The sequence below is a fragment of the Aplidium turbinatum genome, chromosome 8 (genome assembly GCF_918807975.1).
Source record: "Aplidium turbinatum chromosome 8, kaAplTurb1.1, whole genome shotgun sequence".
Lineage (NCBI taxonomy): Eukaryota > Metazoa > Chordata > Ascidiacea > Aplousobranchia > Polyclinidae > Aplidium > Aplidium turbinatum.
In genome coordinates this window covers 29,630,922-29,891,778 of record NC_137479.1, presented here as the reverse complement: position 1 = coordinate 29,891,778, position 260,857 = coordinate 29,630,922, and the positions used below count along the sequence as shown (strand labels likewise).

General features: G+C 37.7%; 12 protein-coding genes, 1 non-coding gene and 1 pseudogene across 16 annotated transcripts; 7 read left to right on the top strand and 7 right to left on the bottom strand.

Annotated features, from left to right (window-relative positions):
- Positions 1–3,004: 3,004 nt before the first annotated feature.
- On the top strand, positions 3,005–40,571 carry LOC145776253 (NACHT, LRR and PYD domains-containing protein 3-like). Its single transcript, XM_082587653.1, has 10 exons — positions 3,005–3,103; positions 4,007–4,148; positions 4,576–4,617; positions 6,832–8,573; positions 16,523–16,684; positions 30,995–31,156; positions 33,451–33,612; positions 35,261–35,422; positions 35,547–35,704; positions 36,801–40,571. The coding sequence occupies exons 1-10, from the start codon at positions 3,005–3,007 to the stop codon at positions 36,820–36,822; spliced, it is 2,853 nt and encodes a 950-aa protein (XP_082443779.1). The 3' UTR covers positions 36,823–40,571.
- Positions 40,572–53,957: 13,386 nt separating this feature from the next.
- LOC145775140 (large ribosomal subunit protein mL65-like) lies at positions 53,958–60,780 on the top strand. Its single transcript, XM_082586370.1, has 10 exons — positions 53,958–54,212; positions 55,933–56,090; positions 56,625–56,891; positions 57,077–57,289; positions 57,485–57,623; positions 58,303–58,438; positions 58,642–58,813; positions 59,124–59,249; positions 59,623–59,795; positions 60,378–60,780. Exons 1-10 carry the CDS (start codon positions 54,020–54,022, stop codon positions 60,511–60,513), a joined length of 1,713 nt encoding a protein of 570 aa, XP_082442496.1. The 5' UTR covers positions 53,958–54,019; the 3' UTR covers positions 60,514–60,780.
- A 3,928-nt stretch (positions 60,781–64,708) lies between these two features.
- Positions 64,709–81,854, top strand: LOC145775139 (lipase maturation factor 2-like). The gene is made up of 17 exons (XM_082586369.1): positions 64,709–64,903; positions 66,989–67,153; positions 67,768–67,862; positions 71,621–71,736; positions 72,694–72,806; positions 73,140–73,165; positions 73,517–73,669; positions 74,995–75,139; positions 76,452–76,589; positions 76,803–76,908; positions 77,626–77,728; positions 78,364–78,549; positions 78,822–78,876; positions 79,106–79,219; positions 79,723–79,943; positions 80,213–80,327; positions 80,855–81,854. Exons 1-17 carry the CDS (start codon positions 64,810–64,812, stop codon positions 80,902–80,904), a joined length of 1,995 nt encoding a protein of 664 aa, XP_082442495.1. The 5' UTR covers positions 64,709–64,809; the 3' UTR covers positions 80,905–81,854.
- A 210-nt stretch (positions 81,855–82,064) lies between these two features.
- LOC145775146 (uncharacterized protein KIAA0930 homolog) lies at positions 82,065–98,754 on the bottom strand. Its single transcript, XM_082586377.1, has 10 exons — positions 98,509–98,754; positions 94,298–94,425; positions 93,685–93,789; positions 92,377–92,460; positions 91,704–91,805; positions 89,720–89,860; positions 88,896–89,060; positions 88,285–88,462; positions 85,407–85,508; positions 82,065–84,547 (listed from the first exon to the last, which is right to left on the bottom strand). Exons 1-10 carry the CDS (start codon positions 98,600–98,602, stop codon positions 84,474–84,476), a joined length of 1,173 nt encoding a protein of 390 aa, XP_082442503.1. The 5' UTR covers positions 98,603–98,754; the 3' UTR covers positions 82,065–84,473.
- A 7,418-nt stretch (positions 98,755–106,172) lies between these two features.
- LOC145775148 (carbohydrate deacetylase-like) lies at positions 106,173–108,775 on the top strand. Its single transcript, XM_082586379.1, has one exon. It carries the CDS (start codon positions 106,175–106,177, stop codon positions 107,054–107,056), a length of 882 nt encoding a protein of 293 aa, XP_082442505.1. The 5' UTR covers positions 106,173–106,174; the 3' UTR covers positions 107,057–108,775.
- A 10,871-nt stretch (positions 108,776–119,646) lies between these two features.
- LOC145776467 (U6 spliceosomal RNA) lies at positions 119,647–119,753 on the top strand. Its single transcript, XR_014290255.1, has one exon. It is a non-coding gene; the product is annotated as a U6 spliceosomal RNA (small nuclear RNA).
- A 2,405-nt stretch (positions 119,754–122,158) lies between these two features.
- Positions 122,159–138,039, top strand: LOC145775150 (protein yippee-like 1). The gene is made up of 4 exons (XM_082586380.1): positions 122,159–122,447; positions 122,594–122,637; positions 125,054–125,162; positions 134,585–138,039. The coding sequence occupies exons 1-4, from the start codon at positions 122,343–122,345 to the stop codon at positions 134,672–134,674; spliced, it is 348 nt and encodes a 115-aa protein (XP_082442506.1). The 5' UTR covers positions 122,159–122,342; the 3' UTR covers positions 134,675–138,039.
- A 6,735-nt stretch (positions 138,040–144,774) lies between these two features.
- Positions 144,775–159,420, bottom strand: LOC145775144 (uncharacterized). Its single transcript, XM_082586373.1, has 9 exons — positions 159,277–159,420; positions 156,101–156,299; positions 154,762–154,944; positions 151,918–152,044; positions 151,213–151,376; positions 149,163–149,390; positions 147,722–147,851; positions 147,037–147,133; positions 144,775–146,613 (listed from the first exon to the last, which is right to left on the bottom strand). The coding sequence occupies exons 1-9, from the start codon at positions 159,418–159,420 to the stop codon at positions 146,482–146,484; spliced, it is 1,404 nt and encodes a 467-aa protein (XP_082442499.1). The 3' UTR covers positions 144,775–146,481.
- Positions 159,421–161,568: 2,148 nt separating this feature from the next.
- Positions 161,569–171,825, bottom strand: LOC145775141 (BOS complex subunit NCLN-like). Its single transcript, XM_082586371.1, has 13 exons — positions 171,615–171,825; positions 171,223–171,404; positions 170,962–171,060; positions 170,136–170,273; positions 169,441–169,524; positions 168,742–168,845; positions 168,138–168,390; positions 167,460–167,606; positions 166,857–166,973; positions 164,489–164,587; positions 164,144–164,241; positions 163,539–163,671; positions 161,569–163,163 (listed from the first exon to the last, which is right to left on the bottom strand). The coding sequence occupies exons 1-13, from the start codon at positions 171,787–171,789 to the stop codon at positions 163,098–163,100; spliced, it is 1,695 nt and encodes a 564-aa protein (XP_082442497.1). The 5' UTR covers positions 171,790–171,825; the 3' UTR covers positions 161,569–163,097.
- Positions 171,826–171,831: 6 nt separating this feature from the next.
- LOC145775147 (ras-related GTP-binding protein A-like) lies at positions 171,832–174,957 on the bottom strand. Its single transcript, XM_082586378.1, has one exon. The coding sequence runs from the start codon at positions 174,940–174,942 to the stop codon at positions 174,004–174,006; it is 939 nt and encodes a 312-aa protein (XP_082442504.1). The 5' UTR covers positions 174,943–174,957; the 3' UTR covers positions 171,832–174,003.
- A 4,191-nt stretch (positions 174,958–179,148) lies between these two features.
- LOC145775138 (uncharacterized) lies at positions 179,149–190,955 on the top strand. 2 transcript variants are annotated; one of them, XM_082586368.1, is made up of 9 exons: positions 179,149–180,427; positions 181,292–181,417; positions 182,686–182,812; positions 183,362–183,531; positions 183,863–184,040; positions 184,552–184,699; positions 185,008–185,075; positions 185,583–185,716; positions 185,906–190,955. In XM_082586368.1, exons 1-9 carry the CDS (start codon positions 179,279–179,281, stop codon positions 185,981–185,983), a joined length of 2,178 nt encoding a protein of 725 aa, XP_082442494.1. In that variant the 5' UTR covers positions 179,149–179,278; the 3' UTR covers positions 185,984–190,955. The 2 variants fall into 2 exon arrangements, with proteins under 2 accessions (XP_082442494.1, XP_082442493.1); XM_082586367.1 differs by having other exon boundaries at positions 181,289–181,417.
- Positions 190,956–193,207: 2,252 nt separating this feature from the next.
- LOC145775151 (cAMP-regulated phosphoprotein 19-B-like) lies at positions 193,208–197,288 on the bottom strand. Its single transcript, XM_082586381.1, has 3 exons — positions 197,116–197,288; positions 196,644–196,742; positions 193,208–196,408 (listed from the first exon to the last, which is right to left on the bottom strand). Exons 1-3 carry the CDS (start codon positions 197,176–197,178, stop codon positions 196,229–196,231), a joined length of 342 nt encoding a protein of 113 aa, XP_082442507.1. The 5' UTR covers positions 197,179–197,288; the 3' UTR covers positions 193,208–196,228.
- LOC145775149 (endothelial differentiation-related factor 1 homolog pseudogene) lies at positions 197,284–205,892 on the bottom strand (annotated as a pseudogene). 2 transcript variants are annotated; one of them, XR_014290129.1, is made up of 2 exons: positions 205,819–205,892; positions 197,284–198,630 (listed from the first exon to the last, which is right to left on the bottom strand). The product of XR_014290129.1 is annotated as an endothelial differentiation-related factor 1 homolog pseudogene, transcript variant X1 (transcript). The 2 variants fall into 2 exon arrangements; XR_014290130.1 differs by lacking the exon at positions 205,819–205,892 and adding an exon at positions 198,711–198,731.
- A 6,204-nt stretch (positions 205,893–212,096) lies between these two features.
- On the bottom strand, positions 212,097–239,988 carry LOC145775143 (uncharacterized). Its single transcript, XM_082586372.1, has 7 exons — positions 239,649–239,988; positions 226,660–226,852; positions 224,096–224,231; positions 222,173–222,380; positions 216,250–216,572; positions 213,599–213,803; positions 212,097–213,032 (listed from the first exon to the last, which is right to left on the bottom strand). Exons 2-7 carry the CDS (start codon positions 226,793–226,795, stop codon positions 212,523–212,525), a joined length of 1,518 nt encoding a protein of 505 aa, XP_082442498.1. The 5' UTR covers positions 226,796–226,852; positions 239,649–239,988; the 3' UTR covers positions 212,097–212,522.
- Positions 239,989–260,857: the final 20,869 nt, after the last annotated feature.

The following is a 260,857-nucleotide window of genomic DNA, read 5'->3' as shown; positions in this document are numbered from 1 at the left end:
ATGGTTCAATTGTAAAAATCGAAGCAGAAACGACAGAGATATGTTCTTGATTAAATGCTGGTATCTTTAGAAGTATTCTTCGGATAAATAGTTAAACTTGGTCAAGTTTAACTCTTTTCTAAGTAAAGGCGGACACCTGCATGCTTTTTTTTGTCATAGTTGACTGATTTCACCCCACTTTTACACCATTTTTTGGTGGATTCCTCCTCTGTGACGTCATCGCCTTTTTAACCAGGTTGGCGACTTGTATACCAGCTCCAGATCACGCATGAGCGCATATTGATGTCAAACGTAATGCTTGAGTGGTGCTTGTAAGAATAGCTTCTGAGGCTATTTTTACAATATGTTGTAAGAATAGCCACAGCCTTTTTATTTGTGTGCATCGCCATATTTTGTACAGCGTTATAGAGCAATTTAACAATTTTGTAACTTTATTGGCCAAATTGGCCCAAAAATGGAAAATTTTGCTTGTTGGCATGAAATGCAATCATGAAAACACAATGTATAAACGATTTCAAGTATTAGGAAAGCAACAATGATATGGAGGCTGGGGGGCGAAGCCCCCCAGAAGTTGGAATGACTTTGACTGATGCACCTTTGGGCCCACCTACTTTTAAAATGGTTCCTCTATGCCTGGCACCAGACACACTTTGGCTATGACTGTTGTGCTGATAGACACTCAATTTGTACGGTATGTACTTTTTATTTGTTTATCGCCAGCAAAACAATAAACTGAACTGAAACAAAGTAAATTTATGATTGCATGCAAAAATAGAAACCACATAAATATATAAAAAGGCTACGGTACTTCCCATAATTATATACCACCACATAAAAAATGGGAGCAAGTCTTTTAGGCGCAGACATTTAGGCGCCGGTCAAATAGGCGCGCACACTGTGGCGTCTGGATATTTAGGTGCGGAGCACTGTGGCGCCCGTTCATTTAGGTGCTATTCCTAGTAAAGTCTGCAGATTGTATCAGCTTGGCAAGTAGGGCAATGCTTTTCACACAAAATGTTGTATTGAACAGAAAAATATGCATGGCTTCCATGAGTGAAGCTGCTTAAACCGGTAATGCTTTTCACACAAAATGTTATATTGAACAAAAAACTATGTCATGGCTTCCGTGACTGAGTGAAGCTGCTTAAACCGGCAATGCTTTTCACACAAAATGTTACATTGAACAGAAAAATAAATTGTATTTGAATGCGCGTGTTCGGCATTTATTTGTTGTTAGTCCAGTTTGCGTCGGCGAAAGCTTTATCAATAAATTATTCAAGTTTCCGAACATGACTGAGTTCACTTTTAGTGAGTCAAATAATAACTACACTAAACATCGGTCAAAAATATATCGTAGCCTAGCCTATATTCAAGCGGGTGGTAGGCTTGAGTGAAGAGTAACTTAGTTTTCCGTCGAAACCCCGACTAGGTTTAATAACAAGCAAAGTCGCACCATTATGCTTGCAACTTGTAGCTAGGGTTCATTCATATGCCTTATAGAAATGTATTCATGTAGTAGAGCATTGTCTCATACGTACTCACCACACGACCAATCAATCCCGAGTAGAAGTAACTGCGAAAGATAACAGATTAAGTAAGGTTCCATCAGGGTTCCATCTGGCTGCAACCTGTGTTCAGGATGCATAGCAAATGTCCTGTGGAGATGTGCTAATATCAAGAGTACCGTAGTAGAGCGTTGTCTCGCTCCTCATCTCCACACGCGCATTAACAAAACAACATATTTTTTCTGTTCAATATAACATTTTGTGTGAAAAGCATTGCCCTACCTGCCAAGCTGATACAATCTGCAGACTTTACTAGGAATAGCACCTAAATGAACGGGCGCCACAGTGCTCCGCACCTAAATATCCAGACGCCACAGTGTGCGCGCCTATTTGACCGGCGCCTAACTGTCTGCGCCTAAAAGACGTGGACCCTAAAAAATGCTGCTTATTTTTACTGGTTTATGAGTTACTTTTTGTATCCATCTCTGTGACACAAAATTACAAAAATGATACAAATGTTGGACTTAGTAGACATTATACCTGAACATGTCACCCTTCAGATTGGTTATCCAAGAAAAAACAAAGTAACAAAATATTTAATATTACTCAATTACTCATGTAATTGATATAAAAAAATAGAAACATGGTTGATAACTGAATGTAGGTGAAAATCTCTCACCTTTATCATATCTAGCCTATCGTTGTGCGAAAGACTGATTATGCTCATTAATTTCTAACTATTGATAAGTAGGTTTGGTGACTGTGCAAATTAACAAAATGACTTCTAAAGATTATTTTACCAATAGACTGCAATGCACATTTAGATTTGGTTGCCACCTTTTTTGTTAATTTGTGTGTTTATTATTTCATTTTCTGCCAGTTTTCACTACCAATGAAAAGTACCGCAAATTCAATTGAATTTTATTGATTACCAGCCAAATGGCTGCCTCGATATGTCAGTTGGTTAGCGTCGTGACTTCGTGAATGAAGATACTTCAAGATCAAGCGGCGCTGGTTCAACTCTCGGGGTGTGAGCATGAGCAACACACGTTAAGGAGCGCTCTCCATTCAGCGGCACCTAATGGATGAAATCTGCCCCGTTAGCTCAGTGGTTTCGCGCCCGGCTCAAGATCACGCTACGCAAGTTTGGCCCTCGGGGTGTGCGCTTGAGCAACTCATTTCAGTACTGCTCTCCATTCAGGGGTACCTAGTGAATGGAATAATTTCCCAGTAACAACACTTCAACAATCATAATACTTCACTCTGCCAATCTTGGTAACCGGCCCTGCGTCAAGAGCCTACATTCTACAAGTATGACAAACTAGGCCTATCAGGAATAACCTATCAAAGGCTTGTCAATCTAAGGATAAAAATTCAAAAACCAACCTGAGGTGTCTAAAATTAAAAAATGCGTTTCTCTTTTAGATTGGCTGTTACTTGTATAATATAGTATTTTATCTTGGAATGTATCAAGTTTGAAACTTAAGTGAAGCAAGAACATGGAACAGACGAGTGAACATGAACAAACAAATGAACCAAGTGAACAAGAACCAACAAGTGAGGCTGGATCTTCATCTGCTGTTGCCAGGCAACATCTTGTAAGTTTCATGTTTGTGCGTTACTTGATCTTATATTACTTCACTTGGACTTAATGACTGCTGGACTGTTTTTTCAATTAATCTTAAAATTAAAATAATCAAATTTAAAGGTGAAGATAATTTCATATTGAAGTTTTTTTAAGAAGCTATATATATCTTTTATTAAACCGAATCAAGTAAACTTATCTACTTTTTATTACTGCATATGCATGAAACTGCACCTGTTCATATTGCGTTGTGATGTCAAGATTGAGAAGTTTTACTCATAGGCGTAGAGTTTTAGAAATTACCGGGGGTGTAGTTATATCAGAATATCACATGCGTCGCATAAACATCAAATAACAACAAATGACATCCAACAAAAACCTGAAAACAGCGGAACAAACCATTCCATACAACAAAATTGATATTTGATTATTATTTAAACATTCAATAGTCCACCTCTACTTTATGGTGCAGTTGTTTCAGTGCCTGACTTTGCAAACAAAGAAATTTCAAGATCAAGACACGATGTTTGTACTATTGAGATGAGCGCTTGAGCAATGCATTTCCAGAGCAGCTTTCCACTTAGTCACCAAGTAGATGCAATAAGTTGCAGATAACAACACCAACAACAAACAGACAACATCATAATTTTGATGACTGGACATGCGTCGGTGGTTAACAGCCTTGTAAATATGTAGCGCATGCGACTTTCTTACCCTTCATTGCTTTAGAAAGAAGATATGATATGCCTGCATTTTTTGTAATGAATGACAATTGCCATTAAACATTTAATTGTTCGGTTTATCTAAACAGTATTTTGATTGTTGTACGTCTGAAACTTTTCATTTGAAGTGATTATGTAATACGGTATGTAAACTGTAGATGTTACTGTGACATCTATGTGTGTTTTCATTCTAGGAAGATGATCTATGTGTAAAGCAACAGGGATTGTTAGTTGGAAAGATGGAGAGGAGTATAGGTTATGCTAATGTGGTGTATCAAAATATTTACAATGAGCCTAAAGTTGGCGATGCCTCACGACATGAAAGCCATTCTTCTGGTGAGTGTTTGTTGAAAAGTTGACTGTAATTGTTAAACCAAATATTGTTGTATGTTAAAATATTATTAATTTCATCAAATTCTTGTAAATAGTTTTTATCATCCATAGGCTACAAGTCCTAATACATCTGTTTTACATTGGTTGTGATAACCAGCGTTGTAGGGTCAGAGCGTTGGTCTGATTCGGAAAGATTTTGATTTGCCCAGACTGGGAATCTGTAACAATGCCATAAATCGAAGCACATTAACTATTTTGTTTATTATCTTATTCAGTGTTTGCCGAATTATTTGCAGTGCTATGTTACATTTTTACATTGTATTTTATTTTACATTTCAAAGCTTTACCAGCTAAGATTTATTATATCACCTGGAACTTCGATGGTTTTAGTTCTTTTTTCTAGAAACTGATATATATCATAATGTTTCAGGTCAACACAATAATCCTGAAGCTACAGCATCCTTAATGGAAGGTAACTTTTATTTTGTTTTGTCTGATTATAAATGTAACATAATTGATCGTCTGAAGTAGTAGTATCTGGTGAAGTCCCCATTACCGAGGGTGCCGGATCCACCTTAACGTACCGTAATGACCACATCCTGCCTCTACATCGATCTGTCTGAAACGTCAAATAGTCAATCTGATCTTGCTGCTTTCCTGCTCAACTTGTCTTTTCTATGTTTTCTGTGGTCTTTCTTGTTTCCTACGACCCTCCACTTGCAACTCCAGCGCTCTTCTCAAAACATGCCCATATCACCTCACTCTATTCGCCTTCGCCAACTTTTCAATATTCTCATTCAACACAAGCAGTTCATAATTTCCTCGGTACTCTTTTTGTGCATCAGCTTCACACCACATATTGTCCTCATCATTGTTTCTCTGGGTCGTATTGGAGCAGTTTTTTCTCGCAGAATTAAGCTAGTTTGGATTCGGAATCGTGGGAAAAGCCCAGCGATCGCAAGTTATTGTTCATTAGTTTATAATTTAGAAGTGCTACTTGTTTAAGTTTACACTAGAAAAGAACGTGAGGCTGTTTTGTAACACATTTGAGAATTTGGTTCAAATAATTAAATGATATTTTTTAATGTGAAAAACATGTGGAATTTTGGGTTAGAACTCTTGATAGATCTCAAAAAGTCTTGGCGATCCAAGCACTCAAAGTTCTTGTGCAAAATCTTACTACCTTTTTTGGCTGAAAAGGAGGTTAGCGCACAAGTTCAGGCCTTAAAACTCGTGTTTTTTTTTGGCAGCCGTCGTGGCCTACCGGGAGCTCCTTCTCGGCGGCCAAATTTGCGCGCTTGGAGGCCAAAATACAAATGACGATAGCACAAGTAAATAGAATTAAGCTTGCAACAATGCTAAAATGACCACTTAGTGTTGTTGAAGTTTGGGCGATGTTTTGCAATAGAATCGTTGTACCACGCAATAACTACTTTATCGGGATTGTAATCCAGTATTGCGGCACCATCTAACCACACTAAATTGTTTCAAATGCATACCGCCTTTCATAAAACCTGACCATTTATACCGATATGATGTCACCATTGAGGGTGTGAAGTCACTAGCCCATTGCGTGAACATTTCTCAACTATGAATACACGCGTTTTCCCTTTCGATGTCAACTAACCTAGTTCTCCTTTTTACCAACGATTCAATGTCCGACAACATTGAATCGACATAAAAACGACAATATTGTCAGCCGATGTAAATTAGCACTTCGGATTAAGACTTTGTTAAAATAAACGTCGGAAATTACAAACAAGACGTACAGCGCTGGTGATCACAGCTGGATATTCCATACAATAGCAAATGTTCTCGCACAATAGCCTACAACAGTGGTGATTATGACGTGCTGACCTAATTCTGCGTCACTCTTTGATACTACATATTTTCGACAGTTATTTCAAGATCATTCTATTGCGAAATTAAATAACTGGCTAGAAGAAACCAGCGGCCAAACTTGGCCTACCGAGGAGGTAGTACCGGCGGTCATTCAAGCACTACTTAGCGGCCATGGCCGCCGGCTGCTTTAAGGCTTGCAAGTTGATATCAAAACGAGAAAATAAGTTGTCTTCTTAATTAAACAGTTATAATTATCTGATGTGGGGAGCATTGGAGCAATCTGTGGTGCCTAACTGGTCTGAAATTTTTAGAAATGTTTAGCACCACATGATTCATTAATCTACTTGGATGTTTGAATAAAAATGCTAATTTTTTTTTATACATTTACAATTTTTGTTGTTAATGAAACAAAATTTCTGTTACGTCTCTAAAAGTTCCCTTTTAGGCCTACTTAGAGCAGCAGCGAGTGAAGTTTAGAGTGTGCACTCGTACAGTGACCATTCCATATTACAATTGAAGATGTTCTTAATTTCTTGGTAGCAGCTATAATGTTAACTGCTACCCAACCTGTCTTTTCCTCACTTAATCGGAGTTGAATTCAGGCCAATCTATTGCAGCTTAAGCTATCGATTAAAAAATCGGTGTAGTTGTACATTTTTATTGAATAAACATGTATCCATTGATGTATCACAACAAACAAGGAAAACAAACAGTTTCAAACTAGCTATGGTTGGTGCTAATAAATTTTTTTCGAAGTAGAAAAGTGCAGATCGTCATTTCAAATGTTGAAAAGCACTGTTGTAGCCTTATGATGACAATTATAATGCAATTGTTGTTTCGACAGAATTAAAGCAAATCCTGACAACACGAGCAGAAAAAGTTTCTGGAGAAATCACACTTCCCATAGAACTACAACTTGTCATCAGATTCGAACGATTGGAGCTCAAAGCAGGAGTAAATAGGTCTCTTCCTGATCTTGATGATGAAGGTCATTATAACAAAAGGGAAGATTTTAAGGAATTGTTTATGAGACCTTGTCAAGGAGACATTTCACTTGAAAAGATATTTGACCGAACCTTGCAATTTGCTACTGATAAAACCAAATACGAAACAACCAATGAAAAAGCTCGTACCAATTGCATTCGTCGCCACGGTAACATAGTGGCCTTGATTGGTCAAGCAGGAATTGGTAAAACCACGCTTGCTAAGAGATTGATTGAGCTCATTTTGAAACAAAGGGTTCTTTCAAACACTGAATACATCTTTGTCATTCCATTCCGCCAAGTTAACTTTTCAAATGAATGTCCGTTGTTTCGCTTCCTTGTTACTGGGTGTGATTTAAAGGTTGGATCTAAGTTTGATCCAATGTCAAGTTCATGGATCGATGAACTTCAATCCAATCCTAACGTGGTGTTCATATTCGATGGTTTAGATGAAGCAAACACTAATCGATTGTCAGAAAGAAATAACCGAGACACTCTTCAAGCATTCTGTAAACCTGATGTGTTTGTCAGGAAAATCTTTTCTGGTGAGATTTTTCCTTTGGCCAAAAAACTTGTAACTTCACGACCAAGACAGTTTTTTGAACTCCATCCAAGTTGCCGACCCCACTTTGCGATTGATATTCTTGGCCTAAACCAATCATCTCAAGATAAACTGGGAAAGCAAATTTGTCAAACCAACTTCAAAAGGGTAGAAGAGTTTTTGCTTGATCATCCTGATGTTTCATCTTCATTATATGTTCCTGTGAAATGTATTATTATTTTTGGCGTTCTTTCCCTGGCAAAAAATAAAGACAGCCAGACAGCTGTGCGATCATTGACAGACATATTTGTGCAGGCACTTGATCATTTTCTTAGAACTGATCATGTTCGTGAAAAAGCAAACGAAGTCTGGAAACTTGCTGACCTCGCATGGAATGGTTTTTTACACCGGAAGATAATTTTTAATGAAGTTGATATTTTTAACGCTAGAATTAGTAAGAAAACATTTCAAGCATTTCTTCACACTGCTGTAGAAAGAAATATTCGATTTTCCATTTTGGATGGAGATAAACGAAGCAGCTTCTCTCATTTAATTTGGCAGGAATTGTTTGCTGCTATAAATGCTATGTTTCTATTGCCAGTGAATAACTTTGATCTTTATATTGATGATCTCACCAAGCCATTGTGGGAGGTTGTGAGTAAGTTTATGTTTGGACTTTGCCATCCTACCACAAGGAAGAAAGTGGCAACAATTTTATCTTGTGGGGCAGTGAAGGATTTGGATGTTAAAAAGAAGAAACTTTTCAACTTAGTTGTGAAGTTAATGAAGGAAGGATTTTACAGAAGTTTCTCTCAACTGATACAACTTTGCTCATGGATTCAGGAAGCAGGTGATCCACAGTTGGATACAGCTGTAGCTGAACATTTTCCTTCTTGCATAGAACTCAAGGGATCGATACTACCAACGGATGTATCCAGCTTGACTTTTGCTATGAAAAGAGTGAATAAGTCTTTGTCACTGGTGAATGGTTGGCCTAGGCCCAGTTTTGTTCAAGACAGCTTTCAAAGGTTGCTGAAAGGATTGGCCAATCTGTCAAATAAGGTAAGTAATGCTTAACCACAACACCCATTTGTACTTAAAGTGCAACTGCACGATCGAATTAACATTGGCTAGAATCCATTGCCAAGACATCCGGTACCTGTTGAAAAACTCACTTCCTTACAATTGAGGCCCACAGCCGAGAAACCGACCCTTTTCCCACGCTCTCGAGCGCTTCTCTCTCACACTACCTGGAAGTGGCAAACTCATCAACGCCACCTAGTGATATGACGTCAGTTGGGGTCGAACTTAGTGGAGACCAAACTAGTCGAGATAGGCTTGGTTGCTAGTGAATGCGCAAATTTATAAGGCATCTATAATGAAGACGCATCTTTCAGCCAGCATTATACAAATTTAGTTATTCATGCCTGTGTGCCAGGAGTGGTTTGCGAAGCCCATCGCCGAAGGCTAGTTTCGTAGGTTATAACAGCCAAACTTGGTTATATCGAAAACATTTTGTATTGTAGGACATAGTAGCCTACAGTCGACTATCATGCGATAACGCTTTAGCATTCATTGGGACTGTCTTCGGCAGTGTTGACATCCAGGTTTTTTTTAAATAATCTAGATGAAGCTAAAAAAAGACCAGAATAAATCAAATTGAAGCAGAAATAAACTAAAAAATAAACCAACATATAATACTGATGAAAAATCACATTACGACACATGAAGCTAAACAAAAAAGACCAGAATAAGCCAAATTGAAGCAGAAAGAAACTAAAAGAATAAGCCAACATACAATATTGATGACAAATCGCATTACAACACACAAATCGAAAACAAACCAAAAAAACACACCAAATCGAAAAAAAAATAAACCAAACGGTTGCAAATAAACCAGATTTGGTTTTAAAAAGACTAAAATGGTAACACTGGTCTTCGGAACCCAGCATAGTCTCCATCGTCGCTGGGGTACTTTCTGCGGATGAAAGAGAGAATGCAGGATGGCAGCATGACTCTGTTCGGCTTGCCCAGAACTTCTCCATCCAACAGCCTCTCCAGCACGTGCATATAAGCGACCAGCCTGAATTGCCTGGGAGATATAACAGCTTCGTTTAATAATGAATGGAAAAATTACGCAGCCAGTTCTTCAAAGGCTGTTGAACAGTAAACAAGCTCAAGTAAACTCACTCATTTGACAACTTTCCATCGCGTCCTCTGGGCTTACCTTGCCTGGGCCTATGACAGCTTTGGTCTGTCCCTTAACCAACAATTTCAATGGATAAGTCAATTTTTTTCAAACTTGAGATTGCAAAGAACCTATACTACCTGCCTTCACATAAAAAGCATGTGTAACAAGATCGAAACAGCGAATAAAAAACTCCATCCTCTAGGACTTGCAACAGCAATTGTCGCTTCGGTCTGACTCCAACTGACGTCATAATCCGCGTGTTGCGGTGTTGCGCAATGCAATCCGCCATAGCAGGAACGTGGCCAAAAATACAAGCGCGTGGAAAACCATAGTTTTGCTAATTTTTATTGAGATAAATATAGCCTTAAAAAGTAAGGGCGAAGTTGGTATTTATAGATTGAAACATGCTCTTTCAGATAAAGTGCGGTCAAAGTCATCATGCAGTTGCACTTAAAAATACAGTTTAGCGACTGTTTAGCTTATAATTTGAAGAGGTGTTCAATAGAAATGTGTTTCAAGATTGTTTTGCAACAAAAGAGACTTTTAGTCTTAATTTTTGTTTTGAAATATAAGCAATTTTTCTTCATCATAAAGTGGAAATGCAGAGCTTTGAGATTGTAGAAAGCGATACAAAGTTCAAAATGTGGTTGTGTGACATATTCTTTGAAGATTTATTGCTACAACTACCGGTAAGCAAAACTCTCTTGTTAAATTTTGCTTTATTTATTTTTGAACTGCGTTGTTCATAAACAACATGCCGTCTTGTTTCGTTTGTTGGGTTTATTTTTGACAGTTAATTTTTTGTTACATAATTTGGTGTCTTGTGATGATGTTTGTGGAGATGGTTATAAGACCGATGTTTTGTGGAATACTGTGACAGGAGATTTTATGGAGCTTTTTTTAAGTTCCATTAATTATTGTGTAGGATACATTGTTAATAACAGCAACAGTTTATCTGGCTCATTTTTATAAATAGAAATCGATTTTTGGTACTGTTACAGCATCATCACCCATCGGTCTTACAACATCAAGAGGAAAATAATAAAATTCTTCAAAGGCAGCTTGTTTACATATTGTGGCGTAAAAACGCATGTTGTACCACCATGGAAACAATAAAACAAAACATTTATGGAGTAGTGATGAAGAAATGTAACATGTAAAAATAGTAAATAAGTATGGTACAAATAAGTTTATTCACTGTAGATTAGGTGCAAAAAAAAAATTTTTTTTTTCTAAAAAGAAGTGTTTGAAGACACATCCCAAACAATTTTTAGTTAGTTGCACCCAAAACTCAGGTTGTCGAGGGAGGTCAAAATCCAGAATTAAAGTATAATATAGTATGTTGTGTAAATATATATAATATATAGTATATATAATATAGTATAAATAAGTTTTTCCACTGTAGATCAAACATTCAAGAATTTGGGTAGCTTATGTAATAAATTAATCAAGTCAAATGAAAATGAAAATATCTTCTGACGACTTGATATACATCAATTCATAAACGTATCAAGAATGAAATCTTTTCATTCTTTCGCACCTTCATTTTTTTTATTACTTGTGCTGTTTTCTTTCAGCTTAACTGAAGATGATATACATGCAAGCAGATCATCTAATCGATTTTTAGCTCTTTATTGGTTGGTTGGTTTTGAATCTTTATCCTCGGATTGACTCTGATGAAAGTCTGTGATGCGTTATTCCTGGTAGTTTCGCATACTTATAGAGGTTTTTGATGCAGGGCTGGTTACCGAGATTGACAAAGTAAAGTTTTTGATTGTTACAATGTTGTTGCCAGGGAATTATCCCATCCACTACGTCCCGCTGACTGGAGAGCAGTCCTGAAATGCATTGCTCAGGCGCACAACCCGAAAGTCGAACCAGCGCTGCGCCGCTGCTTGAGTTGGGCGCTTAACAACTGAGCTAACATGGCGGACTCGATTGAACTGACTCGTGTGGAAATACATTTATTTATAATGAATTAAACCATTGATTTTGGTCATTAGCATTGTATACTCAATTTTATGAACGTTGGATCTACAGTGAAGAAACTTATTTATCAGTTATGAATTACTTAATTTGATAAAATCATAAAATTGTTGACTCTCTTGCTTTTTACTGTATTTAATTTTAAATTTAAGGTATATAACTGTGCGACAAAGTTTAAATGAAAATTATTGGAAATTGAATATCCAAATTCGCAGATCGTAATTTTGCATATTCAATCCTCTTCAGTACAACTTTATAATCAGCACAGTAAAATTTGCAGCAGTAGGCTACAGGTAATACAGCACAGTAGTTCAGTTTTGACAATTTAGGCTAAAACTGTTAGACAAAATTTATTCATTTCTTATCAATTGCATTAGACCTGTGATAACACAATTTTCTTTTACAAATTGTCAAGGCAATTAGGCCAAGGTCATACATTAGTAACATAGGAGGAGGAGAGGAACGGCAAGCAATCCTCGCTCAAAAGTAACACAAAATTGCCCAATAACGTGATCCACAAAAGATACAGTCACTATTAATTAATATGCAAAAATAATAGGGTAGGAAATTTAACGTTTTACAGTAGAAAACAACTGCACGCCCAGCACAAGAGAGAAGCCCAATTACGGATCTGTTCAAATAGTTGTGTAGTACGTAATATACGATAATTAATTTGTACTTTGTCGTACATTTACCTTGAATACGGTATAAAAATTCCAGGCATTGTATTCGTAATTGGGCTTCTCTCTTGCACTGGCTTGACTGGGTGTGCAGTTGTTTTCTACCAGAAAAGTTGAACAGACAGTAGCCTACAACACGTGTGTCTTACACATCACTAACTTTCACATTGCAACCATGCAGAAACAAGTCCATAACTGTAAACAGTCGCACACCTATATCCCGGGCATGGTTCTTGAACAATTGCTCCCGGGAAATTGCCCCCTCCCCCCCGGACAATTGCCCCCCCCCCGAACAATTTCATCAAAAAGTGCAGTAAAGTTTTTTTCTTAATTAGCGCTAATGGTTTGATTCTTATTTGCGACAGAAAGATATATAAATATTGCCATTAGAAATGTAAATTATGAGCGATTCCTCTTAAAAGTCAAGTACAATGCGATTTTCATAGTCTTCTACAATGGTTGGAATGCGAGCTAAACAGTCTTGATAGCTTTTTTTTTGGCGGTGGGGCAGGAAATCCTGCAACTATTTGGTTGATTGTTACCGTTGTTAAAGCCTGCTCGCTCTTCAATGCGTCCATAAACTTCCAAACGTTTGGATGACATGCAGTAATGTTAACTTGAAGGTGGTTATGCCATCCTTCCAACAAATTGTTTGTCCGGGGAAGATCTTCCACTACACTGATCGGAAAGTGGGGTAATCGTCTGTTGATTAGGGTGGCCAAAAAAAATTGAAATTTTTTATTTTTGTTTGCACACCCTCTCATTTGAGGAGGATTCATGAAAAAATGACACTGTGAAAATTTGAAGTGAATCCGACAAGAGGAAGTGCTCTCCCACCGACCTCAAAGTTTGGTTTTATTGGCATAATCCGTCAAAATTCCTTGAATATGTGACGTAATTCTTTTTTGATTTATCTACATTGCAGTTGCAGCATTTTTGTTTTAACCATTGTTTTACTCTGAATTTATGATACAATAAGTGTTTCCACATGCAGAAAAACATAAATAATGCACAAAATAGATCACATTAACAAGCGTTTGGTATGAAATTAAATGCACTAAACTTTAGCGAAAACCGCATAAAAGTACGTTCACTAGTCACGATCGCAACGCTTTAGATGACAACACATTGCCCAGAAATTGCAAGAGAAATGTTTGTAAAGAGTCAAGCCATTGGTTGACTTTATTGCACTTGTTGGAAGCAGCTTTCTGTGGTGTTCAACCACTTGATAGAGAAGCTGGCGCTGTTATTCATTTTTTGTAAGAACTTCATTGAAGTCAGTAGCTAATTTGACTGCCCAGTGCTCGCTCTGCACAATCATTGACGGCTTTGAGATGACGCCAAACTTTGCAGGCTTCTTTATAATCATCACAATCACGCCATGTGTCGACAGAAGCAGTGACTCGAAAAGGTTAAGGGAATGCTGTGTTACAAACTGTGCCAAAGAGAGACGTTGAAACTTGACAATTTTGTTTGGGGCAACACGACAAACATCTTCGAGAAATGGGTCTTTCTTAAGAGCATTAACGATTGCTTTCTTTTCATCATCTGTGTTATTATCATTGAATAAAGGTACCGTAGTGCAGCAAGATCCTTACTGATGTACCACAAGCGCAACCTCAACTTTTTTCTGCCACTTGAGAAATTGCATTGTCAACCTCTTTATAATCCTCTGTCAGCTGTAACATTGCTAGGTCATTTGTAGGGGTAGATATTGATGAAGGTGCTGCAAACCAAAAAGTGGCATAGATGGTAGTAGTTAATATTCCTTCATCTACAACTGTACTGCACGCAAGTGGCAGTGTAATCTTATTGATCTTCATCTCGTAGTAGAAACGGCGAAGAACCACACCCCATACAGGCAGCTGACATGGCCCCTCAAGACAGTCAACAAATGGACACCCACTCGCTAGTGTTGACTCTCTTGAGGGGCCATGTCAGCTGCCTGTATGGGGTGTGGTTCTTCACCACCTCTACTACGAGATGAAGATCAATAAGGTTACACTGCCACTTGCTTGCAGTGCAGTTCTTGTGGGTGAAAGCTAATATCGCTACCACTGCAAAGACTCACGTTGTTACCAAACTAAAACACATCCATCAAGAGCATATAGGAAAATCAAAGCACAAAGGGAGGCGAAATTCAGCTTCCTAGCTGACCTCAGAAGCTGACTTCACCCAGAGCTTAAGTGCATTATTTGATATTGCATATGCTAACTGGGAATGCCGCACAACAATACCAGAAGACTGCCAGTTTTTGATAGACCAACGTGGTGCATGACAGATACTGATGACAGCAGAGGACCCAATGCATTGCAAAGCTGCTGCAAAGTATAAAAAGCGCAAAGATGATGAACAGAGACGCAACAGAAATCGCATTGATCCAGTACCATCAAGTGCTGCTTCTTTCTCATCTGAAAATGATCAGCAGATGATGAAGATTCTTCCAGTGACCCACTATTTGCACCACAAATCCAAATAACAGCAAAACAAAAACAAAAATCAGTAGGAGCAGCCATTACCAAAACACTGCATTATTGATAATCCACTGTTTAATGCAGCACTGAACAGAACTATAACATCAAGTCGTCAAGCAATGGTGATCATCACTCCTGATCTTGCTGCAGCTGGAATTGATATAAATGAATTGACAATGTCACATTCCTCTGTCATGAATGCTCATTCCTCTGTCTGGAGCTATCACTGTCGTGCAGCAGGCATTTAATTGAAGGCTGCTACTTCTTGCATGCCGTCGTCTCAAAGCCGTCAATGATTGTGCAGAGCGGGCACTGGGCAGTCAAATTAGCTACTCACTTCAATGAAGTCCTTACGGAAAATAAACAGCAGCGCCAGCTCCTCTGTCAGGTGGTCGAGCACCACAGAAAGCTGCTTCCAACAAGTGCAAGTAAAAGCCAACATGCCAACAGCTCCATTAAATAAAATCAATGGCTTGACTTTTTACAAACGTTTCGTTTGCTTTTTCTGGGCAATGTGTTGTCACCTGAAGCGTTGCGATCGTGACTGGTGAACGTACTTTTATGCGGTTTTCGCTAAAGTTTAGTGCATTTAATTTCATACCAAACGCTTGTTAATGTGATCTATTTTGTGCATTATTTATGTTTTTCTGCATGTGGAAACACTTATTGTATCATAAATTCAGAGTAAAACAATGGTTAAAACAAAAATGCTGCAACTGCAATGTATATAAGTCAAAAAAGAATTACGTCACATATTCAAGGAATTTTGACGGATTATGCCAATAAAACCAAACTTTGAGGTCGGTGGGAGAGCACTTCCTCTTGTCGGATTCACTTCAAATTTTCACAGTGTCATTTTTTCATGAATCCTCCTCAAATGAGAGGGTGTGCAAACAAAAATAAAAAATTTCAATTTTTTTTGGCCACCCTACTGTTGATGCGTAGCCTTCTTCCGATAAAGACATCTTCAAAGTAATCTACGATCGAGTCAGCTTCTGTTGGCATAGTATCCTGTAGTGTTTCAAACGTACTAACTACGTCATTTGGTCGAATGAAAGCCAGAGCTGGAAGCATACGAATTTTCTGAGCAAAATCAGCATCTGCTTGATATTGGCCTTGCAATCCTTCCACCTGCCTTTCCTTTGTTCAGTTCAGTGTAACGAGTAACGATGTTGCCACCAAACGTGTTCGCGCTATGAATAAACTTCACCAAGTCATGCTTAAATTTTATTATTCTTTTGGTATTCATTATCCGGGGGCAGTTGTCCGGAGGCAGTTGTTCGGGGAGCAATTCTCCTATGGGGGCAGTTGTCCGGATACCCCCGGCTGTATATAATAACATCTTTTTACTTGTTTTTGATGGTCTTTTTTATCATGTAGAAGTGTCATCTTGCAGATAACTCCAAAAATGGCAAATATTTACAAAACAGTTTCTGCCAAAAAAAAAAGTTTAATTTTTTTTTTTCATCTTTCCAACTAAAATATCGTAACTCCTTTTTATTTTTGAAGGCTTTCCTTGGTAGCCCATTGCAACAGTTTTACTTTACAACTTATTTAGACTACAAATTGTTTTTAGACAACTTTAATATTGAAATTACTTGCCAAGTGTTAAATCATGTCGATTGATTGATAATTATTTTGATTTTGCCTTTTTTTTATTTACGTCTTGTTTGTTTGCAGATGGAGATGCTTATTCTTTGTCAAAATGTGATCACTGGCGAAGAAGCTTTATTGCTAGCCGATACCATCGCCAGCATCAAAGAGTTGCATTTGCGTGAGTGTGAACTCAGCAGTTTTGCACTGACCACCATTTCAAAAAAGATTTCTTGTCTTCAGAACCCGGTGAGTTTAGAACCTAACACCTTAACGCAGCAGCAATTTATTTGTTTCTGAATGTGTTGGTTTCTGCGAAGAAATCTTTTTCTTATTCATGTTTTACGTCTCATTTCTCGGAGTTCGGGGTAGGATGGGGTCTGGCAAGGCACATACTCATTACTCAGTCTTCATTCATCACAATTAAGGGATAAGTCTTGCGGTACACGACATCTGGGCGAAACCCTTTTGGGCGATGACCCAAGTGGGTGACGACCCAAGTGAGCGACGGACCATGTGGGCGACGGTAGCGTAAGTTTAGTCGTTCGGAGCGGTGGTGACCTATATAATTTATCTACTATTTATCTAATTGTAGTTGCTTTGCGGCGTCACTGTTGTCACGTCACGGTTCGTCCCTGTGAAGTTCAACGACGCTCTTCATAAAATCCAAAAGTTACGTGATGCGGTATGCGAACAAATGATCGCTAGATACGAACCGCCAGCGAAACGAAGAGAATACGAAGAAGCTGATAACCGCATTATGCGCCTCGTTGACTGATTATTGGCAATGGACAGGATCCACCACAGACTATGTGGGACTTAAGAGGCATAAATCATAATTTTAACTTGGGCACTTAAAATAAAATCATTTACTTCAGTAATAGCTACTGATTTGCACGAAATGGCCCGTTTCGGCTAGTCCGATTCGGCTAGTTCCCTATTTGGCTACAGTTTTGAATTGTATTTTGTATTTTATTCCACAATATCGTTTCTTTTGCATTCCGACAAAGAAAATTAAATTGAAATGTTTGCTCACATAAAATCGAGATTATTAATTAATAGGAAACTAGCCGAATCGGACTGGCCGAATCGGACTAACCGAATAGCAGCAGACCCGATTTGCATGTGGTTAGTACAACAAGCTGTGTCCTCTGCTACTGAACGTCAACTGATGTTTTTAATCCGAATGCTCTAGATGCTGCGCGGAGCATCAGCAGTTTACAGAACACACTGTGACTGACAGTCATTACATTTTAAGACTTGAAGTCATACGGAATCAGAACTTCGCAGTGTTTGCTGGATAATTCTGCTGCCTGTCACTTATACCGAAAATTGTTTCAACAGACTGCGCCATCCGCATCGGTATTGCCGTGCGCGGACATTTTGTCGAAAGACATTTTGCCGAATCGACAATTTGCCGAAACTCATTTTTCTGAAAAGTTATGTGTTATTACAATATTACGTTATGATAATACATATAATGCATTTGTATAATTTCGGCAATTTATCCAATCTGCATTTAGTCCTTTCGGCAAAATGTCCATTCGGCAAAATGTCCATTCGGCAAAATGACCATTCGGCAAAATGTCTTTCGGCAAAATGTCCGGGTACTGGTATTGCGACTGACAAGCTTCGATAAAAACAGTTAGGGAGCGTTCATAACTGACGTCAACCACCTTTTGGCCATTCTTCTTGGGATGTTTTCATTTGTCTCTTTTCTGAGGGGTTTCTCTTAAGCTTCACGATAAACCGTGACGCCGCAAAGCAACTACCATAGATAAATTATATAGGTCACCATCGTTCCGAACGGCTAAACTTTTGCTGTCGTCGCCCACATGGTATTGCCCAAAAGGGTTTTGCCTTGATGGGCTCGCCCTGATATCGTGTACCGCTAGTGTTGGTCATTTGCCACCGCTTCCTGTCATCATTTATTGTATTAAATGCAAATACCAATTGCATCAATGTATTTATCTCAATCAGATTTTTTTAAATCTGTGAATACTATTTCAATAGTTACCGTAATTGTTGAAAATTACTTTCATGAGACAGTGTTTCAGCACTAGACTTAAATTATTTGGAATGGCCCGTTTCGGCTAGTCCGATTGGGCTAGTCCGATTCGGCTAGTCCGATTCGGCTATTACCCTATTCAGCTACAGCCCGAGTCGGCTAGTCTGATTTGGCTAGTCCGATTGGGCTAGTTCCCTATTTGGCTACAGTCTTTATCAGTTAGTTCCCTATTCGGCAATTTTTTGAAAATCCAACGATAATCCTTCTGTAATCCAACAAAATCCTTCTGTAAATCCAACAACGCCTTCTGTGTATTTAGAGAATTTTGTATTTTATTCCACAATAGGCTATCGTTTCTTTTGCATTCTTGCATTTTATCCAGTGTTTACCTTTGAGTGCCTTCCCAGACGGCAAAATCCGTCATTTTTGTTGTCTGGGTTCGTTCGAAATATGTGTTTTACATCAAAACAACATTTTTCATGATTAACAATACAGATTAATGAGATAAACAGAAGTGTTTTGTTAGTTGTTCAAGGGTGTCATTGTTCAAAATCATAGGCGCCTAACTATTTTTTTGGCCGTGGGGGCGAAAGCGTGTTTCATCAGCAGCAACGTAAATTCAGCAAATGTCACGCAGATGGATGACGTAATTATGCCGTCGCACTAGGATTGCTTTTATTGCCACACTCGGAGTTATCGCTACGTTCGACCTACCGTTAATTATTATAAACAAAACTCACTTCGGTTAAGCAAACACATGACATGCGTCTGCGTTAGCTAGCGGTTGATGGACTGCGACTCTTTAAGCTAAGCCCAACATAAAGTTTAGCAACGAACTAGATTTATTAGCATGAAACAAGAGACGAAAAGGTTTACTAAAAGGTAAACTGTAACTGGAATGACAATGTTTTGAAAATGGAATGCAAATACTAACTTGATCATACGCTTGAAAATATACTTGTGGAAAGTAAAATCATTCATGTTAACATCAATTGAGCAGCACGTCACCTTGAATAAATTTAAAAGTTGCTGACATCCGTAAGCAGCCCTTAAAAAATAGTTACGGAGAGACGTTTGATTAAGTTTTCGACTTGACATTGCTCCCTTTTCACTACAATATTGCAACTTATAACTGACCGCTGTAAAACGCCCGTTTTCGCGTTGCAGATGAAACAAAAGATGCGCACATTCCCGCCTTTGATCGGGTTTCTATGGCAACGGTCGTGTGTGTGCCATTCAGTTTGCGTGAGTCCGTTACTGCGTTGATTATGCCGCGTGTGCGCAATGCGGTTTGTACCAGCCCTTGTTGCGTTGGTTAGTGGTTACCTCGGGCCGAGACTTCAAGTTCATTTTCACAGCGTGCGATTCACTGGGCACCTCGCAATTCACTGCAGTGCAGAGGTTTCGACTTTCGAAAGCGACATCAAGTCTGTTTGCAAGCTCATAAAGCTAAACGCACGCTCCGTCTACGTAGCAAATTATGTTTTTCTTTTGGGTGCATTCAACATCTGATGACATTGAATCGACACAAAATGGTAGATTTTTGCTATGTCCCAGGCAGCAAAATCAATCATATTTACATTGATTCAACGTCTGCAGACGTTAAATCAATGTAAAAATGACAGATTTTGTTGTCTGGTGTGGGATTGTAGCATCGCTACTCGTTCTAGTGATTATTTATTGCGAAGCTGTTGCGGTTTGCATTCAAAAAATGTTTTCCTGCTGCCGATTGCTAGTTCATCTATTGTTTTATGTATCAATACAGCATAAAAAGTTGCCCCCACGCAAAAATATGCGTTGGGGCCAGGCCCCCACGGCTTAGGCGCCTATGTTCAAAATACATGTAAAAACTTACATACGAGTTATTAATTACGGAGATAGCATAAATTTGATGCTCTAAAACAAACTCATATATTATCATATATAGTCAAAGTGGCAAATGCGCGGACGGACAGTTTTTATGATAATGCATGGTTCATCAATTTAGAGAATTAACCGGCGATTCAATTCGATAATATCAAACCTCCATCTTTACACTCTGACTACAAAAAAAATTGGGCCTATATCACGTGAAAGTTACGAGTAATTAAGCATTGACTTCAACGACCTAATTTTTGGGCAAAATCAACTTTACGACCGGTTTTGCAAACTTTGATCTTCCGCTTTGCAAGGCAACTTGATAGTTACTTTGAACTTTAGTCCAACGTAGAGTGGTTTCACTTTAACCTGAATAAAAAAATGTCTACTTCTGGCTTTCTTTCCCAATTAAAATCATTAATCAGCGCATTCGAAAAGGTTTTCCAGAATTTCGTTATTGCTTTTAGACAAGCATTTCTATGGTAAACAACTTTACCTCGCTTCCCAATTTTTTCTCAGCTATTCTCTTTTAAATACCGGCGCGCGTAGTCTTGCTCCTCCGTCAAGGGGTGGTAATTACACGCAATTCATTATGACGCAACTGAAAGCTTTAATTTATCACACATCTCACCCAGACAGTAAAATCCGCCATTTTTACATTGATTTAACGTCTGCAGACGTTGAATCAATGTAAAAATGACTGACTTTGCCGTCTGGGAAGGCACTCAAAGGTAAACACTGGATAAAACGCAAGAATGCAAAAGAAACGATAGCCTATTGTGGAATAAAATACAAAATTCTCTAAATAAACAAAAGGCGTCGTTGGATTTACAGAAGGATTTTGTCGGATTACAGAAGGATTATCGTTGAATTTTCAAAAAATTGCCGAATAGGGAACTAACTGATAAAGACTGTAGCCAAATAGGGAACTAGCCCAATCGGACTAGCCAAATCGGACTAGCCGAATCGGGCTGTAGCCGAATAGGGTAATAGCCCAATCGGACTAGCCGAATAGTAGCAGACCCTAAATTATTAGTAGGGCAACCAATTTTTTGACCTAAAAACTTGAAATTTTGACTTTATAATTTACAAATTTTGACCTTTGAAGTTTGACCAATAACTTTCTGCGATTGCAACCCAAATGCGAAATACAATGCATATTAGAAATCAAACTGTTAGGTAAGGATATCTTCTTTTTCTAATGAAATGAAAGAAAAATGTGGAAGACTCAATGACAGCACAGCTAACGAACAGGTGTTGGAAGTCACCCAAAAAACTGCAAAAGATAAATTTGGAGTGTCTTCAAATATCGCGAAATTACTCTGAGAGGGTTCTTCAGTATTATTCTTCAACATCAAGTATTGTTTTACATTATCGCCTTTGAAGTTCAGTCACTCACCAAAATTTTCCTAAAAAGGAGAAGCTTCTCTCTACTGATACAAAAGTTGCTTGGGAGTTCCTCAGCAGGCTATAGAAATGTGGTGAAAAATCATCTCGTCCCATTTTCACAATGCACTTGATGTCATTCTTTCAGATTCTTGCTTGAATATATTGTTTAACCTTAGGCATAATTATAGGCTAGCTAAAGACAAATTTGAGAACATCAGGAAGCTAAAACTCAATACTATGAGCAATTGAGCATTCACCTAACCAAAAACAAAGACCACGTTACCTGTTACCTGCCTTCCACGCCTAACCTACTTAATATTCAATCTAAAGCTCGACCGATATCACTTTTTCAGGTCGATACCGATATTTATGAAATTTTTAGGCCGATACCGATATATATCGGCCGATATATATCAGCTACAAAAAGTTTTTTACCAACAAAGCTATTAAGCAACAAACCAGTCCAAGTGGCTTCTTGCGTCACAATGCTCTGGGCACGGGTCGGAAAACTTCTACAATGACGCTACTATTTTCTTCTGTGCAAAGTTTCACTAGGATTTTTTCTTTGGGTTTATTTTTGCATATCATGTGAGTGAAAGTTAATTTTCCCTGGGTATTTTCTTTCTTTTTGTAATAACGACTCTTGCCTAATCAATATCACTCGGAGATCAAAGCCAGACATTGTGACGTAAGACTTAAAATAAGTTGCGCGTGGTTAGTGTAGAAGTACACTGGTACTCCCATCGATTCTTAGCGAAAGATTTACCTTTGTTGCACTGATTCAATGTCAACAATCGTTGAAGCAACGTAAAACTCGAAAGTTTTCCTGCTTGAATGGAGCTAACGGATACAGTATTAACATTTTCTAGATGCGCGCACTAGAATGGGCGGGAAATCATATTCTCGAAACAATTGTTCGTGCTATGCAAGCACGTTTGAGCAATTTGTGTTTCTTCAAAAGGCATGTATGGCTGGTTTTGAGTTTGCTTTTGCTGGCCGATGTTTATCGGCGAAAAATAGCCGATACAATATATCGGCTACACCTGATATCGGCTGACCGATATATCGGTCAAGCTCTAATTCAATCGTCAGTAGTGGGCGAAACAAGATTATTACCTCAGAAATTGCAACAAATGGATTACATTACATTAGAATAGCAACAAAAATTGCAACAAAAAATCAGTATCTGTGTAGATTTAATAAAATATCAATAGATGGAAGAAACACTACGTTAAAAGAAAATTTTGACCTAACCATGAAATTTGACTTTTTTTTTACTTAATAACTTTGAAACCTCTCATTGTGTCAGACTGAAATTTAGTTTATTTAGTTTTATATACTTTGAACAAGGCAGAAAAATTTTGGCCTTATTGACTTTTGGCTGCCGTAATTATTAGCCCATGGAGGATGGTGTAAGTGTCGCAGACTGGTAATTATTAGAAATTAGGGTCATAAAACAGTACTACGGCATTGGGCCACATTGTTGGTAGCCTATGGACGATGATGTGAGGCACTCATTTTCTTTGCAGTCTAGGGTCGTACCCTGAAGTGACATGAAACGTAGCTGATGTTGTGTCAGATTATTTATTCATTCATAGTGTCAGAACTGATTGTTTTGTTTGCGGATCTAGGCAGTGGACACCAAATATATCACAATGGCTAAAACTCTTGTAATATCAAGACTCTGCTCAAAAACAATGCTCAATCCACTGTGTGTATTATTTTGCAAAAAAAAAAAAGGTATTTCAAATCAGAAGTCAGATAAACAGCTTAAATGAGGTTTACAATGCAAACACTTCGTTTGTTAAAGGGATACTAATGGAAAAACCTGACTTGGCGATTTTCCACGTTCTTTGTGTTTAACTTGCCACCATAAAACGATTTTCAATAAAATTTTGCCCCATTGCGGTCTGATCAGCTTTCCGCGCGTGCTTATGTCAGAGCTTTCAAAACGGGAATGGGCCTGAGCAGCGAAGCGTGCTACTGTACAGTCTACGTCACAAAAGACGAGCAATCAGCTGATCACGCAACAGTTGTTACTGCGGGCGATTTAACTGTAGGCTATGTATGTATGTACATCAAAACATCAGATTTCAACATCAAAACATCAGACAGTTTGCTCAAAACCTCAGATCTGATGTTAAAACATCAGATGTGGTAACGTGGCTTTTGTTATTGCTGTCTTTTGTGACGTATTCTCGAGCAGTGTTAGCACTTTTTGGACATTTTGAAAAATAAATGAAACATTGGACCTTGGGCCTTGCCAGCGCCATTGAAAACAAATTTTTTTCAGTAATTTTTTTTGAAATGTATTCTTGAATGTTCAGTTTACGCATTTTAATGCTTAATTCCCGTTTGAAAATTTCATTTAGTATGCCTTTAAAAGTATCCATGAATGACAAGTGTAGGGATGCACCGGGGCAACATTTTGGGAGCAAGTCTTTTAGGCGCTGACAGTTAGGCGCTGGTCTAATAGGCGCGCACACTGTGGCGTCTGGATATTTAGGTGCGGAGCACTGTGGCGCCCGGTCATTTAGGTGCTATTCCTAGTAAAGTATGTAGATTGTATCAGCATGGCAGCTTGCCAGAAAATATCATGGCTTCCGTGAGTGAAGCTGCTTAAACCGGGAATGCTTTTCACACAAAATGTTTCTCGATCAAAAAGACTGTAGGCTAAATTACGTAAACTTTTTGCTTAAAATTTTCCAAATTTTCTCCATAATCCTTCTGCTGTACCTCCTAAAGCATTGCGCGCAGAAACGAAGTAAAATTTTTCTTATGTGCAGTAGGGTGTTTTTAGCGTAATACGCAAAATTCTAACCATTGTTAATATTAATGTATAGGGTGGTGTTCATTTCCTTTCAGTAAAAAAGTCCTTTTGGCAAATTTTTGTTGAAATCCGTCGACATTTACTACTTGCGCAAGGAAGCTAAAGTTTAGGTTGTTTAGCCTATAATCTAGCAGCGGAATATGAGCAATTACCGGTACTTGTAGGCTACGTCACTTCACGGAACAAATAAAGCATTGTTACGTCACAATTGCAACACCTCGTAAAACTACAAAAATTACACTGTTAAGTCTGTTGTCCTGTTGCAGTTATTTCAGTTTACTAACAATTTGCGTTTGTACAATGGCTGTGACAAGGTTTAAAGATAAAATTTGGCTGGTAGGTAGCAGTTCAGGTCATTTCAGCGCTGTAAAATTACCATCAAGGGGAGAAGTGCTTCAAGTTTTGTTTGATTTTCGTTGTAAAAAAGGTTTTGATTGGAAAAGTAGTGTCAAGAACACAGTATCTTTGCTTTTGCCTATTTGGAGTCGAGCACGAATTCCAACACGCCATCAAAACCATGTGATTAATCAGGTGAAAAAATTACAACAGGAATGGCAAAACTTGAAAAAATCTATCTGCGCTTGAGTTAGTCAAACGGACAGACTTTAAGAAATCATTGGATCACCTATTCGATAAGCACACAGTAATGCTTTGGAAATGATCAACATAGAAGATCGCCAGTTCCTTCTTGCCCAGAGAGAAGAGGGGCGCCTGGGTTCCATGGTTGGCGTTGATATGGTTCTATGCAGGAGAGACGAGCGAGTGAGGAATAGAGCTTTAAAGGAGAGAGAGCGAGTTGAGGCGGAAGCAGTTGGTGTTGCCGAATCTACTAATTTAACCATACTGCAATCCAGTGATTCAGAAATGGATACTCAGCAAGAAGATAATCTCGACAAGTCTGGAGATGGGCGTCATCCATCAGCTGGTGGATCGACGTGCTCCGAACAGCCTGGGTCCAGTGCTGCAAGCTGTCTGCCGAAATTCCGACGAGGTAAAATTGCTGTAGTAACCCCGGAGATAGCAGCAGCATTGGACAGGACCAATAGGCTACTACCTCGAGGAAGGCCGTTCATATTTTAAATGCACTGGCGGTGTCCAAGCAATTGCTCCATCCAACCGGTGATCTGATGATTAGCCCAAGTTCAATTCACAAACCTCGCCTGATCTATCGCCAAAACCTGTCGGACGAAATTAGGGAGGCTTTTGACCCTTGCACCCCACTGACCATACATTGGGATGGGAAGATCATGGGTGATTATGAGCAATACAATCACATCAAAGTAGACCGTTTGCCAATTTTAGTGTCTGGCAAAAACTTCTGGCTGTACCAAAACTAGAATCGGGAAAATCAATCGTTGAAGCTGAAGCAGTGGTCTCCGAAATATATAGTTGGGGCATAGCGGATCTTGATATCTTTTGTTGGTTCATTGATTGGAACAGTAACTTACTTCCGCGGAATCGCTCTTGATTTAAAGTATGGGGCCGTTCAAATATCATAAAACGGTATTTTTGGCGATTCTGGACCGCTACACGGCTGACTGACACAATAAGCTTTCTAAATACGCCACTGCTTCTGATCATCTCGGTTATGGGTGAAACACTGTGTAAAGGTTGTTAGAGGAATAGTTGCTTTGTTGCTATATTTGCTTTGTTATCCTATAAACGTGCCTGAAATGCGTGCATATTAAAAGTACTGAATAAAGCTGGTTATTTGGTTGCGTGTTGTAAAGTTGCTTGTTTTATTGATTTTGCGAATTTTTCAACCTCCTTGCGCAAGTTGTAAATGTTGAAATAATTTCTTGAAATTTGAAAGACATTGTTTTCTTACCAATTGTAACAACATGGTGCCCTGTACAAATCAAACTTACGATATGAAAAAATTAAAAACACCCTAATGTGCAGAATTGTTTTGGCATTCGATTAAACTACATATATTTTCAAATTATTTTATCATGCTTGGGTAGTAAAGATTATAATGAAGTACACTTTTCTGCCAATTTTTAATTTTTTTAGAAATTAGAAAAAACAGCGTATGGAAAGTTGCTAGTCGTACATTGAATGTTTTAAATTTTATTGCAAAGCTTTGCATCTTCGGATTGCTGAAGATGTATGCTTTCATTTGATGTCAAGATTGTGCGTCTACGTCGATCACATGAGATGTTTTTACGGCGTAAATACAACAGATTTGTGTGAAAAATGTCTGGTTATTTAGATTAAACGTCTTGACCTCGGTGGTTGCGAAAGAGTTAAGTCAAATAATAACTACACTAAACATCAGTAAAAAAAATCATACCTTAGCCTATATTGAAGCGGGTGGTTAAAATTTTGGTGTGCAGTGCCTGACTTTGCAAGTAGCTTAGGCTACAGCAAAGAACCCAGAGCAAGCTCTTTTGTTTGAGAAGGTAGGCTACACGAGGTGGAAGGATGAAGATTTTTATTAAACAATTAATAAATACGAAAAATGCGCAATCAAACACTGCAACGTATACATGAAGCCATCAGCAGCAATTTTTTCACGATTACGTGAAGTTGAAATAGTCGAAGCTGCCATATCAATCTTTGCTTTATGATGTGGCAAACTTACCAAACTTTTCGGTGCAAGTGAAGTGCTCAGATTCAACATCGGCTTATATGCAGGGCAATTAGACCAGTAGACCACCTGATCTCCACAGGACACGTACTTCTGGAGTAGAAGTTGCCGGTTTAAAGGCGCAGCTTTGTGCAATCTGTTACCTTTAATAATTACTTCTACTTGAGACGGATAGATCGTGTGGAGTTGAGGTGCGTGAAAACGCTCTACTACTCTTGATATTAGCACATTTCTACAGGACATTTGCAATGCATCCTGAACACAAGTTGCAGCCAAATGGAACTTTACTTAATCTGTTATCTTTCGCAATTACTTCTGTTCGGGATGGATTGGCCATGTGACGAGAGCGCGTAAGACGCTCTACTACTGTTCACATGAATACATTTCTACAGGGCATATAGGCTACACCTTGGCTACAAGTTGCAAGCATAATGGTGGAATTTCGCTCGTTATTAAACCTAGTCGGGGTTTTAACGGAAAACTAAGTTACTCTTCACTTAAGCTTACCGCCCGGTTGAATACAGGCTACGGTACATTTTTTACTGGTGTTTAGTGTACCGGTAGTTATTATTTGACCTTTTAGACTAAAAGTGAACTCATACATGTTCGGAAACTTGAATAATTTATTGATAAAGCTTTTGCCGACGCAAACCTGGACTAACAAGAAATAAATGCTGAACACGCGCATTAAAAAAACAACATATTTTTCTGTTCAATATAACATTTTATGTGAAAATCATTGCCGGTTTAAGCAGCTTCACTCACGGAAGCCATAACATATTTTTCTGTTCAATATTAACATTTTGTGTGAAAATCATTGCCGGTTTAAGCAGCTTCACTCACTGAAGCCATGACATATTTTTCTCTTCAATATAACAATTTGTGTGAAAATCATTCCCGGTTTAAGCAAATTTGCTTCACCCATATATTTTTTCTGTTGAACATAACATTTTGTGTGAAAAAGCATTGGCGGTTTAATAAGCAACTTCACTCACTGAAGCCATGACCAACAACGCACACGCATTAACAAAACAATATATTTTCCTGTTCAATATAATATTTTGTGTGAAAAGCATTGCCCTACGCCCCTACCTGCTAAGCTGATACAATCTACAGACTTTACTAGGAATAGCACCTAAATGAACGGGCGCCACAGTGCTCCGCACCTAAATATCCAGACGCCACAGTGTGCGCGCCTATTAGACCAGCGCCTAACTGTCGGCGCCTAAAAGACGTGGACCCAACATTTTGGTTGGAGGCCAGATGTAGGATATTCCGGCTAGAGAATGGCAACTCCGATCGCAGCTTCTGGCCTTTTGAAATGTCTAGTTCATATAATCAATCTTTTAACCAAGCGGTTGTTCGCAGTAGCCTGACAGGAGGTCCAGAGGGTACCGGTCATTTGGTCGACAGACATTTGGTCGACAGGACGTTTGGTCGACAAACATTTGGTCGACAGGACGTTTGGTCGACAAACATTTGGTCGACAGGACGTTTGGTCGACAAACATTTGGTCGACAGGAGGACATTTGATCGACAGAACGATTCATTTTTGGGTTTGGTTAAGGTTATGGTTATAACCCTAAGCCAAATGTCCTGTCGACCAAATGTCCTTTCGACCAAATGACCGGCTACGGGTCCAGAGGGTACTTCAAGACCCTGGATCATTTTAGTGGCCTGTAACCATTCCAAAGGGTCCGGATGCTTGAAGACACCACCTCGTGTTTGTTGGATAGAGTGCGTTTTTCTTATAGTTATTGAGTCAGTTAGTTTGCGGTTTTACGTCCTTTGTTCCTGGTATTGTGAGGGTTGGACGTTAGCAAATTTTGATCCGGTTTGATGGAGGCTTTCCACGCACTCCTACTCTGAACGTTGACCGCCACAAGATTCTTTCAGAGATTGCTTCGCATGCTATCATATTATCTCTTTTTTGGCCGTCCACTGGATTACGCCCCTCTACTTCCACAGTGCCTGAATTTGGGGCATGAGAGTCTCATTAGTACTAGGTCCAAATTATCCTCTCAATGGTCCTGGTTGGTACACCACTCTCACCAAGTAGTTAAGCAGTAACCAGGCACTCTTAAAAAAGGTGCTTTATAGCAATTCATGTGGTCTTTTGAAATGGTCCTTTGCAATGTCGATTTTTACAGGGTATGGAATGGAAGGTTTTTTTTCCATCTTTCATCTTGAGATTTGTTTTCATTCCATCTGCAAATTGTGTGATGTTTGCATTGTATATGCCACCAGCCCACAGACTATAGCCTAAATTTAAGCTAAAGATTTAACTACAGTATTTTTCTAAGGATTACGCACTGTCTGGTGTTCAGTTAGAACTAAAATATCTATAACCTATCTGTGGTTTTGTTTCGGTATAACTTCAGCACTTGTGCAGAAAGCGCAACAAGGTAAAATGCGTTGGAATGGCTGTTTTCTGTATCTGTCAATTCATGTGAATTATCAGGAATAACTGACGTAGATATATGTTTGTTTTTGCGATGTTTCGGGGCAGTGGCGTGCGGAGGATTTTTTTTTAAGGAAGGCCATTTCAAAAGTTATTTTAAATTCACTCTTCTGTGCACATAACCCTTGCCAGCCACTGCACTACAATGAAAGTATACCAGAGTCACCGAGCAATCAAGCAGCCGCAAGCAAAGTTGCAGAAACACAAGAACAATAACAGAAATGCAATGACAATGCAGTTTTGCAACACGGATATGTCTCTTGAAATGACGACAAAAGCAGGCCATCTTTTTCTCAGCAAATTTATTGCTGAGACAGCCAGATTTGCTAATATCATAACAATTGTTTTGTTACTCGGCAGTCGAGTGTAGCAAGAACTATTCTATAGTGAGTACTGAGTAGTCAGGTAGTGCTGACGCCAGGAAAATCGCTTCTTCTCAACTGTTGTGTTAGTTAATTAGTTTACGGCTTTCCGTCCTTTGTTCCTTATATTGTGAGGGGTAGACGTCAGTAAATTTCGGTCTGGCTTGACGGCGACTTTCCACACTCTCCTATTTTGAACGTTGACTGCCACAAGATTCCCCTGTCAGAGCTTGCTCTGCAAGCTATTCCTTGGCCGTCTACGTGGATTATGCCCTTCCAGCGACTGAACCTTCTTAGGCCAGGAATTATCTCTTATTGGTTGCACGTGGCCGAACCAATGGAATACTCCACCGTGCAACTTCTTCTACTTGGTAGATGCCAAACTTTCTTTTCAATGCTTCTAGTTAAGTCTCAGTTTTATTGTGAAAAAACATTGCGTGGTTTGAAGAAACGTTGCAGTAGCCAGTAGAGAATTTATAGCCTATGTGACAATATTATTTTCAAGTGGTATAAATGACGGCTACTTTTATGCTACTGCTCGCGATTATTTTTGTGTGCCTCGTATATTACGTTCTGTTCGAGCCCTCCCAATTTCGATTAAGATATCCCAAATTGACTTTTTATCAATTTACACACAAGTAGAGAGCCTATATGATGACACCTTTTAATTTGTTTTTTACGGCTTTTTTACAATTCAATTTTGTCACGAAAAAGTCTCACTTCATGCATAACTCGCAAAGTGGCAAGTTGTTTTTAAAACTTATGTATACCGCTAAAGGTCAGTTTACGACATCTCAAGTGAACTATTGTCACTCTGCCGTTTTCTTGCGGTATTTTCTCAATCTATTGTTTTTCTCTCTTTTTATATAATTGTCAGTGGCTTATAGGTAGTGTTGCATTGGTTTTACTGAAGTATCTTGTTATCAATCTAACTACATTTAGATCACTTGTTTTTATCAACGTCTTTAATCTTTGAATTACATGCCAAGTGTTAAATCGTATTAATTAATTGATCAATTGTTTTTTGTGCTTTTTATTCAAATTACGTCATTTTATTTGCAGATAGGAAAGCTTGCTCTTAGCAGCAACAAAATCAATGATGATGCTGCTACATCACTGGCCGATGCCATCGCCAACATCAAGAAATTACATTTGGGTCGATGTGAACTAAGTAGCCGCGCATTGATCACGATTTCAAAGAAGATTTTATGTCTTCAACAACCTGTGAGTTTGGAATGTCCTGTGGTAACGCATTAGTAAGGCATTTGCCATAGACGTAATTATTTCTACGTAGAAATGCAAACATTAAAATACATCAAAATATTTTTTAACAAATATTTTTTTATCAGTTTTGTTTAGTGTACCTAAATACCGTACGGAATGGCCCAATTTGGTGTGGCCGATTCGGGCTCACCGATTCGGAGATATTCCCAATCGTAGACAACAGATTCGATGCAGACGTGCTATCAAATAGCGTTTCATGATTGAAATACATTTGTCTGGATGGAGATAGGATTTCTCCAAAATCCCACGGCGGCAGTTTATTTATAGAAATTATATGACCAACTAAGGTAAAACTTTAGCTCAGTTCAGCAGGCCATGACCCAAAGAAGGGTTGTCGGCATATCTCTCTAGAGAAGCGTACTGTTACTCATAATCATGAGAGAAATCAAGGGCTATAGTCGCAAAGGCACCACTTTGCACGCCTTTGAGTGTCTTACCAATGACACAGCCACATGCTCTTGAGCAGTGTTGAACATTCATTTGTCGAACCAGGACTCCGACCACTTAGCTGTATATCGTTGTCAAACAACGTTTCATGAATAAAATATGTAGCGGACAGTATATAATTTAGCTTATCCGCCCATACCTAGCTGTGGAAGCTTAAGCTACAGCGACATTCGGAGCGCAGTAATCGTAGGGAATGATCAAGAACAATGTCTAGACTTCTTAGTTATAAGTATGCTTTTATTGTAGAAAGGAACTTCACGTCACCATATAACTTAGGAGGTTGCAACCATCTTGATTATAATCAAACACAATTCAAATCACCACAACCAAACTGAGCCATGGCTTAGATCCCAGCAAAAAGAACTTGATTACAAATTAGAACATACTAGAAATTATATCACTACTGGACCAAACCATGGTCTTCCAATCGCACCAAAATAACAGCTCTACTGCACCAAAAATTATACTGTTACACTGTTACTGGTAGAATTGAACGCTAGATGCGGTATACATAGTCGTTAAGGACTTAAGGCATCAAGCATCTGTGGGCTAAAACGTTGAAGAGAGGAAACACTACGCATATGTGATTGAAACTGCCGGTTGCAAGAATGCTTTTAGCTTATTGGCATGCGATTTCTTGAGGCACGCAAATTCCTAATCACGCTTCAAAATCCCGAAGCACAACTGCAAAATTACTTGAATTACTGGGTAACGTTATCTTACCTATATGCAAAAGAGCGACAATTTCACGACGGTAACACGAAAAGACCTAAGGTGAAACGCAGGGAGCTATAAATATAAAATTGTTTGTTTCGAGACAGTATGGAAAGCTCAAGAAATTCTGTACATTTTAACAATGCATTTACATGTTAGAACCTTGTCCCATGGAAACATTAGTTTCAAGTAGATGTGATGTATTGTGTTTCTCGCCTTTATAAATTAGCGTGTAACTTATTGTTACTAGCAGGATTCACCACTGTGACATCATTGCTAATTAATTACCTAATCTTAACCTATAATCATTGCTAGATATACGTGCAGCTGCAAGATATAAGTTATTTCACATTTACCTCACTGTAAAACAATTACAACATAAACCGTTTTGTTTCCATGGGTATAAGAAGTTAAACATTTAACAGTGCTAAGTACAGTATATCTGCTTTCAGTGCTACAAGTGAAAGGGGAGGCTATTTGGTACTGCAGGCAGCACTTTTAGACTTAGCCTATAATTTATTTTATTTTCGGATTCAACCGGATTTGGATTTTACAATGCTTAATAATATGGGTTTGGACTTGGTTTTGGATTGCAAGTTGAAATCTGAAAATGTATTTGGATTTTAAATTTCAAACTTCATTCATCTCTGGTGGATACCCAATATGTCACAATGGGTAGAACTTTCGTCACGTGAGGATACTGCTTATGCAGAAGGCAACTGCAGATTATGCAGTTTTTTTGCAAAACAAACACGATCTGTCCAATCAAAAGTCAGATGAATAGCATGAATGAAGTTCACAATGTAAACACTGCGCTCAGAAGGGTTTGCCATGTGTGACAAATAAGAACTTGAAATTGCGTAGCCTACTCTTCAACAAAAGCAGAAATTAACCAATGTTATTCCGAAATGAAAAAAATAGTAGGCATTGTAATTTTAAACATATTATAATTTTGTGCTTATAAGTGAACTATAGTCACTTATTTTAATTAGATGCTAAGTGTTAAACTATATTAATTGGTCAATCGATTGATATTCGTGCTTTTTATTCTATTTACGTCATAATAATTGCAGATAAAGAAGCTGGCTCTTTTTGGCAATGTAATCAATGATGAAGCTGCTATGTCACTGTCCGATGCTGTCGTCAACATTGAGAAGCTGGATCTGAGTAGATGTCAACTCAGTTGCCGCGCATTGATCGCGATTTCAAAAAAGATTTCATGTCTTCAGAAACCTGTGAGTTTGAAACTTTTTACCATAACGCAATTGCATTGTATTTGTTTTTGATGTAATTGATTTTTACGAAAATACTTGCACAAACATTAAAATACACCAAAATATTTAAAAAACGAGATGTTTTAATCAGTGATGTTTAATTTATCTAAACAACGCAATTGATTGATTGAATTTTTATCCTCGGACTGGGAAAGCTTCATGTAGAGCTTAATCCTGGCAGTTTCGCATACTTGTAGAGGCTTTGAATCACTGACGCAGGCCCGGTCGCGAAATATTTTTTCCCACGAGATTTCTGTCTCATTTACATATTTTGGTAAAAGTTTGGATTAAAACCGTGTGAATGCAACATTCTCTCGTTGGCACGGTTGGTTCAGTGGTATCATCCTCCGCCTAGTAATCGTGAGAACGAGGGTTCGACGCCCGTCGCAGTCAAACTTTTTTTTTTCTTTAAATTAGTTTTTGCGGTGCACAAGAGCTTTTCAAAAAAGTAGGGTTAGGGAAAGCTTATATTTTATTATCATTGCAGAATTTTATTGGCAAATAGTTATTTCGCAATCTGAATCAACCAATCTCTCAAACACTTTCGGAAAATCTTACTTTTAAAGTGACTAAAATCAATGAGACAGAAATCTCGTGGGAAAAAAATTTCGCGGCCCGGTCACCGAGATTGACAGAGTGAAGTTTCCGATTGTTGAAGTCTTGTTGCCGGGGAATTATTCCATCCATTATATGCCGCTGAATGAAGAGCAGTCCTTAACGTGCGTTGCTCAAGCGCACACCCCGAGAGTCAAACCAGCGCCGCTTGATCTTGAAGGTTCTTCGTTCCAGAAGTGACGCGCTAACCAATTGAGCTATCGGGGCGGACTTGTTCGAAATTAGGCGGAATTGTTCGAAATTAGGGTTATGAAACAATATAAGGACATTGGACCCACATGTTTAGTAACCCATGGAAGATGACTCCATTAATTCATCAATTCACCTACATCTCAATGTTTATTATGACATAAGTGGTTTTGATGTAGTGATGGTGGAATGACACTTTGATCCAGAGCAGCCATATTGACATTTTTATTCAAAGAGAAAAAGATATGGAACAACTGCGTCAAACTAATTCTAATCTAGCTTAAATTCTATTTTAATTTGTGAAAACTTGGATAGCTCAAATTCTAGTCTAACTTGTAAAAACTTGAATTGCTCTATGTGTAATTTTAATCTAATTTCAAAAAGCTAAAAAATTTATAGTTTTCCAAGTCTGATTGTGACATGCTAATGTCCACTGCCTAGCACCAAAAAGAAAAAACGTTCTGAAACCAAATCAGCAGCCTTCCAAGCATGGCCAAGGTATGATCCCAGACAGCAAAGGAGATGAGTGCCGTACACTTAATGACTTCGCTGCTTAAGCGATGGAATGGCAGCATGGCACTTTGATCTTGATCGTTTTGTTGCATTTTCTTTGCACTAACTTGATAAGAGCGCAGTTTACTTGCATTTGCTGAAAAACATTGTTGGACAAACTAGAATTTTCAGTAAAACTGGCAGTTAGATTAGAACTAGAATTAGATTATATGATGAAGTGTTAAATCCTATTAATTAATCGATCAATTGGTTTTCGTGCTTTTTATTCAAATTACGTCATATTTATTTGCAGATAAAGAAGCTTGCTCTTAGCAGCAATAAAATCAATGATAAAGCTGCTGCATCACTGGCCGATGCCATCGCCAACATCGAGAATTTGCATCTGGGTCGATGTGAACTAAGTAGCCGCGCATTGATCACGATTTCAAAGAAGATTTCATGTCGTCAGCAACCTGTGAGTTTGGAATGAAATGTTGTCACTCATCACAATGTATTTGTATTCGATGTAGTTGAACAAAACCAACAAATGAATTATTTTGTTGGGTATTTCACTTCATGAATGAATCTTCTGCTTATAGATGAAGGAGCTCGATCTACGAGATAATGTAATCGATGACGTCGCTGCTGCATCACTCGCAGATGCAATCGCGAAAATAAAAAGATTGGTAGTGCATACATGTGAGCTCAGCAGTCAGGCCAAGAAAAGAATTTCAGAGAAATGTTCGTTACATAACTGGTGAGTTTTCATTAGCTTGTTTCCTATAGCTGTAAAATTATCTGTTGGTCTACAACTTTCTATGACGTATTTGTTTTCATTTTAGAAACCATCCGCAAAAGATTCTCTTGGTTCTTCTACTTTTATTCATTCGTTATTTCTATCATTGACCCTCATTTTTTTCAACTTTATTGATAAGGAAGGCAATTAGCTGATGCTCATAGTAAAAGCATCAATTGACTGCTTAACTTCCACAGCGTCTATTGTTATTAAGCGTTCTTACATTGATGACGATTTTAATTGCAATGGCTGCCGTTTGTGGTTAAAATATTGAGTGATATCACAACAAAGTGTAAATCTATAATCAGTTTTGAAAACTATACCTAAATTATGACGTTGTGATGACCTCACAGCACGAGGTGGAGGGACGTGGAATGCACTTGTCCATATGAGATGATGGACCAAAGAAAATCGAGTTTAAGCTTCTTATGCAAAATATTAAATAAAAAAAATGTTTTGTTTCTCGGCAGCCGATTTGTAGCAAGAATTGACAGCGACAGACACGTGTTTCGCCCATGAGGCTGGGCTCATCAGTATCGCACCGTCGCTGAGTAAACAAAATGTTATTTGATGTTTACTCAGCTGCTAAGTTCTGAAATACTTCACAAACGCTCTAGACCAGTATTTTCCAAACTTTTTAGTCACGGACCCCGTTTAATAAACTTTCAAGCCTGCAAATTCACTTTCGCCGTGGCCCAAAATTCACTTATAGTTTTGTTGAAATGACTTTTGTGGCCTACATGAAATCTAGCCTTGCCCTAAGTTCTACAATCCCCTTGCAATCAGAAGTCCCGTCTTTATGTCATTTGCAACTCATGGTTTGAGAACCATTGCTTTATATTGTACATTGTACAGGGCATTGTTTGCCTTACTTAGTTATTTGTCTTCACTGAAGTGAGTAATTAATGCTTGTTAGGTCAATACATCGTGTTGACCTTAACGAGTTAACGAAAAATATTTGCAAAATTTGCTTGTTTTTCCTCGTTTTCGGTGGGTGCAGGTTACCAAGTGCCCTTGTTCCGCTACTGTATCAAACCACTTGTTATTTTATGTTTAGTGAGCTGATTATCAATTATTGAAACACGTATGATGTCATAAAAGTTCTTGAGGAGGCATAAAGTTGAATGGATGAACATCACTTGATCGTTGCTTTGCGTCGTTTCAACGTCAGGTTGTTGATACTTGTCGGTCTCGTCCTACTCCAAGAAACACAATTCCTCTCTTATTCCTAACACCGATTCAAAAGAGAGACATGGAAGTGGGGCTATGGCTGCAGCACACAGCGATTGAGCTTCTATTGCCGCTCTAGCGTCCCGTGACAAGTTTCTATTGTATTTTTCAATATCGAGAACGCAAAAACCTTTTGGGATTTCTTTCCCAAATTTTTGATTTGATGAAATTTCTTAATGTGTTCAAGTTCTTTTTAGTGTCGTTTTTTGTTTCCTTTCCTACTTGTTCATTTGCAATAACCAATACGCTCTCTCCCATCTTTTGAACTAGTTACGAACTGATCATTGTGTTTTTTCCTTTCAGAAAATCAAGTGTCCGATGCAAACAATTTATTTGTGGGTCAATTTCTAAACTTTTTCCCATTCAGGAAACAAATTCTTGTCTTATCTGCCCCTTTTATAGTTTTGCATTGTTTGTTTTTATATCTGATGAGCTTTTATGCATTACAGTGTTTTTGTTTTCAATTTTGTGTTGAACACTTCAATACTTTGAGACAAACATGTATTCACACTCTCGATTCCAATTTTCATTCATAAATTTCAATTATTTGGACTCAAGACCAAATAGAGCTCAAAGCTCACATGTCTATTTTTGCGTGATCGATGCATTGTCACGTCAGCAACCGTCGCCAATCCACTTGCTTATCAACTATGTTTCACTTCGCGAGGCATCTTGACCACATTTAAACATCTCTTGCCAATGCCAACGAAGCCAATGGCAGGGCCGGATTTAGCAGTAGGCAGAGTAGCCAGTTGCCTAGGGCGGCAAATTATTGGGGGCGGCAAAATATACGAATATATTACATTGATAAATGATAACACTGTACGTGAATATAATAATTCACAACAGATATATAGGAATTAATAAAAATTCTATTTTATTAATTCCAATTTGAATAAAATTCTATTTGAATAAGACCTTCTGATGATCCGTTAGGTGAAACGATTTGTAAAGGCTTCAGATAGGAATTAATAAATATGTTATCACATCACACACATTTATAAACAGTGCGGAAAGTCATGTATGGCAAGTCATCGCCCCTAGAGTACTTCACGCTTGATTGGTTTTCAACAATATGTGCTGCTTAGCGCTTGTTTTATTTTTCTGTCTCGCTTAGTATGGAGGACTAGGGTTTGTCTGTGCAATTTTTATTAATCTTTGTTCGGTTTGTTTCACTGTTAGTAAATTTAAAGGAGCCTAGAAAAAATGTTTTTAGTCAATGTTAGGTTGATGGAAAAGTTGCAGGCTATTTTGTGTACTTGCCTTGATGCTTAAAGTATGTAAACAATGAATGATCTCACATTTTTGAGGATTAACTCATCTTTATTTGTTTCTATAGACTTTGAAGAAATTATTGATTTGTTTGCAAGAGCAAAAGCTCGCCGGAAGCGATTTTAAACAATTAGTTTATTATACAATGACATTCATTGATGTATTCAAATAAACAGTGCAAATAACTTTTTTGTATGGAATTGAAAATATAAATCGTAGCGCACCATCGAAAAATTTTTTTTGGGGGGCGGTACTTTTCGTTTCTGCCTAGGGCAGCGCTTAGGCTAAATCCGGCCCTGCCAATGGGTTTTAACACTGTGATCGACCAAAACGCCACTGCACTTGCCATCGCCCCATTATTGCAAATATGTTTAAGATTGCTAACTGTATGCAAATGTTTTTAGTTTTTCTGCACAATACTTGCAATTCAGAACTTGTTACATTTTGAAGATCTTGTTCAAGTGTAGACAACAATACGTTCAAGTGAAATCGGCCGCAAGTTAAAAATCATATGTTTAAATTCACTATTGGATCTCCTTTCAATCTGTCACACCACATATGGCATACACCATTCACCATTACACCGATTCACTATTACACCATACACCATTCACCTCTTTGATACTGAAGCGTGGTGTTTTTCTGCTGTGGATCTTCTGAGTGCCCCACGTTTTAGCGTCTTTTTGTTGTTTTGTCGCTTCCTTTTTCTAGAATCCTGCTATGCAACGACAGGGCTTTTATTTCCTTTTGATAATTAGAAATGAACGGAACTCATCCTAGCCTCGCCCTAGCCTATTGATGAAAACCAAGCCCTCAGCATGTCCTAGGACCTGTTATTTTATGAAGTTATGGGTTTACAACAAAACATAAATATTATCTGTATCTTTAGACGCGCCTAAGGCGTTTGACAGAGTCAATCACGATACTCTATATGCAAAGTTACTTTTACTTTACATTTCATTGTGTATATGTACAATGTGTATTGTGTTATTATTAAGTTACTGGTACCGCAACCAGCACATGTGAATACAGTGGCGATCTACCCTCTCTGATTGATTTGCAGTTACTAACAACGTCAGCCAGGATGGAACCCTAAGACGTTATCTTTTTGCTGTTTATATGGATGAATTAACAAAGCGACTAAATGCATTGTTATCATTATCAATAGGCTGCAACATCGGCCATGTGTGTTTAAACAATCATATGTTTGCTGACGATATACTGTGTGTTTTGCCCTAAGTTAGAAAGGTTTCCAAGTTATTTTGTCAAAGTACTTCGAATATGCCAACTCTCACGATATTGTAGTTATGTTTAATGCATCAAAGATACACTGCATTTGCTTTAGCAATGAACGTATAAACTTGCAGTATGATTCTGTTGTCAGTATAAACACGTTGTGTGACGATAGTGATGTAAAAAGACCAATCAGAGCTTTGTATTGTGCCGTTAATAACGTACCTTCGTTTGTCAAGCATTGTAGTATAAACATAAAACGTGCTTTGTTTCGAACTTATTGCCTTTTTCTAACTCACGCTATTGTCTCTGCTAAATCGAAAAGAAGTTTACAGTTGCTTACAACAAGCCTTATAGACGCGTGTTTGATATGTGTACTGTGTAGATTTAAAACTGTGAGCACCCACCAAGTTCGTTGCAACGTACCAACGGTTGATGCTCTATTGAGAGGAAATGCAGATAATTTTTGTTAAGCTGCTCTGGCTCTGAAAATAGCCTGATTTGTATCCTGCTAAATGCGAATGTTTGTTTAAAATCTAAATTTTATGATATTGTTTTTAATTGTTGTACAAGGTACATTGAGATGTCCTCATCGTCCAACGATATTCTCTTGCACCACATATGTTTGTAGGTTTTCTCCTGTACGTGTATTTTTCTTTGTTTTATATGTCCTCACAATGGATGTGTAACATGTAGCCTATGCATATCTGAAGCAAATGAATAAACAACTGAAATTACAGCACACTTTGATATGGACGGCTTGGTTTTTAATTCGAGTTTTTTTTTTGCTGTTTTTGAATTGTAGCTCCTGCGAGCTTTACGTACATCGTTTCTACGTTTACTGACGTCACCTATTATTGGTTCTGGTCTGTGTAACCCTGCAGGCTCTTCATAGTTCATTCCTGCCGTTCTCACGCTGCCTTGCTCTTTCTCACACCCTAAGGATTGGAATTCCACCGAATGCTTGGCCGCATTCTTGCAATTGCGTCACATATCGATAGTTTTACGTCCATCTGCGTTGTTAGATTGTGACGTGCCACTTATAATCAATGTGTCGTCATCACACGTCTTTGATTTGATTAAACAAGATGAGTTTCTCAAGCGAGAGCGACCAGCGTTTAGGTTCACAGCAACAACAGTACGGTAGCCTACCGTCCACTATGTATCGATATAGGCTATAGCAGAGAGTATACTTCAGCGTATCTCTGCAGCAGAGAGTATACTCTGGCAGATGCATTAAATTCATCAGGAAAATCTCGACAAATCTGATCCAAGTGGGCATTGTGACATATTTCCTGCTTTTATGGGTTAATATGGTTTAATTGTGTCGCAGTTCCTGATTTACAATGCTTCTACGAGAATTTTGACAAAAACTGTTCTCAGTAAACACAAAAAGTTTGTCAAAAGCCATAATTTGACAACTTTTAACTTGATTGAAAATTTTGACTTTATTTTGACCTATAAACTTCTTAGAAACAGTCACCTAGGTGCTGAAAACAATCTTTGATTCGTGGACAGACAAGGTCCTTAAATTTTTTTTGACTTTATTGACTTTTGCAGTCTTAGTAATAAGTGACAGCAGAACCTCTGCTGGCGTAACTATGCTTCGATGACACAGAGGAAAAGAAATGAGTCTCAAGGAATTTCTTTATTTTTGAGTTCGAATTGCAGAATTTAGAGCACCAATTTATGAATTCGCGTTTTTTTTAATGAATAGATTTTGACATGGGCGCCGATCCCTATAGGACAGTGGGGACATGTCCCCACCATCTTTTTACGTCCCCGCCATCTTTTCACATTATTTTTATGACGTACAAGGGAAAACAGGTGCAGCTTCTGTAAAAGCAGTGCTTGGTAATTACAAGTCAGTATTGGAAGCAGTCGTGAGTCAATTTGATTCAAATGTAGCAACAACTGCTAATTTGTTTTTGAAATCTTTTTCTCGTGCGTCGCGTGGGCTTGGGTTATTAGCGGCATTGTTTGTCATTCAGTGTCTGGAACGTTTTAGCAAAGCCATGCAAGGTTGCGCTGTGGCTGGCATGCTTGAAGGTGCTGAACTTTGTAGTGCTGAACTCCGCCATCTACGCAGTGAAGAAGAATTTCATCGTGTCTTTGTAAATGCTGAGAGGCTAATGGAGGATCGCAACCTTGAATCATTGAAACTGTCACGTCCCAAAAACATCCCAAATTGTCTTCAGCATGGTCAACCTCCTCAACTTCAAACGCCAGAGACGAAATATCGGTCAGAGTATTTTGCAGTCATTGACAGCGCGCAGTAAAATCTCTCTGACTATTTCAAGTCTACCGATCTTGAGCACTATAAAATTTTACAAAAATTGCTCTTTAGTAAAAAGCTAAAATCGCATGTGGTAGACGATTATCCTGAGTTCTCTGACGCAGAGTCCCTTGCACAAGAACTATGCTTCTTTCGAAAACAGTACAATAGAAAGTCAGTGGAAGATTTTCGAATGATATTCAAGAAGATGCCATTCACTGTTCGGCAAATGTTTTCTCAAGTGGAACTTTTTTGTGCGACTTTTGCTCATTTCACCAGCCAGCTCGTGTTCAGCTGAACGGTCATTTTCAACTTTGCGACGTGTCAAAACTTGGTTACGATCTACCATGACACAGAAACGGCTAAATCATGCAATGGTCTGCCATGTGCACAACAAAGTTTTGAATTCGATTAACCTCCATGATCTCTTCAAGGACTTCATTTTTAATTCGCCGGAGACTCGTTACCGAGTGTTTGGAAGTCTGCTGTCCAATGCTGACACTGACAATTAGAATATATATAGCCTACATCGCATTAGACTTGTAGCCTATCTACTGTATTTGTTTGTTTGTCAGAACAGACCCCAATCTTTCTAGCTCTCTTCGCTCGTCGCCCCTTTCCTAGTAGGCTAAATGTCCCCACCAATTTTAGAGAGCGATCGGCGCCCATGGATTTTGAATTTGGAAATAAAATACCGGTAGTGTGATATGTATCAAAACGTATTTGTGCGGAGGTAGGCTTGGTTTGGTTTGGTTTTGAATCTTTATCCTCGGACTGACAAAGCCTTGATAGGTTATTCCTGGTACTTGTTCGCATACTTGTAGAGGCACTTGACGCAGGGCCGGTTACCGAGATTGGCAGAGTGAAGTTTTCCGATTGTTGAAGTCTTGTTGCCGAGAAATTATTCCATTCACTAGGTGCCGCTGAATGGAGAGCAGTCCTGAAATGCGTTGCTCAAGCGCACACCCCGAGAGTCGAACCAGCGCCGTGTGATCTTGAGCCCGGCGCGTAACCACTGAGCTATTGGGGCGGACAAAAGTGCTTTAGGCTATATAGCCTAAAGCACTTTTATATTCCACGAAAAAGGCAAGTAATTACGTAATTTAAAATTGGCAAATTTCAACAATATGTTTACGATTGTAGAACAACAAGGGTGAACTCATGGTAAGCTTTCGTCGGAGAGGTGAACTGCGGAGATACTGAATAATTGTTACTTTGATGTTAAGAAAATCACCGATTTGGCGTCATAATGTAACGTTTTGCTAAAGCGGAGAAAATTGAAAGCAATTAATCGCTATTGAACAGAATCACTGGTGAGGGTGAACGATCCATCAACCACTCCTGCTCACAACAAGTGAGTTCCCCAGAGAGCACAGAATATTGCAGGAAAAAAACATTTGGAACAAGGTTAAAAACAAAGGATATTCATCACGGGTTCCTACAAGTGAATTGGTTGTAAGTTATTTTACAGTTTGCATAGTTATTTATAGAAATGCTTTTACGATTCATTAAATTACTTGGTCTTTAGATTCATACGCCAGTCGCCTAGGAATTAAAAAAAGTGTAGGCTAGTTAGCTTTATCCCAGACGCTGGAATATATGACTTATATGTTAAGTAAAGGTGAGACCCGTTGTCTAATGAACAGTTCAGTTTATTTTTTGTTTTGTTGGCGAAAAAAAAAGCAAAAATATACAAAAACACAATAATTCGTACAAGGATCTCAGCGAAAGACCAAAAAGTCTCCAAAGTCAGCTGCCACCCAAACATGTTCGACTCCAGCCACCCGCACTTGCTGTTGTTTCTCTGGGCAAGAAACTTCACGATAATTGCCTCTACCCAGTGATCGATTTCGAGTAATGGGTAGTACCAAATTTAAGTCGGCAGCAGTGGGCGAGTGGTTAGCGCGTTGGGCTCGCAGTCGAGAGCCTGCACGTTCCACTCCAGCCACCCGCACTTGATGTTGTTTCTCTGGGCAAGAAACTTTACGATAATTGCCTCTGCCCAGTGATCGATTTCGAGTAATGGGTAGTGCCAAATTTAAGTCATAAGTAGAGTAGACAACCGGAAACAGACACTGCAGTCGGCTGCAGCGTGGGTCAGGTGTATGTCGGAAGGCGTACACCGATGCATAGCGCTCAAGTCCGCTTTCCCGCAATGCAGGATAAAGACAAACAAACAAGTCATAAGCAGAGTAGACAACTGGAAACAGACATTGCAGTCGGCTGCAGCGTGGGTCAGATGTATGTCGTAAGGCGTACACCGATGCATAGCGCTCAAGTCCGCTTTCCCGCAATGCGGATAATGATAAACAAACAAACAAAATTTAAACAAAATACCCAAAATTAAGAACATTAACACATATAGCACAATACCAGCACTTTACATAAGACATTAACAGTGGAATAACACAAGGCAACATAAAAAGGAGGTAGGTAAGTGCATTTGTTCCTCAAACGAAAATAGTTTCACACCTCTGTTCTCTCTGAATATTTCGTAATTCTGGGTCAATTAGTTTCAAAGTGGAAACACTGACTCTAAAATGTCATGCTGATGGATTTGGAACAGTGTTACCATTTTAGTCTTTTTTAAACCATTTATTTTGCAACCGTTTGGTTTATTTTTTTTCGATTTGATTTATAGTTTATTTTTTTTGGTTTATGTTTGGGTTTTTTTGACATACTTTACGTCTTATTTTTAGTTTATTTCTGCTTCAATTTGGCTTATTTTGGTCATTTTTTGACTTTACACTTGAGTTATCGGGCCACACAACGTTTTAATCCTTAACCTACCATGAAATCAAATTCCTTGACGTCATAATTCCATGAGGTCATAGATTGGAATTGACCAAAAATACAAGGTGAAGTTGGTGAATAATGTTTTCACAACTTTACCTGATAGCTTTCTTATTTTCTAATTTTAAACCCTAAAAGTTAGTGTTTAGGGCAAGAAAATAGCTATTGGGTTTATTCTGGTCTTTTTTTTAGCTTCATCTAGTTTATTTTTTAAAAACCTAGATGGCAACACTGATTTGGAACAGTGAAACTTTTTATTTTGTGTGGCTGTGCGTGCATATAGTCTTAGTGGAGCCAGAGTTTACTGGATTTTCAGAGTTTCAAGAGTTTCATTTACTACGAAGGTTTCAAAGTTCATTTCAGTTAAATCAAATAAGTCCCGTACACAGGCCTCTAAGCTCCTCAGAACTCTTTCCCGGAGGTCAAATTTTCAAAATCCATTAGGCTGCTAGTATTGTGTTTTTGCGTTCATTGAGGTAATAACAATCAGGGGCGCCGGAACGATTTTTGACTGGGGGGGGCAAGATTACAAAAAAAGGGCACTTTTGTTTACTAAAAGGCCAATTTTTTTTTCAAGTTTTAAGATAAGATAAAGCGACAATGCTAATCTATCAGCTCACTATGTATTGAGTAGGCTAATGATAGCCTACAAGTATCCGGTATACAAAGAATGGCATCATGCTATGTTATAATGATGTAACCTAATGTCAAGCCTTAAAGCAGACTGCGGCCATGGCCGCTAAGTAGTGCTTGAATGACCGCCGGTGCTACCTCCTCAATCGGCCAAGTTTGGCCGCCGGTCTCTTCTAGCCAATTATTTAATTTCGCAATAGAATGATCGCGAATTAACTGTCGAAAATATGTAGTATCAAAGAGTGACGCAAAATTAGGTCAACGCGTCATAATCGCCGCTGTTGCATTGTGAGGGAATATTTGTTATTGATGGAATATATATCCAAGGCAGTGGCTATTTGACCGGCTCCGGTCTTTGAATCTGAAACACTATTTGACCGGTCATGACGTCACTACATAAGCAGTTTTTTCTTTCAAAGCAAAAGACGATAAGCGCCTTAACTTTTAAATTCAACACGTTTTCTTCAACTGAGTCCGTGGCGCATGCGTAACGTCTCGGGCTGCCATTCTAGAGGGAATGAGTTCGATACTATCCGGAAGCGTTCTTTTTTTTTTTTTTTTTTTTTAACTATAAAAGGAAACAAACTGATATGAATGAATCAACAAGTGAATAAAAAAGTTTCAAAACGAATTAAAAAAGTTTTTTCTAGTCTTTATTTTTAACAAATTCCTTTCATAGCACAAATTCTCTGAAAAAATCACACCTTCTAATAGGCTGTAAGATTACGTTTCGCTGGAGTCCGAAGTTAAAAATTAAATCCAGTCTCATTGTCGCACAACAATCAGTCAAGTTTCAAATCATCATCTCAACCAACCCTTCAAGACAACTTTCCACTTTCACTTTACTACGCTACGCTGAAGAGGTCGGGAGATCGAAACACTGGCCTTTGTCCGTAGTTGCTTTTCATAATGTCTTTTTAGACATTCTTTTTGGGTCAATAATGTCTTTTTAGATATTACTTTTAAAGAAATAAAAAGGAGTCAAAAGGCATGTAAATTTCACTCTGTGTGGAGCTACATGTACTTGAGAGGTTAACTGTTATTCTTTTATTCACAAATTAAAAAAACTTAACTTTATTACTCACATTTGGAAAGATTTAAAAAAATGGGCTGTAGGCTACTCAAATTAAAAATTGACCACAAAAATGCACTTTGGGTCAAAATTTAGTTAAAAAAAAAAAAAAAAAAAAAGAACGCTTCCGGATAGTATCGAACTCATTCCCTCTAGAATGGCAGCCCGAGACGTTACGCATGCGCCACGGACTCAGTTGAAGAAAACGTGTTGGATTTAAAACTTAAGGCGCTTATCGTCTTTTGCTTTGAAAGAAAAAACTGCGTATGTGGTGACGTCATGACCGGTCAAATAGTGTTTCAGATTCAAAGACCGGAGCCGGTCAAATAGCCACTGCCTATATCCAATCCATCTGCGATCACCAGCGGATGCAACCTAGTTCGTACCCTGAACAGTTCGGACCCTCAGTTCATACTAGGGTTGCCAGATATTTTTCCTCAAAATAGTGAACATTTTGAAAGCGCGCAACCGCATCTTCAAAGTTCTCAACGCAGTGGCGTAGCCAGGAATTGTGAAAGAGGGTGGGGTTGACGGCCGGCGAGCGAAGCCCGACGGCGTCTTCGCCACAGACGACACCCAGGGTCTGGGGGGCCTCCCCCAGAAAATTTTGAAAAATGACTTTGAATTTGGAGCATTCTGAAAGCATTTTCAACAAAAATGTGGGTATAAATATTCCTGTAAAATGGTGCTGTCTGGTGGTATAGCAAAAGGATAAGATCATTATTTCTTGGGCATTTTTCGGTAATAGAGCTATGTTTCTATGTTTTCTTGTTGCTAATTCCCACCTGAGATATTTGAATGTTTGGTATTGGCAAAACTCTTTTAATGCAGTTTCGTTTAAAATTAGGCAAACTTCGTTTTGAGGCATAGAGACTGAAAGCATCATTCTCAATATGTCACACGCGTGACAAAGGGGGGGGTTGTAACCTCCAAAACACCCCCCCTTGGCTACGCCACTGCGCTCATCTGTCCATATGTTACCCATAACACTGAAAATTCTCTCAACATTGGCATTAAATACAGGGATAGACATTGTATACTGGACAAATTTTAACAATTTAGGTGCAGTTTCTTTCTGAAAGAAGTTAGTCCACTTTTCCAGCGATGATCTTAATTCTTAACTTATTAGCCACATCACACATGATTGAGTAGCTGGCCTACACAGTCTATAAACAAACAGTTAAATGGCCAAACTTCTAGGCTGTTAGTTGCTCAGGCTAGTGGCTTTCAGTTTGTCAGCTACCTAGGCTGTACACTTGTACAGTGTACACTCCACTGTTGGACTTCGTGCTGGCCAAGCCTGGTTTTGGCGAAATTACACTGGGGTAGCATATTAGGGGTTTTTCCTCAAAGCACCAGACTCATGTGCTTTTACTTTCTAAGCAGCAGAAGTGTATAGTCACTGGTTAATCCATGGCTATTGGCTAAAATATATTGACAGAATTGTAGACAAAAATTAATTATCAAAATAGTGAACATGCTCACTATCACTATTAGCAAAATAGTTTACAGTGAACATTTTTCTAAAATAGTGATTTGTTCACTAAAATAGTGAACATCTGGCAACCCTAGTTCGTACCCTAAAAAGATCGAAAGAAAAAATTAAAAAAAGCGGAAGTCGCTGATCGCAGTTTCCGCAAACATTTTAAAATTTTCCCCCTGAAAAGATCGAGAGAAAGATAGCACAAAGCCGAAGTCGCTGATCGCAGTTTCCGCTAACCTTAACCAGCATAGGCTAATCTATGCTCTAACCCTCGCTGATCGCAGTTTCCGCAAACATTTTCCGTAGATTCCGCTGACCGCAGTTTCCGCTAACCTTTACCCTAACTCTAACCATAGATTAATCTATGCTCTAACCCTAACCCTCGCTGATCGCAGTTTCCGCTAACTTTTACCCTAACCCTAACTATAGAGCAATCTATGCTCTAACCCTAACCCTCGCTGATCGCAGTTTCCGCAAACATTTTTCTGCAGTTTCCGCTAACCTTTACCCGAACTATAGAGCAATCTATGCTCTAACCCTAACCCTCGCTGATCGCAGTTTCCGCAAACATTTTTCAGCAGTTTTGCTAATTGCAGTTTCGGCTAACCCTAACTCTAATCATCGAGTATATAATCTATGCTCTGCTCTAACCCTCGCTGATCGCAGTTTCCGCAAATATTTTTCCGCAGTTTCGCGGTTTCCGCTAACCCTAACCTTCGAGTTTGTTTGCGGAAACTCCGATCAGCAACTTCGGCTTTTTTTAATTTTTTCTCTCGATCTTTTCAGGGTACGAACTGAGGGTCCGAACTGTTCAGGGTACGAACTAGGTTGCACCCATCACCAGCGCTGTAAGTCTTGGTTGTAATTCCCGACGCTTATTTTAACAAAGTCTTAATCCAAAGTGCTAATTTACATCGGCTGGCAATATTGTCGTTTTTATGTCGATTCGATGTTGTCGGACATTGAATCGTTGTTAAAAAGGAGAACTAGGTTAGTTGACATCCGAGGGGAAAACATTTTTTGATCACATTTTGCAAAAATTATGCTTCTTTTAGTAATGTCCTTCACATCATTGAAATACTTATTTTATCACCTTGCCGTCATCGTCAACACATGTCGAACGTTATTTTTCGTTGCAAAACAGAATTCTAGGGGAGTGGCGAACTTCTTTAAAATCAGCCACATTGGAGACACTCATGCGAGTGTCGTTAGATGGTCCCGCAGTACTGGATTACAATCCCGATAAAGCAGTTATTACATGGTGCAACGATTCTATTGTAAGACGTCGCCCAGGCCCAGACTTCAACAACGCTAAGTGATCATTTTTGCATTGTTTCAAGTTTAATTCTATTTAGCCTACTTGTGCTATCGTTATTTTTATTTTGTATTTTGGCCTATAAGCACGCAGATTTGGCCGCCGAGAAGGAGCTCCCGGTAGGCCACGATGGCTTCCGAAAAAAAAAACGAGTTTTAAGGCCTGTTAACTGTGTTGCAAAATTTTGTGCCCTATATATTATTTTGAGGCAAAAATGAAAGATTAATAATTAGGCTAAAGGCGAATAACAGAAATTGTTATATTGCAAAATGTGCAGTAGCTTACATGAACTTAAAAAGGCACCATTGCCCCCCCTGCCCCTCCATCTGCAGAAAAAATGAGGGCAGGGGGGGTGGCCGCCCCCCCGCTTCCGGCGCCCCTGATAACAATGCCCTGAAACATATTTACAGTTGTATTTAACTGCTTCCCTAGTAGATGGAAAGCTAGTCTTCGAGGGATGCAACCTATTCCGTCCCCTAAAAAGATTGAAAAAAAATAGAATGAAGCCAGTGTCGCTGATTGGAGTTTTCCCTAACATGCTCTGTTGTATTTTTTTTGATCTTTTCAGGGCAGGGAATATAATCATGCTTTTATTTGTGCCCAGTACGGTACACTGCGATCACAGATGCGATACAACAGGAAGCAGCAAAGTGACTTAGTCTTTGAGTCAGCTGCTCCCCTTGCCTACTAGTTTGGCTTGCCATTAAGTATCTTTGCTGAGACACAGCCGCGTGCTCTGGAGCGGTGTCAAACCCACGTCCTTTCGAACGTTGTGCAGACTTTCTCACCACTCGGCTACGCAGCCGACAAATCTCCCACCACGTGTGCTACCGGTACCCTATTGTTATGTCTACTTAATTATTAGGCTACATATCAGTTCAAGTGCAGCTAACACAGAAAGGTGTTATAACTTTTCCCAAGTCATTGGGGAAACTCCTAAGGTCATATATATGGTTTTGGATGCAACCTAATTCGTACCATGAAAAGATCAAGAGAAAAAATTAAAAAAAGCCGAAGTCGCTGATCGCAGTTTCCGCAAACAAACAAAAACTCTTAGGATCATTACCAGAAATTTTAAAATGTTTGAGGAAACTCCGATCAACCCTAACCCTTTTAAAATGTTTGCGGAATCAGCAATTTCGGCAAACTCTTAGTCTGATCATTACCGGAAATTTTAAAATGTTTGCAAAAACTGCAGAAAAACGGAAACTGCAATCAGCGACTTCGGCTTTGTTCTATTTTTTTCTCTCGATCTTTTCAGTTTGTTTGTTTGCGGAAACACCCTAACCCTTTTAAAATGTTTGCGGAAACTCCGATCAACCCTAATGCTTTTAAAATGTTTGCGGAAACTGCGATCAGCAACTTCGGCAAACTTTTAGGATCATTACCGGAAATTGTAAAATGTTTGCGGAAAAATGGAAACTGCGCTCAGCGACTTCGGCTTGGTTCTATTCTTTTCTTTCGATCTTTTCAGTTTGTTTGCGGAAACTCCGATCAGCGACTTCGGCTTTGTTCTGTCGGAAACTGCGATCAGCGACTTCGGCTTTGTTCTATTTTTTCTTTCGATCTTTTCAGTTTGTTTGTTTGCCGAAACTGCGATCAGCGACTTTGGCTTTGTGCTTTTTTTTCTCTCGATCTTTTCAGGGGGAAAATTTTAAAATGTTTGTGGAAACTGTGATCAGCGACTTCGGCTTTTTTTAATTTTTTCTCTCGATCTTTTCAAGGTACAAACTGACGGTACAAATTGTTCATGGTACGAATTAGGTTGCACCCTATGGTTTTTGTGTGGGAAAGGTACCGGTAGTTGAGGTCTTACGCTTGACAATCCTTGTTTACTTTGACTTCAATTTGGCGTGAGATAGTCAATTTGGTTTTTTTTTATTTCTGGTTGTTTCAACAACAACAAAAACAGAAGCTATAGTTACCGTATATGAAAACCATCGGAATGGCCCGTTTTGGTGAGTCCGATTCGGTGAGTCCAATCCCTTAACGATTTTTTCACTTTTTTTTTTAAATTATTGGGTACCGTAGCCTAATTATCATTGCCGTTTTAGGGTTAAAGGTTAGGAACTCACCGAATTGGAGTCATTGAATCGGACTCACCTAATCGGACTCACCGAATAGTAGCAGACCCGAAAACCATTGCCTGTGAGGCTTGGTCTGGTTTTTTGCATCACTTGAGTAATGAGTAATTTGAGTATGCTACCATATGTCATCATGCGCTTAAGTGTATATTTTCCAATCTTGGTTTTTTTTTTCGCTGAAACTTTTTGGTTATTTGCCCGAAATAACTTATTTATTTCGGTCATTTTTTCTGATGAAAATATTTCTATTCAAGTAGCAGATACAAACCAAAAATTTTTCGGACAATTTGACCGAATTGACTATATAGTTTTTCGGACATTTTGACCGAATTGACTAGGCTATATTTTTTCAGACATTTGGCTAAAAAATCGGTCAATGACTGATAAATGACCGAAAAAAAACCCAGTTTCCAATATGTAAGTTTGTGCATGTATCAATAGATCTATTGTAGGAATCTTCATCCTCTGCATGAGAAAGTTTAATCTTGGCAGTTTTGCATACTTGTACTTTTAGAGGCTATGGCACGGTATGAACCAATGACGCTAGCCTGGTCCTGAAATAGGCAGAGTGAACTTTCCAATTATTGAAGTAGTGTTGCTTGTAAACTATTTTATCCACTGAATGCTACTAAATAGAGAGCAATCCTTAAAATGCATTGCTCAAGCACACATCCAAAGCTGAACTATCACTGCTTTATTTGAATGCAACCTAGTTTGTACCCTGAACAGTTCGTACCCTGTAAAGATCGAGAGAAAAAATTAAAAAAAGTTGAAGTCGCTGATCGCAGTTTTTGCAAACAAACAAAAACTCTCAGGATCATTACCGGAAATTTTAAAATGTTTGCGGAAACTGCGATCTCAACCCTAACCCTTTTAAAATGTTTGCTGAAACTGCGATCAGCAACTTCGGCAAACTCTTAGGATCATTACCGGAAACTTTAAAATGTTTGCGGAAAAACGGAAACTGCGATCAGCGACTTCGGCTTGGTTCTAATTTTTTCTCTCGATCGTTTCCTAACCCTAACCCTTATTAATGTTTGCGGAAACTGCAATCAGCAACTTCGGCTTTTTTTAATTTTTTCTCTCGATTTTTTTCCTAACCCTAACCCTTTTAAAAATTTTGCAGAAACTGCGATCAGCGACTTCGGCAAACTCTTAGTACCATTACTGGAAATTTTAAAATGTTTACGGAAAAACGGAAAGTGCGATCATCAACTTCGGCTTTGTTCTATTTTTTTCTATCGGTCTTTTCAGTTTGTTTGTGGAAACTCCGAACAGCAACTTTGGCTTTTTTGAATTTTTTCTCTTGATCTTTTCAGGGTACAAACTGAGGGTACGAACTGTTCAGGGTACGAACTAGGTTGCGTCCGCTCTATTTTACCCATTTCAAAGTTTGGTGCTGAATATTTGAACTTTCTTCATTCAGAAAACATGCACACAAATAATAAAGATTTTATTTGGTGCTTAAGGTGACAATATAAAGTAATGTAGTGTATGTCTGCAGTAAAGTAAAAATGTAGCAATGACAAAACTTGAACCTTGAACTTGAAGCATGCTTAAGACCAAAACAAAATAATAAATTATATAAAAAAAATTGGTACCGGTACACCTTTGCACAGATTCAAAATTGCAAAAAAGATTTTGGAAATGAAATGATATCAAAATCTACATAATGAAAAATTAATAATTGTTTTGATAATCAGCCACGGTGCATTATCAAGAGTGTTAATTAAGAAAGGAACACATCTTAACGCCTAAGATAGGGTAAGAAACCACACAAAAGTTTCATTAGTGATATTTAATTTTAAATGTGCAAGCAGAAAAATGCAAAATAGTGAAAAAAGAATGACATTACAGTATTTTGTTACATCCAAGTGATTCCATTACCATTTTAAGAATTTTATCTTATTTCAGAGGTAACTTACAAATATTGCAGGTGATTATAGCACACAATATCCTTGATCCACAAATCTATCTTGTGTAAGCTAGCAATATGAATGCTGTGGTGAAGCAACGTGCTTCTCAGTTTTGGAATATTTGTGTATTTGGTTTCCATTGGGGATGGATTCCGATGATCATCACTTTGGGAATGCGAAGAGGAGCTGATCCAGGAATGCCAGAGCCTTCACTGATGGCTTTGTTTTGGGGATAGTTCTGAAACAAATCTTAAACAAATGCTTTGGTGTAGTCAACACAAGTCATTCAAGACAGCTGTTCATCTACTCCATTATTTGTTGGACTATCACTATTTAATGTTTTCAATTTTGTGTTGTTGCTAAGATTAGTGGAAAGTTGGTGCGAGTTTTACAATGTCATTTGTTACTTCATGTTTTGTAATGTTTTGCTTTATTAACAGTTTTAAGCAAATGCATACAGAAAATGACTGTGCCATGAGTCTAATTCAAATGCCAATTTGTGGATTTTATGTTTAAACTTAACTTTATTTGAACATTATAATTTTACCAAACCAAGGCCGTAGTTCTCTACAAGTTGATAGATGTCAATGTGTGAAAACACTCAAAGGTTGATTCAGTTGGCTAAAATGCTGGACTGGTGTATTTTTGAAACTTTTATTGTGTCACCTTGCACAGTGTACAACTGTACATTGTTTAGCTACATGTCTGTGAGATCTAAAACTGCTTTAGATTGCAAATTCATTTTTGCATTAGAACCGCTAACTTGCTTATTCGTTTGTTGTTACATAGGGTTGTAATTGTTGTTGAAACATTATAATCTGCCATGTTAGATAAAGTTAGATCATTTCTTAAAATTACATATTGTTGAATTGCTGACTGCGCAATGTAAGCTGTGTTGTATTTTCCAGTCTTTAAAATTTTGTATTGTTTGAAACCTGGTTATGTGACCGTTATACGCTGAAATGCAAGCATGAACAAGGTAATGAAAGGCCTCAGAGCACACAATGTCAGGCAATTGTCAAGTACTCCAGTTGTTTGCTTTCCAACCAAACATAGAAATCCACTTAATTATCCTTTAAAGAAGCAAAGATTGGCTCAAAAAAAACTGGTATGGAATCTGTATTCAGATATTAAAATCGCCCAAGAAAAAAGGCTCAAGTGGGGTGAGTTGAATTGGGATTAGTTGTAGTGAAAGGTGTCGCAATAAAATATGAATTAGTTATTATTATTAGGCAATTTATGATATTAGTTGGCCAGTTTTTCAGCCATGTATGTAAGAAACAAGTTTTAAAAAAATATGCCCATACCCCACAGTGTTTCCTTGACTACCCAAATCTGGTTGGAAAAAGGTTTTTAGAAGTTTGAATAAGAAAAAACAATGCTTAGAGCCATACAGTTTTATCAAAGAAACAAAACCAAAACACATTCACAGTCACAGTGATTGTTTAACATCGCACCAAGAAATTTCAGCGGAGCTATTACAGCACTACAGCAGTTGCAAAACATACATCTACTGTACTAATGCTTATTAGATGTTTAATTTGATTTTGCCTTCAATAACAAAGCTTTGTAATCAATGAGCATCATCCTGGTTATAAAGGTTGGTATTCTATGTTTTTTGTCATATTCTGTTTTCTCCAACTAATATAACATCTTAATGTTTAAATGTTTGTGCCCAGTGAAATAAAACTGCCATTCATCTAAAAGTAAGCGTAAGGGTACATGAGATTCCGTCAAAACCGACCTGTCACAGAAACATCTCACTGCGAGATTATTTGGCGCAAATTTTACTTTATTTTTGCAATGAGCAATTGAGCAGTTAGGCTATTTCATGCAATGTCTCTTCTTTTATTGGCCTTACTAATTCGAATAATGCTTCCTTATTTATCACAGCATGACTGCCATGTTTGACTCCAACCTTGCATAATGGACTACTCTTGATCTATTTTAGAATACAGCGAAAAAGTTATCTTAAAACATCTAACTCCAATACTGATTGGTGGCTTACCGTACAGTTTTGTTCTGAATCTAAAGCAGTAGAAGCATTAATTATCACTGCGGTACCGGTACAGTATCACAAAATCGAGCTTTGCCAGAAACTATTGTATCAAATGATTCCATGAATACTGAAAAGTTTGGGTGTTCATCAGCAGAATTATTGTTTCTAGCACTAAATGCAATGTTCATCTGATGAAAGTAAAAGCAAAGACAAACAAGTTGATTGATTACAGTAGTTCAATGACGTTTTGCGCACCATGACAATGCGCATCCTCAGAGCGAATCATACAAAGTAACATTTACGAAGTTATACACTGCAGTGTGGTTACAGGCAAGAGAAGTGAAACACACATTGATTTAAAGGTTGACCAAAGGATGTGTGAGCAGTTATTTTCCATGTTAGATACCATAAAACTTACAACATTAAACATAAAGTCGAAGCAGTTGTGACAAAAAAAATATTTGAGACAAATTGAATTATGAAAACGTTTCCAACTCTGCTCAATAGGCATAAAGCCTGTGAATCAAAACAATAAACTGGTCAGAAACAAAAGTTTTACAAAATGAAACAAATTATTATCAACACACCACTGCAGAAAGTTGCTTTATCAATATTCTGTCAAAACAATGCAATGTACTCAACCAGAACGATGGAAATCTGTTATTGAAAGCTTGCAAATGTATAAAAGCAAAATATGCTCAATGGTTAAAGTAGAATGCGCGCCAAGTAGTCTCACGGTGAGATGTCCCATTATCCCTGCGAGAGGTCGGCCCCAATCAGTTGTCTTGCGACAGGTTGGCGATGACAAAATGTTCTGATCCCTGAAAGTAATTATCTCCTTCTTAGTTTCTGATATCCAAGTTTTTTTGATATTTTATTTTCAGAATACCCTGTACAGCCTGACCAACAGTCCACATGGAAACACAGACGTTGGTACGACGTGTTTTTAAATAGATGGATTGACGCAATTCCTTCCATGATTATACCAAAACATGGAAACTTTTACAAAAAAAATCGCGAACATGTCTTTGAAGCTGAAACAGTAAGATTTTAATTTTGCTGCATGATATGAATACATTGCCTTATGCAATAGATTGAGTTTCGCTTTTAGCAGCATGGTCGTTGTTTACTTCACAATGTAGATACAAACGATTTGTTTTAGCCTGATGCTGCGTGTTCGTTATGGCAGAAGCGTCTTCATAGCACATGACCAGGGAACTGTGTTCTGAAAGCTAATGCAAACCACTACTACCACTATGAACCTGCAGCATCAGGCTAACACAGGTCGTTTGTATTTACACTTGTGAAATGAACATTGCATTATGTTCATTGCTCAAGGGCAGGCAGTCCAGGCACCCTTATGCTTCTATTTTTTGCGTTTTATTTTTAGAGTTAGCTTCTGATGTACATTAAATTGTCTCCTTGGCAAAACAGAAACTCTTTTAGTGTCGTATCACATGCACATCGGCTATAAGTGGAAACAACAATAGTGTATAGTAGATGATTTTTTTATAAAAGAATGTAAAAATGAGGGTAATTGTTAGTCTTGGTACATTTCAATCATGTTGTTTTTCAGCCAAATGAATTCAATCTAATGCTTTTGGATCGGTTTAACTACAAGAAATACGAGATTGAGTCATTTAATCATGAAAGTCCTGTGTCAAATATTTCATATTATTTTCAATACTTAACACACACGAAATATGTCCATGGCTTGCCGTGTTCCATACACAATGCAGCAGTTGATGAAGAAGTTCTCAGTAAATTTCGAGAGTTTGTCAACGAAGTTCTGTTGTTACAATATAACTTACCATCACTCAAACATGAAACAGATCCTTTACAGGTATGATTTATATCATTGATCTATTAAAAAAGCTTATGTTATGTTCTTTAGTTTAGGTATTTTGTTCTGCTTTAGTTGTGGGATTTGCAGTTGTGGATTTTGTAGTTACGTACTAAACTTTCATGAGATTTTTACAATTGAACAGGACTAAATTTGCTGTAGACTTCTAAAATAAATGTTTTCAGAGAGCTCACAAGACCAAAACTTCGTGCATGAGAGCAGTATTTAGTTATTTACTGTCAACTCAATCATCGGAAAACCGAAACTTGTCAGATTGTGAGGTTGACCACAATGTTGAGAATTCATCCTTTTGGTTGCGAGGTCAAAACTTCTTGAAATGGACGTTGCCTGATGATCTAAACACTGCACATCAATGCCATGACCCAGCTCTGATGCAGGTTTGTGGCTTACAGAAACATCCATGGCATTAATTGCAATAACAGCAATTCTCCACCTTCCAACCGGAAATCGAATTCAATTATTTTCATTCTTGGTGGCCGTATTTGTGTAATAATTGACTATTTTATATTTAAGAGTGTCATCATCACTTTGAACTTGTAGGTTGCAAACGTGGTTCCCTCATTGTTTTACAGATCCGGACAAAGAGGCAACTCCCAGCGTTCTCGCCCTACTCTGGTGAGTTCTCGACCAGTGGTGAGATACCTTCATTCTACACATCTCCACATGTGTTTGCAGTTGAACAAAAACAATACAGGAACACTATGAATCCAGGTGTGTTGTAAAACTTTTTACATTATTATTATCCATCATTGAATTGAAATTTTATGTTATATTCACTTATGTTACAGCAGCAGTTTTTTTTGTTTTGTTTGTTGTATCCAGGCTTACACCCGGTGGCTGAAGATTTAGATTAAGAAAGAAAGAAAAGAAAAGTATAAACTATCTTGGTGTAACTTTGGATGAACGATTGCAATAGAATAGTCATATTAATCTTAGAAAGCAGCTTGCAATGGTCTGTGGTATAGCATTTAACCTAAGATACATTGCTCCATTAACAATGCTACAAACTTTATATTATGCTTTGTTTCAATCCAAAATTCAATACTCAGTTATAAACTGAAGAAGGGCAAATTCTACACTACTTGTTCCAATTTAAGTGTTACTGAACACGTTTGTCCGATCGTGTCTATTTTTGCCAAGGTCAACAAGTACAACTAGTCTTTATCATAAATTTAATGTGCTCACAATAAAAGATATTATTAAATTAAAGAAGTTCTAATTGTCCAGGCTCACGTGTTCAGGCTGGTTCCACTTCACTAAGTGCTCATATACTTTCCCATGGCAGCTCACCATTTGACTACATCATCATTTTTTATTTTACCAAATTTAGTGATGTGTTAAGTAGTTTGCGTACAGTCGAAGTAGCTCAAATGCTTACGGCCCTTTTTAGGTTATCGTTTATTTGCTGGGGATATTAACCAAAACTACCAATATGCCAAAGACGAGGAAATGTTGGACCAGCTCCCACCCCCCACATATGATGAGTGCAGATATGGACACACGCAGCTACTGATGTTGCCTGACACGTAAGACGTTTTGAAAGTGCGAAATCAAGGCAAAATTTCTTTGAATTATCAATAGTTTGTGTTCTTTTTGTCACCACGTCCACATGTTGGCTAGAGACTCTGGAGTAGACATAAATTACTCATTGTCATGTGGTTGACGACATCACACATCGTTTTCTACCTCATAAGAGACTTTGTTGCAACGCTGCATCGTCACCTTACAGTTATTCCCGCGACTGGTACAAGGAGAGCCTGGAGCATTGTGACATCACATGCGAGATTGACGAGCATCTCAAAGGGAGAGGGATCATGAGTGGGTGGGTCTGGAATTCTGCGCAGGCCCACTACGCGCAGAGGTGGATGGATCGTGACATCGACACTCCATTTTGCTCCCAGGTTTAGACTTGTAGTTTGTAGTGTGCAATGTGCATATTTATAACACACTTTGAAATTTGCTGTTTTTCTGTGTTTCATAGAAAAAATAAAATTTGAACATAGTTTTGTATTGCATAGACATTAAACTTAAGATGATTAACCCAAGAATCACGTTGCGAAGGGTATTTGTAAACTTTGGGAGATATACAAAATTCTCGCTTGATATGCTAAACGTTTTCCGGAAGTATGTTTGGTCCCATGACACTTGTTCTTCTGAGATGAGGTCTGAGCTTTCTACGCTCTGATCATTGCTAATTTTCTGTTGTTACAGAGCGTAGTGACAGACGGTCAGTGGCTTTCCTTTTTCTGCTACCAACTCAATACAATTGCGATTGATGCTGAAAATATTGAAGATCACCAGAAACGGAACATTTGCTTTGGCAAAACCAGTGTCAAAGTAAGTGTCTTTATCTCACAAAGAGCATTCTGGGCTATCAAGATGCTATGACGTCATCACTTTGACGTTGTCGCACAATTACGGTTTTGATACAGTAAAAGCTTTGCTCAGCCTCTTAAATTTGTAACGTTTTCCACGTTTGATTCGAGACAATTTTCTGTGTCATAACACTAGATCTAGACAATAAATCTGGATATATTTACGTATAAAGTACGTTAATATAGAAAGCTTACTCTTTTTTAGATGAGCTTGTTTTCGTTGGTACCGTGCCTGACTCGTTCTTTTAACGTTCCTGTGTTTATCTGTTGTTGTGACGTGATTTTCCACAAAGCAATCACCAAGTTGGCCATGTAATAATGACATTATTGTTCAGTTATATGACGAAGTTACCCCGACGGAGGTGATCGGTTTGAACGATGAAGCGCTGACTTTGCTGATCAAATTTATAAGAAATGGTGTCCAACAGCATCAGTTATCTGTTGCCAGTGAACAGGACTTGGAAGATTACAACGCGACGTTACACGTGCAGGAGGTCGACCCAGAGAGGTAGTAGGGTTGTGTGCTTCAGTTTTGGTTTCAATCAATTTTGCAGCAAACAACGTTTTATTTATAAAAATCTTGTCTGCAACTCAGCTCCTTTTAAAATGCGTCACTTAGTATGAAATTGTAAGTTGAAACGTGGAGAAGTTTTCACAACTATTTTGTTTCATCTGATGTTAGATAATTCGGATTTTTGGGTTGCTTGCCAATAAACGAAACGACCAAACCCAACGCTTTGTTGCTCTTGTTTCTATACTTTGCTGTGAAATAGCCAAGAAATGCCAATCTGTAAACAAATACTAAACAAAATCTTAAACGCCTGATTAGCTAAAGTATCAGATCCATGTTTGGTGGATTGAATCAAAGCTGGTGCTACTGAGCTGTGGACACGGAAGGGTTTTAGTGCAGCCCGTTTGGGCACAAAGCATGACTTGGTTGGCACACATTTGCATTGGAAAAGATTTTTAAAGTTCTCAAACATGGTGCATTCTCGGCCCGACTTTAGATCCGTAGTCTACAAGGAAATCTATATTGTGAGATAAGCAACAATTAAGTTATCCATTCAACAGTAAGCTGTTTCTTTTGCAGGCCTGAAATTGAACTTCAGAAGCCTCTGCACAAAGCGGAGATAGAGAGGCAAAGGCAACTCGTTGAGGACGCTCGAAAGTTGGAAGATGAGAAAAACAAATCGATAAGAACGAAACTTAAAGATTTTCTTCGATGACGCGTTCTCTCAACTTTGTTTGCAATTTCACAAGATGCACGTGACCCGGTCTTTGGGTTCATCAAAGTGGATTCGATTAATACGTTGTGCGGTTACTTAAAATATTTGCAACGGTCTTTCAGTTTCTGGATCGTTTTATTTCTCTTGACCAGATCCCTAACGATATCTTAGCTTTTCACTGAACTGTTGCGTGTGACATTAAAAGGTATCTTTCCATTTGTAGTCTACTCCATTGCAAATGCTTTGATCCTATTTTGAATAGAAATATTGGATCATGTTTGTCTGTTTTTTTTTTTTTTATGGTGGTGCAAAAGAATTCATCTTCCAAAGGTTTCAACATAGGCTAATGTTTGTGTGGGTTTCCAGTTCGTTTGATCATCGCTACGGCAGTCCTACTTTATTTTAAAAGAAACGAGCCACAAGAAAGCAAAATTTCACTAGAAACAATCAGTCAATATAATCTATTTGTTTTGATGTAGAAAAAAAGTTAGGGTTCAAGTAATTACCTTTTACCAGGTTGCTTTCGAGAAAAATTTGTTTTTTTTGCACCCGCATCGATCAAGAACTGTATTTTTTCAAGTACCTCAAAAAGTGATCTTGATGTTCAAGATCACCCAAACGGGTGATCTTGCCCATCTCTGCCTACAGGCCACAGTGTGGCCAACCCACTGTGTCCCGTACGCAGAGATGTGTAATGTGTGGCCAACCGTGTAATGTGTGGCCACTGTGTAATGTGTGGCCAACCCACTGTGGCTACGGGCCACAGTGTGGCCAACCAACCCGACCTTCCCCTACCAGAAAACTACCATTTGCAGGATCGATACTTATACAGCAGATGTTAAATATGGCAGAGCAACAAACCCAGTTTGTGGAGTCCCGATATTTTTTTGGGAAATCAGCAAGAATTAAATAACTTAACATTAAGTTAAGACCTATAAGTTGCTTCAGTTTTCTATGGATACTTCTCAACTCGATAGCAGGCAAGCTGGCTCTTCACAGTTGAACTATGTCATAGGATGTGAAATTTTGAAACACCCTAGGCCACACTAAAACATTGTCTCAGTGAGGCAATGTGCTGTGCGTTATCTCGAAGTAAAATAAGAAGCTTAATTCATTGTTTTTGATATTGACAAGCAAAACAAAGTAACTTTAGCAGGTTTAATATAATGCACCAAAGATAGGCAAGACAACAATACAAGAAAGCAAACTCTCTCCCCAAACTATATTAGCATAATGTAGCCTAGGCCTATTACACACAAAATACATATATAGTTCAGGCCCTTAGGGGAATCTTTAGGCTAAACGTGTTACACGTTGTTTTTTTGCAGTTGATCAACCCAACTTTGATTTTAGTGGGTGCCGCAACTGTTTGGGTCACGTGATCACCCCTAAATCGGGGATTTCCCCAAAAATCACGTTTCAGTTCTTTTTACGTCATTTTTGTGCAATTACATATTTGATTTTTGTATATTTTAACTTAAAAAGCACATACAAATAAGTGAGACGAAATAATTTGATTGATGACGTCATCACATATCTTTTTGCTTTTTAATCTATTTTGGTCGTTTTAGTTGGAGTACCGGTTACTAAAACCATTTCACAATTCCTAAAAGTAGTTTCGTCATGACTGCATCTTTTATGACGTCATCATTACATTATCTAATTGTATTTGTAGTGGCAGTCAGTCCAAAATGTTTATCTCGTGTATTTTGTAGTGGCAGTCAGTCCAAATGTAAAAAAATAACGTATCTAATTGCATAAAAATGCCGTGAAAAGAGCTCAAAATTGACTTGGGTGGAATCCCCGATTTGGGGGTGATCACGTGACCCAAAAAGTTGCGGCACCCACTAAAATTGAAGTTAGATTCATCAACTACAAAAAAATGCAAAAAAACAACGTGTAACACGTTTAGCCTAAAGATGCTCATTTTTGCCCTTAAGGGCCTGAACTAATAGACCTAACATAATAACTCCGACAGTTTCGACATGTAGGCTATGTGTGTTCTCATCAGGAATTAAATCTGCAATATACATACCTGTACATAAAATTTACGATAAATTTGACTTTGCACTATAACTGCAACGACACTCTGGACTGAAAAGCACAAATGATATTTCCGTTCCATGTCAAATAAGCTATGACACCACACAGGTGTGGCAGACTTGATGACCAGTTCGGTCCTTTTGCCACTCCCATCATCATCAGCAGACATTAAAACAACCTAGTTCACATTGTAATCTTGTATTGTTTTTTCCACATGTGCTGTTGATGCAAAATAAAAGAACTTCTCTCTCTTCGATACAAGAATGATTACGAGTAAAATCAGTGATGTACGCGCATTCAAAAAATATTGACGCCGTCAGCGTAAACGCAAACGTTCGAAAAACCATTCGCCGTATGCGTCAACGTAACTTGTAAAAAATGTTGGCGGCGTTAGCGCATACACTAGCGCAAACTAATTTTGTTTGCTAGGTGCCAAACATCCACACGGTAGGCTATAAACATAGCCGTAGGAGATGGGGGAGCAGGGGGGGCAATCGCCCCCCCGCTGAAAAAAAACATCCCTAATTTGGGCAAAAAATGTCCAGTTATTTGGGCAATTCAATCTTTCCATATTTCGACATTTTATCAGTTTAAAAACTTTGCATAATTATTTTAATTTATGAGATTGCCAAGTTGATGCCTGTGGAGTTATTAGACTACACTACCTCAGCAATTGAGTAATGTTACTTTTCTGAAAGCATTTTTGCAAAGACAAAATTTGGGCAAATTTTGAAACATTTGGGCAAATTTTGTTTGCCCACCCAAAAGATTTTACTCTCCTACGGCTATGGCTATAAACCACTCGAAACAAACAAGTTTTATTTTGAATTTCCACCTGATTTCCATGAAGAAACACAAGCATCTGATAGTGTTCATCTGACATTTTGCTCTGTTTTGGTTCCAATATGTCTTTGCACATTGAAAACATTCTTTCAACTGCAGCGCTGGAAGGTATTGGCGTGTTGTAGCGTAAAAAATACATTTAAAAAGTATGCGTTGACGCTATGCGCTAAAAAACCGCAAAAACTTTACGGCGTAGCCTCAAGCGCAAACTATCCAAAAAAATGTGGCCGCAAGCGTTAGCGCAAACAAAAAGTATACGCCGCAAGTCTGCGGCGTAGAATTGGCGGCGTGTACGTACATCTCTGAAAAATATAGCCTACGGTGGGAAACAGATCACATAAGGTGTAAACTACAGGTATTGGACAAACAATTAGAAAACACACAAAAGGAACGATGAGCCACAGGCTAATAACTGCCCGTTGAGAGATGGATTGTTACGTTTGATTCTTAAGGCTTCAATGATCTTAGTCTGAAAATAAGATCTGCCTCGAGAGATTGGTCGATCGAGACATTGTCAGTGCGCGTTTCACTGTTTTTGATATCTAGGCTAGAATATCGCCACTGTCTCAAGTTTGAAAAGATAAAGCACCTCGTATAGAAAAGTAAAGCAAGCAGTATACATTTTTGTGCTTGGAAAGGCATTTGATTGGTTCAGAAGAGTGGCCCTCACTGGATTTTTCAAGAGGCCGATTATAGTCAATAGGCTACTTTCGTAAAAAAAAAAAAAATTGGAAAAAATATCAAAAACGATGTCAAATATCTCATTTATTATTATCACTCATTGAATGAATACGTAAATCGATCGCTTTTTGCAATGGAGCAATCCATCGGCAGCAGTGGCCGAGTGGTTAGCGCGTTGGGCTCGCAGTCGAGAGCCTGCATGTTCGACTCCAGTCACCCGCACTTGCTGTTGTTTCTCTGGGCAAGAAACTTTACGATAATTGCCTCTACCCAGTGATCGATTTCGAGTAATGGGTAGTACCAAATTGAAGTCATAAGTAGAGTAGACAACCGGAAACAGACATTGCCGTCGGCTGCAGCGTGGGTCAGGTGTATGTCGGAAGGCGTACACCGATGCATAGCGCTCAAGTCCGCTTTCCCGCAATGCAGGATAAAGATAAACAAACAAACAAACAAAAAAGGTAACCCCCTGAGCCTGCTATTGCGGCAGCGCCGACAGTGGTTCAATACACCGGCTAGTGTGGGAATATTCTTACGGTTGATTGAGCAAAAATACGGATGTTGTACACAGGGTGGATTTTATATTTCACCACTTCACCAAGCAGTAGCATTGGTTTGAATGGGTTTGCGAAGTGTTCTGAAACATTTCATTCAGTGACACTGACAAGCTTCCAAAAAAAGTCTGGTTTTCTGAAATTAGTAACTTATTGTGAACATTAACTAAAGAAAATGGACAAGACAGCAAGAACAAGAGATCTATTTCTTTGTGGTATTGCAACAGTTTACATGTTTGCGTTTGGCTCATTTTTTACCCAAATCCCAGGTAAGTAATAACATTTTTTCTACATTGTTTTTTTGAATTTTAATATTGTGAGAAATTTGAAGTATTTATTTGGCTACGCTAGTTGGAAACCTGGTTATCTTCTTGCTTTAATTGGCATTATAAACATGTCAGAACTTTCTGGCGTCAACACTAACTTGGTTTTGAATTCTTCCTCGGACTGACAAAGCCTTGATTGGTTATTCTTGGTAGTTTTGCATATTTATAGAGGCTTTTGGCCAGGACCGTTTACCAAGATTGACAGATTAATTGTTGGTAACCTCTTTTACAAAATGCACTATGGTTACCCCAGTTCAGTTCAGTTTATTGTTTTGCTGGCGACAAACAAACAAAAAGTACATACGAATTGAGTGTATATCAGCACAACAGGATGGCAACAAAAGACCTGTAAGGTCAGCTATGTCAGCTGCCACCCTAGTCTGTTGCAGGTTACACAGTAATAAAAAGGCAGTGGCTATTTGACCGGCTCCGGTCTTTGAATCTGAAACAGTATTTGACCGGTCATGACGTCACTGCATAAGCGCTTTTTTCTTTTTCTCTTTCAAAGCAACAGACGAGAAGCGACGATATAAGTTCTAACTTCAACACGTATTCTTCAACTCAGTCCGTGGCGCGTGCGATACGTCTCCGGCTGCCAATCTAGAGGGGATAAGTTCGATACCATCCGGAAGCATTATTTTTTTCATTTTTTTTTTTATCTAAATTTTGATTGACCCGAAGCGCATTTATGTGGTCAATTTTTAATTTGAGTAGCCTACAGTCCAAGTTAGTTAATAGTTCTCAAGTATAGTTCTCAAGTTAGTTATATACAATACTTCTTTTAAAAGAAATGATAATGGTAAAACCATTTTTTAAAGAAGTATTGTATATAACTAACTTGAGAGAAAAATGTAGGGTCGTTCGGCAACACACGTTCACTTATGACGATCGGAAAATTACCAAGAGAAATTCTCAAATTCCAGCAAATTAAAAAAACTCTAACAGTATTACTCACATTTGAAAAGACATAAAAAATGGGCTGTAGGCTTCTCAAATTAAAAATTGACCACAAAAATGCGCTTTGGGTCAAAATTTACATAAAAAAAAATGAAAAAAAAAGAATGCTTCCAGATGGTATCGAACTCATCCCCTCTAAATTGGCAGCCGGAGACGTATCGCACGCGCCACGGACTGAGTTGGAGAATACGTGTTGAAGTTAGAACTTATATCGGCGCTTTTCGTCTGTTGCTTTGAAAGAGAAAAAAAAAGCGCTTATGTAGTGACGTCATGACCGGTCAAATAGTGTTTCAGATTCAAAGACCGGAGCCGGTCAAATAGCCACTGCCTAATAAAAAAAAAAACTAATAATCACACTAAAAAAACAAAAAACAGACATATGAACACCAATACAGAAAACAAAAAACAAATGTCCATGCTGTTGCTGATAGTTGTTGAAAAATATTTCTTTCAAAAATATTTTTTCACATGCCACTATGAGTAATTTACGTTTTGTTTGTTATTGTCGTGTATAGTGCTCTGAAGCATGGTTTTTATCCCTGGCTTTCACTGCTATCTCAGGAATGCAAAGGGCCGAACTCCTCGACTATTACTGTTAGACCGGTGTTTGAGGCTTGATTAGAAAACTTTTCGTTAACAAATCTTGCTGTTGTTGCCTGAATTTTCTTATGAAATAGTCCCCTCTACCAAGCATTTGACACATAATTCCCTTCCTTGCTTTCTCCTTTGTTGAATCTAAATCTCGATGTCTCAAGTTTCAAGTAGCTTGTATCTGAATTTTATAGTACAGTAGTCTATTGTGTGACTTGTGTGTGTTGACATCACTAAATTGACAAAATTAAGTTATGAAAGTGCAGTACAAATAGCTCATGGTCGAGAACAATGGCGCATTGTATCTAATGCTCAATACAAGGAAGGAATATATAATCATGACGATGATTGTGTGACTTTTAATTTGTTATGAAGCTGATTTTTTATAGTACAATTACAGTCTTATTGATAATTGCTTAGGTGCTGTATATTTAGAACAAAATTTAATAACACGGTTCATTTTCTCTTATTGATTTATAGGATTATGTGGAAACAATGGACTTTTACCAGTTGATTCTTTGCTACAGTCGATCAAACAAGAAAATCCAAAGAAAACTGCAGAGGCATTATTTATGAAAACTCCAACTTTTCTTTGGTTCCTGACAATAGAACCTGACGTGGGCTTAGATTTATTATGTCTTCTTGGTAATCATGTTATCATTAATTTTTACCATAATTGTAAAGTTTAATTACTGCAATGTATGACACATATGTGACACCATGTAAATGTTATCACTGGTTGGTGCTTATTTAAATGGACCATTAAGTTTAATTTTGTAAATTAAATCATAGAGACAATGATGATGAGTGTTGCATTAGATCAGAGAAAACCTGTCAAAACACTACTAAACTATGAATATATGTAGACATTTGTATGCAAGAAATAGATATTGAAGAAATGTTATGTAGTCTAACAGTCTGTTTTCTCAGTAATACTGTACTACAACAGACTCAACAGAGTACTCAATGGGTTTTAACAGCAATGCCAGTGATGGCTGATATACCGTAAAAATCACATATGGTAGCAATATATCTTTATTTTCTTAAATTTTTAATTTAAGTCTGATGTAGATAAAACTAAACAATATACAACCACACTACCACACCATAATTTAACATTGGATATTGAAGCAGTACTACTGGTATTTCACAAGCATGAAATATTGCAAAGTGCTCAAGCAATAAAGCTTTGATGCTTTGTTTTGAACACTGATCATCAGCGATGACATTTGTATCTAACAAGGTGTTTGTGGCTGTAGGTGTTGTGTTATCCTTCTTGTGCTTGTTATGGCGAAGAGTTAGAGTGATGCCAGTGTTTGCAGTAATGTGGCTTCTCTATATGTCAATATATAAGGTTTGCTATTTATTGATTTTTATTAAGTAGATAAAGTTTATGTAAAGCCTATTAAATTTAGAAAAAAACAACAGCTTTTGAAAGATGGTAGTATGTATATCAACTAATAGAGAAATCAAAATTTGTTGGAGATATCTTAAATTAAATTTTCTAAAAATGTGGGATTATCTTAAATGCTTGGTGTATCATGAATATAATTAACTTTCTAATTATTTGCATGTTGTCATTGGTTAATTGGATATATATACGATTTTATTAATAGATTGTATCTTACAATTTTTTAGGAATGAAATAAATGTTTCATTGCATATACCGGTATATAATTGTTTTGCAAGAAATTAAATTTTGATTTCAAAATATCTTTATACAAAGTAGCTATTTCTCGCAGTTTATGTGATTATTATTGATTCAAATTATCACTGGTCTACAAAAAAAGATTTTTTTCTGCTGTTTGGACTTTGAAAACTGATTGAAGGTAATTTTGGGGTGCTGAATCCGAATCTGAACTCAGATTTTTGCTATCACATCAGATTTTTGAGATATGATATAACAAAAATGCTTTATTTTGCCAAAAGTGGAAGATTTGGAGTTGTGTTTACCACCAGCATATGCAGTGCTATAACGAAAGGTTAGTGTTAAACAGGCCAAAACAGCCTAAAAAAATTACTACCTAGTTAATAATGTTGCTTAGAAAACAAATTGGTATCAAAATTATAGTTTGTGGGTGTATTTCAGCTATTTATGCAAAACATGGCCTGGATTTCGGGATATAGCACAATGTGTATGGGTGATAAACACAATGTCAAATTTTCCACTTTTGACCAAAGGGTCATTCCATGTCAACTCAACAGGGTGTGCAAGCTCGACCCTCTTAGATTTTTTTGAAATTCACACTTAAGTTTCATATTGATGTATAATGAACACAAAAAAAAATTCAGCTCATTATCTCAAGACGTTTAGAAATTACAGCCCTTCAAAGTCACCAAGGTCCCTCAAAATGCGTTCGCATGTAAATTTTCCTCCATGTTTGGGTCTTCACAGCTTTTCATGTAAAGCATTTACAAATCTGAAATTTGGTATTCTGATTAAGAAGCAGCCCTAGTTTTCATATCTACCATCGAAATTGCTAATTTCAAATTAGTTTTAGATATAGAACCTTTCAAAAATTGAAATTTTTTACATTTGAAAAAATTACATCAATTTTTGATGTCCGCTATCTCCTAAACCAATAGTCCCAGAACTACCATTTTGCATATTATTATTCTATACTAGTTGGTAATTAACCCCCATGAGACCTACACTAAAAAAATGTGAAGTTGTCAGAAAAAATAACTCCTTCAAAACATTTTTGAATTTGAAATTGATTTAGGGGTGGCCCTCTCCCCCTGAAGTTCTGCGCCCTCCCCCAAAATACCAAATCTTCATATCTCAAAAACTGCTGGAGCTAGAGATACGGTTTTTGTGTCAAAAGATGCAGAAAACATGATTTCCTATCTGCTTTCTGAACAGTGATTGTGTCTATCTTGAGTAGAAAAGCAGTTATTTAAAAAAAACTTGTTTTGGGTATTCTAGCACAAAACAGCTCTGAACAAGTATTGTGGTCCAAGCTATTCAATACACAAAGTTCATAAACTAACTTGTATATAACTGGTTAGTTTCAAGATAAACATGAAACTAAACAAACAAGCAAGCAAACAAAGAAAAAAAAGTCAAATGAATCAGTAATAGGTCACAACTCGCAGCTATAACTAAGTCAAAACAGGAGAGTTGTATTGTTTCATGTTTTTGTGAATCTCTGCTATTTACTGTTGACTTTTTAAGATCATAGCATGCATAACCATCACAACGGGTAGATGGCTTTTCCGTGTTTCAGCATAATTATCTTTAAATGCCTTGCTCAATAGCACATTGAGTTGGTAACAGTAAAATAAAGCAGCATTAACACAACAAAGCAAGTATGGTGCTGTAGTTAGCAAAGCACATTCAACAGTATGAGGCAAAGAATTTTGCACAGCAAAATAATATAACTCCATAAGTGTACAGGATATATTTGTCACAGGACATCTCCGGCCAGGAATAAAAAAAAACAAATTAACACTGAGATTTGCAAGTCAGAACATCTTACATAAGATTTAAACACTGGAAGTAAAGTAACGGACACAAAAGATTGTGGCAAGTCATTACAATTCATTTGCAGTGTGATGGCAAAATAATCATAATTCGATCATAGTCCATTGTGTTTAATCTGTACTGTCTGCCACCATGCCCTTGCAACTGTAGAGGACTTATTATACACAAAATATCCAGGAATGGAACCCAGTACTCATTCGTGAGTTGTGAGAGCATCTTCTGATGTGATGCTGCTACTACCTATTGCTGATTCATTTGTTTTTTTTTCTTTGTTTGCTTGCTTGTTTGTTTAGTTTCATTTTTACCTTGAAACTAACCAGCTATACAAGTTAGTTTATGAACTTTGTGCATTGAATAACTTGGACCAAAATACTTGTTCAGCTCTGCTTTGTGCTGGAATACTCGAAACAGGTTTTTTGAAATAACTGCTTTTCTACTCAAGATAGACACAATCACTGTTCAGAAAGCAGATAGGAAATCATGTTTTCTGCATCTTTTGACACAAAAACTGTATCTCTAGCTCCAGCAGTTTTTGAGATATGAAGATTTGGTATTTTGGGGGAGGGCGCAGAACTTCAGGGGGAGAGGGCCACCCCTAAATCCATTTCAAATTCAAAAATGTTTTGAAGGAGTTATTTTTTCTGACAACTTCACAATTTAAAAGGGTGTCCTCAGCAAAATTCAAAACGTTTTCATGTTTGCCAAGTAAGCCACACTACCTCACACCCCCAAGACTTTTGCATGTGATGGTCAAACTCATGATTTCACAGCTGCATTTACTATTGAAGGAGTTGGGTTACATATTTGAAACTTGAACTGTTTATAGCTTAGGCAAAGAAGATTTTTTTCTGAAAGTTTCAACTTCCTGAATGACTGTCCACAGGGTCAAATATTAACCACAAGATGGCGCATTTTGCGCTTTTTTGCTCGAGCTTCATCTTTGCACCCTCCAAACTTCAATAATTTCATATTTTTTTAGTGTAAGTCTCATGGGGGTTAATTACCAACTAGTATAGAATAATAATATGCAAAATGGTAGTTCTGGGACTATTGGTTTGGGAGATAGCGGACATCAAAAATTGATGTAATTTTTTCAAATGTAAAAAATTTCAATTTTTGAAAGGTTCTATATCTAAAACTAATTTGAAGTTAGCAATTTCGATGGTAGATATGAAAACTAGGGCTGCTTCTTAATCAGAATACCAAATTTCAGATTTGTAAATGCTTTACATGTAAAGTTGTGAAGACCCAAACATGGAGGAAAATTTACATGCGAACGCATTTTGAGGGACCTTGGTGACTTTGAAGGGCTGTAATTTCTAAACGTCTTGAGATAATGAGCTGAAATTATCAATATGAAACTTAAGTGTGAATTTCAAGAAAATCTAAGAGGGTCGAGCTTGCACTTTTCCAAAAATCTGTTGAGTTGACATGGAATGACCCCAAAGTGACAATTTGTTGTTATCGTATCTCACAAACCTGACGTGATAGGATAAATCTGAGGTCAGATTCGGATTCAGCACCCCAAAATTACTCTAAATCAGTTCTAAAAGTTGATACAGCAAAAATCGTGTAGACCAGTGTTATTTATTATTATTACAAATTATTTAAATTTATTTTATTTCAAGGTTGGAGAAACATTTCTTTGGTTTCAATGGGACATTTTATTACTTGAAGTTGGTTTTTTGTCCATTCTAGTCGCTCCACTCGCTAACAGAAAGTCAGATGCAGACACTGGAGCAAGGTAAGGCTTTCTGGTGCTTCAATCTCTTATAACTTTCTTGCAATTTAGAAAGGCTGTGCATGTCAAAAAATCTCCATTTTATCACTTCAGCTCATTTAATTAAAAACACAACTATTAGCAATTTAATGACAAAGCAATTATGCTCTCTTTCCATATCTGCAGTGAAGTGTTACATTTCAAAAACAGTTCTTCATTCAGCTGTACCTAGTGGATGGATTAATTTGCAGTTTACAGCAGTCAGCACCTCAACAATGAACCCAGTTTTCTTACTTCAAAGACAAATACCCCGTCAATTTGTGATCAATTGCATATGTCGCAAAACAAATAACATATGTACGTCGCCAGGTTAAAAGATTGTCAATCGTTTTCAAGTTCGTTTGTTTGTATGAAGCAGAAGTTTTGCCAGCAGAACAGAAGGATTGGATTGATATTAGTTAATCATGAAATGGCAATAGAAAATTAGAAATTGCTGTCTGTGTTAGTCATCGTGTTGGAATTTAATTTTCTGGTGTGTTTTGCTTGTATATTGTACATAAAGTAGCCTATTGTTTTTCGGAATGGCCCGTTTCGGTGAGTCCGATTCGGTGAGTCCGATCCCTTAACGGAGGATTTTTTCACTTTTTTTTTAATTATCGGGTACCGTAGCCTAATTATCATTGCCGTTTTAGGGTTAGGGGTTTAGGGTTAGGGTTAGAGGTTAGGAACTCACCGAATCGGACTCACCGAATCAAACTCACCGAATAGTAGCAGACCCATTGTTTTTACCCCATGCATGACACAGAATGTATTGGGTGGTTGCTTTTTTGTGTTCATTATATCTTACTTTATTTTGGAGTCATTTGTAACAATAATCACTTTCTTATGGCACTAAGTACGTGATTGAATTTGTTACACTGTATTAAACCTAATTTGTAAACAAAGCACGTAATTTGTGAAAACATCATGTTTGTTTTTCAGTATTCATCGTCAAGTACCATTTCATCTTGTGAAGTGGCTTTTGTTTCGACTCATGTTTGCCTCTGGTGTTGTAAAACTTACAAGCAAATGCCCCACCTGGTGGGGCCTTACAGGTGGGGAAAGGATACGATTTCAAACTTTACTTTTGCTTATAAATTGATATTGGGTTCGTTTGACACTTAGTTTTCTCATAATGTTTTTCTCATAACTATATTATATATCTCTAGTGGTATTGGTATATACAGCATTTAAGAAGCCATTAGTAAAAAAACAATGATTTACCATATCACATTTACGGTATGCACCTGATACCATCATATGTGTGATTTCTTGTTTTGGAGAATACTTAATTATTTTGCTTTATAACTTGGTCTGAGTCGCAATATCTGCTGGTACGTAGTTCTAGACACAACAATTTTTTTTTAATATATACATTGTATTTTCAGCTTTGAATTACCATTATGAAAGCCAGGTATGTTGAAAATCTTGACTTTTTGTCAAATTTGATGAGTAATTTGGTTTGCGTTGCCTCTGAGGCGTTGTATGACATCTTATATATCACATTATGTTTTAAAAACAACAAAACAACGGTGCTCTTCGAGATCCATTAAAAACACAGAGCTATACCATGGCCACCTTCTTGACCACATATTTGAAGATGAACATGAAAATTGTTTTTTTGGCTTTTCGGTAGCTTAATCAAAATGTTCAATACTTCAACCACCAGACATTTTCTGTGTACGAAACAAAATTCTAAAACCCCGGTTTGTAGTTTGGAATGCACAGTGAGAAACTCAGCTTCAAACTAATTTGTTAATTTCAGTGCATTCCCACTCCCCTGGCATGGTGGGCTCACCAACAAGCTCCCTACTTGCTACAGCTTTCGGTGGTGATAACGTACATCATCGAAATTGGCCTTCCATTTTTATTCTTCATTCCTTTAAGATTGCCGAGGCTGATAGCCGGCTATGGACAGGTGAGATTCTTTTTTTTTATTATTATTATTTATTTGCATCAGACTAATAAGTCCATATTAATTACCATTGCCATGCATGCCAAAAGACAAAAACAAACAATACAAGAATAATCACAATAACCCAGTTAGCAAATAATGCTGTTGCGGAGAATTGCTAACGTGTAAGCTGCGAATGGCACATTTGAAATACGACGATTTGACAAGTAGTCAGAATTGCAGAGAGCGTTTATGTAACAATTTTTGGAAGATTGACATCTACATAAAAAGTTGTAAATAGATTTGCGAAGTACTGCATCAAAGGTTGCTTTTGGATCAAAGGTTGCGGTGAAAATATTTTGTGCAGTTTGAATAGTGCGGGCACGAGCAAATAACACTTTGGTAGCAATTAAGCGGTTGATATAATTATAATCTAACATTTATTATTCACGGAATGGCCCGTTTCGGTGAGTCCGATCCCTATTCGGTGATTTTTTCAATTTTTTTTTTTTTAAATTATCGGGTACCGTAGCCTAATTATCATTGCCGTTTTAGGGTTAGAGGTTAGGAACTCACCGAATCGGACTCACCGAATAGTAGCAGATCCTATTATTCAATAAGCACAAATCAAATTAGTGTATGAAATGTTTCACCCTGCGTACCGTAGTTTAGTTTGTTTTACGGGTTAGGCGTGTCGTGTCTTCCTCGTTTGGTTATGACACAAAGCTTTGAACAATTTCCAGCATTAGCCCATTTCTGCAAGACCGATATTACAATGATGAAACGCGAATTGGCTTCGACTTCATGGCGTGACTTTGAATAGTGACTGTTCTATTAAACGTTGATAGATTTAAGTATTTTTTTTATTAAATCGTTTCTGTCATTTTTATAACCTGGTGTGAAGCGTGAACTACACTCCCTGGAGTTTTTATTAAACAAGCATCACGTAACTTTCAATTAAACGGGGATTGGCAGTTTGTGGTATTTAAAGGAGTGGTTGACTTGAAGGGGAAAATATTCAATAAATTTTTACAAAACAAACTGTATGTTGTAGGTTGGTATGACAACTACACTGGTTCACATTTGAACGTGTTAATCTTATTTTTCTAGTTTTCTGCTTTGTTTTTAATCAAAGCTTTCAATGACAAAAAGTTGAGAAAAAAAAGTTACTTCACTGTAAAGAAGACTTCCAAGTTGTTTAATATTCCGCCACCCTACAAACTGCTGATTGCCCCCCCCCCCCTCTGTCCTAACGTATACAGCACACGTATCTCTTATTCAAATCGCTAACGTATGTGTGAGCCGTAGATTCGGAAAAATTTTGATGATCATTCCATCCCTATTTCCAGGTGATCTTAATGATTGCAATCAATCTGACCGGGAATTATAACTTCTTCAATCTGCTCACTGTAGTCATGTGCCTGTCCTTGATTGATGACGAACATCTGGACCAACTGAAATATTGTTTAACACTGGGCTGTTGTAAAATCCGAGGTAAGTCGCTTCAAAGCTTACTGTGCTCAGGTAGAAGTTACATTTGGTTGAATTGTGTAGTAAAGCAGGTCATCGGTTATGTGTGATACGTCATAAAGATGCGTATCACACATAATAATAACAATATTTATACAGCGCCACCACATCCACAGTCAAACTAATCTCCTGGCCGCTGTACATGACAATGGTGATAATTAATACGGTATATACTTTCACTGTTGAAAAGGAGCGATCTTCCTGGCGTCAGCACTACCTGACTACTCACTATAGAACAGCGAGCATTGTGTTTCGCTAACCATACCGATGTAGCCTCCACACTAGAATTCAATTGACTGACAAAAGCAGCGGTTGAGAACTATGTGGCAGGAACTAGTGGTGCGGTACTGATGAGCCCAGCCTAATGGGCGAAACACGTGTCTATCGCTGAGTTTCTGCTACACTCGACTGCCGAGAAACACGGTACTTTCAGTCATAATGTTCAGTGAAATAGAACGTTTTCAAGCGAGTTTTGAATTTATTTAAATTTTCAGCTTTTAGTTACACAAATAGGCAAACAGTTCCAGCAACTGGCAGCAACAAACCAACAACTGGGAAGGTGCGATTTCCGTATTGTGTCATATGAAGGGTTGCACAAGAGCAATTGATGTTGAGAACGCAAAGTTCTGGCAGGTTTATAATGAACAAGCAAAGTGTCCAGATAGTTCGGAGCAAAACCATGGAAAACTTTGTAAATTAATAGACATATTTTGAAGCGAAAAGTTCTTTCTGACAGTCAGCACTGGACTGGGCAGTCGGTCCTGGAAGCCAGAACGAGCTCTTTGTTGCCTTTTGCTACACGTGGTTTATTTGTTTTCATACAATTTGGTGCTGCGATCTTCTTCGACCGATGTTTGTTTTGTTTCTAGTCAGTCTAGTTTGTAATAGTGAGTAGTCAGGTAGTGCTGACGCCAGGAAGATCGCTCCTTCTCAACGATATTTGTTTGGTTGGCGAAAAAACAAAATTATACAGAACACAATAAGCACAAATAGGTTGTACAAGGATGGCAGCGAAAGACCAAAAGGTCTCCAAAATCAGCTGCCACCAAAACATGTAAATAACCCGACGGATGTTGTTGAAATATTTCCAATGACCAAACTTCTATTTTTTTATTATATTAATTTTAGAAACGATGCTTTGATTTAATGGTAGCCATTGTATTTCCTTCTATTCACTGACTATATGATCTTGAACTGCTGCAACATTTCTAGATGGGTGGCTAAAGTCACAAATGTCTGTAACTTGACAAATAAAATTTGTGGAAATTATCCGCAGCTCGTGCTCCTGAGCGACGTCCAGCGGAACCCAGACTGCACAAAGTTTCAAAGTTTCTACTCAATCTCTTCGTCTTTCTGTTGTGTGGTTACGTAATCTACCAACTATTTGGTTACCACAACGGAAAGTTTAGAATAAGTAAGTTGGTGTCCTAAGCTTTATCATTTCTTATATTTTTTGTGTGTAGGAGATAAGTCGCATATTGCTTAGGCACCGGCTTGAACTGGCAAGAACTTGTGTAAGTCATGCAATAATTATCTAAATAGGTAAGTTAGTGCTTCTTGTAAGTAACCCAAATCTGCAATCTATGGACGATCTGCTTAGAGTTTACACATTCTCATCATATTTTAGAGTTTACTCATTCCAACTTGCAAGACTTCTTGAAGTGGGTGATGCCATACTTGGTTGGATTAGGAGCCGTGTCATTTGCATTCGCTGCTCTGCACACTTTGTACAGGTACACAACTAGACACATATAACTACAAATCTTGTTCACTTTGCCTTAATTATTCCAAACAAAATTAACTGTAATGGAGAGTGGAGACAAATTTTTATTGTTACATTAACTATAGAATTGACCACGTTTGACAAAGGTAAAAACGTGTCTCCACAGATTACATCCTGGGTATTGTGAGTAATAAGGGTGAGTGGCGTATTTTTAACAATCAGGTTAGGCCTGGCGTCGAACGAAAACCCTATGATTGTGTAGCGGGCGTCTGATTTGTTGCGACATCTCACCCGACAGATTCCTTAAACTAATTAGCAGTGGAACTTTTTACATTCGACATTTCGTTTCATATTATTCATTGGTTGGTGATCTTGAGCTTTCACCGCCAAATTTTGTGCGAACCGTTTCATGTATGTTTGTTCCAAGCTCCAGCTTACTATCAATGACTTCTATGTGGAGATGGGCTACTAAACTGTGAGATAAAGTGTTCTTTTAATCTTATGCTGCCCGAAGGAGCGAACTGGAGACCATGTCATTCTAGAATGCTCTAATCCAAAAAAGCACCAAATGGAATGCATCGTATAGCAGCAGTGCAGCACTGGACGAAGCTACACTAACCTGGCTTTCCATCACTTGCCCTGAAATTTGAACAATCTCTCTCATTCGAAAGGAGAAATATTAAAGCATTTCATTGAAGAGATCGAAACCTTACTGTTTATATTTCAGTTCACTCTCACCCGACCCACGTACGCTCAGGAACTCCATCAAGCGAGTGGTCAAGTTCCTTCTCATACTGGGACCGTCTGTGTTTCTCCTCACCATCAGCATGGTGGGTTGGTTTTTTGGCTCAGAGGGATAGTTGCACTTGTTTTATGTGGTTTCGATATAGCAGAGCATTGCACAATGCGGTGGACCATGGTTTTTTGTTAACAGTGATTAGATTTTTCTTGAATTAATTTGCTTTGTAAAAGCTTAATCTAAGTCTACTTTGCCTCAGTATAACAAATGAACTTTTTCCTTGATTAAATCCTCAAGTTTCTCTACTCTTCCACAACTGACAGGTGCCATACGGGCACGTTAGTTCACCGAGAAAGATGTTTGAACAATTACTGAAATGTGGTCTGATATCAAAGTAAAATGTTGTGGGGAAGGGAATAGTTTTGTTTTTTCACAGGCATTATGAGTAAGAGTAATTGACTTCACAATGTAGATTTTAACGACCTGTGTTCCGAAAGCTAGAGCAATTTGCTATTTAGTATTACCACAGCGAACTCGCAGCATCAAGCTAAATAAGATCGTTAAAATCTACATTGTGAAGTAAGCAACGATCATGCTGCTAAAAGCGAAACTCAATCAATTGCATAAGACTAATTTGCCAAATACGTTTTTTTTTCTATTGTAATGTATTGTACAGTGCCTCGGAGCATGGTATGTGGCGCTGTAACTAGAGGTTTCTATTTCCAGGTCCGATTCGCTGATGTTGAGCCTGGTTTCAAGTCGAGTCTGTGGCCAATCGCTCACAAGTGGCATCGGTCGACCATGACCTTTGACCTTGTGCACTCATATGGTTTGTTTCGTCGAATGACCGGGGTCGAAGGTCGTCCAGAGGTCATCCTGGAGGGAAGCAATCATTCCGATAAAAATTGGAAGGTGATTGACTTGTTCATTTGAGGCTTACATGGCCTTAACATCATGGTTGTACCTAATAAACACCTTCAATAATTCATCAAACGGTCAATATTGAATCATTTTCTGACTGTCAAAATCATGAAACTTTTTTGTATTGTCTGATAAATTCAAAAGTGACTGTGTCGGCCGTAACCTGTAAAGCGTGTGTTAACCGGGATGTTCTTTTTGGTGCAGCTTATTTGAAACCGGGCAGGTGAATTGCAGTATAGCATGTTAACGTCAATAATTTTTAGGAATATCATTTCGTGTACAAGCCAGGCAAGACAACAAATCCAACTGTGTGGGCAGGTAAGCTATTGTAGGCCTTCATGTCATTGGTATCCTCCAACTTGCCTTATTCTTTAACAACAGAGATGTGTATTGGAAGGTCCCATTTATTGCAACACTGCATTATAATACAGTGCATGGCATGTAATAAACCTGTGCCTTTTTAAGGTTTTAAATATTTTAGACTTGAAACTTTTCGTCCCCGTCACGTTATTGTGATGTTTGTCTTTTCAACATAAATCTTTTGCAGCCCCCCACCAGCCGAGGTTGGACTGGCAGATGTGGTTTGCTGCCCTTGGAAGCTACCAGCACAATCCTTGGTTGGTCAGTCTCATGCATAGGATCCTTATTGGGCAACCAGAAGGTATGGGTCAGACTAACCAAAGTTGGTTCTTTAATATACATTAATTCAATGTGTGCAGACGTAGAACCGATATAAATGGAATCAGTTTTGATATATATCGATATCTATCTATCTACAGAAACAAATATCACGGCAGGGTTATCGTTTTATTTTCAAAAGCATCAAATTGTGTCATAAATTAAAATAATGTTAATCTCTGTAACGTTACTTGGTTTTATGTTTGTGCTTCAGCAAAGCTCCAGAGGTTGTTCGAGTATCATATGATCCTATTTTCTGCGCACATATCTGACAGGTTCTTTCAACCTATATCACGTGATCAAGGATGTCATATGGTATTTGAACACCTCTTTTAACGTACATACAACGTAACCTTTTTCTTGTCCTAACGCTGGAAACGATTACAAAATATCAATCCCTTTGGATTGCTTATAACCGGAGCGTGCTAGCGGTATCTTCTGTAAACTTGTTTTCTTTGAGCTTAACATTTCGCCATTATCTTGCAGTTTTGGATTTGATGGACAACGAAAATAATCCTTTCCCTGACAAGCCACCGAAATACCTGAGGGCGCAGTTGTACCATTATCGCTTTACCAAGCTTAGAAGGGACTGGAGCGTTCCAAAGTCCTGGTGGAAACGGGAATTCAAGAGTCACTACGTTCCTCCTATTACTAAGGATGAAGTCCAAATATTGGAATTTTTGAAATATCACAAACTTCTTCCAAGGGTAAGCCAATTAATTTTCTTTTTACATGAGATTAATCACTGATTTAAACAAGTGGTATGAAACCTAAATGCAGCATTTAAATGTCCCTAAAAAATAGTTTGAAAAGATACTTCTTCCCTGGACAACATACAACACAGGACTCAGTCCTGGGATAGGAGACATAGACTTTGCAAAACTCCACGACGTCTCTCGCACCACGAGACAGTGACGGTTGTGATCGTAGATATCTGCTTCTGTCACTTTTTAAAGAACCATTTGTTTTCCCACAGTCAAGTCCAAAGACGAAGCCCGTAGTGGGGAGAGTGGAGCAGTTCACTTCAACCGTGAGAAACTTCACTGAAATCATGAGCCCCCCTGTGCTTCTGTGGTCCTTGTTTTTTACAGGTCAGTGTTTGTAGCGTCAGGATACCATCAGCGCTTGTCAATGTGAAAGTTGTGTTTTTGTGATGATAGCGCTTAGCCTACTACACTTAATACGTGGCCAGTGGCCAACGTGGAGTGAATAAAATGTTATGTTGTTAATTTGTTCCCCAACCTTTGACAACATCAGCTAGATCTGAGAGGTGTTTAATTGGCCACGTCCTAAAAACGGTTAGAGCAGACTTCAGGGCTCAAATATTACGTTACTATTGTATTACGTGCTAATTGCGGCACGTTGAAATGGATTCGACCACCCTTGATAACGGGGACATCATCGGATTAAACTGATATGCAGCCGTTGGGAGATTGTAACTGGCCATAAGAGAACATTTAGACACTGCTAACTTGTAGCCACCCAATTCACCGGTTAAAAGCCTCAACGCAGCCCTGATGAAGCAAGCCAGCCTTTTATCCCTCCTCCACACTAACATGTTGCTTGTCAAATCTAATACCTCTTCAGTCTTCACCTAAATTGTTGCAATGTTTTACAGCTATGGCAATCTTGTTTTTTAAATCGTTTTTACCTGGAGCTACCAATTAAGAGAACTGATAACGATCCGCCCGTGGACGATCCACCCCACAGAGATGTTGCTGCTTTTGTACTGATTGTGTGTTTCTTTGCACGGCGGTCGTTGAACGAATCACAGCGTTGAGCGATGTGGTCATGTAAATTGTATTGAAAAGTATACACCAAATTTATAGTCTGATTACATAGGGATATTTGGACGAACTTGTTAATCAAAAATACATTTAACCTTTAAATTCTTTGAGTTATTTAAACGGTATTTGTGGGCATCAGTGCAGAGTTTTGATGCTTGTAGATATTATAATTCTCATATGCATTCAAATTGCCCCATCTGTCCAAAGCTGCCACAGTATTTTAATATTCAGTTTTCACTGCCGAATATCTTTATTGTTACTCGACTGCCGAGAAACGAATATCTTTATGTTATAACTGTTTTATAGGAGTAATTTTCTGATACGTTAGCAGATGATAGATTACTTTCTTCAGCATAAGCTTCGATTCTCTTAAAATCTTGTTTCAATTCAGTTAACTTCTTCTGCGTATAGATCATCATGACAAATATATGTTTGTTAACCGTCTTGCGATGTCGAAACAAATGTAAAAAATCGGTTTAAAAGTGAACGTATAATGATGCCTGAAGGTGGATACGAAGATTGGCTTCCTTGCCTTCCCGTCCACTTAATCTAAATCTTCAACGTCCGGGCGGAAGCCTGGATGCGATGAAAATCACATACCGCATTTACAAATACAAAGTGTACTTATTTTACTGAGCACCGGGTTTTGCAAAGGTGTTGTGTATCAATCGAATTGCCAACTGAAACATTGCGTTGTATGGGTGCTGATCTTGGAATAGTGAAGGTTCAGTTGTGACAGAACGACCTTATTGCACCACTGTGGCTCTTTAAAGCATCGATTGGTGGCGAACAGATTGCTCAAACGTGTCATCATCAGCCAATAGCCATACAAGCTGCGAACTTCTTTTGATCAACAAATATGACTATGCGAAAAGTTTGTGCTGCACATTTTCCACTGGCTACAATACGAGCCCTTTCATTCCACAAATTTATACCAGATAGATTCACGTCCATGGGATGCCGAAACGGTTTTTGGTCATGGAGTCGATGTTGAAGGGCAAACATACGAGCCATCAGCATTCGTAACGACGACTAACGCGGTATTCGTTTGAGGTTTATTGAGGAATTACGAATTGTGGCAATCACTGCCACGGATTACTCCACACAAAAATGAAGGTTGTTGAAGCGAGGGATATCACATTTAATCAAAAGAAAGGAGATCTGTAATCAAAAAAGGCGATAAATTACAGCAAGGCAGAATAGTATCGGTACAAACGTAGCAAAGCACACGCAGCATCTCCCACAACAAACCCCTGGTGAAGGACCATAGTTTTGCGAATCCAAGAGGTTTAAGCTTTTCTGACATCGATTTACTTAGGAACGGGTAAAATAAGAGTCAGTTTTTCATTCCAACGTCAAAAGCAGTAGAACGTTGTGACGTAATTTATGATAATCTCCTTATGCGTGATGGATCATTTATTCCAGTCAAGAAATACGATTTAAAAACTGCACAACTTGACGACTACCCATTCACGTCAAGCAAACTCAGTTTGTTGCCAAATAAACGGATGCAATAAAACCCGTATTACTTTAATAAAATCCCCCAAATATTATAAGTAGGCTATAAGATAACTTGCTGACCTCGACAGGCTTCGTTCTAAACCATAAAGTTTCTTGAAATTGTCGAGATATTCTGCATTGAATTGTGCCGTAACAAAAAACAAATTTGAATTTCAATACCGTTACAAAAGTGGTACCTCTATAATTACCGTGCGGTAATGTAATTGTTCTTTGAAGCAAAATGGAGAAAAAAAAACAAAACGATGCATTATGAAAAAACAACAATTTGTTAAGTAATACTACATTTATAACACAAAATTATATAAAAGCACTTCGCACTGCTTGATAAGTTAATAACTGCAAACCTACCGCACTTGGGCTCGTGCTGCCACGACCTTGCTAGCTAATTAGTGACAAACCACCCGGTAAATTAACCGTATTATACTTAGATTCAACGTCTGTTGAATTATTATAAAATCTGCAGACGTTGAAATTAATACGAAGTCTGTAGACGTTGAATCTATGTAAAAATGACGAATTTTCTGTCTGGGTATTGTACGGTTAACTTAGATGCCATTTGGTTAGACAGCAATAACTGACCCTTCTCCATAAATTCAACGTCTGCAGACGTTGTTGCAACATAAAAATGACAAATTTTACTAGACGAGTGATCAACGATGGAACAATTATCTTGAAAATTTCAACATAAAATTGATTCAAAAACAATGCAAGGGTTGATCAAAGTTGCAGCCGACGTGTTTGAATTGCACATGAAGAACGAATTGAACGAACTTTATGTCATCGAATCGAAAAAAAAGAAATTACGGCGAGAATCTCGTCATTGCCTACATTGCTGGTTTGAAATTACAAGCCAGTGTGTCACAATGGCAACACAACATCCCTGGAAGACATTACGAACTTGTACCGCTGTTCGTCCCGGTAACCGCTTAAATAGGGTCCACGTCTTTTAGGAGCAGACAGTTAGGCGCCGGTGAAATAGGCGCGCACACTGTGGCGTCAAGATATTTAGGTGCGGAGCACTGTGGCGCCCGTTCATTTAGGTGTTATTCCTAGTAAAGCCTGCAGATTGTATCAGCTCAGCTTTGGCAAAACCTAGTCGAGGTTTTGACGGAAAACTAAGTTACTCTTCACTAAAGCCTACCACCCGCTTGAATATAGGCTACGGTATATTTTTTTACTGATGTTTATAGTGTAGTTATTATTTGACTTAACTAAAAGTGAACTCAGTCATGTTCGGAAACTTGAATAATTTATTGATAAAGCTTTCGCCGACGCAAACCTGAACTAACAACAAATAATTTCCGAACACGCACATTAAAAAAACAACATATATTTCTGTTCAATGTAACATTTTGTGTGAAAAGCATTGCCCTACCTGCCAAGCTGATACAATCTGCAGACTTTACTAGGAATAGCACCTAAATGACCGGGCGCCACAGTGTGCGCGCCTATTTGACCGGCGCCTAGCTCTCTGCGCCTAAAAGACTTGCTCCCCTTAAATAGGACAGTTCCCTGTAAGACCCGATGACTTCGCCAACCAATCAGAACATGTTTAAGTGAATAGCGTCCAATTGTTACCCTTCTAGCATTCAGCCAGAGAGTTATTGTTTGGGTGGGAATCGAACACACGTCATTGAAACACCCTCTGCGCCAAGCTGTGGACGGCGAAACGTTGACTTAATTTACTTTATACCAGAAATGTTTTCTCTGCAACATCAGATTGGTTGAAACGCTGTTCCTGTAACTTCTGATTGGTCCAACGATTCATTTGTCTTACAATACTTTGGGTCTACAGTTAGTCACGTGACTTCGATTGACAACATCTGCAATCGACTGCCACGTGGTTCACCTTGCAAGGCGATAAATTTAACATAGGTTACAATAATACAGCATGTAAAAAAGAACAACATTTACACTGCAAATAACGATTCAAGTTCTCGATGTTTCTCTGTTTAAAACTGGTCGCTTTGAAGAAGATGGCTTCTCGAAAGATTGTAATATATCTGAAAGCATACAAGATGTATCACTCAATCATTCATAGATGTCATAACGTCATCCGCAGATCAACGTTGCAACATAACTACTGGTTCTAATCAGAGGCGGATCCACGGGGGAGGGGGGATCTTCCCCCCTAAAACACAGAAAAGTAACTTTATTTACGGTGAATTTCCAAGATAGGGTTAATGTAGCCCCACATATCATTGTGTTTGTTGAAATCGCCCTCCCCCCTCCCTAAGGCTACTTGCTGGACCCGCCCCTGGTTCTAATTGACGAGATTGTCCACGCTTCTTTGCCAGTTTATGGTTCAAGGACCCTGTTCTGTTACTACTCTCGAGAGGGTGGCGGTGGCTCGACTAAACGCCAAAGTCGACGAGCGGCCACTATGTTATTTTCAAATTCTACCAGGTCACGTGATCCAGCAAGCAGAAAATAAGCAAGTGACAAGAAAGTTCAAGTAGTTGTACTCGTCCTAGCAATGGTGCAAATGACGCGGTCAGTATGCCACCATACCGCCATGCTGTAATGACATCTTTACCCTTCATGAGTATTATACCGTACATAATTTCACCTTGAAGTTCACATTTAAAGGAAGGAAACAACATGCATCATCATCACCGGGAAATATCGAACGACGTTCATCACAACATATAAGGGAATCGTGGCAACCTGAAACCACTTCCCATCCTCCAAGTGGGCCAGGGTGAAACAACAACAATGGTGACGTGATTTTCAAGAAATATCAACAGTGAGTGCTGCCTGGCCACCACAGCCGAATCCAGTGGCCTAACACAGTGAAGAATTAACCGCTCACCCAATCAACGCTAACAACTCACCTAACACATAACAACGCTAACAACTCACCTAATATAATCTTGTGCCATGGGAGGGTGACGTAGGTGAGATGAGTCTTGAGGGTGTTAGAGTTTTTCAGCGAGCTCCTCTGTGATGAACTCAGCTGTGATTCTGTCAGGAAAACATAACAACATGTGAGAGCTTTATGAGCCTGTGGTAAAAAGGTGGTCCCAATACCTCAAGCATAGAGAAAGAGAAAAGATGAAGTTTCATGATACTAGGCCAGGGCCTAACTAAAGTAGGGTGGTGGATAGTGCTTTTCTCACGGCTGCTTTTTTTCAGCAACGACGCCCACACCGTGCGCAGAGGTTGCTAGTGAGCGATGCTTTTTATTAACTACGCAAAGCTGGGAGTCGAAGCATCACATGATTGAAACACGCTGAGGATAGTGTCCTGTGAAATCATCAAAACTAGAGATGTACCGATACCAATATTTTGGCCGATACCGATATCACTTTTTTAGGCCGATACCGATACTGATACCGATATTTTGGCCGATACTTTGGTGTTACAAAAAGAAGCAATTTTGGTATTTGCAAGGAATTATATCAAATGCTAAGTTTTACCTTATTTGCATAAAACTATTAAAAAAAGCTTTGAATTGGCATAATTTATTAAAGATTCAAGAATCCAATCTCAACCGCATTGTTGTGTCATAATAGTAGGTTTTAGTAATGAAAGGCCACCGTAATTGATGATTGGGGTATAAGGGAAGAAACATTACATCATAATTGGGGTTTCTGAAAAATTAATAAAGTGTTTGCGCAAACTCTCCAAATAGGCTATCATAATTGATAATAAGATGTAAAATGTAAACCAAGTGATTTGTGTAGTCGTACAAAAAACTATTCGACAAGTAATGTGCAACCTAAGGGCGCTTGTCGTTTGGTTGAAAAGCTTTTGCCAGGCCAAGACTACCCAGGTAGCAAAAATGCACAATTCTGCATCGCTCCCACCCCCCCAAATCCTCAAAAAACCCGTGCAACTCGGCTGCCCCCAGCAAGCCGGCGATTCAACTTCCACCCTTAGCCGCAACAAACTCACCAAGCCCAAACAATATCACGGCAGAATAAGTAGGCCCAAAAAGAAAGCAATGGGACTACGAATCCTCACCAAACCAATCAAAATGGTCTTGTTGCGCCCAAGATGACAACCTCATTGCGAAGAAAGGAGCGTCCGATCCGGCCACCAGCACAGCGAGCTGCCGCGACCCGCCAACCACAACGGTGCAGCATAGGCGTAGCCAGGGGGGGGCGAACGGGGCCATGGCCCCCCCCAAATTTTCAAAGTTTGGATTCCGAAGTTGAACCCTTTGTTGAAAATATAATATAATTTGTATAAATTTATATTGTTTTCCAAGACATCTGGCTATTAACACCCCCCAGGACTTGTTTTAGACACACAAAAAGACACCAATAAATTTTGCAAATCGTAAATCGCGCAAAGTTTACGCGATTTACGCTTCTTTTAACTAATCTGTGGAAGCAATTTCAGAATCGCTTACTCTGTAGGGTTTTTGTGTAGCTGAGTTTTTTGTGTTCTCTAATTTTAGCCGCAGTTTTTGCCCGTTTGTGTGTAGATAAGAGCTACCTTTAATAAGTTAATAGCTGTTTATCTGCTAATAAGTTTCATACAAATATTACCCTGAAAGTGTTTCCAGAAAGCGTTATAATCCATTATTTAAGTGTAATTTTGCAAAAATTTTCCGGGGGAGCATGCCCCCGGACCCCCCTAGAATACGCGTGCCTTCGGCACACTCTAACCCCCCCGCCAGCTTTATTGCTTCCCTTGATTAACCCACCAGGATGCGCCACTGCACATCAGGTGGTGATGTCTTAAATCAAACATTTTGTCGTTCTCTTCAATTCATCAAATAATTGGCCCCCCCCAAAAATTTTTTCTGGCTACGCCACTGCGGTGCAGCTTCCACACTAGCCATTTTAATTCTTGTCGATGTCAATTCTTGCTACAAAACGGCTGCCGAGAAACATATAGTTGATTGGATGGTCTATATGGCTAGCGTGGAAGCTACACCGTTATGGCCGGCGAATCGCAACGGCCCGCCGCACCAGTGAGCGCCCAGCCCCGTGCCGACAGCAGGGAAGGACACTCCCCCCCCCCACAACGAGGCCGCCATCCCAGGCGCAACAAGACTACTTGTTGATTAGTTCAGTGAGGATTTGCAGTCCCACCGCCCCACCCCGAGCCCACCCACCCGCCACAACATTGTTCAAGCCTGGTGAGTCCATCACAACAAAAGGCGGAAACCAAATCACAAACTGACAGAACCAGCTCACCAAAAAACAACCAAGCCACACGGGTCCCTCAAACGTCCAGCAACGCAAAAACGATGCAAAACTACACATTCCCGCCACCTGGGTAGTCTTGGCCTGGTTTTATCTTCTGCTGTGAGTAAAAAAAAACACAAATGATAAATATTGGAGAAATTGAGTCTCCTTCACAACTAAAGAATCGAACAACGCAAAACTGCTGAAACAAAACGTTTTGTTTGAGTGAAAGAATCACTGTAAGCAAACAATGCCAAAAGGTGCGCGCTGATGATGTCATGGGACTGTTAGGTATCAAAAATTTGAACAGGTTGTTATTTTTCTACTTCAATGTGACGTTAGTTACTACTTTAAAAAATCTATATCTTTGCTTCCGCAGAAAATCCGCAGCAAACGCCTTTTTTTACATGTTTAGTATCGGCCACAGTATGGGCCAAATTTTGCCAATACCGATGCCGATACTCAAAAAATGGCCGATATCACCGATACCGATATATCGGTACATCTCTAATCAAAACCAACGTAGAAAAGTGTAAACCTAACTTTAAAACTACGGAACTATAAAACATAGAACGTGTCAACCAGATACCCCATCCCACCTGCTTGCTTCCTGGCAGATAGTTCAATGGTTGAATTAGCTTGGCCCACGCCGTTAGTATGACCGGTGGACAACTTAACACTTCGGTCCAGCGATGGATCGGACTTGGACGAGTGGAGGGAGTGTACAGAGCATGATGTCATGGTCTGGTTGGAAGAGCTGCTGCTTGAACAAGTACACTGCGGAAATTGTTGGGAATTACTTGACTACTAAGACATCACTTTCAACACTTGGTGATGGTTTAGTTCATTTCACACCAGAAGAGCGCATCATGTTTTTAAGTTGGATGCCTGGCGAACAGTCACATTCGTTTTTAATGCTAAGTGATAAGTTATAATGTTAAGTAAAGACTCAGACGCCATGTCCAAACCATTCATCTCAAAAACATTATATTGCGTGGTTTTGCATCGCGTTCATCAAAAGTTCATAAACTATTGAGACATTATAGTCAGAAACAAAATCTCTTCATCTCTGTTTTGTTCCATTTGGAATTTAAGTTATGTGGCAAAGAATTAGTTCCGAGAACAAAACGTGTAAATTCCATATTCAAAAGTTACCAGCTAATCACCCATGCATGACCTTTCTTGTTTTCAGTCATATCTCAATGTATACCTGGTTACGTGACGAAGAAGCGTCATCTGATTCGCTGTACCTTTGAATGGCCATTTCTGCGTACCCTTTACCACCGGGTCCTTTCATGCGGACAAACTCAACAGTGTTACTACTGCGCAGTAGTCCAAGTGTCATAACCTGGGTCCACTTGCTGGTACCGCGCGTCTGTAGGTGATTAGACATGTGCAGTGAGTATGACACAAAGCCTAATATGAACTTTTAAAGATATATCGGAATGTAATAAGTCGTATCCAGGCTTACGCCCGGTGGTTGACGATTTAGATAAAGTGGACGGGAAGGCAAGGAAGCCAATCTTCGTGTCCACCTTCAGGCATGCCTTTGAGTGTCTTACCAAAGACACAGCCGCATGCTCTTGAGCGGTGTTGAACCGGCGCCCTTTAAATTGCCGTCCGTGTCTGTAACGTGCAGTTCAACTAAACGATATCACTCCGTTAAGCGTTATAATTCGTCATAGTTCTGTCACAATTAAGTACCACAGATTACCAAAAGCACGAAATGCTTCAACCTTCAAAGACAATTCGTGGTAGAAGTAACTGAGTGAAAGTTACTAGATCCGATTTGTTGATTTATTCATAATGTTGTATTAAAGAACACAGGCAATGAGCGAAATGTCCCAAAAGTTGTTTACCATCGTCGTGTGTCCGTGGATTCCCAAACAGCAAAATCCGTCATTTTTACATTGATTCAACGTCTGCAGACATTGAATCAATGTAAAAGTGACGGATTTTGCTGTTTGGGTTGTAGCAAATAAACAACCACACGTTAAAAAAGATCGGAACCGAAACGTTTCAAGATGACCTCACCCGGTTATTGTAGACCTTCATAAGAGCGCTGTAGTTGACGGATCCAAGGAAGATGACGCTGTGGAACATCTTCGCTTTATCGGTGGCTATGATTTCAACGCAAACCATCTCATCATCGTTGAGTGTCAAGTCGTTCCAAACCTAAAACGTATCACAATGCAACACATTCTCTTGCAATTACAGAAAGCACACTTCAAAAAATGCAAACGGGTTAAAATATTCAAAAACGGCTCTTAGTTTATGAATCGTGCACTAAAGAAAGTCAGTTTCATCATACGGTCAGCAAAGTAAAAACTTCTTCCATAAAATGTGGCCTGAGACATCCTGTAGTACCATCACTGGATTTATTTTCTTGTAATCAAGATTACAAAGGTGCAACAAGTTATTCAAGGGAAATCGTGCAAACACACGTCGCTAGCCAGTGGCGGATCCAAGGGGAGGGGGGCAGTTGCCCTCCCACACAGAAAAGTAACTGTATTCCAGATGTATTTGCAAGGTCGTATTAGTGTAGACCTACACATTGTGTTTTGTTCAAATCACTCCCCCTTAGGCTGCTTGCTGGATCTGTCGCTAGCAAGGTTTTACTGTTGACCTAATTTTAGTTAGATTATTTAGTTAGGCAGTTTACAAACACATAGAAAAAGTACCACACAGCAGGAACGCAAGTAAAACGACAGCTTTAAAATAATGATGCAGTGCGGGGTTTACATTTGAGCAGAAGCACTTCATAGTAGAAAAAATGAAACACAAAACTGCTTTGTGATTGTCAAGTCAACAGCCACTATGTCAAAATAACCAAAACGTGAATCCCACTATAGTACTTTTTGTTTGTAAACTATTACACTGTCAGCAGTCAACAACCTTCATTGTCACCCAGACAGCAAAATCCATTATTTGCACATTGATTCAACGTCTGCAGACGTTGAATCAATGTAAAAACGACGGGTTTGTTGTTGTCTGGGGACTGATTTGCTGGCTCGGATTAGCACATAGTTGCTGTTGTTATTGTTACAGACGTTAAAATTATGTAACAAATGGCAAATTTCGCTAGCTGGGCATCTGCCAGGCCAAGGATTACAACACAAAAATATAAGCAGCTAACTTATGCTTTAAACTATTTATTGCTTTTGCGATAGTTGGATGTACACAAACGTGCAGTTAGCATCACATCAATCTTTCCAATGAAAAATGCGCCAGAACTTCACTTGCAGGAAACCAGCAAAACTAGGTCTGCTCATGTGTGCATTTTGCAACAGCGTTTTTCTAGCAAAACTGTTGATGCCAATTGTAGACAAACCCAGTTGCAAGTTTTTTGATCTGGTTTGAAGGGTATATGGTTTCACATTATGTGAGTTGAAAGTAGCCTATGATGACATAACTGTAGTTTGTACAGCTTCCTTGGTCTTATTTCGAGCTATTTGGAAACTTCGAAAGAGCTTCGACATGCAATGTCGCAATGAATGCGCTGCTTCACAGCTAGTTTTTAACATTTTATAATATTTGCTGTCATAAAATATTGCAAAAAGTGGATAGTGTCGAAAGGTTTTTTGTTTTGTTCATACAAAAATGTGTTTTTTTACGCAGGCCCTGAATCTTGAACAACAATTCCAACAAATTCCTTCTCGTCTATTCTGCAATAGAGGCTTCAACAAAGAAATAGGTCTCAGCACTCAGCAGTCATATCCGCACACATGCACATTGCACATATATACCACAATTACAGCCTGATTCAAATTCGTTGGCAATCTTTAAAAACGAACATCACCACATATCAAATTAGCAAAATACGTCCAATATAAAAGTGATGAACCCTATCAGATTTCTTGGGAAAGGCAACCTGAGAATGATGTTGTCATTAACAAAACACAAAAAGATCAAATATATATACATAAAAAAAAAAGAAGAGAAAACTGGTGAAACTCTTTTCATACGAATCTCTCAATATAAACTTCACACGATGCCAATATCAAACGTTTAAGATTACCTCGTCAAAGCTGTCAATGGTGAAGAATATATTCGGATAACAAAGTTGGGCAGATTTCCCTTTCTCCTCCATGTTATGCTTGCTGGGCGAAGCATAGACTTGCTGAAACAACATTGCAACACAAGAAACCGCTTACAAAGAGCTGGCAAAGGTTGTTAAATAACTTGCAACATACAAGCAATATCGCTACGTCTCTTACCCTTACCAGTCCATCCATAATCAATAATCATAAACACATACAAAGCACACAGAAATAAGGCCCAAGATTGAATAATTGATTGATTGAATTTTTATCCTCGGACTGGGAAAGCTTCTTGCAGAGCTTAATCATGGCAGTTTTTGCATACTTGTAGAGGCTTTGAATCACTGACGCAGGGCCGGTCGCCGAGATTGACAGAGTGAAGTTTCCGATTGTTGAAGTCTTGTTGCCGAGGAACTATTCCATCCATTAGATGCCGCTGAATGGAGAGCAGTCCTTAACGTGCGTTGCTCAAGCGCACACCCCGAGAGTCCAACCAGCGCCGCTTGATCTTGAAGCTTCTTCGTTCCAGAAGTGACGCGCTAACCAATAATGTTACGTATTGTGAATAATATATTATTTGGAATTGAAAAGACTATGCCTCTCTTCACATACTCTTCCATATTAAAAATAAATCTGAAAATAAGAACCTACCTGTGAAATCTTTTTGTGAACTAGAACATCTTGCTTGGTTTGAGATGTTTGCGTGCAAATTCCACATGTCAAGGTGTATTCCAACTGTGATGTGACAATATCATTAGAACATCAGTTGCTCATTAAATCTTTAGTTTAAGCAACAGTGCAACCTTCTTTATGAACAGCTAAACTTTATGTCGGAAAAGCAAGTGTGGAGTGGCACAATGATGATTTTCATGTGCGCTTCTAAGACCGAGGGCCACTCTTTTTACGGTCTGCTACTATTCGGACAATCCGATTCGGAGACAGGCTTTTTCAAAAATTTCTAAAATCTTACAGCGGTATTTGTTTATTCAAAAGAGTTAGCTTATAACTGGGGTAAAGTAAATAAAGTCTAAAAAAAAACAGTTTTCAAATAACGTTTCATATTCATACTCGTGACACATGAATCATTATCATGGTCAACACAGAAGCGGCGAATCTGGCAATCGCTTCCTTGAAACGTAATAATTCAACTTTACTGATCTGTAGGCCTACTACTTTTCTTTGTGAGATCTATTAAACCGCCTCCCCTTAACGTTACTATTACTAGCATGATCCACTACTGTGACATCAACAATTAGCTTTAGTTAATTGCTTAACCTGTAGTATAAACAATCGTTGCTAGATATCGCTGTACAGCCGATACCCCAATTTACATCTACCTCACTGAAACAATAACTGGCTCGTTTGCATGGCTATGGGAAGGTAAACACAAAAAACGCCTACCAAAATGATCCCAACAATTTTTCTAAATTAATAGAAGCTGTCCTGGATTTTTAAGAAATTAACGAATCGGTTTTATCCGAAAAAGGCGGCTGTTTCCGAAATAGAATTTCTCCGAATCGGATTCTCCAAAACGGGCCATTTCCGTTTCTTTTGCGGTACCAGATTTTCAAAAAATAACATCAACTTACAAATACCTCACCTATTTCGACATTCATCATAAAACTTATGTGCTTCTAATGGAGGAACACAGTACACAGAACACATTATTCAACAACAACCAAACGACAGCTTATTCAAAATCAACAAGACTGATTCAAACAGCATTTCATGAAACTTATACAAAAAAAAATCAAAAATGATACGTTAATCTATTTTCTTAAAATCCTCTGCTATACGGTACAATCTAGTTTTGATTAGTTCTAAAACCGGAGCCGTCTTCAATGAATCTTTGTTCGATATTTTGTAACCTGATGCAGTAAATACTTTTATGAGTTGGTATATTTTTGCAGTGTACATACATAGCTTCACAAATAAATACTAATTCAAACAACTTCTCACCTGTTGTAATATTAAGTTGAGATAAACAGTTTCAGTCCAGTCATAGGCAGGATCACCGAGTCCGGGAGCTTTTGTAGATTCACGACGAAACACTTGCACTTCCGGCTAAATAAAAACAATCTTGAAATAACCCACTTTACTAACCAAAAACTGTTTTCATATACACAGTACCGTATATCAAATCTTTTAAAAAGTTTTGCATATCTAATTATGTTAAATCTTCAGAGTGTGCAGTTCTCATGCTTTCATACAAGCAGCTTTGAAAATAGTCTTACAAGCTGTATAAAAATCACTCTATATAATATGTGATGTGATACACATTGTTACCAGTATGCATATTTACCATTATCATTACGGCACGTTCTGTAAAAGTAATGGATAATAAAAGAGAATAAAAAATGCTGAAAACAAATCTATTTTCTTTACATACAATAGTGAAAGGTATTATAGTTTTACTGAATTTTAATCAAGCTGTGAAACTGCAAAACATCATTGTATGAAATTTTAGTGAGGCTACAACATAAAGTACACAACTGTGTGATTTGTTAAACAAATTACAAAGTTGTTAATTAGTGAATGACACAAGGAACATGATAAAAAGCACGCAGCGTACTTGAGAGTCAGGATTTTCACACTTTTTGATGTAGAAGAGAAGATCATCGTGCTGAGGGTTGTTCACATGAAGAAAATATTTGGCAAATATTTGAGTCCAGAAAGCAATTGGAGCAACACTCACAAAACCTGCAAGGATAAAATGAATTACCGTACCATTTAACTGGATGGAGAAGATCACTAACGAAGAAGTGTGGAGACGCTCTGAGTGCACCCCTGGCGTCCTCATCACAACTATCAAAAAAGGCAAATGACATTTATCGGGCATGTCTACCGCAAACGCGGAATTGAACACTCGGCAATGATGGGGCGACTTCCTGGTCAGAGGCACCGAGGGCGTCCATGTTTCGAAATCTTCAAAAATCTTACAACATGGACAAACCAAAATTTTGAAACCCTAATTAGAACTATGGACAATCGATTGTTGTGGAGACTTACGGTAGCCGACGCCTTATTCAGGCATGGCCGATGATGATAACTTTATTAACAGTTGAATGCATTTTTAGTGGCAAATTCTGTAAGTAACATTTCCTACGCTTTTATTTTCAAAAATAAAATTACCAAAACATTTTCTTATTTTGTAATAATTTTACCTGTAGACCTGTCTAAACACTTACAATGCCAATCTACTTTTATTAATAAGCTTTAAAATGCTTTCTTATGAAGATGGTTGGTTGGAGAAAATGTCAATGAATAATAATCACACTAATGTTAGATAAACTACAAAAAATCAATAACAAAAAAATGTTTGCTCTTGTAATGGCGCAGCAAATATATTTTGTCTGCATGGATTAAAAAGATTGAAAATTTGTTGACGACACAGTTAGTTGGCAGAATTTTTTTGCACTATGCGAATGGCGACGTAGTCACAAATGCCGAGGCAACAAGAAAAATTTCAGCCCTCGAAATTAGTTTTTGTTGACAACGGACAAATGTGTCCAGTCTGAGCAGCTATTTCGGTGGACAAATTAAGTCTCATGGCGGACACTCGAGTTTTAGCGACGATCGTCATGCTCACTTTATCTTTATAATTCTTCACCATTTGAGAACTATTGCTACGGTTTAGAAGGGTTTTTAAAATGTCAGGGAAGTCACTCTGAAAGGCTGTCATCAGACCAACGGCGTGCGCTTGAAGAGTCAAAGCGCCGTGTAGCTGCTCAATACGACGCATAACTGATTACTTTCCACCAAACGAGGTTGTGTGGCTTCTTACATAACAATGCTCTGGACGCAAATCGGAAAACTTCTACAATAACGTTACTATTTTCTGCAGAGCAAAGTTTCACCATCGTTTTTCTTTAGGTTTATTTTTGCGAATTTTGTAACCAACCTTGCCTTATCAATATCAGTCGATCAAAGCTAGACATTGTGACGTAAAACTTGAACTAAGTTGCTCGTGATTAGTGTAGAAGTACCTGTACTCTCATAGTAGTACCGAATTCACCTTTTTTACACTGATTCAATGTCATCAATCGTTGAGGTTGAAGTAACATAAAAATTGAAAGTTTTCCTGCTTGAATGGAAGCTAAGGGATACAGTATTCACATTTTTCAGATGAGCGTGAAATTATATTCTTGCAACAATTGTTCGTGCTATGCAATGACGATTTGTATCGCTAGTTCCTGTGTTATTTCTCAGCGGACAAATATGATCGATTTAGATGGTACTTCCCGCGGACATCACATTCAGAGATCAGCGTGATCTTGAAGATCACTTTTATTTTGGTGATCTTGATCTTGAAAGTCAATAAGATCAAGATCACTTTGGAATTTCAGTTGACCTACTACATATATTATAGAGACATTTTTTTAAACTGGTACTGTACAAAGTAGCCTAGGCCTAATTAATGGTAATTACTACCATTTAGCCACTGTTAATATGACGCATGCGTCTAATAAAAGTTGATTTGAAACCTCAATGAGTTTGGTTAGTGTTGCCATTTCAAAATTGAAAAAGCTTTGTGTGGTAACCAGCTTACGACTGTACATCAACACATGAAAAGAAATGACTAAAATTTGTTTACATTTCTGTTTTGCGAATTCTAAAAATTTCTTCGCTTTCGTTGATCCAATCTTAGATGTTTGAAAAGTTTAGGTTGGCGATGCTAAAAAATGGACTCTAGTCGACTTTGGTCATGTGAAGTGGCTTATTGCAGACTGCAGTGAACCAACCAGACTTAGAAATGTTTAAGATATAGGCTAAGAATAAAAAAATAATACATAAAATGTGTAAATAGATGCTATCCCTTTTTGTATATATAGTTTTTAATTTTGTTTTTAATCTTGTTTTCTACGATACCCCAAAAAGTGATCTTGATCTTCAAGATCACGATCTTGATCTTCAAGATCACACTGTTGGGTGATCTTGACCTTCAAGATCACGTATTCTTGGTGATCTTGATCTTCAAGATCACCTAAACAGGTGATCTTGCCCATCTCTGCATGCTGTGACGGCGGACATGTCCGCCATGAATTTCAAGGCCTGAAATGTACTAATGTAATAAAAGTAACATGCTAACAGCCATCGTGAGAAAATGGGTTTATTATTCACCATACAGCAAAAAGCATGCTAGCATACAGCAGCTTTGCCGACAAACAATAAATGTACCACACAATACATAATTTGTTGACTGGTACCGTACAAAAAGTGGGTCTGCTACTATTCGGTGAGTCCGATTCGGTGAGAGCCTTTTTCGGTGAGAGCCCTATTCGGTGAGTTTTTTTTTTTAATTATTGCACGCCGTAGCCTAATTATCATTGCCGTTATAGGGTTAGGGGATAGGGGTTAGGGGTTGGGGGATAGGGGTTAGGGGGTTTTTGGGGTTGGGGGTTTTTGTGTTTTTTTTTTTAATTTTTGTTTGAAAATTATCGGGTACCGTAGCCTAATTAAAACCCCTAACCCCAAACCCCCAAAACCCCCCAACCCCCAAAACCCAAAACCCCCAACAACCCCAAAAAAACCCAACCCCAAAAACCCCCTAACCCCAAACCCCCAATTCCAAAACCCCCCAACCCCAAAACCCCAACCCTCAAAACCCCCAACCCCAAAACCCCCCAACCCCCTAACCCCAAAAACCCACCCCAACCCCCTAACCTCTATCCCCTAACCCTTAATCCCTATCCCCTAACCCTATAACGGCAATGATAATTAGGCTACGGCGCGCAATAATTTAAAAAAAAAAAACTCACCGAATAGGGCTCTCACCGAAAAAGGCTCTCACCGAATCGGACTCACCGAATTGGGCCATTCCGACAAAAAGTTACATACTACGGTATCAAAGAGAAACTCTGAATGTTTAATAATAAGATAAGTATGTCCATAATTTTGACATAGGGCTTTTATTGTGGAGCATGAAAACTGAAGTCAGAAAAAAACATTATGTTTTCAGGTGATCTTGACATGAAATGGTATTGTCATTAAGCTCACTGTACTGACCAGACGTTGTTCTGAAAATATGACGTTAAGATGCTTCACTGTAAATAGAAATGTGTTGCTGTATATAATACAGGCTATGCAATGTATCAAACATAACTGAGGTTTATCCAGAATTAACAGTTGATATATTGCAAATAATATCTGTTATACAATTAGGTCTCAACTCAGAGAGTTTATAGCACCAACTCTATTTTCATCAATAATAATAATACAGCAACACAATTCAAGCGGATATTCACAAAACTTCTTCATTTGTAAAATAGAATTTAATTTAACAACTAAAGTCAATAGACTTTTCCTATCAATCTTGGTTTAGAGGTTCTGCTTCATGTGAACCTTTCAAGCTTTTTTTAGAGCTAAGCATTCAATATATTTTCGTATTTAGTGTGCAACAGACGCTCTGCATTTGTACAGTTTCAAGCTGGATAATGCAGTATAAGTAGTAGTCCAGTTTTAATGCAGTGACGTCCACTACACTGCTTTTCTCAAAACATTATCTTCATCCCTTCTCAAAACATGCCCATTGCCCATGGACACCACCTCACTCCATTCGCCAACTTAACAATATTCTTATTCAACCCAAGCAACTTTTCAAGTTGATTGATTGAATCTTTATCCTCGGACTGGGAAAGCTACGGTACTTGCAGAGCTTAATCCTGGCAGTTTCGCATACTTGTAGAGGCTTTGAATCATTGTGGTTCTTCGGTATCCCTATGTGGATACACCATTTTGAACATGATACAAAATAAAATGAACAAATAGGCCTAGTATGCTTACCATCTTCACGTTTTTGGTCATTTTCTACAATCTCTACAAGCATCTTCATTAAACATGATGTTGTTGTCGTGGTTTTAAAGCTTTTAGAAGTCATGTGGCATACAGTACTATGTTGTGAATTACAGGAAACACCTATAGGCCAGTCATAACTGTGTAAACTAGGCACACTGCATCAACAGCTACACAACACTAAAGCACTAACAGAAAATAAGTCTACCATTTAGGCACCAGCCTATAAGTAAGCCTACACCTGGATCAACAAAGCGGTTTATTATTATGACTGCTAATTCACATCAATATTGGAACTGGTAAACTCAGTCCACAACACTTTCCATTAGACTGACATTGTTTAATCGTGAATATGTGATTGTCTTTGTTTTGCTTTTTTGCTATTGTTTGTTTTTTGGGTTTTGCAGCCATGCTAGCCCAGTTAAGTTCATTTTATTTTTTCTGCTGGCGAATAAACAAAAAACGTGCAAACTGGAGGCAGATGCAATTTAGATTTTGAACTCTCAGCTAATTTTACTTTTATGTATATCCCTTTGAAAGAGGCTTCTAGGTTTTAACTTTAAGTTGCCAGCGATTTTATCTTTTTTCCTCTGCAGAACTATTGGTTAAAGATTTGCCAATTACTAGTGTTGCCAGACGCTTTTTTGATTTCCAGCACAAGTTCATTACTTGCATAGTGACAATAGCGCAAAAGGAGCTCAAAATAACATAAAGTATGCACAAAGACTATGTTAATCAACTAATACTTAGACTACTTATTAATACATGGCCATGTCATACACATACTTCATACACAGGCCATGTCACATGGCGCAAGGCTGACAAGGCTCAGGGGCACCGGAAGCGTGGGAGCAGGGGGTAGATGTCTCCCCTGCCCTTAATTTTTCTGTGGATGGGAGGGCAAGGGGCAATGGTTCATAATCCTGCCCCCCAGTCAAAAATTGTTCCACGCCCCTGACAAAGCTACCCACTAACTATAGAACAACGACCATCGTGCTTCGCTGAACATGCCAATGTATCCTCCACACTAGCCATCAAGACTATTCTAAAAACATATGTTTTTCGGCAGTCGAGATGTCAATAACTTGGGTCACCTTCATTTTCATACTTCAAAGTGGTGGCACTGGCATCCATTTGCAGTGATTGGCATTATCGGCGATAAATTTTTATCGTTTATCGTTATTGCTCAATTATTTTTTCAGTTATCGTTTATCGTTATCGCCAAAGGCAATATTTGATTATCGCCGATAAATTTTATTTCGGACCAACACACAAGTGGAAAGACCATGAAAAGTAATATTTTACTAGCCACCTAGTTAATGAAACTAAAATTGAAACCAGCTCTTCTTCAGTGCCTGAAGTGTGTGTGTACAGGTCGTTGTTAAAGGAGAGGGCACGCCCCCCTGCAGCGACGGCCCTGACAACACAAAAACATTTTTAAAGTTGCTAATTGCAATGCAATGAAATGCATGCAACAATTCTCTTGTTGTTTTGCTGCAATCGGCAATCGCGAGTGAATTTTACAATTAAAATGTAAGCGCACAGGCGGGACAGCTTCCTTTGAAGCGAAGCGAAAGTAATTGGCAAGTGGTTTGTGAAAGTGTCGCAATACGAGGCCGCTTTCAAGTAAGCATTGCAGCAGAAAGAGAACTGCGATTGCAGCATCGTGCATTTTACCGCACTTTTCAAGATCAAGACTCTGGAGAGTGGGATTTTATTGCATAGCCTATTCATGCATAACTTACAAAAAGTTTTGTCCCTTTACAGTAGCCTATATTATGTTCGATTTTCATCATGTTGATGAAAACAGAAGAGCAAGGCCTATGGTGCGTTGCGCTTGAAATGGCTTTGCCCGTGGTAGGATTTCTTTGTGGGGTTTTCTTTGCCTGCCTTGCTCTTCTTGCTATGAGCTAAACGCATCAAGACGTGTTCCCCTTAAGACCATCAGCACTCTTGATAACGCACCATGGCCGATCTTCATAGCAACTGTCCATACTGATCTTAAATATATCAGCTAAAGCCATGTGGGCTAATAAAGCTATAGCCTAAATTTATTTGTTTTTGTTTTTTTAACATTTTCTTTTTTTTTTATTTTCTTTGTATATCTTAAATTTTTCTGAAGGTGTTGCGACCGTGCCAAATTTTTTTTCAACTCAATAACTTACTTCGGTCACAAGCACGTTTTTAACGTTCGCGTTTTGTCGCTTCTACCTTTTTCTCGACCTTTGCTATGTTGACGTGTATTGTTTTGATATGATGGTCAGAAATAAAAAAACAACTGAACTGAACTGAACAGTTCGTGCTGCATGGGATGGGGCCAGCGCTTCCACTTTTGTGGTAATTACCACAATTGTGGAATTTTCATCATGCTTGTGGTAAAAATGTGGTAATGAAAAATTTGTGGTAAAAATGTGGTAATATGGAAATTTTGTGTTGAAATGTTGCCAAAATGTGGAAATTATAAATTTTGAAAATTTGACATAAAATACTATCAATAAATAAGAGCATTAAAACTGTTGTCCTCCAAAATCGAACAGATATGCAAAAAACTACTTATAATAGCATGTGACTAGCATGTTCCGCTGTTTTCGGTTTGATTTTGGAATGCGTCCTGACTTTTGACTTTGAAGGTAGGGTGACCATGTGATCATATTCATAGTCAATATGTCTTTCAGATTCTAGCTGCGGTGTCAAGTACAGTACTTTGCAGTGGCGTAGCCAGGGGGGGGGTTTACAACCCCCCTTTGGCACGCGTGTGACGTCACGATATTGAGAATGATGCTTTCAGTCTTTATGTCTCTAAAATCCGGCTCGGTGGCTTAGTGGTTAGTGCGCCCGCCTCTGAAGCGGTAGGCATGGGTTCGATACCTTGTCGGGTCATACCAAAGACTTTTTAAAAATGGTACTGAATCTAATTTCTGCTTGGCACTGAGCCATGGAGTGGATTCGGGTAATAATGTACTCAGTTGCGCCTCTATACGGCTGCATTGACACTGTCTGCTTTGTAAAGCGCTGTGGAGCAACGCATTCTGCGATGGATACAGCGCTATATAAAAACTAACATTATTATTATTAAAACAAAGTTTGCCTAATTTTAAACGAAACTGCATTAAAAGAGTGAGTTTTTCGAATCCTAAACATTCAAATATCTCAGCCAATAATTAGCAACAAGAAAACATAGAGACTTAGCTTTATTACCGAAAAATGCCCAAGAAAACATGATCGTATTCTTTTGCTATGCCACCAGACAGCACCATTTTACAGGAATATTTGTAACCACAGTTTTGTTGAAAATGCTCTCAGAATGCACCAAATTTAAAGTAATTTGTCAAAATTTTCTGGGGAGGCCCCCCAGACCCCTCGCTGCTGGGTGTCGCCTTTGGCGAAGAGGCCGGCTGCAGAAGCCCGGCGGCCGTTAAAACCCCCCCTTTCAAAATTCCTGGCTTAGCTACTGGTACTTTGCTTTCTTATTTCGGACGTTCTGTTGATAAACTGAGTAGTTGTTTTAGGCCTTATTTTACACTATATAGTGTAAATATAACCAAATAATAGCGTTGCCGGATAAGGAATTCTGTCGTAATTTGAGAAAAGTTTAAAGCTGTTGAAAACAAAAACTTGCATATTAGAAAAATTTTTAGTTCTGGGTAAAGACCAAAGCCCTAACCTTATTCCTAAGTCTTACCTTAACCCTTACTAACTTTAATCCTAACTCTGACAACACCTGATAGTAACTATGGCAACAAGTGGGTAAAAATAGCCACTGTGTTAATATAAACGTAAGTCGAAATACGGTTAAGATCGGGTAAAAAATCACAGTAAAAAATGTGGTAATCTGAGGACAAATGTGGTAATACAAGTGGTAATCTAGCTTTGTAAAAGTGGAAGCACTGGATGGGGCAGCGCTAATCAAGAAAAAAAAAATTATCGTTGTCGGACATTATTGGCGATAATTTTATCGTTTATCGTTATCGCTTAACTTTTCATTGAATTATCATTTATCGTTATCGCTTTAGGCATTTTTCGTTTATTGATTACACTGGTTTACACGATTTTTGCTCTATAAACTTTGAAAACTGAGTTAGAGTAATTTTGGGGTGCTGAATCCGAATCTGACCTCAGATTTATGCTATCACGTCAGGTTTGTGAGATATAATATCAGCATATTGTTACTTTTGTCAAAAGTGGAAGATTTGACATTGCGTTTATTGCACATACACATTGTGCAAGATCCAAAAATCCAGGTCATGTTTTGCATAAGTAGCTGAAATACACCTACCAATTATAATTTTGATACCAATTTGTTTTCTAAGCAACATTATTAACAAGGCAGTAATAACAAGCTAAAAGGGAGGCTATAAGTGTAATTGACCCCCTCCCCCGTCAATATTTTGCATGAAACCACAAAGATTTAAGCAGGCCTATGGCAATGCTTGTTCAGTAACCATATTTAGGCTGTTTTGGCCTGTCTAACACTAACCTTTCGTTACAACACTGCATATGTTGGTGGTAAACGCAACGCCAAATCTTCCACTTTTGACGAAAGTAACAATTTGTTGTTATCATATTTTACAAACCTGACGTGATAGGATAAATCTGAGGTCAGATTCGGATTCAGCACCCCAAAATTACTCTAAATCAGTCTTCAAAGTTCATGGAGCAAAAAAAATTCGTTTTTTGTAGACCAGTGTTATCGTTATCGCTTAACTGAAAAATGAGTCATCGCGCCCAACACTGTCCATTCGCCAGCCCAGACTTTGGAAAGCTGATGGTCTTTGGGCTTACTACTATTACGGTACCATGTCTGGACAGACACAAACTAAATTTGATCGATTGTGAGATTTCGTAGACATTAAATTTAGGCTACCAGTATTCTTTGAGAATTATACATCATTTAGAGGAAGCAACGTAATCTGCGAATTGTAACTGACTCCTCCTCTTTGTGTGTTGGGATGTCGCAGCAGATAAGGCGTTGGGCTTTCCAAGTTTCCAATTATACAAACCTGGTTCGACTCCCGGCTTCAGCTGGTTGTTGAAAACACACCTCTACCTCTACCCAAGGAACACACCTCTACCTCTACCCAAGGTGTAATAAATTGGGTGGACTTAGTTGCTGAAGTAAAGGCGGTCGAGAGAAAGGACCCTATTCTACACTTGTTACAACCCTATTCTCGCTAGTGCCAAAGGCTTAGTATGATGAGAACCTTATCTTCTCATTCCCCAAAGCTCAGTATCTGAGTAGTGAGTATGGGACCTTTTTACCTCCTCCTTGTATAGCCTACATTTTCTAGCAGATTGCAGTTCATGATATTGTTGATTTTTTTGATTTCCTATTACATTATTTCAAATCGACTTCAATAGGCTACAATAAATAAGCTATTATTTTTATTTAAACACATCCTGCAACACTAGCAATGCCTGCTTTTTTCAATTTTCTCTTTTGCCTGAGTTGTGTGATCAGTGGTGCCACTGCTAGTGTTTTTCCACTAGATCTAGTGTTTTTGGGTTGCATCTAGTGTTCTAGTGTTTTTTTTTTGCTATCTAGTGTTTTTTTAGCGATTTACCGCTATGTTGGTGTGACGCATAAGTTTGAACAGTGTTCAAAGTAGCCCCACCTATTTTTGTTTGGCTGCATCAATGTATTTGTATTGCTTTTCAAAGTGAACAGCGAGTTTTTTGTCTAGTTACACCCAATGATGACCAAATTTGAGATATTTAGCATAAATACTTTAACAAATACACACAAATGACTGTGAAAAGTGTTCAAAGTAGACTAAAGTAGGTAGCGTAGTCTACCATAGGGCTTGCATTTTGTCGGCTTACATTTAATGAGTGTGGAGTTCTTAGACTACGCTACCTCAGAGATTGTGAGTAATATTGCGTTTTTGACAATATATTTGCAATGGCCAAATTTGGGAAAATTTTGTTTGCCCCCCCCCTCCCAAAATGTTTTACTCTCCTACGGCTATGACTTCAGGGCTCTCACTTTCAAGGAAATTCAGTTCTACTTTGTAATTTTAAGGACTTTTAACACTCACTAACGCCATTGGCTGTCATTTTTGCACATTATGCATGTAAATGATCGTGTATTTATGATACTAGTGTTTTTTTTGTGAATCTAGTGTTTTTTTCAGTCAAATCTAGTACTTTTCCAGGACAAGAGAGTGGCAACAGTGTGTGTGATGTTCTAGTCGTTACCGACATTGACAATGGATGGGTATTTAGATTTTAGACTCCTCCTCTTTGTGTACCCGATTAGTAGAGGTAGAGGTACCCGATTAGTAGATTTAGTAGAGGTTGATTAGTAGAGGTACCCGATTCGTGCTGACAAGGAGACAACGGGACGACCACATGGTCTACAAGTCAACTGCCACCCTGCAGTACACATATAAATCAAAGTTTTGTAGTGATTTGAGATTCAGTGAGCACACTTTGTCAGGTTGTTTTCCTAAAACTATCATTCCGAAGGGTCATTAAGTAAATTTAGCTTCGAGTTCAAAATCAAAGTTACAGATGCCTTCATTTTGTATGTTGTCAAGGCCTGTGTATGTGGACCACTATGAGCTATACCGGTACCGTAGTTTCGGTGTGCACAACAGTCCCAAATGACATGTCATTTGGAATCCAGTTGGGTTTTTGTTTCAAAGTACTGTTAAGGCTTGTCAGGTAGCCTAAAACGCAGACAAGTGATAAAATTAAATTTTCTTATATATTTTTATTCGATACCCCCACAAATTACTCCTTAGTCATGTTGATTTTCCCATTAGTCACATTGAACTACCAATAAGTCCGGCCTACTGATAACACACTTTACAACATTTATGTTTTGTCGCTTCTACTATATTTTAGAACCCTGCTATGTGATAGTACATTTTTTGCTATGATGATCGGAAATGAAATATACGGTGTTACTGGTATATTTAAGCATTCATGATCAGCACATGAAGTTAAAATACCTTATTTGATTTACAAAATCTTCCTTACACATGTAGTAGCCTACCCAAAAGTGGTTCCTTACGTACGGTACCACAAATGGAAATGTCACCACGCTGTATTCCATATATAGTAATAAGGCGATCATGTCTAGTGTATGATTTATTGCACTGAGGAGACTTTAAGGTTGAAACTGTAAGATCCTGTCTGCAGTTATTTTTCTTGTACAGTATATATTTTCCACATATTTTATGGTACGGTAAATCGGTAATCACTAGAAACATTATGAATAAAATACTCAACTGTATAAACCAAAAATTGACTGTTATCAATTTGTTCTGCTATGTTTATATTGTTTAGCTATGCCTATTGAAATCAATATTTGATAATTTGGAGCTGGTGTGCAAGTCTCCGTCCTGATCATAAATGCTATGACATGAATTGTGAATATATGTCAAGCATTGAAATCGATCAACACATGTAGGGTGAAGTGTATGAACAGTGAAGCAAAGGCATAGTAGTTTCACCCTCCTATATTTTTGGATTGGTTCCAATGTATGACGTTGTGGTATTTTTGACCAGGGTGGAAACTTGTACACCAGCTTTGATAGTTTGGTTTAATTTGAATTTTAGAGTTGTTAAATACTATAACCACAATTTTTATTCAAAAAAATAATTAGTGGTACTGGTATATTTTTAGTAGGGTGCTGTGTGATCATGTTGATAGATGCCTGAACACTTACCAATGTATAAATTGACTATAATAGCGGATGATTTTGGGTATGGATTTTCAAGAAATTGTGGGATATTAGAATGCTTTCAGAAGCATGCTATAAGTGCTGTGTCTATTCTACCAAACTGCAAACACAGCAAGCACGCAATAGAATTGGCAAAGCAGTATAATATTCCAGCAGGACTTCATTTCAACTTAACTGAAGGCCATCCAATTTCTAATCCAACTGACATTAGTTCTTTGTTGTCTCCAAATGGAACCTTTCTTGGTAAATCAGAGTTATGGTCTCGATCAAATTACCAAGCTGCACATGTTGAAACAGAATTGAATGCACAGATCAACTGGTTTAAAAATGCTTTTGGAAAACATCCTAGGCATGTGGATGGCCATCAACATGTCCACGTTCATCCAAATGTGATATCTAAGTTTGCTGAAGCTCTTGCACAGCATGGCGTAAAATATACAAGATTGCCTTTGGAACATGAATGCTCTCATTTCAACAGAAGTCTCACTTCTCAAAGAAAAGAGTTTCATGATCACATTGAGAGTTTAGCCAGAAGCTGTGTTCCTATTTTTGACATTTTGAGAATCAAACGAGCAGATGCTTTTATTGGATTAAACTTATTGGGAACAGCAATGACTACAGAAATTCTTCAAAGAACATTACTTGATGTTTTTCAAAGTGGTTGTACTTCTTGTGAGCTAATGGTTCACCCTGGATTTAAATGTGATCCAAAAAATGATGGATTTCTTGGTGATAATTCTGCAGATGCATTTTCTTGCTCCTCTGATAGAGAACATGAGCTAGAAGTTTTAACATGTGATGAGATGATTAACTTTTATAAGCGGGAAAGGATTGATTTAATTTCTATTTAAGCATTTTTGTGCAATATTTTTTGTATTCTTTTGCATTGAATTTAGTTTAATTTAGAAAAATGTAACAATGATGAAGGTGCCACACAGAACTTATATATTGCACATTAAATAAATTTTACCTGAAGTCTTTCAATAAATGCAAATTATACAGTACTACTTTGCATAGCTCAATGACTATTCATAATTTACATATGTTTGATACTTTAATCCCAATTCTGTCATATAAATATTTGACTTTTTCATACATGCACAAATTTTTCTTAAGGTTTATTTACTTTGTTTTTGTTGCAAATGTTTTGTACTGACATGAAATGATAGCTTTATTGATTTTTGGCATCATAAAGTGTGCAATCAAAGCGTAAACCGTATAAAAACTATTCACAATTTTTGTGTCTTGTTGCAACAGAATTCTTTCTCCGTTGTTGTGCAAGTGTAGCCTACTGTAAAACTATTAAAATGTTTTGACTTAGCCAGCAAACCTCCAGGTGATGATGATTGAATGAGCATGATGATGCGTCTCATCATAACAGTTTGTTATCTCTCCGGGCATGGTTTCTTGTCTGACATTTTTGCTTCATCAAATTGTAAACGACACAACAACAGTTTAATATTTTAGTTTTTTTCAAATTCTCTTGTATCTAGAAAGCTTAGAGCTTTTTTGTAGCTATAGAATTGTTAGTTCTATATTATAAGCTGTGTGAACAATTTATTGTGTTGTACAATTAATGTTATTACTGTGTAAGAAATACAGTATTGTGGAAGAACTTTTTTTTTAATTTCTTTGCTGCAATATCCACCTTATGTTCATGCAAAAGTTTTATTAGTTTTGATATAAGCGATGATACAAATAGCAATTCCAGATAGTTCACCAATGAGTTTTGTTTGGTTTACTTTGTATATGCGTAGTTGTGAGCATACGCAGATTATTTATATGCAGTCACACAACAGTTCTATGTTATGATTATGTTAGGCAAAGTATATATATGTTTCTTTCATTTATTGATGATTAATCTTTTAAGTTTCAGCGACATTGGTGATTTTATAGATGTAGCCTATAATGAATCTTTGGTAAATACGTTGCAACTTTGTTGTCGTTTTTCTTCTTTCCAGCTCGGAAAACTGCCATTTTGCATTGCTTTAACATACGGTGACATTACAACAATGCAAACGCGGCAATTTTTACATTTTGATTGTCACGAACTAGTTGACGTTCTTTTTGACCGGATTGCATTGTTACAACATTAAGCTTAGCTGATGTCGTCATCAAATAAATGATGTCAGATCGTCGTCTTATGGGTACAAGAATTCAAGATTGTAGCACAGTGGTTCCCGACCGGGGAGGAATTCCCCACTAGGGGGGAATTTGGTTTTAGGATTGTAAAGCTTTTTTAATCCTGGTAAGTTGGCCTAGACCCGATCTACCCTTAACCCTTTGCTTTTCAACCTTTTTTCGCAAGTTAACTGCTTAAGGGGAACCGTTTTTAGACCAAATTCAACCAGCTGTTACGTGTGATCTGCTGGTTCTTTTTGAACAGAATTTTTACTAATGTGTAGAAAAATCACTTGTCTATAAGTTTGAAATATTAATATTTTGAAATTTTGTATGCTTAACTTGATATTTCATTTTTTGCAAAGATACCCAAAAACGATTATTTTACTTTATCTTGCCGCCTTTTACCGTGCTAATCCAATTTTACGCAAAGCGCTGCAAAACAATGAGCCCGCTCCAACGCAATGCCGAGTGTGTGTGCCAGTGTATCATATTAGATAGCTTTGCGTGAGAATCTCACATCGTGCTTTACTTCTGAAATCTTCGATGCAAGAAACTATAGATATTTTACTGGTTGGAAAATCTGGCATTGTTTGATTGTTACATTATGTTACATTGTAAACGATGACTGAAATTTTCAGTACACAGTGGCGGTTTACATTGTTGTGCAATCCAAAAATTACTAATTTTATCGCCCTGATGTTCAATGATTTATATTGTTTTCAGTATCAAATTGAAACAAAAATTGCATTTGTTTTTCAAAAGCCAATGCTTTCCGAAACTCATAATTTCTATATATTATTGTGTTGAAAATGAATTCTTAGTTCGGAACCAAGCATCCCTTAGCAATAGTACCTAAACTATCAACTTTTTTGTTTGTGTGGTTTTGGCTTACAATCATAGAAAATTGATAGACAACAAAGTAGCCTAATTGGGTTGAAAAACACTAATCAATCCCAATTTGCCTACTTTGTTGTCTATCCATTTTCTATGATATTAGCTATGTAGAAAACCAAACTTGTACAGCACATCACGTAATAATGTGAGTAGTCTTATAAGTATGTCTCAAGCATTGAATGTAGTGATAAAATGTAGTGCGGCTAGATTGTGAGCACATTTTTCGGCTGATATCAAACACAACACATTTTTCTGCCGATTTGAGCAGGCGGTTAATTTAAACCAGAAAGTTTCCTTGAATGTCGTGCGGCTAGATTGTGAGCACATTTTTCGACCGATTTGAGCGGGCAATAACGGTTTACTTCAACCAGAAAGTTGCAAAAGGAAGCTTTCAAGACAGCACATTTTTCAGCCGATTTGAGCGGGAGAGACGGTTAATTATGTTTTATTTGAACCGGGAAGTTTCCAGAAAGTTGCAATAAGCAAAAGGAAGCTTTTGTTCTATGAAGAGTTCTACAAATAGGCTATCTGATTCCTGGGCTTCGGGTGGGGAAGGGCGGTGTTTTATTCTCGAATGCTCTTCGAGACCTTTTTTATATTTATAAGAACGTCCGCAAGTCGGACATTGGTGGACAGTTGGAAGGTGCTTGTGGGACAGCTTCTCCTCTCGACTGAAATAACAAACAAAAACAGTCAACCCACAAAATCATAATCAAAACCATATCCAATGTGAACTCACAACCTACCTCTGAAACGAAACATCACATTTCCGACACACTCCACACGTTTTTTCATGTCTTTTGACTCCCCAATTGGATGCCAGTTGTTTTGCACAGAACCTACACCATCTCAGACGTGCATGGTTGTGTTGGTCTTTGCTTTCAACACTATCAACGAAACAAAAACAAAAAACTTATCACCTACCCACAATTTTATTTTCATGAAAAGACTTGAAACTGACCAAAAGGTTAGAGAAAAAATTTAAAAAAAAAAATCATTAGACAAATCGATGGAAGAAAAGTTTTTTTTCAACATAATCAGACTATCAACGTGTAAAACAGAAAATGTTTGAAAGTCTCTCTTAGCAAACGTTTGAAATGCTATTTAACCAATATGTTGCTTTTTTTTTTTGTTCAAGAAAGACCATAACTATGTAAAAAAATTGTGTGTTTCCATTCAACTTACCCCCACAAATCAGGGTTCTTCAAGTCTTGTTCGACTTCGTGCTGTGCTTCCCAGTTAATGTCTCTACAAAGGAAAGTAAAGTTTCAAATAAAAATCCCTGTTTTGCAATTATTTTAACTAACTTCAAACTAAATAGTTTAGAAATAATAACTAAGGCAACCAATTTTTTGACCTAAAAACTTGAAATTTTGACTTTATAATTTACAAATTTTGACGTATAACTTACTGCGTTTGCAACCTAAATGCGAAATACAAAGCATATTAGAAATCAAACCGTTAGGTAAGGATATCTTCTTTTTATTACCTGGCTGATCGTTAGCTGTGGTGCTGTTCAGTCTTCCACATTTTTCTTTTATTTTATTAGAAAAATTTGACAGAAAAATTTTGACTTTATTGACTTTTGGTTGCCCTAATAATAACGTTTTGGATTTGTTCATTTTGCAACAGTTTTAATTCAAATTCTAAATCAATTTTAAATGAGATTTGATTGCAAAATTCTTACCCCCACAAGTTTGGACTCATTAATTCCTCGATTTCATTTTCTGCGGGGACCTTTTCATTCTCACCCCCTTCAGCCACTCTGAAATTGAAATCAGTCAGACAACTAAAATTAAACAATTTCACAATTACGTGAACAATCAAACTCACTTGTGAAACCTCCGCTCATGTCGATTTCTTGACACCACTTGCGAAAACGTCCTTACACAAAATCTACAAGCAAAACGAACGTTTCTGTGTTTTTTCATATGCTGATTTTTTCCATATCTAGACTTGAATTGGACATGACATATTTCACAATTGTACATTTTCTATTTTTCCCTTATCGACCTGATAACAAAATGTTCAGTTCACAACCAAAATAATACAGACAAAATTTCGTGCTAGTTCAAACATAAATCTCATAAATTTTGGTAAGAACTCTGATTAATCTGCAGTTAAAGCTCGTCTTTAAATACTTCACTTCTTTCATCAAGGCACCTATACAGCCGGCATGAAATCTACTCGCTTTTTATAGAACTCTTCATACAATCAAAGCTTCCTTTTGCAACTTCCTGGTTCAAATTAACCGTTATTGCCCGCTCAAATCGGCAAAAAAATGCGCTGATATAGCGTTAACCCTCAATGCTTAGCAAATCGGCAGCAAAATGAGCTGTCTTTAAAGCTTCCTTTTGCAACTTCCTGGTTCAAATTAACCGTTAGTCGCACCCGCTCAAATCGGCCGAAAAATGTGCTCACAATCTAGCCGCACGACATTCAAGGAAACTTTCTGGTTTAAATTAACCGTTGGTCGCCTGCTTAAATCGGCCGAAAAATGAGTTGTCTTTGATATCAGCCGAAAAATGTGCTCACAATCTAGCCGCACTACATTTTGTCACTACATTCAATGCTTGGATCTTACATATAAGATTACTAATGTGAAACATTTTATTCAACGCGCTTTAGCAAAGATCGCGAGATTATGAAAACGAAAAGAGCGAGTTTTTTATTATTCAAACATATCCTGCACACATAAAATGTAATTGAATCTTTATGGCAATACTAGCAATCTGACATGTGGAGTAAAGAAGCTATCACATTGTGTTTACATCATTTACGTAATGTGTATGTATTTTTCAATAAATTGTAGGAATTGTGTAGGAAAGTCAATGTCATGAAGGTGTTACAAACTTGGACAAATTTTTCAGCTCAACAGGCCTTACTGATTTCGATTTCAAGCTCGCTTTAAAGTTCGAATTTTTGTTGCTTCTACCTTTTTGTAGATCTTTGCTATGTTCACCTATATTATTTTAGCTGTGGTGGTCAAAAATATAAACAACAAGTGTATTCAGTGGGTAGGCCTGCAGCCAGGCGCGGATCTAGGATTTTTTTTGGGGGGGGCCAGAAAATTTGAAAATGAATTAAAAAGTTAGAAAAAGAAAAAACAGATATGAACAACCAGTGGCGTAGCCAGGAATTTGGGGGGTTTGACGTCCGGCGGGCGAAGCCGAACGGCGTGTTCGCCAAAGGCGACACCCAGCGGCGGGGGGTCTGGAGGGCCTCCCCCCAGAAAATTTTGAAAAATTACTTTGAATTTGGTGCATTCTGAGAGCATTTTCAACAAAAATATGGGTATAAATATTCCTGTGAAATGGTGCTGTCCGGTGGCATAGCAAAAGGATAAGATCATGTTTTCTTCATCATTTTTTCGGTAATAAAGCTAAGTCTCTATGTTTTCTTGTTGCTAATTCCTAGCTGAGATGTTTAAAAGTTTGGTATTGGCAAAACTCGCTCTTTTAATGCAGTTTCGCTTCAAATTAGGCAACTTTGTTTTAGAGACATGTAGACTGAAAGCATCATTCTCAATATCGTGATGTCACACGCGTGCCAAAGGGGGGGGGTTGTAAGTCCGCTGTGGGAATAATATCAGCTGTTTAGAAGCATATCAAACCATTCAACAATTTCTCACAAAATTTCGGGGGGGGGGCCTTGGGCCCCCCCCATAGATCCGCGCCTGCCTGCAGCAGATGGCAATTTAGTCTGAAAAACACATAATACAGATAATACGAAACCAAGGAAGTTTCCAGAAATATTTGATAAAACTACCATTCAACGCTTTATAGGCAGAGAAAAAATTTTCTCGAGCCGTTGAAAATTTCATGATCAGATCACCGCTTCAATCACCGATCAGATCACCGCTTTAAACACATAATAGGCTATAGTATTCTGCTCGCTAGGTGGTGTAAAAGATTCACATTTTCCAATCGCGTTTTTTTATAGGCTACTTGACCTTGATGAGCAAAGTGTTTTTTTGTTTTTTTTTCTTTAGGCGTGTGGTTTTTTAATTGCAGAGGCCATACCTCTTTTTGTGTTTAAAATATCAGTAAATGCTTAACTTTCCAAACTGAAAGCTTGTATCTTCTCGCCAGCAAGGATGCCAGACCTTGGTTTTTCCACCTAGATCTGGGTTTTTTTGACCACATCTGGGTTTTAAGTTTTTTTATTTCAAATTTAGGTAAATCTAGGTTTTTTTGGTTTTTAACTTTGTACAGAGCTTGCACGGTATTAAGGCACTGGGATCTTCGATAAATGGTCCACACTGCAACACAAAAATGATAAGGTAGCCTACTGGTAATGTTTTTTTGCATCAGCTACTGCAGTCAGTGAGGTACAGGATGCTAAAGAAATGATCCAACTTTATGAAAATGTGGATGATTAAAAATTGGAGTAGTACAACTATTTGTGTTACTGAACATTTACTTATTGTGAATTTGAGTTATTCTTTTCAACATTATGTTCAAATGAAAAAGGCTAAGCAGGGTTTATTGCTAAGAACCAAGTTATCGTAGTTGTACACCAAGCAGTAAGCAGGCATGATGATTCTCCTCAGCCGCAGTCTACAACTCACACAGCAAAAAGTTTAGTTCAAAAGTCAAAACTAACCTTATTGGTTTTGTCTAGTCAGTTTTAGAAATTTTGGTTAAACACGCACTGAACCTTGCTAGCTAGACGCTTTACCATAAAGGTAATTTTGAACCAAAATCTTTGCTGTGAGCCCATATAGGCCTACCAAGCTCTTGTTTTTGTATATAGTTATATTACATATATATTAACTACCATACCAACATAAGCATGTATATATATTGTATAATTACGGTATATATAGGCTACGTGTTACTATTTGTAGCTTTCTGAGGCTTCTGTGTAATGATTTAAAAATGGTGCTGAAAGCGCACGCAGGTTTTTTTTAACCGCTTTACTACATATTTTCTGGACCTGGGTTTTTTTTGCCTCATCTGGGTTTTTTTTAGCACACAATCTAAGTTTATTGGAAATTTGTCGCTGGCATCCTTGCTCGCCAGGAGAGGCAAACTGTCTCTCTAGTGTGCAAAAGCTAAGACCACTTTTTATTTCATGATATATCGACAAAACCACACGATTTGCATTGATGTCTGGTAAGTCTCTTACAGCACGTTTGTTCTTTTTTGGTAATAATCCAATCGACGCCATCGCATTTACCGTTTGTGCTTGCGGTAGGCTAACGGTGGTTCATGCAAAATAGCAATTTTGAAGCAACTACAGGTAAATGGCCATATATTAAATCAAGACTTTAGCTTTGATAGTTGTTTAAAAAAGAGACTAAAATAAAGGTAATTGAAATTGAAAAGACTCTAGGCTGTTTTGGTTCAATGTTTTTCAGAAAACGCAATTGCAATTTTAAGGAGAACCTGGGACAATTTTTGACGAAAATTAGTTGGTCATTTTTTCTTGATGCAACGTTTCCATACAAATGCATCAAACCAGCCTGAAGATAGCAGCTTTTTTTAATCAAATCACAAACCAGCATGAGAAAATGAATTGCACCACTGGCATAGTTTTAGCGTAAATTGATAACATAACAACACTAGGCGTAGATAAGATATCGTCAGCTTAACCACATTGCACCACCTGTAGAAACAAAAGTAGCTGAGTTGCAAAAACAAGGTTAGAACACAATAAGGTCCTAGTGCTGTTCGAAACAAACTTCGTTGCCATCGAAGCAAAAGATTACTTTCTACAAAGTAATTCGAAATGAAACAACATTCTTCACAAGAAAAATGATGCAAAATTGAATCAAAACAAATTAATTTTACATTGAAACAAGACAAAGTTTTCCTTCAAAAGTTGTGTTCCAAATAAACTGAACTGAAAAAGGTTCTAACTGAAGTGGTAGCCTAATTGTCTACTTTTATGTTTTTGCAATCCCATGCTGAAGCCTTGAAGTTAAATTTATCCCAATCAGATACTAGCCACAAAACCAGTGTATTTTACATTGGTTTTACGTCTGCAAAAGCCAAACGTTACTCTCTGTTTGACAACCTTTAGCTGACGACTTGCATTGTAGCAAAATTCGTTATTTTTACATTGCAGACGTTAATTCATCTATTGATTTACGTTGGTTCAACGGCTGCGAATCAATGCAAAAATGACGGATTTTGCTGTTTGAGACAATGCTCGTACACGTATTTGTATTTAGGGTACCTCACGGCAATCTCTCGATTGAAGCTGAGCTATTTCTTTCATGGTCACCCTAGCTGCTGTATACTTTCAATTAAAGGCTAGTGATAGAATATTGAACGTTGAATTAAAATCTAATTAAAGTCTAGCCAAACTTACCAAGTAATAATTTGTGATGACTCCACCCATTTTACTCTCATTGCCAATTGGCAACAAACATTCATTAACGTATCCTGGGTATCAATTACACCGTCTTCTTCACATTTCTCTGTTAATCCTGTTAGATTCTACACGGCTTTGTTATTTCATAATTGCACGTTAGTCTCATTCTAAAAATTTTGAGTGCTTAAAACATTGCAGAAGAAGACCGAATCTGGCTCAAGGATTTTTAGTCCAAATACATAACCATAGGCTTAGCGCCGTTGAGAGACTAATTTCGATTCGATGGCAATGACTTTTCCGGGCCCCCACAATAAGAAAACGATCAAAAACACCAAGTAGGAGAAACGCCAGTAATTTCTCCAAAAAGAAGGAATTATTTTCAAAGTTGTTTTCTCACCTCCCTAAAGTTCGACAGTTATTCGTCAGCTACTTACCAGTCAAGAATATTGGATGTTAGGACATTAGTTCGACACCTATCGAAAGGACGTCGGTTTGACATCCATCGAGAGCACACCGCTGTGACGCACTTCACAATATACAATAGTTCGACCCCAGATGTAAGCATTTACAACATTATCTTTGCTCAAGAAAATTTAAGAGACTCGCTCTTTACAGGAAAAGATACAAGTCGGCTGCATAAGCCAATATCACAAACATCTTTAAGCCGTTACAATGAGATTATTAAGGAACCACAAACAACTTAAGATTTTAAACAACTGGACAAGATAGATATGCACCTAGCAAAATGTGTAAACTGAAAAATACCTAATCTACAATTGTTAAACCAGATAACAAGCCTGAATCAAGGCTTTGTCAGTCCGAGGATAAAAATTCAAAACCAAAACCAACCAACCGATTCAGACTAGTAGGCCATCTTCAGAAACGAAGGGCAAACATCATCGGATTGAATAATTTCTACTTGAAGATTAAAAAACGGAAATTCTCAAATGGAGTTGTTCTGAGAACGTAAAAGGTACTTATGTGGTTAGACGAGTACTTCGAGGTCGAAGGTTCAAATCATCCACCGTTTTATCTTATATCTTTTAAACGTTAAATTTTGTTGACAAACGACAAAGACGGAAATGTGTTGTTTTTACAGATAAGTGCCAACGGTAGTCCAGTCCATGGATCCAGCCGTCTGCTTATCGACGTTTCCATAGTTTGTCGTTAGCTGCCTGCCAATTCTCCAGGAAACCAAAAGATCTGTAAAAATTGAAATAACATTACCAGAAAACAACATGTGCCCAAATACAAACTAGCAATCGATAAAAAACTAGTTAATTGTTTCTATTTTTGCCTAACTAGGTTCACTACTAACGTAGACAGCTATCACAGCGTGTGTAAGATGCCTATTATTGTAAACGTTTCTAGAATCATCACCCAAACAGCAAAATCCGCCATTTTTACATTGATTCAACGTCTGCAGACTTTGAAATATTGTAAAAATGACGGACTTTGCAGTCTGGGCAGAGATTGATGTATTGACCCAGATAGCAAATTGTGTCTTTATAACATCGGGATTTTTTACGGGAACTAGCTTTATCAGCTCAAAACTATCACCATTGTAACTTCTTGAGCTCTTTGACGTATTTGTTTTTTAATAAAATGTTTGTTTTGCGTTTATTAACGTTACCAACACCCCGGTAAACATGAGTTTTTGCAACTTTTTTGCAGAATGAAGATTCAGATCTCTTGCAAAGGGAAGTTCTTCTGTAAAACATAGTTTATCCTATTTTCTCAGCATGGATTCATGAGGTTACAAGATTACTATCTGATCATAAAACCAGAAAATCAGTCCTTTTTTACATTGGACTAATGCAAAAAAGAACTGATTTGTTGCCTGGGATCTGTCATTGCGTCATTCACATGAGTACTCTAACGTGGCTTATACCTTTATAGATTCGAAACTATGAGAGTTGTGAAATATGATCTACATAATGCGCTAAGTGCACACTTCCGTGCCAATGACAAAACAGTGCAGCATCAAATTAACCAGAAAACAATACCAACTCAACTTACATATAAAACACTACATTGAATTTGAATAGCCACAAACTAAAAGATGCGATGATGCAAAAGCAGCGGTTGAGCCTATGTTGCAAAAAGAAAGATGGCAGAGCTGTTAGGAAGATCCACTGATCAAAGAGAGGACTTAGTCAAATTACGGTCAAGAGGAAATTTCGTTGTTCTGGTCACGAAACCGCTCGATGTGACCACTTGATGCCAACTTCCACCTCATTCAATAACATGAAGAAAATTGCGGACAACGATATATTGAGACCGTTTGTTACAGCGTGTGTCTAGCCTATGGTCCAGCACTCACAATTTTTACATTCTGTAATGTAAGCTGCTGTGCGTACTGTAAATCCTCAATTAACCCAAGAACCGGTTTGGGCATCTGACCTGCATTCTAAAGTCAACAGATATCGTACATTTAATTAAAGCGGACTGTTATGCTAATAACTGATTAAACACTTCATGTATTACATTCTTCTTCTTCTATCGAGTCTTCTAAAGTTCGTTGATACACCACAGATTGTCACATTCTTCTGCAACGGAGTTATACAACGGAGTATTATATTTAAATGCCGTTATTTTCTCATAAGCAAATGTCGCCCGTTAAATTAGCTTTTCATGCACTGGCTTTCTTTGAAAAAATAAAAAGTATTTTTCTAATAACATGAGCGGATGAATTGAACGTTATTAGGACGTGACAACGAAAGAGCTGTTGCGTATTTTGTCTTCCTCTACGTAGTTTCAAGAAAATTTTTTTTATTGGTGATTTCCTCTAAACGCTTTAAGTATCTTTATAAATTTAAAAATAAATATCAATCACCATCAGCTGTAGGCTTAGGCTACCCGTCACAGCAATTTGCTATTACCAGAGTTGCATTGTGTGATGCACTCCCCGCTTTAACGTAAACGGGTCATATCCTTTTTATTTCTAACTGTTCTAAGGGGCATGGTGTAAAGCTTGTAAGCTATTTTGTAGTTTGTACACTTGCCAGTCTGAAGTTAATAACCTCTTGTACGTATTAACAGCAAATTCTAAGCTGAAAAGACATTCCTCTGCGTCTTTTTGCTATTACGTAGACTTTCATTCCTTAGAAAAAACAATTTTATTTATATTAATAACAGTTTATGATGAGTTTCTTGTGGCATGCCAAATGTATTTTGGAGATATAAAATAATCAAGCACATCAATGAACACAGAAAAGTTGCAAAACATTATTGGATTTGTGAAAAAGGGTCCAAGGTAGAAAAAATAATCCCATTGGGCATATTTGGCCCAAAGTAGCGCATAGCTAGAAAAAACGCTTGTAGTGTGGTACATGTAGATGTAGGCTATATTAAATAACATGATGTGTTCTGCTGGTGCAAATTCAGCTGAACTATCACACGATGTATAAGGCTATAGTGCAGGGGTCACCAACCTTTTTTGCATGCGGGCCACTTTGGCACTAAGGAAAGCTGTGGCGGGCCGCACTAATAAAATTTTAGGTAGGTTGATTCTTATGCTAGAAAAGAACGAATTTCGTACCCAGTATCCAGCGTTACATGTTGTTAATATTTGTCTTAAAATATCGCAGCAACACAATTAGTTGAACAACGCTACTGCCAGGCCAAGCTCCTTTAACAACACTTTTGACTTCTTTAAAAATGTCTAATAAACGAGGCCACTTGTTTTACGCACATATAGCAAGGCGAGTGGTTTCATGAGAATATTCATCGCCAAGCAAGAGTGGTACGGTCACTTCGCTTCACAAATGATATCTTGCAATTAACAATTTCAGCAAACAAGGAAATGTTTGACACATCGCAATACAGGCAACAATAGTGGCCTGCAAAAACATCAGCGAAAAATAGGCTCTAATAACAGGGAAAAAGACACCAGGCACCACGAAACAAACGCTTGTGGAAATCACCGAAAAATCGTAATTCAATCGTAATTCACGAACAGTCTTCCCTCTAAAAAAGCAATGAGTTGGTTTTTCATCCTTTTTGTGAGAGTCTATAAAACCGTCTTTCTTTTATTATAGACAACTGTCACATGCGGTGCTTATTAGCGTGGCAAGAATTTTTTGATTAACAACATTTTGCTGTATTTACTTCGGCAGTACATATACTAAAATTGGAACGATACAGAGAAGATTAGCGTGGTCCCTGCGCAAGGATGACACGCAAAATCATGAAGCGTTCCATATTTTGCCAATTTATTATAAATTGAGTTGGCACACCAACCTATTTTGCCAACAAAAACTTGCATAAAGAGAACACTGATCGTGAAACACAATAACGGTGAAGCGCACGCTAGTGTTTACATGATATTTGCAAACTTAAAATAAGCAACCCTATGTTCACAGAAATTCGAAAACAGACGTTTTAATCAACCACTGGGACAATGTGGCTGGACATCGCATTGGAATAACTTTAAGCAACCCCCACCTAGAACTAGGCTATAATCTGATTGGTCGGTCGGTGGAATCGTATGCAAAGCGAAAATATGCTTCACGGAAAGTATTTTTTGCCTTCGTGCTCTTTAACTCCTCAAGAAAAGTATTTTTGGTTATACTTGTACGCTGATACCTTCCGCGGGCCGCAGCGATACAGCGTGGCGGGCCGCATGCGGCCCGCGGGCCGCCAGTTGGTGACCCCTGCTATAGTGTATTAGTGACAATCTGCTTTTAAACGTATGTATAAAAGCAGATTGGCACATGTATATTAGTCAACACTGCCACCAATCCATTGTTCCTGGCAAGGTCTTTCTGCAATCCATAAAGCTCAGGATCTGATAGGCGCGCCTGTCATCAGGTGGAAAGTCTTTATCATACGCGACAAGTGCTTGAACCAGTTTGGCACCACGTGGACGATACGATCACTGCTGCAGGCGACAGTTTGAAAACAAAGACGTTTCCTTCTCGGCGTTGCAGGAACCCGACGATTGTGACGAGTTTACTAATTTGCTGATGATAACGCTGGTTATGGCGTCACACAATCGCCCTTATGACGTTTCATTCTCGTTTGTGAACATCGAAGCCACAGCTTGTTTCCGAGCACACACAAGACGTCTGACTCACCTAGGACAAACAATAACAGATGTCTCCGCTTGTTCACAAGCCAGCGTTGAAAGAGATTGTCATTAGATCTGGTTTGCTTTAAGCTGTATTAGTAGAATAAATACTTTCGAAAAACAACCTGTATTGGGAAGTTTTCCAATAACAATCACTTACGATAATCAGTTAATTATGAGGTCGGTCGTGTTTTTAATTTTGTAAGCTTAATTCGTGTGTCAAACAGTCTGCTTTAAAACATAGATTTCTGTGTCTCTACAAGGCTTGATGTCACAATGCACTATTAATGCTTATAAACTTGAAACACCAGATTAATTTTTTGCTTGGCTGTGTTGAAACAATGCATAACGTTCAATTGCCGGTATGCTTCAAAAATATTAAGTGGACTACAGAAATAAATTATTAATAATACTCAACTTCACATAGAAAGGTATTGGAAATATTGTTCTAAATGATTTTACTGCCTATATACAATTACTGTACTTAGCTTTGTGAACAAAAAAATTGTTATAGACTTGGAGCATGGCGACTAAACGTATCATAACTTCAAAAAGATTAGTTTTTTGAAACCACTGTAGTGACAATTTTCTTTATCACCGTCACGGTCCACTATATTTCAAACTAACGGCACAGCATATCCGAAAAATCAATAGCCAACGGCCAGACGTTAGTACCTCAGGCTGCGATGGACAAGGTGGTTGACATTGCCATCACATTTGAATCCCACATTGCTTGGTGATCGTGCAGATCAATAGAAATTAACAGCAACCAACCGAAAAAAAACGACAACTCAATTGATCTTTATATCGATACGACGTATTTATTTGCTCATTTTATCGAAAACCATAGACAGACAATCGATAACAACTTAATAACATTGAATTGCATAATTCAAAATTAATACAGAAATGAAATAGATACATAATTTCGAACGTTTTCGGCAAAACTTTCTGCCCTCTTCAGGAAAATATCGAAATTATTGAAAAGTAATTCATTTAATTCGTCAAATGAAAGAAGTCACAATTTGTATGAAAGACCTGAGGAGCGATTTCCCTAAAAGCAATTTAAAGAAAACACAGTGTATTTCTTTTTTATATTCGCGAGCGATTGTTGTTAAATGTTGACCAATGAAAGCCTGCTTTACCCTGAAACAGTCAGCTGTGCGAAGAGCGAGTGATAAGAAAAAGAGAAAGGAAATTAATTTCAGAAAGAGAGAAAAAAGCAAAGACGTCAACAACTACAAAACACGTGACTCTCGCATGGAGACTGGAGGCTTTTTTTTGTCTCAGTTCGTTGCTTTGTTGATTTGCACTTTGCAGAAAAAAAGATGAGATGGGTGGTGTGAGCTAAGCAATGTGAGCACGTTTGGATTGTGTTGACAACGGTCTTAAAAGCTTTGTGGGGTGGCAGTGGTCAAGGTAGACGTGCAATCTATGTTGTTGACACAGGTAACATGTTTTATGCTATGCAGATGAAGTGAAAAACAGGTTTTGCATAGATTCAAGGTTTATTTGCTATTGAAAACCAACGTTCAAATGACCTTTATTTTGCTTTTTGACAGTGTTGAAACGTCTTAGTTTGCTCTAGTGGTGATAAACTAATTCGTCCTTTACTCGCTGCTGTTATGTCATATAAACCCAGCTGGAAATCTCACTGCTAATCCCTCAAGTACAGTTGGTCACACCGGTCTAAATCCATTTTGAAAAAGATTCTGTTTGTTGCCAACATGGTAAAAACATTTCAAGATTACCTCAGCTCTGATTGCCACCGAACATACAGCTGTGTGCACTGCCGAGCACATTTAGCAGGCCATTCAGCATTAATATCAAAGGTAAATCTCATCATGTTTTTTCATTTGTAGTAGACTACATGAAAATGTTTTACTTTGTATCCATCTTCAGCTTAACAATTTACATACACTGTACAATGTGGAAGTGCAGTCAGGGAAGTACTTTAATTTTTTGTCTTGTTTTTCAGTCATTCCAAGGCAGCCAAGGAAGAGCATACTTATTTGATGATGTGTAAGTAGTTTACAAAAGTGAATCTTGTAAAAACTTTTTTGTTTAAAGGCCTTTTGTTTGTTATCAGTTGTAGGTAATATAATTGCTATTGCATTCATCACAGTAGTTTGAAACACTGGTATTTGCACAATAATCTTCTTAACATATTAATTGATTTTACGATAATGATCTGATCATGAATGATCATCTTCAGTTTATTGAAATAGAATCCAAGGTGCAGTTCAGCTGATTATTGTGTACACATGGTTGGCTGACATAGATCCTTGCTTTGTTTATTATACTATGTTTTTTTATTCAACCATATTGTTTTTTGCATTCTCTCCTCACTTTGTTATTTTGAGATAGTTACCCCTTTGGTGTCAATGTTCAGGTCTAATTGATATCTTTTTTATTAAATCTTTTCTGTGCATGCCATATACAAGTGAGTTATAATATTCAATTGAAAATTATTCATCCACAAAAAGCCACTCTGATATTCATTACTTGACTTAGTTGAAGTTTTAAACCTACATAAAATGCCTGCTCTTGTTGACTTTTGTATTTGCTGAATCTAACTCAATGTTTTCTTTTCATAAATGTGTTCACTTCAAACATGTTTACCCAGAGGTTGTTTGCTTAGTGACATAGAAAACTTTCTTGCCTATTAAAAGTTCAGGATAAGTAGGTGTGACAATGTAGCAAGCTGAAAAGATTTTCTGTGCAAAGTGGAAATACAATTTTTAAAAAATTTGAGTACGGTATTTATTGCATTTTTACAAATATTTGCAGATTCCCGATGAAAGCTTAAGTTAAGCTGAAAGTGTTTGAGTGTTAAAAATTTTTGTAAATATTTAAAATATATTGTTATAATGCACAATCCTGTTGCATTGTTGTGTCTTGCCTGTCATTGGTATATACAAAAAAGCAAACTATCTCTCGAAAACATACTTGGATAATTAATTTAAACATATACATTGCACCTTACATGTGATAGTAAGTCTTAAGAGGCATTTACACAGTTACACACACTTTTGAGAATGACTTTTTAGAAGCAATCATAACCAGGTTCTTTTTATGGTTTTAATTGAATCAAAGTTTTTTGTGTTCTTACACAAAAAAGTGTGAGCTCTGTGTTATGTAACAGCAGCTATATGCACAGTATGCAAATGGTGGGCTGGTGTCACAGATGAATAGTCTATTTTACTTAAATACTATTTTAATTTCATTTTGCATACTAGTTTGGTTGCAACCATATACAGTAGAAGAAAATAGCTTTACTGTTCAGTTAATGATTGTAGGGAACCCAGTTTGCTCCTCATTGTTGGATGGTAAATTATGCAAATTTCTTTCAATCTGCATATATTGGACTTGGTGCCTTAAAAACACAAATGTTTACACTTTTTAAATGAAGCTGAATAACAGTTATCATGCTCATTATTCACACAAGTTGATAACTTGATAATTTGATTTCACATCAATTTGTCCAATGACATGTCAATATACAAAAAACATGCCTTGCGTAATGCTCAAATGCTAGATGATCATCGTAAGATCCAAGTAAAACAAAAATGATCACCTCTGTGAGCTGGATAATTGAAATTCAGATTGATATGTTAATGATAAGTACTTGGAACTGGATTGGTCATTTGTTGGTGCAGAAGCTCGATATAATGTTGTGGAAATTAATTTAATTATATTTCATTTTTCACTTTCTAGTCCATATATATTTTCCTTGTGGTTGCCAGTTGCATGTTAATGAACACCATCCATTGCTAATTAGGTATCTTTGCTAAAAGTGGATATCCAATTCTGTTGTAATCAGCTAACATGATTAATTGATCTATAAAAATTTGCTTTAATATCTTCAATTTTAATATGGAGTAATTGCAATTATTTTCTAGAAAGAGCTCTTATCTCTTGAGGAAACTATATATAAATGAATTTGATTTTTAAAACTATAAATGCGATTGACGTATTGTCTTGTGGTGGTTAAAAGCCATTACTGGCTCTCTGAAAGTGACTTTCTGAGTGCAAGATTTGTTTTTAGTCAGAAAAGGTAGCTTTTTTTTTTTTTTAGGCTATTTAAATTCGTAAATGCACTGCTTGATCCTCACTTTTCTCAGTTAACAATAGGCTAGTCATAATAACTCTTTTTATTGAATTTTAATAACACACGAAACCTATTTCTAGGCGCTGTAGTTTCAACTTCCTGAAAAGTCGTACACAACAGAATATTTGCAATGGCACAAAGTTTGAGATAAACAAGAAATTCTCCCCTTTGATTGCAAATTTTCATTTGACAAATTTGACCCGAGAAAACTTGTTTGAAAGATCTCCAAGTAATCGAAACCAACGTAAATGCATGCGAAATGACGTCACTAGGCCTGAAGACAGGTTGGTTTTAATTACTTTTATGTAAATCTTGCTGCTTTTTTAGTGTAAACGTGAACAGTGGAGCGCCAGAGGAACGGCTACTGCTAACCGGGATGCATGCGGTGTCTGATATTTACTGCAAATGCTGCAACACTACCTTGGGATGGAAATATGTAAGTTGCCACTTGTTCCGACTTGTATGACAGATTCCTTGGCTAAAAGATGAACACCACGCGTTTTTCAGCAAACCGGAAAAGCTACCTTTTACATCGTTAGATTGATGTCGCTTCAACTTGTGGACGTCACGCTGAATAAGTGATAAAAGCCAGGAACTGTTCATGTGCAAAACTTTCTATCGTTTAACGTTGCAATAACCACCAGTAGGAAGCAATCAACAATAAACAATCAGTAAACTACACTGTCACATCACTACAGTTTGCGCTTAAGTTTCTGAACATCATGTCTTGAATTTCCGGCCACCAAAACGTTGCCAGGCCTGCAATTAAAGTAGTCAAAGACTAAAAGTAACCTTATCATTATCGTATGTTTTGTTTGCGCCAATCACAAAAAACGTCGTGTCTGCATACTAGCAGCGTGCAAACCGCATTTAAGTTGGTGTGAAAACTCGTGTGGAAGACTTAGCAATATACAGTACGTCCTACTTACTTGCTGCATGTAGACCGGCAAACGGGCTTCAGTATCGCGTGCCAGAATACGTAGATGTCTGCCGTAAAAATGTCATCAAGTGTTTAATTTCAACCAGCCAGTGTTTTTTGTTTGACTTCCTTTCTGCAAAACCTGCTCTGACTATTTTAAATGTATGAGAAAAACAACTAATAACTAAAGATTGAGGAGACACCCTAGTGCCAGCCAGGGGTTATTTCCGAAAACGTTTATTTTGTCCGTTTTCCACGTCACTCACTTGCATGTTACTTGTTTGCTTACTCAATCCTGCTTCCATTCATAAATGGAAAAGTTGGGTATCAGCATCATTGATTGTGACAGCTTCCCGGATGTTTTTCGAAGATCCCGGATGCTATTTGATGACCGCTCGTTTTTGTGCAGCAAGTAAAAGGGTTACTCTAGTGTACAGCCAGAACTGTACAACTTTGAAACCTTTTTTCTGTGTCATAAACGCATAATAGTTAGACATCATCCCAACACAATCGCAGGCAACAAGTTAGAACCATTACGACGCAGCATTGTGCCCTTACCATGAAAAACAATCAACTGCGACTGAACAAATTAATGCTACATGACGTGCTTTGCTATTGTTGGAAAGTACCCTTCGAATTCGAATCCTTACAGCCACAATGTTGTGAAGCGGGCGAAGGATTGACTTTGAATATCGTTAATCAGTTTTGTGGGCCGATTTGTCAAGTGGACGTGTTATCTTTCAAATCATAGTAGATGTTTTTTAGTTTCTCGGTTAATTCATCGGCACGATTTGCTTTCTTGGTATGAATTACGAGCCTCCACTCCACGCATTACAAACCCTAGTTTCTTCTATTTGAAGTCATCTGATTATTAAGTACCGGTAATAGAAGTATAGAAGTAATATAAGTCAACGTCCACTGATGTTGAATCAGTGTAAAAATGACGAATTTTATCGTCTGGAACATCACTTTTCGATTGTTGCTATTACATTGTAATATCGTTGTTATTTCATGGAAGCAGCCACATAAATCAAAATTAACAACAAAAAATGTTTCTTCTGACCTCATGTCCCGCCTAGTTTTTGATAATTTGCAATAAAATGTGAAAGCAATTTGGACTCACACCAGAATGTCTCCTGCCGATACACTAAGTCTCAGTTTATTTGTGTTGTGTTGGCAATCGATTTTCACAACCTGTTGGCGGGTCTTTGTACCATTCTCACCACGACGCTGTCATTTAATATCCTGAGGTTACGTTTGGTGTGGTTTTTAAAATTACTAGGTTAATTTTCATGGGTGATATTGAAGGTGTTGGTTTAATTAATTGTAAGAATACCTGAGAGTTAAAACTACCAATTTGTCTTAAATAACGTGGCGTGATGAGTCACCATGCCATGTCCAAAATTGTTGAAGTAGTTATGAAATCTTTTGTTCGCCCATGTTCGTTCCTTGAAGCAAACTCCGCCATGCACTTTGCACTGAAGTTTTTTCTGGGGCTCAGGAGTTTTTCATTTTTGAACGTTTTTTGTCGTTGAGGCGTCTTTAACTGAGTGATGACAGTTAAATCGTTGGGTAAGTTTACCACAACCGTTAGAAAATGAATAACAGCTTACACAATACAAGGGTGATCTGGAATGAAAGTGGGTTTGATGGGTCATTGTGTTACTGAAGACGTCTCGATGACAAAGCGTGGCTGGGTGACTGATCCTAGTTCAAACAAAGACAAACGCTTATCTTCTATCGGAAACCCATTTTAAGGCCACTGGTCATGCATTGTCATAAAGGTGTGCTTTTCTGCAACGCCCTTTCAGAAGTTGATAAATTCGGGCATTCAAACTGATTCGATTCCAAAATTTGCGTGTGAAAACGTCTAGAATAGTCGTGTTAATGCTTTCTATTGTGATTTCGTTTTGTTGCATTCACAATTTTCTTTGTGTTTAAAATTTTGTAAGAACTTTAATGGAGACAATTTACTAGGGCACACTGTAACATATTTTGAACGCATTTTAAATGAGGCGTGTTACAAACACAGCTTTGAATTCCCAAAACACTTGGTTCAATGTTTACGTTTCATGGGGCATTTCTTCAAGCTGTCATTATGACGTCAATCACAATTGAGGTTAAGTTTACTGACAGCTTGTCACGTCACAGAGAAAGCTCAATTGCTAACTTATTTTCAAATTGTAAAGGTTGTTATTTATTACGTTGTTTCAACAAACGCTGGGACATGCTTTGGTGAACTTCTGGGGGCACTTATAGGGGATTAAAACTTCCACGTTTGCAAACGACGTTCGAATATTTTCGATGTACACTAAATGGTTTCGATTGGTTGATTTTGGATTATTTCAATGCAAGTCATGTTGCGAGGAGTATTCAGCCAGAAAAAGATGCTATTTATACATCGTTTCAACGTCGCCATGTAACAACCAACTTTGTTAAGAGTGCTGGTGAAACTAAACAGAAACTCATCCCAGTAATCCTGCAGTGAAAACTGTGTTTTCTATCGACGAAACTAATTTCGAATCGTTTGTTTCCTGAACATTCTGCCCCGATTTGGAAGGATTGGATGTTTTTCTAAGCATTTAAACTTGTTTTTTTGCGGCAATCTCAATTCTGTTATAAAAATGACCAAGTCGTTCAGCTCCATTCTGATGTTATCCGGACAGCCAATCATCTCCCTAGTTTGTTTCATGGCTGTTATGTTCAAAATGTTCATAGACAGACTGTCATTTTTTTAAGCTTTATTGCTGATATTGTGTTACTCGAAATCATACGTCACTGAACAAGATTTTATATCAGAGCCATCCCAGCACGAGTGGTTCAATTTCTTATCAACCATCGATAGCGGTTTCCAGCTGCGTATATTTGCTGAATTTTGCAGCAAACAGGTGTTAGTCCTGCGTGAAGTCTCCAGTGACCACGCAGTTCGTTGTTTCTGGCACCACTACAGAAAGTAAATTAAAAAAACAACGTTTTCTTAACAGCGACTGACAGTGACATCTATTTGACACAATCTCGATTGTTGCGCTGACTTTATTGTTTACCGCCGTGCATGTTCTCGCCGAAAAGAGCAAGTTGTCAGACAACATGTAAAACTGAACATAATTGTGGTATAAAAGATGTTTGTCAGGATGATCTGTCACACAATCGGTCCACCTGTAAAACAACTTTGCGAATATGCGTGATTTGCAAAGTGCGGTCAAATCTTGAGTGAAAATGTAAAGATGTGCCGAATGAGCAATTATTTGGTTTGATACTTTTTAATTAGTTTCCAGAAATCGAATCAGTCCTTTTATACATGATTCAAAAACAAAACGACTGATTTGTTGTCTGGGTTGGTACTCCTGGCGTCGCCTGACACGGAAGAATATACAAAAAGGAGGTAGTTATCGCTATTGTAGTTACTGAGGCAATTGTTTTGACAAGTTGGCCTGGCATCTTAGCGCTATCTCCAAAGAAAATTTTTACACAAACCATCGCTGACGTCATATCCGTTTCGTTGCTTGATCTTTTAGACTCCCAAACAATCTGAAGTGGACAAACACCCGCAGTGCCACACCAAGTTGTATCCATTATGTATCTCCCACCTCGCATTGTCCTGCTTTGAAATTACATGCGAACAGAATTGTACTTTTTTGAACTTGTGAATTTAGTCTGCTGTTTGTAAGCTTGTGGTTTGCATAATTGACTTTTGTGCAAATATTTTGCATTTAATATTTTGCAAACAACACACAACCTAAGTAAATTTTTCTTCAAAAAGTTCCTTCAGTAATTAGAAATTAAATTTGTTCAGTTTGTGTTCTTAGTGTAGCTGCTGTGTGTGACACCATTAATGGAATAACTGTGTTTGCATTAACTGAGCCAAGTTGAAGCGCATTTGCATCAGTTTGACGTAAACTGACAGAGATTGGATCCGAAATGACCGATTGTGAACAAAATAGAAAATCAACTTCTCAGAACTCTTTTCTGTTTCAAACACGCTTTTCAAAAACTCTCTGCCTTGTTTACAGTGGTTCAATGTCAACATACATCTTGTCTGCACAAAACGTGTGACTTATCCCGTATCTTGAAATTGTGTTTTCGAAAATAGCAGTTTCGAATGAAAGTGAACGTTTTGGATTGCTTCAGGTCAGAGCAGTGGCGTAGCCAAGGGGGGGGGTTTGGGGGTTACAACCCCCCCCCTTTGGCACGCGTGTGACGTCACGATATTGAGAATGATGCTTTCAGTCTAAAAAAAAATTGCCTAATTTTACACAAAACTGCATTAAGAGAGCGAGTTTTGCCAATACCAAACATTCAAACATTTCAGCCAGGAATTAGCAACAAGAAAACATAAGAGACTTAGCTATATTTCCGAAAAATGCCGAAGAAAACATGAGCTTATCCTTTTGCTATGCTACCGGACAGCACCATTTTACAGGAATATTCATACCCACATTTTTGTTGAAAATGCTCTCAGAATGCATCAAATTCAAAGTAATTTTTCAAAATTTTCTGGGGGAGGCCCCCCAGACCCCCCGCCGCTGGGTGGTCAAAACCCCCCCTTTCAAAATTCCTGGCTACGCTACTGGGTCAGAGGTTCCTGTGAGTAACATACACCTTTTAAAAACAAGCAACCATGATGAGGCAGAAGTTGAGCGAAAAAGGCAACTTGACCTGGCCAGTGGCCACTGTTGTCCAGACCAACCTTATCAGGCGACGATCAAATGCGTATTTTATTTTCTTTCCGGATAAAACTCTATTATGACGTCAAAGCTGTCACGCGGTCTAGTTCGAGTTCGCGTGACTCCTGAAAGCGATAAGTGACAGATCCATAGCTTGGATATTTATAGAACTTTGCTACCATACCATAGAAAGAGTTTTTCATGCATTTTTAGATTCTACGCTTACACAAACTCGCTACAGCGAAAATTCACTTGTGTTTTCCACTTTGTCGAGCTTGAAAGAATTGAAACATGCGGGCCAATAATATTTTTAACATTCTGATCGTGTTTTCTGCATAAAATTTGTAACATGTTGAGATTTGCAAAGACCTAAATTCACAGCGCATATTGTTCATATAGCCACCTTAATGTTGTTTCAACGTTACCGCACGGCCTATTGACATAATTAACAACACACTTGCCTGTGAGTATATTGACCAACACCAGCTGAGCACTGTTTCAGTTCTATCATCACCGATGCGAAAAGCGTTGTCAAATGTTGTTGTGACGTCATGAGCGAGGCAACTTCATGTTTTGTCCATTTCTGATGGTTGACATAGTGACATGTAAGAAATATTTACTTTACTGCTTCTATCCATGGTTTAGCAACCTTGAACCAATGAATAAGTGACTTCCAGCAAGTTGCTTCCAGTCGTCATCACTTTAACTCGAAGCGGTGACACATTTTCGCTTTCGATAATGTTGAATATCTGATATAAACAAACTGAACCAATTGTGAAAACTTATTGGTCACTCACTTGAGCAGTACATTTATGTGACTAGCCCTTGTTCTATTTTCATTGACTCGCTTTGATGCTGAAAAGGTCAAAGACTTCGCCAGTTCTAGAATTTACTTTATCTCGTTTGTTCAACATGACTGCATGTTCAACCAAGCCAAGGGCCAACTGGAAAATGAAAACTAGGGATGGTGTAGCCTGATCTTGGTCCTGCTTTTCCACCTTTTCTTGCATGGTTTCTCTTCTGCTCTTATATGTTTTATTTGTCTATGATTCAAGAAAAACACCTCTTTACCAAAATTGTCTTATCAAAGATTTGCCATATCGGTAACAATCAGCTTTGCAGTAAGTGTTTTCAGCAAAACCACCCTTCTTTATGATGGGCAAAGGATACCCCGTCTTTTTGCAAGCATTTTTTTGTAGCAAAAGATGAATTCTTCCGTATTATTAAAATGTATTGTCCACTGCTAAACATTTTCGATGTGTAACTTGCATTATCAGTTCATTAAAAGTTGAATGGAGTGATTCGTGTGCAGTTATGAGTGATCTTTTTCACGATTAAAACGTTTGAAGAGGATTTACTTGTTACTGTTAGCTTAATAATTTATCGAATCATCTTCAGCCAGTGCTTTGAGGGAACAGTGAAAATCTCCATAATGTTTTCTACCACCTTCGAATCCACTCACGATTTCCGTGGGCTGGATGCATTGTTTTGGTTCAGGCAAGCACTTTACTATGTCCAACCGCGCAACGTGATCAACCCGGATATTAGTCAGAGCACTACATGAAGGCCACAAGTGACATTCGTGGAAACATCTTTTCAGTTGAATCATCTTGGCGGCTCTTGTTGCATTTTGCAGGGTGTGTGGTAAGAACGTGTTCTTGAAAGAAGTCATATCCATTCGTTTGTACAATTTATGAATTTTAATTTCATGTAGAATCTATGTCACTTCACATTGCAGCAAACCTAGTCCGATTTGCTGCGCTATGCTTACTTACTCATTTCCAACTGCTGCTGTTTATTCTTATATTCGGTTGCACACTGACTTATATTTGGAATAACACGCGTTTTCATATTAGATTAGTACCAGGAAGGTAATCTTCGTGTGAATTTTTTTCTAAACACAGTTTTCTATTTCTCAGTGAAATTTCACGTAAAATAACGTCAGATACGCGTATGCCATCTGACTAGGTGCAACCTATTCCAACCAAGCACTTGCAGCATAGTTCGGAAATGTGAAGGAACTGAAAAAGCAAAATCCGCGAAGAAGGATGGCATCCAAATCATATGGTCTCAAATATCTTCTCTGCTTTCCAGATGTTTCTAATCTCATCTCAAGCCCAATTGCACTGCTTTGATTTTAGTCAGTTGCTCAGCAGATCAAAGGTTTTTAAGAATGTTTTGTTTTATGTCAACAAAACGTCAAGTGACATTGCATCAACGGAACATTACGGACCATTTTAACATCTGCATATCCCGGTCGTGCTTCGAATTACATTGAACGCAATTCTTCCATTATTAATAACCTTTTGAATAATTAAGTAGCCTTTTCGCTCCAGTGAACTTGTGTGTATTCATATATGATCGCATTCTGGCATACCAGTGGATAACCCCATGCACTGCACGCTATTCAGTTTATTTTAACTCAGATGTTGAATAACTGTCAGAGCAACAGTGGAAGAAATTTACCTCTCCTAAGCCGTCTGTGCTGTAATTAACATGACGCTTATTTGAAAGCACTAATTGTCCAGACAGCAAATCAACCAATTTTTACATTGATTCAACGTCTACAGACGTTAAATCATTGCAAAAAAACGGTTGATTTGTTGTTTGGGTGAGCTTTCTTGTGTCCCATTATGCTACAGCGACAGACGCCTGAAAAAAATCATTGATATTACAACAAAATTACGTTTTAAAATTTTGCTCTGGGCAATTTTTACTCCAGACAAATCGCATGGTGTTGATTGCTGTTTTGTGCAAGTGACGAATTTCTGACGTCACAGCGTCTGGCTTAATTGTTGTTGAAAACGTGTTGCAGAGGTTGCTCTTTCAGCATCATCTCAACGTTTGGGTATGTTGCTGCAATGTCGTTAGGACAATCTGTAACCTTCGCAACCGCTGGTACAATCCGCCTGCGTTGAGAGGTGTGGAACTGTGGATGGCTGTTGCCCGGTCACTGAGGTAGCTGGAAATAAATCGCGACAGCTTCCACAAATCCACAAGTTTTTGTTGAGTTCATAGGAACAGCCAGTTTCATCATGTCTTTGTTCTTCTTGGTCCTGGTTCAAATCCCTGGGTCGCTTAAGATGTATACCTATGTGAAATCATAAAGTTTATATTTTAACTTTAACACCAATGACAATACGGTACTGCAACATAATGTTTTTATCCCATTTACTTGACTACGCTTGTTGCGCGTTTATTTGAAATTTGTTTACCTCCTTTGTTAATTGCATTTTCTTCCCCGTTTTTTTGTTTCTTCTTAGTCATGACAACAATTTCCGAAAAAAGCTTCTGCCTTCAATTCTATTGGTGATTTGCATTCATTAGTTTGTCAAATAGTTATTTATGACCATTATAAAGCACAGTACTATGACCTAATACAGAAGCACACTCGTGTAGTATATATGGCGACCGGAAGCCCTCAGCAACAACATCCATTAAGAGATTGATGAAAGGGTAGCTGCTACGCTGTGCCAAACCAAATAAATGCCATGTTATCAGCGCAAACTGTTTGCAAAACGTGTCAGTTTTTAACGTAGCTTTTTCTTGGATCCCCCCCGCACCCGGTGCTCTTCCGACTATGCTTCTTGCCTAGTACGGAGAAGCATGCTGCCTTCGATCGTAACGGGAATCTCAGTTGATGTAACATTACAACTGAGTTCAATTAACAAACCCACCCATTATCTCATCATTGCCAACTTCAACGACGAAATAAAGTGTTGTTGTGACGTCACCAATGAATGAAGGCTTTGTGTGAAAGCGATATATCGATTCATGTGATTTGTAACTGGTACGTTAGCTTGTCTCATAGTTAAGGAATCTATGGCCTTCAGGCATCTTGCTTCTGTAACCAATCAACAGAGTTTCACATATCAATGGTGTTCAGTTATGCCTAGAAACGAGTTGTCGTATGTACCGTAGCCAAAGTGGCGTTTGGTAAACTAGAGTAAACTGTATCGAACTACATGCTGATGCCAGGCAATAAATCAGTTCTTTTTTTACATTGAATCGATTTAAAAAGAACTGATTTGCTGCATGGCCTCGTAAATCTTGCCGGCCTTCCGTATGTGTTCATGACAGCCTAATTGATTTATCTTGTTAAAAAATTGATAAAAGTTTTGTTCGATGTCTGTCACTGACCGGCCTCCCAAGAAAGCGACCGTTCATAAAGACACAATAGATTAGTTTGATGTATAACAGCTATTTTTTATCGATGTTTCAAAATTGTTTTTTCATTTGATCTTCAACTGATAAAGTATTTTCTTTGTTTTGCAGGAACGCGCTTACGAATCGAGTCAGAAATACAAGGAAGGGAAATTCATCATTGAACTCATTCACATGATCAAAGACAATGGCTGGAGCTAAACTCTACCAGTCATTTCCAAAACCGAGATACGAAGACTGGCAACATATTTTTTGAACTTGACGTCACGCTTACGTCACAGATGAAAGACTTGTTGTAAAAGCAATGCGCCATGGCTTATTACCCCGAGCATGGGCCTGCAATTTGAAACCAAACGACAATGGTAGTTGTTGCATTGCCGTTGGTTCTGTGTTTTTGGATGTGGATTTTAATTTCTTTTTTATTTATTGCTTTTTTTCCATTCCACTTGTTACGTCACTCTGACTTCATGAGGGAGCTTTTGTTATTATTGCAGTTGGCAACATGGCAGAGTTTAACATATTTGAAAAGGGAGCGCGGGTACCTCCGAATTTATGGAGTCCTCACCCGTGCTCCTTCAAGAAATCACTTCAATGTGTGTTTTGAAACTTTCCTATACCATGATCGGGTAGGATTTACTTATGGTACAAACAACCCCGGCCACTAAGTTGTCATTTTTACATTGTCTTAACGTTTGCAAACAATGAAACAATGTAAAAATGACAGTATTAGTGGGCTTGGGCAAAGTCGACTCTTTTCCCAAGTTGTATCCCTTCCCTGACAACAATATCCGTCATTTTGCATTGATACAACGTCTGCAGACGTAAAAATGACCGATGTAAAAATGACGGATTTTGCTGTCGGGGTTCTTTCTTGCCACGTATTTTTTAAATTTAACTTCTCTTCTGCTTTAAACAAGGCTGAATTCTTCTTCGTCGTATGAGCTGTTCTTCCGGACTATATGTTTGGGCATGATGTCATCAGCCACTCGACAGTCTCGTCATCCAGGGCCTTCAGTCCAAGCGTTGCATGTGGTGGTTGATGGATTGGGCAGTCATGGACGACATGATCTACTGTCTGGTATGAAAACCACTTACGCAAGTGCCTCGTTAATGTGACCTCCATTAGAACGAGGATAGGTGGTCGTGTAAGCGAGCAACAACATAAGTGTGAAAAAGTTAGTTGTGCTCATGAAAATGCTCATGAAACGTAGTTATTCAATCTAGACGGTTATAAACGCCTGCAAGTGCAGTTGAACCTTGTTTACCAACACTCAACAATCCCCTCGTTCGACAGGGCTACTCCAACTGGTCTCCTTCCAATGTGCTTCGCTCCTTTTTCTTTCAACCTCGATAATCAGACAGCAACCCCAATAAATCGACTTTGTTTGACGAAATAAAGTAGGTTGTATAAACGAGGTTTAACTGCATTACTTTGCTACAACACATAAGAACGCATTTTTCTCACTCAGTCTTTTTAATGTTATTTTTACTGTGACTTTTGGGTTTGTTTTGTTTGTTTTCTTTGTACGTTCAAGTGGTTGTTGGTATGTGAGCTTTCTCTGTGTTTATCTGTTAGTTGTTGTCATTGAACACAAAATAGCTGTTTGTGTTGTTTTATGTTGATGATTCGACGCAAGAACTTGTTTTGAAACTTTGCGGTTGTTTTCAAGTATTTTTGGTTCTTCACTGTTATTTTCTTTTCAAACCAGCAAATCAGTCCTTTTTTACGTTGATTCAATGTCTTATACATTAAATCAATTAAACAAGGACTGTTTCGTTAGCAGGTTTGTTTTCACCATTGACCTTTCTTTGTCTTTCCAGTTATCACAGTTTTGCTGTCAATAAGCTAAGCTTTACAGACCCATCAAGAAGCTGATAAAGTGCACTGACCAAGCTTGAAGCAGAAGGGCATCAGTATTGCGTTTTGACTTTTTTCAGTAGCCTACAGACAAAAAGTGAACGACACCGAGTTCTCACACGTATCGGTACCAGGCTTGCGACGCTTCTCATGCGACAAAATCAGTTCTTTTTACATTGATCCATTGTAAAAAAGGTGGATTTTGCTCCCTGGATATCACGACCCTGTGCACTGAGGGAAGGGGGATTCCATGCGTTGCATTGTGCAAAATGTAAAACTCAACATGGGCTGCTTTGTTGCATCGATTTGCAAAATGAGCTGGTTAAGCCAGCACAGAAATCACGCTGTCCACCTGTCAATCAACACGTAACTTATGACGCTGCAAGCAGTTGGAGATGTCCAATGATGTTCTCTCTGCCCTCACAACTTGTCTTGATGTGTCAAGATCTTACTTCAATCGTTGATGGTTCGGCGTTGTAGGGAATGGAATCTCTGGACAACAACCAATTCCTTTATTTATTATTGTTTAACGTTGAAACCACCATGGGTTGACGCTGTTTTGACATCTCAATGGAAAAAAGTATTTTCGCTGTGACTGATTACCCAGCCAGCATATGTTGAGGTTTTTACATCTTTTCATTATCTAGCGTCACAGGCGTTGAATCAATGTAAAAGTGACGTTTTTTGCCGTCTGGGAAGCCACTTTCTGACCAAGTTACTTTTTCCTGTCATACACACACACCGATTAATGTAAAGGACTATCCATGTGATTCGTTTGACGTTCTGAATAGGAAATTATGTCACATTGCGTAGATTGAACGTCATTTAGCCGTGCTGCTGTCTCAAATGCAAACTTATCCTGTTTACGTTGAATTGATGTGTGACGACGTTTTGTCAATGAAAACATTTCTTTTGCAACGTAAGAGGGTTGTTATTGCCTCACAAAATTTTGTTTGTTTTGTTGATTAAACGTCGAATGATGGTTATTCGAGGAGTCGTTCCCTTGTTTTATCTTTGCACTCATGTCCGTCTGAACTCCGCGTACTCTCTTATTCCAGACAACAAAATCCGTCGTCTCTACATTGATTTAACGTCTGCAAAGTGATGGATTTTGCTGTCTGGGGATGCTCTGCAACATGGCCGTGATGAAACAAGTAGCTCAATGGAAACTTCATTCCCGATTTGAAACTATCTCCCTCATCAAGTGCTTAGCTCTATAGATCCATCCGACATAGGGTGACATCAGCTTTTGGTTATTTTTCATAAATTTGATGAGATTTACTTGTGAAAAGAGGTTCTTGACATAGATTGCTTTCAAAAGGTCCTTTCACACAATCTGAATAATTACAAGCGCTGTTTCAAAATGAAATATTTTCTCCTGAGATTTGTTTTGTTAAAAGTGCTATTGTGCCTAACATCTTTAGCTAGTTAGGGTTAAAAGCCATCCCCTAACCCGAAATTCGAAGCGGGAATGCTGTGCAAAATGTATGTGCAACGATTTAAAAACTTATCCAAAACTTTTCATGTTTAGTCTAATTCATGACTCTGCTTATGACCAAATTATTTCATTTATTCTATGACGTTTGTTTGACATACTTGTGACGTCGCGATCGCGTATGCATGACGCATCAGTGATGTTTTTGTAGTGTGTGACGTAGATGTGTACTGTGTTTCCACGGCATGTTTTTTTTAAATACACGAGAAAAATTTGAAAGTTTTTGTTTGCAAAGTTACTTATTCTTGCTACCAGCTAATTTGCTCTGACAGTGCGCTTGTTGAAATCACGTTTGTTTAACGTCTACATTTAACCAAAGATTTCTACCAAAAAGTTCCAAATATCAAATTCTAGGCCGATACTGAGGATCACGAAAAGCCAAAGATAGCTTCCCGAACTGTTCTGTATACTTCACCAGCTCATAACGTTATGCTGCTTGGTTTGGTTTTGAATCTTTATCCTCGGACTGACAAAGCCTTGATAGGTTATTCCTGGCAGTTTCGCATACTGGTAGAGGCTCTTGACGCAGGGCCGGTTACCGAGATTGACGGAGTGAAGTTTTTCCGATTGTTTAAAGTGTTGTTGCCGGGGAATTATTCCATTCACTCGGTGCCGCTGAATGGAGAGCAGTCTTAAAATGTGTTGCGAAAGCGCATACACCGAGAGTCGAACCAGCGCAGCGTGATCTTGAGCCGTGCGCGCAACCACTGAGCTAACGGGGCGGACTGAACATTCGAACTATACTTTAGGCTTTTACCACTGATTGAACTTCTCTTAAAAACATTTTTTCATAAAAAGATCGGCTTCCCAACTTGAGCTAACACCGAAACTTGAGTTGCTCGGAACCGGACATATGATAGACGGTTAGGATCATAGCCGTACGAGCCAGGGTGGCAGCTGCCACCCCTGTTGTTTCAAAACGTCGCGAATTCGGGCAAAATCTTGCAATTATTAGGGCAAAAATTGCTATATGAAAAGCTTCAAAATTGCATGAATTAAGAAAAACTACAAATTAATATCTTTTACCTATCAAACTAAGTACGGTACAGCCTCTTATTTGCACAAGAAATATGCTGCAAAATTTTCATTTGGCACACCCGTATTGATGTATCGTATGGTGATCAAACTCAGTCAAACTGTAGTACGAAATGCATTTAACCAACTGCATCATACTAATTTGGGCAGCCACCACAATATGTCTCTAATACTTTTGTGAATTTGCCCAAATCAAAACACAAAATTTGCTATATAGCTAATTTTATTAATTTTCACAAATGCATCGTGTTGATTTGGGTAGCTGAAAACATGACATTATCTGATTCGTCTGTTTATGCAACTGCCCAAATTAGCGTGAGGCAGTTTCCCCAAAATGAACAAATTCATTAATTTTTCCCATTTACATAACTGTAGGCTACCGTTTAGATTTGGGCAACAAAAAATATGAAATTATCTGATCATAGTCTATTTATAAAACTGCCCAAATTGGCATGATGCAGTTGCCTCGGCATCAAAATTTACAAAGTCTTTATTTTTTTTCATAGGCCTAATATCCATAAATGCATCATCTTGATTTGGGCAACTACAAAATATGAATTTATATAAATCTGGTGAATACTTTTATAAAACAATTCGGATGGAGAGGTTACAGTACTTTTTCAACCATAAACGGACATAGCTAAGCAACACCACACCATTTAACGAAAAAATGTTATACTGTACCTGTTAAATGTAATGTTAATGTTGTGGTGTTGCTTAGCTTTGTTTGGTTACTTTTATAAAACCAATTTATAAAACTACCCAAATTAAAATGATGCAGTTGCGCCCCAAAATAAAAAATAAATATTTAGCTTGTATATGCAACTGTGTCATGTTAATTTCACCAACATTTAAAATGCTACTGCTGAAGTATATAATACTCCTAAATGTGACTCCTACCTACCATGCCAAAGTGCAGAAGCATCGAGCAATGCACAAGCAAGGTATATTCAAAGATGAATTCAGTTGTTCTATCTTGATTACTTGGGTAAGCAATTCTAGCTAACTGGTGATCTTGTTATGTTAGTTTTTCACTGTTATCATGCACCGCATACATTATATTTGGATAATTTGGGCAATATCTATAAAAGCGTGCAGATTTGGGCAAATTTACGTTCTGCCCCCCCAAAATGGTTTGGTCTCGTACGGCTATTGTTAGGATGTTTACTGGCCAGCAAATATAAAGGTTTTTGTGTGGATTCAATGATCCAACGTCAACTTGCTGCGGCGACAACCGGATGTCACTCAAATTGCTACCTCAGAGAGACAGAGCATAGACCATTTGGTCATCTAGTCCAGTGCTCCCCAACCAATGGGTCATGAAGCTATTTCAGATGGCCCGCGAAGCTTTTCTAAATGGTACAGTGTTCTACTAGATCGGGAAATTATTGCATTCACAATTACGTACCAATTATGCAACAATGTAAGAAATATGTAACAATTAGAACTATGAGTTGTGTCGCATTAACAATTTCATTAGCCTCGACTTGGTCTGATGACATCCGATATGCAAGCTCGTTTTGCATTAATAGTAAATTCCATGTGAATACATTGTTTCTTTTCTCATTCATTTGCTTTTCATTTGTTCGGTTACATCTCATTGTAGGTCGAACAAAACAATGCAATGAAGTGGGTCGCAAACTTAAAAAGGTTGGGAAGCACTGATCTAGTCAAAACCAAACAGAATTCTAGTGGACGTTGAATCAATGTAAAAAATTACTAGTAAATATCGATGCTGCGCCATCGTGGCAGCGATACACTCAATTAATATTATTTGACAAAGTCGACAGATATTTGGACTGGTGATTCTAGTTTATTGACGTTCCATCGTTGATGATTGAATGAGCGTTCAGACGAACTTACACTTGAGACGAGCTGATGCTGAGCAGTATGAGTCGTAACTGTTGATTACGTGCGGAATGGCGTGCTGGAAACATCACCTCAAGGTTATAATTAATGGTTTGGTTTAATCCGTGCAAGTATTGTGTGATAGTTAAAACATTTATGTTGTTCGCATCACCTTCTACAAGTAGGTTGTCACATGAGCAACGCACGTTAAGGACTGCTTTCCATTCGGCAGCACAAAGTGAATGGAATAATACCCCTGCAACAACACTTTAACATCGGAAAACTTTACTCTGCCAATCTCGGTGAATGGTCCTACGTCAAAAGCCTCCACAAGTATGCGAAACTACAGGAATAACCTATCAAGGCTTTGTCAGACTGAGGATAAAGATTCAAAATCACATCAAGCAAAATTGAAAGAGCTATTATCTTTCTATTGTAAATCGAAGCAGATTGCTGATCTGCGACCTTCTTTTTTTTGCAGGTCATGGCTGACCTATTTTTAACTTTAGTTGACTCGAAGTTAATTGTGCGAACTGCTTACTTTGGACGACTGGTTTTCAATATACACTATGACAGCTAGATTCAGTTTAGCATCACCCCGAGGGCAGGTTAGGTCTTGCGTGTGTTGTTTGGTCGACTTGGCTAAACCACAATGTTGTCAAACAATACAAGCGTTCGCACTCTCGCTGTTGTCCCTTGTATTTCTTGTACTCGTTGTTTTAAGCAATAACTTAACCACTCAGCCATCAACTTGTTAACATGACTATCGTCGAAAAAACTTACGCAAAATTGTTGCTTTGCTTTCAAAGGATTGGTTTTAGACGAGGCCATATCAATAACTAAAGTCAATTTTGGTTTGGTTTGGTTTTGAATCTTTATCCTCGGACTGACAAAGCTTTATTAGGTTATTCCTGGTAGTTTCGCATTCTTGTAGAGCAGCGGTTCTTAACCTTTTTACTTGTCGGCACCACCTTAAAATTACCAACCAGTTCTCGCACCCCTTCCTAGGATTGGCTGAAAAGTAATAGTCGCCTACAGTTCGAAATTTTGTTGATACCTGGTAAAACAACTTTTCATATTATAACAAACCTTGATAATTCAGCATTCCCGCACCGCCTAGGCACAGGTCTCGCACCCCTTATTGGTGCGTGCACCCCTGGTTAAGAACCCCTGTTGTTGAGGCTTTTGACGCAAGTTAATTTTCATTATTTTGCGTTCAGCATCATTTCAACGATAAAAAATATACTCAAAACTAAAAGAAAAAACTTTTTATATTGTTCACGTCTAGCAACGTCCCTACACATTTAAACAACGTAAAAATGGCAGTTTTTACTACTGTCTGACTGGAATTCCTTCCGCAGTGTTTGATCCGCCCTGATTCGATCTGTTCTTGTTGTTTACGTGAGGCAAAACCCGATCGATATCCGCTCCAACAAGATATTGATTGAATTCCTTTGAAATGTCATTGTGAGTTGACCTGGAGTCAAACTCTCAACTGGTGTCCAAACAGCAAAATCCGTCTTTTTTACATTGATTCAACGTCTGCAGACGTTTGCATTGAATCAATGTAAAAATGACGGATTTGCTGTTTGGGTGCATCATACACATAAACGTGACACAGCGCCGATCTTAGGGTATTTCGGCCCCTGTGCGGAATATGCATTGCGGGTCCCAATGAGAATAATCCAATTCAGTGGTGTAATCAGGTATTTTGAAAGGGGAGGAGGGTGGTTTGACGGTCGGCGGGCGAAGCCTGACTGTGATCGCTAAAGACGACACCCAGCGGCGGGGGGTCTGGGGGGCCTCCCCCAGAAAATTTTGAAAAACTACTTTGAATTTGAGACATTCTGAGAGCATGTTCAACAAAAATTTGGGCATGAATATTACTGTAAAATGGTGTGGTGGCATAGCAAAAGGATAAGATCATGCTTTCTTTGGCATTTTTCGGAAATAAAGCTATGTCTTTATGTTGAGTCTGGATGCAACCTATTTCGTCTCCTGAAAAATTCGTACCCCGATTTCGTACCCTGAAATCGGAGTAACAAAATCAAATTTCGACCTATTTCGTCCCCTGAAAAGATCGAGAGAATGTTTGAAATGTTTGCCGCAACTCCGATCAGCGATTGGGGATCTATTGTTTTTTTCTCGAGCTTTTCAAGATACGAAATGTTTAGGGGACGAAATAAATTGTACCCGTTGAGTCTCTATGTTTTCTTGTTGCTAATTCCTTTGTTGAATTTTTCCATTGAAAATGACAAAATTACTGCCTTTTCTGAGTAAATTGCGGGCCCTGTGCGATCGCACGGTTTGCACACCCCAAAGACCGGCACTGCGTGACGTAACCATCCAAGTGAGCTGAGATTTGAACGAAAACACTGTCACCACCTCACGGCTGACAAAGTCTGCCCTTGTTGCACCATCAATTCAGCATCCACAAACGTTAATTCAAAATAAAAACAACGGATATTGAGAGGTGGCCTATTTTGAAAGTCAAAAGTTCCATAGTTCCATCTCTCTCCGTTGACGTGAAGTTCACCAGAGGTTGTTGCTAGTTTTTGTTTCTCGTCCAGGATGTTTTAGTGATAAAAAAATAGGACAAATCTTCCTCAATCGTTGATTAGGAGCTTTTGGCTAAGAAATGTCCAGGGTTGATTCGTACTTGCAAAAGCTTTCGTTATTTTACATTGTTTCTTTGTCTGACGACGTTGAAGCGGTACAAAAACAAAAGCTTTTCCAAGCTGAATAAACGAGAAGCTTTTTTAATTACTTCTTTAATTGATTCAGGTGTGTGGTTGACTGAAAGTTAGTTTTCAAAATGAAAACTTTTTGTTTCTTATCTTCGTGATAGCAGTAGGGACAGAAAATTATTTTCAAACTAGCAAATCTTGAAGTTTATTGTCAACGTTGCTGGACGTTTTGAAAGCGGCATTGATTTGTTGGTTGAACAAGGCCGAACATTACTACCCAGACTGCAAATCAACTGTTATTTTACATTGGTTCAACGTTTGCAGACGTTGAATCAATGTAAAAAACGGTTGATTTGCTATCTTGGTATATATTTGTATTGCCACCGTGGTTGGCTTTACTACATGCAGTAGGTACAGTTAGAAAGAGACCGAAGTATTTACTTTGCTCTGTTTTAATATACAGATGTAGTGTGTCTGGAGGTGTTGTTTGCTTCAGCGAATTTATTTTGGTCTATATGCGCCTGAACGAGACAGGGATGTAGTTATGCGATTGCAACACTTCATATCATTTTTTTCGTATTTAACGTTCCCAGAACAAAAAAGATAGTATTAGCTACAACAAGCGATACACCAACAGGTCAGTGAAAGGGTACGGATGTTGTATATGTGAATGGGCAGCAGCCGACAGGGGGTCTAGAGGTAATTTTGGATCCGGTTTGAGATCACTTTAGTTAGAGGTCCAGAATCTTTCAAGGAGTCATGTAACGAAGAAAACGGCACCTATTCTTTGGAGTCTTGTTGTTTTCATTAGAAATATCCTGCTTGTGGCCCGGGCCTCTCAGTGGTGCCAGGCCCCAACTATCCTTACAGCGGCCCTGGTGGTGATGCATGAAAGTGCACAAAAACGGTGTATGAAAACAAAGAGAACATAGACATTAGACAATCATGTTGAAAAGGAGCGATCTTCCTGGCCTCAGCACTACCTGACTACTCATTATAGAACAGCGAGCATTGTGTTTCGCTAACCATACCGGTGTAACCTCCACACTAGCCATCAAGACTTTTCCAAAAACATGTGTTTCTCGGCAGTCGAGTGTAGATGCTACACTCAACTGCCGAGAAACATAGACAATCATGCTGACTTGTCCGTGAAAGAAAACACGAAGTAATTTTTATAATACTTTTCGAACATGCAACATGTTTTAATCGATTTCAGCCTATGTTCCTTTCAATCTCTTCAAAGCACCTGCAATCATAAATTCTGTTGCTATAGGTTTTTTGATAAAAAGCCCACTTTGCTATGAGACAAAAAGTAGTCTACTAAATTTCTTTGTTCAACTTTGTATGTGCAACTGACCCAAACTAAACTGCTTCAACATCGCCACCTTACAGAAGTATTTTATTACTCGATAATTTCCAGCAACAGTATTTGATGAAAAACGATACAAATTAAACATAATGAAAAAGCTAATAAGCTACAGATGAAAAATCTCAAAACGGCCTTTTGTGAACAGAATATATGACATCAGCAACAATACACAACTGTTTCGACAACTGACGTGAGATAACGTCACTTTGTGAGAGAGTTGTGACAGCATTTAGGCCAACACTTGCAATGCTGACGGGCTTAGGACACTCAACATTAAAATGTGGACGTATGCAAATGGTGTGCGCTTGTTAGACGAATGTGCAATAGACAAGGAGAACAAGAGACAACTGCCCCTTGTCTCATATGTGGCAAGCTGGTCCTTTGAGGAATGTTCGCCTCGGCATAAAGCCTAATTAGTCAGGCGACCCCAATTAAGCAGGCCTACAGTATTATCGGTGGGATCAGCGGTGGGATGGCGCAACGGATAAGGCGTTGGCTTTCCAATTATGCACACCTGGTTCGACTCCCGGCTTTAGCTGGTTGTTGAAAACACCGCTCACCTCTACCCAGGGTGTAATAAATTGGGTGGGCGTAGTTGCTGAAGTAAAGGCGGCCGAGAGAAAGGAACTGGCCACCCTACTCTCCTTAGTGCCGAAGGCTTAGTACAATGAGAACCTTATCTTTTCATACCCGACACTTGAATCAAGTATGGAACCCCCCTTTACCTTTACAGTATTACCATTTTAGCACCAACCGTTTTGAAGTTCCACAAATAGGTAGAAATTTTACCAAGCATTTACAACAGAGAATTGTGATGATTTATTGATGCTATTTATAAACTCTATAAAACCAATATTTCAAACTTGAAAATTAATACGTTTGCACAAAATGTTCTTTCTTCACTTACTAGTTACTAGCTCAATGTGGATCAAAATTAAGAAAGTCATAAATGTTTCAAGAAAATTATTTCGTGTGCTTGTTTGCTATCTTTTCCAACACAGGCAGTGACTACAATAGAAGACCTGTTCTGTTTGATAGAACACCGTGTGGAAGACAACAGACTTAATCGTATATTGACTTATGAAAACATACAGTATTGAACAGCGTATATTTTTTCCACTCATCTTATGGAGCACTAGCTAAATAGTTTCCGTTCCGACGCCTATGGAAACAATTTTTCTAAACGCATTCTAAATTCTTTATGATTCTAAATGTTTTCAGAGAAAACACAGTCAAATAACCTTCATCAGCTTGAAAGTTCTACAACAGTAGAATCTGCGATCGACATCTTATTCATTGGGTCGCGTAACCGAAGGGGGATGAAAATAAACTCCTTTGTAACGTCTGCCAATATTGATTGACAGACGACGATCAACATTGATTGTAATATTCGTCATAATTGTGATAGTTCCAATATTATTGTGACGTCACACACGTCCCTTCCCCCTTTTGGTTAAACTGCTGGTTCCACCAACATTAAAAAGCTCCAGTTAGCTCTGATCAGTTAAATCTTGGTACTGTACTGACACTAATAAAAATTAAAAAGATAAACACTCATTTTTCATCGTAGAACGTACAACAGAGTGGACGTGGCTGCATTTTGAAGATGATTACCGTACGATAAAAACTTCATCAGAAGCCTAATGATCAATAAATCGACTTAATGTCTCAACAGATTCTATGTGGATCTGGATAATGACAAAACGTTTCCGCTATTTAGTATCTGAAATGAGTGATCGTATGACTGACTGGTTTTCTCTTCTTCAAGCTCTCCGATGTGAAGTCAGGGTGGATGACAAAGTGCTTTTTGAAAGGAGATCTGACAGCTTGAAAAAAGCTTACTTTGCACTGAAAGAAAATTACATTAAAAATGTAATTTATTTTTAAAGTTGACAAAAAAATAGTATTTTCAAATGACTTAACAATATGCAAAAAAATAATGTTGTATCGGTTCTATTAGTCTTTTTTATTTGTTTAGCTTAATTCAAGTTGTTTCTAACATGGAATTAACAGAGCCCTTGGGGATCCGAGGAAAGTTTTAAGGGTCTGCCAAAATATTAGTTTACTTTAGAAGAAACGTCATGTGGAGCACTCAAAAGCACATATTTCACCAAGGATCACTCTTATACATTTAAGGGTTCGCAGATTTGATAATTTTTTGGAAATGAGTCCGTGACTAAAAAAAATCTTTGAATTCACTGCCCAGAGACTAGAGTGTTTAAGATTAAGTAATTTCAGGCTGTGCAGGTTAGTAGAAGAACAGGTAATTACCTGATAATCTTGTTTACCATGGGAATCCCTGGGGAGGTAGGTATGCATGGGAACGTTCACCCGTCTCTTTGATAGTCTGACTTGACTGGAAGAAACACTGCAAGATAAAGTTTATGATGGAAAGAGTCTTTTAACGTTTTTTTTTTTGCAAAACAATTGGTGATACATGCACCGCCAGAACTCAGCTTCAACGTGGTCTATTGACATCAACAAAGTACTGTGTGCAGAACCATATTGGTCAAACGTTACAATCGGCCTACTGCAAACGTGAGCAAATCAACTGCAGCGTACTACATTTGATTGATTGAATCTTTATCCTCAGGCTGGCAACGCTTCTTTGAGAGCTTAATCCTGGTAGTTTCGCATTGTACAGGCTTTGAACCACTGACGCAGGGCCGGTCACCAAGATTGACAGAGTGAAGTTTCCGATTGTTGAAGTCTTGTTGTCGAGGAATTATTTCATCCATTGAATGCCGTTAAATAGAAAGCAGTCCTTAACGTGCGTTGCTCAAGCGCACACCCCGAGAGTCGAACCGGCGTCGCATGATCTTGAAGCTTCTTCGGTCACAAAGTCGCGCGCTAACCAACTGAGCTATCGGGGAGCTTTTTTAGGACTGTTTTCTTTTATGATCCAGTTTCTACTCTGCAAGAGAGTTATCACTACTCTATTTGCATATCCACCTACTCCATCGTGTCCATATATTCTTTTAATTCCCTTTCTTCTCCGGGTGAGGGATTCAATCTGGTGTCTTGCCCTTTCAAGCGGTAAGTTCTTTGATCATGCAATGGACGCTGGGTGGCAGCAGGGACTAATCCTGAAAAAACGTCAGTGTTTCATATTTGCGGCAAAGATTAAGAAGGCTTCTCAAACAGCAAAGTCCGTCATTTTTATACTAATTCAACGTCCGCAAACGTTAAATCAATGTAAAAATGACGAATTTTGCTGTGTGGGTTAACCCCAACTTTCAAACTCTTCAAGACCTCTTAAATTTTATCTTTCGTTGCAGTGGCGTAGCCATGGGGGGGGGGGGGTTGGGGGTTACAACCCCCCCTTTGGCACGCGTGTGACGCCACGATATTGAGAATGATGCTTTCAGTCTAAAAAAAAATTGCCTAATTTTAAACAAAATTGCATTAAAAGAGCGAGTTTTGCCAATACCAAACATTCAAACATCTCAGCCAGGAATTAGCAACAAGAAAACACAGAGACTTAGCTTTTTTTCCGAAAAATGTCGAAGAAAACATGATCTTATCATTTTGCTATGCTACCGGACAGCACCATTTTACAGGAATATTCGTACCCACATTTTTGTTGAAAATGCTCTCAGAATGCACCAAGTAAATTTTCAAAATTTTCTGGGAAAGGCCCCCCAGACCTCCCGCCGTTGGGTGGTCAAAACCCCCCCTTTCAAAATTCCTGGCTACGCTACTGTTTCGTTGTATATTCGGAGCTAGCGTCTTGCAAATAACAAAGAAAAAAAGTTGTCCAAGTCGGCCGAGTGGTGTAAACATATGCGCGATGTTCGAAAGGACGTCGGTTCGAAACCTTCCCAGAGCACTCTACTGCATCTCGTTAAAACACGTATTGGCATGCCATTGTAATTGAAAGCAAATGACCTCTACAAGTAAAACTATGGGTCTTTTCGCTGCTTCTTGTTGTGTATTGGGTTGGGTTGCATCTGTAATCCTACTGTAGACTTCTATAGTTTGTGTTGTCGCAATAGGACAATTAAAAAATTGGTCAAATAAAACAGGACAATTAAAAAAAAAATTTTTGCTCATTATTTTAGAACCCTCTATGAGTCTATGATATAACAATGGGACGGAATAAAGTTTGATTATTCGTATATACGCATAGTTGTATGGTAGGCTACGATGATTGGGGCTGGCTCCGTCGACCCAATGGCCTTTCCCACCACTCTAGCACGAACCAGCACTGTATCAGCATCACGTCGTTTAAGTTGTTGTGTTATAAACCTACTGAACAAATAAAAGAGCTTTGTTGACATATGGGCAAAACTTTAATCCTTTTTTCTTTCATGAACGAAACACAGGATAATTCTAAACAGAGGCAAATATTTTGCTTTGGTCACAACTAATCTTACTTCTTTATATCAGCTGCTTACCTCCCATTTTCTTTATGGGGGCAGAATGTACATTTCTGTGTTTTTGTTTTTCTTCATAGCGCACTGGAGACGGTGGGTAACTCATTGTGACCCCTGGTTTGTAGCCAGGCCTGTGGTAGTCGGTGGCCGGACCATTGACTTGTTTGGTGAAGTCACCAGACATTGGAGTGGATGGTTGATTAGGATGAGGAGCAACATTCTGGAGCATGTTGAACACAACTTCTTTTTCTGAAAATAAATAATTTTTTGGGTAAAAAAGTTACGTTAGACAATAGCAAGAAAGGTTTAGGTTTACAACAACAAAGTTTTTGCAAAAGTTGTGGAACAATTCAGTTTTTTTTATAATTTCTTGTCAACATAAAACTTTCAATTTGTCTTACTCGTTTTGTTGGAATAAAACTAAATACTGTGTGTACACTATTACTCTGCATCTATTCTCTCAATTCTCAGTGTTGAACATGAACGAGATTTTGGTGCCTGTTTTAAAAAGTCTTTGATACGATCTGGGAGCATAGGCGCCGACTTTCCAAAAAACCTTGGGGGGCGAGAAAGGTGATGACGTCATAACTATAAAACGCTATTTTACTCAATTAAAATAGTCTTTGATTAAGCTTAGTGTCTTGTTTATATTGACACCTAGGTCGCAAACCGAATTTATTAGAACTGCTGCTTGAAACGATTAGTTTTACGCATGCAGTAGCCTACGTCTAGTCGTAAAAATTTCGATATTGTTAGCTCCTAATTGGAACAGCTGGAAAACAAGCCGATTCATTTTCTTTTCGTGCGAGTGAATAACAACGATCGAGACAGTGAAGTTATATATTACGAAATAAAACGCAAAAAAATCATGATCTCAAACAGAGTAGAAACCTGCTATGAGTTTTATTAGCTTCGTTTTGCTAATTACTTGCCTTCAAAGCGTTAACAGCGGCGAAGTGTTTTCTCTTATGTTTTTATCGAAAGTCTTTATAGTCTTTTATCGAATCCCGTATATAGGCTACTCGAGTATAGGTCGAGATGTTCGCAAGTGATTTTCACCTCAAAAAGACAGGTTCAACTTATACACGGGACAAGCTCGGCAGTTTTCAAAATGAACACATTTTTGCTGTGGCAAAATCATTGCCAACGTAGATTACGGAGTGTGCAATGGCGTCGGTGGAACTAAAAGTTTTGAATACTGTACGATTATATACGATTATTTGCAGTGATTCAAACTTAATTTTCAAATGTAATGATTTCTATCAATTTTAAACTTTATGCACTTGTTGAGCAGTATACAAAGCTCACGAGACAAAACAGCGGAAAGAGCTGTTTTAAGAGATCAATTTTTTTATTTTTGCGTGTAGGATATAATCGTTCTAATTACGTAACATTTCATGATTGTGGAAGTCGATGTTAAACCTTAGCGGCTGCATAAAACAATGATGTCAGGTTAGTTAGGTGACAATAGCGGTAAGAGACGTCGTTAATGCAAGCAATATCTGCGACCAAGTTAAACACCTTTGCTTTTATCGGCTTGCGATTTAATTCTCACACATCGTGAAAAAAACAATGCGTTCTGTTGAATCATAATTGATCTCACAGCGGGAAGACCTCGTTGAAAATAGCGCGTCTAATTTAGCTGGTTTACTCAATATTGCAGTCAATAGTTACGTGAATATTCCAGCAGCGTAAGTTACTCTACCTTCTACTTTGAAATTTCCATACCGTGTGAGAAAGCCATGCGATCTGCTGCTGTTTTGCGGGCAAGAGCAAAGTAGGCTATATTTCGCTTTCGGCATTCTTTAAGTCCGTTTAAATGATCTAAATCTCTTTCGCGAAGTGTTTTATTTTTGAAACACCACTTGTAATAACCATTTTTGTTGCCCCTCAACCATAAATTTACGGGGGGCGCCGCCCCCCGGCCCCCCCGGAAGTCGGCGCGTATGTCTGGGAGAGTACCGAACCTACATCCATCGAGACTCAGAGGCGGGGACTTTATCAATGAAGCCGCCGATCTGGTTTGTACATGTTTTAATAGACAGCTTTGGCAACGAGCTTCAACAATCACCGTAGTTGCTGGCGTGCTTCGACCAAGCTTCAATCTTTGACGTCATATCCTCTGTGGGCTCCATTCTCGCTTCTTTCCTTCCTTGTGGATAGAAAGTGTAACCTTTGATCCCGGGAGGAGCAGATACGATCCTTTTGGGTTTAGTGACAGCTTTTCCAGAATTTCTAAAACAGAATTTGGAGTTTACTGAAATAAATATTAAAATGCCTTTGTTTCAATCATAGCGACCTAATAAAGAACCAGAAAACATTTGAGTGTGCCATGAGACTGTATACAATGAGTTTTTGATCTAAATGACATTTTAGTCAATGAACAAAGTGTTTTGTTTTGAATTGCCGTAGTCTTAAGATAATTAGTTACAGTAGTGGCATGCATAAGAATAGGCGGTTGGCCGTTGCACCAACATTACGCTTAGCGATGGAGCAGGCCCATCAGAGCTAAATTTGCCAGTGAGACTTTATTCTGATTTAAGTAGGTGTGTCACAAAATGCCTGTTTTGTTTTATTCATACTTCACCACACCTTTAACATTAACTACAATCAACACTAACAACGACAGTAATTCGTTTTCCTTTGGTGTAGAAACACGTTTGTGCAAATTTTCTGCTTTGTCTTGTTCTATTTATTTCCTTTTTTAGGTCTTGTTTCACTTTATTTAAAGAACTGGGCTACGATAGTAGCCTATACGAATATTATTTAACCTTACCCAACCCAATGGGGTTTGTTTTGAGGTGGGATGGGTGTTGATCGTGCTTTCTGCCAAATATGGCCCTTGTCGTGAGGTGTGGGTAACCGATGACTTTTCTTAATGGCCTCCTTGATCCGAACTGACCCTAAAAGTAAAGCAGTGGTAATTGTAGTTTGTTATGTAATATGCTTTCTGAAACATAGGCTAATTACTCTTCATTTGGCTTTGACGACGCAACATTTGCTTATGATGTTGCGACCCATTGCCATGCGTGGGTGGGCTTTAACTTGAAATTTTGAAGAAGATTTTCTGGTTAAAAATACTTGGTAGCTATCGATAATGTATTAAGCATGACGTTTTGAAAATCAATCAATCATCAATTAGTTTATTTTTCGTCATTAACGCGTCCGGGACGAAAAAGATAGGTACTATATACTAACTACAATAGTGGATATGGACCTATAGGCCTACCAGCATGTTAATGACCGGGAAAACGTGGCAAAACCTTGAAAGGTTTAAAACGTGCCTAAATAGAAAATCATGTAGTAGGCTATATGTCAGTATTTAGCACGCCACAAAACCCAAAAACAAATAGCAAAAATAAAACAAAAACAAAGAGAAGCACACATAGAAAATTTTGTAGGCACAAATGGACAGTTAGTACGATAAATGGTATTAATACCACAAAAGAGTGCTCAATGCCAAGCAGAGCTAACTCATGTAAATTGAACCCCTATTATCAGGGGTCGTCAGAAGGAAGCTATATTTAAGGGATCGTCAGAAGGTAGTTATATTTACGGGGTTGTCAGACGGTAGCTATATTTACGTATAAATGTGACAAATACAAAAAAAATATTTTTTCGGTGCTCAAAGATATTTTATAACACACGGGCCTACCAGGTGCGATGAAAGGTCTAAGTTTTTCCGGAGCCATTTTCTTGGCCGCTTCTACCACGTGAGGGGAAATTTTTGGTAGACCCCTTAATAGTTTCCATTTTACAATGTATGGGTTATCTTTCGGTTTCATTTTACCTTGCCTTGCAATCAAAATTTAAGTATTTCTATCGATATATGTTTGAACTTGTTCTTTAAAGCAAAGTGAAATTAGTTCTGCAACGGTCGGTGGTGCTGAAACAACAATCAAAGACCATTTACTTTCTTAAACAAAAACTTTTTTTGTTTCATAAATTGCTATTAATAGCTACTTCATTTTAAAAAAAACTAGACGTACAACTCCTTAGTCGAATACAAAAACCTTCAAAAATACAACTTTGAACTTAGTAAGGCTGATATAATATTTTCTTCAGTAGCATGTAGTTCATAATACGTAAACAGTTGTACAATTTCTTCTTAAATATATAACTGCTTTGAACTGCACTTTCGCTACATATTCTGCTTAAACATCTTTTGGTCTTACTCCACTCGCCACCAGCCACCAGCCACAGATAGAATTACCAATTATCGGGCAAGAACGTATTGTAAATCTTATCAGACATAATGATTTCTATGGATCCTAGCTGTGTTCAGGGCGGACAAAAGGACACCCCTCAAGGTTAGCTTAAGGCATTGTTTAAACTTCTTTACGACGTTAAAACACATTGAATAGATGTAATCGCAACAACTACTTATGATCAAAATGATAAGGTAACTGTATCTTCGGCACGGACATAAATTAAATTATTTTCGGCTAATTCCTTTCAACTTTATCCATGAACCATGACGAATATGCAACGTCATAAAAATGGACATCTGATCACCATGAGACGAGTGGGCTAAAGGCCTAAGACTGAACCAGGCCCATATAGCCTATACTGAAAATCTGTTAATTTGTTGTGGTTTCTACATGTGTAGCCTATTTTATCCATACAATTTGTAAAGTTTTGTTCTGGTATCAATTGTTTTTTCAGTTTTTCTACTTTTGAGTACAAAATTTAAACCAGGGGTGTCAAACCTTTTTGGCCACAGGGCCAACATGCGGTTTGCGAATGATTGCGCAGGCCACTTTAAGTGTTTACTGCTAATTTGTAATCTTAAAAGCAGCTGTCTTATAATTTCTAATTAAAACCCTCACACCAGAGTTATAATCTTAAAAATGTGTATTATCCTCTTTTACAATTATAAGAACAACAAACATACCGAGTATAGTAAAGTCGACAAAGTGTTTACTCCAGTACCGTACGTCGACATTTCAATGTGAAGTTTGGTTTTCTCCAACAAGTTTGGCAATATTCGGTGAGATGGACGATGTGGCAATGCGAAGCGAGTTTTCGATATGGCTATTAGAAATTAGTAGTCTTACATTGGATTTGACATAACTTAGTTCATTCTTCTGCAAAAAACCTGCTTGCACAAGTAAGTGCTGCCGAAGAATGAGGTTACGAAAACTGCCAATCTGCGAATCCTCTGATATTTTTCTTTAGAGACTTATTTTTTATATCACTGCGGAGTGCAGAAGAAATTTCACTGCTAAATGCGTTTTGTGTGAGTCTCTGATATCATATGTACCTCTAGGTATATGAAACAAGAAACAACTTATTACTTACTGACTGACTCTTGAAGCACGAGTACGATTGTATAGAAAAAATGTGGACGTAAAAATGTGCATTGTGATGCAATAAAATTAACTTGAACAGTTGTGCACCCCTGCACTAAAGACTAATAGACAAAGAAAGCAAACAATAAATGCCAATTTTGCGGAATGTAAGTTCGCCATAAATTACGTAGGTGATTAAGTTGATGATATAAGTTATTTCTAGAAATACCGCACGGGCTACTCAGAACCTTCTCCCGGGCCACGTGTTCGACACCCCTGGTTTAAAGCATTTTTTCAAACTGGTACTTTTTGCGATGTAGCCTACTTACTGTCTCGTTTTGTTTCTCCTTCTAAATGCAGTGGCGAAGTCCTATCATTAACGTTGGCGCTAGATGGCCTCAGTGCATAGGTTCCATTCACATCAAGTGATTGCCTGTTATCGGAATCGAACCCAGATCTCTGTACTTGGTAGTTGGTGGCCGATCGAACGCGATCCTGGGGAGGCTTGTATGCTGAAATAATATTTGTTAATGAGCAAGGGATTTCCAGATCATTAGGTTCTCGTAAATCGAATCACACGATACTCGTGAAGCATGTCACACGATATTCGTGAATCGAATCAGATGATTTTCGTAAACCAAATCATATGTTTTCATGAATCGAATCACATGACTCCCGTGAATCGAATCTCATTTTGTTTTTGTTCGTTTTAGTTGACAGCTTCTTTAGTTTGTGTCTTCTACATTGTATTGATCGTCCACAGATTGGCGCGTTCTTTCACAATAGATTTGTGCACTTAAAGACCCAACTTGCTGCATTGGGTGGAAATCAAGACACAAATAAGAGAATGATTCATTGTTTTCAACGCCACATGAGCTCGCAATTGGATCTGTTTTGTAGCACGACTTTACCATTGCAGGTTTGGTGAAGCAGGGTTAGGCTACTGTACAGCACTGTAGCCTACCACAAGTAGGCCTATATAAATCCGAACAAGACAAGGTTAAGCATAACTTTAACTGAACATAAAAATACGAACAGTGAAACGTTTGCATCTGCCATGGCATCTAGTTAAGACATTTATGCACAAAATGCCTGCAGTTAGCATGCCTCCTTGATAACTTTTGCACTCCTTTTGTCAGTTGTCACATGTACTCCGAGAGGCAGTACTCTGTTTTATTCGTATCATTTCATTCTGGCAGGCTAGTGAACAACAGGTTCTTTTGTTTTAGTTCTAATGTTGAGTTGAACAATCTTACGTTGTGCATTTTGTTGCAGAAATTGCGATTCGATCATTTTTCTTTTGTCGATACATTTTAGAAAAATAACCGTCTTTGTTCAATTTACCATAGTCCATAAGAAAATATTGTTAGGCCTACCGGTAACACGATGTATTGTGTAGCCTATTTAGAATTCTTGATATGAGCACCTGATGACTTCATAGTCTGTATTGTAAACTAAGTGTACTGTATACATACAAGTTACATATAAATATATAGTACATTGCAAGCTTGATAAATGTATTAATAAACTTTTCGATTAGATAAATTTTACTTTTTAAAATTTATTAAGCCTGTGGGCCTACCAAAGTCTTAGGGCTTAGGCGATTTCGATAATTTTAGGCCTGTAGTCTTAAATTATTGAAATCGTTTTTACGTTTTAAAAACTTACAAGATGAAAGTAATATTTTTGGTTCTAAATCTTCGTCATCAACTGGAGGTTGGAATAGAGGAGGACAATGAGGGACTTCCCCTGCAGTGTTGATGTCGTTGCTTTGATAAGTTTTAGTCAGATAGTTACGGACCGCTTCCCTAACTCGCCTCTGCAATATTGCCCCTTCTTCGGGCATGCGGCGAGGCTCCAAAAAGTTCTGCAAAGAAATAAACTCCATTGTTTTAAAAGCATATAAAATATGTAAACCGTAGGCCTACAGTTCAATTATTTTATAGAGTTTTAAAATGTGAAGATCTGTATCAACCACTAGATGGCTTTATCAAGCGCACCGTTCATAGTCTCAAACTCAATTAATATGCCAGATTGGGAAAATTGGAGTTCGCCAGCTACATATCGCCATTCTTGTACTATTGCTATGCAATTGCTACAGAATCTGTATATTACTAGTGGAGGAGTAAAGATGAGTCGATGAAAATTTAAGTCTAACTTAGTGACGGTGTCGAAATAGACACAAAATAGAAAATTATTATCAATATTATCATCATAACGAGAACTGACAAGTGCTTGCAAATATTTAGCTTCTGAAAAAAGCTGCTTTGTAAGTGCACTAAGCTAAAGCAATATTGTAATGAATGACAGACGATTGAATGTGCCAAAAGCTCTCTTAATCTCAACGTACGTCGTAATGTTGGAAAGAAACATGAAACAAAATTATTTTCAACTGCACAATCGACTGGTGAAAGCTCTGGCATGACGTTCGAAAGGGTGTTGGTTCGACACCGCCTATGGGCACACGGCTGTGCCTATTTTTTTTTTAGGGAACTTTTAAACTATGCTTGAAGGTGGGCACGAAGATTGACATCCTCGCCTTCCTGTCCACTCAATCTAAATCTTCAAGTGCAGGAAATAAGCGGGATACAATAAAAAACTGAACTCTTAAAAGATGGTCTTGAAAATGTAAACAACCTCTGATGATTTACACAACGTCTGTGACTTTATGATTGACTATTGAAACATGTAAAGTTCGATCATAGACATAATTTATTAAATTTCTTTTCTCGGATCCCATACATCGTCTTGCACCTTACAGCTGAACAGCTTACTTGAATATGAATAAGATGGAATATGATTTAATGTTAGAAATGTATTTTAATGACCTTTAACCCTGATGGAGAGATGTGGATTTTTCGCACTTGGGTGTTCCAAAAAGTACAATATTATTTCAAATGCCCATTGTTGGTTGCTATCGCGACCGTGTTTATTAAACATGCCTAGTGAAAGGCAAATTATTCCAGCAGAGTTGACTGTTAAAACTTCCTTTCAACTTTTTGAGCAGATGTTCCACTACACTTGTGAAATAACGTTATTATATGTTAGATCGACGCAAAAACTACCAGTTTTATGTTTTTTACTGTTACATAATTGTGTAAGCATGCGTTAAAAAGACAGTTTATGATCGTTAATAGATGACACACATCACACAATTTGCAGTGCAAAAGTACGGTTCATGTTTAGCCTCAACATGATGACAAGATTCTTTCGTAACTTGATAAGTGATTGAGAAATGTGAGACCAACCTCATAACAATTGGCAAAGAATTCCTGAGGCTATTTTGGTACCAGCTGGAGACCAAAATAAAATTTGATGGCATTAAGTACGTTGCTGAACGTTGAATCGATATTCTAAACTCCAGAGGCTACCCAGCTCTGCTAGTAGTGTACTCATTTCTCAGACTGACTATCAAATTATTTGTAGCCAATTGCAAAATTTTGTTTCGTTTCGACACAAAATGGAACTAAAACAGAAGCTATAAAAATGTTCTCAGCTGAACTTGAACGGTCGCTTTTATCGAATCTGGTTTCAAAATATTAATCTTGACAATATTATTCATCTTTTGATAACGTATTTCAAAATTTTGAATGGCTTACATTGAAAATAAGCAAAGAAAGTTGATACAAAATACTTTTTTTTACATCTTAAAATTTTGGAAACCGTTTCGAACGAGGCCAAAGATATCTTTAAAAGATTTTCTTTTGAGACTAAAATAATGCTGGTTTTGAAATCAACGCATTTGTACGGTGCTTGTCTGATTTATGTCTGAAGCGTTGCGACTGTGCCAAACCCTTGTGTTTTAGTAATATTTTTGTTTCGAGCTTCACATTTCCCATTTTGTCGTTTTTACTATTTTTCGGACCCTGCAATGTAATGGCAAATAATATTTTTTGCCTTGGTAGTCGGAAATAAAACATGAAACTGAAAATCTGGTCACCGCACTCTTTGAGGAATTGTCAAATACTGTACGAGTGTACGGTACGCGTATTTGTAATCTGCAGGTTGCTGCAGCGGATGAGGTTTATTAACCAATCAGAAGGCAAGATTTAAATCAGCTGATTGCAGTCATGCGACTCATGGTCTCATGCACGATAGCAAGTAAATTAAATGAACGTTTTGCCGTCGCTAGCGCGGCCTAACAAACTATTTTATATTTTAGTGTAACAATAGACTAAGTTATAATCAGTGATGTACGCGCATACAAAAAATATTGACGCCGTCAGCGTAAACGCAAACGTTCGAAAAACCATACGCCGTATGCGTCAACGTACGGTAACTTGTAAAAAAAGTTGGCGGCGTCAGCGTGAGCGCATACACTAGCGTAAACTAATTTTGTTTGCTAGGTGCCAAACATTCACACGGTATAATATAAACCACTCGAAACAAACAAGTTTTATTTTGAATTTCCACGAAGAAACACAAGCATCTGAAAGTGTTCATCTGACATTTTGCTGTGTTTTGGTTCCAATATGTCTTTACCCATTGAAAATATTCTTTCAACTGCAGCGCTGGAAGGTATTAGCGTGTTGTAGCGAAAAAAATACATTAAAAAGTATGCGTTGACGCTATGCGCTAAAAAACCGCGAAAACTTTACGGCGTGGCCTCAAACGCAAACTATCCAAAAAAAAATGTGGCCGCAAGCGTTAACGTAAACAAAAAGTCTACGCCGCAAGTCTGCGGCGTAGAATTTGCGGCGCATAGCCTACGTAAATCTCTGACTATAATTAATGTAATGGCGCAGTAGCGCAGTAGATAAAACACTTTTGAGGACAATAAATAACAAGTTACAGTCAAGTCAGCTGCTTCCATGTTGCCAGATAAACGATGTAGCCTACTTTACCTTTGTAGGGTGAGGTTTATTTTTTCTGAAGGCTGAACTTGGTTTTGCTTTCGAGTAATCAACGGCCAATCCTCTTTTATAATCATTATAATATACAGAGAGCCCGGTCCTTTGATCAGCCGGAACAGAAAGATCTATTCTCATTTTGGTTGAATTATTTACTCAAAAAAATAGTAAAATTTATAATCTGAAAAACAGAATTTTTTTTTATAATGCACAACTTAGAGCTATTTGAAACTAAATTACTTTGAAATTGTTAAATAGGCTGCCGGGCCTACACTTTGTTTTGACAATTATTTATTTCGCGTCTGTTTAGGGATAAGTTTTTTCAGGAAAACATTATTTTAAAACCTAACAATTTCGTTTCGTTATGTGTTCGAAACAAAAACGCTGCACCAGCTTTTCATCATTGTCACGTTGAATCGATTTCGACTCTTGGTCACTCTGTAAATTATTTACTTTCACACCTGCACATTACCAAAGCTCTATCGTAAGGTAAGAAGGCTAAAGTAAATGACTCGTCATTTGCGCTTGACGAGGGAACTGTCTTCCGAAAGCTGGTGCAGTTCGCTAGTGGAGATGGCTATTACCACAGCGAACTCGCAGCATCAGGCTAAAATAGAACGTTCAATCTACGCTTTTGTACAATAAACTGATTTTGCGTCGTTAGATATCAAAATAACATTTCGACAAAAGATTTTATTTTTGACTTGTTCAATCAAGAAACAAACTATACATTTCGGCTGATTTTCTGATCTGGTTCGCCTTGATGGCTTTGTATAATTATATTGGCCTGGTCTCTATTGTTAAAGCTTTCGCTTTGTTGACACAAAGTCCAAACAATTGGTCGTACTTAGACTATTCTTTTGTCTATAAATGATTTTTTCAGCACAAAGAACCGGTAATAAAATATTCAGCGGCTCTTTTATGTTCTTTTGTCCTATTTTCTTGACTGCTTTAAACCCTATTGGATGGAGGTAAAGGTAACAACCCGGTATCTATTCACGTATTAAATTTGTATCAATTTTTAATTCTTTACCTGAAAGTTGTACAACATGCAGCCTACCGACATCCTAAATGTGGTGTATCGCCTGAAAGTAGATCAAAATGTTTTTTTCACAATTTCGGCTAAGCTTTGACCTTTTGCAGGAAAGATTAATTTGTAGACGCTGTCGGCTGAAATCACAGCAACTTAATTTTTCTTCTAATTGCAGAGTGAAAATACGCATTGTGACATTTATTTAACGTCTCAAGCCTTCTGTTCAATGCAATTTGATAATGACTCCCACACCAGTGAAAGACGGGACTGTGGTATGTTCTTGGAGATATTTATAGAGCCATCGACAATGAACTTCGCTTTGTGAAGTTCTCAATTCATTCATCGCCGACTAAAGCAATTATCTCAAGTGTTGAAATGTTGATTGTTTAAATTGTTGAATGGCTGTAAAATCTTTTAGGAGGAGAACTGCCGAGACAGCAAAATTTGTAATTTTTGTTTGTAGCCTACATTGATTGGACGTCTGTAGAAGTCGAATCAACGTCTACAGACGACTTGTATAGCTCATTACCAATTCTGTAGGTTCCAACTCTTATGGTTCCTATAGGTTGCACCAGCCATCAAGGCGAACCAGATCAGAAAATCAGCCGAAATGTATAGTTTGTTTCTTGATTGAACAAGTCAAAAATAAAATTATTTGTCGAAATGTTATTTTGATATCTAACGACGCAAAATCAGTTTATTGTACAAAAGCGTAGATTGAACCAACTCTATAGGTTCCAACAACTCCAACTATTATTATTCCAACGCTAACCAATAACTGTGGTTAGCGTCAGGAAGGGCATCCGGCTGGAAAATCTATGCTCCAAAATATTATTATGATGATGATGTGGAGCACGAGTATTGGCGAGCCACTCAATGGAATGCACTGAATCGTTGATTGCGTGACCTGGCTTCTAGGTGCATGCAGTGTTACTTCTACTACTACACTCAGCGGTATGTTGTAAACCAGGACAGTTGAGAGTATAATTTGGGCCAGCACGAATGAGAGAAGAATGCAACAAAAAAGAGACCTTTAAAGTAAATGACAAAACTCCAAAGAGTGCATTTTCTTCGACTTTAGGCCCCTTGAAAATATTCCGGGTCCCTAAAATGATCCTGAGCGGGTGCCTAAAAGTACCCCCTACCAACGCTACTGGTTGTTATAGCAGGAGACACAAACGGATCGCCAATAACTAGTTGACACAACTTGTTTTCTAACCTGCAATGCTGCATCATCCAATCAGAGGTAGCGAGGACGAATTTTATTGGCAGGTGTTGAAAGTTGAACAAATGTTTTCGGAACAGGTAGACAATCACAAGAACGTACTTTTGAAAGTTTTACTGACAATTTGAAACAAACGTTTCGCAAACAGAAAGTATGTTTTCTTCATTGTTGATAACACTTTTGGCTTACGGCAAACCAGTTCAGTGGAACACACCTGCTCAAATATGCCATGACCCCTTCTTTTAAAAGTTTTGAATTATACAACCGCTGCAGCAGCAAAACAGCTCAAGCAAGGTTTGCACTGTATAAATTTTATTGTTAAAGCAGTGGCCTACTTTCGCTCATTCTTGTTAGCGCCATGTAACGGTTGTTGAAACGGCGATGTAAACATTTTACCAGACCTTCATAAAATGGTGATTACAAAAGCACGTACCAGTACTTTCCGTCTCAGTCAATAAATTAATCCGTTTCTAGATCGATTCCACGTTTGCAGATGTTGAATCGATTTAAAAGAAACAAGTTGCGTGCCGGGACGTTGCTGTAGTGACTAAATAACGTTGTATCAATGTAAGAACGGCCCTTGTTTGGAAACAAACCAATTGGTGGAGAATAATTGTGCAAATTGTTTTGGAACAAAATCTTTTAGATAAAAATGTAAACAAGCTTTTAGCAACTGCCACACAGTGGTAAAAAAAACTTCAACGTTTTTATGAATAAATGTGAGTTTTAGGCCGCCCCAAACTACATATAGTTGAAATGAATACTTTGTTCCACAGCTGCTCAATATTTAAATTTTACTTTATTCCGATGAACGTGTCAAAGTTTCCATAATTAAAATTGGCGTTGGCCGCTTTATAAATGCATAAGTTTTCAAAAAAAAAAAAATTAATGTTTAATTATAATCTGAAGAAATAATTGCTCTCTCTACAGAAGCATAAGCTAAGCAATAGCGGATATTGTGCATATTAGTAAAAACTGTACTTAATATTGACAGAGAAAGAAAAGGATTGCGGTTAAAATATGACAACAATTGTCACAGCTGATCAAATCAATCAGCTTTGCAACAAACAATATTGTCTCGAATTCGAAAGACAAATCGCTTCAAATCAATTCCAATATTTTCAAATTGTTCACTTGTCAATCGACGAGGAAGAATAAAAATATGTTTTTAGACAGGGCTGTGGAGTCGGAGGGATTTTGGTGTGCCCGGAGTCAGCCAACTATAAACGGAAGAGTCGGACTCGTCTATATTTCGCCCGACTCTACAGCCCTGGTTTTAGGGTAAGGAAAGCATTATGATTTTAGAAAGCTTGCTTTGTGTGAGGATAGAAACAATGCAAGCCATCCTCAAAAAACGATTTATAAGCGTGAATTTTGGCACTGCCCTTATTTTGAAAAGTACAGGCGGAAAAAAGGAGCGGTGTAACAATTGTTATTTCATGGTGAAATCGACAATATCAACCATCGTGCACTGGTCCTTACAAACTGCCCACTGACAACGGGCAACACTGCACACGATAAATAAAAGTTTGTTATCTTCTTGTGACGTTACAGAGCTCAATGAACTTTGACCTTTGGTAAGGAACTCAACTTCTTTGCAACTTTAAGGATTCCGTTGAATTTCTGCGAACAAAATGGAGCAGTCGCAAGGTTGCAGTTTTACATCATTTCAACATTAAAACTGCCTTGAAAATGAGTGAAGAATAACTGCGAAATATCAATGTTTTAGGAGCAAATCCAAGAAGAAGACCAAAACTAAATTGAGTAGGTAGTTGGAAACTCTTTAAAAACATCTGCAGACAATGAGATCGCACTCGCACCAAGACACGGTTTATCAATCACTTTAAACACAATATCGTGATGTGAAACAACAATTCAAGCAATTGCAACAAAAAAGAGGCGGCGAAGAAACCTTCCAATGGATTAGCCAACAGCCACAAACAGGATGATGGGAAGAGCTTTTTTAAATAAACAATTAAAGTTTTATCATCGTCTTACCATAACTAAAACGTATATGGCTGTGACGTATCCAATCACTGCGAATGTGACGTAGAGATCGAAGACGGCGGATCGGACGATGGATGCGCTCATCTGCATGACAAGCTTGTCGTAGAAGAGGAACTCAGGATCTCTGGAAAAGTCCGCAAAGGAAGTTAGTTCGAAATTGGCATCAAATGCAAAATAACTAAGTTATTACTACCGGTAGGTCAGCGGTACCCGGACAGCAAAATCCGTCATTTCGCTGTCTAGGTACCATTAGTCAGCCCGTTCAACACAATGCCACTGCGGTAAAAGTTCCGCCCTGTTTACGTTGTAGGCTGCAAGTCACAATGGGGAAACTATTGATAGCTTGTCTCCCTGTAGTCAGTTGAAGGAGACCGACAGTTAAAAAGAAGGGATTTTGACGGTTGAATATACCCACCCGTTTCATTTGATGGGGAGCACACCATACTTAGCAGCGGCACTACATTGATCTAACTTTGTAAACCCGATACCACCCATGCCAATCCTACGTTTACAGATCACCTTAGAAGTGTTCCGCTTTCGTAAAACTTCAAGCAGCTATTCTCACACCAACATCTCACACCACAACCACTACCAACCTTTTGTCAGCTTTGAAGGCAGACTTGTGGACATCTTTGATGTGTTTGTGCAGGGCGGCTTCCAAAGCGTCCACCACCGGGTGGTCTTCGGTCATCGCCTGAACAAAAGCGTTCCTTGGTTGGACATTGTTGGTGTATGGTGGTGTCATCAACAACAGCAACATTGCATTCGTGAAACGAGTAATTGAACGTATTTATAATTTTAGGCCGCTGTGTATACTTATGGGCTACCAAGCTACACGATCGGAGTTTGCAATCAAATATTAGAAGCGCTGTTGAAGCGTTAAGTTCCACATCTTAATCGCTCAGGCGCAACAGTGGCAACAAGTGATACGCGGGTGGTACCTGCGCCGGACGAGCTTGGGAGGATAGGAAGTCCATCCAGGCTTCGATGCGATCCTTGTGGACGGCGTAATCCCCGCTCAAGAGCTTCTCATCCACATCCTGTGGAAGCAATTGAGATTTATAGCTACCATGTATTGTTGCGTCACAAAGCGACCACACGGAACGTGTATTATGCGCTTGACAATGTTGCGTTTTTGGTCGTTTAGCGTATGCGGTGGAATGTGCCTCCGTGTCTTAGAGTTAGACGATATCAAAGACGAACTGATCTCTAGAGTGTTTAGTCGCCGCTCAAGTGAGGTGTGGCTGTCCAAAATCGTTCAGCCAATTCCTTACGCAAGAAGATACCTTTGCAGCCCAGAGGCTCAAACGAAGAAGTAAAATGCTAAAACTAAATTTACAGACTTCCACGAGCCAAAGCAAACACACTAGTTCACAGAGAGTGTGTGTAGTGAGTAGTGAGTGTCCCATGGCTATCACCGATAAGCCTTGACATTAGGGATGGGGAAAATAGAATAATTAGCTATTCTAGAATATTCTAGAATACTGAAACCGAATATAGAATACAGATATCTATTCTAGAATAATTGACAGTTTTTACCATCGACACATTTTAATGATTTTACGACTTTACAAAAACAATGAACATCACAAAAATTGCTTATCGCAGTGTAACAAATTTAGGCTTTCTAAATTTTCACCAGTCAAACGAGATCTCAAATTGGTGGCAGTTAAACCTGCACTTGAAAAACATCTCTCTGAAGAAGCAGATGTAGCAGGTACACAAAAATATTTTGAAACTAACTGATAGAAACAAGAAAATTGGTTTTTGTTTTACTTTCCATCAAACAAGGGCGTTTTGAAGTAGTGGATGCTTTGAAAGCATTGCTTTCAACAACGTGAGATAGGTATCTATTTCTGAAGCAGGGGAAGCCAAATTTGCTGATTCATCTTCACTACTGCAAGTAGCATCTTCAATCCCACAGCTCAACAAGTCGTCCATGTCACTGTACTGGCATACCGGTAGTACAGGCCCGTAGCCAGCCGGGGGCCAGGGGGGGCCTCGCCCCCTCAAAAATTTTTGCCCCCCTGGCAAAATCCCAACATTCTAGAGCAACAGCTACAATTATAATGATTTTGCCCATTTAAATTTTTTTGCCCCCACCCCTAAAAAAAATTGCCCCCTTGCTCTGCGGTAGAAAAAAGTTGCCCCCCCTTGTTCTGCGATAGTACAGTAAGACAAAGCCAACTACCCGTACGTAGTTCTGCAGGGAGGGTCGCTAATGCGCACACCCTGTGGTCGACATTGCCTTGCATACGAGAGTGGTAGCTTACGATGTTGGGTGGCTCAGCGAAGGCAAGTCGACCCTTGTATTCTACCAGAAACAACTTAGGTTTGTGGTACCGAAATAGAGAAAAATCCTGAAAGCGGATTAAGCTGTTTCGTGCCACACTTCCGCAAGACTGTGAGGACTACAAAGCGCTTGACAAGAAAGATCTCTTTAATGCGAACAATGAAACTCGTGCGTTTTTCCGACGCCGCATCGCACTGAATCGATAAACAATTCTACTTTCGCTGCAGCGAATTCGTTGCGATCAAACGGACTAGTACGAAGTAGATCGTTAAAGCGGTTTCAATTATCCGATTTCATATGCATTTTGAAACCGGTTAGACTCTACAACCGGTTATTCTATATTCGGTATTCTATTTTGCCCATCCCTACTTGACATTCTATTTCCAATTTACTCTTGGCATCCAAACCAACAAAGTATTTAAATCACTCGACAAACAACAAACAAAAGTTGTTATCTATGATACCGTTTCAGGTTAACTGACGTTGAACCATTGTGAAAGTAAGAACTTTCGCTTGTTAACTTAATTGCCACTATCTTAGTAAACATCTGTTTTAACGTATTTCCCTAACACGGGCGGTGGTGAAAGCAGGCTTTGTCGTGAAAATGCAACCTCAGCAAATTGTCTCGCGCGTTTGCGATAGTTGAGACAAGAGATTAGCATACACAGAAAAGACGATTATTAATATTGTGATAACCTATAAACTTCTGTAGAGTGTGTTACTTGCTCGCGGCCCGCCCAGCAACAGCCATGTTTTTCATTGCATTGAAACAATGAGAAAGGATTTTGCGGCTTTCTGAAGCCAAGTTGCTGTGAAACGATCGCTTTTCAGATAGCAAATCCGTCGTTTTTACACTGACTCAATGTCTGCAGACGTTGAATCAATGTAAAAACGACTGACTTGCTGTCTCGGTTGTTCTCCCGCAACATATCCGCCATGTTTATTTCTATTTTACTGCAGTTTTCTCCAAACGAAAACTACTCTCTATCCCCCTTCAGCTTATGCCATCCCATCACCTCAGTAACGTTGTAGAGATATCTGACGATGGATTCTGTGATAATCTCGATGTTCCGCCTCAGTTTGCCCACGGACACTCCATCTTTCGTGTCCAGAATTGAACGCCGAAGTGGATCCTAGAAACAATAAAAATTTAACAAAAAATAAGGTAGAAAAGAATCCAAAGACAAAGCGACGGGTGAGGGATAACTGATACCAAAATGTATGCCCTGAAAGTGATGACTTACTCAGATGGGCAACATTTTAAATTTCAAAAACCCTTCTCCACACAACCAGATATAGTGAGGACTGTTGTGATACATGGGTTGAATGATGAAGATTAATAACAACCTACTTCCGAAGTTAAAAACCTTGTAAGTAAATGCAGGATAAACAAAACAATCAAAACGTATATTTCGATCCTACAGCTACAATCATGTTAGCTTTGATATCCAAGTTAAGCTCACTGAGACAAACTCAGACACCAGTTAATTGAATTTGCAAAGTTTGAAAGATTACTTTTCCTACTACATGGAGTGTAAAAAACTAGACGACGGATATCGCTGAATTTTGTCAAAAACTTTTGTATCATGAATCCGTTGAAAGATTGCAGGGAGCCTCACTTCATGTGTGTCCAGAGAGGAGAGAGTGACTGCATGAAGACGTCGGATGGAAAACCTCTCATGCTCCCATGCCAACATGTCGGATGCAAGCCGGATCTTCTTGTGGACCAGGGAAGTGTCTACATCTCGATCGACAGATTCTGCATACTGCAAACCATACAAGCAGATTGAGAGTCAAAGGCACTTTGGTTGAGCTTGCTGTAGGTGCTGCTGCCAGCACATCAATGGCAGTGTCACTATTACATTCCCAAGTTTCTTTGGACAACAATGCGCACAAACTTTGTTTATTTTCATTCCAATTAGAAGCTTTTTTTAATGAAAACATTAATGAAAAATCATGAGAAAGTTTAAAAACCAGGAAATGTTTCAACAACTTTTCAAAAAAGTAGTTCTACTCTCCAAGTTTGTAACTCTAAAATACCAACACACAACACTTTCCATTTTTGGGTTGCAGTTACGTAGCAACCCTTTGAGTGGAACGATTCTGAACTTTCAGTGCTGTTGAATGAAAGCAATCCCTGGTGCCGTTAAGTATGAACCAGTTTAGTTTTCGAAACGTTTGCTGATTGAGTTTAGTATCTACATTTTGGGCTCTTTATTTTTTGATTAGATTGATCAAGCATTCCAACCATTTTGCTTCTGTGTTTTAAGTTGATACGAGACAATAACCAACGATACCTTAATTATGTTGTTGTGGATGAGGTTGGCCACTGATCCCTCGCTCGGAGGCTTTGAAACATGCATCCTCAGTGATGAGGAGTCTTTTCTTCCCAGAGCTTCTAGACACAAAACAACTTTGGTGTTGCTGAGGAGGGAAGAGGATTGTTCCATGGAAGAGCCAGCCGTGTTGTCAATCCCTTCTTCAATCCATCTCCGTGATCCTTGATAGTTAAATTTTCCTCCTCCAGACAACAAGAACAGAACATTGTGTCTGAAAACGAACACGCAAACGCCACGTCACAATCGTCAGAGTGACGAAGCAACACCGTCAAAAGGCCGGCGAAAAATATTCAAACGAAGACCAATGTTGTAACAAGCGAAAAATCTAAAACATGTACCGTACATATTTAAGTATATTTACTGCACATTACATGCAATATTAATAGAATTGCTCATTGCTGCAACAAATCAATTCAAACTGAAGGAATGGTCTGGCAAAAAATTTATATCACAATGTTCTAACCAGGAATGCAAGCGTCAAGCGTTGGTGCAGTGAACACTCGATACTGCGGCGACAACTTTGGGTGGACGCCACGTTGATAGTTACATCAGGCACACTAACCTGGGATGTGTTCGAGAGTTTCCGTAAAATTTTCCAAGAATACGAGCAATCTCCAGCAGAGCAACCACACCACTTGCATCCGAGTCTGCGCCGTATGAAAGATACTGCAACGATATGTTGCTAGATAATGATATTCATCATATTATCAAATCCAACAAGTAAGGTTTTAAATTAATAGAAAGATGCTCGATAAAATAACAAGAAAAACAGTTACACACGAACTGCGATTTTTTTTCTAAATTTAGAGAATTTTCGTGTCACAACTCTAAAAATTTATTAACAAGACACACAAAATCTAAAATCTGGTAACACTGAAGCCAGATAAATTAATTATCAATCCAGGCTGCCGATCACAGTTTAGGTAACAGTCACGCTTAGGCAACTAATGGTGCAATTGAACAGGCAACCGAGAAGGGTGCCTGGTTCGGTATCAGGTAGGAGCAGCAAGATACTACAAAACCTTTCCTCCATGACAACTGATCATAGTTTGACATGCAATATTAAATGCAAAAAAAAATCGTGTTTTAATGAAGCATTTGCATGAAAAACCACACGAAAGCAATTCTCTCACTGGGCAGCTCTCTATGTGCTAAGGTCCTCGCTCCTCGTTGGTACGTCGCCTAATTACGTCACAAAGTGAAGTAAACTGTTATATATATGACAAATTTATTATAGCGCTACTCAGTAGTCAGTACTCACCGGTGCCACACCAAAGGCGTCATAGTGGGCTACAATCGCAATAGTGGGGAGCTGATCTTCGATTCCCAACCCAGGTAGCACGCCCTATATAAACAGATTAGTTACTCGGCCACAAAAATCGATTGCAACTGATAAGAACGAAGTATTATTCCACATTAGCTGTTTTAACACGATTGACACTTCAACAAAACGGAAAACTTTACTCTGCCAATCTCGGTAACCGGCCCTGTGTCAAGAGCCTCTTCAAGTATGCGAAACTACCAGGAATAACCTCGTAAGGCTTTGTCAGTCCGAGGATAAAGATTCAAAACCAATCAACCAACCATTGACAAATCAGCAGGTACGACTGTCCTAGGGTTAGTTGCGAAATTTCCACTTAAATTTATCAGGAATAAATTTTGCTTGTTTGAGGAAATCCTCTTACTACAGCATGACGCTTGAAATGGTACCGATTGGACAACCGTCGAAAGCATACGTCCGTGACATTGTTAGACACTTAAACTAATGACAAAGGCGGCCGCAAAGATTGAATTCCTTACATTCCTGTTTATAATTTAAATCTTCAATCACCAAGCTAAAGTATGGTTTTATGACAAACATGGTCAAACCCAAGTTGCATAAAGCCATAAAGCAGATTCTATGGGGTTGCATGGTGGTTAGCAACCATGCAGATTCTACAAAGCAAAGAAGCTTACCTCTATGTTAACAATGTTATGGTCTGGCGTGGGTTGACTTTGTGAGCCACCAGATACAAATTGGTAACCCACAGAAGTGGCAGCATCAAGCATGGCTTGAAACGCTGACCCAGACTCCATTTTTGTTGAATGAGTTACCTGCAAAAAAAGTTTTAACTTGATGAAAAATCTAAAGCCTGCAAATGAATTCACAGTGCAGCTCACTGCCTCATCAATAATACAATATTACAAACATCAGCAATCAACCGGTATTGGATAACCCCCACTAGTGGGGACAAAACCGAATTTGGATGATGATAAAGATCATGTTGTTGCTGTTTTCTAAACTAGAGCAACAAATGTCCATTATCCAAGGTTGGAGTCAAACAAGCCACGGTCATGCTGTGGTAAGGAAGCATTAATCGGATTAGTGAGGAATTCGCGTCAAGTGGTGAGATGTCCTGTGACAGGTCGGCCTACAAAGGATTCGACACAACACACAGCTGTACCAAGACAAGATACTAAATTGCATGCTTGAAAATGGGCTTAAAAATTGGCTATCCTGGGTCTAGGTATGACAATGATTTTGGCCACAATGAAGCACACCGTGGTGTCAAAGCATTCTATGCAACTTGTTCAAAGCAGTGACACCGGTAATCAGTTAATGTTTGAATCATAGCGGAAAATTCACAATTACGGTTTTCTATTGACTACATTACTTAATTGTAATTGATGACGACGATAATCTTTGCCATCTCTATGCGGTACAGGTGACATTAAATAATAATTACAATTTACAACACACAATGTATCAACCAGTTTTTGGTGAAAATATTAATTGTCTTACTCTCTCATAAATGTTTTTCAATTCTTCATCTTCAAAAGTGAAATAAACTGGAATACTGGGGTTTGTTCCAATAATCTCTTCTTCCACTTCCACAAATTTCTGGCACATACAAAATGTTAAAATTATAGCTATTGTTCCAAAAAAATTAAAACACTAAACTGCATATTTTCATCACGTTGAATGAAATGGCCAAGAACTCAAGCAGACTGTTTCAGGCTGTTCAAAACATATTGATTTAATAAGAATAATTTTATTATCAACCTGATTCTGTTCTTTTGACATGTTACCCTGCAGAAGGATAATAATGGCACTGGGACCTCTATCCAAGACTTCGAGATATCTGGCATGCGATAAATCTGATGACCGTATCATCACACATTTACGAGGCCATGATGACGACTGTAATGTTCGAGCTTCTGCGCTGACAAAGGCACTTTGGCAACCTGAAGATAGACACATTTAACCTAAGAAAACTACATTGTATGATTTCAATCAAGACCGATTGCTTTGAAACAAAAATACATACAAAAAACAAAATGATCTTAAAACGATTAAAATCAACTGACTCAAAAAAGGTTTTAGTATTTTAACTAGGTACAATGAACTTCGTTTGTGTTAGGATATGTGAGACAAAACTGCTGTTGTTGTCTTACCATATGGGTTTCCTTGAATATCATATTGCTGCATGCGGTAGATTTGGAAGTCATGGGCAGCATCCACTACACCAATAGGAGACACTACAATTAAAATAACAGGTACAAAAGCAAGAAACGCCAATGGAAACCCTGTTCGAACAGCTTCTAATGCTTCAGACACGTGATCTAACATGTTGCTACAAAGTTTGACCTTAAACTAAATAATTAAACAAACCTGTAATTTAATATACGAATGTTTAAAAGAATTGATTGGTTCGAACGAAATGATAACACTACAATGAAAATTGCTGTGAAGTGTGAACATGGGAGTCCCAAATAATCGGGTCTGCTACTATTCGGTGAGTCCGATTCGGTGAGTCTGATTCGGTGAGTTCCTAACTTCTAACTCCTAACCCCTAACCCTAAAACGGCAATGATGATTAGGCTACGGTACCCAATAATATAAAAAAAAAATTGAAAAAATCATCAAATAGGGATCGGTCTCTCCGAATCAAACTCACCGAATCGGACTCACCGAAACGGGCCATTCCGCAAATAATCAGAACAGTGACAATCAAGAAAAGAAGCAGTTAAACAACAAAACAATGCATATAGTTATAATGCAACAATGGTAAAAGTCAAGAAACAACCCATAACAGATAGCATTTTAATGCCACTATATGGGTAGTACTGTATTTTAATGGAGAATCACAAAAAGCTCCAAAAACATTTTACATTTATGTGTCACAGGAATGTTATCGCAGTAGAATCCGGTTAATACAATCATGGTTAATATGACCAATCACGTAAAACATCCAAACCGGTAAAAGCAACGTATCAAATTTCACATAATAAAATCAAAGTCAAGTCACAGAACAAGGCTTTATGATGTGGTCCAAATGGCAAGAGACTCGATTACTTCTTGAGCTTATGTAATGCGAAGATGCTGGTTGCTTTGCGTGGTTAGAAAGTGTCGCTTACATAACTAGGATAACAAAATTTAATCTCGAACTCTTATCAAATAAGTGCTAATAATTATTTTTCACTTCTGTAAACATGTGACTGATCATGTGACTAAAGTCTTAATAAAATTTATAACAGTTTGGTTTCCTGCAGTTAATCTTGTACTCTACAACTTAATGAACAACACAGGGTATCAGTTACACTCTTGCGACAAGTAAAAACAGAAATGTATTTTTCTCTTGGAAAATTAGTAAAAAACGCCTTGGCGTATAACAAAATGCATGCCTGATTGCATTAACAAAACATTAATGTCTATAAGTCATAAAGATTAAACATGAAGATCACATAAAAAATACATACTGTATAACTGTACATAAATGATTAATTTAATATCACAGTCAATGAAGAAACGGATTGATGCCTTCAGGCTTTGGTCTTACCATTAGTTGTTTAAGATTTCATGATTGTAAAAGATCAACAACAGACATCTGTGAGTGTGGCATGGAGGAACAAACCGTAGACCACACCATCTGTAACTGCGCCATCTACCATGCGCCAAATGGTGTGCGTGGTCTGCGTAAATTGGATGACGAATCAATTCAATGGCTGCTCGACACCTGCCCAAACATCTAGACCGCGTCGCAGCCACTGCCCAAGGGTGGTAAAAGGCAGAGCCCCTCGACCCTTGAAGTGGCGAAGAACAAGGTTCAAACGAAGAAGAACAACAGACACAAGAAATCATCTACTCTCGCGTCATTACGGTCTGGTACAAGTATGTTCAGGTACGGTGGAAAATGAACTGCGTTATTCAGACCACATCATAATGCCTTGTACAGGTCAAGTCACCATTCAATGCAACTACTTGAGAATCATATGCAGGCAAACTGTTGTTCATTGTGTATATACAAATAATGGCATATTATTACTTAATAATATGGACAATTGGACATCCAATGTTGCCAGATGAAGAGTTTTGTCTACACTTTGGGAAATTCCAATGTTGAATTTGTAAACGACTTCTATAGCTGCCTATTATTCCAAAACTAAGGGCATCCTGATTATGGGAATAACAAAGTCATATACTATGTAACATATACCATAATATACAAGTTCACATAAACTGCAATCAACTACTAAAATGGAAGCACAAAAAACAGCTTTTCAAATATTGCATTTGTAAAAAACGTTCAAAGCATCACAATACTTTGTACTGGCATATAGAGATGGCGGGTGCATGGGGCAATGACCAGATGGTGATAGTAGTCAAGCTGCCTTGTTTTATTGAAATAATATTATACTAATTGCAATGCATACATTCATTGAAACAGAAATACTTTTAATCAAAATGAACAAATCAAAGTTACCTTATAAATGCTTAATCAATAACACTAAGATACAGCTTTGAAAAAATTGCAGGTTTCATTACAAATGTTTTGCTTAATCTTTACATGTTTTTCCATTGCCGCCCAGTATGGGAACGACCTTTGTCCACTTTTTCAAGCTGTTCAAAATGCTTTCTTGCATTTCGAATATTGATTAAAGTGAGCTCAGAGGGTATGGTTGTGTCAGACATGATTACCATGACGTATGTGTTGGAGGTAAATATGTCAACAAAAGCAGCAAAATGTTTGTTTCGAACCTCCATGCTTTGAAATGATGCTGCTACTTTACTACAACTGAGCTTAAACTGTTTTATGATATTGCTGATCTTCTCAAATCGATGAATATCTTTGTGCTCCCGCCTTTCATTATGAGAGATTACCAAGAATGTTGCTTTTTCAAAGAGCAGAACTTCATCAGCATTAATGATCTCAGCAAATCTTGCTAAATTTGATTCCAACTCTCTCACATTAGGTATCAGTTGGTACATAATGCTTGACCAGGCTTTGTATAAAGTCTCATCCCAAATTGAAGTCTTGAAACAAACACATGACAATGGTTTGGAAAGACGCAAGAGATCATCTTCTCGACCTCTGAAAATAACATCTCGTTGATCTTCTTGCACGAGATCCATTTTATGGATGAGACAAAATATTTTAGCACTGGGAGAATTTTGCAGAATTGCTTCCAGACAGGTTTGATAATAATGCATATCCCGCTCCAGCTCACGACTCTCAACATCAAACACATAAATCAAAACTTCAACATTACGAAATATATTATCACGTTGACTGGCAAAATAGTTCTCCATAAAAGCCTCCTGGCCTCCACAATCCCACAAATTCAGCACAAGATTTCCAAGAAATCGAACATGAGCATGTTCAACGTCAATGGTAGCTCCAAGTCTGTGGGTGTCCCTGGCGATGTAGTTGGCAAAGATGATGGACCTCATGCTAGTTTTGCCAGAACCAGACTTTCCCATCAACAAAACTTTTTTCTTCATTGCAATAATTTGAATAAACAACTTATAAATTTATAAAATTTGTGTACTCTAAAACTTTGTAAATTGTTTAATCCAAGCCTAAAAAATATGTATCACTGTTATAGCAATGTTATTAACAAAAAGACAAGTGAAATACACAACAAATATGCTGCATGGATTGATATGACATTTACTGAATGGATTGAATTCATACCACAATATGCACCAACCTTCAACAACATAATATTATCATTATGACATCATAAGTGCAGCCACTTGTAAATCAATATCCCAGGCTTGTTTACACACAGTCATTATCCAATTATCTTACAAATATGGTTAACATCGTTTTGAAGTTTTTTGATTTCATAACACAGCTGGTGGAAAACTGTGAATAGCAATTTGTGACCCAATTGGGGTATCCTATCACATCCGTATCCATAATTTGTATAGATGGTGCTGTAGCAAGGCATGTCATCATTAGCTTAGGAGTGTTGAACTATATAACAGACAAAGCCCCAAATCTAAAATAATTGCATTGTTTTCTGCACTGAGTGCACAAGCCAACAGCCCAACACTATACTCTATCAAAGAAGTTACACCTTACTCTTGTTAGTGCCGATGGCTTTGTACAATGAGAACCTTATATAAATAACATGATGCGTTCTATTGGTGCAAATTAAGCTGAACTATCACAACATGTATAAAGATAATTTGCACCAGTATAACGCATCATGTTATTTAACTAAATGCCTAGTGAACACTGAACAGCCTCATTCAATTTTCAGAGTACCTTAGGTACCGTATATTCTTATATCCTGATGCTTGGATCAAGTATGAGACTCACCTTTGACATTCATAGGTACCAAAAACAAGACACATCTTGAGAGACAACTAAACTGGGGAAAAGCTAGTAGCGTAAAATCATTCGAGTTTTTTCTTAATACTCAACTTGATGTGTATGCACTAGCCTATTTAAAAAACATTCTTTTTTCAAATTTCTGACTCCCTTGAAAAGATCTGGGTTTTTAAACTTAAAGTCGCCCTAGACCAGAGCCAAAAAGTAGGCTACTCCTGGACTCCCTTGTTAACACTATGCAACTGTTAGTTACAGATGTGTATTTGGGTCACGTGCAACAAAATCAATTCATTGTGAGAGAGAGGAACCTTTTGGGGCATTTTTCCTGGCTATCAGCATAAGGCTGAGCACTCACTAGTACCCTTGTGGCAAGAACACGGTACGATACTGACGAACGAACCCAGCCTCATGGGCGAAACACAGTGTCTATCGCTATTAATTCTTGCTACAATCGGCTGCCGAGAAACAAAATCAACCAGGTGAAATTAGACTCAACTTTACCAGGTGAATTAGACTCAACTTGTAAAAATTATATTTTCAAATAAAAGGCAGGCTTGCAAAACAGATTACACATTTACGCTTTTCCTACGCAAGCAAAATGCGAAAGCTCAGTGCATTGAATGCAATTATGCAACACTGTCGAGTGTCGAAAAGAATTAAACCACAAAACCAGACAAGGTTCGCCTTGGTCATGGTCAGGCTGGGTCAGCAACCGATTAATTTCTTATTTATTTTTCAGAAAGGATCTATTTTATATCTCAGCCCACCTGCACTTTCAGTTGACTTTAAAGTTAAACGGTTGACCGAAGGAATAAAATAAGCAACAAAATATGTACAAATGAACAAAACATTAAAAAACAAATTACAAAGTAATGGCAATTTTTGAATGCAAATAAAGAAGATAAAATACTCAAGTAAAATTTGAATTATTTAAAATCACTTGGTTTGAAGAGGCGAAGAGTTTGTTGCTGCGACAAAGGCTGCAGATAAACGATTGACGAACTAGCACATTTGATCAGCGTGTCATAAGTTATTGGGTGAATGTCAAAGTTTGGTTTTTGTAGTTTTTTTTGAAAACTTCAAAAAATTCTCTTTAAAAGGCAGGCTGTTGGCAATGTGGAAGTTACCTTATAACTTTGCTCTAACCCAGACAGAAAGCAACCGGTTTTTGCATTGCTTCAACAACTGCAGACGTTGAAGAAATGAAAAAAAAACGACTGATTTGTTGTCTGGGAAAGTATGCCCACCTGATTATTGTTTTTTCCATGTAAAATTACACTGAGGCTATATCAGCTCAGTTTAATTTGTTTTTGTTTCTGATCATTACAACGAAAATAATATATTTGCCAAACAACAAAAGTCGAGAAAAGATAGAGGCGATAAAAATCGAACGTTATAACGTGCTTGAGAATGAAATCAGTTAAAAATTTGCCACGGTTTCAACACATTAATCTATAAAACTTCACCTTCATGTTTTGCTCTGCATTTCTGTGATAAACATTATTTAAGTTTCAAATGTAGTCAAATCAGAGCATTTTTCAAGTAGGCTACCGTAGTGGCCTAAAGACTTATAACTTGCTAACTGCCAGCAGATAAACTTACCTAAGAATGATACTGAATTATGTACCGGTACGAAAGCCTAAATTACATTGTAAACCTTTCATTGGACTGTTTATTTATTTTTTCTTGTTTTTGTTTCTTCTTTGGTAACCATTTCATGTAAACTAAATCTGATGTGCAAAACGTTTCTTGGGTACATCGGAAAGATGAAATAAGCCGTTGTCACCGAGATAGGTGATAAGTGTCTCGTTGGTACCGTAGGTACCGAATGAACAAGGTGCAAACAACACTTTGCAGAGTTTTGATTCTGGCAACTGTTATATCTTAGTTTTTTTTCCCGAATTATAGAGAACAACATTATAGACGGAAATTTGGAACTTGCAGTAAAAAGCTAAAGTAAAACATCACCTATGGATCACCTATGGATTTTAACTGATAATCAATTTTACAAATTTTAGTCTGGATTTACACCAGTCATACAAAATTTATAATCAATCAATCATACAACATATGAAACTTTTGCTGAATGAACTGAGGAGCTTTGAGCTTTGCTTGAAGTCCAATTGGATTCTGGTTGTCGCCACCAGGGAAGCATTCGGCTTATTCCGTTTTGGTCGGTTGCGTTTTCGATTTTGTAATGAGCAAGTTTAAGCGATTGCGCACATGGTGTTCTCCGAATGACCTTCGCGAGTCTAGCGTACCTGGAAATTTAAAGCTTAGCAAATGAGAAGGAAATCTTTATAATTATGTTTTGTGATTATATTTTGAAAAGGGAATAAATCTATTTGTCATATGGATTTCATGAAAACATAGGCTGATATGTTTTGTAATCGCAAAATAGGATAGTTAGTAGCCTACCTTGTGTAGTAACAGCAAGGTGTTCTGGAAATACTGACATTACTATTGGCTTGCCTATAGCCATGTTTGACTTAGCAGACTAAAACGAAATTGCTAAATAAGTGAGTAGTTTTTTATGTAAAGTTCAAACATTTGAGGCAAACTAGCCGACAGTGTTTTTTCTGGTTGTACTTTTGACATACTCTTCAATTGTGGAACACGTAGGTAAATTCACAAAGCTGAGAAGCTGCTGCGCGTTACCGGTACTGGTTCTTATTGTATTCAATATTGTTTAATGCTTTGCTATTAAACAAAGTTGTTGACTTGGAAAGGTTTTGTGAAATATACCGTAACATCACCACTTGAGTTTACTTTAAATAGCTAGGCAAATTTATGTTCAGGCAGGTTTGCAAACCACTCAAAGCAAATGTTAATCAATTTGGCATAACCTGCACTTACTAGTCATTTATAATTGCACCATTTAGGTGTATGCAAATACTTTCATGCTCAAACAAAAGGGCTAGCTATAATTTTAATGTCAATAGCTTCTTGTCAATATATACCGGTATAATATATATTATCGTCGTATATATATCATTTTTGCTTTATTTATTTATTTTACTGCTAAATCAATGAGGAAAAATAATGTTTGACATATCAAACCACATCATCAAACACTTTTGATCATGAATTACTTTTCAGGTTGAGGGTGTGGCCTGTTTGTCAAGAGCAAAGTCTTATTCTCCACACATTGCATACATTTAGTTAGCTGAGTTTATGTTTAGGGTTCTTCACCCAAAAGGCTAATTCATCATGACCCAGCTAGTGCTGCGCTCAAGGTGCCTTCATCTCATTCTAATTAATTGGAGCACTTCACCAATGTTTCCTATTTTAAGCTTCGATAAAAGACTCTCAAACTGAATGTGACTTCAGGCTTTATATAATTTATATTGTTTTTTTTAGTGGTTTATGCACAGAAGTATGTAATTTAAAAAACATTTTGGACCTGGATTTGGAAGTACATTTATTTTCCATTTCAAGTATTTTTTTTTTGAACATTGTTTTAGTTAAGTGTTTGCAATCAAGTAAGTTGACATCAACATGCGTCAATGGAATCAGTCTCAAATATTGTTAACAGCCACAACTATTCCAGTTGCTGTGCTGGTATGTTGGCTTGTATACAAAAGAGCAACTTCTAGTAAACCCACCTCAAGAAGAGGTTCATTGTCTGTTGGGATGGTAGATGACAACCAAACTGATGATGTTACAAGTGATAACAATTTAATGCGATCTGAAAATGAACAATCAGATGAAGAAGTGGGAGCTACATCAAGCAGTTTATTAGATGCTTTGGATGAAAGACCCTTAAGTATTAATGATACAGAATTGGAGTTTTCTAAGAGTAGTTCACATTTACTGACAGAAGAAAACTTACGCACTGTCAATATACCGGTACCTCCTTTACAAGTAGAAAGCACTGCAATTAATATAGGTGAAACAAGTGGGACAACTACTCAAACCCTTGTTGCCAAGTGTGATAAAAACTCAGGCGATTCAGTACAATTAGAAAAAGTGTTAAATGTTGTGCTCAATAACTCTTCAGAAGAGTGTTTTCAAAATGCAGGTATTGAATCTGACCTGTCCACAAGTTTGCACCCAGTGGATGAAAACATTGAAAGAAGTGCCATTCTTGACAATAACTCCTCGCTTTCAAGTCATGTTTTTGCATCAGAAACTGAATCTGCTATTCAACATGATGAAGTGCCGACTGATATGATATCTCAATTATCTGATTCCTTATCAAAAAACAAGATAGAAACAAACTTGGATGCTAGCCTGGACACCAAAGAAGAGGAGGGCTCTAAAGTTTTAACTCAGCAAGTTCAAGATGACAGTGAAATACAAGTTACAGCTGAGGAATCTTCATCTACTGCATTTGATACAAAAACTTCCGTTGACATAAAGAACCTCAAAAATCATTTAGGAAATATTCCAGACAGCGCTTCAATTAGCGATCAACAAAGCATTGAAAGTTCTTCTGAAAGCATGGGTGTCGATTCTGACGTCAATGCAAATAACAACAATAATTTACTAGAACAAACAACAAAATGTTTTGCAAATGGTGAAAGTTTTCCAAAAGTTATAACTTGTTCTAACGGATTTGTTACAAACAATGAGCTTTCTCAGGAAGGTGCTGATGTGAATCATTCTGAGATGAATGGGTGGAGCAAGGACATCAAAACACAAGAGGTATGGTTCCCAATCCCATATTGATAAATAGTGAAAAGAGAAAAATCGCCATCGCTCACAGAGTGCAAAATTAACCTAGCTTAATGCAGTGTGCTTAATGTTTAATGCAGTTTTTCTTCTTGCTTTTAGCGCCTCGCATACTGCAAGCGGCACTAAAATAATAACTATTACGTAATAATCCATTTCTCCTTTAACTTTTAACCGTTGTGTAATCATTCAAGTTTTATATTTTATCTGGTGTGATTTTCTCGAACGTTTTTCATCATTTCAAAGAAAGAAAGTATTTCGATCTGGTGCCTACTAAACAAGAGTTTACAAAATGGCGGACAATTGTCATAATTTAGACTACCGCTCTCCGAATGCTCGTTGACGCTGATGTGATTGTTCAAAGAAGCCGTTCTTTGATCGGTATTTCCACACGCTCGTGCTACTTTTGATTCGGAAACTTTGATAAAGAATCGGCAATTTTTTTCGATGCCAATTCTCAAAAAATTGCCGATACCTGCCGATTCCGATTAATCGGCACATCCTTAATTTGTAATATGCTTGCATCGCCTTGCAATATTGAAGGAAATCAAGTATTTTGGAAATGTGCCAGTGCTGTAGATATCCAAGTGAAAACTTGTGCAATGGAAGTGAGTTTTTAATTGAAACATAATGTACACTTTTTCACACTTTATTAAAAATATGTCTGTGTAATTGCTATAGGTGGGGATTGGGGAAGTCTTGAAAAATAGAGGAAGTGACTTAAAAATTTATAAGATGCTTCATTTGTTTCATATCATCATTATATCATTATCCTACTTTTGATTTATATCACGCTTTTTCACCATCAGTAACTATTGTATGTTTTTTGATCAGAAGAAATCATTAAGTGAAGCATGCAAAGAAGAAAAAGCACCCAGAAAGCGACCGAATTCTTTGCCAAAACTTGAGATCCTTGATAATGGTCTGGATGAGACTTTACAAGTTTATGTAGAGTTTCCATCTGTAAGTGTTTGATGTTTATGGATATTTTACCTTGATCACTATTTAAACAATAAACATGAATCTAGTGCATTAGTTGTTATTGTCAGCAGGGAATCATGAAACTCAGTTTGGCAAAAATCTTTATAAATTTACCTGCTCTCCCAGTTTCCATGCTTGTGCTATAGTGACAGTAACCATTCCATGGTGTTTGGTTACAGTCACTTAAGCGTAGGTGCTCTCTCTGTGGCATCAGTTCGAGTAAAGTGTATTTTATTGGGTTTATGATGGTTGCTATGACATGGACAATATTTTATCAATATACGGTGAAGCAGGCTGTAAAGGTTTGTGTGATAATAGTGATTCAGTTTACTTAAATTCGGTTTGCTTAGCATTGAGCACTCTTTTGTGGTATTGCATTAATGCCACTTATCATATATACATACGTGTATCAGATAGGCCTAATAAGTTCATTCAGCAAACATGCAACTTGGACTCTTAACAAATGAATACTGGCTACGCATTGCCAGCAAAACAGAAGAAGTATTCAGAAGCAGAGCAAAGACCATTAACTTTACTGAGTTGTTCATTGACCAAGATAACGATTCTAGTCAAATTATATAACAGTCTCCTTGATTACTAAGTCACAATTTCCACTTGAGACCTTAAATTGATATTAACTTTTTTGTTTATTACAACTTGTTTATGCAACTTGTATTTTATGCAATGCAACTCAAAATTGTTTTGTTTTAGCTGCTTGAACTTTTTATATGAATTTTATTAGTACAAACTTTAACTTTTTATATGAATTTTATTAGTACAAACTTTTGTGTGAATAGCATTGTCTAACCTACCATGGTGAAGAATAACAAAAAGTCTATAAGTATAACAACAGTTTGTGAACATACACAGTTACACACTGTTATTAGGCCAACCTGTAACGCATGATCGTTACCTGTTTATTAATAAAACAACTTACTCCTGTCACAATCATCATGCTTCCAACAAAACACAATTTCCTCAGAAGTTAGAATAGTGTCCAAACGTCGGGTACCAAGTGAGGGTGTCTGCACCTTAATGTCACGTTCCTCCTTCTGCTAGCTTGTTTAAAAGATGGAAAACTGAAATGATTTGTTTTATTTATTTCAGTGAAAAACAGAATTTACTATATTTTTTGATTGAAAATAAATTTTTATTTTTTGTGCTCTTGCGGTATTTATTTCCAAACAATGCATTTTTTTGCACATTGGATAAATAGATAAATCACTTTACAAGTTTCTTTTTACCGTTAGGAAAGAGTGGGCTTGCTCATTGGCAAACAAGGCAGAAATATCAAACAACTCAAACAAGATTCAGGAGCCGATGTATTTGTACATGCCGCTCAGTATCGTGATGACATACAAGTCCTACAAATCTGTGGTAAGAAAAATTTAGACTTTCTTAAGTTTGACATTTTTTGTGTCAAATAGGGCTTTTGCTAATTCATTTACGGCAATAGTGCAGAAAAAATGTTTGAAAAACACTCGTGTGAAAAAGCTGAGTTGTGGAGGAGGTCGTGGAGTCGGAAGGATTTTGGCGACTCCACAGTTGGAGTCGTTATAAAAAAGCCTTGATACATACAAAACAGTAAACAATAAAAATTTTGTTTGAAACAATCTTTTTTTAAAACGTTGTTTCTTGTTCTCTGTATTGAGCTCTACAACTTCACTACAAAAAAAGAAGTGTTTGTTCTTGTTAGTTTTTATGAAAGTTGCCATTTCAATTTCAATCACAACTTAAAGTGAAATTAAATTTTGAAAAGATAAAAAAACACAAAACTTAAAAAAATTTGGCAGCACTGAAGTCGGAGTCGGCCAGTTAAATACCGAGGAGTCAGAGTCGAACTTTTTTTCTCCCAACTCCATAGCTCTGAAGTGAAGCAACAATTTGCTGTTGCTATGGAGTTATTGGTAATAATCTATTTGTTAGGCACTCAGTCGGAAGTGGAGAGTTGCGTGAGCAGAATCAAAAGAAGGTTCAACGATATCACGTTGTCTACGTTTGACCCGGCAAATATCAGTGTTCCATCCCCAAACTCTTCACTTATATCGCCAGCCAGCACACCACCTCCAATGTATCCTGTTCCCAATATATCACAGGTTGGCTTTTTTATTAATTGCAAGATAACTGTTAGTAATCAAATTGTAGTGTACACTCGCTGTCTCATCAAACCTTTTGACGCATCTGCTTTGGACAAAACAATGTTACGATAAATGTAAACATAAAGTATATTATATACAGTTTTTGTTCTTCTTTTGGCTGTAGACTTTCTTGCTACCATATATGTGTATATTGTATTGTATAGTGAGGCCTGAACTTTTCCTTACTTTAATGACGTAAGAAAGCAACAATATTGTCCGATAAAGATTTCAATGAATAATACAATTAAAAATAATCAATCTTGTCTTAACTTTTGATTTGAATGTTTAGTTGCGCCTCCCTGAAGGTATCCCAGTGGAAGTGACAGTGTCAGCCATTGCCGCTGTCGATTGTGTGTTTTTGCAGCAGTACACTCATCCAAGCTATCCTGGTCTGGAGGCGCTAGAGCGAGCCATGTCGCTGTGCTATGCCGAACCGACCACTCCATCCCTCCCTAACCCAGTACAAGGTTGGTGATCATTAGCTTGTTACAACAACGCCGGTAATAATCTGCTTCAGCAGTGCTTTCGTGCTCAGTTGCTCACCTTATTTACATTTTCTCTTGTTTACATTCAGGTTGCTGTAAACTGTTTTGTGAAAGCATGAGCTGTTTTGCATCGACCCACAAAATTTATTCATATTTTCTATATTTAAACGTTTTAAATCGCCCATAATTTTCTAATGGTGATAGTCGATGTGGTCGGAACGTGGCAAATTGAAGTCTAATAGAATATGGCGAGAAGGCTTTTCATACCTTGAAGCTGCAGTTCTTTTCGTCTGACTCTGACTGTCTGAGAGTCAGACAAAAAGTACTGCAGGTTTGAACTATGACAATCTTCTGAGCAAGCTTCTTCTAAGCAAACTTTATAGCTTATTCGAATTTTCATCTAATAATGTTTTACTCCCAGTTATCAATATTGGTGGTTTATTGCTATAATGTTTGCATATTCAATTCATGCTGTTGAATATTTTTTGTTCAGTTGGTCTGATCTGTGCGGCACCCCAACAAGGCATGTGGTACCGGTCCCAGATTATCCAGTGTTTTGAAGACTCCGAGGAAATTTTAATTAAGTTCATGGACTATGGTGGCTATGCAACCATGCCTGGAAAAAGCATCAAACAAATCAGGTACGATGCTTGTTTATGTCAATCTGTGGTGACTAATAACTGCACTTCTACTTTTTCAGTTGGACTTATAAAGATTCTTGCATACTTAAAAGTGCTGACTTTTCTCTTCATACATTTTTAAAAGACATTTTATATAATAACATTAATTTACACGTAACAAGCCTACCTCCGTCCTCCATTGGTGTACTGAAATATGTTAAGCAACAGTAACTCCGCAGTCCCGGTCATTGTCTGGTTAACAGCAGTTTTTATTTTTTCGTGTCGGTTACTCAAACACGCTTAGATAATTTTCCACCGTTTCGTTCCAGAGCCGATTTCGTTAATCTTCCATTCCAAGCTGTGGAATGCTACCTGGACAACATTGCTCCCCCAGAAAGTAGGTTGATCATTTGACGTGATCATGCTCATGCGATGGCATGGCGCATGCTTGTGGCTGCTGGTTTTTGCTTAAATAATATTTGTGTGATTGGAGTTGGGCTAAAAGCAGTGAATCATTTATTTGATGATAAGATAGACTTTTGGAAATGTACGCCTGTGAAAATAACTACACTGTTTGCTGGATCGAATTTGCCATTTTCATGAACACTTGTTTTGTAAAAGACGACAGTGCAGCGAAAAAAGACAAATACGTTACAAGGTATATTAGCTGTGAGCACTGCAGCTGTTCTAAATACTTTCGATTTAATTGAAGTAAATTCACACTTCAGTCGCCAACTGACTCCTGATTGGTTGATTAGTAAAAGCTGCCATATTATGTGCTTACTACTCAGTGACTTTTGGTTTTCATGTGTCGCGTACCTCATTTGGAAAAAGCATGTTGTCTTGTAACAATTAATTACGCACCACATTTGATCGATTTATAACAGTATGTAATTGTTGCCAGACAATCGCTTCTGTGAGGAAACAGTGACAAAGATAGCGGATATGCTGAAGGAAGGGCGCTTCCAAGCGAAAGTAACCGGTTACCGCGTTGACGGCCATGCAAAGATTCACCTCTTCAAGTGTCTCAATGACAAGGTGGGTGGAGCCTGCTGTTTGTTGATTTTGGTGTGAGAGAAACTGTTTAGCAATGCAATGCTTAACAATAGAAAACCTCCATCGCGATTGCTCAGCTGAATAATTGTCTGATTTTGTGAACGAGGAAGCATCGAGACCAAGAAATCACGGTCAGGTTAGTCACTGGATTAATAAAAAATATGTTTTCAGGTGATTCTGATCAACCAAGAAATGGCCACCAAAGGTCTCGCCACGTGGGTGGAGCCAGCCCCTTATCAATCGAGCTAACCCTCTCAGTCGGATATCGTCGTATATGTGTTCAATCAACGTCCACCAGTGTAGATTTTACGTACTTCAAAGCGTGACTGAAACATAGGTTCATTTCCAACACAAATATTCGCCTCCAATTCTACAAATATGTTGAACGTGTCGTCTGGGTCAGCTAACAAAATAAGTTCTGTTTACATTGATGTTGCGCTTACTAACGTTAAATCAATGTAAAAAGGACGTGTTTCTGTGAGCCAGAACGACGACAAGCCATCCTATCAGTTGCACTCTACGCCCGATGTTGTGCTGAAGGGGGGAAGGGAGTGTGAGAGTTGCTGTTTTAAAAACGAAATGCGAAAATATCTGGCCGTTTTGAGTTGGCAAGACTTCCCTATGCAGCATAGATAACAGAAGAATGTCGTGATTTTGCTTTTCCCAATTGTTGTTGTAGGTAGATAATTCTTGTGTTTGTTTATGCCCGTCCAGACGTGTTTTACTTACGTGACTTGTAGAACTTATCGCTTGTTATGTTTGCAGCCAAAATTCACCCCGTTTTCGACGGATATAGAGCAAAATTTATCTTTTTACATGGACTCAACGTTTGCAGACCTCAAATCAATATAAGAAGACTGGTTTGCTACCTTGGGATATGCTCTAATAGCGTCAGTGCTAAACATGTGGAATTCAGAGGTGTAACATTTTGGTAAATACTTTCAATTAGCTTTAAGCTAATTCTGTGTCCGTACGAAACTATGGAAATCTTGCGCAATGTTTCAAGCGACCAACTTCATATATATTTTGCCCTCGTCTGACTTTTTTTTACTTTTGAATTACATAACGTTTAGCTTAGTATACGTCATCGCTATTTGTGGAACGAAAATAAAATGCGGTATATGCAGCTAGCAATTCCAGTCCTTTAAGATTGATTTAAGGTTAGCAGACGTTGAATCAATATGAAAAGGATAGGTTGTGCTATCTGGGTAGCAACTCGCCAATGAACGGAAAATTTGGCAAAACTTTAGCGGGATTAATACGTGTCCGTCCTTGGCGCGGTTGTAGATCTTCACGACATGATCGCGTTCAAGCGAAAGTCCCCATTTAGTTCACTTCCTCATGTTATAACCAAACTTTTCAATGTGCTTGTAACCAGAGTGGCATCACGGGTGTCGACCAGGCCTTTTTCACCTATTCAGAAAAGTCGAAGTATGTTAATTGAATGCTTGGCATGAGACCTAATAGTTGGCTTATCGTGGAGCATTTACTTTCTAACTTTTATTACAAAATAAGGAAACCTCCAGCTCCTTTGAGGCATGACCGCTAAGCACTTGCCTTTTAATAGACTCACTTTTGCATCGATTCAGGAAGTACATACTTGAAATATGAAAGATATTGCTGTCTATTTTAATTGATATCAGCAGCTGTTCGCAGCCTATGATGGTAACCCAGACACCAAATTAACCGTTTTTACATTGATTCAATGTGAAAAACAATTGATTTGCTCTCTAGGTAATTTGTTGCACCATCAAGTTACCTCATCCGGGCTACTTTTTGTAAAACACGTCTCTCAGCTTTTGTGTGGACCTGTCGTTTGACTTCTCATAATTTCACGTGACCGTTTCCCTACAGTAAAATCTGTGATCTTTGCATTGATGCAATGATTAAATTGCATTGATTGCAATGTCTGCAGAAATAAAATCATTTTAATATGGCGGATTTTGTTGTCTAGGGTCTTCTTAAATCAGTTAATGCTTGATGGACATCAATCTACGTTGAATCCACGCAATTTGTTTTGACTTTGCATCGGGCTGTAGAAACTATTACGTATGTACTTGTTTTTGCTTTGTTGTAAGATTTCGTCTCCTTGCAGTTGTAGAACGGCCACACACCCCACATGCTTCCCAGTCATTTTGATTAATCAAAGAACAAGCATGCCACGCTAGCATGACCTTGCCACCAGCGAGGTATTGGTAGCTCGTCTCTGTGACATCATTTCTGATCTGTCAAAGTGGCTCTGACGTACAACAAATTAGTGTTGCCATTTGCTGTAGCGTGGTTGTGAAAACTTGCCTTTTTTAAAAGTGTATTTTTGCGTTTGATAAACATCAGCTACCGTACATCACAAAGCATTCGCTATTTTAGTTTTGCATAAACGGGTCGCTTTTGAAAAGTACTTGAATGAACATTTTAAAGACACAACTTTTCTAGTCAAACCTGCTCCCCACAATCAAACGTGGAAATTGAAACTTTCATCACTGTAGAAAAGTGTAAAAAAGACGTGTTTTTATATGCTAGACCCAAAACCTTGTAAGTTCTGTTCTTTATTCTGTTTGGACAAATTTATTACCTTGTTGCATCAATTCAGTCTTATTGTATTTGAAGAAATTGCATTTTTCAACCCACCCCTGGACATTGCAACGTAAAAATTGTAAATTGTGGTTTTCTGTCATTCACTGTGTCAAGAAAGTTTGTGAAATCATCATGTAGGACACGTTCTACCGCCCTGCCCAAATCCTTTTCAATTCACCGATTCTTATTTAATTCCGAATCTCAAGCAAGGTCAGCACAACCTTAAACTAAAGGAAGCTGTAATTTATTTCAGTCGATATTTTATGCTGTTCAACTGTGTTGGTTCATACTGTACTTGTTCGCCAGGTTATTTATTGTGAGATGGAAATGGACTTAACGCTGTGACCGATGATTTGTGCCCAGTCAGTAAATCAGTCTTTTTTACATTGATTTAACGTCTGCAGACGTTGAATCGATGTAGAAAAGGACTGATTTACTGTTTGGGCGTGAGGTGCTCGCACAGTGACAAGATGCTCAACTTGTTCTGTTGCAGTCTTTAAAAATAATTATCACATTTTTACTGCCCAGTTAAGAAATTCCTGACATACATTTTGTTTTTACATTTCTAAACTTTTTTTTCGAAAGAACCTTGCTTTTCAGTTGGCAGAAATTGTCGTTGTAAACGTAAACTAAACGTGTAGCGAAGTACGAACTATGTAAAGTGGCGATTTTGCAATCTTTTAAACTTTGCATACAAATACGGGCAAAATTAACGAGATCTGAAAGTGTGCACTGATGAGGTCTGGCATACTGATTTGTAATTTGGCTTTTGTAAAGCGTGGAGTTAAACAAACAAACTTGCCGCACGAATTTTTGACCTTTTAGTGGTTTTGTAAAACGCAATCGGTTGATTGTGGAGTCATGAATCGGATGACTGACCTGAGTGACCCACGTAGCTCGTGTTGTGGCGTCCTGTTGTTACTTTCCCTCTCTTTTACGTTGATTTTTGATAACCATAGCGAAGCACGTTCTCATATACAAACTTCCATAGTTTAGGAGCAAGTTCTGTTGTGTGTTTGTATTGGCACAAAATTTTTAACTATTGGTTCTATAAAAATTCAAAACATATATTGTCAGTTTTGCTTTTTGTACCCGAATTCGGTACAGGACACGCTGATTGGCTGATGAACAGAAGCGCTGTGTAATCAAATATTGTTTTGTGGGCAGAATAGCAATTAGCCCGTGCAGCGATCTTTATAAACACCACGTTGTTTTGTGGCATTGCAAGTAAGAATGTTTCAGTAATCTTCATATTTTTTCTTAACACTCCATATCAAACCATTCTGTATTTTATTTTTGGATTCAATTCCAAAAAAAAAGTTTCAATAACACATCGTAACTTCCAAGTTGCACAGGAAACTATTGTATCCAATCAGAATAAAGAAGTGTGTCGAAACTGGGTACAAAAAGTAAACTGACGGCCACTGCAAGACTGGATCTGCATCCCCCTCAATGCATTGTAGAATGTTGCTTGATTTGTTTGAAGCCATAACCATCGTTATTGTCGTTCACTGGTAGTTGCTTGCTGTTTGTATCTAACCTTGCGGAAGGCCTGTTCCATTGTATGACGTCATTTCTTGCTCTTCGACAGCCCCGACCCCCATGGGCTTCATATGGCATTTGGATAGTCCCAAAAATCACGCAATTGTGCGTTCAACAACAAACGGGTTGCCACTTGATTGGCCCATCAGTTGTGCTTGCGCTCACAGCGGATCCACAGCAGAAGTTTAAATGGAAATCCTTAAATTTTGTTACAAAAAATTTCATTACAATTACGAGTGTATCCGAAACTCGGTACGCACTTACGACCTTCAAAAGAATGACTGCAACAATCAGCTTGAAGCAATGTAGCATGCTTGTCACTGTAACGTTGTTCGCTTGCTTCGAGTTGCACTTCTTGTTAACCTGACGCTGTTGCTAGAGAACCGACGCGCACGAATCCAATCCTTCATTTCGATTTGAACCACTCACATGTATTCAAACTATGTGGTGATAATTTCCTGTGCTCCATAAAACTTTTGCACGGTTGGTTGAAGTGTTATTTATGTGGAAATTCATGTTCTTTCTTTTTGTAATCGACTTTGCGGTGCTTTATGATTTAAAGATTTTTGCACAAATCTCAACCAAGTTGATCCTTGAAGCATTACTAAAAATATCTGGTTCAGCCAGCAAGCCTGTTCTTTGTTTGCATTGATTTACCGTCTGTACACATTGAATCAATGTAAAAGGGATAGATTTGCTGGCTGGGAAATAAAGCCGAGTTTCACCACTTTAATTACGTAACCTACAAGTTCTCGTCTATATACCAGGATCTCAGACAGCAAAGCAGACGTTGAATCAATGAAAAAAGCGACCGATTTGCTGTCTGTGATCGCGAACATGTTGTCATTGTTAAGCCCCAACCGCGGACAAACTCCTTTCCACTCCACAGCCGTGCTATCACAATGGTGATTGTTTGTCTTCTGTACTGCTGCTATGTAGCTCTCGAGGCGAAATAATGAGCCATGTTTGTCATCACAAAGCAAGATGTTCTTTTCTACCGTACCCGACACTTGTGTTATTATTATTACTCGTGCTGTATTTGCATAGTGTGCGTGTGTGTGTTTGTATATTCCCCGCATGGTTCAACCAGAGCGCCTACAAATGATGTGTGGTGTTTCTGCAGATTGCTTCTAGTAGAAACGTGTCCGATTGACTTTGCTGCTCGCAAATATCGCTCACGCTCTCGCACCCATTTGACTCGTCATTTTGATGCTTTTTCATGATCAGTAGAAGTTTGGTTTATTTGGTTGCACAGAAAACAAACATGCGTCGAATGGGTAGCGCGATACAGAGCGCTGTATGGAATAATGTTGACAATCACATAATTGTCATCACTGGAACGGTGTGAAATTGAACAACTATATCACAGCCTCTACAAGTATGCGAAACTGCCAGGATTAAGCTCTGCAAGAAGCTTTCCCAGTCCAAGGATAAAGATTCAATCAATCACTCAATCATTGGTGTCCAGACTCTTATATTTCGCGAATAATTTGATCAAAAACATGGCAGTTTGGAAAGTTCGTTTTGACTTCAACCATTGGGTTAGATACAATCTCCGCTTTTAGATAACCACCAACTTTTCTAGCCCATCATGAGTTCTTTTTGCGTTTGAAACTGTAGCGGTGTTACTCCGACCCTTACGAGAGGTGGAATTGTCTGCGCTAGAAAGTGCACTTGCTCAGGAGAATGAATTCCTTTCGTTAGACACCGGGGCCGGAGGGTTTATCGCCCCGGATGCCCTGTGAGTTGCGGTGCCTGGTTGTTGCCATTCGCTACAAAACTTGAATTACCAAGACACCACGAGAAAGTTGGCAACTTGAGTTTATGGTGAGAGAAGCCCTTAGCTTCAAACTGATTTGCTTAGGTTGGCACGTCCAGAGCTAATGGGTGAGCTTAAAATAAAACAATTACCGTGCAAGGATGAGAACCGCCAAATTGCGCTTTAGTATGAAGATGACAAAATCTATTGGGAAGATGAACGGTGAGCAACCAAGTAGGCTGCTCCAAATCATGACACGTCAAAGAAACACGCGCTATATGGCTACGTTGATTGCTTTGAGGGGTCACGGTGCAAAAAGGGTTGAAAACCCCAGCCCTAAAATCATCTCTGGTCCAAATGTATCCCTGCTCACAAAAACAATAAACACAATGATTCGCTAACCATTTCACATCGGTGTAGCTTCCCCGCTAACCTAACACTTCCGGTCAAGCAGTGGCCACTGTCAGCGTTGCTTGCAGGGAATGCGTTTGCTGTCCGGTGGTTAAAAATACAGTACAATTCGCCTATATCGACGTTTTTTCGTTGGTCCCAGCGAAATTTCTATCTTTTACGTAATCTGAGTTCGTATTTTCGACATCTTTTTTGATCCCCCATAGCATTATATTTATTTATGGCGACAGTTGTAGCTTTTCACTTCCGGACACTTCGATTTAATGACGATGTCGCACTTAATGTATAAGAGGGTCGTTCGCAGCTGACGGTAAGACATGGCAGAAACAGAGCGCGTCTGCACTATAGAAACCTGATGTGATGTAAGATCGTTAGTTGACCAATAAAAGCGCTGGCAGCAATCATGACGTTAGACTGCTACCTCAGAAGCAGGGACGACAAACAAGAAGTGTTTTTTGTATGAAAGTAGCTTAAATGAAATTTTATAATAAAGAAATTCTTGTATGAAAGTACGGTAGCTTAAATGCTGCACCTTACAGTGTAACTCAGTATCCTACCGCTCATTACTTTTCATGATCTTGTGACTTGTTTGCGTTGTTTTTGCCGAAGTGTAAGCAAAAGCTTAAAACTTAGCGGCAGTGCAGATCGTTCCTTGGGTTTTGAACTCCTCCCCAATTTGGAAATAAAACATAGCCTATTGATTCTTATAGCCTACACTTTTCTTTATTCTCTTTGAGATGTCGATACCTGCGAATTCTACTGTGTGGTGCATCAAGTCGACGGGTAGGCAAGCAATAAAATGTTTGTATCATTCATTGTTTCACAACCCTATCCAGCCTGTGATGCCCCCCATTAAAACACAGCAAAATTAGTTTATTCACTGTGTATTTGCGTGGTCGGATAAATGTAGACCTGAACATCATCTGTTGAAATGTTTGTTTTTGTCAGTTTTTGTGAAAGTCGCTGTTCCAATTTCGATCACAATTTAATTGAACGTAATCTTATAAAAATAAAGACAAAAATGAAAAAAATCTAGCAACACTGAAACCGGAGTCGTATAGTTTTCACCCAACTTCACAGCCCTGCTGTAAACAACTTATTTAACGAAAAGGAAATATAAACTTAAAACACAGAAATACAAAGAAAGCAGCTGTGTTAGAGTTCTATAAATTGAAAGGACAACGGCGTCAATAATCTTGTTCTTTTATTGGCAAACACACATTCTGTATTTTGTCATTATTGCTAAAACCACAAGCCAGTTTATAAATTTGAGACATTTTCTACTTACAAGGCGCTGTTTACTAGCGGTTCTTCTGGTGCCAACACAGCAGCATTGTTATCAAACTTGAGCCAACACATTTAAAAATTATCAGCATTTACTTTTAGCTTCGTCGAATGTCTGTGTGCGCATTCTGCTAAATTCTCTACAATTCTGTTTAACGAATAAAAGAAAAAAACGAAAAGCAAGACATCGACATGAATGCAGCTTGAAAAAAAAGACAATTTGGGGCATTCAAAAGTTCACGAATGAATTCAAGTTCCACTGAGCTTGAGGAGTGAAAATGGTCAAAAAAACATCATCTCAGTTTTGTAGCCTAGTTTCTGCAAGTTACGATATCGGGGATGGATAAATCTGCTTTAGTATGTTCTAAGTTTCGTCCACACCGCTATTGGCAACTTCATAACAAGCGTAAGTACAACTTGTGTTACAACGAAGTGAAACACCCAGCCAGAAAATCACTCCTTTTTTACATTGGTTCAACGTACGTTCACGCAGACATGCAATAAAAAGGACCAGTATCTCTGACTGGGTGCTGTGCCTCGGAAACATCACTATGTATGCCCAATTGTCCACGAGGGAACAGGCAATGCGTTTATCATTTGCAGAACTAGCTCAAGCAGCGCAAACTTCTGAACAACGCAGCTGGGAACTGGGGTGCAAAGCTTTCACACAAAATTATCCGTAAATTACTGAAAATAATGCTACAACATTGGACCTTATACAAAGCATGCATAAGGGGCCTAATAATTATAAGAATGCTATAACGTCCAAGAACGTGATGTAAATACAAGCACTAGCATTTCAGATTATGTTTGTACAGCACAATTCTACACCATTAACTCCTTTTGCAAAGAAAGCTGTTAATTTTGCTTACAATTACATGGTCAGTAAATATATGCACAAGCAATCAGCAGTATTTTATTCGGGTTGATTCCAGAAAGGCCAGTGAAGAAGGGGGCAAACTGCTATTTTATCAAGGCTTACGCCTAATGGTTGGAGATTAAGTGGACGGAAAGGCATATGCAATGAATGAGCCTTCTTTCTTTGTGGTGTAAATTGCGCCAAAATTATTGTTTCTAAACTGTTGTCAGTGGCCGATTTTAGCGATGTTTGCCTTCTTAGTACAGTAGAATTCGCCTATAACGGCACCTCTAGGGGATTGCAAAAACTGACGTTATAGAGATAGACGAACTACCGCAAACTATTCCAAAACTGTCTTTTGATTAAAGAAAGAGGTGTATAATCCAGTCAGGTTTACTGTGTACCACCAAACTGACAAAAGTCACGCAGAAAATACAGTAAACAAAGAAATTGTTAAAAAAAAAACTACAGCGAAAGGTACAGAAAGTTAATTCAGTTAATTAGTTTATACAGTGCTGCACGTACAACTGTTGCTTTGAGTTGTTTAAAGGTCAGCTGTAGAGCTGCTTTTTACACGTGATAACTTTTCACGCGGGAAAAAAGTTAATTAAAGTCCCTGCTGCGAACGACGTAGCAAAATAAAGGGAAGACATTTTGCAAGCAGCAGCGCTAACTGGATTAAAAGACTGACCGTTCGTGGTGAAGGTGATGGCTTAAAGTGACGTTATAAACGAACAAAAGACGTCTGGGGACCAATAAAGGGTGCTGCTACATGCGAATTGACGTTATAGGCGATGCTGTTGTAGCCGAACTACAATGTACGTAAAAGATAGGAATTCTGCCGGGACCGAGGGAAATGTGACGTAATAGGCGAATTGACGTTATAAACGAAGCCGTTATAGGCGAATTCTACTGTACTAGGACCTGGTCACACCACTGGTTGAACCTCTTTACGCAAGCAAACATTGAATTAATGTAAACAAAATGACTGATTTGCTGGCTGAGGTTTTATAATTCTGCAGTTTAGTATGACAAATAAAACCACGGAAATTGTCGTGCTTAGGTAGTCTTTTTGTGTACAGTTTTTTTGTGTTAAGCCTAAGTTGTTGCTGCTCGTTACGTGATGGGTACTGATATAGAAAGTCACTGTCATTTTGTGTGACTACGTCTTCCCCCCCCATGACTATTGATGCACATTGCACACACAACAGAGCGTGATACCAGCATAAACATATGTTAGTCTTTCATTGCGAATACAACATGACAAAATCTCAGTTTTTGTTATGATGCAATTAATCTGTATAGTCATCAATACCAATGTCTCTTCCTTGCAAGAAATTTGCAAGGTTGTGACACAGAAAAACCTGAATTGATGCTGTTATTGCGCAGTTCAAACAATACCAGTCTTCTGTTCGGTAATGAGTGGCGTTGAGGAAAAGCATTTTCAACAACGCAGTCAATAGATTTACATGTCAATAGATGCAGTTTGTGTTCAATTAAGCATAAATGCAAAAGGAGTTACAATGAAACAGATCCCAAAAGCAAGGATTATGTTTGTTAATACAAACATTCACTAGAAAGAGCGTTAGTGATATAACTTGACTGAAATGTCATCGGTAAGTTATAGAAATACGCCAAAATTGGCAAGAAGCAACAATTTAGATTTTTATGTTACAAATATGAAAGAATTACTTATGTTTTTTGCTTCACAAAAAGCGCAACAGTTTGGCTCGTCATGATCTAAGCATCCAAGTCGTCAATCAACCTTGAGCAAGATATATTTCAGATCCCCAAACATGTTGTGTTCATATGTCTTAATATTAACAATGCCGAATTTGTTCATTGGACAAGTTAAAGGTTGATGTCTTTACTTGGATCTTCTATTTCTTCACTTCAAGCTCAAATAAGTACAAACAGAGTTAAAGCTGGTGGTAACGGGCTTGCATGGCAGATATCAGGCAACAATCAACATGCCTGGTTGCCTGTCACGAAATGTTACACTGTTCGTTTTAGTAACGTATTTTAACAAAAAAATGATCATGTTTTTGTCTGAAACCTCTCCAGGTTAGTTCACATTTAAGTGGCCCACGACAAGGTTACTTTGTGATGGTTTCCTGACGCGGGGAATCTCATCAGGGGTGGGCATATGGTCCCCGGTGACCTGCTTCACTTCCGGGGGAATCTTTTGTTTGCTTGCCATTTGTGCCCTCGCCATGTTGTAGTCGCCAGAATCGAAGTACTTGGTCTGAAAAGAAAGGTTGGACTCGCATCAAAGTATTTCGTTTTCAGGCTCAATGAAATAGTTGATGATAACTTTGCACTGACCCAGCAAACACATGTCTCGTCCTGTTTACATTGCTTTAATGTCACTAAGTGCAAAGGTTTCCCATCTTAAGATAAACGTGAACAGTAAGTTGAATTTTCTCTTTAATATTACTGCGCAAAATTATCTTTTTAAATTTAATATCGTTTCCACATACTTTTTGAGCCATTCTCTTCTGCAAAAGACTGGAACCACCTTTTGGCTTCAAATTGGGATACTTTGACTTCAACAATTCTTCTTGCTGCTTTTCCACAACCTGAAAGATGGAAATACTTTAACGCATGATGTAACACAATGTTTGATAATTTAATGAATAAGCAAAGAATTAAAAACTAATAACAAACAAACTTTCAGAGAAAGTCCAATAGTTTAGATCAGACATGTGCAACTGGCGGCCCATGTTATTCTGTGCGGGCCGCATGGTACTCAGCATAATACTGGAATTCATTAAATTCAAAGTTTTGTATTTGGCTGACTGGTAAAAAAAGTTGCACATGCCTGGTTTAGATGCATAACAAACACTATAGTCGGAATTTATTTGTTGCATTTTACAATTGTGCAAGTTCAACTTACTGTAGTGGCAAAACAATCAGATTTATTGAACAAAAAAAGCACAAAAAACTTCCTACCTCTGGTTTTTTGAACGTTTCTTTAGGTCCCTCCCCATCAAGAGTGGTAGGTGCTGCTGACATGTTTGAACTATTTTTCACACCTTGACCACCTAACTACTTAGCTACTATTTAAAGCAATCAGATACAGAAAGTCCTACTTGCTTTACTTGTTTTACTTGCTTAAGTTTTACTTGCTTTAAAACAAAACAAGGCTGTTTAACATTGACACAAACTCAAACATGCAACACTAAATTTCAATTTGACAGCAGCAAATTTTCCAAGCTCATTGCATTGATGGATGTGAGGACTTCAGCCTCGTTTTCAACAAATTAAAATGTGGTTGTTAACTTCAAGCAAACAAATAGAAAATAATTGTAAATATTTAAATAAAAAACACGTACACATTGGCAAATTGTTTCTGGCACATAACTAATAATTCTATCAACACATGTGATATGAAAATTACTATGTCCTGTTCTTGGTGATTACAAATTAAAGTTATAAAAACTAGACTTTCTTTTCAAGTTGTCAAAACTAGACAAACGTGGCTTTGGAAGAAAGAAAAATTTAATATTTTTTTTTAAAGTTCAGTTTGATGAAGAAGATACTGAAAATTTACTTGGAATCTGTTGCAATCATTAGGCTTAATGGAGTCAAAACAAACTAGTCAGTTGATTAAATCCACTGCAAAGAGAATGCAAAATATGCAAAAATGTTGAAATATAAAGACTGGAGAAATCAGTCGAGAAAAAATGCAGTTTAAAACAATGGATGTTAAACAAAGGTGTTTTTGATATTTCCATGAAATCATATATTAACAAACAGCTAATACAGAATCTAGTCATTTAAAAATCATTAGTGTGACTTAAGAACGAAGTACTCTATACAATGTTGTCTTTTAAATATAGTACACAAGTCGATGAACATAATCTGTACAAAGATTCTGAAGGCATACTTGTTGTCAAACTTGTGTGTTCAATGTTAATTTGACCTTGTTCTATTATCATGTAGCAACATATTTACAAACACCTGAACAGTCACTGACCCATCTCTCAACATGCTGAGTTACTTCTTTCCAGGGGGTTGAAGTGGCTTTCCTTTCTCTTTTCCCCGAAGTTTAAGTCCAATGGCGCGTTCAATTTTTCCCATGACTTGGTTGTTGGGAATTGCTTTCCCACTTTCATATTCGTTGATGACCTGTGCTTTTTCATTTATTTTAGTTGCCAATTCTTTTTGTGTAAGGTTTTTATCTTGGCGTCCCTTCTGAATAAGCCGTCCGACGTCCAGCGACACATGGTGATGGTGCAGTTCTTCAGTTTCTCGATCTAACTTTGCAGTGTTTTTGGTAGTCACAGCTTTCTTGTTTGTACCAGCTGCAAATTTCTGGCGTGTTTCAACATCTTCTCCCTTCCTCAAAGCAGCATTGATATTCTTGGAAGCACGAGCAGCTCCAGGAGCAGGCTTAGGCTTCCTCAAGTAAGTCACGGTTTCCCAGTCAGTATTGCTATGCATTGTTTTTCAGTCTGAGTTTATCTGAAAATATAATGAGCAATGAATTATGAACACCATTTCTGTGAATTCAAATCACAACTATAGCTACATCTGCAAATAACCTTCCAGGGCTAAATGCTAGCCTACTAAGTTTTCAATTTCCAAAGCCATCTTGCATCAGTTCCTTTTCTGCTTACACAACACTAAACCTACAACAATGAAAAAGATTATAAAATTTAATTACTGCTGGCACAAATCATCAAAAGTTAACTTTTTGTTTTGAAACAACCTACAGCCAAGTATCCAAACATGCATGTTTTGTTATTGTTAATAATTAAAATATAAAATACGGCATATAGTTTAAATTTATGATTTGAATAATATTTTTCACTCCTATGTGCAAAAACTGGTTTAGTAAACTAAAAATATGCCCAACTGCTTGCATTCTCAGCAAGATTCTCAAAAAACGATTCCATTCAGTGCTGATACCAACGGAAACAGCCTATAGCCTAGCTTGTATACACTTCATAACTGCATATTTTATTTTCTTCAACAAAAGATAAAATTAAATGTTCAGAATGAATAGACAAAGAAATCTTGGCATGGTTTATCCACATAGCAATATTTTGTAGGCTAATCTGGATAAACAACACATCAAAAAGGAGTCTCTAACCCTCAAAGCAAAGCTGAGACGAAGCGAATGGTATACACTAGTACTCTAGTAGTAATAAAATTGATAGTAACCACTGTGCAACACTTATAATATGTATGCATAGTTGCATACTAGGGGTATGAAAATTTTCCAACTTTATATCCCCATGTCATATTTTGTGGAGTTTTATTGTGCAAATCATGAATATGTAGCAAATTTTCATTTTACTTAAAAAAAACTTCACCCTCCAATTGTGAAAACTATTTTTTGACTAATGACTATATAAATACTATTTACAATTTACATATACAAATGGGTTAAATTACGGTACTCTTTTAATAAAGCACATTTGTAAAAAGACATTTAATATATAGTTTTTCAGTAGATTTACAGAGTGGAAGCAAGTTGTGATTTTTTTATACATCTGTGCTTTGTTATCTGAATGCTGTATTGGTACTGTATATATTATAGGCGGGTCCATAGGCGTCAAAATAGGGTGGGCTGGTGGGCATATTTGTACAATATGTTTTGCCCACCCTGTTTTCATTACACTTATGAAGTGTTCGTTACAATAATTTCCGTTTTTGTTAAACGCTGAATTATCCAACCAACTGAAGCGCAACTTCTTTTTTTACGCTATGTCTCTCGCTAAAAAGGTGGTACTCACTGCATTGTTGTTGCTAGTGCTACAGCAACTGCCACACGCTGGCAATTCCTGGTGAGAGAAAGCCACGTTTGGTCTTTTCTCCGAATGGTCTCTTTTTCGTTACGTTACAGTCAAACTTCAGTTCCGGGTCAACGTAAGGGAATATGAATATGACATCATAATGAACATGACAATAAAATAACTGATACAAACTAAAGACGTACTGAAACAATCGCTTTTTACAAATCTTTCCTCACAAACTTGTTGCTGAAGAAGCCGCGTCCAGCACGAATGAACGTAGAGATGACATTGATAAAGAAAGTAGTGGTGAAGTCAATGTCTCAGGCAATGCACCGGTAGTTGTAGACGACAGCATGAGCCATGGAAATCTACATGCTCCATTTGACGTTAGCATGCTGCCGGATCAGCTTCTGGCTCGGGAAGGTTCCGTCAGCACAGTCAGCAGTCACCTGTCCGAACATTTTGTGGCAAATCCGAAGACGCCACTTTAAAGATAACAGGTCATGAGTCACACGCTTTTTAGGTTGCAAAAGAAAACATAAAAGAAGTTTGTTTAGTTTAGCAGCGCTCATAAGATTGCAAGGCGCAAGAAAGCAAACATCAAACCTATTAAAGCTTAAATGCTGCAGCGACGCTAAACGCAGTCTTTGTGAGAAAGACTAACCATTGCAAATTTGCGAACATACACATTCAATGAAATCTGTTTGAAAACTCTCGACCACCCAGAATTCCTCTCTTCTAGGAAAAAATCGACGCCTATGGGCGGGTTTGCTACTATTCGGCGAGTCCAATTCAGCTAGTCCGATTCGGCGAGTGCCCTATTCAGCGATTTTTCGAATTTTTTTTTTAAGTTATTGGGTACCGTAGCCTGCTTTTACATCGTTTTAACGTCGCTAAACGTTCAAATAACCCCATAACCCTTAACCCCCTAACCCTTAACTCCCTAACCCTTAACTCCCTAACTCCAACCCTAACCTCTAACCCCAACCCCTAAAACGGCAATGATAATTCGGCTACGGTACCCAATAATTTAAAAAAAAAATTTAAAAAATCGCCTAATAGGGAACTCGCCAAAAAGGGCTCTCGCCGAATAGGGCACTCGTCGAATCGGACTAGCCGAATTGGACTTGCCAAATCGGACTCGCCGAAACGGGCCATTCCAGGTATAGGCGATAGCTCTTAGACCAAAACTACCTAAATGACTTCATCACTTTGATACTTTTTACTCGTTTCTGATAAATTGCCAATATCAGCAGGATTGAAGCACTCAGTAAAAAACCAGCTCACATATATAGAATACCTCTTTAGCTGTCCATTGTCCGCATACCCGGTATGTAGCCACAAGGGGGTGCTGTGTAAATACTACTTTGAGACTGATATGGAAATACTGTGACCACTTTTTCACAAGGATTTGCACACTTTGTGGACTATTCTTGTAGTTAACTTTGCTATGCTCATTAAATGCATTGCAAACTTAGTTTGGGGAAGTGGTGGTTTCCCAAATTATTTACAATTTCTGGAACACTGTTTTTCTCCCACATGATTGATTGATTGAATGAATCTTTACCCTTGGACTGGAAAAGCTTCTTGAAGAGCTTAATCCTGGCAGTTTCGCATACTTGTAGAGCAGTGGTTCCCAACCTGGGGTTCGCGGACCCCTTGGTCTTGGGGGTCTGTAAGAAAGCATTTGGGGGTCCGTGATTACCTTGATGAATTTGGAAAAAAAACTTTGTTCTATATGCATGGATGGAGGCTGGAGCACCAGCTACGGATGGGCAATTCAGAATAATTCACTATTCCAGAATTATTCCGGAATACTAAACCGAATCCAGAATCGAATCCAGAATACTGAATCCTATTAACTTCCAGGCTCCAGCAACACAAAAAGTAAAAAATTTCAGACACAAAAGCTACACAATCAAAGTAAATGTTTGTTGCAATGCAACACATTAAGGCATTCTAAATGACTTCCAGCCAAATGGGAGCAGTGTTGCCAGATGATGGAAGCCGCTTGGCAACAAAAAGTAACTAAAATTTCACCAGATATTTCAAACACCCTAAACAGGCCCGTAACCAGCCGGGGGCCAAGGGGGCATCGCCCCCCGCCCCTGAAAAAAATTTGCCCCCCTGGCAAAATCCCAACATTCTCGAGCAACAGCTACAATTATAATGATTTTGCCCAAAAAAATTTTTCGGCCCCCCTAAAAAAAAATTGCCCCCCCTTGCTCTGCGGTCTGGCTACGGCCCTGACCCTAAATAAAGCAATTTCGCTTAAATACAAATAGTTTTTAAGACATAAGACACTGCCATCATCCATATGCAAACCTCTTGCAAAACGTTTTCTATACGAGCAGGGATTATAACCTATTGCTAAAAAGTTTAAAAAAATTGAAAAAACTTTCTTGAAAAAAATTGAGTAGGGAAAATTTCACTAGATTTCACCAAAAATTTATCTGGTTCCAATGTCAAAAAGCTTGGCAATAAAGACCTGTAAATTTCACCAGAATTTTTTAATTTGATATTCTATTTTCCCATCTGGCAACGCTGAACTGGAGCGCAGCTTAGTTTCCGTCAAGCCGCGGTCGAAAAGAATCGCTCGGAAGATGCTGATGTGGCAGGTATGCTGAGGTGTTTCAGAGCCAACTCCTTTAGCAGGGGGCATCTGCTCAATGTTGTTACGCCCACCGGTCAAACTATCGCAGAGTCGCATACGCACGTGGATTGAAAAAAAGCATTGCACGATTGTGCATGTGTGCAAAGCGTGAAGAAAATTGCACGCTTAGTTTCTTCAATTGCTCGTGCGAGCGAGTGACGTAGAGTTGCATGCGCCGTGCGCGCACAACGCGTGCACAATGTTTTCGAACGTTTGCGTGGGTAAACCACATTTTTTTCAGTTCACTGTCTCCAGCTGACAGCTTGCACAAGACTTATGCATATCTTTAAAACCGAATCTTATTACCCGGTTTTATTGCCGTTTTGGATTCGGATAGTTTAGGATCCGAATCCTTCTGGATTCGGTATTCTGAATTGCCCATCCCTAGCACCAGCTATGCTTGGGAACAAATCCGGATTTGCTGCTTTAATAAAAAACGAAGCTCCTCGCGTGGTTGTTACTCATTCCTTCTTGCACACGTACGCCTTAGCAGCAAAACTTTACCAGCAAGTCCCAAAGAAATTCTGACGAATTGCGTGAAAGTTGTTAATTTCATCAAAAGCAGAGCTGTAAACCACCGTACTTTTAAAGCGCTATGTCAAGAAGTAGGGTCAGATTACGAAGTATTTTTGTATCATTCTGAGGTACGTTGGTTATCTAGAGAAGTTTTAAAACGACTGCAGCAGCTAAAAAATTAGGTATCAACTCTTTTGAAAGCAAAAGGAAGTCCCCTCTCAAAATTGTTTGAGAATAAAAGTTTTCTATACGGCATGGCCTACTTAGCCGATATTTTCGGTCATATTAACAATGTTAATCGTGGCATTCAAGGACCAGGTGTGACAATAATTGATGCAGCTGAAAAGCTGAAAGCGTTTTTAGCCAAATTGCCGGTTTGGAAACGCAGATGGGAAGCAGGTAATTACGCTAACTTTCCAATGTTAGAAGATCATCTTGATGGATAAAACTCAAAGAGAATGTACTCTTTTGATCTCTATGAAAGAAAAATTTTGAGCACACTTTGATACCTTCCAAATCTCATTTCAACGTTATTTTAATTTAGAACACCTGCCGAACGAAGTTGAAACAGGGATTCGAAATCCTTTTCTTTTTGACTTGAACAATATTAGCGATGACGATCTCAGTAAAGATGACCTAATTGATTTGAGATCAAAGGAGTTATTACACATTGAATTTCATTCAAAAACTGTGGAAGAATTTTTGTGCTCACAACTGCAAACCTACCCATTCTTGACAAAGCAAGCGATTATTGTTTTTTTACCATTCATAACCACTTACCTTTGCGAGGCAAGATTCTCAGATCTTGTTACAATAAAAACTAAACATCGAAATCGCCTGGACGTTGAAGATGACATGCGCGTTGCATTGTCAAAAACTCAACCACAGTTCAGTCGTTTAGTTCAGGAAAGATAACAACAGCCCTCTCATTAAATTTTCTTACGTTGAAAAAGTTTCGGCATGGCACTTTGGGTCACCTTAATATTCAAATACTGCAGAGTGCAGACATTTCTTGAACAATTCCTTCATTTTCTTATTTGAGAAACTGTTTAACTTGATATTTGCCGCAGGAGTCATAGCGGCTTCTTCTTTCGTATGAGAAGTTGGTTTTTTGGACTACATTTCATTGGGGTCAAATGTCCAGGCATTCTTCGAGCAGCCACTTGATTGTAGAGTCCTCCAGCGTTGACAGGCCAACTGCCCTTGGAGGAGTAAACGTCGGGCAGTGGTAGAGGATGTGATCTGCTGTCTGTTCCTCTGCACCACAGTTGCATGCCGCTTACCTTTGCGAGGCAGGATTCTCAGTCATAGCGGCAATGCAATATGACACAGTACAGTAGTTGAGTAGCATAATTATTACAATAGTCAATAGTATGTTAATTGAGTTTCAGGCAAAATTTAGGTAGGGGTCCGCAGAATTGATAATTTGTCTAAAGGGGTCCGCGACAACAAAAAGGTTGGGAACCACTGTTGTAGAGGCTTTGAATCACTGACGCTTACTCTGTCACCGAGATTGACAGAGTAAAGTTTTCGATGGTTGAATTCTTGTTGCCGGAAAATTATTCCATCCATTAGATGCCGCTGAATGGAGAGCAGTCCTTAACGTGCGTTGCTCAAGCGCACACCCCGAGAGTTGAACCAACGCCGCTTGATCTTGAAGCTTCTTCGTTCCAGAAGTCACACGCTAACCAACTGAGCTATTGGGGCGGACATATTCCTCAGTTTCTGATTTATCTTCTCTGCTGTTATTAACAAACTTTTCTGTGACTGATACTTTTTCTCTTAATAATTTCACTTTTCCTAGATAATTCTATTGCATGATTTTTATGGTGCAATTTGCTCTACTTTCCTAATTCATATTTGCAGTAAATACAACTCTTCGTTTTCTTGGCACAACCATTTTCATCTATTATATTGAACAACTTAGTAAATCATACATTCCTGGTCTTTGTCTATGGCTTCATACTTTTTAATTATACACGTTCTAAATGTTTTTTTTAACAGTTGATTTATCTTTTTGAATTGCAAATTTGGCTTATTCTATAATTGTTTTACTCCGTCTGTTATCAACACAACCCTCTCTTTTTTGGTTTTCACACATAAAGATAAAGTTTTGTATTTATCCATGTTATGTTGTTCTTTGGAATTCATAGCATTTGATTGAGACTATCCACAGTTGTTTGCTTCTTTAAAGTTATACCTTCCTGGAATCTCAATAAATTTAAAGAAAATTATTTTTTTCAAATGAAGGTGCATTGTTTGAGACTTTTAGCTTGCAAGTTTAAAATTTGACAAAATATAATTTGATTTATAATTTATATTTTATTATAAATATAAATAATTTGACAAAATTTTTTGTCATACCGGTACCCCTAATACATACATAGACACATATAACTTATATGAATGGGAACCACTGTACGTGAACATGAAACTTTTTAAAACATATAAAACACAACATAATTTAACATTTTAATTTAAACAAACAAATTATAGGTCCATATAAAGAATTAGATGAAACATTTTCTGCACAGTAGTGTGTGGAACATTGTAATTTATTCGCATCTCAAGAACATAACATAAAAGTTAGAGATTGAATTTTATTATGGTATACTAAAACTGTATATAAGCAATATTCTTCGTAACAATACAACCATAACATCAGACACAAGAGCTAATAAGCAGAAAGCTGCATAAATCTGCAATGTAATGACTACATAAAAATATGCAAAAATTACTTACGTATGGTAGCCTAATTAATCAGAAAATTGAAAGCCGAAAACAAAAGACAAGCTACAAGCATATTACGATATCCTGTATAACAAGATATAATACATTTATATGCAGGTTTCTGAGATTTTTGTTTCAAACTCAGACCTGCCTTTGAATATGATCTTAAATTGATTATTGAAAAAGTTGTTCACATTAGAAGCATACGGTATTTGAACGTAGATGCAACCTAGTTCGTACCCTGAACAGTTTGTACCCTCAGTTCGTACCCTGAAAAAATCGAGAGAAAAAATTAAAAAAAGCGGAAATCGCTGATCGCAGTTTCCGCAAACATTTTATAATTTTCCCCCTGAAACGATTGAGAGAAAGATAGCAAAAAGTCGAAGTCGCTGATCGCAGTTTCCGCTAACCCTAACCCTCGAGTTTGTTAATTTTGTTTGTGGAAACTCCGCTTAGCGAGTTCGACTTTGTGCTATTAAACTGCGATCAGCGACTTCGGCTTTTTTAATTTTTTCTTTCGATCTTTTCAGGGTACGAACTGTGGGTACGAATTGTTCAGGGTACAAACTAGGTTGTCACCCTTTGAACGTTAGTTGCATTGACTGTATGCACAAGATTCAGTTCAGTTTGTTTTTCAATTCTGACCACAACAAAAAAACAATATATGCCAAACATAGCAGAGGTCTAGAAAAAGGTAGAAGTAGATTCAAATTAAGGTGTTCCACAGCAATAGTCTAAAAATGCCTGGTTGGCATGCCTATGCATGTCTGATTTGCATCTCTAAATTCAGATGTTTGCATGATGCAATGCAGACATACATTATTGTGTCAGCCAGACACTAGAGGAATTGGGGAAGGGAAATACTTTAATCATAATGAGATGGCACATGCCGTAGGCTTAACAGTTTTCAGTGTGACTGTGAGATGAGCCTTTTTTTCATGCTAGTGACATGTGGTGTGGATTGTAGTAACTTAATAACCTACACGACCCAGGACTTTTTACTGAAGAATGGAAACATTGAAGCAAACAGGCCAGGCTAAATGGCAAAAACATTAACAATAATGGGGATGTCTGACACATTTTCCCCTCTCAAGTCACTAATAAAAAATATCAACCCACAATTAAATCTTGGTCTCTAAAATAAAATAATTCCTCGTTTCTAAAAAAAAATTGAGCACGTCGTCAGTAACTTGGATGCACAAATTACAAAATTAATAAGTAATTAAAACAACAATCATGCATAAAACATAAATAAAGCAACTTTGTCGAGAACGAGAAAGGTAACCCCTTGCCTTATCCAAAAAAAGTTTTGTAAAAAATCGGAACGCGATAGAAAGCGGACATTGCAGTCAAGGTTGCCAGATGGCCTTTTTTTAGGCCAAATTCCAGAAAACTGGCCTTTTTAAATTGCAGTTGGCCTAAAAAAGTTGATGCAAATAAGGCCAGAAAATCTGGCCTTATTTGGCCCTTTTTATGACTGCAAGTTTTGATCGGTTTAGAAAGTGTTATTTTAAGGAAATTCAATTTCAACTGTAATATAAAAGTATCACTTATCATCACTTAGAGCCTGACCTATAATCGTTTTAATTTTAATTAGTGAGTAGAAACATAGGTAGAGAGTAGAGAATGTGTTGGCGGTGGACAGGGCGGTTCTATTAAGTTGCACCTGCCGTAAACCGTAAAGTATACACTTGCCTTGTTTGTTAATGTGATGTGTTTGCATTCCAGTTGTGCAATCTTGTCGTATTTTTTTTGTTGCTAAATAATTTCAAAACCGAGTTTTAGTTCTTATGACATCTTAAACGTATTGATTTCGTACTGGGTTGGTCTGTGAATAAGTTTATTATAAAAGCCTACGACAACACATTTCACTGATTGTTGAACACTCCACGTTTACTTCTGATCCGGTTTGCAATACGCAAAATGCTACAGAACGACAGGGAATCTTTGCTTTTGTTTATTTTTGATTTTTTAGATTCGTGGTTTTAAACTTCTATACATGAAATAAGTTTTGATGTGAGTGAAGGCTATATTTTATATTGTTATGGCGAAATTAAATTTTATACATTCTTTAGTTGATACAAACAGTGTTTTATTTTAATAATTCTTCTGTAGTCATGTATAGCACTGAAAATAGTTTCCAATCCTGTAGTTGTAGACATCCCTGGTACATATACTCCATAAGACAAATTCATGCTTATTGCTTAGCTAGATGTTCCGAATAACACTGTTCATGAATTGAAGTAATAATGGTTTCTAGTTTATCTGCTACTACAGTAATTTTTCATTAATCAAATTATGCAAACGAACCGGTCATTATGCTCTGACAGTGCTACATTATTATCTGTCATATTTGATCGTAAAATGGCATTTTCAAAAAATTATTTCAATTAAGTTGTTAGCGTTTATTTAGCCTTAAAAGTAAATTAAAAATTTGGCCTTTTATTGGCCTTATTTTATAATGGATTTGGCCTTACTATAGCTTGAGTATCTGGCAACCCTGATTGCAGTTAGCAAAAATACATGGAATGGTAAAAAAAATGTATGGCATTTATTACAAAACAAATTTATTCAATTGGGTGCAAATTGCCCATCGCATGTTCTATGTTGTTGATAAAAATATTTTTATGTTATCAATTGTTACTGATTGACTTTTTAGGGGTTTAGAACATAAATTGTTTATCACTAAAATTCCGCTATTCTGATTCCTGATACAGCAGAATAAGATATTATAAACATACTTCGGAAAGGATTTTCAAACAGTCAAACTTGTGCTTCTCGAAGGCTTTTTCACGTAAACTCGATCTAAATTTGCAACAGATCGATCAGATTTGAGTTCATTTATTTGGGCAGTTAATATTGAAAATAAGGTAAAAGTGTTTAGCATAAGCTTATGTAGCATTCTACAGCACTAATACCATCACAGAGAGTAGTGGTAAAATTGAGATACAAAACGTAAATGTTAGTTCAGTAGCGATGTTTTATTTTAGAACACGCAGCGAAAAACAATAAGTTGCATGTCATAATATAAAAAACGTCTGAAAAAAGGTGGAGGGGACAAAACGCAAAGGTTGAGGCCAGCACGAGACCAATATAAGAAACTAAATAGCCTAAGCAAAAACAGATTAGCACCATCACAGTGCCTTCGAAAGAATTGAAAAGTAAAAAAGTGGGCTCTTCAAAAAGAAATCTATTTTTAGACAAAATATCTATAATAATTTTATCTATTGGTCGGAAAGGGCGACCGTAGTGGGTTGTCAAAACTGTTGATGGGCGATGCAGGAACACAATTAGCCTACAAACACAACTTGTCATCAATCCCCAGGATTTACAAAAACCTTAAAATACGAGATTTCTTTCACTTCATTTCTTCGTTGAAATACCGTAGGCCAGGGCCGTCACTCCCACGCGTTCATCCGATGTAGCCTACTGCACCGGAGCCCCAGAAGAAGAAGGCCGCGCATTGCATAATAAACTATTTCAGTTAAAAACTAAAGTAAAGTTGTAGCAGATCCAGGAGGCACTTGATCAGATAGCCTACCGTACCCATTATAATCTAAGAAACATGTAGGCCTAGTATTGTTTCCTCTTTCCAAGATTTTTTGGCTTTTTTCGCTTGGCTAAATCTCCATTTATGAACCTAATCGGCAGGCAATGTTTCAGCAGTAGATAAAATGGTAGGCATTTAAAGGTAGGAATTTTGACGGCCCCATGGTGGGAGTTAGCACCTGGTCCATAAATGAAGAAGTTACGGCCCTGCCGTAGGCTATCTTCTTTTTAGATATGAGGTGGTAGCAGTCACGTCATTCCATCAGGTGCTGCAGCCATTGGACTGTGTATCTATCAATTAAGCGCTGTGGGCTAAATTTAACGTTATTTTCCATCTCGAGGTCTGTAAATAGAGCTTCGTTGTCATACGATGTTCATTTGCAGCTTAGCGTATTCTGGTCACACGGACCAATGCATTTACTCTGTAGTCTGTCGTATCTTGGCTTTAGGCTATGCCCGGGGATTAAAGGTTTAAGTTAAGTGGATGGGAAAGGAAGATAATCTTCGTGTCCACCTTCAAGCATGATTTTAAGAGCCCTGCTACAAACACAGCCGCATGCTTTTGAACGTTATAGGCTACCAAACCGACGTTCTAGGGTCGTACCAGGACTCCCACCACTCTGCTATGCAGCCAAAGTTAATGCTCTTGAGTGGTTTATTTATTTACTATACAGACCTAGGCCTATATATTTTATATTAGGCCTGTCACTTCAATATGTAATTATTCCTTATTTCCATCTTAAGCCTAGGTTAGAGCCTAGACCAACTTTAATTTAAGCGATAAGAAGAAGCCAAATTTTACAATAAAATTGGAAAGAAGTGTCTTCAAGGTTCACTTGGGCTGCATTTAGGCTAATAGCCTACTACAAAAAAGCTGTATCCTAGCCCAGGGCTACTCAACTGGCGGACCGCGGTCCGAATCTGGACCTTCTGGGTGTTGATGGCGGACCTTGAGCTCTTGCAAGAATAACCTCATTGCCACGTTTCAGGGCTTCTTTAAAACAGATTTCTACTGGGAGGAAGCAATTTTTACTGTGATTATCCTAGTTGCTGGGGGACTTCGACTCCCAGACTCCTCAACACTTTCTCAGAAATCCAATTCGAGTTACGTTTTACTTAAAAAAGTGGTTTGGTGCAGATAGTTTAACTTTCGTGGTTGCGTGTGAAATAACTTGTTCACTGGACCGCTAAAAATATTCAACTTAAACTGGACCTTTGCGAAGCTTAGTTGAGTAACCCTGGCCTAGCCTATTAGGCTACTCTGTCACGTTGATTTTGAGCCCGATCTTTATGATACAAACCCGTTCGATTACAGCATTGAAACTCGAAGAATGTAATAGTGATATTTCTGCAACGTTGGTTGCTTGACGTTGCAATGCCACATTTATTCGACATTTCATCAACGTACAGTATTTTTAGTCGTTCCTGAAACAGCGCTGGTGGCTTTTTGTCTATATTTTAATGGTAGCCACTGGCATCATATAAAACAAACGTTTGTTCACAAAGTGAAAAAATATTTAAGCAACTACAAGTATGCTGGTGGTAACGTTTGTATAACGTTGTTAACCTGTAGTGTAGGCTAACAGTTGTGTAATGGAGTGTACAAGAGTCAAAGTTTTAGAGTAGGTTTATGTAGGTGCTGCAGTTTTTGGTTTCGGTCGGAGTCGGGCTGAGTCTAAAATTCTTGGAAAAAAACAGTAGCCGGAGTCGAATTTTTTGCGAGTTGATACTTTTAGCATATAAATATTAGCCTACGCTGTAACCTAGCCTACTTGGCGCAGCTGTTATTTTTACGTACCGGTACTTCATTGGTTTTATTTTCCAAGCAGTAATTATTTTATTTAAAAATATTCCTTTCTTTTCATGGTAGGAGATAGGGAAGGCATAACTGTTATGCGTGTTATGGTATAAAAACCTGGACTGTGGTTTATCGAAAGGTCTTTTGAAGTGTCGGCTGCGTAGCCGAGAAGCGAGAACGTCTGCGCAACGTTCGACACCGCTCCTGAGCACGCGGCTGTGTCTAGGCAAGGACACTTAATGGCACGACAAAATAAGGGAAGCAGGTGACTCGAAGACTATATGTCACTTCGCTGCTTCCTGTCGTCTGTTGTATCGGATCTGTGATCGCAGTGTCTGTATGTTATTGCAATGGGCGCCAATTAAAGCATGATTATCAATTATTATTATTTAATCTACGTTCGGAGTAAAGTTTGGAGCCAACATCTTCAAAATATTTGGAGCCGGAGTGGAGTTTGGAGTCACAGACTTTACAATCGGAGAGCAGCAGGGGTCTGGAAAACCTGACTCTACACACCTCTAAACGTATCCACTAGTGTTGGTATGGGGATAGAGATGGCCTATCCTTGTTCCGAGGCCTTAGATATTTTTTGAGGTCTGAAAAATTGGGCGGTTATGGAGAGCAATGAAATTGCCTCATTTTTGTTCACCGCAGCTGAGATGTTCATCATTATGAGGGAGACACTTCGAAGGACCTTTTGTTTAGAGATACATTTTTTTAGAGGGAGTTCTGATGTTTATTTGGTCCATAGCATGGACCCGGCCTGTTCTTTCAACGGCCTCACGTCACCAACTCAATATCAATTATCTTCAGATAGTGTAATCGTGTCTTGTTTGTTTGTTGGGAGGATGTACAAAAAAAAAGATTATTTTCATTTTCTTGCAGACCACCGCGCTAAAGCGGTGATGCCGGAAAAAAATATCAAAGCCAACAGCCCAACAGAAATAATTTAAGTCGTGTTACTTTAAGAACTTCGATTTGCATTGAAGTACCATAGCATCGCAAGTACAGTTACAACAACATTTAAAATAAAAATAAAAAATGAATTACAAATACAAAAATAAATCAAAATATAAATTGCACAAATTTTGAACGACTGTTGAATGCGTAAAGTAGAAAAAAAAACCAACATAGCCCTACAGCGAGTTGTACCTTTTGTTGAGTTTGTTGCTTTTACCGATGTTCAAAGAGATCTGCTTGATACCCACGCAAAGCATGTGGCTGTGGCTTGCCATGACATGTAGCAACATACAGATGGCAATAAAACTCGATTTTTTTTCAGTCATTTTTAGTTAGTTAAAATCTTCAAGCAATAGTCAGAAGCTTGAGTGCAATGAAAAACAAAAAGATTTACTCTGTTTGTATTGTTTTAACCAAAATCTTTGGAGTTTGTAGCAAGGGGCTTCTTTTCTACTTGATATGTTTCTTCATCAGTGCGAGATGATTCTGCATCTAATTCAGGAATTACATGTAATCGCTTTAATTCTTTGTTGCCAGGTTTCGGTGTTTTGTACGACCTGCCCACACATTCTGTAAGGGCTGACCCTTCTCCGTTGTAGGTGACAAAACTGCTTCGCATTTTGGAAATGGACATCCCTATATCTTTGTTACTAGGGATGTCAGATAACGTCTTTTTAACGTTGAAAAAGCAGCAAATACTTTGAATTGATCTCCAAGCTTCCTTGCGAAATTTCTTCACTGTCATGCAGTACAACACAAAATTTAAAGCTGAATTTGAAAGACCGCAAAGTGCCGCTAGAGAGTGAATAACTTGTTCGTCATTGCACTTGTGAGAATGAGCATCGGAACTACTCATCAAAAGGAACGCTTGCGGGAGCCATAACACAATAAAGGTGCAGCATACAGCCAACATCATCACCTGAAAGCAATATAGTTCTTAATGGGAGGCAGATTGCAAATACAACGCAAATAAAGTTTCATGCCAAATGATGTGGTACTTTTACTTGACATGAAACACAAGCAACAGGCTTTCATGTAAATTAAAACTGACAACTTTAAACTGCCTGTATCAATCTTGTTGGCAAGGACCGCGTCACTGGTTTGACAAGTATAATTATGAAACATTTACAAGTATGCCAAACTCCTACTGCAGAACTACGCTTTCGAAGTTTGAAGATGAATTTCTTTTAATCTAATAATCTCACTTTGGTTGAGATTAGATGAATAGTCCGCTTGTAACAAGTTTCGGACCGTGTTTTGAGCCTAGGTATCAGATTGTAGGGCCAAATGACTTTCAAGACGTTAGTTTTCAAACGGTTAAAAACGTAGAAATTGTGAAATATTACCGTAAAAAAGTGAAAAAATAAACATGCAAAATGGAAATTGTTATAATCTTTACCATTGAGAAACGTCAGACTTGTATTAGTCGCTGGTAGGTAGCCTGCACTTCAGTTTACAACAAAATAATTTAAATCTTCAGCTTACCGTAATCCTTCTATGTAATCTCTGTCTGGCTCCACTGAGGGGTGTCGCATTACTAGGGTAATGAAGACAACGAAAAATTACAACATTTAAGAAGATTAAGATAAAGTAAGGGATGAGGAACGCCAGTAGAACGTGGAAAACAATGTTGACCGCGTAGGCGTACTTTTCCGCTATGGTGGCTGTCAATGAACATCCACATATAATCCTGAAAAACAAACAAATGTAACTTTGCTAAACTTTGTGATCAAATGGGCTGAAAGAATATTGAACATTGAGAAACGAATGAGTGAGTAATCTCCAATATGTGCTTTACCTAGCCTACTGTAGTTCTACTAAGCATTTAAGCCATAATCCAGGCAGCAAATCATCCCTTTTAAGACGCTGATTCAACGTCTGCAGATGTTAATAATATACTGTATGTAGTTTCATATAATGAAAAAATGGACTGCATTGTGGTTTGAAAAAAGCGAGATTTTTTCCTTCCGAAAAACTTGAATTGCCGCATGGAATTGTTGATGGTATCCATCCTTGATAGCTCAATTGACAAATGCCCAGCTCTGCAAAAAAAAAAAAACGAAAGAGCATGCAACCATGGTCAGAGTATGGGATGGAATGGAATGGAAGACGTTTTTTCATTTTTCATCCTGAGATTTTCTTCCATTCCATCTCCATTCTATCTTAGAAATCTTCCATTCCATCTCAGAAATCTCTTCCATCTTCACGTTTTGTGATCTCCGCGTTGAATATGCCATAAATAAACCTAAAAACCATAGGCTAAATTTAAGCTAAAAATTTAACAGCAGTATTTTCCTAAGGATTACGTACCGTTTGAATTATTGTTTGAACGCACCGTTCGAATTATTTCAGCAAGCAACGTAATATTTTGCGTGTCTTGATAAAGCGTTAGAAAGGTAATGGTCGAATTGGGATGGAATGATGGAAGATTGTCTTTCATCCCATCAACAAGATCTTCCATTCCTTTCCATCCTTGACATTTTCCATCTTCCATGCTAAAATCTGTCTTCCATTCCATTCCATCTTCCATTCCATTTCATCCTATCCCATTCCCTGACCATGGTTTGCATAATATGGGACAACTTCTCTCGTCAGCGTCATCTAGTGAGTAAAACTATACTGTGACAATAAAAAAATAAAAACAAATTGTACTAAACCAAGATGGAGCAACTGACATTTATCATGTGTTGCGAAATCAGGTTGATTCTATAAATGTTGTTTACAATATTTCGATCACTCATTATCGTTTGCTCTGCTCGGCGCTTTATGTTAATTGTTCTCTCAGTTCGTTTCTTTTGGCTCTCACAGTCTCAGTAAAGCCGTTCTCATGAAAGTTTTCTTTAAATAAAGGGGGTTTGACTTTTTTAAACTCTGATTGATTGAAGCTGTGCTGGTGGCAACAAACTAAATTCTTTATCACGGTTCCGACAAATTGGATGTATATTTAATGTCAACGGCTTTCTTCAATAGTCAAAAATTACCTGCACGTTTGCTTTTGGCATATAGTTGACTGCAGATCTGCATAAAGCGAGAAGCAAATGTAAACAAAGGATTCAATTACTAAACTTCTATTTCAATTTGGTGCCAAAATAAACTAACTAATGAGTTGGGTACAAATTTCATTTGAATTTGATTAATTACTTTGTTGATATTATTGTAAAAGTTTCTCTGAAACACGAAAGTTTATTTCTAAGCTTGGGAATATTTGAGTAGCCTATTGGTCGTATTGGTCGTATTATCCCTAGAAGCTAGAATCGTCAGGCAGAAACTTTCATATTTTGGCCACATAATGAGAAGCAAATCAATGGAAAAAGACATCATGCTTGGTTTGGTGAGCGGAGGAAGAGGAAGGGGGCGCCCGAAAACAAGATGGCTTGACACGATTGTAAATGACAGTGGCATGGGAGTGCATGAATTGAAGGAGGCTGCGTGGGATCGAGATATGTGGAGAAAGATGACGTCTAGAGTGACCGAGAGTCGTAAACGACTGAACGGATGATGATGATGATGATGATTGGTCGTATTAAATTGAATTTAAAAAAAAGGAATGAGCTCAATTGGAACAGACTTGAACTCTTTACAGATACTAATTAAGGAAGTACAGAGTTTCCAGCGAGCTACCTAGCCAGGAAAAGTTGCCGTTTTGCTTTGTTTTAAAATTTAGCGACCACCCAGTCAGTCAGTGCTTTTTTACATTGATTTTTGACAACCGGTGTAGCCTATGTTGATTTAACGTTTGGAGACGTTGGGTCAATGCAAAAACAAGAACTGAATGGCTGGGAAGATAAATGTTTGTAGATTTGTTGCTTTTGAGAAATTCAACAAATGTTCAAAACTATTTTCAAGTAGTTCTTCAGTTCTGAACTTCTCCTTTTTTCATAGGTCGCGATATGTATCCGTGTTACCCAGACCGCTAAATCAGCCATTTTTACATTGCTGCAGACGTTGAATCTATGTAAAAATGACGAATTTGCTGTCTGGGTAGACCCCTTAATAGGTCATGGGTCACACTAACCTTTCTCGCCACAATAAACTAATTGCATGATAATATTTGGCCAGTACCAAAATGGTCATACAAACTGACCATGCTAAGCTAAGTATCCTCAAGCCAAAAACAGCTTTATCATAGATCTTACCTTTTATTGCCAGGATCGTGTGAATTCGTGGAGTTCGTGTCAGAACTGATGTACAGAGCAACTGGGGTGATGGTATTTGTCTTCGTGCTCCAAGCATTCGTAAAATTGTTTACTGATATTTCAGTCGAATTTTGTATAGCAATCCATTGGTTTTCATAAAATCTCTTATCTCCCAGAGAAACTATTGAATCATTGAAGAATTTGGGCAGCTGTTTGGAATATTTCGGTAACTTTCGGTGTTCTTCGTCATTTACGTACAATGGACCAACAGCAAGAAATGGGGTTGCACAAACAAACGACAAGACAAAGACGATGATGGTGATCTAGAATAAATGCGTAGAAATATTTAATATGGGATCATAAAATATTTCATGATTTTTTCTTTGTTTCGCAGTCATGTAACTTCATTCAAGTCATCATTACCGCTTAGTGTGGGCAACTTAGCCGAGTGGTAAAACTCGAAGGACGCCAGTTTGACTCCTGCCGCGAGCATGTGGGACAGGGCTGTTGAGAGGACAATTTGGACCAGGTACCAAGTAGATGCTTCTCGGACAGGCATCCAACCCAGTATGGATTTTACAAAATGTAACTAAGCTTTTAGTGTATAACTTTGCGATGCCGACTGTGCTTTAAGTTTTCTACTTTTATTTCGGAAAATCTCGCTTTAGAATCTCTTAAATTGTTTAATGCGATTGTTACCACATTGCTAGCTGTATGACGCCGTAACACTGACGCGTTCTCTGCTTTTGATTCATCTCTTGCGTCTTATTTGTTGACAAAGCAGGCGATTGAGTGACGACCAAGATAATTGATTCTCAATCCGTCCATCTTTTATCGTCAACATTTTGTTTATCTTACCCTCATTGTTGTGAAAAAAACGATCAATGGACAACTCATTTGTAAGGTTACTCTGCGAGTCAGTTACAACAAGCAACATTTCTTTTATCTTTTTAATAGATATTGTTTTATTTCACGCATACTTGAGCATGTATGCTTGAAATTAAATCTGTTGTCATGAAAATGGATTGCGGAAAAAGCACACGGAATGGATAAAGAGAGTGATAATGCTTTGATAAGAATAATATCACAGCAATACTGAGGTAATTTCTCTCAAACGACCTGAATGCCAACATTCGTTTGCTTTCAATGCTGCTTTATAACTGCGAAATAATAACCAGTGTATTAGTTTGTATTAACAGTGTATTAGTTTTCCAAGATGAGTTCAACGATGAGGTCAGAATAAGATGTTTGGCGGAAGATCCTTACATGTGGACAACGTATTGCTATGGCAAAAACAGCTGTGACATCACTTACAAACAACGGTGTGGAAACAGAGATCAATTGGTAAAAACACAAAATTAAGATTGCTGCGAACTCTCGTTTTCCCAATTGCCACATATGGAGGTGAAATTTGGACATGCAAAAAACGTGACATTAAAAAGTTAAAAAGTTTTGAAATGTGGTGTCACAGGAGGCTATTACGTATCAGCTGGATGGAAAGAAAAACAAATGAATTTGTTTCCCAACAAATAAACGATAAATGGAGTCTGATAAACAACATTAACCTTAGAAAATTGAGATATTTTGGACACATTGCAAGAAGCAACTCGTTGGAAAATTTAATGTTGACTGAGATGGTGCAAGGTAAACGAGCAAAAGGACGACAAAAAATAAAATATTTTGACAATATCAAGCAAATTACAGGAATAAAAAGCATGCCGAAAGCACTAATAAAAGCAAAAGACAGAACAAAATGGAGGCAGTTCATAAGGGAGATCACAGCTGATCAATCTGTTGAAGAAGAAGTATTAGTTTGACATTTTTTTCATGTTTTCAATGCAATCACGTTATATGCAAGATCCAGCACAAGCATTGATCAAAAAAGCCATGGGCCTATAACAAACCCGAAAAGCTGAGGTCAGGGCCGTATGAGCACCATCTCGGGCCCCTCCCGAAATCCACTGGTGGGCCTCTATGTTTAGTGATTGCTCTAAAAAATAGGACCAGAAAGCGTTTAGGACGGCAAACTCTTTCAACGTGGGGAAAAATTTACATTCATCATTTTAGCAAAGAGTAAACAACTTTTAAGATTTTATAGAAAAAAATAATTAATAGGCTATTATGCCGACAATGCAGAAGGAGATTTAGAAAAAAGTTTGGAAAGGACCAAAGTTTTAACAAAGTAAAATTTGTAACATAAATGAACAATGCAATGCAAAACTTAATGTCTAAATAAATGAAACGGAAAGGGGGTGTGGGGAGCTTGTCCAACCAGAAAGTTTTGACAAATATAACCTTGTTTTGGTAACTTTTTAGGTATTTTTAGAAGCAATCTTTTTTTTTTATGAAGATGCACACTTTGTAGCTATGTAACCAAATTCATCAAATTAAATTTAGATTGGGGTAGAAGTTTTGTTTAACATTTAAGCTAGCCTACCATTTCAATTTTTTTTTATTCACAACCACAGAAAGATTTCGTGAACCCCCCTTGGCCGGGGGGTACTGGAGGCGGTTAACACGGCCCTGACTGAGGTGTTTATCAGGATTACTCACTTTTCTAGCAATAGTTGCAACAATCAAGTGATGAATGCGAATGTGCAAGAAAAAAATATATAAAATGCTTTTATTGCTTCACTGCAACGAAAATTTTTATTGTAAGTCACTCATTTTGAAGAAGCTCATTGTTACGGAGCGCGGAAACGTTAGTGAAGCAATAAAAAGGCTTGTATGTTTCTTACTTTTACTTTCACATTCATCAGATAAACATTACAAGTATTGTCAAAGAAATTGACGCGTAAGTCATTTCCATCAGGCCGGTGGGAGAATAATTCGGGCCCTGTACCAATGAGGTCCTCGGGGCCTAGTCAACATATATCCAAAGAATAAGAGGTGGTATTTTCAAGTATCCCTGGCCCCTTGATAAGGTTAGGGGTCCCTAAAATCCTTTTGGGTCCGGGTTCTAAAGTACTTTCTGGACCTTCCCGTCAACAAACTGGTTTTCATGCATGAGTAGCCATGGTAAGATCTGCAATAACTGACTGCACACGTTAAGATTGTTACACTTGAATTCATCAACAGACTTACGACTCGATCGATGATGATGAATGCCACAGACAGAAGCTCCCAGACACAAAATCCTTCATTTTTATATTAATTCAACGTCTGTACACTGTAAAGTTTGTAGATGTTAAATCGATGTAAAAAATAACGGATTTTCCGTCTGGGGTAAAGCATTAGTGACGTTGTCTGTCAGTTTTGTGTTGACATGCTTTGCTTGCGGATGAATTTTTGTTTGTGCGACGTGACTTTAGCAGATGAGGTTCTATACATTTTCTGGTTATTCATTAAGATTCTATACATTTTAATTTATCACAATACAGACTTGTTTTAATGTAAATCTCTTACAATGCAAGTGATAAAAATTTTCTATTTCCTGTTCGTTTGGATACGATTAATCTCGTTTAAGTCGTTGTAGTAACAAGTTGTGAAAGCAACAGCTGCAAAATGTGCATCAAAATAATCGCTTGCATTCTTTCATAATACGAAAATAGATCACAAAGAAAAAGGCGAGACGTTAAATTTATAGTAATATCTATACTAATGTGTGTTTTTATTAATTTATCGCTGTAAGTTATCCATCACAAATATTCGTTGCTTTCAGCACTTTAAAAGATAGTTTCAGTGCGGTCGGAAAGAGATGTAGCGGAGTAGCTACATTGTTACACGAATTGCACAAAAAAACACGTAAATCTTTTGCCTCAATGGTATAAGTGCGAGGTCATTTTTTAGTGTGACCAGACGGAGTGCTGAGCTTACATCTGCAGACCCAGAGGTAAACATTCGATTCACTCCTGACTAAGCCACTAAGTCGGTGGAATTAGGGAGATTTTTGTGCAAAAATGACGCTTTTTGCATAAATTAACATCGTTTATCTTAAAATACTTTTCATAATTTCTGCTTGACCAATGGAAATTTGTTGAAGTGGTCAAAGCAGAGGGCGTGCCATAACAAAGTACTAAATCCATTGTTGGTGGAACATTGTGATAACATAAAAGCATTGTTGTTTAATGAGTGGAAAAAAATACAATTTTAAGATTTGCAATTGCCCAATTAGGTTAATAAATTTCCTTAATGAATAACCAGAATTAGTGGTGCGGTACTGATGAGCCCAGCCTCATGGACGAAGCGCGTCTATCGCTGTCAATTCTTGCTACTATCAGCTGCTGTGAAACAAAACAAAAGTTAACAGTTTTGTTAAATTCGTCTCTTCTTTAAAGAAAATCTATGATTGATATGGTGTGAAAATGTTTCTATTGTTATATTTTCTTGATATTTTGAAAATGAATTTTAGGTCATTAAATTACAGGTTGCTCAGTAAAGAAAAATCAAACAACTTTACCAAATTAAAACAAAAAAAAATCAACAGTTTGCCTTTTTGAGTTTTCATAAAAGAATTCATTTTTTTACAGGTAATCACCCAACTTAAAAACTTTTAACTCAATTTAAAAATACACTTTTCAGCTAAAAGCTGTTGTAAGATTTAGGCAGCTCGTGCAGGTTCCTGCAAACAAGGGATGAGATGGGGTAGAATGGTATGGAAGTTGGAGTGGAATGAAAGGCATATTTTGCGATGGAAGATGGAAACTGTCAAAGATGGAATGGAATGGAAGATTTGGATGATGGGATCGAAGACAGTCTTCCATCATTCCATCATTAACTTTCTATTCTAACACGGTTTAAGACAAAAAAAACTATAAAATAACTTGAGTAAAAGTTGCCGTTTGATTACGTTTCATTAACTAAACTTAATTCGATTCGTATTGAACCAATTCGACTTCTTGTTGCCGGACGATTGTTCGAGAACGAGAAGTCAACAACATTCACATTGAAACAAGCACCCTCATGAGTATCATACTTTCACTTCAGTCATTTAAATGCACTACATCGCTCTTGAATCATTCTGTTTGAGTGAAGACGCTAAGAGTGAAGAAGTGAAGACGCTTGAACAATCAGTCAAACAGTCTGAGAAACAATAACATGATGTGGCAGCATGCAGAGCGCTTTGAAAACCAAAGTGCCAACTGTGATAAGAATAAATCCACCAATCAAGTTTATTTTTAGTATAGTACCGGCATAACTACGGTATATTTGACAAAAGACCGAGACAAATATAGTATGTTGTATCAAACACATAGCCGAACTTTTATCTATATCGAAGCTACACTTTGGAGGCACCGAAAAAAAAACATGCGCTTATTTAAGACAAGGTGTCACCGTAATATAAATAAAACTTAACAATTGTAGAGAGTGAGCTTGTCCCGCTACAAACTCCAAACACACACTGGACAGAAATCACCTCGAAAACAGAACAACATAAACGCAAACTTGGAGTAAAATGATATTCACACGCCAATTAACCAATATACAAATACAGTAGGTTGACTGGGGTTTTAAGGGGTACTTTTGGCCCAGGCCCCGCATAATTTCAGGGACCCATAAAATTACCAAGGGACCAGAGAATTAAAGAAACTCCGCATGTTCTTTGGTTATGGTGCGATTTTCTTGGAAGTGCCTTGATTTGGGGCCCGAGGATCCGTGCTCCAAATCATTCTCTCAACGATCTTGCACAAATATAGGCTTATACAGTGGCGTATGTAGGATATTGTAACGGTGGGCATTCGATTCAATTGACGTATTTTTGACAAAGTAAGAAATTAATATCTATAGCCTGAGATGTTTTCCGGCAGTTGGAAGGGGATGTCCCATTGCTGCCCTTCATAAGTCATTGGGTCTATATGTGTCACGAAATCGTATCAATATGGCATGCTGGGTGTGAGAAAAATTATTGCCAAGGTATTTAAATGCCAATATTGCCAAAAATGACATATTACAAACCTATTATTAAGCAAGTTGTTACCCTTACCTGCACAGCCTTTTTTGAATTGTGCTTTACTTCTCTGTAACGGAAAGGGAAACACACTGCCACGAACCGGTCTATCGCCATGACAACAAGCAGCCACACTGCTGCATTGTGGGAAGCATGCATGAAAAAGCGGTGCCATCGACACAGGTGAACCTCATATATCCAAGAAGGTTGATTGGTTTGATAGATCCAAGAAATTACAGAATATCTGAAACGGGTCGACAACTGTTATTCGATTTTTTGAACACTTTTTCAGAATTACGCTTGTTTTCAGAATAGCCCATAGCCCAACAACCATTATTTGCTAATTTTCATTTCATTTTATGTGTTTTTTGAGTCATTGACTTCTCGAAAATATCAGCTTGATAATCATCATGGTCAATCAAAAACTAATCACCAAAAATGGGGCATTACATTGAAAATGACAGGCCTGGTAAGCGTAGATAATCTTTCTATTAACTATATCAGTTGTGAACTATAATTAAACGTCAATCTGATCTTTTGGTGCACTTGAAGAGTTATGACTTTTTACGGACATTTTAAAAAATAACTAAATTATTTGCTAATTTTATCTGGTCCACTTTGGTCTTATTCCTATGACCGCTGCAACTTTTGAAAGCATTATGCTGATACAGTAATCACATTAGGCATATTTGCAGCTGTTGTATTAGATTTCTCATCAGGCTATATTGTTAATTGAAAGCTGTCCATTTTAAAATTACATTACATTATAAAATGATAGATTACCCAAATGCTTTAGGTTGGACAAGCAAAATCCATTTTGCGTTTCTTTTAAAAAGAAATATCAATACAGTAGCTCCTAAAATCTAATGCTTAAAAAATTTAATGAATGCCAAGTTTAATTCAAACCTAGGCTAAAGGATTGCAATAAATTGTGAACTGACGTCTCCAGAAGATTCTTTTACCATTTCTTTCACCACAATCCAGTTTATTATTTTAATTAAATGTGAAATAAAATGTCGGTTACATTGAGCTTTTGCACAGCTAGTGAAGAGAAGTTTCAAGGTATTTTACAAAAACAACTTTACAGATTGTTTGAAAACGTTTACGATACCAACTCACGATAATTGGGATTTCAATTTGAACTCGTATGAATTTTATTGGATTTTATTTATGTCTGAAAAAGGTAATCGAAGCAAAAATATTTCGAAATTTCAACAATACAGTAGTTCCTGCTTATTAAGCCCAACTTGGGACAGGACGATTTTAGGCTTATTAAACGGGGGATGATTCTCTGCCGCTCCTATACATTCAGTAATTCCGAAGCAGACCAAACTAAGCTTAACAAGCGGGTGGGTTTAACCGTGGGGCTTAACCAGCGGAGTCTACTGTAGGCTAGGCCACATCATTTTGTAACTTAGTGCACTTAATATGGAACGAAACAATTTACCAATTAATTAAGCTCGCGGGTGTTCAGCAGAAAAATGTTTTGTTTCGACATAAAATTTGTTGTGTTGGTTTAGTTTTGTGTTCAAGTTAATTCTTTATGAAGAGTTTCGTTTCTACCAAAAAAATTCGCTTCGTACAACAGCAATTTTTAAATCTAAACGCCACTGCACTTGCAATCCTGCATGGTTCAAATTCATCCCATGCCCAACTTTACAACCAGAGTTCTTTCTTGCAAGCTTCTACAGTTGATTCAGGACTTGTCATTAGCGGGTTAGCGGTTGCAGTTTTAGCTTTAGGCAAGATGGGAAGTAGACTTAGTGCGTTCAGTTTGGGAAGTTACATTAACCTACTGAGTTAAAAGTTAGTAATGTTGTTTGTTTACGCCATAAACTGCAATGCTTCAAATAAAGCCCAACTATGGCCTAACTAACCTATGTCACAACTGTTTCATCTGGGTGCATCGCAATGGGTCGCGTTATGTGAACCAACAAATGTTTTTTGTTTATTTTTTACCTTAAAATTCCAGTAAAAAAAAGCATCCCATTGTCAGCAATTGCCAAAGCTATGATGTAGATTCGATAAGTGTTGGAAAGAATCTTTTTCCGTCTTTGTTTCTTTCCAATCAAAAGAAGGATGGAACAGCAATTTCCTAAAACAGCGAAAAACAGTAAAAACAAAACTAAAACAAATTGTTTTTAGAGTCAGCAGTGAAATAGTTCTCAACTAGTTTGTTATAAAATTCTACAAACGATAAACTTTACGTGATATGCATACTATTGTAGCCTATGCTGTTTATGTAAAAGTAGCCTATTGGATAGCGACTACTTGGTATTTGCATTTACACAAAAGCTAAAGGGGAAATGTCTCCATATCCCTCTCCCAGAAAAAAAGGCCTAAAATGCAGTTTGAAACAATTTTCACATTTCAAATCATAAGGCCTAAAAATTTTCACATTTCAAATCATAAGGCCTAAAATCAAAAGGCCTAAAATGCAGTTTGAAACAATTTTCACATTTCAAATCATAGGATAACTTCTTCAAATACTTGTAGTCTATAGCTTGATTGACAATGTTTGTGAAAATGTTTTTCACAAAAATGTAATTAGAGCAGCACGTTTTCTTCATAAAATACCGATTGTTTTTGTAATATATTAATTGCTCTGTGTGCAATTTTAACAAATTTTAACAACTGCTAAAATGTGCTTTGACAAATTGGCAACATTTTATAGGCCATCTTAGAACTAATCCAAGAACATGTGGAAGTAGGAACCTGATATCGAAGTGCTCAAAAGCTTTTCTACAATGTCCGGCAGACGAAATACAATGGTAGAACATCTTTTTCCGTCTAAACTCTAAATTGTTCTAAGATTACTTTGTCTTTTTGGTGGTTTACACAGCAAGTCAATATTGAGCTCAATGAGCATGAAATATTCATCCGAGTTTTGTTTGTCTGAGTTGTGTTTTCACTGCATGCAGGTGAAATCAAATAAACATACAATAATACCATGCCACTGGACACGTAGACAATTGGGCTCGAGAATCTGTCATTTTATCACCCAACCATTATGTCACGTAACACTATTTATTGCATCAAAATATACTCGCAAATTTTGTAACCTACTTTGTGTTTATTTCAACGTCTTGTGCTGATGGCTCCTTTAGCTACCGTAGTTCAGAATTACCTTTCAACAAGGTAGTTTTGTAGCTATGTCTCAGAATATTGAATCTTTATCAAAAATTGTTTCAACATACAAATAAGTGGCCTATAAGCTCTTAGTAAAAATTTTAAAATACTGTAGTATAAACCTTTTATTTTGGTAGAGTTTTTTTTGTAATAAAGCAATCCTGGTTCGGCTCTCGACTTAAGCTGGTTGTTGAAAACACCGCTCACCTCTAACCAGGGTGTAATAGCCGCCCTACCCTCTCTTTAGCGATTTTTCCACGCTACAACGCTACATTTCTTAGTTACATAAGAGGTGTGTGCAAACATTGATTTATTGATATTTCTATATCAGATATAATGGAATATTTTGATATGGCAAAGGAAAATAAATAATTTAAAACTCTAGGATCCGGACGGGATAAAATATTTGCATATGATAAAAATGTTAATGAAATGAAATGCATGAAATGAATCTTCAGCTTCCATTTGAGCTTTTGTTTTCAGTCAAAAATTAGGTCAGTGAAGTTCAGTTGTGTAAACATTGGGACTTGGGACACCTACATAGTTATTGGGACACCTTCGGAAACACAGCTACACACACTGTGCTACACACTGTGCTACACACACTGCTATAAACACAGCTACACACACTGAATCAGAACTCATACACGTTGTAGGCAATGCCGGTGCCCACTTTTTAGAGCATTTTCCTTTTCAAAAATCTTTACAAATTTGTTCAATCAGAAAACCCAACGAAGGATTATTTGATTTTCATGTTATGATATTGCCTGGTCTGCTGAACTCTATATTTTCTACGCATTTTTACCCCACAAATTTTAATGTAGCTAGAAGTATTAAAATTGAAAATTTTTTGGGTGCTGAAATGTTTTTTCTTTTTATGAAAAGACAAAGTAAACATATCTACATCTTGAAAAAATCTAAGTTTTGCAAAGGTGTCTCTTTTTCCTAAAACAGGAACGTTCAAGTTGTATTGTATAAGTATGTATGCTAATGGTAGGCCTAAACCGATCTTAAGATTCAAATACTACAAAAAGATGCTTTATCATGTCCCCCCCCCGCGCTCAGGTAAGGCACTGCCATTTCAATCGATCAGTGTCTTACTTGCCGTTCAGTAGTGCAGAATGTCTCTACTGATAAATTTAGTGTCTATCATGTGTTGACATACAAGACAGTGACGTAGATACAAAGAAGATTTTAGGGGGGCAAAAGCAACTGTTGGGGAAGCAAGCGTCATTCAGCATGAATTATAATTGTGGTTTTAAAACGTTGTAGCCAAATAGTATTAGAACATATTTGAGAGGGGGAGATGCAATTTTGGGGCCGATCGCTCCTCCCTTAAGCCCCTGGCTACTTCCCTGATACAAGAGTAGTAAAGACAATTCAAAAGTTCCTACCTATCCCACCGATCACGGACAAGCCAACGAATGTCCAGATCAACGTCAATTTCGTCTTCATCGACACCGCTTGACTCTCTGCTGTGATGTCATCAGTGCTGGATGTCGAATCATTTGAGAAGACGTAAGCATCCATGAAGTCAAACCCACGGTTCAAACTATTAGATTTGTCATTTGGTTATAGAGCTCTAACCTGTTATGAAGCAAAATATTACAATTCAAACTTTTTTAAGAACGAAGTAGTTCCTATGAATTACAGTCATAGGTCTGCTACTTCAGGTCACTGTGACTTAAAGTTTGGAAACTTATAGTAAAGAACGTTACAACCTGTGATGAACTGTTAGGTTGCTCTATCTGCTTGTCCTCTGTTCTAAATTTGTTCCGGATTGGGTGTTCATTTCATCATTTAAGTTTATATTTAGAATGGAGTCTTTGAAATCCGATATTTTCTTTAGTCAAAAGCGAGATCCCAAGCAAAACAGGTGCAATCCACAAAGAAAGTTTTAAAATCCATATAATCGTCCCGGTAACCATTTAAAACTCTCACCTTTCATCATAAAATTTATATGAACTGCCAACCACTTGTCAGCCAATCGCCTCTTGGGCTAACTACATAACTAAAGTGACATCAAAAGCAACTTTCTCGGTTCAACAATAAATTCAACTTTCTTATTTAAATACAAAATTTTTCAAAGCGTTTTACTATACAGAAAATTTGTTTTGTTTTACAGTGTTGTATGAAAATTTAATGTGTGTATGACATAAAAGTTTCTCAATTTTCTTGCATGTCTACGTGCTCTGCACGGCAGGAGGTATCAAAGAAAGTTGAATACAACCACCCAAGCGCAGGTCGCTTTGGTTAAAGGTGAACCTCAAATTAAAATATGATTAATATGAAGCGGAAGTTAAAAACTTGTTTGCATTCAAAACCTTCTCATTTTAGATATAAACACCTTTTAAGTCTTGAACTGAACTTAGCAAAGCAAACAAACCGGTCATGGACCAAGCTTCAATCAGTCCATGTTCAATTGAAGTAACATAAACAACGATTTAATATTCTTTCTTGAGTTTGTTTGCAGTAAACAAATAAAATTGAACGATGTAGAAGATAATATTTGAATCACAAATTTGTTTCCTCTCTGGGTGAAGTTCAAAAGACAAAAGGGCGATTTCTTTCACAGGAAAAGAGAAGCGATTTGTCTTATTTTTTAAGTTTTCATTCTGTTTTATTGTTGCAACCTTTGAAAAACTTTCCCACAGAAATTGCTGTCACAGCCTCGTTTGATGTCAGCAACTAAATGAACAACACATATCTACTTTGGATTTACAAACCTACATTTCTTATTTTTTACCACGTTTTAGAACAATCATGAAAGTCTCGAAAACCTTTAGCTTTGGATAGTAAAAGCGCAAAAACTCAACTGCCAAGTACCCAGACAGCAAATCAACCGTTTTTTACATTGATTCAACGTCTGCAGACGTTGAATCAATGTAAAAAACGGTTGATTTGTGGGTAGCAAAAGCAACTGACGTGAAGAAATACAATTGATGTAAGCGTTGTAATACACATCACAATGCTTGAGAGGAAAAACGCGGCGTCAATTTTTTTTCAATACAGCAAATAAGAAAATAATATCGAGGAACCAGAACAGCGCTTGAGAAACATCAGCGTTAATTTCATCACTTAAAGAAAATGAAGTTTTTTTTTAACTAATTAATTACGGTATTTTCAGAAAAACACCAGACTTCACACTCGAATCCGTTTAACTTTGAACTCAAAAAGTCAAAGTATAACGATAGCCTTGAGCAAAACTTAAACCAAGAAATCTAAACCTTCTAATGCAACTCTAACTTCTTTCAAGGTTGAAAGGATACAGAATTAGACTTGTTTTTTTTTTTTTCAGGCGAAATTCTTTGAAACTTTTTCATGAAAGTAAACTCGGTGATTGACAACGCACTTCCATTACAGCTTGTAAAACAATAAAGATTTCATTGATTTTTTATCTGGTGATGTTGTATTCGTGTAAAAGTTGCAAATTTTAGCTAACAAGTTAATTTACATCTTTCAAGCGTTTACCATTACAAGAAATTGTTTGCACGTAAAACACTCGAGCGCTGTTGACAGCCAAAATTACTGACTGCTGACAGCTTCACAACTAAAACCACTACACCAAAACCGTTCACTCAACGTTGTTAAACATCATTAAGACGTTTGTGCAACATTTGATCGCCCTCTGAAAAAACAGCATACTTGTGTTACACAAATCATGACTCCTGATCTAATTTAATGAAGCTTCGGAATTTTTTAACTTCATTAACTAGTTTTAGCAGGTCTGCCCAAAAGTGATGTAATTTTACTTCCACACCACATGATCGCAACTGTAGACATAATCTTGAAGCAGTACACCGTGCCCAAATTCTTAACCTACAAACCAATCATCACACTTCAACATGGAAAAAAAGTTCATTTATTTTTTTCAGTTCATTTAAATTATGAAAACCTAATCTGACTGATTCCGTACTAGATTTACCCAAACAGAACTTGACAACAAATCAATAGAGCGCTGTCGTCACATATTTGTTCTAAGTAGCAATGGATAGCGCAACTTTGGCTCGAAATGTTACGGCTATAGTTGTTAATTTGACGATCAATAAATCGATTCTATCTTAATCAGCTTTGTTAGCGAATACCCCACCTCATCACTACCATCAGCTAATATCGATTTGGAAACTGATCAGAAAACGATAAGAATGTGGCTCGCTACCGGAATTTCAATTCATTAAAAAATGAATTTTCCGATAGAATATTGTTGTATCGAGTTAAAGCGTCGTCGTCTGTGAGGTGTTTCGAGCAGCCGTAAACTAATGTTATAATTTGATCACGAATTTCGAATAATTTTGATCTTGAAATCGTTTCATTAAAATTGTTCCAAATGTTATTCATTGCTATTTTATCAAACACCTCCAAAGAGAACAATTAGTCGTTTTACATTGATTCAACGTCTATAGACTTGCAAAAATGCAAAATGCAAAAATGACCGTTTTGACGACAAGGTCAGCACAACGTGAAAGCATTCACCGCATCGTATTTACACTTCTATGAACAGGAGTGTGGAATTTAATTGTGGAGCTAATCAGAAAATTTCTAGGACTATCGACTCCAGAGGATTATCTGAACTGTAAAGGTCTGAAACCTTCACTGTTGTAACTTTTATCACGAATAGCTTTCTTTTGATTTTATAAATACAAATAATGACGATTTTTCAAATCAATTATTTTTTACATTTACAACGTCTGCAGACGTTAAATCAATGTAAAAACTGACTAATTTTCCGGCTGGAGATGTACCATAAAACCTCGCAAAGTCCACTCGTTGGTGCCTTTTCTGAAAAAAGTTTCGACAGTGCGAACCAAGACGCAAATGCGGTTTTACCTCAGTTGTGAGAGTTGGCGTGGCAGCTACTTTACTTCCACTGCATGAAACACCCTGCAATTTTGTGCTTGTTATAGGCTTAACGCCGTTAAACGTGTTTCGTACAAAAAGAATATCTTATAATCAACACGTGCGTAAATGAACAACCATTAAGTTTAGCACAGAAAATGTCAATGGTTGCCATGGTGACAGAAGTTGCTGACGTCTGCAAGTTGAATTTGTGTTAGGTTGTCAATGGGTTGCATGCCAGCATTGTTAAAAATAAAAGTTTTTGTGTCACACGTCTCGGTTCAGGCAGCATAATTATCCTTTTGTGTCAGCTGTGACAACATCACAGATGTAAACACAAGAAAAGACTAGAAATAACGAAAAAGCTAGTCATTCAATCAGTATTTACGATTTTGGCATGTAAGTATCTTGTCACGACCACCGGGTGCTTTGGGTGGGAATCGAACTTGGCTGCGACTTTTCCTAGAAATAGCTGTGCTGCTGTTCGCAACTTTGATTTGAACTTTACAACAAATTGCCAAGTGTAAAAATTATTATCATTTACCACAAGTTTTCGAGTCAGTGAACGTACATGCCAATAAAATCATCGATGTGCTTTCTGCTAATAGCCTAACTATCACAGAAGAGATGCAATGTACGAAAGTTGCAAAGAGTAGCCTACTTTCTATGTCTGCAAAACTTATATTCAAATGATATTAATATAAATAATTTACTTTCCAATGCTATTAAGTAATATGCTCTGCATGTTACATTCTTAAAACAGTCTTTCTGTGTGTCAATGATGATTCTTAACAGAAGGTAGCACAGATAAGAATATTTGTTACTATATTTGTTATTTCTGGCAATAAAAAGAAACAAAGCAACATGCAGATGTACGTCATTCAATAATTTCACGGGTCATTAAAATTCGACATGACCATTGACCAATATAGTCGACGTCGAAGTACAACCTACCCAGGTAGCAAATCAACCGTTTTTTACATTAACGCAATGTCTGTTGACGTCAATAATGTAATAATACGTAACATATATAATACGTAATATGTCAAATACGTAATCAATGTAAAAATAGTTGATTTGCTGTCTAGGTAATATGACTTGACTTTTTCTAACTCTCCCCTACTTTAAAGTATTTTCAAAACTTCAATTACTACATTTGGTAGTTGTCCATCTATCCGAGTCCTCAGGCTTGAGCGAGCAGTTAATCAGCCATAAGATTTTAAGCCAAAAGTTCAACCCTACTCCAGCAAACAAGCAAAAACAAAGCCACTAGAAAAAGTGGCCAAGAAATCAAACGACAGATTTTTCGACTGAAATCCTAAAGAGCCAAACTCACTACTTTGATTTAGTTTTTGTTATTGTAATTATTTAATTAGTTAGATATTGGTCATCAACTTCTCTATAGAAACAAAAATATACCAGCTCTATAGAAACAAACGACGCACCACTAAACCAGGAAATGAGAAATTTTTTCTTATAAAATTTGCAAGAATACAGATTTGATGATTAATATTGAAGAGCATGGTAGCTAACACGCAGCAAAATCAATTTACCAAGCGTGAATGTTGACCGCATACGACTGTATAGCATTCAATATATACCAGCTAATCAAAGCTAGCCATAAAAAACGAAGTTTAGTATTACTTTTACGAAAAGTGGTCACCTTTTCAAGAATTTGTTTTTCAAATCGTTAATAAGTCAAATTAAATTATTATTATTAATTAACACCAGAACAGGAATTCACACGATATACATTATCTACTACTACAGGTGGTCGCAATGCATAGCCGAGTGGTGAAAGCCACGGTTCGATGCTCGATAGGGCGCCGGCTCGACACCGTTCAAGAACATGTGGTTGTGGACACTTAAAGGCATGACGTTGATTGCTGAGTGGCGCCCCTTCTTGATTTTTCTCATGATTATGAACAGCAAGCTGTTATAAATAGAAATCCTTACGGCCCTTCTTAAGGCTATGATTCTCTAGCTTACACTCATTCTTCTAAGCCAGGGGTCACCAAACTTTTTTCTCTGAGGGCCGGGCCCGGATTGCTGCAAGAGTAACAGCTGCGGGCCAGATGCAAATTGCGAAAAGATATACAACTATTTAGAATCGCGATTGACTTTAATTGAGCACAATAAATAACAAAGTTAGCGGTGGAATAGCAAAGTTGTGATGAAAATCGAAAGGTTGCTGGAAAAGTTATCCCCTGCTGTGATACACTACAGGGCATCGTGCTCTTGAAAAAACATTACATCTTTCAAAATTTGGCCTAGGCTGTCCCCATTTGTGGTAGCCTAATGATAAAAACAGAACACCAACATGTAGGCTGCCTGGTTGAAAATGTACAAATTCAGCATACAACAACGAACTATAAGAACGAAGAATTTTAACAAAGAAGTCTCAAAAATCATTAGCAGGCTGCGTGTAGCTCAACAGCAACGTCAGTCCTTTACAAAAAGTTTGGTAACTTTTTTCCTTAACAGTTGTAGTGCAGCTGTTATTTCCGCAGCACGTGGCGGGCCGGATACAATCAGTTCGCGGGCCGGTTCCGGCCCGCGGGCCGTAGCTTGGTGACCCCTGTTCTAAGCTTTCAAATCAAGCCTACTTTTTCTGTTCAAACCTGAAAAAACAAAAAAAACCTTCCACCAAAAGTCAATCCACGCTGCGTTCTGTCGCAAGGCGAGCAAGAGCGAAATTCGAGTTCCACTTTTGGGATAGCAAATACTTATTTCACATTTAGAAAAGTGAAAGAATTTATCAGAAAAATAGAATGCCACATATACATTTATAATTTTTTTTATAAGGCACAAAATTGAAAACTACAATGTCAAGATTCTATACATTGCAACCCTGAAACTTCTCCTAGAGATAATCAATATTTAAAAATTTAATATCTTAAAGTTAAGGATGTTTTGCAAAATTTATCAGCATAAATAATACATCTCATTAAAGCAATTTAATTCCAATAACAACATAAATAGCCGTTTTTGCCAACCAACCAAACCGTCCATTACGGGCCGTACCACAATTCTTTTACCACGCTGATGCTCACAAAAATACTCCACATGCGTTATTTAACAGCATTGCGTACGGAACTAAACAAATTGTTTTTTCTCACGACTCCGTGCAATCATATCTGGTTAGGTGAATGCAGACTTTAATGCTGAATGTTCTTTTCAAGTAAGCTGTAAGAATATAAGATAAAAGCATGGTCTATATATCATTTTCTTCAGCTTGACGAGAAATGGTCTGTTTCATCGAAATCGACATCTGGCCAATATCAAACCACCTTGACCAAATTAAGTTTACTTTCTAGTTTACGCTAATGCTTTGTCATTGTTGTCTTCAAACTTCTGCATTGAAATTGCAAAGATAACAGGTTAAACTTCCTTGTGACTGCAATCGGTGAAAGTCTGACGATTTTCTTTTCCTCAAAACGTCATAATTGCCCAGTTCCAAGAGTTTGTACGAGATCGAAACAAATGAAATATTTTCTTGAGAAGTGAAATTTCATCGTGTTTTTCATAACTTTGCATTTTATTTCAAATTTAACTGAGTAGAAATTAGACTTCAAAATGAACTTATGAAGTACATGCTCGGTTACGAACTATACTTCAAATACAACATCTTGCTACAAGTACCGATATAGGAGGCAGGAATCTAATCCATTTGCTGCTTTGAAGACAATTTTTTTAAAGGTTTAAGGTTTAAACTTTTAAAGTTTAAAGTTTAAGGTTTTCAGGTTTAAAGGTTTAAAGGTAAAACTCGATTTGAAGGGGGATCACACCGGTATCGGCTTAAATTTTCCTCTTAACGGTCATGGCTACTACCTACAGACGTTGAAGCAACGGAAATAAAGAATTTAATTTTTATTTGAGTGCCTTTTACTAACTTTCGCTTATGTGACTCTTCGAATGATCAGAAATCAAATTTAAATCAGACTGACTGGTCAAACATCAAACCAAGCTATAAACGGAATAAATGTAGATTATATTATTTGCGACATGTTGTGATGGTTCAAACTAATTTACAGCAGACAATTACATTCCAGCAAACAATAATAACAGGTTATTTTGCATCAAATCAACATTTGCACGAGTTAACTCAATGCAAAAATACGCATTTTTCTATTTGAAACTTAGCTTTCAAAGTATGCACTAAATAGTTAAATACTAAATACTACACAGTGTTATTCAATCCAAATCAAGTTGTACACTTTTACTATTATTGACTCAAGAAAGTTAGTGAATAAGTATTTTGACTCAAAGAACAATTTCAACACGTTAAGGGTCACTGGATATTTCTTTGTAGTTGGTCACGCTTTCTACTGATCAGGCACCAGATGCTTGTATCGCCGCAACTTTTGTTGAACATGAAAATACAGAATTGTGTCACGCTTTATATGGGTTCAACTGCAAGGAAATAAACTATAGCCTACCAGAAAGCCTGTAAATCGTGTAGTGTACAACGTCTTTCTTAATGAATCGTTGGATGGAATTAACCGACACTGTCCAACCCAGCAAATTATTTCTTTCTTATTGATTCAACGTATGCCGACGTTTAATTAATAAAAAGAAATTTGTTAGCGGAGAATATGCTTGCTGGCAGATGGCTTTCACATATGCTTCCTCATACATGGTACATTCTACATACATAATTCTATCTTAGGCTGTCCCTTAAATCCCGTATGATATTGTGTTGCCAGTGTTGTTTGCTTTAACAGATTCCACAAAACTCCATTAACCTTTCTGCATCTACTTTCTCACGATTTAAACGCTTCGCTTCACATAGGAAATGTTTCAGTCAATACACGCTGAACACACTTCATCTTCTGTTGTCAAACTGATGTCATCCTATAGCACATACATGTCATGTAAAGGTCGTCAGTACACGTCTCGTCAGTTAGTACACGTCTCGTCAGTACACATCTTGTCAGTACACGTCTCGTCAGTACACGTCTCGTCAGTACACGTCTCCTCAGTACACGTCTCGTCAGTATACACGTCTCATCAGTATACACGTCTCATCAGTACACGTCTCGTCAGTACTAAGTGCAACGACGCGACGCTCGAAAAGACGTCGGTTCGACACCGTTCCAAAGCACGCGGCTGTGTGTCGGCAAGACATGGCACTTCATAACATGCCAAAATAATGGGAGCCCCTGACTCTATGACCATACGTCCCTTTTTCTGCTTCCAGTTGTCTGTTGTGTTGCATTTGTAATAACAGTGTATTGTAAGTTGTCCCAATGATTTTACAAGTGTAAATCGAACGTTTTTTTCAGTTTGATGATGCTGGTTGTTGCGGTAATAGCGTTTTGTTAGAAACTTTTGAAACGCAGTTCCCTAGTCATGTGCATATGACGAAACGGCAAAAATCAATCTAATGAGAGCTCCTGTTCGAGATTCGAGAAGCGCGGTATCAACACCAATCGAGAGCAAGTATCTGAACTGTGGAAAGTTAAAGACATGTCTTGCAGTGGACACGGGAATTATTGGGCATCAACTTAGATCAGTTGACGATTTGTCTGAAGATTCAAACTTACATTGATTTAATTGCAAGATTAATGGTTCGAAAGCAAAAAAATGATGTTAGTTTGCGTTTAATCAACGGCATCTTTAACATGGATGCACAGAAAAGGAGGATTGATTTCTTTAAAACTTCCACTGAACATGAAGCCAGTTCAAAGACTTCTAAGTCGCGTAAACCGTAAATGAACGAGACACAACAGAATTAAACATCAATTTAACTGGTGTTTCAATTTAGCAATGATTTGATTTGTTGCTGATTGCGAAGAAGTAGTCTCTAAGTGCTCTGATGTATGGTGAAGCTTTGAAAGAGAAAGATATTTTCCGCATCTATAAACAAATAATGAATAACGTAATAAATGGGTTAAATTAGCCTACATTATGTAAACTATGACAGTGCCAACAACGTGGGAATAAATAAATTCACTTGTAACTTACAATTCTCTGGAGAAGTATTAATAACATTTTGTTGATATTTTGCTGCATCTGGTCCAATTCTGAAATAAACTATCATCAAGTCGTCTTTCTGACATACCAGTTGTAAAATCACGTCTTGCTTACAGCCGAATTACCTTGGATGTTATCTGCGTTTTAATCAATTTGTGAATGCTATATTTGGCTATGACTTTATCAGTCAAGCTTTTACTGAGAATGATTTTAAAGCAAGAAACTGCGCTGACTTGAGAAGAAAAATCTGTTTTTCTTCGCGCAGGCATGTGATTTAAAATGCAGGTTAGAACCCAGTTAGAAAAATTGGTTTGTTATATTGGTTTACCGTTTACCTACAGACGTTGACATATAAAAAGAAGCAATTTGGCAACTTTTATTTTAACTAGTCTTCAAAATTCGGAAAGGTTTAAGAAAGAAATTGTTATCAATGATCAGCCATCAAAATCTGGTAAAACCTTAAAGCAAAAAATGAGAAAATGAAATGATTTATTTAAATGTAAATTCCGTACAATTTTTTTCCAAATGACCACAACGATTTTTTCTTTCTCTGTGCAGTAGACTAGAAATGTCTTTGGCGCATCTCGAGCAAGCCCTGACCATTGTCATCATAAAGAGTATGTCACAAAGTAACAAAGGGTAGCCAGTGGTTAGCACAGGGCCGTTGACAGGATTTCTCGGGCCCGGTACCAATTTATTTTCGGGCCCCCTTCGGCCTTCATCGACTATGTTATGAAAATAAAGGTTGTTTACAAACTTTTATTGATGTCATTTAAGCATGGTCATTTAACAAATCTTGCGCAATCTTAAAATTTCTTCAACCGCAAAACTTACTATCTCTATCTAGCGGCTGCTTTTTTGAACTTTTATTTGTCACATGGCGCTAGAGTATTCTAGGCTCACCAGAAGAGAATTTACAGCAAAGGTAGTGCAGACAGTCAGAAAGTTTTCAATTTGATTTGGGAAAGGTGTTTGGGCCTCGATCAAACATTTGCTGATTGCTGCAATCTGAAAAGCGGTTTTGTGCAGTTTTTAGTGCAGTGCAATGCAATTTTTAGTGCAGAAACAGGGATAGCAATCTTCTTACCTGTGCCATTTCAGTTTGAGTTTAAACAAATATTACCGGTAACCTGTTTATGTTGAAATTCGTGTTTCGGGTAATATTCATGGTTAGGGAAATCACTATACTAGACTAAACTAAATTCTTACTTTACTGTTTGGTGGCTGAAGTGGCTATTTGACCACCAGAAAGCTGAAGTAAAGTGCTGTGTTAAGCCCTTTGTGGGCCCCCGGGGCCAAAATAATTTTGAGCCCCTTATTGGCAAGCAGACTTATGATAATGTAGTGTGTATGTTAACTGCACTGATATGGAAAGGTGGTTCACTTCACTAGACTTTTTCACCAGTTGAGAAAACAATACAAATGTAAATAAGAGCAAACACAGGTCTATCAAGTCATAGCTACACCTTTGCTTGCAATGAAAGCCAAAAGTGTTAACGATTTCCAAACATACTGGCAACGGTCATGAAGCGTATGGGTCATTCAACCCAGATCTTATATCACACAGTAGAAGCTGGTATCAAAATTTGACATGCTTATCACATTGAGTTCATACAATTTTTTACATCGGACAAGACTTGACAAAATTATGAGAATTTTAAATTGGTTACCTACATTTAGAAGCAATTTTTTCCAAAAATTACAATTGGCATTTGAAATTTCACTAACCTATTATTTTTAAATGTATAGCCATAACATAGCAAAACAGTTTAGAAGTGCAAAAAAAAGTGAATTCACAAATGCTTTAACAAACAACATTTTAACACTTTCACCAAGTGGTAATTATGTTTTGCCTTATAGGATCGCCGAGGTGGAGGCTGACTTGGTGACCTCATAAGGTCTTTCGCTTCTTTCCTATCTCACTTTTATGTAATGTACCAGTGCATTTGATGTGATATTTTGTGAAAAAAAATAAACCAGTGATTGATTGATTAAACCACTCACCTATACAATACTTTCAAAAAGCTAACAAGTTCCCAATCAAAATGCTAACATGAAAACTCAAGTGTACTCAAATGTGCATAATCAGGAACTTAAGTACGATAAAAACAATAGTTTACCAATCTAGTGATATACTTTCAATTCACAACAGAACAGTGTTAATCCATAACAGCACAGAATGGCGTACATGGTTTATTAACTAGGCCTACTCACACAAGATACACTATTATTAGAAACCTGTTGTTAATCATGCTATATTTCACTAAAACATTTTTTTTATTAATTGCTTTATTTTTGGAACATTGTGGTTGTTGAATTTAAGAAGCACAATTATTATGAGCAGTAGTTGCTGTAATCTAACTGTTGAATTAACTTTTCTACATGTAATTATTTTTTCATATGCAAACACCATTGGTCATGCTAAAAACAGTTGTTATTGAAATGGTGCATAAGTGCTGACTTATGTAGACGAAGTTTAATAACTTCATCACATGTTGCAACTACTTCACAGAAATCACAGCATACATAAGAAAATTACTATGATCTTTAACAAAACGGAGCAATATTTACAGTGTAACACTAGTTAATAGGTTTCTAGGTAAGGTCTAACAGCTTCATCACTCACTGACAACTTTGCAGTACTCAGAAAGCCTTCATAGGTTACTGGTGCTTAATGAAATGTTATAATGCTTACTGCACAATACCGGCTAACTACTACCTAGTTAAACTTTTATAACTTCATAAACAATCATCAACCCAGCAGTGTACAGAACACAGCAGAAATATAACTAATAGTAAACACAGGTCTATCAAGTTATAGCTTCATCTTTGCTTGGAATGAAAGAAAGGAAACATAAAGCAGCAACGATTTGAAATCACAAACAAAATACTGGCAACTGTCATAAAATATTTATTATACTGGTATCTAAATGTAATATGCTGGTTACTTAGTGGTTACACTTGCTGATAGCTACCTCTGTAAAGTCAGGGATATTTATAGTTGCGGGATTGTAAATGCTAAAAATGAAATGCTAATCAATCTATGAGAAATGCTATTTTGTTTACTGTTCACAATTTTTTAGCAATAAACAAAATATGACTGCACATTGCACAAATGGAATAGGCTACAAATAAGACAAACATTTTTATGGCCTACAGTTAAAGGCAGGTTAATTGATTATATACCTATTACACTACTCAATGTTCGCTTATTACTTGCTGACCTTTGACTTTGTGAGGTCAGTTTTTGAATTGTTTGTCTTACTTTTGGTGGTCGTTCTTAAGCTTGTGGCCTGCTGATCACTTTATCTGGTTCTTACCACAGCAATTAAAGACATGGGTAAAGATGGCATTAAATGCTTCATGGTTTCTGGTACATTCAAGGTTTAACATTTGGCTCAACATAACTTTTGAAAAAAAAAAACTATGCAAAGACCTTGGAGAAAAACATTCCCTTGTTTGGAACATCTGCAAAACTTTTACAGCACGTCTGCACCATTGCTAATCATAGTAAACGAATGTATTCCAATTGCAATAACGGCAAAGCAAAGTTTGCTACGTTCTGACAAACCTCCATGTTCAGCCATTTCAAAGAATTCCTCTTTGAGAGTTTTGTTTATCTGAAATGTTCAAAGCAAGAATGTCGGTAGTTCAAACAAGACATCTTCTTTATGAAATGCTGAATGAAATCTTGGTACATAGCAAGGTTACACCATTCTAGAACTAGATTACCGGTTGTAAACCAGTAACATTCACTTTGAAGTAAAGCTTAAGAAAACAAAACACCCTGTAAAACCAAAACGTTAAGCTAAAAGTGCAACAGCCTTAATGCAGCTTCTGACACTTCAAAAAATACTTTTACCTTGCAAGTTATACCGGTAGATGTAGAAAAAATATTTTATTGTTAAATGGGATATCAATAGACCAACCATACTTTAAGCTAGTCCAGTATTACAAAAAGTATTTCATGTGTCTTGTTTACTTATTGGCAGACTTCAAAATCAATCGTACCTGACTCTTAAAGTTTATGCTAACGAGAAGCTAACCTACGTACAAAACATGAACGCTTTCACCTTATGCTGAAGAAAGGTTTCAATCTATGCTTTTGCAAAATTTAGACAAGGCATTGCAATTAAGTTATGCAAATGTCTTATATAATTTGCCCATTTATGACAATCATTTTAAAATGAGCTGTCTACTTCGTGGTTCAACCTATAACAGTAGTACACAAAGTATGGTGACCCTACCACTACCAGTGTATAAAGCGGTTTCAGTTCAACAGTTGCCAATTCCAAAGTTTTACCACAAAATACGAAAAAATAAACAACCAAAATAATTAAAACACATTTATCTTAAACACACCTTTGTAGGAATTGGGCCTGTCTTGATTTCAAGTATTCAATTGCAACCAACCTGTTTTATTTCAAATGCAGGTAATTTTACTAATGTTGTCACATTTTAACTTAAGATAATGTGGTTTTTAGAGATGTTTTGGTATAAGGGCCCAGTATCTCATTGGTACCGGTACCGGGCCTAAATTATCTTGTCAATGAACAAGTAGGCTACGGTACACGCAGTAAACTTTAACAACTAAAAAACAGATTGTTACTGAAACGCAAAAGTCAATTACCTGTGGGCCCCCTGAAATTCTATCACAAAATAACGACCAAGATAATGTGGTGATTTTAGAGATATTTTGATATAAGGGCCCAGGCCCAGCATCTCATTGGTACCGGACCTAAATTATCTTCTCAATGGAAGTACACACAGTAAACTTTAGCAGCTAAAAAACATGTTGTCACTGACACGCAAAAGTCTATTACTAGTAGGCCCCCTGAGATGGTGGGCCCAGTACCCAGAAGGGGGCCCGGTACTTTACCATCTGACGGCTAAAGTAGCAGTTTTAACCTCTGATGGCAATTCCTTCAGATCTGATTATATTAAGATCTTGATTATGTTTGAAGTCGCGGGGAATTTTTAAAATCCGGGCCCCTCAAATATTCCGGGCCCGGGTCCAAAAGTACCACCTAGACCCCCCTGTCAACGCCCCTGGGTTAGCACCGCGATCACCAACCATCAATCTTTTTATGTTCAAGACAAACTCGAACACTTTTCTGATGTGCAGTGTGTACAGTAAATGTCTTCAGATCACCCCTCGGTGCTCCACAGCCCAATACTTTATCAATAAAACTCTCTGCAGCAAAATGCCGATAAGCACACTGCTCTTTTGCTGCTTGCCTCTAAGTACATGTGAAACATATTCATATTTGCGCAGTAGCCTACATGTAAAAATAGTTCAGTTGTATGACCCAGAGAAATATATAACCCAGAAGCAAATATATGACCCAGTTTAAGCAAATAAGACAATGATCTTGCGTAAAACCGTAACTCCCTTGTTTTGTAGTCAAGAAATGACCCTTACAGTTAAAACAAACTCGGCACATCTGCCTCTAGAATAGATACTGCACGTCTGTTGTGCTATCCAACTGTTCAAACTGAACCTTGCGACGTGTAAAAATCGTTATCGTATCAATACAGAGTTTCCAGTTTAATTAGTGGCAATCTTCACCTGCAATAAATTTGTAGTTTTTTTTAGTTTATTTTTATGTTAATCCGCGTTGTAGTAACGCAAAGAAAAGGTCTAGTTGCTTAAGCCGCCAGCGTCTGTCATGCAAGTTGTCGCAGTTCAAAGCAACTACAACAATCACAAAGTATCGAATTGCAACAACAATTGCTGTGATTTACCAGGGTGGTAAGATAAGCACAATAAACTGTAAAAGTCACTTTCTTACAACGATTAGAGACGTTGAAATAATGTTGAAACAGGAACTTTGATGAATAAAAAGTCAAACTGTCTCATTATGTATTAGATTTGCACTTGCTAATATAGTTTGTAGTGTGCACAAGCTCAATTCTGGTTTGTAACATAACAAGGGTTCGGCCTTGCTCATTGAAAAGGTCAAGGCTGGCTCCACTAAGCAGATGAAATTCCGTAAAAAGTCAACATGGCTTCAATCAGTTCAGCAATTAGCATGCTACGGGTCAAGAAATCTTGAACTGAATTAACATTGTTGCTCTTTTCATTTGTTAAAGTACAGCATTCTAAAAACGTTTAATGTTTTAAATAATATGAAAATAAAGAACGACTTAATGAAATTTGCATTTTCACTCTTTTTTTGCTAAAGACTAAAGACAACCTTTTCAATTTTATACGTTCAGAAAATAAAATACTAAACACAGTAGATCAGTTAATTGCCTTTAGGGGCTTGGGCTGCTTCGCGGGTTTGTGCAACTTACTTCACTTTGCAAATTTGCTAACTCACAATTTTTTACTTTCTCAACAATTTAATCGTGCAAATTCGCGTGGGGAACTATCACGCCCATAAGTTTGTTTTTGAACATTTGGATACTCAAATCATAACAAGAAAAAAGTCTCAATGCTGCTTCTTACGCCTCCTTCCAGGATCCGCTCCCAGATGCCTACGGATAGTTTCTAATCGAAACATTTCAATAAAGTTATTTTTTTTTTTCTAATCTTATACAGTTTTTTAGAAACGTTTAACTTTTTACGCATTTTCATAGCGGTTTCAAACTTTAATTGCAAATACGACTTTTAGCAGCAAATATTCACTTTTTACTTTGCATCTTCCCAGCAAGAAGATGAGGTTGCCGACATGCAATTTTCTGTCTCACTGGAAAGTTATTTAATTTATCTCTATCTGCGCCCCAGTAGCCTTTCAATGTTTTCTGGGCAAACATCGACAGCCTGGGGTAGCAACAAATGAGCCCATAGGCTCAGCGAGGTAAAAGATTTGGAAATTATATTTAATGAAATATTTGAACCATATTTTAAAGAGTTCACCTCCTACTTCCAAGTTTTGTCACTGCTCAGTGAAGTCACGCGTCTCTCTTCTCTCTGCATTGTTGCTTATAGCTTGTCGTTAGCGTAAGTGGCATGAAAGCATTGATTGTACTCTCAATGAGCAGCACCAGTTGTCGTTTTTATATAATGGCGTAAAAATAGCCACTTTCGCTAGCTTAGGTGTTGTAACCCCAATGTAAAAATCGATGGATTTGCTGTCTGGAAAACTTCGTAATGAATTTCAATGCACTTTTTCTGCGTTAACATAACGTCACAAAACTAAAAAACCTCTACCCCACCAACGCTAAAGCGATCTAAAATAAACGACTGGTATCTGTCAAGATTCCAACAGACAACCGGGATCCTTGAACTCTTAACCTTTGACCTTATTCTCTGACCAACCTCTTAAACTTTGACCTCAAAGCGTAGTTGGATTTCAATAAGCCAAACGATTGCATGAGGTATTTTAGGCATTTTGAAATTTAAGAATTTCAAACCTTGCTTTATTTGAATATAATTGACCAGCATTGTAGGCTAGAGTCGAAGTCGGAAGAATTTTTTTTACCTCGCTTTCATCCTCAAGGCTTTGAGAAGTCGGATATTTTTCGGTTCAACCCCACAGCCCTTCTGAAGTTTGAAATTAGTCAAACTATTTTTCAGGTAATTTGTCCAACTCGCAAATGTATACCGTATCGCTTCCACACTATTGCAACATTGCTAAGGATTGTTGGCTATGAAGGGTCTTTGTAGCTGATCTACAAAAATGATAATAGGCTAAATTTTTCTAAATTAGAATGACAAGCGTAAAAAGACGAAGATTCACTTTGAAACCTATATGGCCGCCGCTAAAGTCACTGATAAATCTTGTCGCAGAATTTACCGTCTTCACTGCAAACTTTAAGGTATCAGGGCAGATAGTTGCGTAAATGACATCGCTTTAGGCCAATTTTAAATGATTCGTTTTTTTAAAAGTAATATTTTAATGTCTTCAATCTTTTTTTGAATTTTTTCAGTATTACTTCATTAATGACTGCAAGCATTTTGATGGAAAAATTAACATCTCACACTTACTTTTAAATAATTTGTTTACTTAAAAGTTGTGTTTACTTCAATTAAGCTGTTTAGTCTTAGCTTCGTACATTTGCATTTTTTACAGACTTTCCAGACAGCAAATCAACCCTTTTTGTTTTTTAACAATGATTCATTTAAAAAAAACTGATTTGTAGGCTGGGTCCCTTTCTGAATGCCTCATTCTACAAGTGGGAATCCTGGCTTACCTTTTTCACTAACTTTCCTTCAGGCCAAGATATCTAAATGGCAAAACTTTCCAGCTCAATCTTCATTGCAAACCCTTTTTTCTTTTTTACGTCGCAAACGTCTTCGACTATTTAGCGAGACTTTGATCACCGGTAAACCTATTTTCACCTGTTGCATTTTTACTACTTCTTATTTTACACGACTAGGTTTGGACAGGTTTCAAATATTTCTAATAAACTAGCAACTTGAAAATAACTTAGATAAATTACGTAGTGATACAAGTATCAAAGCATAAGTTGGCCTCTCAAAGAAATATCCCAGACAGCAAATCAGTCGTTTTTTTACATTGATTCAACATCTGCAGACGTTAAATCAATGTAAAAAACTGCTAATTTCATGTGTGGGATGCTGTAAACATCCGTGTAATGCTCTATCGATCAAGAATAAGCAAAAAATATTCGATTTAATAATGATGGAAATTAATTTTTTGAAATAGGAAATTTATGAAATATTCGATTATTGTTAAAGCTAATAACTTGTGAAACAATCCGAAAGCAAAAACTACCACAATCTAAGACAAATGCATGAACAGCTTGTCTTGATATTTATTCTAGAACATTGGTTCTGAATCTGTTTAGTATATTTTATTCCTTTATCAAGCAATATTCCAAGAGTTACCCTGAATAGACTCAAATAGATATCCAACAAAGACTTGGACAATATAATGTATCCCAGAGAGCAAATCAACTGTTTTTTTTACATTAATTCAACGTTTGCAGACGTTGAATCAATGTAAAAAACAATTAATGTGCTGTTTGGAATGTTACCACTGTCAATGACTGCAAATTGTTGACTTCTGAGAATGAAGAAATTTATATCCTGAGTAATTTTGCTTCAGATTAAGAACTGCTGTCCCAGCAACCACCTTGCAACATGTTAAGGTTGAGTTTGAAATTGTTTTCACCTACAGCGCATTGGGATATTTTGAGCCGTCTCTCACTGTCATCATCTTCTACAAATTGATGAAGTGCAAAGAAATTGTTGAGTGACAAATAGTGTGGTAATTCTGTTCTTGTTTTGTATTTTTTTATCAACCCAGGGGCTGATTCAGAGGGAGGACGATCTCTCTCTCTACTAAAACACAGAAGAATAACTTTTGCACGGTGTATTTGCAAGGTCGAATAAATGTAGATCTACACATCATTGTGTTTGTTGAAATGCACCCCTCCCCCTAAAGTTACTTTCTGGACCCACTTCTGTGTCAACCTATCTTCAATTACCTTTCAATGGTTATTGCCGATGCTTACGTTTTCATTAAACTTTTCTGCTGCCACTCAGTTGTGTTAGCTTTAGCACAGGAAAGCCATTAAAATCACTTTTTACCGCAAGAACTTTTTTTTTCCTAATGCAAATATAGCAACTCCGCTAACAATAGACATGGCGTGCCTTTGCTCTGAAAAACAAACAAAAAAAATTCCACAATGCACTTTTAGTTTGGTCTCTCCAAGAGCACTTTGTCTTGCTGGTTTGCTTTGACCTCGAATATTTCAAATTTATTGGCACTACATCAAAAATGGAGGCACCTCCCTGAAACGTGACCTACTCATTTCGAGTTACATAGCATGACTGTTCATCTCAGATATTTGCTTTCAACAGCTTGAATTCTTAATGATAGACGAAGGTTGAGCTATAACGCCAAAATGATATTTGAAGACAATTACAAAATTATCGTTCTCGTGATGATGGGAGGCAGAGAATATGCCTTGCCAGGCCCCGTCTTACCCCGACGTCCCGGAAATGAGATAAAAACAAAAAATACAGAAAGACCGGGTGAAGATGCGAGATGTGAAATTTCCCACACTAAGTTCCAAACAGTAATAACCACTTGTCCCAACTCAACCAGACACAGTCGGCCTCAAAGTAACATTCATGTAGAATTTTGAGCCATAACATGGCCAACACAAGTCATTGCAAGTTGTATTTTTTAAAATCTTTGAATGGGCCTACTTAAAATCTAATCCGGACTGGCCGGCGCTAGATTCGAAAGGACTGGCCGCTTGAGCACTGAATTGGTTGATGTACACTTGTACAGTATATCAGGCATGTATATGAACACATACGGCATATATGTGGACACATATGGCATATATATGGACACATACGGCATATATGTGGACACATACGGCATATATATGGACACATACGGCATATATATGGACACATACGGCATATATGTGGACACATACGGCATATATATGGACACATACGGCATATATATGGACACTTACGCATATATATGGACACATACGGCATATATATGGACACATACGGCATATATAGGGACACAAAACTTGCAAAGTTTAATTTTTTCTAAAGCGTCAAACAATAATGACGCAACTAATTATCGAATTAAGATGTTTTATTTCCTGACGTGCAATTTCGATCTTGGACTCATCATGATCAAGCTACCTGAGCTAAGGTACTTAACGTACTATCCAGATAGCAAATCAGTCATTTTTTATATTGATTCAACGTCTGCAGGCGTTGCAGATCAATGTAGAATACGACTGATTTACCATCTGAGTAATTATCTTATTAGCTGTGACCTCACCAAAGGCTGTCGTAATCTATTTGGGTTGGGGGATGTTAATGGGTCTTTTCGACCTTAAACTCAAATCGCAACTAATACCTCAATACTGGCAGACAAATAACTCTTGATCTGTCAATAATTTCCTTGCATGTTGCGATCGCATAAAAAAAATACACATATTATACACACACGAACATTCCCAAACAACAAATCAATCGATTTTACAATGGTTCAACGTCTGCAGACGTTGAATCAATGTAAAAACGTTGAACCAATGTAAAAAACGGTTGATTTGCTGTCTGGGTTATGACTGAATGCATTACTTTCTCATCATCGTCATGTACACTTTGTACAGCGCCTAAGAGCATAGTTTGCACTGTGGATGTGGTCGAACATAAATGCTATTATTATTGTAATATACAAGCTACCCTGACAGCAAACGCAATAAATTTTAACGTCTGCAGACGTTGAATCAATGTAAAAATGACAAATTTTGCTTGTCTGGGTAACAACTCACAATCTTATGATGACGTTAATTTACAGTTCATAATGAAGGTAGTGGCTAAGTGCGTTTAGATACGTAGCTTTTATCATATTAAGTCAATTTTGTCATCACATTGGTATGCACTAGAATTGAAAACTGATTCAACCTTTAATGTAAAACATACGTTACAATATGTAGTTTCAAAAAATTGAGAATATTCGAGAATTCAATTTATTTATATTATTTCTCATCTTGACAATTTACCAGCCCAACAGCTATGTCAACAGGACATCATGTGATCTAAGCACAGTTCTAATTCTTGTCGGTTGTCACACTTGCAATGGTGTGACTGCACTCGATCTATCGAAGTCAGTGTCGATCGCAAAATGCGAGACCATTCTTTAGGAGGGGAACTTCATTTCAGAAACATAGTCTTACATGTCAATCAAATTCTAAAACACTTCCTGTTCATTTGTGGAAGCAAATAGGATGTGATTTGTATAAATAAAAGTTTATTTATAACTTAAACCTTGATTCTAATCCACCTTACAAATTTTATGTAAAATCTTTATGAAACAGAAGATTTTTAATCTTCTTGAAATATTTTCTTTGTTCGAACGTGTTAAATCGTATGAGAGCTTCTGTAGTAAGACTTATCCAAGCATAAAATTAGTCCCGACCTTTCATCCTTAGTGAACTAAGAGAAACTATTTACATCACAAAACGCACTAAATTGTAAACTCGCGGATTTTCATTAAAAATTGTCTCTGTCAATCAGATTTCTGTCGTCAACCAGAATTACATTTTTCTAAACCCTTTTTATTCACTGCAACCATGATGCAACGTTGAAGTTCCACCATTTACTAGAGAATTGACGCATTCGGTCAGTGCCAAGTTCATTGTTACGGTATCTTACAAAAAAACATAATGTTTTTACATGAGTTCAATGTCAAAAACAGCCAGCTGAGGGAACCTGCTAAGTGCTGTCAACTTTTAAGGTTTACCTTTTATGGTAAGCACTTTAACGGCAAAATTTCATTAACTGTCGAGAAAACCTCAGCCAATCAGAAGCTACGTTGTCTGTGACCTGAAATCATAAAAAAAGCGCGAAAACCCAAATGGAAGACATTTGCAAAATTGCATTAGTTTCATAGCTGGCGGTGTGACGACATTTGCATTAGCTGACATTTGCATTATTAGCTTCATAGCAGGCAGCTTAGTGCAGGAAAACGCAAGTAGCCCACATCATGAATGATCATCCTGAAACTCAGGTAAGGTTTGTTGCAATTTGATTTAGATCTTACAGTATGAGTACTGAGTAGGCTATATATTTTTACTAAAGTAGTGGTATTTGAAGTTCAACAGTTGTCTGCTACATGGCATGTGGTTGCACTGTGTTTATTTGCCAGCGCATACAATTATTGTTGTTGTAGTGGTTCACTTCTGTGGAAGATGGCATGAAGTTCATTGAAGAGTATGCAGAGAAAACAGCAACAAAACTTCTTGTTGCACAGAAACGAGCATATGGTGTGTATGTTGTTTGTTACATAACATCCTACAAAATTCATACTGAACTGTAGAGGTTTACCTTTGTTGACAGTAGAAATTTTGGGTGCAACCTAGTTCGTACCCTGAAAAGATCGAGAGAAAAAATAAAAAAGCTGAAGCCACTGATCGCAAAGATCAAGAGAAAAATTACCACAAAGCCGAAGTTGCTGATCGGAGTTTTCTTTTTTCCGCAAACATTTTAAAATTTCCGGTAATGATCCTTAGAGTTTGCCGAAGTCGCTAATCGCAGTTTCAGCAAACATTTTAAAAGGGTTAGGGTTAGGAAAAGATCAAGAAGAAAAAATTAAAAATAGATGAAGTCGCTGATCGGAGTTTCCGCAAACATTTTAAAAGGGTTATGGTTAATCGGAGTTTTCGCAAACATTTTAAAATTTCCGGTAAGGATCCTAAGAGTTTTTGTTTGTTTGCAGAAACTGCGATCAGCAACTTCGGCTTTGTGCTATTTTTTTTTTGATTTTTTCAGGGTATGAACTAGGTTGCATCCAAAATTTTAAAGTTTATTTAGCCAGGCTATAATGTTATCATAACTTGTGTAAATGTTATCTTTTTACGGCAATTCGATGTATTGATTTTGAAGTAACGTTTTTAGAAGTACTCAATTTTTTCAAAAAGTGGTATCTTCACTTTCAAGTGGCATAAAAATGTAGGCTAAAATGTCAACGAGAAGTGCTTTTATCAGGATTTGAGTGTTGCTACTATCACCGCATTATGTATATACCACGAGTTTTTTGCAGATTGTTTTATGAAGTAGATTGTGCAGCATCCACTAGGTTCTGCTGAATGGACAGTTGTCCTTTCGATGTGTTGCTCAAGAACACATCTCAATAGTCGAATCAGCGCCGCTTGGTCTTAGTAGGGTGCTTAACCACTGAGCAAATGGGGCGGACAGATTTTTGTGGCCACTGGCCATGTCACCTTTTCATTTACATACTGGGGTATTGACTATGGTACCTCAACTAATGGTATCGTTTTCATTCCGGATGCATTAATGACAAAAAATAAATTGATATGATAATTAAAAAAGCACTACCGGGTGTATTGATAAGCAACATTTTGATGTTGCATATTGTTTAACATGCCAAACACACATGTGTGGACTTTTTGCCGAAAGGACTAATTGCCGAAAGAACTGATCTGTTTGCGAATGATATTTATGTGTTAATGATAATACATTTGTATAATTTCAGCAATTTGTCTTTTCGGCAAAATGAGTTTCGGCAAAATGTCCTGGTACCCAAACACATTACTACAATTATTGCAGAAATCTCAAACAGCATGATTTATTGGCGAAAGGATACACCATATATTAAGCTGGAATATGTCCAGTTCAAATGTCGACCAAAAGAAGCTTTACAGCAAAGTACTCAGGTATGTAGCAAAATTATGTAGTGCCTCACGCTTACATTACTTCAGGTAAAATCAACTTATCGTATGGATTTTATAACGATTCATGACAGATTGTTTAACAGGTCATGGTGACGGATCAGTGCAATGCCAAAGTTAAACTTCTGAAAATTGCTGAATTTCCCGAATATAAGGTAACTTATACTATTGTGTGATTTCACCAGTAGGCCTATCTTTAAATTCTTACATTTTTTGTATCATTGCAAAGTGTCTTCAACTTATACACTCAATGATATTGGTTTCCTACAGCTTAAATGATCATGTTAACACGAAGGAATTTTTTTTTTAAATTTTACCATCCAGTTTTTCTAGTGTGTTCTACCTTCTTTACTTTTTTAAGGTATCCACACAAACTTCCACAACCAAAAAGGACTTAAACAAACAACTCCGAGTGGCTTTAAAAACAAACAAAGCAAGTTTAAGTACGACTAGATGTTGCATCACCTTTCCTAAACTAGATGCACAGAGCCATCCCTGTCAGGTGAATGTCCATAGTAAGATTAAAAAAGAGCATAATTAAAAAGTTTAAAAAGATATTGTGTCATTACAAATGTTCTTTGTGATTTTCAGAGCTCTGCAGAAGTAGAGGAAAGTGATGACACTGAAAGTCATGGACTGGTACAGGTTTGTAATGTAGTTGCTGCAATATACTAGGGCCCAACAAGACCTTCAACAGTTCACCAACCAATATTCAACTATTTTGCTGTTTCCAACTTCACACAATTGGTAGCCTATACGTTGAACTCTTCTATAATAGTAAATGGTAGTACAGAACTTGAAAATAGCAAGTAAAAGGTAGCTCGAAGCTGCAGTTTTTTTTTTACTGACTCATCAGGAGCTGTCATCAGAATAAAACAAACCTAAATGTGGTGAAATAGTCTATTTATAGTAGAAGGAAAGAAGAAAAACTGGAGCTTCAAACTATCAGCTACCTTATACTCGCTAAATCCAGATTTGTTGCATGTGTGCAGTATTTGCATTTCTTCACTGTTAGGCTATGGCATAAATGCTTTGATTGCTTATAAAAAATAAATTATTTTTTGTTGTAGTGGTTGCCTTCAGTGGAAGATGCCATGAGATCCATTGAAGAGTACGAAGCAAAAGCAGGAACAAAACTTCTTGTTGTTCAGAAACAAGCATACGGTGCCATGTTAATGTTGATTTTTAATGTCTTGTTGATATTCATACTACAATAATAAGCCTTTTCCTTGTTGACAAAGATTCTAAAAAGGTTTCTTACCTTTCTGCAAAGCACAGTGTTTTCACCAAAGTGGAGGTTAGGCATCACAAAAGAGGAAACGGTTTACTAACTGCAATAAAAAGAAAGCTATATAAAGATTTGCAAATGTGTTCTGTTTCATAAACTTTTCATCTTGTTTCTCAAAGACACGCGATTTTCAGGTGTAAAAGCTTTTCCGTTGATGCAAAGTAGCCTAGCCTACTTCACTGACCTCTTTTGTATTTTTTCCATCTAGTGTGCCAAATCCATACGCCTATGTGGTGTTATTGATTGGACCAAGTGACATGTCCAGCGGTAACCAAAGGCAGGGTTTGGGTCACAACCAATCTATGTTTTGAGATACTTTATTTTTTAACATATTCACGTAGTAGGCTTGGTGGTTTTCAGTGTTACATACAGTATCGTATATTATTTTTGTAGGCTACTATCAGAAAATGAAAATGTAGTTGATTGCAACTCTTCTTAGATCCAGAGAATAGGCCTATATTGTACACCATGTTAGTTTGATACAGGTTATTGTTTGTTTGGGTTTTCGAGGTTAGACATCACAAAAGAGGGAACGGTTTACTGAGTGCAATAAAAAGAATGCTGTAAAGATATGCCCAATGTGTTTATTTTGTATGCTGTTTTAACTGTTAAACATGTTGCTATGCAGAAGTGCCAAATAGTGTCATTTATTGGCGAGAGCACACACCATACATCAAGTTGGAATATGTCCAATTCAAATGTCGACCAAAAGAGGCTGCTTCACAGCAAAGCACTCAGGTGAATGCCATAAAGTTTGTATCTCAACCTGCCATGGAATACACATTGTATCTCACACCTAGAAATGTTTTGACTAAAATCAACTTATCCTATGAATTTCATGACAGGTCATAGTGACGGATCAGTGCAATGCCACAATTAAACTTTGGAAAATTGCTGAATTTCCAGAATATAAGGTAACTTATCACATATATATATTGAGTTTCGGTTTTAGCATGATCACTTATCATAATGTTCGTAGTGCCCTATTACTCTGTCCATGATTTTTCGTTTTAAGGTAATTGCAATTTTTTAAGTATTTCTATATCATTCTCGGTTTTGATGATATGCCACATTTACCTCTGTTTTTGTTAAGGTGTCTACACCAACTTCCATGACCAAATGGGACATGAGCAAACAACTGCAAATAGTATTGAAAGGAAATACAGCAAGGCTAAGCACGACTGGATGCTGTGTTACTTTTCCCAATCTAAATGAACACAACCATCCATGTCAGGTGAATGTCCACAGTGAGGTTGAAAACAGTCTTTCGAAGAAACATTAATCGAGTTGAAGGACAGCAATAGTTGGATCAGCAATCCGAAACTCCGGAATTATATTGAGAATGTTTGGCTTACAGAAAAGAAGGTTTGTGTGCAATATAAACCACCCTAAATGCAAATAAATCGTAGGCTAGTTCAATAAAATAATAAACTTGTTGGTGGGTTTCAGCGTTGGGTGTGGTTTTACCGTTCTGACAAGGTTAGCATCACGTTTCACACCAACAATGGAGTGGAGCGGCAGAACAGGACTCTGAAGGAATACATCAGCATGAGAAGGGATAAATCGTTATCTGCTCTTGTAACGCTTCTCCACAAGGAATTTCTCCCTGACAACAAACGTCGGTTAGTGACTTTCCAGAATAATCGTTGAATGTTGCCACTTTCTGCATGTTTGTCTGCTACTAATAACCATAAAACTAAGCAACCGCACGGCATTCAACATAATGCATTAAACTGGACATAAATTATAAAGTAAAAACGTTTTCGACCATACCCAATACACATGTTAGCCCTTTTGAAGCAACAAAAATTAACTAATTTTACACCATCCACATTGAAAATGAATAACTGGTCTACACAATGAATTGAAAAAATGAAATACATAAGAAGGAAACGGCAAAGCAGGGGAGAAAGGCACATCACATGGCTAATTAATTACTAATAATTCTGTTATCTTTGCAATGTTTAGGTACGAACAAGAAAACATGTTCTCGTCGGAATTTTATCGGAATTATAACTCTTCGATTCCTAATTACTTGAAAAATCGGCCCAAACATTTCATTCACGAATGTTTGAATCGTATCATTTCATCCCAAGACGTCACCGCAAGCTCCATTGTTCAAGATGGAGATACGTTTGTTGTGAAAAGCACTTCATCAGAAGTACGTTACAGAACAACCTTTGGCAGTTGCAACTGTGCGCCAAACTGCACATGCCAAGATTTCCAACTCAATTTTCTTCCTTGCAAACATATGTTTGCCATTATTCATAATGTGGCAAATGTTCGTTGGGAATCTTTTCCAACGTGGTACACCAAATCTGTGTTGATTGTGCTCGATCCCGACGTGGTTGGTAAGCTAGCGGTGCCTTGCCCATCACATTCTCCACAAAGTGTTGTGCAACCGTCTTTCGATTTTGCCACCAATGTTGAACCCATAAACCACGACGCCCCTGGACCGAGCAATGCATCACCTACCACACCTATGACATCTATGAGGGATGTTCATGCATCTGTAGATCGATTGTGTAATGTTCTGTATCGTGTTAACGATCACACATTGATAAATGATACAGTCACTCGGATAGATGCAATGACAGCTGATGTTCTATCAATCTGCCAAGACGCTGGATTAACAATCGCAAGGGAGGATACTCGGCCTAAATCTCTGAAGGCAAAACGAAAGCGCGGATCGGATAGAAAAGTTGCGTGTGATCCACTGCCACAAAAACGTGCGAAACCAAACCCCTACACTCACCGTTATGGAGAACATGCGGATGCAATGAGGGCTGCTTATGGTGCAACAACTCTGGACGCGATGAGGAAAGCAACTACATAGAATTGACTTGTTTGCAATCAAACCAGGCGACAATGAGCGATTGGCAAACGCGATACCCCCCAATTCAGGGATAATATGCGTGTCTGTGACCGCAGGGGACCTGGAGCCGAGTTGTTTTGCACGTTGATAACACCGTGCAGTTGCAAGCACAGTTCTGTGATCTTCACACCAAGGTTTTTTTCAGTTGCTAACACGGTCACAAATCGCAGCACATATGCGTGCTTAACATAACGTGCTAGTGTTGTGGACTGAATTTGTTAGTTCAAATATATTGATTTCGATGACCAAAGCCTCAAATGAATTCACAAATCTCGCAATTGTTAACGACGACATATAATTGAGGATGTTAATGCACACACAAACTAGGGAAAGTATTGCTTGAAGAGTTAATTCCTGGGACAAAAATTGAAAACTGTAGGCTATGTTGAGCAGAAGCTGGTTTAGTGTGTTAAGGTGGTCAAAACTGTTAGCATGCGTCTACTTACATCCAACAAATAACGAAACTCTAAACTTCTCAGTTTGGTCGGGAAAAAAAGGGTTGCGAGGACAAATGGCAGGTCTCATCTAGGCAAGGGGAGGAGAGACACATGGATGATGATCTGGCCTAACAATAGTGGAAGTGCCATAGTGCATTGGCTATTTACAAAAAGTTAATACCGCACATGTTAAACAAAAATTATATATTTTGGGTACCGCAGCGGCAGAAAAAGTTGAGAAAAGATTTAGACAAAGGCAGTTGGAGCTAATTGAGCTAAACTTTTAAATGTGGCAGAATGCAGACTTACACATTTCAGCTAGAAGTATGTTTGATTAAAGTAATTTCAAAAAGTTATTGGGATTCATAGTACCGAAGATGAAGAGCAGTTTTTTTGTCGTATCCAGGCTCACGCCAGGTGGTTGAAGATTTAGATCAGAGGTGACGAACCTGCGGCCCGTCAAAAAGTTTTGTGAGGCCCGCAAAACTCTTTAACAATCGCTCATGCATTAAAGACATCTCAAAGCTGTTTTATGCATTCACTGGTACACCTTTCCTTTGCTATTTTCTTGCCCTAAACACTAACTTTCAAGGTATAAAGTTAGAAAAAGGAAAGCTATAAAGCAAAGTTGTTAAAACACTATTCACCAACTTCACCTTGTATTTTTGGTCGATTCCAATATGTGACGTCATAGAATTTTGACAAGCGCTAAGTTGTGTGGCCCGATAACCATGTGTAATTGACAAAGTGGCCCGCGACCGCAAAAAGGTTCGTTACCCCTGATTTAGATTAAGTGAACGGGAAGACTTATACGACCATATGCTCGTTTCTGTGCAACAAGAAGTTTTGTTGCTGTTTTCTCTGCATAGTCTTAAGTGGACTTCATTTGACGTTCTTACGTCACAGACAACGTAGCTTCTGATTGGCTGAGGTTTTCTCGACAGTTAATGAAATTTTGCCGTTAAAGTGCTTACCACCTTTTATCTCACAAAAGTATTAAAATTGCTATTTTTTGTTGATATTTTAACTTCCTAACTTTTACCTTGTATTGGACTGTAGATAGAAATGAAGAGCCCAGTTCCAAAACCGCTTAGGCGCCACTTTTACCAAAATTGAGTTTAGAGTGTCATTAGGTAGAGTATTACCATAGGTACCTACTATCCATTCCTTTTTTTCCAAAACCTTCTCTTTCTGCTTCAAATTCGACACTAAATATTGCGTTTTCTTCCAAAACCGCTTACGCGCCATCACACTTTGTTTCCAAAACCACTTGTATCCACAATTAACCAATCATATTAAGCCATTGTATGACGTGACATATCGCTGATTGTTAAACCGTTTTCGTCATCGTTTCGTGATAAGCAGCAGTGTTACCATTTGGTAAATTTCACTACCAAATTCGAGATTTGGCAGAATTTTACGTTGTTTGGCAGTAAAATTTTGAGTTGGCAGAATTTTGGAAAACATTTTTGGTGAGTTGACAGTCAGCCTCTGGTCAGTTTGGAAAAATTTGAAATGTGTTTGGTAGTTTGAAGCATCTACTATCTGGCAACACTGATAAGCAGTGTTGTAGGCTTGCAGCCTATTGTTGCAGTCAGGGTTGCCAGATGGCCTTTTTTTAGGCCAAATTCCAGAAAACTGGCCTTTTTAAATTGCAGTTGGCCTAAAAAAGTTGATGCAAATAAGGCCAGAAAATCTGGCCTTATTTGGCCCTTTTTATGACTGCAAGTTTTGATCGGTTTAGAAAGTGTTATTTTAAGGAAATTCAATTTCAACTGTAATATAAAAGTATCACTTATCATCACTTAGAGCCTGACCTATAATCGTTTTAATTTTAATTAGTGAGTAGAAACATAGGTAGAGAGTAGAGAATGTGTTGGCGGTGGACAGGGCGGTTCTATTAAGTTGCACCTGCCGTAAACCGTAAAGTATACACTTGCCTTGTTTGTTAATGTGATGTGTTTGCATTCCAGTTGTGCAATCTTGTCGTATTTTTTTTGTTGCTAAATAATTTCAAAACCGAGTTTTAGTTCTTATGACATCTTAAACGTATTGATTTCGTACTGGGTTGGTCTGTGAATAAGTTTATTATAAAAGCCTACGACAACACATTTCACTGATTGTTGAACACTCCACGTTTACTTCTGATCCGGTTTGCAATACGCAAAATGCTACAGAACGACAGGGAATCTTTGCTTTTGTTTATTTTTGATTTTTTAGATTCGTGGTTTTAAACTTCTATACATGAAATAAGTTTTGATGTGAGTGAAGGCTATATTTTATATTGTTATGGCGAAATTAAATTTTATACATTCTTTAGTTGATACAAACAGTGTTTTATTTTAATAATTCTTCTGTAGTCATGTATAGCACTGAAAATAGTTTCCAATCCTGTAGTTGTAGACATCCCTGGTACATAAACTCCATAAGACAAATTCATGCTTATTGCTTAGCTAGATGTTCCGAATGGCACTGTTCATGAATTGAAGTAATAATGGTTTCTAGTTTATCTGCTACTACAGTAATTTTTCATTAATCAAATTATGCAAACGAACCGGTCATTATGCTCTGACAGTGCTACATTATTATCTGTCATATTTGATCGTAAAATGGCATTTTCAAAAAATTATTTCAATTAAGTTGTTAGCGTTTATTTAGCCTTAAAAGTAAATTAAAAATTTGGCCTTTTATTGGCCTTATTTTATAATGGATTTGGCCTTACTATAGCTTGAGTATCTGGCAACCCTGGTTGCAGTTACCAACGGTGCTTAGTAGCCTACTTGAGCTTTATAACTGTGTTTTTTTGCTTTGTTTAAAGTGGATTTGGGTTGTGGTGATGAATTAGTGGTGGTCAGCTTGGAAAAATGATTTCAAAAATTGGTTTCTTTCATTCTGGCAATTTTTATTCTCCAGTTTATTTCCAAAACCGCTTATATCCACATTTCTAATTTTATAAAAAGGCGATTCTAAGCATTCTAATATTCCTTAGATCTGGACAAACGTCATGGCTCAATTCAGTAGGTAGTTATACAATACATCGTCAGAAATCAAAAGCGCATTACATTTACCAAGCGAAACTGTCATAAACGTTTTTCGTGGTTTTCTCGAAATCAACGAAAGTGGATGTAAGCGGTTTTGGAAACAAGCTCTTCAAATATAAACAACATAGTCGGAATATGTAGCGTGAAGTTTGTAAAAACACAAAAAGATAAGACTTCTATTTTTTGTTTGGTTTTCTAAGTTGTAATTTTTCATTCATAAAACCATCACGTTCAATTGGCGCTCAAGAGAATTAAGTTGTGTGTTAAATAGCTTTGTGGTTTGAAAACTAATGTTTATTTGGACAAAATAAATTACTAAAGTCATCTATCATGCTCTTAGTTCATGTAAAACAGCCACAATGTGTTTTAAACTTAACACTTTTATAGTCTGACGTGACTTAAAGAGAAATAGTTGTCATTTGCAAAGCAGAATATTAATTAGAAGGTGTGTAAGTTCCTTAGTGAATGTGTCTACCACCCACAATGGTAGATTTGAAACGATGATGTGAGATTTTTTGACTTTAATCTAATCACAGTTTCATTTACTTTTCACAGGCTCCGGATAGCTCTGATTCACCCAAAACACTGATATTTATGTAGATAATCTTGTTAGAAAAACTCAGTTTTTTGTTGTTGGTGGATTTGAATTTGCACATAGCTTTATCAGGTTTAATAAGTATAAGTTCAAATGCTAACAATTTCCTCGGTGCAACTTTATGGAAGGGTTAACAGTTGGAAGATTTTAAATTTGTTAAATTTCATAAACATAAGTTAAATTTTTCTGTTAAAGCCGTTGCAAAGTCACTACCACCTTTAGCCCGTTAGCTCAGTGGTTACGCGCCCGCGTCAAGATCACGTGGCGCTGGTTTGACTCTCGGGGTGTGCGCTTGAGCAACGCATTTCAGGACTGCTCTCCATTCAGCGGCACCTAGTGAATAGAATAATTCCCCGACAACAATCAATCAATCAATCAATCAATCAATCAATCAATGTTTTATTTGTCAGTAACAGGAACAAAGGTAGATGTTTGAAATATGCAATTAATGTACACAATGCAAAGTTACACAAGTTCCCATACCGACTGGGAGACAACGAAACGACCATACGGTCTACAAGTCAATTGCCACCCTACGGAAATGATGATTTTGCCATTTAAACTAAGCTTACAAGAGAGAGAGAGAAACCTTTTCTTTTGTCTGTTGCGACAATACGAATAAAATAGCTATCTAAATACCACAACAGACAGGAAGCAGCGAAAGACTATATCAGTCATCGAGTCAGCTGCTTCCCAGTTCTTAATGTGACAAATGTCAAGCATCGGCAAATTACGTTGAAACAAGATAGGCTGATGTTGAGTAATATTAATGAAAGAAAAAAAAAAAATCGTGTGCTGCTGCGATCCTCAAGTGAAGTCCTGTGGTTTTTTATTCAAATATAAACTTTATTCCGGGTGATTAAAAATAGGAAAAACTTTTAAAATCAATAAACTCTTGTAGCAAGGGCGTTTAAACTTCAGTACAACAGAGAAAAGTTCAAGCCAATAAATAGTACAAGACTATACGAGCAACAACAATCGGAAACAACACTTCAACAACAATCGGAAACTTCACTCTGTCAATCTCAGTAACCGGCCTTGCGTCAAAAGCCTCTACAAGTATGTGAAACTACCAGGAATAACCGATCAAGGCTTTGTCAGTCCGAAAATAAAGAATCAAAACCAAACCAACCAATCACAGCAAGAATCGGAGAGAGAAAGTTTTCATATCTACTGGCATGGAAAGCAAGTACGGACTTACGACTCCAGGTAGGTCACAAATCTCAACAAAAGTGACGGAAGCATAATTTTTATTTGCAAGTTTTTACATCGACTGATCGAAACGCGGAGGAGAAATTTAACTAAGCTTCTTAACAATTGTCTATTCATATAAATTTTGAAAATCATTTTCTTTTTTGTTTTTAAATTTATACTCTAAACTTGAATTTCTCTAAAGGTGCTGTAACCGTATCAAATGGTGATTATATTAAATTTATTATATCATTGTGTCGCTTTTACCTTTTTCTAGTTAGACCTATGTTTGTTATCTATTAGTTTTGTTGTGATAGTCAGAGATGAAAACAACTTAATTGAAATGTCAACTTGAATTGAGACTAGAAAAAGTTTGAATTTCTTTGCTCAAAAAGTGATTTTTCTTTACTTTTCTGGATATGGTTGAGTAATTGGTAACATCATCAATAGTTCTATCAACATTGAATCTATTGCAGGAAAATAATTCTAATGAATCTCTTCCCCCTTGAGCATTCAACCCAAACGTTAACTCAAAAGTGATTTTCAATTTTACAAATTTAGCATTCCAATGCGGACAATAACAACTCGCCAAGATGGCAGTTAATAGCAGTCTGGATTGTCAGAGAAATCTTACCAAGCAGAATATTTTTCTTCTTTCGTGTGACACGCCTACAAGTAAACGCGAACCGTTCGTCACGTGAAATATGTGAGAGCACAAAGAGGTCATTGTTATATTGGAGCGATTGTGTTTATTGCGCTCACCTGGGCTATTAGTGTTACATCATTGACCGTTTAAGAAGACTTGGCCGAACAATTCAATTCCATTTAGCTTTGCAGTGAGAACATAAACGAAAAAGAATTCTGGGACACACCTGAATTTTATGCTTCCCTGAATTGCTTCAGTGCAACACCAGCTACAGCTTTTTCACTTGCAAAGAATACTTATCGTTTTTGTGGACACACATTGCAATACAGCCCTTTTTTAATCGACGACTGCAAACGTTAACTCAACGTAAAATGTCAATTTGTTTGGATAAAGGGCAAACCCTAAAACTCTACGTCTTGCTGGGCGGTTTCAGTTTGATTAAAGGAAAAACTATTTCCTTTATATTAATTTATGTTTATTTATTTAGTTATGTTTATTTATGTTAAAGACACGACAATAATTGAGAGCAGCAACGGATCTCGTTCATTTGCCATAGAGAGGC

Bases quoted from the DNA above. Each gene is read 5' to 3' on its own strand.
- LOC145775140 (XM_082586370.1), top strand. From the start codon at position 54,020: ATGAACAAGGTAATGAAAGGCCTCAGAGCACACAATGTCAGGCAATTG. The intron at 58,439-58,641 runs GTAAGACGTTTT...GTCACCTTACAG, and splicing joins CTACTGATGTTGCCTGACAC to TTATTCCCGCGACTGGTACA. The intron at 59,250-59,622 runs GTAAGTGTCTTT...ATTATTGTTCAG, and splicing joins TTGGCAAAACCAGTGTCAAA to TTATATGACGAAGTTACCCC.
- LOC145775148 (XM_082586379.1), top strand. From the start codon at position 106,175: ATGCCTGAACACTTACCAATGTATAAATTGACTATAATAGCGGATGAT.
- LOC145775143 (XM_082586372.1), bottom strand. From the start codon at position 226,795: ATGGATGCTTACGTCTTCTCAAATGATTCGACATCCAGCACTGATGAC. The intron at 224,232-226,659 runs GTAGGAACTTTT...TCGCTGTTTTAG, and splicing joins GTCCGTGATCGGTGGGATAG to GAAATTGCTGTTCCATCCTT. The intron at 216,573-222,172 runs GTAAGGGTAACA...CATTTATTCTAG, and splicing joins ATTCAAAAAAGGCTGTGCAG to ATCACCATCATCGTCTTTGT.
- LOC145775146 (XM_082586377.1), bottom strand. From the start codon at position 98,602: ATGACTTCTAAAAGCTTTAAAACCACGACAACAACATCATGTTTAATG. The intron at 91,806-92,376 runs GTAGGTTCTTAT...ATGTTGTTTCAG, and splicing joins TTCACAAAAAGATTTCACAG to CAAGTCTATGCTTCGCCCAG. The intron at 84,548-85,406 runs GTGAGTTGTTAG...GTATGCTTTCAG, and splicing joins ATGGCACAAGATTATATTAG to ATATATTACAATCTTTCGAG.
- LOC145775139 (XM_082586369.1), top strand. From the start codon at position 64,810: ATGGACAAGACAGCAAGAACAAGAGATCTATTTCTTTGTGGTATTGCA. The intron at 76,590-76,802 runs GTAAGTTGGTGT...ATCATATTTTAG, and splicing joins CAACGGAAAGTTTAGAATAA to AGTTTACTCATTCCAACTTG. The intron at 79,944-80,212 runs GTAAGCCAATTA...GTTTTCCCACAG, and splicing joins ATCACAAACTTCTTCCAAGG to TCAAGTCCAAAGACGAAGCC.
- LOC145775151 (XM_082586381.1), bottom strand. From the start codon at position 197,178: ATGTCAGCAGCACCTACCACTCTTGATGGGGAGGGACCTAAAGAAACG. The intron at 196,743-197,115 runs GTAGGAAGTTTT...TCCATCTTTCAG, and splicing joins AAACGTTCAAAAAACCAGAG to GTTGTGGAAAAGCAGCAAGA. The intron at 196,409-196,643 runs GTATGTGGAAAC...CTTTCTTTTCAG, and splicing joins AGAAGAGAATGGCTCAAAAA to ACCAAGTACTTCGATTCTGG.
- LOC145775141 (XM_082586371.1), bottom strand. From the start codon at position 171,789: ATGTTAGATCACGTGTCTGAAGCATTAGAAGCTGTTCGAACAGGGTTT. The intron at 171,405-171,614 runs GTAAGACAACAA...GTCTATCTTCAG, and splicing joins TATTCAAGGAAACCCATATG to GTTGCCAAAGTGCCTTTGTC. The intron at 169,525-170,135 runs GTAAGCTTCTTT...CTGTTTATATAG, and splicing joins ATAACATTGTTAACATAGAG to GGCGTGCTACCTGGGTTGGG.
- LOC145775150 (XM_082586380.1), top strand. From the start codon at position 122,343: ATGGTAAAAACATTTCAAGATTACCTCAGCTCTGATTGCCACCGAACA. The intron at 122,448-122,593 runs GTAAATCTCATC...CTTGTTTTTCAG, and splicing joins ATTCAGCATTAATATCAAAG to TCATTCCAAGGCAGCCAAGG. The intron at 125,163-134,584 runs GTAAGTTGCCAC...TTTGTTTTGCAG, and splicing joins CTACCTTGGGATGGAAATAT to GAACGCGCTTACGAATCGAG.
- LOC145775138 (XM_082586367.1), top strand. From the start codon at position 179,279: ATGCGTCAATGGAATCAGTCTCAAATATTGTTAACAGCCACAACTATT. The intron at 180,428-181,288 runs GTATGGTTCCCA...TTTTTTGATCAG, and splicing joins AGGACATCAAAACACAAGAG to AAGAAATCATTAAGTGAAGC. The intron at 182,813-183,361 runs GTAAGAAAAATT...TCTATTTGTTAG, and splicing joins ACAAGTCCTACAAATCTGTG to GCACTCAGTCGGAAGTGGAG.
- LOC145775147 (XM_082586378.1), bottom strand. From the start codon at position 174,942: ATGAAGAAAAAAGTTTTGTTGATGGGAAAGTCTGGTTCTGGCAAAACT.
- LOC145775144 (XM_082586373.1), bottom strand. From the start codon at position 159,420: ATGAGAATAGATCTTTCTGTTCCGGCTGATCAAAGGACCGGGCTCTCT. The intron at 149,391-151,212 runs GTGATTGTTGAA...ATTTATTTTCAG, and splicing joins GAAGCACGCCAGCAACTACG to AAAAAGAAGTTGTGTTCAAC. The intron at 147,852-149,162 runs GTAAGCAGCTGA...ACGTTTTTTCAG, and splicing joins CCCCATAAAGAAAATGGGAG to GATTAGTCCCTGCTGCCACC.
- LOC145776253 (XM_082587653.1), top strand. From the start codon at position 3,005: ATGGAACAGACGAGTGAACATGAACAAACAAATGAACCAAGTGAACAA. The intron at 4,618-6,831 runs GTAACTTTTATT...TTGTTTCGACAG, and splicing joins TACAGCATCCTTAATGGAAG to AATTAAAGCAAATCCTGACA. The intron at 35,423-35,546 runs GTGAGTTTGGAA...TTCTGCTTATAG, and splicing joins TTTCATGTCGTCAGCAACCT to ATGAAGGAGCTCGATCTACG.